The 288,358-nt window shown below is 38.8% G+C and overlaps 4 protein-coding genes across 11 annotated transcripts in view; 1 reads left to right on the top strand and 3 right to left on the bottom strand.

The window, feature by feature from the left end:
- The window catches only part of LOC134537474 (uncharacterized), a 93,837-nt gene extending 87,326 nt beyond the window's left edge, over positions 1 to 6,511 (bottom strand). For 2 of the 4 annotated variants that reach the window (XR_010075994.1, XM_063377959.1), the window contains exon 1: positions 820 to 1,217. Coding sequence is in view for 2 of the 4 variants with exons in the window: in XM_063377959.1 (XP_063234029.1) it covers positions 820 to 910 (91 nt within the window). In the remaining 2 variants the exon portion in view is untranslated. The other 2 variants (XM_063377951.1, XM_063377968.1) reach the window with 2 other exon arrangements.
- A 47,866-nt stretch (positions 6,512 to 54,377) lies between these two features.
- Positions 54,378 to 108,900, bottom strand: LOC134537417 (luciferin 4-monooxygenase-like). The gene is made up of 9 exons (XM_063377819.1): positions 108,827 to 108,900; positions 85,282 to 85,406; positions 83,497 to 83,704; positions 75,069 to 75,390; positions 72,593 to 72,764; positions 68,791 to 69,063; positions 60,619 to 60,846; positions 57,724 to 57,889; positions 54,378 to 55,250 (listed from the first exon to the last, which is right to left on the bottom strand). Exons 2-9 carry the CDS (start codon positions 85,396 to 85,398, stop codon positions 55,129 to 55,131), a joined length of 1,608 nt encoding a protein of 535 aa, XP_063233889.1. The 5' UTR covers positions 85,399 to 85,406; positions 108,827 to 108,900; the 3' UTR covers positions 54,378 to 55,128.
- A 15,964-nt stretch (positions 108,901 to 124,864) lies between these two features.
- On the top strand, positions 124,865 to 228,030 carry LOC134537404 (uncharacterized). 3 transcript variants are annotated; one of them, XM_063377795.1, is made up of 10 exons: positions 124,865 to 124,982; positions 180,668 to 180,780; positions 186,945 to 187,152; positions 192,195 to 192,397; positions 193,211 to 193,395; positions 195,147 to 195,309; positions 211,677 to 211,943; positions 213,521 to 213,748; positions 221,588 to 221,753; positions 225,886 to 228,030. In XM_063377795.1, the coding sequence occupies exons 2-10, from the start codon at positions 180,676 to 180,678 to the stop codon at positions 226,002 to 226,004; spliced, it is 1,644 nt and encodes a 547-aa protein (XP_063233865.1). In that variant the 5' UTR covers positions 124,865 to 124,982; positions 180,668 to 180,675; the 3' UTR covers positions 226,005 to 228,030. The 3 variants fall into 3 exon arrangements, with proteins under 3 accessions (XP_063233865.1, XP_063233856.1, XP_063233874.1); XM_063377786.1 differs by having other exon boundaries at positions 124,914 to 125,033; XM_063377804.1 differs by lacking the exon at positions 124,865 to 124,982 and adding an exon at positions 176,025 to 176,086.
- An 11,914-nt stretch (positions 228,031 to 239,944) lies between these two features.
- On the bottom strand, positions 239,945 to 287,402 carry LOC134537385 (U3 small nucleolar RNA-associated protein 25 homolog). Of its 3 annotated transcripts, none has more exons than XM_063377756.1 (8): positions 286,698 to 287,402; positions 282,988 to 283,628; positions 282,295 to 282,499; positions 255,244 to 255,399; positions 252,959 to 253,222; positions 250,893 to 251,099; positions 250,631 to 250,807; positions 239,945 to 240,517 (listed from the first exon to the last, which is right to left on the bottom strand). In XM_063377756.1, exons 1-8 carry the CDS (start codon positions 287,151 to 287,153, stop codon positions 240,350 to 240,352), a joined length of 2,274 nt encoding a protein of 757 aa, XP_063233826.1. In that variant the 5' UTR covers positions 287,154 to 287,402; the 3' UTR covers positions 239,945 to 240,349. The 3 variants fall into 3 exon arrangements, with proteins under 3 accessions (XP_063233826.1, XP_063233843.1, XP_063233834.1); XM_063377773.1 differs by having other exon boundaries at positions 282,988 to 283,624; positions 286,698 to 286,780; XM_063377764.1 differs by having other exon boundaries at positions 282,988 to 283,671; positions 286,698 to 286,759.
- Between the last annotated feature and the right edge of the window lie 956 nt (positions 287,403 to 288,358).

Genomic DNA, 288,358 nt, shown 5'->3' with positions numbered 1-288,358 from the left:
TGTATATTTAAAAGTAAATCCCAGCTGGGCTTGATCCTGTGGTTCTCTACAGATCATAAGAAGTTTAGTGTAGATGAGTTGTTTTGAAAGAGACAGGAATTTTTATTGTTAGTACAATACGGTTGAAGCCAAGACTATTTTCCACCCTAATTGATTTTCTTTTTTAAATGAAACTTGAAATGGATACAATAAACATGTGTCTTTTTGAAAACAACCTCAGCTAGACTATATTCCTAAGAATCTCTGGAGAACCACAGGATCAGGGTGCAGCTAGCATCAACGAAACAGTAGGGTGATGACAATGGCATAAGGGATACCTCTCTTGGAAAACTGTCTTGGCAAAGCTTATCAAAGCACAACATGGCGGTGAGCACGTCACTTCACAGGATACCTATTGGTATTTTAACCAATAAATGGTAGTTTCTCAGAATACAGTACAATATTTGAAGTGCTGTTTTAGGATTGAATAGAGAAATGTCTTTAGTATCAGAAAACACCAATTTACAATTTAAATATTTTATTTACGGAAAAGCCGCTACTCTAGAATTTAACAAACATCTTAAGACATGGTAACAAGGTTGTCATGTTAGAAACGTGTTCACCACCGGCATGTCTCATTGTTCAAAATATTGGATCAACATGTACGACAATCATAAACCAAAAATTAGTAACCACGCCTACAATATTTTAAAACTTAACAGTTAAAAATATTATTGTAACGTGATAACGAAACAATCTAATACATACTTTAAGTTTTAAAAAAATTAATTCATCAGATCGAACTCCTGTTTTAAGGAAAGCTGTTAAGTATACAATTACCGTTGTTTTTGAAGGTACTGGGCGAGTCCTCACATTTAAAAATTGTTACGCAAGTAATTAGGTTCAAGGTTACTGATAAGGCATTTATCATTCATCACAACACAATGAGTAAATAAGATAATTTTCGAAAAATTAACGTTATCACTCATTAGTGTTCATGACTTTCTTTGCTATTTGGCTTCTTTTTATATCTTTTTTTAATTTTCGTAGTCATAGCCGTGTAATAACGAATCCTTAAAACGAATTATACCAAAGAGTAAATAAACGTATATCATAAATTGTGTAGAATAAGTTTAAAAATCGTTAATAAGGAAAAAAAAGGAATTAGGCCACAAAAAAAGAAGCGATTGAAACTAAATTCGCAATTTTGATTTGCACCATGTTATTAAAATGTAAGAACAAGCAGATGCAACTTAGATTGAGAAACACCAAGGTCATTAGATACCAGGTCATCTCATCCCGCTATTTTACTGTTATTGGTCAATCGCGTCTGACGTACATGCTAGACCATATTGCCGCGGGAATTCAAATTAATCACGTGTCTAAATGGCACTTTCTTAAATTTTCCGATTCACATAGACTGATGTAATTTATGTACAGGTTAAATGTATCACGTGTTTCCGCTAGTAATATATTTAATCTTTGTTATGTTGTCAGTTATTTAATCGTAAATTAGGCTCAAATGTGTATTTTAAAATCTAAACTGGTGTTGTTGGTAAACATTGTGATGCGTGCTGTTCTTGCAATATTCACAACATTGTGTTATTTAATGCTAGTTTGTTTATGCTTGTTACCATTGATAAGTAATTATATTCAATATTACATTTAGCTTCCTTGCTAGATGTTTAAGTGTCAACATGTTATGTTCATTTGCAGTAGTAAACAAACTTTGTAAGTGTATTAAATATCATACAATATAACAAGTTTTATGGTAATGACTATCCTCCAAAAAATATTCTAAGAATATTTAATGGCCCTTTAACTACCAAATTTCATATTTGTGTGCAGTAATATGATTTTGTCTAATCCATTGCATTCTAACCTGTGGATCTTCCACATGTGATCCCTCTGCCCTTTACCTATCTCTGAGCTTTCCAAAATCCCCTCCCTTTAATTACCTTAACCTATTTCACCATTCTTTCTTTCTCCTCCTTTACAGTGTGTCCCACACAAGCTCCATCATCATCACTGATGGTCTATGCATCTTCCTTCTTCCGTCATCATTTCTCCTCCGATATTTGTCACTTATCTCACTACATTGCATTGTACCTTTATAACTCTTAAATGTCCATCGCTAGGTACGAGTCCCAAATTCCTGTGGCGTATTCCATATCTGGTTATCACCAGCATGGAAGATGCCTTTTCATTGACTTTTATTTCTCTCCTTTAGTGTCATAGCAGTTAACCCCAGACCCCTACTCCCTTCTTCACCGTCCGCTATTTTTTTATTTTTTTTTTATCTACTCATCATGCTTTCCCAGACATCTTTCATTATGAACAGCAAGGGCCCCATGGCACTCCCCTGTGGTACGTACTCCATGTCACCACTCCCTCTTCCTACCATTAATTTAATATTAAGTGAGCTAGTAATTTTGCATAGAAAATTTTATTATAGACCTGTCATTTATAATTATTAATTTAAGTAAAAAAAATTAAACTGCACTCTAAAGCTGTCTGGCCTACTATTAACCATGTCCCTTTCCATCACCTGTAATTCTTAAGAATGGTAACTCCTGAGTAACATGGTAAATGATCACTATGTGAAAGGTTTGCTAGGTTAACTAGGATCTGTAATTCTGAAAATGGTAGCTCTAAGTGAAAGATTTATTAGTGTACAATAATAACACAATTATTTTTTTAAAGTAATTAATTCTTTAAAATATATGTATTTCCCTGCTTATATTCTTTTATTTTAATCCTTACTCAACTTATTTACCAAAAACTAATAGTCTCCAAAATTACCACATATACTATTAAATATTGATATAAAATCTCAAATTAAAATTGCAAAACAAACTCCCAGATCATTTACCATGATAAAAATACTTTGGTATTTTGGCATTCTTGGCAGGTACATGTTTCCAAGCTGGTATTCCTAAATATGCTCCTTTCCCACTACGGCCACTACTTACGCACCATAGTGCAGGCAGTAAGGCATACTCAGTTTCTGATTTACCTGAACACTTCTTCTGGAAGAAAACATGCCTAAAACACTGAAACACTTTATTCCTACCTTGTGATACTTTCCAACAAGTGGTCCGCAAATATGTGGCTTAAAACACAAATATCACAGACCATTGTTCAAAGTCTTTATTACATGATACATCGCTGGGTAATTTTATTTCATCTCTTAACATTGGGACGTAAAATTGTACTAAGCCGTTAATGAGAAACAGTATCACATAAACATAATTTGCAGTTTAGACAAACATAATTTTTTTTGAACGAGAGTAACTAGAATAAAAAAATATATTTTTTTTAATTTGTCAGAAAATTAAACTACTGGTAGAAGATGGAGCATGAGAATAGTTTTTTTTATTTTGTGATCAGATGTTCACAGTAGTAATCATATTTTGAACTGTTAGTTACAAAAAATTTCACCACAAAATGCCAAACTTCTGCTGTAAGAGGTAGAAAAAGAGGCAGGTTTTTTAAATGTGTAGACAGTGACATTCCTCTAGTTTCAAAGGTTAAATGTGCAAAACTTTATTTGTGTAGAATAAAATTGTACATTTGTATATAAAAAAAAACAGCATGCAAACAAATTGTTTGTGTTTGTAAGATTAATTTTTTGTTACAAGTAAAAAATATATAAATTTTGTAAGACCACCTAGTGAAAAATGACCAAGCTAATAGTAATTACAACAATTATGTGAACAAATAACCATCAATAATATAATACACTATAACTCTAGTGTGTTAAAATGTAGTAAAAATTTATGTACCTACTTAAAATAATTCTTAAGTGACAGGATTTAAACCTGGAAACTTGTAATCCATAACTACGTACAAACCACTGAGCCAAATAAACATAATAATTTACTGTGAAAAATATTTCATTGTAGGTAAGTGTTTGTATCCTAGGAGTGTAACATCTTTTAAAACTTGCAATATTTATTTTTGTGACTATTAAATTCATTACTAAATGTACTCGTGATTATATTGATGATTTGCATTTCGAAGTCACCATTAATTTAACAGATTTTCATTATTTTTCATGCACATAACACATTTCTCCATATCTTAAATTGTTTTCATTTTATTAGATGCAGTCTGTATACTCTCATCATAATTCTTTACTGCTAGAAACAGTAACAAGGTAATTTTTCTCAAATAATTCATCAGAAATATTTCAACACTCCAAATCTGATCCCAGAACATAATTCATTACATCAAAATTCAGTATTTAACAAAATATATTGGTAATCCATAATAATCTACATTTACTTATGCCTATTATAAATTGTGGTGAGTAAGAAGCTATAAAAGAAATACAATTAGTCACTATATTCTGTCATACAAACTACATCAATTGACATGATTTTTCTTTCTAAATATTTCATCAACATAAATAGGCACTTCAAGTATGTTTTATAATGAACACATATTTGAAAGATAAATAAAAAGCTGACAAAAAATACACAAAACTTTATTTTTTACTACAGGCATTATCTCATTACTATTTTGCTTTAATTGCTTTTTTCAATGCAAATGTGTAGGAATTGTTTTCCCAACTTGTAGCTGATCATTTATTACATTAATTTACATAAAAAGTAATTTAATATTTTTTCTGTAATTTTACATATTTGCGAAGTTTCAAATGGTTTAGCGTTAAGTCTCCTTAATGAAATATGTACATAAATAAATTTTGTTACCAAGATATTTATGTAAATGATATAACATTATTTACATGTTGGTTAATACCACCTCTATTAAATGTTAAATTTATTTATTATACTGTTGCCATTAGTTTTTTTTTATAAAAGTCATTTCGCACAAAATCCTGGATAAAAAGAATTAGTGTGGTAGCTAGCCATGAAAATTAATACCATATTTTCTTTATCTCTGAAATTTATATGGCATATGTATGTATGTGTGTGTATATATATACATACACACACACATACATTACTATATATTTGTACGAATAAAATATAAACTGCAAGGCTTTCAATATCATCACACTTTAATGTGATTGTTAAATGGACAAAGTCACAAGACCCACTTGGCTGACCCAGCCACAGGCTGGAAACAGTGGATGATGATGCTTAGTATAAATTTTGGTGTGTGGTAGACAAATACAGGTTATAAATTGAGGTAAAACTAAGCATGACTCCCTAAATACTTCATTTGGAGCTAACAAGACATATTTTACATCACTAGATTATTTCTTGTTACCATGGGCACCCATACCTGGGGCAAAGCACCTCCCCCCCCCCCCCTTGATAGAGAAAGACAAAAATGTAGTTACGTATAAGTCGTCCAACACTGAAATATTTTCACGTAGAAGATTTTAAATATATGTACCTACTTACAAATCACCATTTGTCTTCCAAAATATTTAAAACACCATATACCTCCAGATCTCACTTCCCCCCCCCCCCCCCCCCCCTCAAAATATCACATGGGTGCACTTGCTTGTTACATAAGTATACAAACACATTTGTAACTTTTCCATGCATCTGAATTACTTAGTTTGATATGCTACATATTTTCTATTCATGTTGAAAACAACGGTGGTTAGGTTCAGGTTTTTTTTTGTTAAACTGCATTAAATCACTATGGCCCAATTATGAACACAAAACATATTAAAAATTATAAAATGCACAAATATGTAAATAGAATAAGAACATAGACAATTACTTGTGAATGTAACAAGGGACAACTCTATGCAATATGACCAGAGTTATTTATTTAGTTTCAATTTAGTGAAAAACCAGAGAAAGAAAACAATACAATGAAAGAATGAGTGATCTGACAAGCTATGGAATGTTTGCTATTTAAAGATAAACAAAGCAATGACAAATTAATTAAACCAGAAAATGAAGTTCATTAGGTGTGGTTCACATCAAACATGCTTTTATTCAATGAACGCTGAGCAATATCAGTATATCAATATATTATTGTTTTCCTACAAACATAATACATCCAATAACATTTAGTCCTGTCAAACAGTTTTAGAAGTTCTATCTTGCGAAGTCATAAGTTTTTGTTAAACAATTCTGTAGCAAACACACATTCTGAAATTATCCATGACTGTAATTCACATGTAAATTATTTCATATGAAATACAAAAGATTACTATCACTCCAAACACACCCCACAATTTTTTTTGCTAAATCTAAATTAAATGACACTTCCTTCAAAAAATCTATAAGCCTACTATTTATGTTACAATTTTTTTTCATTTTCTTGCACACTTTGTTGCTGCTTCTTCCAACACGTTTTTTACTTAGCTGTCGATTGAAATGATTCGATCTTAAAAAAGTCCTTATTCTTACAAATGAAGCAACCAATTTCTTCTCAACAGCAGGCATTTTTACATTACTAAACCACAGCACGAAAACAAAATCAAAACATGCACGCAATTTCACAGTTTTGTTTACTTTGAAGGTCTAGCGGATACGTCATATCACGGAAACACCCGAACGACCAAACTCGTTTTTCTTCTGTTGAGACGACCTGGTATCTAATGACCTTGGAGAAACACCAACAACATAAATTATGTTTTCACCAGAGATAAGTAAATGGACCCGATGGAACATAACCGATACTTCTTGAAGCTGGCATTCACTAAGCAATATGGCGCCTATGTAGCTGAAAGATTGTTTACATGAACAGCTGTTTCAAACAACAAACAAACACACACATACTAACCTAACTAACCGTCCGCAGTGATTTAAAGTATTTATAATGTAGTCAATTGACCTTTCTAAATATAAGTTGTCCAAAACATGCATACATGCAGCCACCATTTTTAATTAATGAATACGTAATCACCTATTGGCTAACATTCACATGACAACATTCTCTACTTACAAAAAAATACATTTGATACTCGTAAACAAGAAATGGCTACCTACCTATGTCGTAGGCTGGTCGACTAGTCCCTGAAAATGCTGCTATCCTGCCGGCTACTCAGGGTTTGGTAGAGGGGGGTTCGGGCCACGTGGCCGAGGGACTTAGTCTCCAGAGATGAAATGAGAACAACTCGAATAAAGTTTGATGGTCCTTTATACTCAAGACGCTGAACACTTTACATGGGGCTACCGCGTTTCCGTCAGTGACTATTTCTATGTGGTGTCATGTCCACCAGTTTGGCCTCGGCTGGTATGATAGCACAAGCCCCAAGTGCGCCACCCATCCTACATAATCTATGGGGAGGAAAGTTAGTTCGCCACCCGCCCCTAGATGGCAGACAAAGGGGAATGTAAATTAAGGAAACTTTGTCTACCTGCCCAGCCTCCCTCCCCCCTCTGCCCGATCTCTCCCTGCTCTTGGGCAGCGACCCCTGCTTGGGGACCGCTCCCGCTCCTCCCCTCTGCCCGACCTTCCCCTGCTCTTGGGCAGCGACCCCTGTTCGGGGACCGCTCCCGCTCCTCCCCTCTGCCTGGGACAAGTCAATTTAGCGCCCAACGTGGGGCCAGTCAGCTTGGATAACCTGAGGACCACGCCCTGCCTCTACGAGAGCTATCAGCACAGCCAGAGCCACATCCACTTCCAGGAGTGCAGAAAACACCTGGTGGTGCCCAACCCAACTGAAGGATGTCTTCTGGATCCTGTGCCGCACCTCGCTGCAGTGCACCGGATGGACCCAGCATTCCCTGTGTATGCTGCAATGCCCAGTTTCACCTACAATGCCTTGGTATCGTGGAACAAGTCAGTGAACAGGCATATATCCACATATGCCAGCCCTGCAGACAACTTCTGGTAGAGAAGAAGCCAACAGTTCCAGCTCTCCGGTGCTTCTTCGCGCCGAACTGCCCGGAGACAGCCCTAGTCATCGTCACCTGCCAGGCCTGCCATCGCGACTACCATCGCGCCTGTCTAGGCTGGGAAGATACACCACTGGACCTTGCTGGGATGTCGTTTACCTGCGCCCAGTGTAGAGTGAATCCCACTTTACCTTCAAGTACAGGATCTGCAAGTGTACCTCGGCCCTTTAGAGGGCAGGATCATGAGGACCCTGTGCAATCTGTCCACCAATGGGAGCAAGCCCTACGGGCACATGCAATCCACCCCACCGAATGGGTGGACCAGATAGGTCCATTACTACTTGGGGAAGCCTCTAGATGGTGGAATAACCATGAAGGGCTGTATGACACCTGGGAAGAGTTCACGGGGGGCTTCCTGAGCCATTTTGGAAACCAATCAAGACTGGCAAAGCTTACTGCCCAATTATATGGTACCAAACAAAAGGAAGGAGAGGATGTCGAAAGTTTCTTACTACAGAAAAGGAAACTTTATAAGAGGCTACACCCAGGGAGAGACCCAAATGAATTTCTTCCTACCTTGTTGGAGCTGGTGCGGCCCAACCTACGGCCATTTCTACGGCATCCGCTTCCCGAGAATTTATCCGAACTTATGGTTCGAGCCACTGCCGTGCAGCGAGACTGTCTCGAAACTAGGGGCACTGTAACAAGTAAACCTTGTTCACCACCAACCCTGGTACAAGAATATGCTACCCCCAACAAAAGGTTGCGGAAGTGTTGGCACTGCCCTGAACAACACTTTCACAAAGACTGCCCAGTGCTCCGCTGCAAACAGTCTGAAAGGAACAGCCTCAACACAGTAGACCCCTGGAGGGAAAGAGTGGTGCCAACGAGCCCTACTTCACACCGAAGGTAGAAGACCTCAACTCCCAAGCTCGGCTCGAAGGTAGACCGACCCCGAGCCTTATGTGCGTACAGCACCACCCACAACAAGAACTGCCAAGAGTCAAGGTGCAACTGGACTCACAGCCCATTCAGGCTCTTATCGACTCAGCCGCCACCACTAATTATGTGCGCGAGAGTGTTGTGCAGATAATAGGGACCCCTATTAATTCCCAACCCCAAATAGCACAGCTTGCCACCCAGGGATCCACCATGACCTTACTGGGCAATGCTGTGGTACAATGCTGCATATCCGATGTGGAGATGGAGATCCCATGTCTAGTCGCAAAGGACCTTCGAGAAGAACTTGTGCTGGGCCAAGATTGGCTCACGCAGCAGCAGGCGATATTGGACTTTGAAGATCAAACTATACACTTCGGACGAACGTCCCGCCGGACTCTTGACTGGGGCACCAAAGGAATGGGTAACCTGAATGCCCCTAATCAAAGTGGTGTTTACCCTAATCCTGGAATCTGCACTGAACAACACAGAGACCAACCTATGGTTGTGTTGACACAAGGGGACCAGAGACCTCAAGAAACTCCTTCCCTTCGCTCTGCCACAACCAAGCTAAGCCAAAATAACTTGGGCAGTGGTTTTCAGTGGTGCCAGAAAGGAGGAACCCAAAAGGGGAAATCGACCATGCAGTCATGGAGACAGCCGCTGAGCGGCGCCCTCTCAAAGGCAAGATGCCACTGGAAGAAAGAGCCTTTTCCAGACCGAGGAATATGGTTTCCCCAGAACAGGATTCACCAGCAGCCATGGAGACGGAAAACAGATCTGTCCAAAAACCCCGAACCCCAGTAACCTACTAACCCCTCTCCACCAGGACAACTACCTCCAGGACCCTACGACCATGGGAACGGCTGGGCAGACCAGCCCGCTACCGACTAACCTCCGCGAAGTGTAGTGGCCAGTGTAGAGGAGCCAGCCCTGGGACTGAAGCCCAGCGTGCTGACTCCTGGCATGTGCAACGATCCCAGCCAAGGCCACAGAGGGAGGGGGGCGAATTGTCATGTCCACCAGTTTGGCCTCGGCTGGTATGATAGCACAAGCCCCAAGTGCGCCACCCATAATTTATGGGGAGGAAAGTTAGTTCGTCACCCGCCCCTAGATGGCAGACAAAGGGGAATGTAAATTAAGGAAACTTTGTCTACCTGCCCAGCCTAATTCAGGACAAATATGTAAATACCCAGTGTGGTATCAAGAAGCCTTTAAATTATACAAGTGAATGTAAATAGTATTGTAATTCGAATATGTATGCACAGGAAGGGTACAGATGTGCCCTCCCTGATGAATATGTACATACATTGTATATTTACTCTGGCTGAGCTAAGCCAGGTAGAAAGCTCTTCCCAGTAATTTCTGGGTTAATAAAAGTGACAGAATACTTGAGCAGTATTATTTAGGCAGCGACCTCTCTGGAGGACCACCACTCCTTCCTACCTCTCCCTGCTCTTGGGCAGTGACCCCTGCTCGGGGACCGCTCCCGCTCTCTCCCCCCCCCCCCTCCTCAGCCCAATCTCTCCCTGCTCTTGGGCAGCGACCCCTGCTTGGGGACCGCTCCCACTCCTCCCCTCTGCCCAACCTTCCCCTGCTCTTGGGCAGCGACCCCTGTTCGGGGACCGCTCCCGCTCCTCCCCTCTGCCTGGGACAAGTCAGTGGGTCGAAACCCGGTTCCGCGCACTAATCTGGTTAAGAAAATTATGGGGCGTCCCGCCTGTGACGACTATTACTCCCACAGTAAGGAATAGAATTCTTTTGACCCGTGCGCGATAGGATGTCTGTCTGACTGTACACCACACTGGCACAGAACCTATGACGGCGAATGACCAGTTTGCAAAAATGAACCGCGACTCGCCAGAATTGAGAGCAGAAACACACGTGCGTGAAAATAAATAAGACGAGAGCTCGCGACTGAATAGCAAATTAACAAGCTCGACTGCAAAGTTGAAAAAACGTCTCCGCACTGCAAAGTCTAGAACTACTGTTAATACCGCGCCCGTTTTTCTCACCATCCCGGAGCGGCGTCACCAACACGTCCGTCGCCTCTCGTGCCGGGTCCACGACTGCCCTCCCACTCCCCTGATGCGCCTGAGCGCCCGCGTCTCCCCCCTTCTCCACGAGCCCGCAGAACACGCTGATTGGTCACAGGCGGAAGCCACGGCCTTGGCGCCCGGTGAACAATTAAAACTTATACAAATACACAACCCTTCAATACAAAATTAATTATAATAAAAATATAAGCAAAATATATACAAAAAATGTAAAACAAAAATATATTTGCAATAAAATAATATGTCAAATCCTGTAAATAAACAAAACGTCGCACGTCACCATCACTTGCGTCGCACAACACACGCAAGAGATGGCGCTGGCAAGGCATAACGGCCTGAAGGAGCCGAGGAGACACTTGGGTCGACGTCACCTACAGCTACAAGAATACAGCAACGTCGTGATTTAAGTATCGTAATAATATTAATGTAAAAACAAGCTGAAAATCAAGTAATTTGTTGTTACACTAAAATAAGATATGTTAGCATAATTGAAAAGTAGGTATGCCGGATAACACTGACCTAACTACACAGAATAGCAATAAATTTCAGTTTGCGCCTTACTTAACGGTTCCTGTACAGTTTCATATCAACATCAATTTCTCAAAAGTATTATGAATTTTGTATCTCCGCCTACGGTAAAAAATAGTGGCTGGTCCATAGCACAAAATAAGGGTATTGTTCGAAAAAAAAATTTAAGGAGGCGCTCCTCAAAGTAATATTTACCAAAATGTATCATCTTCTTCGTAACTACCCTCTCTAAGTGTTTTGTCCACCTAAGGTCACGTTGCAACACAACCCCAATATATTTATACTGTGTGGCCCACACTAATATCTCCTTCTTTAACAATGAATCCATTTAACAGTTATTAACATTTGATGCGTAACACTGCTTTTTCAATACCGTCTGATTACATTTGGTCATACGGAATTGCGACATTGTCTACTGCATCTTAAATATCATATAGATAGCAACTAATAGTGCCGATAAAAATAGTATTTCACTAAAATAATCAAACAAATTTACCTGTGAAAGGTCATCTTCTTATGCTTTTCCATCAGTAACTGGTTCTCAGTTTTCCTAGAACTTCTGTTCACACAACCATACGCAACACACGATGCCTTATTATATTAATATATCATGCTTTATAGAGTGTCTTACTGGTTCAAAATCACACATACTACTTCTAAAACAACCAAACTTTTGAGAAATTACAACAGATTCACCTACAACACTCAAAAACCAAATTAACGTTACATAAATTAACAAACTTTCAACTACTCGCAATGTAATCAAATGGCGAAATCATAGATGTTATTCACTAAGCAATACGGCGGACTTTCCCCCTCACCTTTCCCAATATGGTTGCAAACCCCTCATTTAAACGAAGTGTTTATGTTCCATCTGGTCAATTTACTTATCTCTGGTTTTCACTATGAGGAAAACAAATTTCTTAGGGCCGGCTTTAAGACCCCCGGCTAAACCTCCGGCTAAAATTTAACCACAGGCTAGCTCTTATTTCGGTTTTATGACTCCCAGTTAACGTCTACCTTCCAGTTAAAGTCCCGGCTAACCTAGTGGGTGGATGAACCGGCCGCTAGCTGCTTAACCGGAGGCTAAGGGCTGGTTTTATGACCCCCTGCTAAAGCTTCAGGTTAGCTAGCCCTCACGTTAGGCTAGCCTCCGGTTAACGAACGATGGGTGTATTATGACCCATACTTAGCCTGCGGTTGGCTAACCGGAACCTGACGAAGCGTGTGGTGTAATAATGGGTGTGTTGGTAATGAAATAAACCAGAATTTGGTAACTTTTGTTGCAAGAGAGTTTTTTTTCTGGTAGAATCTTAGTCTGCTGCTTGTTTGTATTGTGAATCGTAATGTTTACAGCTGCAGTAAAGAAATATGCCGCAAACTTTATCTTGCAACAGATATAATTAAATTAACCAAAAACTACTTCGACGTCAAACCTGCTTTGTATTAAACCATAAAATTACAATTTAAGATTCAAAACCGTGTGTTTTTATCTTTACCCTTGTATTTAAACTCATGATTTTGTTAGGTTGACGCCAACCGCCGGTGCTCCCTCTGGTTCGCACAGGCCGTTATGTCACAACAACACTTACTCTTAAGTGCATCGAACACGCCAGAGCGTGATGTCCGCCGAGTGAGTGAAAGTGCACCGCGATGAACACCAAGTCGATTACAGTGCCCGGCCGGGTGTGGCAATGCGCTAAATTAAATCAGTAATTATTTTTAAAACAACTAAATTAATAACAATTGAAAGATAATTAATTCAAGTAAAATTATGTACAGGTGTTAAATAATCATGTATTGTCAAATATGTCATTTAAGTCCAAAACTGACCGGAGCTGTTTTCCCGCGCTTCACGTGTCTTGGCGCGAGGTCGCGCGGCGCCCTCGCGCTCAGTTGCTGTCGGGAGCTCACAGGGGTCGGTCGCTCTGCGAACGCAGAGCCTACAGATTTCGCGCCACGTCCAAGTCATCACCATAGTGTAAGTTTATTAAATCCTTTTTTCAGTTCTGCGCCCGACCCCACTCAGTCGTACTGTAACGCCCCTCGTTCCCAAAAACTATATTATTTTTAATTAATTAAAAACACCTTGGAAACTGCTGGAAAAAATATTAAGAAAATTAAAGTTAATTACCAGAGGGGACACGAGGCGGTGAACAAGACAAAATTTACACTCCCTGCACACTAGTAACTTGGGAGTTCGTGGATCGTTATGCAAAAGAAGGAAAATGATAAATAAATAAACTATAAAAATAATTTGGTCTATAGGATTTCCTAGTTTATTATTAAGATGCAATTTTGGTCATGAAGTGAAATAAAATTACAAACTCGGGACGTGACTGCAGGCGAGAGAAATTTCAACCCGGGCTGCCCACGTCCACATTAGACAGCAAAATATCAGATTGGCCCCCTGAGAAAGGGGCTTCGGTCCACTGGCACCAAGTTTAAACACGTGGCGTACACCGGCCTAACAAAGAGTAAATCACCCCCTTAACAACCAGATAAATTAAAAAATAAAATTTCCCAAAAAATTTTAAAATTATAGAAAACTTAAAAAAAGGTGACGAAATGCCTAATTTCCGGCACAGTACGTCATTTCGTGCGACTCGTAACTTAATGTATTATTCCCAACAGGGAGATTTCAATTTACTACGTAATTTGCATGTCCTGAGCAGACGGACAGCGTGACTGAGTCTTACGCAGTTTTCAGGCTTCGAAGCCAGTTGATCATCATTTTGTCTTAGGCTCCTAGCCAGCATAGTGTGTGGAGTTTTAAATCGTTAATCTATGTATTTACGGTTATCTTATTTAACGGTGTAACAACTATCTTGCAATCTAACCACATAATAACTGTTCCAAGCAGTAATAAGTGACTGTGACTTTTATGTTCTCATCTAGCCGGGCCTACGTACATTTCTGGACATTAACGTTTTGTAACAGGTTAGATTGCAAATAACTTTAGAACATTCAATTGTATGTGCTGTTTTACATGTTAACGTCATTGACTGCATAAGTCGTTGCAGCATAGTAGCCCCGCGATTATTCGCTGCATCCTTCACGTCGATAATGGCCACAGTATAAGTCCGCACATACCATTTTGCCATCTATCCTGGTCGCGCGCATCGTCTACGTATAGAGACTCGCGTGCAGCGACGGCAGGGCCGGTGCAAGGAGTTTTTTCGGCACATGCGAGATCTGGATTTGGCGCCAATATATATATATATATATATATATATATATATATATATATATATATATATATATATATATATATACACATATTAGTGACTTCATATATTGGTGCAAACGCATATATATATATACACTTATACACACTAGCCTACTGTAGTAATAAAAACAAAGGAAATAAAGACTAAAAATTTATGATACAACTATCTTATTTTATTTACAGTTTCTTGAACAGTCAATAACAAAACAATTAATAAGGTCATCATCATCATCAACATACTCATAACTTCCTAACTACACTCGTTCATCAGCAGTGTTCTACTTCAGAAAACCTTTCTTTCTTGATTTAGCTTTTGCAAAATCCTTTAAAATCGTATTTGTATCTATTGTGTTCAATATTTCATTTTCAATGGCCAATGTAGCAAGACCACTAAGACGTTCTTGTGAAATGCTAGATCGAAGGTAGTTTTTTATTCTTTTTAGTTTTGAGAAGCTCCTTTCTCCACTGGCCACTGATATTGGTAATGTTAGTAGAATCCTCAAAACATTTGGAAATATGTCTATTAATCTGTTTGTTGTGAGATAGCTCAGCGTTGTGTGAGGGGAGCTCTCTTCTTGTGACAACATTGGAATTAATATTGATATTTCCTTAAAAAGATCTTCTGCGTTAATGTCTCTTTCATCACCTGCTGTCAGTACTTCGCTCAAACGTTGACAATTTCCTTTGATAGTTTTTTCTTCACCATTTTCTAATTTTTTCAAGTCATAAAGAAATTGGAAATGTTGGCTATGGTTGTGCATAAGATCAAATCTCTCGGACAATGAACTGATGGCTGTATCGAGAATCACAAAAAAGAAATTTATTTTGAAAGAATCTTTTCCTGTCTCTGTCTTAATTGGTTCGTCGACACCTTCATACAAAAATTGACGTTTAACCTTTCTTGCCCTTACTACCGTTTCATTAGGAAACTCAGAGCTGATTCCGAGTTTATCAGCCAACTCCTTTGCGTCTGTAACAACATTATTAAATCCATTTTCTGTTCTCATTTTGATCAAAAACGACTTTACGCTTTCAATTAGGGTCAAGGCACTCTGCAGGTTGACTTCTTTTGCCTGAAGGGTTTTGCTTACCAAATTTATTTTGAACAAAACCTCATACCATGTGATCAAGCAACAAAGGAACCGAAAATCTGTTATTTTTTTGGCAGTACCAGTGGCTGTATTTTTTCCAAAAACATCAATCTTGGCATCAGTAGAGGCTGCGTAAACAGCGTCGTATATTTCATCAATATGGTAGCGCAGAGGTTCAAGAGCGTCAATCCTACTTTCCCATCGGGTTTCACTTAAAGGTTTTACTGTTAAATTTGTTACGTGATGTTTCAATATGTCCCATCTATGGATGGATGCCGAAAAATAGTTATAAATCTCTTGAACGTTACTGAAAAAGTTCACGGCTACAGTACAGGAAAAAGCAGCGTCGTTTACTACTAGGTTTAGTGAGTGACTTCCACAAGGGACAAAAAAGGCTCTTGGGTTGAGGTCTAGGATCCTTTTTTGAACCCCAACATGTTTTCCCTTCATGTTAGACCCGTTATCATACCCCTGGCCTCGCATGTTGTTTAAAGCTATTCCTCTTTTTGACAACTCATCCAACAAAAGAGCTGTTAGTCCTTCTCCAGATGTATCAAACGCTTGCAGAAACCCAAGGAAGTATTCTTTGATTATTGCGTTTTCTCCTGGTATAGCGTGAACAAATCTGACTACTAGAGTCATCTGTTCTTGGTGGCTAACGTCAGGTGTACAGTCAAGAATGATGGAATAGTAGGTAGCTTTATGCAATTCACTTAAGATGAATTCATTAACTTTACGAGCAAGTACATCTATGAACTCATTTTGTATCTCTTTGCTTAAATAGTGTACACGAGTTTCTTTCGAAGTTATCCTGCGAAGATGTTCAGAGAGAACAGCGTCAAATCTGGAAATGTGCTCCACTAGTTTCAAAAAGTTTCCGTTATTTTCTTGGAAAATCTTATCATTAGTGCCACGAAAAGCTAATCCTTGAGCTCCAAGGAACTGCACTATAGTAAGAAGTCGCTTCAAAACTTCATACCAATGCTCTGTTTCTGATTTTATGATGCGTTTGTTTTCGTCGTCAATGGTTTTCCCTGACTTCAATCTCTGGGAAAGTTCTCGATAAGAAATGGCAGCTGTTATATGATGAGGTGACTTTTCGTGTTGGCGTAACAATGTTGACATGTTTTGCCAATCAGAGTAACCCTCTGTTCCAGAAACAGATATAACTTCATTACTGAAGAGTTTACAAAAGAAACAAACTACTGAATTTTTCGATTTTGAGTACACGAGCCATTCTCTGTCGATTTCTTCTCCATTTGACAATTTTTGTTTATAATTGGCAACTGTGAAGCGTCTGCCAGATTTATGGTCAACAGGAAATTTAAAATGTTTAACCTGCACAGGGCCTTTCTCGACGAGAACTTGACGGATGTCATCGGTGATTTTAGCCGGCCATTCTCCACAGTCGTCAAGATCGTTCCTGTTTTCCTTGAGATGAAAATCCTGAAAACACATCAACACAGTGGTTAATTTCAGTGGGAACGCAACATAACGGCGTTCCCTTACCTCCCAAGAGTGCCGGAACGCAAGGGAACGCACGTAATTCGTAACTTGTAAAACTACAAATAAAAAAAAGTAATGGTTAGGATCAATTTTAGGCTTTGCTCGCGATCAGGGAGGGAAGTCAGTCATCTCGCCCGCGCTACACAATAACAAAACAAAAACCCCCGCTACTCTATTAAAACAGCTGTTTGTAAATGTTTGTTAGAAGTCTAGTCGGAAACCGAGAGGGTCAAAATCAGCACTTTAAGTATGTGTAATAATATAAAAATTGTTGTGATTTTATTACATCGTTTTTTGATTTGGATTAACATTAATAATAAAGTTAAAAACGAATTTTGAAAAAATAATTTTGTTCATCCTCCCTTAATGGTGTGCTATAAGCTACGATTTCATGATCGGCTACTTACCAAATATAGAAACAATTGAACAAAAAGCACCTAAAATATATTCAAATTTACCTGCAGTGGATGTTGTTCGATGTTCTCAGATTCAATTTGAACAGTTGGTCTAGATGATTTGGGTAATGGAATAACCAAAGTTTCCTCGGAATCAGAATCCTGAAACACGTGTAACACATGTTGGATACTAAATCATCCCATAGAAAATGCACAACAAAAGTTGAGAAAATTTAATTTTTCGTTTAGTTTAAAAGTACAGATAAATATAATAATTGCTCTCTTACCTGCATTGTTTGTTGTTCTGCGGTGTCGTTCTTATGAGACTCAGACTCTACGGAAGAGCCAACTTAAGATCTAACAAAAAATTTACTCATTGCTTTCGCCTGTTTTTCGTTTTCTCTTTCCATGTCCTTTTTTCTTTTTCTATAAAAAGTACCCGTAGGTTTCTTCTTGTCCGCCATGATACCACCACAATAATAATATCAAACTGGACAGTGGCGTGTGCATGCACTTGTCGAGTTGACAGATAGCACTAGCACTGAGACTGAGCGGTGCAGTGAGCAGGCACTTACGGTGGGTCGGGGGCAGCGGGAGGAGGGTGGGGAGGGCTTCACGTTGTGACAGGAAAGCAGGGAAGCACCGCGCGGCGCGCACCACCACCACATGAGTCATCGCCATCGCATCACCACCGATGCTCGCATATTGCTGTATTAGCAAACAGAAACACTCTATCTTTTATAAAATTATAATCATGTTCATGGCGTTTATTTATTTATAAAACTATTTTGCTCAAATAAATTAAAAAATTTTTGTATTTTTTTTTCCCGATAGCTCCGTTGGCGCCACTGCCCGCGTGGCGCCACATGCGGCCGCATGTGCCGCATGGGCCTGGCGCCGGCCCTGAGCGACGGTCAGACAACAGACGCGGCCAGTCCTTGGACAAGCGTGTGTAACGGTTCTTAATAAAGTGCAGTGTCGTGTCAATCAGTTTACCATTTATTTATAAGGCGTCCTGGGTGGCCTGAACAGCCCGGGTAGATTTCGAACCGCGACTCGCTCCTGCCTGCAGCCATGAGGCCGAATCCCCGTTATTGCCCCTTGAGATCACTTTTCTGATTAATAATTACTCAAAAACTTAAACAGGCAGCGGGAGTGGGGTGAAGCCAAAACTAAGTAATTCTATTCAAACAAATAAATAGGGATGACATTTTTGCTAGAGAACACTTATTTCTTTGATAAATTCATTTCATTATCAAATAATATAGACCCTATTTCGGCAAAATACTTGTCGATTTTCATTTCACTGGTGTAGGTTTCATTTTTGTACTAATAGTTTCGTATCACGTATCCAAATTAATCCGATCTTGATGGAATTAGTTTGTGGTATAGGATGCTTGCTGTTTTAATTTAGTAGGTCGAGAGATCCTAGAAATATTCACTGGTGAAATAATTATGATTGCAATATGTATACGAAAGAAATACATTTTTACAAGACCTGACATAATTTGTTTGTATCGTGATATGTTAGGTATTTTGTGTTATGTACAGGATTTTTCAACATTCTAAATTAAAACAGCAAGTATAATGTAAAACTAGACCAACAACATATAAAGGGTCATGCCGATAGGATCAAGGGATAAACTTGGATACGGGAAACAGAATAATTCCAGTGCTGTTTTCGTTTTGCACTTGCGTGGCAGGTAGATAATAAGTACCTAAAGGTTTGTAAGATAGGGAATGGATAATTGGGTAACATTAATTTTCACATTCAATTGTATTCATTGAATTAGAACCACGTCTGAAGTCGTATGAAGTGCATTTCATTCCCGGCATATGTCCACTGTATTACGAATAAAAATTCACAGATACAACTTCCACGAAAACACACATTTTATAGGTAGTAAAAACCCTCGTTTTGCAATTTTAAAATGCACTAATTTACACATATTCTTAAGCAGGAACATTTAAGTTTATATACATTGCATATGTTTATGTACTTCGTGATCAATTAAAGTCACTTGAATGTAACTGAATTTATTGACACGTCACATGGTACAACACGCCACATGGTAAATGGCACCGTTACGCAAAATGCCGTATCATCGTCTACCTTTTAATCTGCGTACATGCAGCCCTCGAGGGGCGGCACTGATTTATGCAAAATACACGGGGCGGCTACCTCGCCGCTTGACACGCCCTTGGCATAGGCAGATAACACAAGTGGCTGATGGCCGAAACTAATACTAGAATTATAACTGTAGGATCAAGTCTGACATGGAATTGTTCTGAAGGGCGAAGTGAATCTGTTTCCGAAGTACAGTTCAGGTTGGATTGGAAATAGTTACCAGAGTTCTGTCCTCGTTGCGGCGTAGCGGACACAAATGCTGGGCGTGGGCGTGGCGGTACCAGGGCACGGAGAACTCACACACGACCGCGGCACATCCAAGAAAACTGAGTCGTAAATAAATGTCACTGAACGCATTTAGCTACTAGCAGCCCCGCGTGGGCGAAATCCAGACTCCTCGCAGAGTTATAACAGTGTGAAGCGCGGGCACATCAGTGCGATACCCTTAACAAAAGAACTTATGTAATACAATAAAATGCTCATACCTGAGCCACATGTAATTAGTTAAGAACCGCGCAGAACATCGTGCGGTCGGTTTAGGGCCGGCCGTGGAGCGGATGAAAACGGATTAAGAAGATTGAACTATTGAAAACAACATGCTGGTTTTGGCGCGAAAGTGAAGGCTCCACGTGTATGGGGCTGCCGGCCCTGATGAGTGCTTCGCTGCGAGTGGGCCCTGATGCTCGAAATCGTTCGACTTCATAGACCATTCGAGTCGAGTAAAGTGATGAACTCGCATACGACTTGGTGTGTTCGACATTTGCTATGCTCGAGGTGCTACTTGTCGCATGCGACTTACACAAAAGTCTTCGAGACGGAGAAGTCGAGTGGATTGTGGGAATTCGGAGAGAACTGTGAATTTGTCAGGATGGCTACTCTGCTCGTGTTCCAACTGGCCAATCAATGATCGCCGTTTCGTTTGTTGTCGTGTTCGGTAGGAAGAAGACAAACTCTTTATCAAAACATTTTTTTTATTTTGCCGTGTGTTCGTGAATGCCTAATTAATTAAAATTGTCGATTAGGTCAGGTTAGTTACATTATAAATACTTTCAAACTAAACTGACATTAAAAATAATATGAATTAATTTTAATGGTTGTTCAGTTTTAAAGTATTTATAATGTAGCTGACCTGACCTAACAAACCAGGACAAAGGATGAACAGTAGGAACTCACGTAATTTTTTTTTTTACTTATTACTTGCGCAACAATATCAAAATAACAAATAAAACATTAAAATTTGAAACGTTAAAATCTCGCCTAAGTTAGAGGCGGGTACAATTCCTTTGCCATTAGTAGAAAATGATGTAGTCGTTCACGTACGTCGCGAAAAAAAAGAATTCATACTCGTAAACAAGCAACAAAGTAAACGCCGCATGAAAGCACAGGTATTGTGATGAAAATTAAAAATTCGATATCTCCTAAAGTATTTGGAATTTCTTATCTCCGCCGTGTTTAATGAAAAGAGGAAGTTAAAGAGCACAGAATAAAAGTATTTTCGGAATTAAATTTTTTTAACAGATATCGCCCAAATATGAATATTAAAAAATTCGATATCTCCTAAAGTATATGGAATTTCTTATCTCCGCCGGGTTTATTGAAAAGAAGAAGTTAAAGAGCATATAATAAAAGTATTTTCGGATTTAGAGCATTTTTTTTTTGCAAATACCGCTACTCTACATAATTACAAAAATTAAGACTAAGTAGCATTAACTAGTGTTGTGTTTACAGTATTGTAATGAACATGTAGGCCTAACCATTAATGTTCAGTTTGGCGTTAGGGAGCAGGCTACATAGGCTAATTTTAATGTGGATACACACAAGACATAGACGTTCACTTGGAACTAAATATGCCAGGCTATTACCACTGTCACAGGAACAAACCAAGCATTTTAACATAACTGAAATAGGCCTACCTATTTAAACCTGTATAATGCTTAAACAGGGGGTTTACTTATGTTTATCTTTGATTAGCTATTTATTGTAACTGGTAACTTAATTCAGGTATGCTCCAAGGAGGAATAAACTGCCATTCTGTGTTAATGGTGCTGTAGTGTTTGACTTCAGTCAATAATTATATTAAAAATGTACTACAGGCATAACTGCCTTCTGCATAACATTGCACTCTGACAGCTAACGAACCATTTGTTTTGTCACCGAAACTACACATAAGCAAGCACATAAAGATAGCAATAGGGCTTCTTTGGTTTTTATAAGGTGCTAACAATTACTTTAGTTTCAACAGAAAGTGCAGTTGTACGAGAAGGTGCCGGCATAACCTCTTCCAGACTGCTAATCAGGTCTCCGGCACACCGCTTGTTAAGACGAAACAACTTAACAAATTTGTTGTCGTCCAGTTCAAACGCATCCTTCCGTTCTAGGAATCGACGAGGGTTTCTAGCTGCTTCTATTTCAGCTAATTCAAGCTCTTCAATGTCCAACACATCCAACCACTCCGCCATTTTCACTGTTTTCGTGACTTTTCGCATTCGTAATGGTTATCTCATTCGAGTTGGACCCCTCGGTTTCCATTCCGAACACTCGAGTCGCACACGAGTAAACTGGAACAGTTCGTGCATACCAAAGCATCAAACCGATCGGAAAAGACCACTCGGCTGGCAACTCGCATACGACTTAAAACTCCAGCATAGGGCCCCAGGCTCCGCTCCCTGGCATCCCGACCAGGGAGGGCTCGATTTCCCGCGGTAAGTTACGGAGCGCGGGAAGATGGTGACGGCCAGCGTTGTAACACAAAAGCATCTGGATCAACATGAATAAATTATTTAGAGATTTTAGACATAAAAAGTTTTATTTTTCCTCTGAATTACAATTACATGTGCACAATGTTTTGATAGCGCATTGCCACACCCGGCTGGGCGCGTTGCACAACACAGCCGGCCGTGACTAGCATCACGCCGTTCGGTGCACTGCCCTAACTCACTCTCCCTGGCCTGTGTGGGCGTGTTCGTTACTCTCGTCCTAATCTGGTGTTGAGGACACAAAACGGCCTGTGCGCTCAGAGGGAGCACAGACGGGCGGCGTCACTAGTAACGTGATAATTAGCTCCTAAGAACTTTGTATCAGGCCTACAGTCAGTGTTGTGTTTAAAATATGATTTAATTTTAAAGTTAAATACCTAATTATTTTAACTTTATTTCGCATTGATAATTTTATAATGTAAAACATTCTGAAGGGTAAGAAATGTGCGTACACAGGTTGTCAGAATACGAGGATCAGTTCACGAGTCACATCAATGTTCCATTTTGCATTTAAAGACAAGGACAGGGTAGTTATGAATTATAACTTTATAACTTGCCAATTTTGTTTTACATTTATCAGTTAGATACTGTGTAAAAAAAGTTGACGCGAGTATGCAAAGAAAGTCCTAATTATTTAATATTAATTAGTAAAGAATTCTTTTCTTTTATATTTAAAATATTTACGTTTTAATTACTTGAAAAATTAATTAGATTACAACAACCACATATTTTTAATTTCATCATTTTGATTAAAACCGAGTGAACGCTAGTTAAATTTCGATGTAAATGTTAATAAACGCAAAGTTTTAGCCAAGTATTACCCATGTCATCTGTTTCACATAAAATGCATTTGTTTGGCAAGCATTCCAACAAAAGTTTTAAGATCGATTGCAAAATGTGCTTAAGAAATAACTAAACAATTAATTATTTGTGAGTATTAACGTCAACCGGGCCTGCGCCCCAGAAGCCTGGTCAGCCTCCGCCACCTTTCCCCTAACCGCCGTCCCACTTCCCGTACTGGCAGCCGCTCCGTCTTGAATACATAGTCGGGTGGTTATGTTTGAATAGCGCACCACGGACGTCAAGAGGGCGCTGTAGCAGTAGTGCACCACACCCCTTTAACTAGAGATAAACATTGTAATTCTTTTTTACTTATTTTTCCCTAAGTGGCGTGTGACAGCAGATCGGCCGGGAGTGTTTTATGTACTTTAAGTAATTAATATTTAGTTAAGGCATAAACAACGAAAAGATGTACCGAACATGCACAAGGCGAACAGAAGTCCGCCGAAGCGGGACTGGTTATCATTAATAATAAGTTGTTGTAATTTTAGTTAATAGTTTTTATCATACATTAGGTGTAATCTAATTATTAAGAGTGTTTCATGTTTTACCAGTAGCTTCATGTGGCACATAATCGTAAATAGGTATAACAGTAATTGGTTCGGCGCGAAGATGCCATGTTAGGATAGCAGAGCCCTGAGCTCAGCCCAGTCCTTCGCCAGCACCGACCGAGAACAAACGCATCAGCACCCCGGGGACCTCACCGCTTGCCTGCACATCTAAGTAATTCTGTTAAATCTTAATCATCTTAAATCGTTCGTCCGTCATTACTCGGTCTCATGGTCAAATGTCACGATGGTCTAATTGAATATAATTAGCTAACAACGAAGAAGGCCATGAGGTCCTGAAATGACTAGCCTATACGTCTGATATTGTCATGACTCGGTCTCAAGGTCCGGAGCCACTTGGCCTGTATGTGTGGCTTTGTACATGAACGGCTTATAGGTTATTCAGATTATCGAAAAATTTTACTTTCATGTAAGGCATAGCGGTACTGTATTTAATTCGATGGTCAGGTATATTGACTTGAGTTTTTTTTCGTAGAGCCGATGGTTAATAAACTCCGCGAAAGGTAATGAAAAACATAAACTAAAATTGATTTAATATTTAGTTGCAACTGTCACTGGTCATGAATCGAACCAAGGACGGGAACTGATCTAATCTATTTGTAAATTAATCATTGATTTTTTCGGTGAATTTTGGAATTTTTCCCGCATTTCTATCTAAATAATTACATGATTTCAAGATGGCGCCCAAATATCAAGATGGCGGGCACCTCAGTAATAATAAATGATAACTGCACTGTAGCGGGTTAGAATAAAACTAGCATGATAGTAAGACGAATATACACACACAAGATGGAGTCCTCCAGCAGACAAATACAAGATGGTGGCAATGACCACTAGCAGGCGGTAGCTCCTTGTAGCATGTACTGAACATAAAATGTCGGATTCATGATGGTGGTCAAGGTAAAAGTCAAATTTCAAGGTCCAGGTCAAATTTCAAGGTCAAGGCCAAATTTCAAGGTCAAAGTCAATTTTCAAGGTCAAAGTCAAATTTCAAGGTCAAATTTCAAGGTCAAGGCCAAAGTTCAATGCCAACAGTTGAGGACAAAGGTATAATGACCAGAAAATTATACTAACATGGTATCAGCACACTCTAGCAGACGAAAACAAGATGGTTGTCTCCAGCAGATGAAGACAAGATGGCGGACATGACATCATACCAGCTGACAATATATCTACCTTGGTATTGGTGGTGGTAGATCAGTCTGTAGGTGGCTTCTGTGGAGGAAGGATCTGTTGTTTTTTTTGCTCTTAGAGGTTTCGAACCAAGGACAGGAATCGAACTAATCAATCAGTATTCTAATAAGTAAATTTTTTTAGGAATTTTGGAATATTTTTCGAATCTCTAGCATTAAAATTGCGGATTTTCAAGATGGCGGCCGTTACGAAAAGTGCAACGGTGTGTTTTAAGATTTTTACTATTTAAATAGATTGATTAATTTTTTAATGATTTTTAAAAAAAATCCCGATTTTCTAACATAAGAATAACGGATTTTCAAGATGGCGACCATCACGATAATTGCAACAGTTACATCTTAATACATGATGGTGGTACTGTCTCGAACAGGTGATGCTATTATTAATACAAATTTAAAAAAATTACAGGTCCGAATATGAATGTTATTTTTATATATACCTTATTTAATTTTCAGTCTGGTAAATGTCTGGATGGCCGTGCGGTTAAAGGCGTATGTTTTCCAACCTAGATATCAGAGCTGCGATGGTTCGAATCACAGCGCTTCCAATATATTTTTCATAAAAAATTGAATTTAATATGTTGATAAGGACCATAATACTATGGTAGGTAATGGAACATCGACCTTATGTGATGAGACAGAGCGACACTGGTGCTCTCTAGGAACAAACAACAGAAACAAAGTCGACGGAATCCAAGATGGCGGCCTCCAGCAGAACAGAAAAAAAAACATGAGCGACGCTGGCACTCTCTAGGAACAAACAACAGAAACAAAGTCGACGGTATCCAAGATGGCGGCCTCCAGCAGAACAGGAAAAAATCAATATGGCGCCCATGACAAAAATTTCATCAAGAGTGAGTGGAGTGCTCGATTTCAAGATGGTGGATCCAAGATGGCAGATCCAAGATGGCCACCGAGGTCAAGGTCAATGGTCAAGGTCACGGTACTAATGTCCCGTTACGCTGTGTCCCGTTACGTTCATCCAAGATGGCCGCCATCACGTCACATTCAGAGATGTGGCTCGGCACCCAGCACCGGACCCTGGACCCTGTCCCAACTCCGGCCAAAATATACTACTTAATACCTATGTATTTATGTAATTTTTATAAATAAATGTGTAAAACTTGATCTTGTGTGTTTTTATTGCTTTAATTTTTAAGTACCTAATAAGAATTATTTTTAAATACAGACAATATTTTGACTCATGTTGTATACCATTAGGCCTCGAGCATATAAGCGAGGTTCAGACGACTGATAAAATTAAAAAAACATAGTTTTAATTATGCTTATCTAAAGTACCTCTAAGGCATGTTAGCACGGCCTCGCCCGCGCAACATGCATGTATTGTAATAAGCTTAGTTTGTAGGATGTTTAATTTTCTTCCTTCTAGTTATAGGTGCTGTTGTCTGAAGCGGATGCGAGTGGTTCGTGTTTACACTCACCGCCAGGGGCGCTTGCGTCCCTGGCCATCAAATTCCAGTCCCTGAGAAGACAACAAAGCGGACTTTGAGTCCAAGTGCCCAACCCCCGCATGGTAGACTCTTTCTACTCAGACCAACTCTTCATCCAGACCATCCTCTGTCTCCTGTACTTTCCTACATTTAATGCATGCCAACTTGCATCTCGCATGAAAGTGCCCAGGGTTTTCCCTGTGTCTATGCAGGTTTTACCTGGGCCCAAATTAACTAGTAGTTTATACTAGAGATAAGAGTGAGGGGAGTTAGTCATGGCAACAATCGCTGCCATGACTGGCCAATCCCCTCCTAGCACATGATGCATGCGACTCTCTCCCTGCATGGCTAATCCCAGCATGACTAAGGCGTGATAGGCTTCGGCCTGAGACGCACTTAGGTCTCTCCCTAACCCGGACCCCTCCCAAACACAATTAGTTTTTAGTTAGGTTAGGAAAAAAAATCTGGACCCTCAGTCCACCTCTGGCCGCGGTGCAGTACGGTCCGGCTCTCTTCAGTAAGTTTCACGAGATTTTAGTTACTGCTCCAATGTCGACCGGGATAGACTGTTTACCGTCAGCATCGGGGACCTCGATGGTAGCAACGTTGATGGAGTCGGAGATCCCGATACCGGCTGTCAATGAGACATCGATATGTGCTGTTCCACCATCAGCTGAAGTTTCAACATCAGCATTGCACACTTCAATTAATGAAGAGCGTACATCGCGTCAGTGTAAATACTGTGGTGCATCATTTACTAAACCTACAAATGCGCGCAGACATGAAAGAAGCAGTTGTCCGAATAATTTACCGAAAAGAACAGAGTTTCAATGTAACAAGTGCAGTAAACTAATTTCACGTCTCGATAGCTTACATCGTCATTATAAAAAATGCTCCGAGAAAGTTAAGTGCAAGTTTAATGAACATGGTTGTAGTTTTGACTCATGTGTTGTACCAGCTAATGAGAATATATAAGTGAGACCCCGTCGATGAGAAATTCAGTCCGTCTCTGACCGCGGCGATGAACGGATCGGATAGTTAGACTTGAATAACATAATAGACCAGTATCTAGCTATTCTTGAGAACTCGATGGCATCATTACCACTATCAACACCGACCTGGATCGAAGGTCAGTGCAGAGCCCGATTACAACGTCGTCTACAGCTACACCTACTCTCTCAGCACAGCAGGAGATTTCGACGTGTGCAACATCTTCCGCAGAGCAGACCTCAAAGGCTTCAGAAGTTAACATTTCAGCGGTGTTACAATGATTGTCAACAGTACCAGTGACATTGATGAAGGAAGGAGCGTCCAACGGTGTTCCTTCACCCAACTCTACGTACTGTGATAAAATCAAAAACTTTAAATTACGGGATTGTGTAATACACAATTGTAATAATAACTCTGAATGCATTAAAATTCAGTGCAACAGGTGTTTAAGCAAGTTTATACAATATGGAAGATTAAAACGACACCTCAGGAATTGTGATAGACTGGCTGTGCATTCATCAGAATCAAGCTGTATATTTTGTAACAAAACATTAGCAAATATTCCAAGTGCAAAACAACATGAAATATATCACTGTCCTTTTAATGAAATCGATAATTCTTCTCTGTGTGAAAAGTGCGGAGTACCAATTTGTCGACCTAATATAATGAAAAGACATTTAAAGTCATGTAAAGGACTTAGTACGTACAATAAGAAGGCTGTTTAAATTGAGAAAAGCTCAAGACTTTAGTAGTTTGTCTGTATCTTATTTTGTACTTGTAGTGTAGAATTTATGTCATAATTTTTTTGTTTTTTAAAAGAACTTGTGGTGATTTATTTTCTCAAACCAGTAACCTTTACCTGAAATTACTTCATTTTGTTTATTGTCCATGTATCGATTCTTTAGGTAGATTAATTATTGATTTTTTATGAATTTAATATTTTTTTTATAAATTTATGGGTCAATAAATACACATATCCAAGATGGCAGTCGTAAAGGCTTATATGTAGAATGGTGGTAGTAGTTTATTTTAAGCCTCTTTTAGGATTTTCAACATGATTTGTTGAAATTATTATTTTTTATATAAAATTAAATGTTTTATGCATCATCCAGGGATCGAACGAAGGACAGGAATCGATCTAATCAATCAGAATATTAATTAAAATATATTTAATGAATTTTGGAATTTTTCCCGAATCTATAGCATTAAAATTACAGATTATCAAGATGGCGGAAATGACATCATACTACCTGATGATATATGCTATGAAAAAAAGTAGTGGTGGTCAGTCTGCCAGCAGCCACTGTGAGGGAAGGATCGGTCGTCATTTTTATTTATTTGCCCTCACCAGGTTCGACCCGAGGACTCCGAGTTCTATGTCGTAAAAGTATGTTTTCAAAATATGTTTTATTTAAATTTTATTAATTTAATTTTTTTATAAATTTTAAAAAAATTTCATTAAAATCCGATGATAAATAAAGATGTTCAAGATGGCGGCTGTAACGGAAATTGCAACGGTGACGTCATGATTCAAAATGGCGGAAAACATGACAGAATGTTCTAGAAAACAAAATGATGTCATCCAAGATTGCGGATCCAAAATGGCCGCCGGGGTCAAGGTCAAGGTCAAAGGTCAAGGTCAAGGCCATCCAAGATGGCCGCCGTGATGTGCAATCCAATATGGCGCACCGACAATCACAATCCGCCACCTGGCACCTGGGCCTGGAGCCCCGAATACATGCTACTTTAGATATTAATTTCATTATTATTTTAACTATTATTTATATCACTATATATTACACAGGGAAACAAAATTTTTGTTGCATTGGTAGAAACCATTGTTTTTTTACTAATTTGGGAGTGCTGATTTCATATCTGAAGTTAGTTTTTCTCTGTAAGATACAGTATTTTTACAAACAGGTTTTAAATTTTTTTCACATAATGTAAAATGTTTAAAATATTTAACCTTTATTTAAACCTGCAAATGTTTGCTATTATCTTAGAACACCATCATAGTGATTTATTTTGTACATTTGCACACAAAAAACATGCAATTGCACACGGTTATTACAAACTGTTTTTAAAAATTTTTTACATCATGTAAAATGTTCAATTTTTTTCTTTCTTTTAAACCTACAAATGTTTCTTATTATCTTGGAACACCATCATAGTGATTTACTTTTACACTTACACACAAAAACATGCAATCGCATAAACACATGCATACAGTTTTGGAATGAAAAACATAAATGCTCTTGTTTAAAGCATAAATATCCCATAAAGCACTGTCAGGTTCTAATCAGGCAAGAATTTGCGCTTGTAGCTCTTGTGTTTGCGAATTTGCTTGGGACAATCTCATTTGATACTCCAGCAGCAGTTAGCCATCATATTCCTGTCCCATCGCCCTTGGTAGCACTGTTCCATCGTCTTCAGGTCTTGATGGAAACGTTCTCCCTGCTCATCGCTAACAGCCCCAAGGTTTTCAGGGAATTGATTCAGGTGACTATTCAGGAAGTGCATCTTAATGCTCATGTTGCATCCAAGATCTTTAAATGCAATTAACATCCTTTGAACCAAAACTTCATAGTTTTCTGTTTTTTTGTTTCCAAGGAAGTTTTCATAAATTCTACAAAAGAAACCCATGCTGCTCTCTCCTTTTCATCCATCTTCATGACAAATTCATCGTCACGCACAGGGGCCCTAATTTGAGGTCCATTAAACACACCACCTTTTATTTTCTCGAATGACAGACCAGGAAAAGCAGAAACAATGTGTTTGAAACAATCACTTTCAGTATGCAATGCCTTTACGAATTGCTTCATCAACCCAAGCTTGATGTGAAGCGGGGGAAAGACGATTCTGTCTTGGCTAACAATAGGTTCATTTACAATATTTGTCATACCTACTTCCAGAGTTTTACGTAGGGGCCACTCCTTTTATGTTTCTCTCGAGCACGGCTATCCCACATGCAAAGGTAGCAAGAATATTTTGTGAACCCTGTCTGTTGTCCAAGGAGGAAGTTTACCATTTTAAGGTCCACACAAATGATCCAGTTATGGTCATGGTAATTAAGTAAGCTGGTCATTAATTTAACATCATTGTATTCTTCTCGCAAATTATCTGAATGACCAATTGGAACTGCTCCTTTAAATATTCCCATTGTGCAATAGAACATGTCGTGCCCATTATTCTGGCCTCGGCCAGTACATCCACCTCTTTCGGGAACAGACCCTTGTCTGAAAGACATTGTACATGTCTCCGACCTGGTGCTTCTATGGAATGTTAGTTCAGCCAGCGCCCATAGATGGCAACTATAATTTATACACATACAGACTAAACAATGGTGTGTCTTGGCCTCTATTAAACTGTGGCACCAATTAGCATTCATGTGGAATATAGTAATGTTGTAAAGTATTTGTTAAATTAGGGAAGTGTGCCAAGATCTTATGTATAACTGTATTTTGCCACTGTATGCCACTGACCATTGTACCAGGCTGGGGGATATATTACTCCAGCAATTTTGACTTGGCAGAGATCCTTACCCCAAAGAAATCTGGGGAAATACAGCAGTAATATTGGATTGGTGTTTTATTTTACTTACTGCTCTCCTCTCCCTCTCCCTCTCCCTCTCCCTCTCCCTCTCCCTCTCCCTCTCCCTCTCCCTCTCCCTCTCCCTCTCCCTCTCCCTCTCCCTCTCCCTCTCCCTCTCCCTCTCCCTCTCCCTCTCCCTCCGGAGCGGCCTTAGGGCTTACGCTCTGGAATCCCTTGCTAGAGCGGCCTTCGGGATTACGCTCTAGGCTCCTGTTCCCCCCCCCCCTCCCCCTATCTTCGCTCATGCCCAGCAAGAGGGCAGGCAGACGACATTCCAGGCAGGGCAATCACCAGCCAGACGATAAGGTGAAGCCAGGGCAGGAATATCATCTGGGCTACTTCTCTTCAGGACCAGTGGCGCCTAGTCCGATCTACAGTCCCCTCCATTCCTTCGACTTTCCATCGGTCCCATATTCCCCAGAACACCTAACCCCTACAGCGCCCCTCTTCCCCCATCCTCCCCAGCTGATATCCCCCATCAAGTCCGGCCCCCCCCTCCGCCTCATCGACATTCCCCCCCTTCCGGACCGGCGGCCACCCAAGCCCTACGAGGAGAGCAGCCAGCCCCAGGAACCTCGGCCGCAGCCCATCTCGGCCAGACTCACTGCCCGCCTGCAGGAACTCTTCGGTAGCGCCTGAACCCGCTACACCTCGGGGGTTTTCACCCCCACCTTAAAACCCTCCATCACCTACGGTCTCTGGCTGGGACACGTCAAACACATATCAGACTGCGTTTAGAGCTATCAAAAAAGAGGTGCCATTCTGTTGAACTATAAGAGGTAAAACCTAAGCAGACCTTTTATCATGATAGTACACAAACTGCCTGTCTTCAGAAAAGAATTTGAGAAAAATTTGTTCCCGCTTTCTGAAATAAGAAACTTTAGCTGAGCGTTGAAGAAGATCCTTCTCTTGCAACCTGGAAGCTAATAACTCAGCTGCTTTCTTAGAGAGGTCCAGATCACGCACTAAGTCGTTCAATTCAGATTGACTAAACTGCTGGGGGGTTAATGACTGTCTGGATTCAGAAGAAGATCCATCAGATGCTGCAACCATTTTGTCATACATCTGATCAAAAGCCTCTTGATCACTTTCGCTTTCTTCGTCCTCAAAAGAAACAAAACCATTGAAAACTGGAACCGGGAGTGTGTGAGAGTGTGGGACAGGTCGTATTGCTGGCGGAATACTGGAATATAAAATACCATGCCTGTTTTTCTTGCCGACACCCTTAGTATTGGTCAAGCAAAAATAGCAATCGCTGATGTGGTATTTCGGTTCTCGCCAAACCATGGGAACACCAAAAGACATGCCTTTTCGTTTGCCTTTCGTCCAGTCACGAAGCATTTCTTCACAGTTATGACACACAATATGCGGAGCCCATTTCTTGTCTTGATCGCCTAGTGGAACCTCAAAATATGTTGCGTACACACGTCTGATAAATGATGAAATATTGCGTCTTTGACGTTTAAGTGTGTAACAGCCACATATGTAACAGAAGGCATTAGGACTATTTAAACATTTATGCCGACTTGAGGAGGCCATTATCCAGTCTGAAAAGAACATCATAGTGATATATATTAATATTTAACAAAATAAAATTATTAATTTTTGATTACTTTAAATTTCAATACAAATATAATTATAATAATATTTGTAAACCATTAATTACCTTGTATTTATGTTAAATATACGAGTAGTAGTCCTCTAACTTGAAGGTAAGATCAGAAATCGGCAAAAAAAACTTGTTTGCATGAAATATATAGCATACACACGAAAACGGATTTCATATTTGGATTCAGCAGTACCTAAATACATAGAATCAGCTGAAAAATCTCACGCAACAGATAACAAAAAAAATATTTGTTCCTCTGTGTTATTTGTCCTTTCCGAGCTTAATATAATGTTATTCATGGCTAGCCATTTTTTATCCTTTAACAGAGATCTTTGAAACCATTCTTATGCTTCTTTAAAAATTATTTTTTATCTTACATAAGTATGTAAGAAGTACGGATTAAAAAAAAATGTTTAACCTATATCCTGTATTGTTTACACGATGACCAAAAGGTTCCCGTTTGTTCATGAGTTTTCTGTTTTACATATTTTTTCTATATTAAAATAGTTAAGCAGCAACCAGATTCTCTGACTGATTATTTGTCTTCCGTATTTTACAACCCACTCTTATATTCAACTAGTGCTGTGTGTGTTATAACAAAATTTTATGTGACCCTTCGATGTTCCGCCTTTGAGCTGTTTTTGCCTAGTACTTTTCAAGACTTTCCTACCTCTTTAATTATGCAATAATTCTAAAAAAAAAAAGAACCCGAGGTAAGTCATCATCATTGTTGGCTGGCTCATATACAGGAGGGACCGCCTGCTACACACATCGTGCTACTCCTTTCTCGACTGCTGTTCGCTGGGCTGCCCCTCCTGCTAGGGCTGCTGGTTGAGCATTGGACAATTCTTGCGTCAGTGATACTGGATGGTATGACTCCACTGGCACTCGTGTGGTCGGCCGTCCTGCCCCTGGTGGCATTTACTTCTCCAATTTGTGGGCTGTGATAAACCTCTTACCCCATCATGGCACATGTCGCAGGTTTCTAAACTGGTTGGACAGGGAGTTTTCGTATGCCATTAATCTCCTGTTCTCTTTCTGTCTGGATGAACCAGGTGGCGGTGGCATTCGCGGGTACACATTGACAATGAGTTCGGCTATGACAGCTTGTAAATAATGCTCAATGTGACAAGCATGGATGAAAAATGCTGTCCCAATCACTTAATGTGTTCCTGCGCAAGAACGGACACATCTGTGACAACACTTACTCTATGACGATAAACACTAATTTGTCACATGTCACCCCAAAATTTATCCGTCTTTTCAGTTGTCCATTGTTTTTCGAGAAACTATTCGACGCTCTAACTGTGTGCTTGTCTGCGACAGTATAACTCAGTATGACACTGAACCTGCGACCTGACATAATCATTTTTCTGCGTCAATCTGAGATCAAAAATTGCCCATTTTTGTTTGTTACGCCAAGATTCTCCAGTAGTATAGGATAGCCGGTCCTGCGCCAGGCTGCAGGCTGTGGATTGTGATTGTCTGTCCGCCATCTTGGATTGTGACGTCACGGCGGCCATCTTGGACTCAAAAATTCCTCAAAATTCCTCAAAATTGACTCAAAATGACTCAAAATTTCCCGTTTTAAGAAAAAAATTCCCGTTTTCGAGGGGAAAATTTCCGATCCGAGGGAAAATTTCCCGTTTTAGTCCTCAAAAATTGCAGCAGTTAGAAATGTCCATATGTAGGCTTAAGCATCCATGTCTACAGCCTCAGATAAGCCTCTGACGTCATCATGGATTATGACGTCACCGTTGCAGTTTCCGTTACGCCCGCCATCTTGAAAATCCGCAATTTTTATGTTAGAAAATCGGGAAAAAATTTAAAAATCATTAAAAAAATTATTTTATCGAATTAAATAATAAAAATCTTAAAAACAACTGTTGCAGTTATCGTTACGGTCGCCATTTTGGATTATATAAATTTTACATATTTCGTTACACCTACCATCTTGGTTGAGTACCATGTCATTCTTACACTTTATGTTACGACCACCATATTGGATCCTATTAATGTTGCAATTATCGTTATGGTCGCCATCTTAAAATTAAGACGCCATCTTGAAAATCCGTAATTTTAATGCTAGAGATTCGGGAAAAAATTTAATAATCATTAAAAAAATAATCAACCTAATTAAATAATAAAAATCCTTAAAACCACCGTTGCACTTTTTCGTGATGGCCGCCATCTTGAAATGCCCGCTGGAGATCACCATCTTGTTTTCGTCCACTAGAGTGTGCTGATACCATGTTAGTATAATTATCTGGTCACCATACCTTTGCCTCAACTGTTGACATTGAACTTTGACCTTGACCTTGAAATTTGACCTTGACTTTGAAATTTGATCTTGACCTAGAACTTTGACCTTGACCTTGAAATTTGACCTTGACCTTGAAATTAGACCTTGACCTTGAAATTTGACCTTGACCTTGAAATTTGAATTTGTCCTTGAAATTTGACTTTGTCCTTGTCGACCATCATGGATCCATCATTTTATGTTTAGTACATGCTACCAGGAGCTACCACCTGCTGGAGTACCCCATCTTGTGTGTGTACTCGTATTATAGAGTACATTTCCATCTGGATAATTTTATTCTAACCCGCTTCAGTGCAGTAATCATTTATTACCGAGGTGCCCCCGCCATCTTGAAATTCGGCCGCCATCTTGAAATCATGTAATAATGTAGCTAGAAAAGCGGGAAAAAATCCAAAATTCATCAAAAAAATCACTCATTAATTTACATATTGATTCAATCCATTACCGTCCTTGGTTCGATACTCGATCGATGCAATAATGTTTAATTTTATGTAAAAAATAACAACTTCAATAAACCATGTTCAACGTTCTTAAAGAGACTTTAAATCCTCTACTACATTCATCCTAACAAACATCAAGACCAACATATAGGTAATTCATAACTTTAATGATAGAGATTTGGGAAAAAGTTCAAAATTCATTAAATAAATTTGTAATCTATATACTGATTGATTAGATCGACTAAGGTTCTTGGTTCGATCCCTGGTAGATACAAAACAACTTTAATTTTAAAAAAGTACCAGAAAAGAGTAAGGTTCGAGAAATAAAACACCACAAAGTCTTTTACAAACATAATATTTATTACACAATTTCTATCCTTCAGAATCACTTGCGAAAGCCAGCAATCTTATAAACATTTAGTCCTGCATAGACGTGCAACGACTACTTCTTAGCTCCAACAGCTCCAAATGCTCCAACAGCTCCAACAGCTTCAAATGCTCCAAACGGCCTCCTAATGCTTGACGGCCAAAAATGGCTCCAAATGCTCCAAACGGCCTCCAAATGCTTGACAGCTCCAAATGACTCCAACAGCTCCAAATGCTCCAAAATCTCCAAATGGCTCCAACAGCTCCAAATGGCTCCAACAGCTCCAAATGCTCCAAAAGGCTCCAACAGCCTCCAAATTCTCCAACAGCCTCCAAATGATTAAGACAGCTACAAATGGCTCCAACAGCTCCAAATGGCTCAAAATGCTCAAAATGCTCCAAAAGGCTCCAAATGCTACAACAGCCTCTAAATGCTCCAAATGCTCCAAATGACTCCAACAGCTCCAAAAGGCTCCAATTGCTTCAAAAGGATCCAAATGCTCCAACAGCTCCATCTTCAATTGGTTCCAACTGATTCCAATTACTTTTCTTATCGAACTTGGCATGATTACTGACATGATTTTATTAGTATACATTTTGACTGGCAGTGGTAACGTTTTTTACACCTTTAAGTTATAAGTTTTATTTAGAAGTCAGATTTAGATAACATGGTAGCTTCCATCTGGAAAGAAAATATATTAATTTATCTGCAAGTTTATACACATACATTTAATTTAAGCCATTATTGTATGTAGACAGCTTCCCTCAGTTCTTTGAGTATGAAGGATATTTCTTTAATGTTCGAATAGTTTCCTGCACAAAGCGATCCATGTAGTAGTCGTAGCCTGTCAACCAATATGTTAGGATCTTCCCATGAGGTATATATAATCAATCTCTTCTGCTGCGTTCATCATCCTTGCATGTTTATAATAAATATTATTATCTCTGGTGTCTATCGTTTTAACACCAACCACAGGTCACTTTCGTCATCTTGCCAGTGATTATCACAAGCTTGATCAGGATAATTTATTTTATTACGACGTTTCCATCGTTTTGGTCTCAAGCCACCATCACAGTCTTCGCTCTTGCTTGCTTTTGGTGCTTCAGCACAGTACTCAATCATGTTAGCTTTAGATGTGTCAGCACAGTCTTCGTTCAGGCCAGCTTCTGATGTGTCACCACAGTCTTCAATCATGTCAGCATCACAAACTTGATCAGGATAATTTATTTTATTACGTCGTTTCCATAGTTTTGGTCTCAGACCTCCATCACAGTCTTCGATCTTGCCTGCTTTAGGTGCTTCAGTACAGTACTCAATCATGTCAGCCTCAGATGTGTCACCACAATCTTCAATCATGCCCGCTTCAGATGATTCATCAAAGTCTTCGACCTTGTAAGCTTCAGATGGTTCTCCATCTTTCTCATTTTCATGGAGACGACTAGATATTGGAGTAAATATCTTTTCATTTCTAATGTGGTTACAACTTCCTTCGTTTGTTTTAAATTTTAAATTATTATCTTGATCCAGATCAGTAATTTTAGCATTAGCTTTTTCGCCTTCGTTCCTCTTCCGCGATGTTGTAGCCCAGTCTTCGTTATCTTTATTCATATTAATTGTACAGGTCTTGTAATGTCTATCCAAGTAATATCTTCTACCAAAGGATTTCTGACACTGACTGCAATGAAATTGTTTTTGACAAGGACCCAAATTACACTCGCTTCTTTCATGTCGTTTAGCATTCTTTCTCAAGGTAAACACCTTGCTACAGTATCTACAGTGATGACGTTTTGATACAGCAACAAATCCCGTTTCCGGATTCATATTAGTTACTGAGACTTATGCCAGATGCAAACTAAGAGTTTTAAATTAGATATATTACTTAAATATAATTTTTTAGTTATTTCATCAGCGAGAATTAATTTATCTCATTCAAAGGTACTTGTTGAAAGTAGTTCTGCTTTTCAACAACAGATGTCGCCACGTGTTACTTGCAGGTAAATAATATTTAGTTCTTTTATGCGGGATGCGGGATGCTCACTAACGATCGCAAAAGAAGGATGGCTTCGCTAGACTCCAAGGTGAAGGAAGTTCGTCCATCCTGTTAGTGCTTCTTAGATTTCTCAGAGATTATTTGACTGAGTAATGATATTTTTTTTTAAATTTCCACCTGATAAAAATATTACAAGTGCTGATTTATTGGCAGAATTCCAATAATTAAATGCAACCTTGAATAAAAAATGACATGACTCATTAAGTAAAAAATTCTTCATGCAGAGATCAATTCCTCATCAGTAACCAGAAGCACTCGGAGAAAACCATCAGATCTAGTCAGGAATAATCAGAAACACCCAGAGAAAACCATCAAAATATTGTCAAGAATAATCAGGAGCACACGGAGAAAACTACCATAATATTGTCAAGAATAATCAGGAGCACATGGAGAAATACACCACAATACTGACAAGAATAATCAGGAGCACACGGAGAAAACCGCCACAAGTTTCCTTTGATATCATAAAATTTCAGGAAAAAAAAAATAAAAATAAATTAATAAAAAATTAAATAAAATAAAAAAATACCTAAATATATTCTGCTAGCTTGTGAACTTCTCATTGTTGAACAAAGATAGAGTTCTAGTACAAGCCAGACATTTATGTATTTTTTTTTTTATTTTTTATTAATTTATTTTTTTTTTAACTTTTCCTGAAATTTTATGATATCAAAGAAAACTTGTGGCGGTTTTCTCCGTGTGCTCCTGATTATTCTTGTCAGTATTATGGTGGATTTCTCCGTGTGCTCCTGATTATTCTTGACAATATTATGGTAGTTTTCTCCGTGTGCTCCTGATTATTCTTGACAATATTTTGATGGTTTTCTCTGGGTGTTTCTGATTATTCCTGACTAGACATCTGATGGTTTTCTCCGAGTGCTTCTGGTTACTGATGAGGAATTGATCTCTGCATGAAGAATTTTTTACTTAATGAGTCATGTCATTTTTTATTCAAGATTGCATTTAATTATTGAAATTCTGCCAATAAATCAGCACTTGTAATATTTTTATCAGGTGGAAATTTAAAAAAAAAATATCATTACTCAATCAAATAATCTCTGAGAAATCTAAGAAGCACTAACAGGATGGACGAACTTCCTTCTCCTTGGAGTCCAGCGAAGCCATCCTTCTTTTGCGATCGTTAGTGAGCATCCCGCATCCCGCATAAAAGAACTAAATATTATTTACCTGCAAGTAACATGTGGCGACATCTGTTGTTGAAAAGCAGAACTACTTGCAACAAGTACCTTTGAATGAGATAAATTAATTCTCGCTGATGAAATAACTAAAAAATTATATTTAAGTAACATATCTAATTTAAAACTCTTAGTTTGCATCTGGCATAAGTCTCAGTAATTAATATGAATCCTGAAACGGGATTTGTTGCTGTATCAAAACGTCATCACTGTAGATACTGTAGCAAGGTGTTTACCTTGAGAAAGAATGCTAAACGACATGAAAGAAGCGAGTGTAATTTGGGTCCTTGTCAAAAACAATTTCATTGCAGTCAGTGTCAGAAATCCTTTGGTAGAAGATATTACTTGGATAGACATTACAAAACCTGTACAATTAATATGAATAAAGATAACGAAGACTGGGCTACAACATCGCGGAAGAGGAACGAAGGCGAAAAAGCTAATGCTAAAATTACTGATCTGGATCAAGATAATAATTTAAAATTTAAAACAAACGAAGGAAGTTGTAACCACATTAGAAATGAAAAGATATTTACTCCAATATCTAGTCGTCTCCATGAAAATGAGAAAGATGGAGAACCATCTGAAGCTTACAAGGTCGAAGACTTTGATGAATCATCTGAAGCGGGCATGATTGAAGATTGTGGTGACACATCTGAGGCTGACATGATTGAGTACTGTACTGAAGCACCTAAAGCAGGCAAGATCGAAGACTGTGATGGCGGTCTGAGACCAAAACTATGGAAACGACGTAATAAAATAAATTATCCTGATCAAGTTTGTGATGCTGACATGATTGAAGACTGTGGTGACACATCAGAAGCTGGCATGAACGAAGACTGTGCTGACACATCTAAAGCTAACATGATTGAGTACTGTGCTGAAGCACCAAAAGCAAGCAAGAGCGAAGACTGTGATGGTGGCTTGAGATCAAAACGATGGAAACGTCGTAATAAAATAAATTATCCTGATCAAGCTTGTGATAATCACTGGCAAGATGACGAAAGTGACCTTGTGGTTGGTGTTAAAACGATAGACACCAGAGATAAAAATATTTATTATAAACATGCAAGGATAATGAACGCAGCAGAAGAGATTGATTATACCTCATGGGAAGATCCTAACATATTGGTTGACAGGCTATGACTACTATATGGATCGCTTTGTGCAGGAAACTATTCGAACATTAAAGAAATATCCTTCATACTCAAAGAACTGAGGGAAGCTGTCTACATACAATAATGGCTTAAATTAAATGTATGTGTATAAACTTGAAGATAAATTAATATATTTTCTTTCCAGATGGAAGCTACCATTTATCGAAATCTGACTTCTAAATAAAACTTATAACTTAAAGGTGTAAAAAACGTTACCACTGCCAGTCAAAATGTATACTAATAAAGTCATGTCAGTAATCATGCCAAGTTCGATAAGAAAAGTAATTGGAATCAGTTGGAACCAATTGAAGATGGAGCTGTTGGAGCATTTGGATCCTTTTGAAGCAATTGGAGCCTTTTGGCGCTGTTGGAGTCATTTGGAGCATTTGGAGCCTTTGGAGCATTTGGAGGCTGTTGTAGCATTTGGAGCATTTTGGAGCATTTTGAGCATTTGGAGCCATTTGGAGCTGTTGGAGCCATTTGGAGCTGTCTTAATCATTTGGAGGCTGTTAAAGAATTTGGAGGCTGTTGGAGCCTTTTGGAGCATTTAGAGCTGTTGGTGCCATTTGGAGCATTTGGAGCTGTTGGAGCCATTTGGAGAATTTGGAGCATTTGGAGCTGTTGGAGTCATTTGGAGCTGTCAAGCATTAGGAGGCCGTTTGGAGCATTTGGAGCTGATGGAGCCATTTGGAGCTGTCAAGCATTTGGAGCATTTGGAGCTGTTGGAGACATTTGGAGCATATGGAGCATTTGGAGCTGTTGGAGTCATTTGGAGCTGTCAAGCATTTGGAGGCCGTTTGGAGCATTTGGAGCCATTTGGAGCTGTTGGAGTCGTTTGGAGCATTTGGAGCTGTTGGAGCCGTTTGGAGCATTTGGAGCTGTTGGAGCCATTTGGAGCATTTGGAGCTGTTTGAGTCTTTTGGAGCTGTCAATCATTTGGAGGCCGTTTGGAGCATTTGGAGACATTTGGAGCTGTCAAGCATTTGGAGCTGTTGGAGCTAAGAAGTAGTCGTTGCACGTCTATGCAGGACTAAATGTTTAAAGATTGCGGCCTTTCGCAAGTGATTCTGAAGGATAGAAATTGTGTAATAAATATTATGTTTGTAAAAGACTTTGTGGTGTTTTATTTCTCGAACCTTACTCTTTTCTGGTACTTTTTTAAAATTAAAGTTGTTTTGTATCGACCAGAGATCGAACCAAGGACTTTAGTCGATCTAATCAATCAGTATATAGATTACAAATTTATTTAATGAATTTTGAACTTTTTCCCGAATCTCTAGCATTAAATTATGAATTACCAATATGTTGGTCTTGATGTTTGTTAGGATGAATGTAGTAGAGGATTTAAAGTCTCTTTAAGAACGTTGAACATGGTTTATTGATGTTGTTATTTTTTACATAAAATTAAACATTATTGCATCGATCGAGTATCGAACCAAGGACGGTAATGGATTGAATCAATATGTAAATTAATGAGTGATTTTTTTGATGAATTTTGGATTTTTTCCCGCTTTTCTAGCTACATTATTACATGATTTCAAGATGGCGGCCGAATTTCAAGATGGCGGGGGCACCTCGGTAATAAATGATTACTGCACTGAAGCGGGTTAGAATAAAATTATCCAGATGGAAATGTACTCTATAATACGAGTACACACACAAGATGGGGTACTCCAGCAGGTGGTAGCTCCTGGTAGCATGTACTAAACATAAAATGATGGATCCATGATGGTCGACAAGGACAAAGTCAAATTTCAAGGACAAATTCAAATTTCAAGGTCAAGGTCAAATTTCAAGGTCAAGGTCTAATTTCAAGGTCAAGGTCAAATTTCAAGGTCAAGGTCAAAGTTCTAGGTCAAGATCAAATTTCAAAGTCAAGGTCAAAGTTCAAGGTCAAGGTCAAATTTCAAGGTCAAGGTCAAAGTTCAATGTCAAAAGTTGAGGCAAAGGTATGGTGACCAGATAATTATACTAACATGGTATCAGCACACTCTAGTGGACGAAAACAAGATGGTGATCTCCAGCGGGTGATTTCAAGATGGCGGCCGTCACGAAAAAGTGCAACGGTGGTTTTAAGGATTTTTTATTATTTAATTAGGTTAATTAATTTTTTTAATGATTATTAAATTTTTTCCCGAATCTCTAGCATAAAAATTTTGGATTTTGAAGATAGCGTCTAAATTTTAAGATGGCGACCATAACGATAATTGCAACATTAATAGGATCCAATATGGTGGTCGTAACATAAAGTGTAAGAATGACATGGTACTCAACCAAGATGGCGGGTGTAACGAAATATGTAAAATTTATATAATCCAAGATGGCGACCGTAACGATAACTGCAACAGTGGTTTTTAAGATTTTTATTATTTAATTCGATAAAATTATTTTTTTAATGATTTTTAAAATTTTTCCCGATTTTCTAACATAAAAATTGCGGATTTTCAAGATGGCGGGCGTAACGGAAACTGCAACGGTGACGTCATAATCCATGATGACGTCAGAGGCTTATCTGAGGCTGTAGACATGGATGCTTAAGCCTACATATGGACATTTCTAACTGCTGCAATTTTTGAGGACTAAAACGGGAAATTTTCCCTCGGATCGGAAATTTTCCCCTCGTAAACGGGAATTTTTTTCTTAAAACGGGAAATTTTAAGTCATTTTGAGTCAATTTTGAAGAATTTTGAGGAATTTTTGAGTCCAAGATGGCCGCCGTGACGTCACAATCCAAGATGGTGGACAGACAATCACAATCCACAGCCTGCAGCCTGGCGCAGGACCGGCTATCCTATACTACTTTCTCCAACCATACTCTTGCAGTGTCATGCAAAATTGAGCTCACACAATCCACCCACTTTTCCATCACCACTCCAGCACGAGGCAACCTATCACTACACACCCTTAAGAATACTAATGGCTTTCCATGTGTCATAGCCTTATGTTCAGGTAGTGACACTGGTTCTACGTTCGCAGTAAGTGGTCATGCAGTGGTCGTATGTGCGTTAAGCGGAAGCCTGCATGTGAGTCTTTCACAACTTGCACACGCAAATCCGGGATTATGAGCACTGAGACGGTTTTAAGGTTTGTTTACATTACTTTCTCTGTCAGTAATTACTATGTTCTGTTGACCTGCAGCAATGTTAACTATGCTTTCTCTGACTTGGGTAATTATCTGCTCTTTTTTCCTGACAAGAGTCTTCCTAGTTTACTATCCCCTTAAACACTAATCACTTGTCATCGTCCTTCTGAACAATACCCTTAGACACTAAACACTCATCTTTACATCCACGTGCATCTCCTAACAATGCTTTAACAGGTGTATTTTATGGCATCTTTACTTTATTCCACATGTTATAATTGGCCTTCATGGCAGCAGAGCTTAGCTTATTGTTCACAATTCTCGGCTGTGTCGTCACTCCCCGGACGCCTCACATCGGGTTTGTGTGCATTGAGAGCAAGGTGTATCACCTTCTCGTCTACGACGTTAGATGGCTGCCCTCCTGCCGTCACAGCACTCGCGAATGTGAGGTATTGTCAAAAAATGCGCGACAGTAACGGTAACATACCTTCCTTCCCCTCGCGCACGCCGCCGTTTCTTCATATGCTCGGCAGGTTACCGAGTGACAGCGATACCAGGAACCAAATATGTTCCTACAACTCACTATGGGGAATTGCAACATAAGATGGTGATCCTGTCACCTGTTCGAATCATTAGAAACGATGTGGAGGCGCGAAGTGTGTGATTTTAAAATTAGAGTGGCTCACAGTCCAGTAAGGTAGTAAAAAAAAACCTGTCGCTGTGTTGCTGGGCTCTAATTTATACAGTGTAGATGTCAGGCGGGGGGAGGTACCCCTTTCCCCTCAGTTGGCTAACTGATGTATGGAAGTGTCGTGATGTCTGTATTTAGATGATTGTAATTTTTGTTTTTGCAAAAGTAGCCTAATTAAACTTGTGGTTTGAGTGTAGTGTTAAGCTTCAAGGCCACGCGCGACAGTCTGGCTGCAAAACAGGACATGTAATCTCTCCGTCATATCCAGCCTATACTCGGCCAGCCTATACTCGGAGGCATATAATCGTTTGGGTGAGTACGGTGTATGAGTAAACGCAATATTCGTTAAACCCTGCAATTTTATTAAGTGAAGTTAATTTTGCAAATTTGATTTAGATTGATGTAATAAATCAGCGAAATATCACTCTTAAATAGTTCAGACTTCTGCACGCATGACATCAACTTGCCGGCCAGAGGGCATCCTCACATGCAGCACCGCACGAGACCAAACAAGAGTCATGTGCTCGCTGTCTCTTCTCCCGCGCTGCCACACTAAGACGAGGAACTGATGGGTGGAGGGGAAGGCGAATCGATAATGCGGATGTACATGTAAGGCACTAATGAAAAGGCGAAGGCTGCGAAATAAGCTCGAATCTCGCGGTGTTGTATCACAACCATATCTCGCCGCATCATCATCGCCTCGCTGCCCACTGAGGCACATGTAATCGGATTGCTCGGGCCTTGAACTTGACCCGTCGCATTCGTGCGTCGTGTCGGACTATTACGTCACATGCGATAAGAGTGTCTATGCTTCCTGCAACGTTTATATGCACTCTATAATCTGTAATTTTCCATACTATTATGCACTATTGTTAAGCCCGTTTCGTGCACTTTTAAAAGAAGCTCTAGTTGGTGTGCCATATGACAAAGTCTACTATCCTGAAAAAAATTAATTTTAGTTTGGAATGAAAGACAAAATGGAGTTTGAATACCAACCGATGTAATAACTGTGCACAGGCACACAGTCGGAAGAGCAAGAGACTTTTCAGGACGAAATCAGTTCGACCTAAGACGATGTAAGATTGTGTTATAGGTTCGTGTACAACGCACCTAACCCCGGCTGTAAGTCTTCGGGATGTCGCTCACAGAAAAACAACTCCTTCGAAAACTTACCCAATGACGTCAGGAAACAAGCTGCGATCACAAACATATTTTAGGTACAATGGTTTAGCAAGCGCCTGATAACATGCTACAGTGATAAACAGGGTTTAGTGCCTGGATTACTGAAAGTCGACAGTATAACGATTTAAGTGCTGGTTCAGTTACAGTCATTAAGATGTCACGGGTTGAAGGCTACCCATGATGCACTACTTTGAGGCTGTCGTTTCGGGGCGTATGGGCAAGGAGTGTCGCGAAGCATCCGTGCAACGTGTTCGTCCACAGCGCGGGCCAAGAGCCCAGTAGCCGACTGCCGCGCAGGCGCGCCAACTCCTGCAACTACCGGCGTGTTCATCTCACACGCAAACACAAAACAACATGAAAACTGGGCAGCTATAATATTCACCAAAAAAACTATGACGCTATGAAACATGATGCATTATAATAAAAACTATGTACATACAATACTGAATAACTGAAACCTAATTCCAATAAAATGACACAAGTCCAAGCAGTAAGTGTTCACTGCTTCCTTCTTACACTACCTTGCACTACACATGTTTAGGTTGTGATGACGTTCCATTGCGGTCTCGAAGATAGAGAGGACAATGAAGTTGTAGATCACGTTAACCTTATTAATCGTTATTTAACCTTGTTTATATAAAAATTAAGATAAAAATTAAGCGATACGGGTTTTAAATGTCAGCTGCTCGAGATAAGCTTGGTGGTTAACACCAGTGTTAAGGACACAATCATAAGAGAATAATAACAATAAAAATAAATATAAAAAGACAGGTCAGAAAAACTCTAATACATTAAGAGCAAGAATAATACAACACTTAAAAAGACCGTTTCACAAAACTTATTCATCATGAATTGTCAGTTACACCACTAAAAAAAACTTACAAACCCAAACATAACATTAAAGGCCACAAATATAATGTAATGGTAAATGTTTAGAGTAAGCCTTCAGCTCAACTTAGGGCATCATATTTCTTCATCACAGGTAATATAACAAAAAAAAATTAAAATGATAAACATGATATTTAATTAGTTTTTCCTTCACTCTTTAGGGACACAAATTTTCCCACAGAACTTCTTTCGCTCTCTCCCAATTAGATTGGTCTGCTATACAACACAACAAAATAGAGCACACTACACCAGTACAATTACCAACCAAACATTTCAAAAATCTTAAATAATTTAAAACACTTGTAGATCTTTGATTTTATGCCGCTGAAATTGTAGACCTGCAGGCTGATTACGTCTGTCCTTCCCTGCGCAAGCGTAATACAATGTATGGCAAGCAGTGTGGCCGACCCCCCTTATACCGTGGTAGTCGCACACGTCCGCACTCGCCACGCCAGTCCCGTTTACGCGTCACCACTGACATACTGATACTGAGAGTGTAAAGAAATTAAGTTTAACAGACGCGCATCGACTGGTGTAACATTTGGCAAGTGCGCAAAAAATAATATTAGCATACTAAATTTACCGACAGTCCTGGAAACTCTATCGTGATAGGTATAATAATGAATTACCAAATGAAACATGCTCAAACTTAAATACTGTAAAAAGGCAAAGGGGCTTAAAAGGTAATTTCTAGGTATCATTTAAATTGGTATAATTAAATTCATGACATGTAGCCACATTGGTATACAGACACTCTTGCACTATAATTAATTCTAATCCAAAGTCCCAAAAAAGTCTATTACGGAGGAGGGGGGAGGAACCTAAATAATGACGTTCTTCAGCCTAGATAATCCAACCACTAAATCCCGTCGCCGCACTCTGTTTTCAAAACACATCTTCTGTAAGTCATACCAGCCGGGGAAATAAGTACAAAAATCCAGTTCTCACACTTACTTGTTACTGAAGCATACCTCTGAAGCCGGTGACTGCCGGGGTCGGGTGTAAACCCCACTCACTTTTTGCGCTCTTGCATCACACTGCTTCTGTGGCCCGTGCACTAGGCCCACACTATCGCGCTCTCGTATACCACCACTTATTTCGCTTCTCCAAACATGTCTTGGCATTACCGTCATATTGCCGTTAATTCTTGTCCACGTAACGTAACACAACTTCCCAATTGCTGGGAAGCGATTTCTCCTGTGCCCGAGCAGTTCCGCGGCCGCGGTCTCACACACACTCTCCCTGCAAACAGCTGGCAGCCGTCTCACCTTGTCACGTCAGCTGACGTCACCCCCCTCCTCTACTACCACCCCTCACTCCGCTAGATCGTTCTGGTTACTTCTTGTAGGTCCCACTACAGAATAAGAGTACTTAACGTAAAATAAACCAAGTATACTATTAAAAAGTTACAATAAATAAATAATATTAACATACACCATTAAATAATATAAGCACATAAATAGTGTTATAAAAAAATTAACTCATCTTAAAATAAACTTTACGCAAAATAAAAGTAATAATAATAACCAAGACGACTGAGGCCGCCACAAGTGGCCTCAGCAGCCACACATTTGCGATATGATTTAATGAGTACTTATGTGTCTGGTGCAACTCACAGTTACTGTGAAAATGGTTTTCCGTGTGCGAGTAGAGCCTGCATATAAAAAGGCGTGCGACGATTCATGCCTTCAGTTACCGTCCGACCTGCAAGAGGTTTTTTTTTTCATCCTGCAAATGTGTCTGTAAGTGTAAGGCCTAGCTTAAGCAGTGTCTAATACAGTTGCTGGGATGCTGGATATCTATGCACATATACGGAAACCTGCAATGGAAGCGCTCAGTACTGGTGGTTTTCGCACTTTTGAACAGACTCAGCAGCTGCTTGATTGCTTCGAACCTGGAAAAACTGCTATCACACGAGACTGCGTATGTTCCTTCCAGATACTATGGAAGAACTGTCGCTTCGTCTGCATGTGCAACACCTAATTAGGAATTGTTGCTACCTGTTACGACCTGCGATGCATCTACTCAGACCCATAACGATAAATGTATCGTCACTGCTCTGTCAGTGATCCTCAGTCCACCTCTGGTTGTGGTACAGTGTAGATCGGCTTTCTTCAGTAAGTTTCGTGAGATTTGGTTGCTTTTCCAATGTCGACTTTGATGGATGGTTTACCATCGACGGCGAAGACCCTGATGGCAGCGGAGACATCGATGGCAGTGACGCCAATAACGACTCAGATCCCGATGGCATCTGTGATACCAGCTGCAGAGGAGAAATCAGCAGGAGCTGTTCCATCGGTAAAAGTTTCGCCAGCAACATTGGAGACTTCAATGATGAAAGTCCGTTTTTTGGAATGTTCGTCGCGACAGTGCAAATCCTGTAGTATGTCTTTCACTTCAACTTCAAGTGCTCGTCGGCATGAAAGAAGCGGATGCCGAAATAATGTACTAGAAATAACATTGTTTCAGTGCATTAAATATAATAAACAATATAGTCATCAAGATAGCTTACATTGACATTAAGAAATCAGAACTGGGACAGTTTAACAAAAAAAAACCGATTGAAAACTATGTGGCAAAACATTTATGCTAGTACAAAATTCTAGACATCACGAAGAATGAAACTGTCTACTAAACCCGTCGTTAAGTTCTTCACTATGTGAAAAGTGTAATGTGTTATATAAACACCCTGACTATTTGACAGATCATTCCAAATACTGTGATGATTCAAAATGAGATTGGTTGGCTCCACAATGCCACATGACTTTTGCAAGCACATATAAAAAGGGCTTGCATGGGTGTGACTATCAGTTCGTCTTTATTTATGGAAGAGTGAGGATAGACACTCTTGACAGTTACTCAACAGTGTTAATCCTTCCTCGGACTTGACAGCCGAAACGAACAAGACCTCGAAGGCATCTGTACCATCAGCAATTGGTGGCTGTTCAGCCCAGTCTGATTATCACATACAACAACAGCAATGTAAACTCCATAATCAACAGAGATCCTAACTGCAACAATGCCGATGGCGAAGCAGATCCCGATGCAACTTCACAGTCAGCACTAGAGGAGACTATAACGTGTGCAGTGTCTCCAGCAGCAATGAAACTGATAAACAAGGAAGCAACAATTTTGTGGTGTTCCATCATCCAGCACCTATTGTGACAGAATGAAAAACTTGAAACACGATTGTAATAATAACTATGGATGCATTAAATATCAGTGCAACAGTGTTGTGGCCAGTTCATATGCTATGAAAAAGTGAAAAGGCACATCAGGTATTGTGACGGACTCGAATGCACATTCTGTGGCAAGATGTTTGTGCACATGTTCAGTGTGAGGCATCGTGAAATATATTACTGTCCTTTAAATGAAACTGATTCTTTAAGCTGTGTGTGGTGAACGAATGTCATGTGGAGATGCCCTGGATTACATGCAAAGGTATGCAAAAGATTTACTTCGCACTCCATAAAGTCTGAAATAATCAAGAAATGCTAGTGATTCTCTTGTTGGTTCTTGTAAAATTTATGTAATAAATTTTTTATTTGAAATTTTGTTCTTTTTTCTTGAATCTGACACATTTTTGGTAAATTGATTTGATATTTAACAAAAAGGATTTCTTACCTACAATTAACATTTTTGCCTCGACAAAGGATCAAACCAAGGACATAAATCGGTCGAATCAATCAGTAGATTAGTTATTTTTTTATTTATTTTGGAAAACTTTCCCGAATTTATAGGTTATTAATTACAGATTTTAAATATGGCGGCCAAGATGACTGACAGGATCGCAAATCTTATGGTAGTAAAAACTATTGTTCTCTAGCGTGTAAAAATTTAAATTAAACCAATATAGCAGCAGCGCCCTCTAGCAGTTGATGTGTATACTATGTGACACTAGAGTTCATGGTATCGATTACTTGCCGCCGTCCGGGTTCTCGTGTTCGAGATCGGGCGTGTATCCTAGCGGGAAATTGGCTCTTATTGGAATTACGTTCCGGGAGGGCGCCAGGTTAGCTCAGCGGCTAACCAAATGTGGGTCGTGTGGGTGCGTTGCCCCTGCGTGGTCCGCCAGGATCGTCGGCGGAGTTCTTGGATGGAGGGGGCCCTAGCTGGTGTAGGGATGCTGAATTCAATAATATACACGAACTCGAGATTTAGATGGTTGTTGGCACGTCGCGCACGGAGGGTGTGGAGCGGCCGTTTAATTAGATGAATTATTACAGTCGCAATTACACTTACACTACACTTGCACGTCGCACACAGAATTACCCTACAAAGTTACAATTAGTTTAATATGAGTGCTCTGACGCACTATCACTAGTTAAACCCTAACGCCAGTCGAGGTTAAGGGGGAGGTTGATTGGAGGTGGCCAATCCCGAACATTATTAATTGGGCGGTGTCCAGATTCACTTGTGGGAATCGCAGTCCGCAGTTAAATTAGATACAAAGTTCACTCGTGGTTGTCGTCGGTGTCTATGCACTCGACATTAATGAAAGTTCACTGTTAGTGGGAGTCGGCCCGTGCCGTAAAGTGGACTACCCCGCGTAATGTCTCTTGCGGGGAGTTTAAAAATTAAGCGGCTGGGTTAGGCCTTACACCGTAAAAGGACCGGGGACGCACGGGGAGTTAACTTACCTAATAAAATAGATTTGGTTTGAATGACTTTATTTACCGGAAGTACTGTTCGGTGTTCATAGGATGATGGCTCCCCGTGGAACGCACGTCCGCCCCGGTTTGCGAGTCGCTTGGTACTGGCGTTTGCCCTTGGCGCGAGGGGAGGCCTCAACGTTCTCTCGCGCCAAAGTTGCTATAGTTCCGTTATTCGGAAATTATTTTAATAATAAGAAGCTGAGAGCAGCTCTAAATTCACACATTAATTATTAATAGGTACTTAATCTGATTGGCAGACACTATTTAATAAATATGGTTGACAAATTTACTGTTCGTCACTTGCTGACTGCTCCAGTAGCTAGTCACACATAAAAAAACAGGGAGGTAATATTTACGTCAACACAATACTATAATTAATTAAGGCTGAAGGCCGCAAAGGGGGCACTCACAAACTGATTAAGGTAAGTTCACACGTGAGTGACTCGGGCACTCCTGCGTCGCACTTTCCTTATGCGGGGGTTTTAATTAATAGTGGAGTTGTCATTAATTTATGTTTGATTATTAGTGAACTGGGGTCGAGGTGATTAACTAATTAGACACGGCCCTTGATTCTACCTTGGCATCGAAGGCTCGCCTGACTCGGGTGGGCCATGGCTAGGGGTGTGTTCCGTTAGCGGGGTCGGATACTGGCGGTTGCAGGTTGAGCTTTGGGATGGCCTTCGGCTGGACGACGTCATACTGAAATCCATATTTTGGCAATGCTTCTAGCAGACGACGTGTACAATACATGACACTAAGGCTCCTGATAGAAAGTATTTTAAAAAATGACATCTTAATGGTTAAGATCATGACCTCAGTGGTCATGAGTCTTAAGACGCGTTCGGATATTTTAAAGCCATCGGCAATTTTTGAGGGGAAAATGGGGAATATTCATGACAAAAGGGAATTTTTCCCTCCAAAAACTGATTTTTTTTTTATTTTTTAGGTTTTTTTTCTTGAAAACTGGACATATTGGCGGGTTTGGACAATTTTCGGCAAATTTTGAATGTCAGGATCACAGGTCATGGTCAAATATCAGCCCAGATGGTCACCATGACGTCACAGTCCAAGATGGTGGACGGCAATTCAAATTCACGCACCAACATAGTCTCAGCTCCGGTTATTATATACTGATGACACCTGTTGGGGCTCCCTACGGTCACGTAGGCCATTACTGCCCATTGCCGTGGTGTCGAATTATGCAGTGCAGTGCGCCGACTGGCCCGCGCCGCAACGATATATCGATAGAAGCGAGAGGGCGCTATCGATGCAGGACGGGGGAAAGCTTCGCCGATTTATGGATATAAATTCGGTAACAATTTACAGTAATATTTTTAAAAACCATGTAAGGCTTGTTTTGTCTGCTCAAAATTGTCCACTGTGCAATCACGCCGAACTAGTTGGCCTGTCCGGTCTTTCGGTTTTGGCGCGCGGGATTCGCGCGGGAATGGTCCGGACAGCTGCGAGCAGCCCGCGGCCTCATCAGTAGAACTCAACCCTCCGGGAGAGACGCACGCACCGGGACACGTGGAGCCTTCGCCAGCAACTCAACGCGCGCCAGACGAGCTTCCCTCATGCACCGGACAGGTCAGCTACTGGGGCAGCACCATGTACGAGGGTGGTTTGTAAAATAAACCCCGCTAGTGTACCCCACCGTTTATTTCCGTACTTTCCTGTAGTGACTGATTACTGTGTGTGTGGCGCCTGAGACGGCCAGTAAGGGCACAAGAAGTCGACTCTGCCGACGTACCGCTGCCTCCAGTCACGTGGCCAACATCCCCCCTGAGTTAGTCTCGTGTATCAGTGCACGAAATCACTGATTGGCGCCGGGCACAACCGCAATCATTCAATACCAATCCGCGAGGCAGTGGGTTAGATGTCAAAACTACCATAATGATTATAGAAATTATAAATATTAACTAGATACTACGTAATATTTGGAAACATTGAACATTAAAAATCCACTGTAATTTTGTTTTGGTTATATCAAATATTATTCATTTGGTGGATGAATAACTTTACATGTCATGGATTGGTTGTGAAGAAAAACAACTATAGGTAAAGATAAACAAACATTAAAATTATATTATAGCTTAATAAAGCTTCTTAGGATTGAATGATTTGTAAATTAATTCTAGAATGTCAAAGGAATCTAAATTATGATTTTTAAAAAAATTAATAATTACCAAAGATATAGTAATTTTACATTATCGTATTGATGAAGTTGGCGAAACAATTATGTGCTTCAATGGATTAATTGCATTTTAAAGATATAATTTTGACTTGTTTGTTATAATGAAAAATCTTATGTTTAAAAAATCAGTCATAGAAAAGGAAAAAGTATTTGATTTTTTAGATGAAATCTCTATCCAATATAGTATTAATTTTGCTAGCAATTTTGTTTATATTACAATATCGGTCAATAAATAAATTACTAAATCATAACTTTGGGAAAATTAAATTTGAATATTTATATATAGGTATTCTTACAAACAATTTCGTGAATATGAATTATAAGATCATTAAAGAAAGCATCAATGGTCTTTTAAGTTTACTAAACAAAGTTTGAAACAAATTTATTGAATTTTTATATATTAATTTTTAACTCATCAACTCACTTGTTTTTGACAAAATTTTACATTCATTAACTATACTCGACATTCTTGATTTATTTTAATCAAAATTATTTATTCCTATTTCATCAATACACTATAACTAAAAAACAAGTCATCAAAATTCTTGACAAATTTAGTTGTTTTTAACTTAAAATTCCTTTAAGTTTATTTGTTTTGTTGAAATTTATAGCTATTTTCAAGCAAATTTTTGTATTCACCCTTTGTTATTACTTTTATTTTTTTTGAAAAGCTAGAAATTTGATGTTAAAACATTTTCATTTGATTAAAAATTATTTTTGAATTTTGTTAGCAAATTGGGATTTAAATACTTGAAACATAATTAAATAAAATGTTTAACTTGAAATTTGATGAAGAATGCAAAAATATAGATCTTAAAACGGGGAAATTAGCTTTAATAAAAGTTATAATTTTGACGCTTGAAATTTTTGTTAAAAGCTTGAAATTTAGGGTAATAATCTATTTGTCCTTGACAGGCTTCTTATAATACTGCTGGTTGCTAGTGAGTTTGACTAATATTAAACGTCTGCGCCCAAATCGTCGCCTGGTTTGAGCATCACTGCGCTGCGTTCGCACGTCTTCTCAGCCAGTGGAGTTCTCTATTGAAGCCCGCCAAATTCAAATTTGCGCGCTATTGTTCGAACCTGTAACTTTACAGTGTTTCGTTTCCAGACATCTGTTACTTAACAAATGTTGCTTTTTTTTATTGGCATGTACTGCCAACCATTAAATTAGTGTCCTGTAGTTTGCGAACCAACTGTATAGACACTTGTCAACAGAATTGTCGAATAGTTTCACATAATTGTTTTAAGAAATGAACTCAAAAATGGATTGACATGTGTTCAAAGATTTGGTATTTACTTCTAAATAAAGCTTGACTTATAAATGAGTGAAATTTTTACAAATTTAATGCTCTTCTGGCTAAATAATCAGATCAATTAAAGAAAGAGTAGTCATTAAATACAAGTATCATTAAATTCATTTTGTGAGTCTACGCCATCCTTGGAAACTGTTTTGAAAAACGAAATACTAGATCATAAAAGTATTAAATACAATGAGATATTATATAGTGAAATAAAATAAATTGTTCTTTTTGAACGTTTTTATTGGGATTTAAATATTATTAAGATTTACTACAAAGTCAAAAACCCCTAATTAAGAAAACCTTCAATCACACTTCCAATCACTATAGAAATGGTTAAAAATTTACATAAATGGTTTCTACTGGTGATCAATTATTACAAAAAGACATTAAAAATATATGTGCTGTGTGCCCATGTAGAGCTACAAGAGTCACTCTTGGGTTGGATAGGAAATTCCAAATGTCATGTCTAAGTTCAAGAATAACACATTTGGCAAAGGATGATAACATTTTGAAAGCAGGAACGGAAAGCAAGAGGAAGCAGATAACTTACAAAGTACAAAAAAATTATTTCATATTTTCCCTTCAAAATGCGTTTTCATTATCAGAGAGGGTGTTAGTAAAAAGACTATTTTACATGTAAAGAAAAAAATTGGTATGATATGAACTTCTTGAACATACATAAATATTTGCATATATTATAATTTGCATTAAGGTACTCAATGTGTGTGTCAATAGCTGTGTATTCTGAAGATAAACATAAACAGGATAGTTAATTTATAATTAAAAAAGAAGAAAACATTAGTTTGCAAATTTTCTGACTACATAGGCATAAGAGCCACTCATACATAATGTGTGCTAACGACATACTCCTCAAAGGTATTTGTTATGCTGTGGTTATTTATATATTAAAATACTGAATGTTTATTTTCAAACTAATTAAGACGGTAGCTTTTCTCTTTAAATTATAAAGAATTATTTATAGTTTAGACAGATGCGTGTTCTTCAGATCTTTTCTCAAAATCTTTCCACTAGCAGTTTTGGGAATAGCGTCTATGAAGTGTAAACCACCGCGCAGCCTCTTGTGCGGAGATACTTGACCTGTAACAAGCCAAAGTTAATTAAATCATCAATTTGCTTTCGTTTCATTATTACGATACAAAACACGTGCATGAAATAAGGCTCGCAATGTCATATTCGGTGGAGTGGCGTGCTTAAAGTGCACCACAATGGGACAGCTTGACTTAGGAGGCAGATTCTGCATGAATGTGATGAGAGGATAACAGCTTTATTTTGACCATGACAATTTATAAGTTCAAGTTAAATCAGTAACATTTTTGTGGTTTAATTGTAAAGTTCAAAACCAACATTACCTTTTTTTTCTAATGTTATATTTTAAAACAATTTACGAAACATTTCATGAATTTCTTATACAATACAGTCACGTGATCATTTTGTTTACACAATCTGCCAACTGGGACACGAAGGAAAGCAACAGAGGTCACCAGGATGTATTCAGTTCCCTCAAACAATGTACACCACATCCAGTATCGAACCGGCCAAGGGACACTTTCACATAATCATCCCGTGTATGTAGGCCTACTTTTTATGCCTGTCACAAGTTCAGGACGGCTCTCATTAGCTTACAGGCGCAATGGGGGAGTGGCCACAAGTTCTCCCACCGAAGCATTAGCCAAACAAACCATTTCATAAAATAAATAATCCCCAGTTACATAGCAAAATAAATCATTGCATTCACGTCAAACAGACAAAAAAAAAGGTTTTAGTTTATTAAAAACACTGGAATAGAATTGTTCCTGTTGTAGACAGCAATGCTGAAACTGCTTCCATAGGAATTGTAACTCAAATTCTCATTTTAATAACTTCCTCCTTTACCAACACACATATCGATTACCCGAAAAGTATGGGTTCGAGCACACTGCTCAGCGCAGAAACTAATTTCAAGCCGTTTTCATGGAGATTTTCTCCTTCAGTACTCTTATCACAATAATAACTTTATGATGCCTATATTGACCAGAGGTAGCGGGCGGAATTCCGTCGTCTGGGTCTCTGCAAGGTCACCGGACTGCGAAGCCCTGTGGCAATGGTGACAATGCGTTGTTTGTGGTACAACCTGCTGGAATGCTGTCTCAATTAGTGACCTGCCTTACCTGGTGGGAGCCACAGATACTCCCATGAGTCAATGTGCAGAGCTGTGGTCAAACCCGCGCTGTTTAAAACCCCCTTCATACGGCTGGACTAGACCACCAGACCATCGGGAGATCTGGTGGTCTTTGAGTGGATTCAACCATGTGTAGGCTTGTCGTCAGACAAATTCTGTAAGGGCATACTGCCCTACGGTCAAATGGGGGATCCACCCGAATACTGGGCCACCCCATCCTTCTCTGGTCTGGTCTGGGAGTGGGTGGTATTGTTGCCCCAAACGTCCACACCAGACTCCAGTTTTTATTTCGTGTTTGTTGACGTGTTGTCGTTGACCTCTGATCCGCAAAAATTATACATACTTACAGTTTTTGGTGTGCTCCGGGAAGTGTTAATACTTTTGGGACACTGTTCTTATTCTCTTCTTTCTGGTCTGATAAAGTGTACGGGCCTACAAACCAGCCAAAATAACGGAGTGGTGTCTGTTAACTTACGGAACTTTAAACATGTATATATTTTCGCAGTATTTTGACAGTCCTCTGGAGGCTTGATGGAGGACAGCTTACGAACTAACCAGGAAAATGTTTGGTGCCTGAAAGGGTACTCAAAACCATAACACCATGATTATAGTTGGATACGCTAAGCCTTGAACGCCGAAGCCGACAGCGGCGTCTGAAAAACAATCGAAGGAAAATTTGGTATTATCCTAGTGTTTGGAATCTAAATCGAATTTTTCGGTGACGTAAAAATTCTGAGACGTTCTCTATACCTCCATAAATCATGAAAACCTAAGCGGAGACTAAGAAAATTAAAAATGGAAACCAATATTTTTTAATAAATAAAAAAATAATGGGCTAAATAATTTTCCCTTATTAATAACTTAGTATTAGTTATAACGTTATTGTTTGATTACTTAAATGTATTAAATAAAATCATGTTTTTAAGTTTTATAGAAAAAATTAAAAAAATATAGAAATAATATTATTTTAATGTCATATATAAATATTAATTACAGTATGTAGTAGAGCCCCACATATCCATCCTCATTAAAATATTATAAACTGATTCGGTTACAGTATAACCATATTTAATATTACATTAAAAAAAACACATATAAGATACAAGCCTTACCAGGAATTCGTACCTGGTACCTGTTCAACTAATTGCACCGAGGAATGTAGCCAAAACACTTGTGGTGAATTATATGTGTGACATTTGTCATGCCAAACCTAATTTCTTGCGTTGCAGGAGCTGTCGTATGGTACCAACCAGTCATCACACAACTAGCTCTACAGCATAAAAATTTCGTGCGGGTTGTGGTACCGAAATACACACCTACAGTCACCATTTTCCCTCAGGGTGTACATATATACTACTGAAGCATACTTTGAGACCAGAGGCGGCTACCTACCTGCGACGAACTGTATGAGGTCCTCCTCGGTGACGCTGGCCCCCGCCTGCTTCACCACGAAGGCCCTCGGGAGCTCCCCTGCCTCCTCGTGCGGCACGCCGACCACCGCGGCGTCCTGCACGGCAGGGTGCGACAGCAGCACGGCCTCCAGCTCGGCGGGCGGCACCTGCGGGACGGGAGGGCATCAGAGCAGACGCGCCACGGGGACTTACTGTCACTGCGTCACACCAGAGCAGCCGCGCCACGGGGACTTACTGTCATTGCGTCACACCAGAGCAGCCGCGCCACGGGGACTTACTGTCATTGCGTTACACCAGAGCAGCCGCGCCACGGGGACTTACTGTCACTGCGTCACACCAGAGCAGCCGCGCCACGGGGACTTACTGTCATTGCGTCACACCAAAGCAGCCGCGCCACGGGGACTTACTGTCATTGCGTCACACCAGAGCAGCCGCGCCACGGGGACTTACTGTCACTGCGTTACACCAGAGCAGCCGCGCCACGGGGACTTACTGTCATTGCGTTACACCAGAGCAGCCGCGCCACGGGGACTTACTGTCACTGCGTTACACCAGAGCAGCCGCGCCACGGGGACTTACTGTCACTGCGTTACACCAGAGCAGCCGCGCCACGGGGACTTACTGTCATTGCGTTACACCAGAGCAGCCGCGCCACGGGGACTTACTGTCACTGCGTCACACCAGAGAAGCCGCGCCACTGGGACTTACTGTCATTGCGTTACACCAGAGCAGCCGCGCCACGGGGACTTACTGTCACTGCGTTACACCAGAGCAGCCGCGCCACGGGGACTTACTGTCACTGCGTTACACCAGAGCAGCCGCGCCACGGGGACTTACTGTCATTGCGTTACACCAGAGCAGCCGCGCCACGGGGAATTACTGTCACTGCGTTACACCAGAGCAGCCGCGCCACGGAGACTTACTGTCATTGCGTTACACCAGAGCAGCCGCGCCACGGGGAATTACTGTCACTGCGTTACACCAGAGCAGCCGCGCCACGGGGACTTACTGTCATTGCTTTACACCAGAGCAGCCGCGCCACGGGGACTTACTGTCATTGCGTTACACCAGAGCAGCCGCGCCACGGGGAATTACTGTCATTGCGTCACACCAGAGCAGCCGCGCCACGGGGAATTACTGTCATTGCGTCACACCAGAGCAGCCGCGCCACGGAGACTTACTGTCATTGCGTCACACCAGAGCAGCCGCGCCATGGGGACTTACTGTCACTGAGTTACACCAGAGCAGCCGCGCCACGGGGACTTACTGTCATTACGTTACACCAGAGCAGCCGCGCCACGGGGACTTACTGTCACTGCGTCACACCAGAGCAGCCGCGCCACGGGGACTTACTGTCATTGCGTCACACCAGAGCAGCCGCGCCACGGGGACTTACTGTCATTGCGTCACACCAGAGCAGCCGCGCCATGGGGACTTACTGTCATTGCGTTACACCAGAGCAGCCGCGCCACGGGGAATTACTGTCACTGCGTTACACCAGAGCAGCAGCGCCACGGAGACTTACTGTCACTGCGTTACACCAGAGCTGCCGCGCCACGGGGACTTACTGTCACTGCGTTACACCAGAGCAGCCGCGCCACGGGGACTTACTGTCATTGCGTTACACCAGAGCAGCCGCGCCACGGGGAATTACTGTCACTGCGTTACACCAGAGCAACCGCGCCACGGAGACTTACTGTCATTGCGTTACACCAGAGCAGCCGCGCCACGGGGACTTACTGTCATTGCGTTACACCAGAGCAGCCGCGCCACGGGGACTTACTGTCACTGCGTCACACCAGAGCAGCCGCGCCACGGGGACTTACTGTCATTGCGTTACACCAGAGCAGCCGCGCCACGGAGACTTACTGTCACTGCGTTACACCAGAGCAGCCGCGCCACGGGGACTTACTGTCACTGTGTTACACCAGAGGAGCCGTGCCACGAAAATAAAAGCTGACTTTATTCAAGATGGCGGAAAACCAAACTGTGGAAAGTTCTAGAAAACAAAATGGCGGTTTTACACCTTAATTCAAAATTGCGGTTAACAAACTAAAGGACATTTAAATGGTAGAATCCCAAATTGTCATTTGGGTCAAGGTAAAAGTCAAAGGTCAAGTTCGAGGTCAAAGTCAAGATAAAAGATTTACATGTCATCTAAGATGATCGCTGTGATGTCACAATCCAAGATGGCGGATACCTGGCATCAGGCACCTTTTACTCTGGCTCCAGTACTCGGATATACTATTTTATACTAATCATTAATTATATAAATATACGTATATCATATCAAAACATAATTGAATTTGTACATCATGTGAAAATACATTAATGTACAAGTCATTCCTTTAATTATAAAAATGGAAGCATTTTACAGTACTTTCTTGGTCATTAAAAAATAATTTCTCTGAAAAAGTAGAACCATCCATTGAGGGTTCTATAATGCTCATTTATTGAAGTGAATTAATAATTTACTATAATTTTCGTATGATATACATTAATATTAATAATTAAATTAAAAATAAAACCGTAAATAATAAATATTAGGCTATATATGAATATAAAATGTATTGTATAACTTAATTGTCCTTTTTATCTGTTCTTTATTATTTTCAGACAGCCGACTTTTACACTTTTAAATGGCTTTAAAAATTCCAACCACGAAATGTTAAACTGACGCTGTTTATAATTAAAATGAGGCATGCTGGAATTAGAGATCGAGCCAATCGGTTCACTGCGTCCAACCGATGACAACCACCAATCATTGGTTTTTGTTGTTAGAAACAAATAATTGAAATGATTTTAGTGATGTTACGCCAGTTGAGTTTTAAGTTATAAATGAGATAAAACAACAGCTTTGCAACGTCCAACCAACCTGGAAAGATTTATACTTGATGAGCTCCTTCACTCGGTCCACGATGTAGAAGTAATGGTCTTTGTCGTAGTAGCCGACGTCTCCAGAGTGGATGAAGCCATCAACGTCGATTGTGTCTATGGTGGCCCGCAGATCGCCGCAGTAGCCCTTCATGTTCAGAGGACTGCGGAAACAGAGTTCGCCCATCTTGTTGGGCCCCAGAAGTTCGCCGGTCTCCAGGTCGACTACCTGCAAGAAAAGTGTGCGAACAGAAATTTATTGCAAGTGGCTAGCAAACATCTAGAGTTGCGTGGTGAAGATGAAGAGCGGGAATCACGACAGTTAATTAATTAATTAATTTAGGCCTGACGTTTCGTCAGCTTCGGAATCATTAGATGCGACGAGGGAGATGAGATTGGAGCATCGCCAGAACGAGTAGATTGGGGGTATAGGAATACCCAGAGGAACTCGCTGACTCACTGCAACATTCTCTATATGCAAAAATACCTGGGTGCCGGTAATAAAACCAGATAACCTTGGCGGGGGCGAGTGACATGACCATTTGACTACCGCGGCTCCTGGAAAATACAAACTGAGCAGTAAACAACACTGCAGGGCTCAACTTACTAGAAGTATAGAAAACGAAAATTTAAACATCTGAGAGTAGACAAGCGGAAACTGAATAAAATTTACTAATTACTTAAATGAATGGTTTTTGTTCGATAAACTAATTTAAAGAAACAATGAACTAAACCCTTAATGAAGCTCAATACTAGATTAGTGACTAAAACATATTGAAGCTAGTCACTGGACAAAATATTTAAGAGTTAAGCAAAGGACATTTTGTTATGTATAGACCACGCGGACATGGCGGCGGCTGATGCTCGACTGGCTGAGTGACGCATCGGTCTATGTTGCCAACCTGAGTCACCAAATATCCTCATCCATACTATATACAACACTTCCCCCCATTTAATTTGTCACGTAATCATCTAACTTTCTTGGTGGCACTCGATGTCTCCTCGAGGACCTGTCCTGAGTACGGCCTAGTACAGAACTGGAAGGAAAACCCCTGAATGGAGGAGATCCTTGGGAGATCCCCGGGCTGTTTCCATATCCAGGCATCTCGGAAGCTGATTTTACGGGTGTCCCTGCTGCCGCTGTGGACTCATCTGCAGTCGTCCGACCCCGTTCGCCAGTTGGTTCTGCTGCTGTTATGGCCGCCACTGCTGGCTGCTGCGTACCTTCACTGCTGGGGCGAACTCCGGATGCAAACTGGTGTGTCCGCTGCAAAAACGTCTGCTCCCTACAGGACACTGCCTCCCCAGGACACTGTCCCCTGTCTGGCTGGCTACTTCTTCGACGTAACTGATCGACGTGCCTCCTGTGTAAGCCTCCTTGCTCATCTTTGACCCCATATATCAGCAACCCTTCTACCCCAGAGATCCAGCCTGGTATCCACTTTGGGACTCTTCTATAATTCCGCAGCCACACTGCCTCACCTTCTCTGAAGTGTCGAACCCGCGTCGCTACCGTATTGTCCGCCTGACTTCTCTGAACTGTACCTGTTGCTGGATGGAGTTTTGTCAAAGCTGTCTGTAATGATCGCCCCATCAACAACTCCGCGGGAGTTTTCCAAGTGTTATTTTCCCCTTGTCTTGGCGTAGTGCGCCATGCCAACAGCGTCCGTGCTATTCGAGTTCGCCAGTCACCCAATACCAGTTTACGGAGTTTCACCTTGAAAGTTTGCACCGTCCTCTCCGCCAACCCATTACTCGAAGGATGATAGGGTGGTGCGAAAACCATGTCAATGCCATTATTTTTTAAAAACTGTGCCATCTCTTGGGATCGGAAGGCTGCCCCATTATCTGCCACCACAGTGTCTGGCAGTCCATGATAACTGAATATGTCTCGTAATTCTTGAATTACGGCTGTTGCAGTCATACTTCCCACTTGCCTGACCTCTGGCCACTTGGAATACGCATCGACTACAATGAGAAAATTAGCTCCTTGAAATGGTCCCGCAAAATCTATGTGCAATCGAGACCATGGTTTGTCAGCTGTGGGCCAGGCTACTGCTTTAACCTTAGGTGGATTATTTTGACACTGCTGACAACTTTTGCATTCCTTCACAACCTGTTCAATTGCAGCATCTAGTTTTGGCCACCAAAAGTAACTCCTTGCCAACGCTTTCATATGCACCACCCCATCATGGTTTGCATGAAGCATGCTCATCACCTCTGTCCGTAACTGTGGTGGGATTACTACCCTGGATCCCCACAACAAACACTCCTTGTGAACAGACAGTTCCAGCTCCCGTCGAACATAGGGCTGCATCTCCTCTGTCACTTGATCTGGCCATCCATTTTGTGTATATGTCAACACCTTGCACAGTAAATGATCCTTCCCAGTCTCTCTTGCTATTGTCTGTGGATCGACAAACACTTCCCCCGCTTCTTCCAGCATGAGAATTTCACTGGGACCTGGAACTGGGAATGCAGGTGACTGCAGAGGCAATCTGCTAAGGGCATCAGCATGCTGTATTTGGGTCCCTGGTCTGAATTCTAGTTCAAAATCATACATTCCTAACATCAAACTCCATCTCAACAATCGCGGTGAAATGGTATCTGGAACGGGCTGCTTGGGATGGAGAAGGCGCAAGAGTGGCTTATGGTCAGTCACAATCTTGAACTGTCTTCCGATCAAATATTGTTTAAATTTGGACACCCCAAAAATGACAGCCAAGGCCTCTTTGTCCACCTGCGCGTAGTTTCGTTCGCTCTTTTGTAGTGTCCTAGACCCAAATGCGATTGGAGCTTCCGTCCCATTACCCAGATCATGGGCCAGCACCGCCCCTACCCCATACTCAGATGCATCACATGTTAAAACTAAGGGTTTGTTTAGGTCATAGTGTATCAAGACTTGCTCCGATCGTAAAAGCTGCTTGGCCTCTTCAAACGCCCTTGCGTGTGCATCTGTCCAGCACCATGGAGTGTTGGCATCCAGCAGTCTGTGAAGAGGCTCTAATACATCTGCTTTGTGACAAAGAAATCTCTCATAAAAATTCAAGAGACCCAAAAATGCCTGGAGCTCTTTTTTGTTACTAGGTTCTGGCGCATCGTGAACTGCTTCAACCTTACTTGAAAGTGGATGGATACCCATCTTGTCAATTCTGTGTCCCAGGAAAACAACTGAATCCACCCCCCAAACACATTTTTCACTCTTTAACCTAAGCCCTGCACTTTGCAACCGTCCCAGGACTTCACGGACACGACTCCAGTGCTCATTGTCACCTCCTCCGGATATTAATATATCATCAAGTAATACTACTGTACCAGGTATGCCAGCAAGCAAGGTGTCCATCAACCGCTGGAATATCGCTGGACCACTACTTATGCCAAATGGTAATCTCTTAACCTTGAACAACCCCTTCATGGTATTTACCGTAAGCAATTTTGCTGTGCCCTCATCTACAGTTACCTGCAAATATGCTTCCTCCAGATCCAGTTTTGAGAACAGCTGTCCTCCCTCTAGTACTGCTAGTGCTTCACTGACAGTGGGCAATGGGTACACACTAGTGTCACACACGCTGTTTACAGTGCCCTTATAGTTCCCGCAAAGCCGAATGGACCCGTCTTTCTTCAAAATGGGTATGACTGGAGTCGCCCAACCCGAAAAGTCCACTGGTTCATACACTCCACGCTGCACTAACCTATCTATTTCCTGGCTCACCTTGTCTCTCAAAGCAAATGGTATTGGCCGGCTCTTTTTAAACACAGGGTCACATTCTGGTGGAACTGTTATTGTCACTTGTGGTCCTACATATTTTCCCAGCTTATCTGCCTTAAACACATCCGGAAACTCCCTAACAATCCCTGCTGCCAAGTCTTCCCTAACCTTGTTCACCCCCACTAACTTAATTCCCAGAGGTGCAAACCAATCTCGTCCCAGCAAATTCGGCCCTTGTCCTTCCACCACTACCAACTCTAGGAGTACCGCTGACTCACGCCCCTTCAGTTGTACAGCAACTTCCATAACCCCCATCACCTGTAGATATTCGCTGGACCAGGTGCGTAATAACATGTCCTTCCTTGTCAGTGGAGGTTCCTGAGGCCACAGGGCCTTGTAAGTTCTCCCGCTGATAATCGATCGACCTGCCCCCGTGTCAACTTCCATCATCGCTGATTTCCCATCCAGCAACACTTCCACACACCACGGTTTCCTGGGCTGTTGTTCCCGCATATTGTACAGCGTATATTGCGTGGCAGCACCTTCCGAACAATCCTCTTCAAAATGCTGTACTTCCTGTGCCACTTCTCGTTGCGCTAGGTCGTTTGTTTTCGAAACTCCCTCATGCTTTTTTTTTGTGATACAAGCCCGCTCAATGTGTCCCCTCTTTTTACAGAACCGGCATACAGTGTTCCAATGTCGGCACGTGTCTGCTGCGTGCTGCCCATTACAGCGCCAACATAGCTGGTTCTCGTTGTCTCTTCCCTTCCTTATCGCTTCCCTTTGTCTTCCCAGTGATATAGTGTTCGACTTAACCGAACCCGCCGGTTTTGAATATCTTGACACGCCATTGTTCACTTTGTGTACACTCTCTTCCACTATTGTACTGTCTCTCAAGTCCGCCATGTTCTGTCCAGTCGCCTCTGTTGCCATCGCAATATCCACTGCTTCTTTCAAGGTTAGTTTCTCTTTAACGAGGAGAGCCTGTTGCACTGATTTATCCCTTACGCCGCAAACGAGCCGGTCGCGAAGCATTCGGTCGAGGTCCGAGAAATTGCAGTGTGTACTCAGCCTTCGAAGCTCTGCTATGTACACGGCGATCGTCTCCCCATCTTTCTGATCGCGCTTCAAAAACTTAAAAGTTTCCACAATTTCACTAGGCTTCGGGTGAAAGTGATTATTTAATATGGTGAAGACGTCCATCAAGGAAACCGACGCGGTCGACTTTGGTGATACTAGCGACGTCACCAGCCCGTACAAATCGGCGCCGCACACGGTATAAAACACTGCCCGCTTGGCCTCATCCTCCGTGATAGTGTTCGCGATAAAATAAAACTGTAACCGTTCGCGATAAGAATTCCACGATTCTTTCTCGGGCGCGAACTCTCCGATGGCTCCGATTAAGGCCATATTGTACACGAAATTGTTATCCGTTTTAACCTCGTCGCCAACTGTTATGTATAGACCACGCGGACATGGCGGCGGCTGATGCTCGACTGGCTGAGTGACGCATCGGTCTATGTTGCCAACCTGAGTCACCAAATATCCTCATCCATACTATATACAACACATTTGAAAGCACTAGTTCTGCGTAAAACCTTCCAACGTAAACGAAAAACAGAAATGATTGTAAATAATCAAATTAACTGGAAAACTCAATTAATAAAAAAATCATAACTTCAAAATCGGTAAATGATTGGTATATTCATGGAACGGAAATCATGATTTTCTATTCCCTCCCCCCCCCCCCCCTCCCGCCACAACAATGTTTTTTTTTTCAACCACTTGCAGGAATGATTTTTCTTATCAAAAACTGTTTCAGCAAAAGTTTGAGATAAAAAGTATAATATTTACAAACAATTTTAACGGATTTAAAGGTGTGCTTCCTCAGAGAGTTATGTTTGTTTTTTTTTTGGGGGTGGGGGCGGGGGGCTATTATTGCACATGGAAAAGATATTATGAACTTTTTTTAAATTCTATGCCAAGGTCCTACAGTATTGATTGTCTTTTCACAAACTGTTTCAGACAAAAATTTTTTATAAAAATTATAAAATTAACAACAAATTTTAACGAATTATATAGTGTGCCTATTAAGGGAGTTATGAATTTTTTTGTCCTCCAATCCTTGTGTTTTCCACCCCTTGCAGTTATGGTTGGTCGTATCAAAAATATAGTTTTGGGTATTACTCTTACGAGTTATAACACCTTTAAACGGAAGCGATATTTGTCATATTATGGGAGTTATAACGATTTTTATGTTATTTTAAAAAAATTTTGGTCGGATTTTGCGAATTAACGAACTCGACCGATACTTTTTATTACTCTATTTTATGTATCATTACGGAAGTTGTGTGTGCAAAATTATACCAGTATTTACTTTTGAGTTGACGATCGTATTGGGGTCTATGGACCATGAAACGAAAACCTATATTCAATTCTTTTCTGCAATTCGTACTATGTTAATTGCTACAATAATTATTCTTTCTTCTAAATCAACACAAAAATGGCTGAATTACACGGTTGTTATCTTCGTGCTATAAAAATTTGAAATAATACTTTCGCATCCATTTATATTAGGGTTACAACCTTGATTAATAAAATAGTCTTCAATATAATTTTACTCACTTTAAGTGTTATAAATATTTTTCAACAAAAAGTTCTTTTTTTTAATTTTATGTGTTAGGGTGAATAGTAATCAGGTTAAGTCATAAGTCTTAGCAAATGATTAACCGGGATTTAATTTTGGGAGAAAATATTTATAACCATGTCTGCCAAATAAACATATGCTAATTTAGCAGCCTAAATGCATTGATATTTTCTTCATATAATCTAAGACTGATTACACGAGTTACAAACTACAAATGTATTTTACCTGCAACTATAAAAGCAAATTTCAACTCTAACCCATATAATTTTGTGATATGTGACTGGGAAAAGGGGGGGGGGGGGGCGGAGTAAAGATGTATACTACCCCAAAAAACATCTTCCAGACTAGCCCCTGAGTCTAAACCAATTTACATTTTTTAAGAAGAATCCGTGGTTAAAATATTCACCAGAAATTAAATATGTCCTGAAATATAAAAAATATTAGTAATTTAAGTAGTCAAGCATGTACGTATTACTTAAAAAAATGTTGATTGACTTATTATATACATCAAATAAGTACAAATTCTATAGTCCCGTTTTTAAAATATCGTTCACCAATATCTGTGAAAAACAAAATATAAAATGGTGGGTAAAGCCAATCTGTCACTGTACTCGGCCAGCACCAGTAGGCAGACTGGCAGTGGGATATGTGACGATAGAGACACCATGATCTCCTCCAACAGACGAGAATTCTCGCCCTGACATTGGCACCCAACTTGGCGGTGTTGCCTGGCTCCAGTCATCCTGCTGAGCCCGGTTTTTGGGCGGTCCCACGAGTGTGTTCACCATGTCCATAGTGGTTTCCATTCTGCTGTAGCCTCACCACCTGCCACTGCAGGTCTACCCAACAAGGCAGTGATGTCTCACCACTACAGAGGCAACCTTTGGCGGTGGAAACGGCAAGCTGCAGCTCCACAAGAGTGCTCACCACTCCTATGGTGGTCTCTTCTGTCATGCTGTAGCCACATCACCGGCCGCTGAAGGTCTAGCCACCAAAGCAGAGAGGTCTCCACACCAAAGAGGCAGAAACCCAGTGAGAGTGTTCACCATGATCATTGTGTTCTCCAAAATGCCATAATTGCTTTACCTGCCACTGCAATTCTACCCACCACTGTCAATACATTTTATCTCGATAAAGTCACTCCATTCACGGCTGTGCCCTTTGCCAGACGCCCTGCTAAGCATGGCGTAGTGCAGCTTACGAGTGTGTTCACTATCATGGTGGTCTCTGTTATGCCGAAGCCACTCCACCTGCCACTGCAGGTCTACCCACCACAGCCGAGAGATCTCGCCTGACAGAGTCACCCATCTTGACGGTACTGCCTGACTCCAGACATCTCGTCGAGTCCAGTATCGTGTGGCTCCATAAAAGTATTCACCACAACCATTGTAGTCTCCATTCTGCTGTAGCCACGCCACCTGTCACTGCAGGTCTGCGCAACAAGGCAGAGAGGGCTCACCACCACAGAGGCAAACCTTGGTTGTGGTGTCTGGAGCTAGATGCCCTGCTGAAAATGGCATGCTGCGGCTCCACGAGAGTGTTCATCACTCCTATGGTGACCTCTGCTATGCTGTAGCATGGCAGACACTTCACCATCCACTGCAGTTCTTACCCCACACCCGAGATGTCTCGCCTCTACACACGTACTCCTTTCATGGTGGTGCCCATGACAGAAACCCCGCTGATCATGGCCTGGTGTAAGCCCACGAGTATGTTCACCACTCCCATGGTGGTCTCTGCCATGCCGTAAGCACTCCACCTGCCACTGCAGGTCTAATCTCACACCCGAGAAGTTTTTCCTCGACAGAGGCACCCACCTTAGCTGAAGTGCCTGGTGCCAGGCATCCTGCTGAGCCCGGCTTGGCACGGCCCCGTGGAGTGTTCACCACTCCCATGGTGGTCTCGGTCATGCCGTAGCCCTGGCGCACGCCACACACTCCCAGGCGCTGCTCTACCTGCCGCTGCAGGTCGGCCCTGAGCGGCGCTGAGCCGCACCACAGCTCGCGCACTCCTGCCAGCACCGGGGCATCCACACGGCCGTCCTTGGCCAGGAACACCATCAGCGCCGGAACCACGAACAGCAGGTTCACCTGCGACCATGCCCGCACATAGGCATACCAGCTATTTGGATACAATATAACATGCTCATAGAACATAACATTTGACCTCAGTAGTAGTACATAGTCGGTTCTGGCACAGGCTTGCCGGGTAACGAGTTGAGTAGCCACAACTGTTTGTTGCTCAACATATGTGTTGTTGGTATTTAAATAACTCGCAGAGAGGAGTGGATGGCACTGTGCTATTCTCGGAATGGTTGGCTGCCCTATTGGATCTTGGTCCACTGCTGCAGCCATTACAGTTGGTTCGGACGGATGCAGGTAAGTGTCGCTGCTGCAAGCGCTGGTGTTTTTTTTTTTTTTTTACATTTTATAAACATTCAATTGCAGAGTATTGGGAATAAAACACACGCACAAAGTTCCATGTTGAAGTTAAAAAGCAGACATGCTAGCCACTATGCTGTTGGGTCATTGAGAACGAACATGTAAGATAAAGTTTTTACTCTAGGTATGTTTTAAGTTGCTAGATGCCACTGTATCAAAATTAACTTCTAAAGATTGCCAAATTTAAATTTCTAAAAGTATACACTATTATATGTGTGGCATTATTAATGAAAAATAACTTACAAAAGCTGTAGCTAACATTGAGGAAAACGTGGATACTCACCTATGAAACATCTGATTACTAGGATTCCCACTTCAGCGACTTCATGCTTGCGTAAGGTATAAAAGGCCTACAATTTCAGTCATGTTGCTAGAAGCGAAAAAGCTTTATCGTGTTATTGACACTGTGCCTGCCAAGTATTTGTTGGCAAAATGGGCACACCTAGCCCGAGATGCTATTAAATAAGAAATATTCAAGCCTGTCACTTCCTTCCTCGAACAACTGCATTCTATGAACATGCCTGCAAGTGTGAAAAAAAACCTGTAATATCTCAGTAATATCTTCGGACAGACATCTCATTAGAGTACCTAAGCCAAAATTCTAAGACAGAGAGTAGTTCCTCACTATCAATCTTAGATCGCTCGCCCACAAGTTTTAAGTTTATCGTGACACATGCGCATTATACTTTAAGAGTTGCCATATATTATTCTGATTCCTCAAGCATACTGATATAATTAAGCTAGATCTAGTTCAAATACAGTAAATATTAAATATGCATTGCTTTTAAATTGCTTTTTTCTAATCGTTCGTTGATAAACTATACTCCCAGCATCGAACCTAGATCTCCCGACCGCACAAGGGCGGATACACAATTGACTTCTGGGAGGGGCACTGGAAGTTTGAATACCCCTTTCCCAATAAAATCAGAGGGAACAATACTTAATATCCAGATACTTATTATTGATTCTAGATATTAGATCCGAAGTTAGGTACTTATAATCGTATATTCGCCTTGAATAATAATTTAATATAAAAATTTCCCAAAATTTAATTCACAATTCTTTCAATCCACTGTACCTTTTAACCTTTTGGGAGGGTGGCATATGCTCTGGAAAAAAATCAACGAAGATCGTCGTTTCACGATCGATTAAATTTCAAAAGAGACAGGAGTACATTGGAGCTCGTGCCGGCTGATTTTGACTCAGGATTTACAAATAAAGCCTGTTGCCGCTAAATTTGTCCCTTGCCTTATCAAACAGGATCAAAAAATATTTCATTGGATTTGAGACATAACATGAAACAAGAGATTGAAAGTGATCCAAACGTTTTGACCAGTCATTACAGGTGATGAGAGTTGGTGTTCCAGGTATGACCTAGAAACCAAGCAAGTGTCAAGCCAGTGGAATACTCCCAACTCCCTCAGACAAAAAAAAAAAGCAAGACAAGTGAGGTTGAATGTTAAGACGATAATCATTGGCTGTTTTGATGTTCGTGGAATTGTGCACCGGTAATTTGTTCCTCCTGATCAGAATGTCAACCAGCACTTTTGTTTGAAAGGTTTAAGATGTTTGCGAGAGGATTTAGGGAGGAAACACTCGGAACTTTGGCGATCAGGTGACTGTTCCTTCATCACGATAACGCCCCCTGCACACATGGCGTTACGAGTAAACCGCAAACCGCTTTTTGGCACCACAGGGGTGGTCTGTCGTTCCCCACCCTCCATATTCACCAGACCTATCCCCACGCGACTTCATTTTGTTCCAGAGAATGAAGAAGAATCTAAAAAGGAAGCGTTTTGATTATGTGTATGTGGTAAAAACAGCTTCGCAAAGAGCACTAGAGGATAGCACTAGAGGATATCAAAGTCGAAGAGTTCCAGAGGTTCTTCAAACAGTGAGAAAAAAGACTTGACAAGTGTATCGCATCTAATGGAGAATACTTTGAAGGTGACTGAAGGAATTAAAAAAAGTAATAAATAAATTTTTTATGACAAAAAAACTTTTTTTGTGTCCCCCTCGTATGCGAATGCTCGATGCTGATGAAGAACCTATTGCCATTTTTTTTTACAATTGCATTCGCCGGAAATAGATTCGTGACCTGAAATACTTTTAGTAATAATTAAATATAAGCAATTGATAATTGTTATAAGTGTATATTTTTTGGAATTTTTCTGGAATATTTTTTTGTTAAAATAAAGATATCGATTTTGACGTTCAAGGCCAAGGTCATGTCACAAAATGGGGCCTCTAGGGAAAATTACCCCAAAGAGGAAAATTGGCCCTTATTGAGAACATTTTCTCCAGAGAAAAATTGCCCCTTTCTGGGGAAATTGCATCTGCAGTTTTTGTTTTGAGAGAAAAATAGGAATTTTTTCCTTCAAAAGGGGAATTTTTCCATATAAATAGGAAAAAAATTAAAATCATTTTTGGGATTTTCGAGTATTTTTGAGGCATTTTGGGCAAAATTTGACACCAATATGACCGCCGTGACGTTGGAATACAAGATGGTGGTCCCTGACACTCACACCTCACCCTGTAGCAGGAGGATCACTTCAAGAATATACCAGCATCATCTCCTTTACCAACATTACACCTATTATAGTACTAACATGACATATGTTGCTCAACATACTGTTGCGGTTCTTTGGATAGTTCATTGCTTTTTTACAGATAAGTGATTTGTGAGTTATTTACATAAAAAGTAATAATTATTTTAAGTTCCTTAAATGTTATTAATTATAGTTTTAGCATTATGTATCATAATCTAGTATAATTTATGAGTACTAAAATTGGTTTGCATGCTGCTGGTCAGGTCTTTGAAAGAATCATATTAAAATATTTTATTAATAACACTATCAACATAATTTAGATTGGTTCTGAAATTTTGTTGATAAAAATTAATCCTTAAGATTTCCATTGCAAGACAATTTCGCACTGGTGGTGTCTACAGTTGTGTCCCTGCTAAGTACTCACTTGAGTTTTAAATTGTGAACCAAGCTTAAGAGATTCGGTCAAAAACAATATAACACTTACAGGAAGACACGAAGACTCGTAAGTGTAAGTTACAATGATGTGTGCGAATATGTGTATTTATGTAGCCTACTAATACAGTGACTGTCAAGGTCTAATTCCATTGCAATTACTTATTTAATTGTAAAAGACAACTCTTCCCACCAACCTTGTACTTTTGTATGCTACTAAGGAAGAGTTCGGGCTCGAACTTGACCATGATGACTGATGTGAAGCCGATGGTGAGTGATGCGAGCTGTACGAGGTAACCATACGAGTGGAACATGGGGATCACCATAAGGTGTCTCACGCTCGCATCTAGATCACCAAAACTCGGATCACTGAAAAATATCACCACCACAATTTGTTATTTTAATATAGCTCTCACGATTTAGCAGATATATATATATATATATAATGCTATTTCACTTTCCTCGACTTGGTAGTGCCTTTGAAAACTTAAATTATTTAAAACTTTTATACTTTACTTTAAAATTCTTGTGAAGTTATACGTATTTAAATAAAATCAATAGCTTTATAATGTTCCCTTCCTACCTTGAGTGAAATATATTAAGGACTCGTTACTATTGTGGGAAGTGAATATAAGATGTTTAATCTGTTAGAATACTCGTCTTCCAACAAAGTGATACGAGAATTAAACCCGACTTAGTATTTAATGACCTCTATGTCGACGAAATGTCAAATATAATTTATTTATTCATCCATTCATACATATTGGGAATATTCCTTTATTCTAAATTATCAGTCACTTTTGTAAGGAAGATAACCAGTGGCACAAATACTAAGAACGTACTGCTTTTTTGCCGACATAACTGTAAAAACATGCCATGGTGTACGTAGATGGCACCGTGGAGGTATTCTACTTCTATACTATTCTATACTAGTACTACTTCTTACTTCCATGGTTAGCTCATTGCTGATGTTATGACATCTCCGAGCATCTTGTATACGCCCGAGTTTCAGTGATTGAAATGTTTTATATTTGGTAACTAGTGCATTAATATTTGCATTGATCATATCACATCTTTAAATATAGTATTTATAACATAATTGTGAATCAGTGGTGTTTAAGTATTGATGTTTCTGTGCCATAAAGTAGTGTGTCTGCTCTATGGTAGTTGCTGTTAGCAACAATTATTATGTCTGTGTCACTGTGTGAATATTTTATAGTGGTGGGTACTTATTCCGAAATAACTCTCCCACGGCCATAAAATTTCATAGGGTTACGGGCCTAGACCCCTGAACGTTATACGTGGTGTATGTGGAGAGACTGTTAGATACAAAAGTTTTAATGTGAAAAGAATTGAGGTGGTGCCATCGTATTCTCAAGTTTTTATTTAGATTTACTTATTAGATCGAGATGGGGAGTATATTGAAGGCGATAAAACTTCTGCTGCAAATGGTGACGAATAAAAAGTGTTATGACTTCAGTCCGGTTATTTAATAGCCATACCTCGTAGAGGTAACTAAGAATCCGTCCCAGAAGGAGGCGCTCCGTTTGGATAAATAGGAGAGACTGAAGAACATCCAATGGGATGGTATAGTGGTCGTTGGGGGGGGGGGGGGGGTACTGAGATGAGAAAGGCCTCGGTTAGTGGCGCTGCCTGGGACCGTACAGAGAAACTACAAAGTGCTATAATTTAGTTCGTGAACCATCCGGCATGTGTCGTACAGGGCAGCGTGATGTGCACTGGCATGTGGAATGCTACGAAGGGGGGAGGGATAACTGTGGCGACAAAATGCTTGTGACTTTAGGAAGCGGGGAGAGGAGAGGAAAATCTTGCCGATGTGGCGAGAAGAGGTTAGATGGGGTGGGAGTGGAAGAAAATGCTAGAGTGGCTGTTTGCACAGCGCGAATGCATGGTGCCATGCGCGTCTGGAGCAACTAAAACTGGAGCTCGGATGTAACATAAGACTCAGCGCCTGCGCCGGGCGCTTGTAGTCAGTCGTACCTGAGGGCAGGCGGGGAAAAGCCAACACGCTCTTAACGTGGCGCCACCGGCAACATATAACATATTACGGTAGCGCTAGGAGTGGGCGGACCGACTGTATAATTTTTAAATAATAAGGGTTCCATTGGATTATATATATATATATATATATATATATTAAATGTACCTAACCTCCCGAACACTGATCAAAAGTACGAGTAAATAAAAACATGAGATGGTGCCAGAAAATCACTAATTTATGTCACATGAGAAATTATTATTTCGACGCTTACAGAACCTGTTCTGTCAAAAATGAAATTCTCTTCGGCTGTCATTGTTTTTGTTTACAACATTTTCACACGATAATTTTTTTGCAATTCTTAAAATTTTATATCTTAAAAGTTAATTGTTTAATAGTGTAAAATGAACATAATATGTTAAGCAACAAACAATTGTTAAATTTTTACCAAAGTAGGTATGCCACAAAAAAAAACCATGAAAGATGCATGAAAGGACGTGAGTGACTTTTTTTTACGCAAGATTACATCGAAGTGGTTTTAAGTATCTTTTTTTTTTTTTATTCGGAAGGTCAACATAGATGGCTGTCATCCTTAAACATGGGCTTTTCAAGGATCCTTATGGGAGAGCGAGACGAACACGTTGTAGGGATGCCTGGGGACGAGCGTGACGCACCTGAGGCCCAGCACGCAGGTGATGATGTTCAGCGCGGACAGCATGACGCCCTTGGGCAGCCCCGTGGTGCCGCTGGAGCACAGCACGGCGGCCACGTGTTGGTCCGGGTGCACGGGGACCGCCTGGAAGACGGGCGGGGGCAGGGGCCCGGGCGCCAGGCAGGCGGGGAAGGGCGTGTTGCCGGCGGCAGAGCGCGGCGCCAGGACCACCACCTCCTGCACGAAGGGCAGGTCGCGCGCCAGCCGCGACACCTTCTCCTCGCAGCCCGCCGAGCAGAACACGAGGCGAGGTCTGGAGATGCCGAGCGCGTGGGCCAGCTCTCCTGCGCAAACCAGCCTGCCTCGCGCCTCGCCCACCTCAAACCTGCCTTTATGCCCTTTTTTAATATATGTAAAACCATCAAATGTCACTCATTCATGCGTGGAGTGCTCGACGTTTCAACTGGCTGTGTTGCAACCATCTTCGCGGACGATCACCAACATAAGGTCTGGTGTTTTGTGCCAGAGCACCAGAGCACCAGAGCACCAGAGCACCAGAGCACCAGGCCTTCAGTTATTAATCGCCCTCGAATATGGCTGCAACTAAGCATGCTGAAACGTCTAGCACTCCATGACTACCACGGTCATGTCCTCGAACCAGAAGCCAAAGTTAATTACTCTAGCTACAAGAGCCTGCTTTTCAGACATTAAATGTACAGTAAAATATTTAATGCAGATTGTGTTACAAATTTCTAAATCAGACATACAAAAGTGCTAGTGAAGTATTAGCGCCTCAATAACTCTCCTGATTAACTGCCATTACCTATGATTCTGACATATTAGGAAGTAAGCTATTCAATGTTGGGCCCAAAATTTATTTTAATCCACAGATTTCAGCATTGCCTCTGACAATCATGTCTAATCCATGCTCCCACCAAGAACAGTAAGGATACAAGTGAAGTGATGCATTTATACTGCAGTGCCTGTCCACTCTTTTTGTATGTGTTTTACTGAAGGGACACTCATGTAAAAGATTTCTTATTGCTTAGTTGCTTTTATTATTATTTGTTAATTGTCTGCATTTAATATTGTTACGATCGCGTTTGGCTGCAGTGCTTGGCGTCGCCGCGCTCGTTCGGCCTGTCTGCGCCCCCTTCCACCCGCATCCTCTCCCTGGTATCTCGTGTCATACTATCTCGCGACATCCTGACCGTCGCAGCGCGCACCTGCCTCAGATCGAGTTACTTAAAAGAGGCCGCACTGCGGAATAAAAGGACTCAGACATGTTTATCGGCGCGTTTTGTGGGAACCCAATGCTTGTTGCGTTTATCGGCGTTCTTTGAGCAGCCGCCGCGTCCTTCGAGGACTCACGACGCGTTTCTGGGCATTTCGACGGCGAAGGTCGCGCGATATCTCGGAGACATGCCCGATTGTTCTGGATGGGAACCCAAGGGCTATATAAGGAAGTTGGGCCGACCTTCGAGTTGAGTTCAGTGGGGAGTTCTCCCGTGCTGGAGTTTCCGGGCGATAGTGCCGCGGATGCGGCAGAGTGGCGAAGTCCTTGGACGAAGGTTCCAGGGCAGGGAGTCTGAGTGGGGAGTTCTCCCGCGGCGGATTTTCCGGGCGATAGTGCCGCGGGTGCGGCAGAGTGGCGAAGTCCTTGGACGAAGGTATCAGGGCAGGAAGTGAGTGAGTGAAGTCGGGAGTTTTCCCGCGGCGGAGTTCCCGGGCGAAAGAGTCGCGGGTGCGGCGGAGTCCCGAGAGAAGTTTCGAGCGAGGAGTCGAGCGGACCTCGGCGAAGGGCAAGTGCGTCGGCTGCGGCGGAGTGCGGCGGCGTAGTCCCGCGGCGGAGACCCACGAGGGGTGCTGCGGTGAGAGTTGCGCCAGAGGTGCGGCCCAGCGAGGTGTGTGGACGAGTGACTGGGGAATTGACATTTCTTTAAGTGTAATTTATTATTTGCCAATTTAGAAGATTATTTGTAAGTGACAAGTAGTGGTGATAAATAAAACTGTTTGTGTGATAAAAATCTTTAAATGGGCTATCCTTTACGAACCCGCGGTAAATCGTAACATTTTGGTGTCAGAAGTGGGATAGCCCTAATTAATAGATTTAGGATTCAGTTACAGTTTTAGAATAAAAGTTAAGGATAGAATTTAGTTTTCGAGAATATAGTTAGTGTTCAGAACTTTAGTGAATTTGAAATTTTCTAGAGTTAGTTTGAGTATACTGTAGTCAGTGTTAGTTTTGAATGTAATAGAGATATTTTTAGTTTAATAAGAAGGTTCGGCTAGGTCATTTAAAATTAAGAACAGTATTAGAAAAAAATTATTTAGGTTGTTTAATCAGTAAATTCTTTAGAGAGAGATGGCTGCTGAAGAGTTAAATGTAGAAGATATCAGGAAGATAAGGGTTCTCCTGGAAGAAATGGTGAATGACATGAGGGCATGGAGATCCAGTATGAAGAACTCTGCGAAAGAAGTGAAGATTGAAAATAATGAGAGTAAGGACCATCATGAAGAAACGAAGAGCGGGTCAAATAATAGCCTAGAAGAAATGAAGAAGTATCAGGATGAAATTAAGAATGGCCAGGAAGAAATGAAGAATGAAATGAAGACCGAAGTGAAGATAAGCCTAGAAGAGAACAGCCAAGAGAAGACCAGCGAAGAGAAGACCAGCGAAGAGAATACCAGCGAAGAGAATACCAGCGAAGAGAAGACCAGTGAAGAGAAGACCAGTGAAGAGAAGACCAGTGAAGAGAAGACCAGCGAAGAGGAGACCAGCCAAGAGGAGACCAGGGAAGAGGAGACCAGCCAAGAGGAGACCAGCCAAGAGAAGACCAGCGAAGAGGAGACCAGCGAAGAGGAGACCAGCCAAGAGAAGACCAGCAAAGAGGAGACCAGCCAAGAGGAGACCAGGGAAGAGGAGACCAGCCAAGAGGAGACCAGCCAAGAGAAGACCAGCGAAGAGGAGACCAGCCAAGAGGAGACCAGCCAAGAGAAGACCAGCCAAGAGAAGACCAGCGAAGAGAAGACCAGCGAAGAGAAGACCAGCGAAGAGAAGACCAGCGAAGAGAAGACCAGCGAAGAGAAGACCAGTGAAGAGAAGATCAGTGAAGAGAAGACCAGTGAAGAGAAGACCAGTGAAGAGAAGACCAGCGAAGAGGAGACCAGCCAAGAGGAGACCAGTGAAGAGGAGACCAGCCAAGAGGAGACCAGCCAAGAGAAGACCAGCGAAGAGGAGACCAGCCAAGAGGAGACCAGCCAAGAGAAGACCAGCGAAGAGAAGACCAGCGAAGAGAAGACTAGACAAGAGAAGAATAGCCAAGAGGAGACCAGCGAAGAGAAGACCAGCGAAGAGAAGACCAATGAAGAGAAGACCAGCGAAGAGGAGACCAGCCTAGAGGAGACCAGCCAAGAGGAGAACAGCGAAGAGAACAGCGAAGAGGAAATTAGCCAGGACATGAAGATGAAAGAAGAGCTGAAGAAAAGCACAGAAGTAGTGAAGATGAGTTACAAAGTAAGGAACATTGAACAAGAAGAAATGAAGATAAACGAAAGAGAGAGGGGAAAATGCCAAGAAAAGCTGAAGAGTAACCAAGAAGAGACGAAGAAGAGCTGGGAAGAAATGCTGTGCGAACAAGTAGCTGCGAGAGAATAAATGGAGAGAAAAAGGGAAGAAACAAGGAAACTGTTGGAAGGCAATAAGCAATGCACTCAAGAGTATCGGGTCCGTCCAAGGCATCGGTCAGCCCGTCTCGGGCAGCTGGCTGAACGACATGGGGCATCTGCGATGCAGAAGTGTCGCCGGGTGACAAGAGGAGCTACATCTAATGAGAGAGAAGGTTATCTGGTCAGACCGTACAGCCCGCGATGGAGGAAAGGCAGGAGGCCTAAACTTCGAGTAGCATGGGGACCTCCACGAGGAGATGTATTACCTGTTCGGGACGAACAGGTTTAAGGAGGGGGCAATGTTACGATCGCGTTTGGCTGCAGTGCTTGGCGTCGCCGCGCTCGTTCGGCCTGTCTGCGCCCCCTTCCACCCGCATCCTCTCCCTGGTATCTCGTGTCATACTGTCTCGCGACATCCTGACCGTCGCAGCGCGCACCTGCCTCAGATCGAGTTACTTAAAAGAGGCCGCACTGCGGAATAAAAGGACTCAGACATGTTTATCGGCGCGTTTTGTGGGAACCCGATGCTTGTTGCGTTTATCGGCGTTCTTTGAGCAGCCGCCGCGTCCTTCGAGGACTCACGACGCGTTTCTGGGCATTTCGACGGCGAAGGTCGCGCGATATCTCGGAGACATGCCCGATTGTTCTGGACGGGAACCCAAGGGCTATATAAGGAGGTTGGGCCGACCTTCGAGTTGAGTTCAGTGGGGAGTTCTCCCATGGTGGAGTTTCCGGGCGATAGTGCCGCGGATGCGGCAGAGTGGCGAAGTCCTTGGACGAAGGTATCAGGGCAGGAAGTGAGTGAGTGAAGTCGGGAGTTTTCCCGCGGCGGAGTTCCCGGGCGAAAGAGTCGCGGGTGCGGCGGAGTCCCGAGAGAAGTTTCGAGCGAGGAGTCGAGCGGACCTCGGCGAAGGGCAAGTGCGTCGGCGGCGGCGGAGTGCGGCGGCGTAGTCCCGCGGCGGAGACCCACAAGGGGTGCTGCGGTGAGAGTTGCGCCAGAGGTGCGGCCCAGCGAGGTGTGCGGACGAGTGACGGGAATTGACATTTCTTTAAGTGTAATTTATTATTTGCCAATTTAGAAGATTATTTGTGAGTGACAAGTAGTGGTAATAAATAAAACTGTGTGTGTGATAAAAATCTTTAATTGGGCTATCCTTTACGAACCCGCGGTAAATCGTAACAATATTCTTGAGTTACTAAATTTTTCAGCCAGAAAAATATTTACATTTGAAAAAATGGTGATAAACAAATGTATATAAGCATAGGTACAGTCTATAACATTATGCCCACCTCTGAAAAATGGGTTATATTTCCGAAGAGGTCAAACTAAGATTTTTGTGAGAAGGTTACAATATAATTACATAAATTTTCTGGAATTCTTAATTGTGTACTTCATTTTTCCTGAACGAGACCATACATCGTTGCTCTATTGCAAATTGTAGAGCCACACCAGCCTTCAAGGGACTAAGAGCGTCTGCATTCTTGGTCTGTCCTCCCCTAAGCTTTACCTCACTCGCAGCTATAATTTATTAGTCCTCGTCCATGACTTCAAGTATTCACAACAATACAATGTACTGGAACACCTGCAAGGGCGTGGTACAATAAAAACAATATGAACCCATACTGTTGCTCAGAAGGATAAACGAAATAAGTATACAAAATATTTTCTATTAAGTACATAAAGAGCAAAAATTGATCTTAGTTGTGTACCAGATACTTGTTAAAATTTGTTTTTAATAGTGTGACACCTTCAGGTAATCTGGAAGTTATATCTGTAGGACCATGGCAAAGCTAAATCGAATTATGTGATCAGTGTGAATGGAATAGAACCCTAAATATGCTCAACTAAATGTGGCGTTTCTTTCTATTTTTTTTTATGCGCGACATCGAGAGAAACTAGACAGAGTTAGAAACCACAGTTATATTGTGAAAAACTAACGATTTTGAGCAGGATCGTCTCGATGTTGGTTAATCAGGAAGAGCGAGCGAAGTAAGGCATGAAGTTCACTGCAAAAATTGTCAAAAATTATTTCCCATCTCTCGTCCCAAAAGCTATTACCTTCAGTAACTCCCTCGTTCTTTAAGCAATTGGTCAATTCCGATAGTACCAAAGCGTAACTTATGCAGTGACCTGATAACAAAGACGGCAGCTGGAGTTGGCATCGGCAGGGATCTGCAAATTATATTTTATAATTTGGAAAGAGGTTAAATTGAAAATTTAACCTCTTTGACAAATTGAATGATTCTCATTGTCAGATCATGGGTTCAAATTTTTCCGCCCCTATCGAAAGATACCTATACTTAAATAAACTATGAAAAACTAGGGCATAATGAAGAATGTTTGAGTAACTAATTAATAAAAACACACCGAATTGATTTTGTGAAAGCAAACCTGGCACCAGGAGAAAATCAGTGATGTGTAAATAATTAAAGTATTATTTAAAAATTAACTATAATTATATTTAACTCAGCCTAAACTAAGTGGGTTAGGCTAAGTATTATTCATTTTCTACAATTTTTCTCAAAGTCGGTTAATTTGGTGCGCTTCAGGTAGTTTCGGAACAGTTATGATGCAGTACGAGTGCTAGTGTAGGCAGGATGGCTTGAAAAAAAACAACTAAAGTTAGTGCACTTGATGCGCTAAAGGTGGGTTCAGAACAGCTACGATGTTTTGGTGGACATAGTATGGCAAGTTGTGTAAGGAAAATTGTCTTCTTTGTGTTATTTCATGCGATGCGACACTTTACTCAAAGATGTCCCAATCATCGGCGAAAAATTTTAAAGCACTATATTGACAGTAGATATGAAATAATAAATAAAAACATGCAAATTATTTCTAGAATAGAAAAAGAATAAATCAAATTTACTCGTGACACAAAAATTGAATGAAGAAAGGATGTGATTGAATACAGGTGAGTCCTGCCTTGTAAACAGGGCCGCAACTAGAGTCTCTGGCAACCGGGGCATGAATGGATTCATGCGCCCCCCCCCCCCCTTTTTTTTTTGCACATACCACACCAATAAAGTGGTTGTCCGGGGGCCCTCCCACGGAAAAATGGTGCTATTTAAGCATTTTCCATACCTACATGTAACAGTTTCTGTGCTACTGTAACTTCCATGCAAAAAATTTTTACCAGTTACCAGTTGTAGTAGGAATTACAATGCAAGCGATTTCGGCGCCCCCACAGCTTTGCGCCCGGGGCGTATGCCCCGCTTGCACCCCCCTAGTTGCGGCCCTGCTTGTAAATCTTAGTATACATACAAAAAAGCAATGTTGGTAACAACACACGAGCTAAACCTTCCTCACGCAATAACTATAAATATACTGCAGGGTTTTTTACCATCATAAAGTTTCATTTGGCACACCAATACGTTTGGTTTGTTTACCATAGTGTCTACAAATGGGTTTATGTTGCTACATATAGGTCAGCCATTTTGTCCTACATTTCTGTTCTACGACTTCCGTTCCATTGTCGTGAAATGACTCCTACCAAATACTGTATACCGAGACAAGGGCGTCGCCAGCCGATGGCCAGCCGATGGCCTAGGGGGGGGGGGGGGGGCAAGTTGTGGGAAAAGTGTGTATTTTTTTGCATTTGGCAACATTTTTTGAATCTCCAGGGCTCTAGGGGGGGGGCAGCTGCCCCCCCCCTACCCCCCCTTGGCGACGCCCTTGTACCGAGAGCAAAGATGTTTACACATCAAAAAAGTTAATTCTAGACATTGGAACTATCAGTGTTCAATCCTTGGGCGCTCGCCCAAAGACAGACAACACCAAGTCTTCAGGTGATTCACGGAGGGGGGCGTTGGGACTGAAGGTGGCGCAGGTGGCGTCCAGGTCGTAGGAGACCAGCATGTGCAGGCAGACTCGAGGTAGTTTCAGATGGGAGGTCCCACCACATCACCGACCATCGGGCCGTGCACCCACAGTGTCTCAACCACGCCCACGCTGCGCTCTAGCATGTCAGGTGACTCGTGGATGGAGGCATAGGGACTGAAGTTGGTGCAGTTGGTGACCAGATTGTAGGCGGCCCGCCTGGACTGGCGGAACTCAAGGCAGTTCTCACTGGCCAGCCCCATTAGGCAGCATGCTCGCAGCGTCTGCGTTGTGCACAGTCTACGCTTCAGCACATCAGGCGACTTACGGGGGGAGGCGTAGGGACTGAAGGTGGCGCAGGTGGCGCCCAGGTAGTAGGCAGCCAGCATGGGCAGGCAGAACTCGAGGCAGTTCTCGCTGGCCAGCCCCACCACATCACCAACAATCAGCCCGCACATGCTGCGCTCCAACACATCAGGTGACTTACGGGGGGAGGCGTAGGGACTGAAGGTGGCGCAGGTGGCGCCCAGGTAGTAGGCGGCCAGCATGGGCAGGCAGAACTCGAGGCAGTTCTCGCTGGCCAGCCCCACCACGTCACCAACAATCAGCCCGCACATGCTGCGCTCCAACACATCAGGCGACTTACGGGGGGAGGCGTAGGGACTGAAGGTGGCGCAGGTGGCGCCCAAGTAGTAGGCAGCCAGCATGGGCAGGCAGAACTCGAGGCAGTTCTCGCTGGCCAGCCCCACCACATCACCAACAATCAGCCCGCACATGCTGCGCTCCAACACATCAGGCGACTTACGGGGGGAGGCGTAGGGACTGAAGGTGGCGCAGGTGGCGCCCAGGTAGTAGGCGGCCAGCATGGGCAGGCAGAACTCGAGGCAGTTCTCGCTGGCCAGCCCCACCACATCACCAACAATCAGCCCGCACATGCTGCGCTCCAACACATCAGGTGACTTACGGGGGGAGGCGTAGGGACTGAAGGTGGCGCAGGTGGCGCCCAGGTAGTAGGCGGCCAGCATGGGCAGGCAGAACTCGAGGCAGTTCTCGCTGGCCAGCCCCACCACGTCGCCGACCATCAGCCCGCGCGCCTGCAGCGCCTGCGCCACACACACGCTGCGCTCCAGCACGTCGGCGAAGCTGGTCGTCTCGCCCGTGGCAGCATTCACCTGCGGGCAGTGGCATGGGCAGTGGTCTCAAGGGTCGGTCAGAGGTACCAGACTCGACCCAGCGTGCTGTACTGGAAATAGTTTCTTGGGGATTTACCGTTATTTTTGCGGGCGGTAACATATTTCCCATGCATCCAAGAAATTGTCTGCTATATTTATTTAGAAAAAAAGTAACATTTTAAGTTATATATAATAAACGAATGGATAACTATTCAAATTATGCGTATGGCCAAAAACTTTATGTGTTTAGAAATATTGCAAAGAAAAAATTATTTTTGGCTCTGCCTATAGGCATATGTAGATTTCTAAGATTGTACACGTTGGAACCACAATGGCCAAAATATATTTATACTAAATGTTATCCCTTTCAGTAAGAGTTCGTCGTATAAAAAATGGTTTCAGACAAATATTTACTCAGTATTTAGAAAAGTTACAATAACTTCGTAAGAATTCGATTCATACCTACTGTGTCTTCTAAGAGATTTATAAATGGTGTTGTCCTTTAATCCCTAATTTTCCAACTCCTGAGCTAATGGTCAGTATTATCTAAAAACTTAAAAACAATTTTTTTGGTTCTGAACCAAGAGGAGGCAACATTTCTCATTTTAAGTGAGTTATAGCGGTTTTCCGTTATTCGAAAATTCTTCCCTTTCTCTAAACCTGTTGGTCCGTTTTGGCCGATTAATTAAATAGGCCAAGATTTTCCTATAATATATTTTATTTATCAGTCTGTAAATGATTTGTGCAAAATTACCGCATTTCTCGTATACATAAGAAATTAATATTGATATATATGTTCATATGTACATCAATTTATAAACGTTTGATATCACGATGGTTTTATGATCTAGTACCATAAAAATGCTATTGGTAATCTCTCTTCGAAATACACCTAAATTTAAATTGTCGGAACTTTCAAGACTGAAAAATGTTGGCTTTGTTGAACAGAATTGGGGTGAAAACAAAGTGTAAGTCGAATTTTGTGTTATATTGCAGAAGATCAGGCCAATTATTTGTCACATTTTCTTTTACCCATACTCTTGGATTCGACATTTTTACATCACCAACGCATATACACCTTGAGGCAGGGACACAAGTGATTGTGTTTGTTCTAGGTTTCACTGAAACTGCGTGTATATATGTAAGGTTCCTTGTTATAGCTACTCGAATTCTGCCAACATATTAACTAACAAATCTTTATATTCCTAAGAACCGTTAAAAAAATTATGCAAGTTTTTTATACTATGAATTTGGTTTGAAGGGGTAGTGTACAGACATTTCAATATTAATTTGCACAATGTTAGCCAATTAATGACCATAAAGTGGAACTAGCTGTGTTTTACTTCAATTTAGACCCCGCAGTGGTCACGGCAGTGATGACCCCCTACCTCCTGTCGTATTTGTTTCCCTTCGCCAAAGTGAATAGCTTACTAGCTGAGTACTTAGTGATCAGATGTGGAGTCTGTTAGAAGAGTTTCAGTGCAGTATGAATAACACATTTTCAACCACCGCCCCTGGTTTTAAATTATTGTCCGAAATATATACTCTGAGATGCCATGTCGATTTTTTTTTCGTACCTGACAGACCTTGGTTCCAAAACTCTGCAGCCTGTCCAGAAGAAACCTTCCCATAGAAACACGTGGGACCTCAAGAGCCCGGGGTCCATGGATAACGTACTCCTCTGATGATGTCATCGTGACTCCTGAAAAGTGTAGCATATCACTGCACAAGTAAATCTACAAAATATCCAGGAAATTATTATATCGATTATTAATACTTTTAACTAGAAATTTCAATGCAGGTTATGAGCTTAAATGCACATAAAAGATTAAGATCACACTATCAACTAAATAGTCTCATCAACTGGCCAGATATACTTAAGTCGCTTACAAATGTATCACATCCGCACAGTTAACAGTTTTAGGATTCTACAACCAACAATATGGTGCACTATTTCTGTGGCAACTATGTGTGATTTTCTATCCAGATATCCAAGTCATCATCAACTGCTTCCAGCCTGTAGCTAGGTCAGCAAAGTAAAATGCCTCAATTTTCCTCTGTTACTCCACTATTCCTCATCCTTCACTTTTTTTCAGTCTTCTCTCTGCTTCACTTTTTAAACTTATATTCTCACCTTTTCTTTGGTCCTCCTTGGGGTGTTCTTCTTGTGTACCTCAACTCCATCATTTTCCTAGGAATCCTCTATTTTTGTATTCTCTAGACATGGCCATACTATCTCATTGTTGCTTTTTCAAAGTTCTCATTCAATTCCTGTACTCCTGCTCTTGCCAAGTGAAAGAGGAAGTATGAAGATTTATGGATAGCCTAAAGTTCAGGGGGATGAAAGTAATCACAACCCGATCAGTTCCGAACGGTGCCGAAGTAAAATGTTAGGTTAGGTAAAGTTAGGTCTATGTAATAAATAATAGTTCTTTATTTTTTTCAGGAGAGTAGGTTAGGTAGGTTTATCGTACCTAAAATGAAAGGTTGGTTAGGATAGGTTAAAATACTCTGTAACTGTAAAATATATAAATCCTTGCAAAATGGTGCTTTTTCTCGAGCGATCTGCAAACTTCAGAGAACTTCGGAATTGATCGGTAGTGGCTCTCATCCCTGTGAACTTGAGGCTTCCCAAGTTTTATAACTTCCACAAAATAGGATAATAGGACCCTAAAATTTTAACACAAAACTCAATATCGTCTTCAAAATATGTAAGCATCTTTTGGAGGTTCTCTTCATGCATGTAAATGCGAAGTCTCTTTTTTTATAAGCAGATATTATTTGTATAGTCGTAGTTGCAAGTAGAGAGCTAGTTAGATATAATAAAGTGGAATTGTAACATTTATATCTACCTGATTTATGACGATCTGTGTGGTATCTATGTTGGCCTTTAAATATCGTTATCTGTTAAAAATCTAACTGGTAAACGAACAATGCTGGACATAATAAATTAATGTTCTTTAAAAATTAATGTTCTTTACCGAAAATATTACATACCTAAACAAAAATTAACTTCGAACAGTTCTATTAAGAAAATTCATGTACTTTTACATAATGCTATTTATTTTCATATCTTTGTTATTGATATAGTTTTTAAAATATGTTACGAACGTGAGCAAGGCCGGGACACGTGCAAGTGCAGAGCTGGCTGGCGACTGCCGCAACATGATATGCGTCGCATTTGGAGCTGTTGGAGCATTTGGAGCATTTGGAGCTGTTGGAGCATTTGGAGCTGCTGGAGCATTTTGAGCATTTGGAGCATTTGGAGCCTTTGAAGCTGATGGAGCATTTGGAGCCTTTCGAGCATTTGGAGCAGTTGGAGCTGTTGGAGCTGTTGGAGCATTTGGAGCAGTTGGAGCTGTTGGAGCTGTTGGAGCCTTTGGAGCATTTGGAGCCTTTGGAGCATTTGGAGCTGTTGGAGCAGTTGGAGCATTTGGAGAATTTTCAGCTGTTGGAGCATTTGGAGCTGTTGGAGCATTTGTACCTGTTTGAGCATTTGGAGCAGATGGAGTTGTTGGAGACTTTGGAGCATTTGGAGCTGTTGGAGCATTTGGAGCTGTTGAAGCATTTGGAGCATTTGGAGCATTTGGAGTATTTGGAGCAGTTGGAGCTAAGATTTAGTCGTTTCACGCCTATGCAGGGCTAAATGTTTTTAAGATTGCTGGCTTTCGCAAGTGATCCTGTAGTATAATAGAAATTATGTAATAAATACTATGTTTGTAAAAGAACTTGCGGTGTTTTATTCCTTGTACCTGACACTTTTCTAGCATTTAAATTAAATTTATTTTTAGCTTCGTCCATAGGTCGAACCAAGTTTCGATTCAATATGTAAAGTAATGTGTGATTATTTTGGTGAATTTTGTAATTTTTCCCGAACCAATAAGTCAATAAATACAAATATCTAAGATGGCGGGTGTCACAGTAATAATAAATAGTTACTGCACTCTAGTGGGTAAAAATTACTCTAACATGGCGTCAGCATACTCTAGGATCCGAAAACAAGATGGTGGTCTCCAGCGGACGAAGACAAGATGGCGGACGTGACGTCATACCAGCTGACGATATATACCTTGTTATTGGTGGTTGTAGGTCAGTCTAGGTAGCTTCCATGGAGGAAGGAACTATCGATATTTTTTTATTTATTTTTGCTCTTAACGGTTTCGAACCACGGACGGGAATCGATCTAATCAATCAGTATTCTAATAAGTAAATTATTTGAGTAATTTTTGGGTTTTTTTCCCGAATTTCTAGCATTGAAATTACAGATTTTCAAGATGGTGATCGTAACGAAAAGTGAAACGATGGTTTTAAAGATTTTTGTTATTTTATTTTATTGATTTATTTATTTTAATGATTTTTAAAAAATTTCCCGATTTTTTAACATAAAAATTACGGATTTCCAAGACGGCATCCAAATTTCAAGATGGCGGACATAACGTCATACTACCTGATGATATATATGCTATGAAACAAGTGGCGGGGGTCAGTCTGCCAGCAGCATAGAAAAGAGAGGGAGGGCCAGCAGCCACAGTGAGGGAAGGATTGGTTGCCATTTTTATTTTTTTGCACTCGTCGGGTTCGAACCGAGGACTCTGAGCTCCGTGTCGTAAATGTATGTTTTTTTTAAATATTTTTTTATTAAAATTTTATTATTTTAATTTTTTATAAATTTTTAATTTTTTTTCATTAAAATCGGATAATAAATAAAGATTTGCAAGTTGGCAGCCGTAACGGAAATTGCAACGGTGACGTCATAATCCAAGATGACATATTCCATTATGACGTCAGTGGCTTATCGGAGGCTGTAGACATGGATGCTTAAGCCTCTATATGGACATTTCTAGCAGCTGGGATTTTTAAAGAATAAAAACGGGAAATTTTCCCTCGAAACGGTAATTTTTCTCTCGAAAAGAGAAATTTTTGAATTATAAAAAATTTTGAGATTTTTTTCGCGGCACATTTTTCCAAAAAAAAAATGGAAATTATGGTGAATTTTGGCTAATTTTGAGGAAATTTGGGCAAATTTAGGCAAATTTTGGAGGTCAATGGTCAAGGTCAAGGTCAAATGTCAAGGTCACACCCATCTAAGATGGCCGCCGTGACGTCAGAATCAGAGATGTGGCTCGGCACCAAGCACCACAGCCAGAAGCCAGTTTCCGGAGCCCGATTTACATACTACTCTCTCCTTAAATAATTAATGTTTATTGTTTTATTGTTTATTTTTTTGATACAATTAAACACTTCAAAAATGGCTGGTATCTAGAATATTAAGTTTTAACCTTGTGTTGTCTTGCTTTATCAGGATACTCAGGTACTGTGTGGTATTTTAATTAATATTCTCAAGAATTACAATTTTAAATAATATTTATTGTTTTAAATAATGCACACAATTTTAATATTTTTTTAACAATTAAGTTAAAATGGTTTATTTTTCCATTTGAGATTACCGGAGATTGTACTGGTAAAGTAAGATGTGATAAAATAAACACTTTGATTCTAGTCAATAGTCGAATGTAATAAAAAGCCACATAATTTTTGTCAATGATAATGAATATTAAATCACTTTAAACTACATTTCCCCTCTCACGAGGCCTGAACCCTGGTCCCTAACTTGCTACCAGTAGTCGCCCCTGCCTGCGGAACACACCTACCGGTCGACGGCCACGGCTCAGGTAAGCAACCCTCCTAACAGTTGCCAACTTGATCCCGTGAGTGAAACCAGAGATTAGGAAAGGATACAGATGGAGCATAAGCCGTCAGACGTGAAGCCGTTTTCTCCACTTTTTGTTCTGATTTTCACATACTAATATGGCAGACGTTTGTTTATATTTGTATCAGCTGTTGTAGTCTGCCTTTATTAACGACTAAAGTTAAGCTGTTCGGAAGGAAATTAGATCAAAATAATACTGGTTAATATGTTTATATATATTAAAAGTTAAAAACGAATCTTCATGATACAAAAGTAATGATAGATGATTGAAATTTTTCTGCAATTTAACCTCCAATACAGACGTATTGCTGATACATTTGTAAAAAATGGCTGCCATATTAAATCTCCCTCCCCTTTTGGATTCACACCCTCGTCAAGAATCGAACCTTATGCTCCATTTGTCTATTTATCATCTCTGGTGTGAAATAGATAATGATTATTAACCTAAGAAATTAAAAAGAGCTCAGACCATTACGTAAATAGACTTAAGTTTTTATAGGGTAAATGTGCCAATTAATAACTGATCAACCTATCAACCTAAAGGTTTTTTGTTTACCTTTTTTTGTGGGTTTATGTGCACGAGAGTGCGATGTTTGTTGTGCACTATAGGAACAAACAGTCTAAATAAATATGGTGGCATATGGCAGACGGCCTCCAGCAAACAAAAACAATACGAGGAATGTTCTAGAATTCAAGATTATGAAATGTTATAGAATCAAAGATGGTATAATCTAAGATTACAGTCAGGGTCAAGGTCATCCAAGCTAGCTGCTGGCGTCAAGGTCAAGATGGCCGCCGCCACTATACAATCTAAGATGACGTACACTCGGCTCCGGATCCACACCCTGAACCCTGGGCCAGTACCGACTATGATATAATACTCACATCCATACTTATGGCTAAGAAACTTACTGCTTGGCTGCAGTTATTATCTTACCAATAGTAGGAAGATACTTCTTCGACGAGGATATTGCAAGTCACTGCAAGTCGGTAACCTCGGCACCAAGTATTTTGGAGCACCCTATATTCGCGAGGGTCCTGTGGTCTTTGTGCAGACCGTGCGACCTATATTTGTAGTCCGTTACAGAGCTCCATTGCAAAGGCTTTCATTTGAAGGTTTTTTTTTGTGGTTGGCAGGTTGGTACTTAAAGCATCCACTACGCGGACGTCGTTTAGGTTACTCTCATTTAAATTTTAATTAGTGAAGCAAGTCCAAAATGTATTGCAGTCAACTAAAAATATCTAATGGGGTCTATATTGACAAAAGTATTTTGTGGTGGCCCCAAAACTGTTTGATGTTTCGTATATTTTCAGTGTGTGACTAAACCTTTCTTGTTACAGCATATCTTTAGCGCTAATTTCCAGATTCCATCATATGAATCTCTCAACCTCGAATGTATTTTTTATATCTTTAACAGATATCACGTTACAAGTTCCCTAGGTTATCTAAGAGTTAAGTTTAATAGATATTTCATGGAGAATTTAACGGCTAATTAGCCGGGAAAATAAAGTTCAGGTTTTGAACCTCGACCTATTTTGTGGCGTACGTTCATCTTGTGTTCGTTCATTGCAAAGACATGTTAGTAAACATTTCCTGGAATATTTGTGCCTGGGAGGACAAAGGTTCACAGTCCACCGATACAGGGTTTTGTCAAATCTGGCGCATTTGCAGACTTGATTTTGAACTTATTATTCACAATAACAGCTTTGTACATTGCTTAGCTAATGAATTTGGCATTGACTGCAGTACTAACTAAGAACGAAATATACGGATTTCAGTTCTAAACACCACTAAATGTCTCAATATATGTCAAATATATATTTAAAAAATATAGAAAACTCGGGAATGCTAATAATTTATTTTCTTCAGATTACTTTATCTTCAAATTTTTACTAAAGAAATAGAATATATTTCAATATTATTGGAAACACAAGACAAATTACCGAGTTTTTAATTAGACTACAAATAAATTTATAGAGTTTTATTTAATTTTTTAAATTCCAAAGCCATTCGGAGCGATATGTAATATATGGACATTCCAAAATAATCTAGTTCGCATTCCGAAACGGTTTTCCTGATTTAAACATTTTATTTCTTCCCGAAACTAGATCATTCAGGAAAAATGAACATTTCTTACACGGTTTCCGTTACGTGTGCTATGTGTTTCTGTCTCCGATGGGCGGACCGGACTGGTGACTAACGGTTCACGTTTGTCAACAATTATTATTCAAATTGTGAGCGCCGTGTTGTTGCTAAATTGGAATTCACGGGCTTTTTTTTTTAATGGTTTGAATTTGGTTTCTTGTAGTTATGATTCTTTAGGCGCGTTATGGATAAATGATAAGAGTGATTTTTTTACGATGCGCGCGCACCATGCAAAGAAATTTTATCAGGAATATTGTGGATCCACGTGTTTGAACATAAACCCGTATCTAGTCACGTTTATAAACACTAAGGGACATACCAAACGTATTGGTATGCGAAATGAAACTTTTTTACTGTCAAACAACCCTGGTTAACTAAAATAGTGTTAGTAAAAAGTAATCTCAAGTTTTTAAAAGCCTTAGGAGTAGTATAGGATAGCCGGTCCTGAAACTGGGTCCGGGGCGTGGTGTCGGTGCCGGGGTCCGCCATGTTGAATTGTGACGTCACGGCGGCCATCTTGGATGAGCGTAACGGGACACAACGTAACGGGATAAGTTTGACCTTGACATTTGACCTTCAAAATTTGCCAAAATTTGCCAAAATTGGGCAAAAATTGCCCAAAATTCCTCAAAAATCGCCAAAATTTCCATTTATGTGGAAAAACATTCCGCCAAAAAATCTCAAAAAATTCCACAATTCAAAAATTAGGATTTCGAAAATCCTCAAAAGCAGTTTTGCCTTAGAAAGAACCCAAATTCCTAAAAGCGGCTTAAAACTCCTAAGAGCTAGCCGCTTTAAGCCGCCAACCTTGAAAATAAGGATGTCACGGCAGCCATTTTGAAATATGAAGTCACCGTTGAAAATTTTCGTTACGGTCGCCATCTTTAACTTTTTTATTTATTATCCGATTTTAATGAATTTTTTTTAAATTTATAAAAAAATCCATTTAATAAAATTTTAATAAAAAATATTTAAAAATCATACATTAACGACACGGAGCTCGGAGTCCGCGGTCCAAACCCGGTGAGGGCAAAAAAAATAAAAATGGCGACCGATCTTTCCCTCACAGTGGACGCAGGCAGACTAACTTCCACCACTTTTTTTCAAAAGCATATATATCAACAGGTAGTATGATGTCATGTCCGCCATATTGTCTTCGTTGCTGGAAGCCAACATCATTGTATCGTCGGCTAGAGTGCGCTGACGCCATGTTAGTTTAATTCTTATCCGCTAGAGTGCAGTAATCATTTATTATTGCTGTGACACCCGCCATCTTGAAACTTGGCCGCCATCTTGAAAATCCGTAATTATTTAGCTAGAAATTCGGGAAAAGTTCCAAAATTCATTAAATAAATCACTCATTAATTTACATATTGATTCGATCGATTCCCGTCCTCAGTTCAATACACGATTGACGCAATAATGTTTAATTTTATGTAAAAAATAATAATTTCAATAAACCATGTTCAACATTCGTAAAGAGACTCTAAATCCTCTACGACCATCATCCTATCAGACATCAAGACCACCATATTGGAAATGCGTAATTTTAATGCTAGAGATTCGGGAAAAAGTTCAAAATTCATTAAATAAATTTGCAATCTATATACTGATTGATTAGATCGACTTAGGTCCTTGGTTAGATCCCTGGCCGATACAAAACAACTTTAATATTTTAAAAAAGTACCACTAAAGTGGCAGGTTTGAGATAATAAAAACACCGCAATTTTCTTTTAAAAAAACTTTTATTACATAAGTACTACACTACTACAAGTACAAAAAAATACACAGTCAAAGTACTAAAGTTTTGTGGATTCCTTGATTCAAACAGCCTTCTTACTATACGGACTAAGTCTTTTACATGTTCGTAAATGTCTATTCAGTTTATCAGGTCGACATATTGTTACACCACAATTTTCACACAAAGACGAATTATCGACTTCATTAAAAGGACAGTGATATATTTCGTGTCGTTGTGCACTTTGAATATTTGTTAATATTTTGTTACAAAATATACAGCTTGATTCCGATGAATGTACAGCCAGTCTATCACAATTCCTGAGGTGCCGTTTTAATCTTCCATAGAGTATAAACTTGCTTAAACATCTGTTGCACTGATATTTAATGCGTTCAGAGTTACTACTATAATTGTGTATTACATAATCCCGTAATTTCAAGTTTTTGATCTTCTCACAGTACGTGCAGTCGGGTAATGGAACACCGCTGGATGCTCCTTCCTTCATCATTGCCACTGGAACTGTTGACAACCATTGTAACACTGCTGAAATGTTAACTTCTGAAGCCTTTGAGATTTGCTCTGCGGAATATGTTGCACGCGTCGAAATCTCCTGCTGTGCTGAGAGAGCAGGTGTAGCTGTAGACGTCGTTGTCATCGTGCTCTGCACTGATGATGGTAGACCTTCGATCCAGGTTGGTGTTGATAGTGGTAATGATGCCATCGAGTTCTCAAGAATAGCTAGATACAGGTCTATTATGTTATACAAGTATAACTATCCGATCCGTTCATCACCGCAGCCAGAGACGGACTGAAGTCCATATCACCAGGGTGTCACTTATATAGACTCATCAGCCGGTACAACACAAGAGTCAAAACAATAACCATGTTCATTATACTCGCACTTAACTTTCTCGGAGCATTTTTTATAATGAAGATGTAAGCTATCAAAACGTGAAATTAGTTTTTTTGCACTTATTGCACTGAAATTGTATTCTTTTAACATTATTATAACAACTGCTTCTTTCATGTCTGCGAGCATTTGAGGTGATAGTAAATGATGTGTCACAGTATTTGCACTGATGCAATGTACGCTCTTCATTAGTTGATGAATCCATTGCTGATGATGAAACTTCGGATGATGGTGGTATCACATCTGTTGAAATCTCCTCCAATGTTGACGTCGTCGTTGCCAACGGGATCTGCACCTTCTCCGTCGTAGCTGTCGTCAAGGTTCCCGTAGTCGACGGTACAACCTCCATCGAGTTCGACGTTAAAGACGGTAAAGATGTCATTGAGGTCTCAAGAACAGCTAATTGACACGACTTATGCACCAGAAGAAACAAACTAGGCGATCCTTACACCGCCGACGTCAGTAACAAACTGAGCGACCTGCTGTCTAGGACTCGCTTATATACATGCACCGTATGGAATAATACGCTAGTCAAATCAAGAACCTTTTACAATAATACTAGAGTCAAATCTACAAATTAAAAAAGAGGATCATTTTATCGAAAAAAAAATTCGATCTCTCTAATATACGCCAGGCTCCAAGAGCTACAATTCGCGTCGTCAGATCCATCTACTTTTCGCTCCTATGCTTCAATTGACCATTAGCTTCAAGTGCTCCAACAGCTCCATCAGCTCCAACACGTAATGTACGCAATGTACGCGCAATACATGCAATTTACGTGCAATAAATGTAATGATCACCCAGTACACACATGAAACGGAACGTACACACAGTACACACAGGAAACGGAACGTACACACAGTATACACACAGGAAACGGAACGTACACACAGTACACACAGGAAACGGAACGTACACACAGTACACACAGGAAACGGAACGTACACACAGTACACACACAGGAAACGGAACACATACACACAGTACACACAGGAAACAGAACGTACACACAGTACACACAGAAACGGAACGTACACACAGTATACACAGGAAACGGAACGTACACACAGTACACACAGGAAACGGAACGTACACACAGTACACACGGGAAACGGAACGTACACACAGTACACACAGGAAGTGGAGCGTACACACAGTACACACAGGAAACGGAATGATCACACATACAGTAGCGGAATACACAGGCTTAGTTGGAAATCAGAATACAAGAAATAAAAACATTAAATTTTACTTTCAATATTTAATTACTTCTCAACATTACACAAATACAAGTAAAAGAAGCCATTATTGTATGTAGCCAGCTTTCCTCAGTTCTTTGAGTATGAAGGATATTTCTTTGATGCACGAATAGTTTCCTGCACAAAGCGAGCCATGTAGAAGTCTTAGCCGGTCAACCAATATGTTTGGATCTTTCCATGATGTGTTTCTCAATCTCTTCTACCACCATCTTACTTGCTTGTTTATTATAAATACTTTTAATATCACAATCGTCCCAGTGATCATAATAAGCATTATCAGATTTATTTATTATAACGCGACGTTTCCATCGTTTCGGTCTCAGGACATCGCCACATTCTTCAATCTTGTCAGCTCTAGCTGCTTCATCACAGTCTATGCCTTTGTCAACAGCCTCAGAGTCACTGTAACAATCACTGTAGAAGACATCCTCTTCACCCAGATTACCGTATGAATTCGCTATCGATGATGTCGAAGTGTCTTCATCGTCTTCATGCTTCCTTTTTAGGAGTCCATCATTTTTACAAAGAATGGAGGATCTACTGAATATAGGCTTGAATGTATTCTCACTTTTCACGGTGTTGATACTTCCATTAGTTTCAGTCTTCCCGAAGCCATTAGCATCCTTCAATTTATGTTCTTCTCGGGTGAGCTAATACCATCACGCTCAGGACAAGGAAAATTATTGTCGTAATGCAGATCACTCTTCTTTAGTCTAGTGGATCCATCGGTGTCCTCTATGCCGTAAGTAGTCTTGACTTTACATGTTCTACCATGTCTTTTTAAGCTGTCAATTCGTGTTAACAACCTGCTACAACGATTACAGCTTAACATTTTGCGTAGTGTGTTTCTAGCACAATCATTCTTCTCATGACGTCTAGCATTCCTTCTCATGACAAAATCCTTGCCACAGTAGCTGCAGATAACAAACCATGATCCATGATAGCTTCTGTGACTAATGTTAGATACAAACTGTCAGTTTTCTCCTATTGGAACCATTTATTAAATAGAATTTTTTTAATATTTCATTAGCGAGAGTTAAGTTATCTAATGCAAAGCAAATTGATGCAAGTAGTTCTGGCTGTCATCAACAGATGTCGCCACGTGTTGCTTGCAGGTAAATAATATCTATTTCATTAATGCGGGATGCGGAATGCTCACTATCGATCGCAAAGGAAGGTTGGCTTCGCTAGACTCCAAGGAGAAGGAAGTTCGTCCTTCTTGTTAGTGCTTCTTAGATTTCTCAGAGATTATTATTATTCGACTGAGTAATGATATATTTTTTTTTAATTTCCACCTGATAAAAATATTACAAGTGTTGATTAAGTAGCAAAAGTTCACTAATTAAATGCAACCTTGAATAAAAATGACATGCATCATTAAGTAAAAAAATCCTTCATGCAGAGATCAATTTCTCATCAGTAACCAGAAGCACTCGGAGAAAACCATCAGATGTCTAGTCAGGAATAATCAGAAGCACCCAGAGAAAACCATCAAAATATTGTCAAGAATAATCAGGAGCACACGGAGGAAACCACCATAATATTGTCAAGAATAATCGGAAGCACACGGAGAAAACCATCAAAATATTTACAATAATAATCAGGAGCACGCGAAGAAAACCACCATAATATTGACAAGAATGATCAGGAGCACCCGGAGAAAACTACCATAATATTGACAAGAATAATCAGGAGCACACTGATAAATCCACCATAATATTGTCAAGAATAAACGAGAGCACACGGAGGAAACCACTATAATATTGACAAGAATAATCGGAAGCACACGGAGAAAACCGCCACAAGTTTTCTTTGATATCATAAAATAACAAAAAAAAATTAATAAAAAATTAAAAATAAAAACGAAAAAAAAATTCACAAACATTCTGCTAGCTTGTGAACTTCTCTTTGATGTGCAAAGTTAGAGTTCTAGTACAAGCCAGAATCAGTTGGTGAATTTTTTTTTTCGTTTTTATTTTTATTTTTTATTAATTTTTTTTGTAATTTTATGATATCAAAGAAAACTTGTGGCGGTTTTCTCCGTGTGGTTCCGATTATTCTTGTCAATATTATGGTGGTTTCCTCCGTGTGCTCTCGTTTATTCTTGACAATATTATGGTGGATTTATCAGTGTGCTCCTGATTATTCTTGTCAATATTATGGTAGTTTTCTCCGGGTGCTCCTGATCATTCTTGTCAATATTATGGTGGTTTTCTTCGCGTGCTCCTGATTATTATTGTAAATATTTTGATGGTTTTCTCCGTGTGCTTCCGATTATTCTTGACAATATTATGGTGGTTTCCTCCGTGTGCTCCTGATTATTCTTGACAATATTTTGATGGTTTTCTCTGGGTGCTTCTGATTATTCCTGACTAGACATCTGATGGTTTTCTCCGAGTGCTTCTGGTTACTGATGAGAAATTGATCTCTGCATGAAGGATTTTTTTACTTAATGATGCATGTCATTTTTATTCAAGGTTGCATTTAATTAGTGAACTTTTGCTACTTAATCAACACTTGTAATATTTTTATCAGGTGGAAATTAAAAAAAAATATATCATTACTCAGTCGAATAATAATAATCTCTGAGAAATCTAAGAAGCACTAACAAGAAGGACGAACTTCCTTCTCCTTGGAGTCTAGCGAAGCCAACCTTCCTTTGCGATCGATAGTGAGCATTCCGCATCCCGCATTAATGAAATAGATATTATTTACCTGCAAGCAACACGTGGCGACATCTGTTGATGACAGCCAGAACTACTTGCATCAATTTGCTTTGCATTAGATAACTTAACTCTCGCTAATGAAATATTAAAAAAATTCTATTTAATAAATGGTTCCAATAGGAGAAAACTGACAGTTTGTATCTAACATTAGTCACAGAAGCTATCATGGATCATGGTTTGTTATCTGCAGCTACTGTGGCAAGGATTTTGTCATGAGAAGGAATGCTAGACGTCATGAGAAGAATGATTGTGCTAGAAACACACTACGCAAAATGTTAAGCTGTAATCGTTGTAGCAGGTTGTTAACACGAATTGACAGCTTAAAAAGACATGGTAGAACATGTAAAGTCAAGACTACTTACGGCATAGAGGACACCGATGGATCCACTAGACTAAAGAAGAGTGATCTGCATTACGACAATAATTTTCCTTGTCCTGAGCGTGATGGTATTAGCTCACCCGAGAAGAACATAAATTGAAGGATGCTAATGGCTTCGGGAAGACTGAAACTAATGGAAGTATCAACACCGTGAAAAGTGAGAATACATTCAAGCCTATATTCAGTAGATCCTCCATTCTTTGTAAAAATGATGGACTCCTAAAAAGGAAGCATGAAGACGATGAAGACACTTCGACATCATCGATAGCGAATTCATACGGTAATCTGGGTGAAGAGGATGTCTTCTACAGTGATTGTTACAGTGACTCTGAGGCTGTTGACAAAGGCATAGACTGTGATGAAGCAGCTAGAGCTGACAAGATTGAAGAATGTGGCGATGTCCTGAGACCGAAACGATGGAAACGTCGCGTTATAATAAATAAATCTGATAATGCTTATTATGATCACTGGGACGATTGTGATATTAAAAGTATTTATAATAAACAAGCAAGTAAGATGGTGGTAGAAGAGATTGAGAAACACATCATGGAAAGATCCAAACATATTGGTTGACCGGCTAAGACTTCTACATGGCTCGCTTTGTGCAGGAAACTATTCGTGCATCAAAGAAATATCCTTCATACTCAAAGAACTGAGGAAAGCTGGCTACATACAATAATGGCTTCTTTTACTTGTATTTGTGTAATGTTGAGAAGTAATTAAATATTGAAAGTAAAATTTAATGTTTTTATTTCTTGTATTCTGATTTCCAACTAAGCCTGTGTATTCCGCTACTGTATGTGTGATCATTCCGTTTCCTGTGTGTACTGTGTGTACGCTCCACTTCCTGTGTGTACTGTGTGTACGTTCCGTTTCCCGTGTGTACTGTGTGTACGTTCCGTTTCCTGTGTGTACTGTGTGTACGTTCCGTTTCCTGTGTATACTGTGTGTACGTTCCGTTTCTGTGTGTACTGTGTGTACGTTCTGTTTCCTGTGTGTACTGTGTGTATGTGTTCCGTTTCCTGTGTGTGTACTGTGTGTACGTTCCGTTTCCTGTGTGTACTGTGTGTACGTTCCGTTTCCTGTGTGTACTGTGTGTACGTTCCGTTTCCTGTGTGTATACTGTGTGTACGTTCCGTTTCCTGTGTGTACTGTGTGTACGTTCCGTTTCATGTGTGTACTGGGTGATCATTACATTTATTGCACGTAAATTGCATGTATTGCGCGTACATTGCGTACATTACGTGTTGGAGCTGATGGAGCTGTTGGAGCACTTGAAGCTAATGGTCAATTGAAGCATAGGAGCGAAAAGTAGATGGATCTGACGACGCGAATTGTAGCTCTTGGAGCCTGGCGTATATTAGAGAGATCGAATTTTTTTTTCGATAAAATGATCCTCTTTTTTAATTTGTAGATTTGACTCTAGTATTATTGTAAAAGGTTCTTGATTTGACTAGCGTATTATTCCATACGGTGCATGTATATAAGCGAGTCCTAGACAGCAGGTCGCTCAGTTTGTTACTGACGTCGGCGGTGTAAGGATCGCCTAGTTTGTTTCTTCTGGTGCATAAGTCGTGTCAATTAGCTGTTCTTGAGACCTCAATGACATCTTTACCGTCTTTAACGTCGAACTCGATGGAGGTTGTACCGTCGACTACGGGAACCTTGACGACAGCTACGACGGAGAAGGTGCAGATCCCGTTGGCAACGACGACGTCAACATTGGAGGAGATTTCAACAGATGTGATACCACCATCATCCGAAGTTTCATCATCAGCAATGGATTCATCAACTAATGAAGAGCGTACATTGCATCAGTGCAAATACTGTGACACATTATTTACTATCACCTCAAATGCTCGCAGACATGAAAGAAGCAGTTGTTATAATAATGTTAAAAGAATACAATTTCAGTGCAATAAGTGCAAAAAAACTAATTTCACGTTTTGATAGCTTACATCTTCATTATAAAAAATGCTCCGAGAAAGTTAAGTGCGAGTATAATGAACATGGTTATTGTTTTGACTCTTGTGTTGTACCGGCTGATGAGTCTATATAAGTGACACCCTGGTGATATGGACTTCAGTCCGTCTCTGGCTGCGGTGATGAACGGATCGGATAGTTATACTTGTATAACATAATAGACCTGTATCTAGCTATTCTTGAGAACTCGATGGCATCATTACCACTATCAACACCAACCTGGATCGAAGGTCTACCATCATCAGTGCAGAGCACGATGACAACGACGTCTACAGCTACACCTGCTCTCTCAGCACAGCAGGAGATTTCGACGCGTGCAACATATCCCGCAGAGAAAATCTCAAAGGCTTCAGAAGTTAACATTTCAGCAGTGTTACAATGGTTGTCAACAGTTCCAGTGGCAATGATGAAGGAAGGAGCATCCAGCGGTGTTCCATTACCCGACTGCACGTACTGTGAGAAGATCAAAAACTTGAAATTACGGGATTATGTAATACACAATTATAGTAGTAACTCTGAACGCATTAAATATCAGTGCAACAGATGTTTAAGCAAGTTTATACTCTATGGAAGATTAAAACGGCACCTCAGGAATTGTGATAGACTGGCTGTACATTCATCGGAATCAAGCTGTATATTTTGTAACAAAATATTAACAAATATTCAAAGTGCACAACGACACGAAATATATCACTGTCCTTTTAATGAAGTCGATAATTCGTCTTTGTGTGAAAATTGTGGTGTAACAATATGTCGACCTGATAAACTGAATAGACATTTACGAACATGTAAAAGACTTAGTCCGTATAGTAAGAAGGCTGTTTGAATCAAGGAATCCACAAAACTTTAGTACTTTGACTGTGTATTTTTTTTGTACTTGTAGTAGTGTAGTACTTATGTAATAAAAGTTTTTTTAAAAGAAAATTGCGGTGTTTTTATTATCTCAAACCTGCCACTTTAGTGGTACTTTTTTAAAATATTAAAGTTGTTTTGTATCGGCCAGGGATCTAACCAAGGACCTAAGTCGATCTAATCAATCAGTATATAGATTGCAAATTTATTTAATGAATTTTGAACTTTTTCCCGAATCTCTAGCATTAAAATTACGCATTTCCAATATGGTGGTCTTGATGTCTGATAGGATGATGGTCGTAGAGGATTTAGAGTCTCTTTACGAATGTTGAACATGGTTTATTGAAATTATTATTTTTTACATAAAATTAAACATTATTGCATCAATCGTGTATTGAACTGAGGACGGGAATCGATCGAATCAATATGTAAATTAATGAGTGATTTATTTAATGAATTTTGGAACTTTTCCCGAATTTCTAGCTAAATAATTACGGATTTTCAAGATGGCGGCCAAGTTTCAAGATGGCGGGTGTCACAGCAATAATAAATGATTACTGCACTCTAGCGGATAAGAATTAAACTAACATGGCGTCAGCGCACTCTAGCCGACGATACAATGATGTTGGCTTCCAGCAACGAAGACAATATGGCGGACATGACATCATACTACCTGTTGATATATATGCTTTTGAAAAAAAGTGGTGGAAGTCAGTCTGCCTGCGTCCACTGTGAGGGAAAGATCGGTCGCCATTTTTATTTTTTTTTGCCCTCACCGGGTTTGGACCGCGGACTCCGAGCTCCGTGTCGTTAATGTATGATTTTTAAATATTTTTTATTAAAATTTTATTAAATGGATTTTTTTATAAATTTAAAAAAAATTCATTAAAATCGGATAATAAATAAAAAAGTTAAAGATGGCGACCGTAACGAAAATTTGCAACGGTGACGTCATATTTCAAAATGGCTGCCGTGACATCCTTATTTTCAAGGTTGGCGGCTTAAAGCGGCTAGCTCTTAGGAGTTTTAAGCCGCTTTTAGGAATTTGGGTTCTTTCTAAGGCAAAACTGCTTTTGAGGATTTTCGAAATCCTAATTTTTGAATTGTGGAATTTTTTGAGATTTTTTGGCGGAATGTTTTTCCACATAAATGGAAATTTTGGCGATTTTTGAGGAATTTTGGGCAATTTTTGCCCAATTTTGGCAAATTTTGGCAAATTTTGAAGGTCAAATGTCAAGGTCAAACTTGTCCCGTTACGCTGTGTCCCGTTACGCTCATCCAAGATGGCCACCGTGACGTCACAATTCAACATGGCGGACCCCGGCACCGACACCACGCCCCGGACCCAGTTTCAGGACCGGCTATCCTATACTACTCTTAGGACACCGGCATTATTATGTTATATTGTTTATTCGCCTTACATAATCCTAGCGCGCTTGGTAACGTAACGGGTGCCCGGCCGAATACCTAGAGGAATGTGGTTATGAGGAAGAGTATTTACTTATTTAATAACACATTACTTGATTATACAAATTTTTCTATAAGCAAACATATGAATACATTTTATTTCTTTATATTATAGTTAAAATATTATTAAATAGATAGCTCAGTCCATTGGATTTATTATTTCATAGGACTATATCCTTTATTTTTAACCCCCGACGCAAACAGAGGGGTGTCAAGTTTAACGAGTGTAACTGTGTATCTGTCTGTGGCATAGGTACAGGCCACAAACGAACGAACCTATTTTGATTTATTTATTTTTTGTTTGAAAGGTGACATGATCGAGAGTGTTCTTAGCTACGATTCAAGAAAATCTGTTCAACTGTTTGAAGATCATCAGCACTTTCCTAGTTGATAAAGAGATGTAAGCAACTTCCACAGGTCTGATCTATTTAAAATTAGGTATCTTTTACTTCAATGATATTGCAAGAACGTAGTAACCTTGTCCTGATGCAGTAGCCTATGGTATGGATGGTGTATTCCGGCTTTGAATACATATATATACTGTATAGAAGTCGCTAGCCCAGGTTAAAATTTTTAATACGGTTTTGAGGTAGTTGGTTAATTCACCGCCGCAATCGCCACCATCTCTAGGGCATCGACTTGTGATGGTCCCTAGCGGACAAGTGTCGAACTCTTCAAACACCCCTTCCCCCTCCCGTTGAACGATCTTGAACTGCAGTGAATGATAGATGTTGGTGCGGGGAATGACAGCGGGCGACAGTGCTGCGCTCTAACGTGTAAATAACAACTAAGACGATACAGGGCGTTACGGCAGCGCACTGCAGCGGTGAAGTTCCCAAGCTGCTCATCATACGCTTCTGAAAAACGTATAGTAAATCCTATCCACTCGCGACTTCTATACAGTATATATATTCAAAGATTCCGGTCAGACTACAAACACAAAACCATAGGTTTGTTTGACTCGAGGTCTCTCGTGCTCCTCGGGAGTTGAAAGAGTTGGGAGCAAGTTGACCTGAGCGCAAAAAGAGTCGGTAACTTTTAATACACGAAGAAAACGCTATTTGTTGTAAAACAATGATGGCGGAAAATATAGCAGACATCGTGAGATATTTGTTTGGAAATGAAAATTCATCTGAAGATGAAGCTGTTATTGATTTTCCATATATTGGACTACAAATTATGAGAGAGCTTGATGAAGGTAAATATATAAATATTGCTTTTTGACTTTAAACCGCCTGGTATGCATTAGCCAACGCATTAGCTAACCTGTACTAGGAAACAATTGCAAATCTTGTGATTGTTAAATAAAGGACGCCAAATAAGTTATATTGAAATGTTTTTCCGCTTCAATGTTGTCATCTATTAAAATATTACCGTCATCACCAAATGTAGCTTGATAACATATTGACTTCATCGTCAAAGTCGCGCCAAAACAACCAGCAGACGACTTGCCCTGGCAACTCTTCCTCGAGAGGAGAAGCATCGAGAGCATGACCTGAGTGACCTGAGAGCAACTTGCCCCCGCGAGTAAAACGACCATCCGCCATACTGCTTCCGGCAAAGGGCGCCCCGAGAGTTGACAGGTCAAAAAGAGACCTCGAGTCAAACAAACCCCATAGTAAAAGACGATGATAATGTTAAATGCATTTTAATTACAACTAGGTAATAGCTTCAGGTGAGAGTTGTAAAGTCGGGGGTAATTATTTTAAATTTTAAATCTAAGTTTTTTTATTTAAAAATAAATTAAATTTATAACGTTTATTAGGATATAAATACCCATGAATTCGCATAGGTATTTTAAAAATTAAACTTTATAATAGTACAACTATCCTTTAATACTTTATGTTTTTATGTTATGAATGAAGCTATACTTTGAAAAAGATGATGAGAGTGAAATTTTACAATAAGCGCACAGCACGCAACGAAATTTTCACAGGAAGAAATGAGTGCACTCTGTGCATCGTGGTGGCAAACAACATGTACGCGCCACCAGTGCATTCTACCCGCGGGTGTAGAAACTATGTGTTATTTTATTATTCACGTCTTCAAATGTCTTTTTTTAAATGCATTTTCGTTCATTTATCATGCTGATCGTTTGATTTGAAACTCGAGAAGACAGGAATTTGTCTTTTCTCGTTAATGCGTGGCGATCTTAACATTTTGTTTTGCGTGCAGACGACCTAGCGAAGTAGCGGCCGCGCTTCTTTAGGGGTAGTACTAACGAGAAACTGTATTTGTCTTACATAATTTGTTTCAGTAGTTTTTTTTTTTTTTTTAAGCAATTCTACGTATAGTTTCATGCCGAATGCCAAAGTTTGGTTTCCTTGCAATATTTATTTACCTGAGAAATATGGTAGGTTGGCGCATAGTTACATGGTCATGTGAAATATAGTAAGATACAATGTTTGATCAAGATTGTTTGTTAAAAGTTCCTCATGACATATTCAAGTATATCCCATGATACTGATGGCATGATTCTGTATACATTGATCCAGTGGTACATGATTTTTGCTGTTTTAATTTAGTACATCGAAAGATCCTGGACATTACAAAAACTTTTGATTTAAAAATGAATTAGGGCTGTAAAAAGTATACGAAAGAAAAAAATTCCACAAGCCCTGAAATCATTTGATTCTATTGTGCTATTCCAGTTTTTGTTACGTATGGGATGTTTTGACGTATCAAATTGTACAGTGTTGCTACAGGTATAGAAAACAGGGAAAATAGGGAAAATTCTGGGAAATTAAAAAGGTCTTTAAATGTCTGGAAAATTAAGGGAAATCACCAAATATTTCTGTAATTATTTCTTGTGGCAGTAAAATTAAACAGAAATACCATTTCCGGAAACGTTCAGTCACCTCAAAAACTGCTGAAACGTTTAATAAACACGAAATTTCTTTGATTTTCCTTTTACTGAAACCCTAGTTTTTTTTTTTTTTTTTTTTTTTACTGTAAACACAGTGGAGGTTAACTTATTTCCGGATGCTTACATACAAATTCAATAGTTTTTTTTTACTGTAAACACAGTGGAGGTTAACTTATTTCCGGATGCTTACATACAAATTCAATAGCCTACATTCGATAACTTTTTTTTTAAATCTATTGCAATAGTATATAAACACGGTATCTATATAAAATTGTGATAATTTTGCTAAGGTGAGCATTTGAAAGCACATACGTCTTTCCCCCCCCCCTCCCCCCTCACCGGAGGCAAAAAAAAAATGCAACACCAAGTGAGCTGTGTTTTGAAGGTCGAAGAAACTTCCTTTCAGACCTGGAAAATCTGTAAGCGTCAGGGAATTTTGGAAGCTCAAGCTTGTAAAACCCTGTTAAAACAGCACGCATCATGTACCAAAATAATTAAAATAAATTTCAATAAATAATTCATTTATAAAAATAACTCAATTAAAATAAACACACAACATCAATAATTATAGAAACATGTGTATAAAACTATAATTAGTTAAATTATTTATTAAATGATTAATATTAATAAATAAGAATTTAAAAGAAGCATATTGATTGTGTTATTACTTACTAATTAAAATGTATCTCTAATATTTTACTAAATCAAATAATTATTTTTACACACATGTTTATATTAATTGTTTGGTATGTATACTTATTTATTTCTGTTACAGTAAATTTCAAAACAGTTCAGTGTCTTAGATCAAAAATAAGTATACCTAACTTCTAACACGCGTTTTTTTAATTACACGCGTCTTTTTTTTTTTTTTTTTTTTTAAGCAACAAGTTTACGCTGGCAGACTAATTAGGAAGGGGTGGTGGAGAGGCCAGTTTACAAGCCTAACTGAAGCCACACACACATCCATGACTTGCCTTTGCATAGAATTCACCCCCAAACGAGGTCTCTCAATTTCAAGAACCCGTCCAAATCCGCGTGATTCAAACACGCCCTCAAGTAGCACAGAGAGGCTGGAGACGACGGGGCCTTCAAGATGAAGTTGGGCCTCGAGCCACTGTGCTCTTGGGAGGGGGGGGGGATGGATCACATCCACGATCCTCTTACGTGGGTGTGACGCGCCAGGTCGGGCACGACATGACACTACGTTAAATTTTGTCTGATAGTAGTTAACTTCCATCCCACTTAATATTATAAATGTGAAAGTTTGGATGGATGTATGGATGTATGCTACTCAATCACGCCAGAACGGCTGAACGGATCTGGATGAAATTTGGCCTACAGCGAGCTCATAACCTGGATTAACACATAGACCACATATTAATATGAAATTCCATCCCTAAGGGAGTGAAAAAGTGATAATTTCATTTTATAACAGAAAAAATCATAGGTCATAGACATACGAATAGTGAGTGAGTGTCATTTCTCTATGTCGGCCAAAGATCATACACATAGTAAGGTCTGGCAAATTCATATTTTTCTCCTTGGTGAGATCAGTCCGCTTAGTGGAGCTCGTAGCGGCTAGCAAAATAAAGGCGCTAATAACAGTTTTGTCCTTAACTTCGTCAATAGATAGAGTTGCCTTGAATTTTAAACGCACCATCGTTTGATACGTTTGTAATGTCTTTAATTTTCGTTTGTTTGTGCCGTATGCGTTCCTATACCATTCACCCGATTGCGATGAAATTTGAGTGAGATATGCGCATGCCCGTGAAGGTTTCTGAGACGGTATAACTATTTTGCAATAGTTGGAGCACGAATCGTTTCAAAAAATGTGTTTATTTCATATTATATAGCGGCACTTCGTCTGTTTTTGCTGTATAAGTGCGCACGCATGACACAATTTATTTAAATATAAAAGAGAGACAGAGATAAAGTGATATATATACAGAGTGAGATAGAGAGAGACAGAGAGAATAGTTGAGTTAGAGCGAGGTATAGAGAATGAAATGGGTTAGATAAAGAGATAAATAGATGAAAATGGAATCTTTTCGATAGGTAATAGTAATCTCTTATTTTTCAGTTTTTTTCTATAGTGCTTTATAGAGTCTAGATTACACACAGACCGCCAATTTTTAGATATATACAGGTAAATAACTATACACTGGCAGAACAACGTCTGTCGGGATCTGAAAGTGATATAAATTATTTTGCACACTTAACATTCAAACTAAGAAGACAATTACTAACTACATCTGATTTCGAAAAAGGTCCCCTTCACCCTGTGTTAAGCCCGGGGCAACGCCGGGTACTGCAGCTAGTGTATTTATATAAGAGCAATGCACTCAGAATGAGACGCCACAAAACCGTCATACACGAGGTGACAATATCAATGACTGCTCAAACTTCATTACGAAAAGACTGTCTGATGGATGCAATGTTCTGAGCATGCGTGAGTATACACAAATTATACATATTATCAACCAAGGCATGCCGTAGTGTGTTTATAGGTAACTAGTTAAATACTGTTTTTCATTTTTACTTTGAGTTAAGTATTCACTAAACATTTTAATTGGTTTTTTCTCAATACAGAGCTGGACGTAGATGATAATATGTTCAGTACAGGAAATAACTATTTTATATTTATCCGTCTATGAAGGAGTATTTAGACAAGAATTTGCTTTCAATAATGTGGCAAGAAAGAACGTAACGTAAACAGGTATTAAGCTGTCGCGAGGCATCTTGTGGTTTCACGCCCTGTCGCGACATGTCGTGTCGCGTCTTGCCTGATTGCGTGCGCCCAGCCTTGGAAAGCACGAACTCTGAGAACCAGTCTGTGTCCACTTGGACTATAAAATATTCTTCTTGAAATTCAGATAAATAATCTTCAATAACTGAAGCGTACGAAAACCTTTTTGTTTAAAGTCTCGTAGGCCTATTTATAAAGACTGTAGTTAGGTTGCCTTTAGAAGTATTATAAAAAAAAAACGAATCAATCACTAAAAGGAGCTTTGGCTTAGGCAAACCGAGTCATAATAGGTGTAATCGTAAGATTCGCGATGTAATTGTAACCTGAAATGAGTACCAACCTGTGCGAGCGAGTGTCCCAGCACGCGCGGTGGTCTAGTGCGCGCGTCCACCCTGCTCGTCTCTGCGCCAGTGCGCGGAACAATATGTCACTCTCTCCCGTCCACGAGTTCAAAGTTCTCCGGACTTCCGTCCTGAGTCATTGCAATTCAAGGCCAATGCCCTTGATGGGCCGTACGAAGGAACAAGATAACATTACTACCAACCGAATGTCCAGGAACCGAGACTATGTACTATGGCCTACGTGTTATACAAAAGTTTCCATTAAAAACAATCATGCATAATTGTTGCAATATATAAAAATGGTTTTTAATGTGCTCAGGAAGAAAAAAAAATTACTGACACCATGATTCCTTAACATTTTAAGGACCAAAGAAAGTATACTTTTGAAGTGGATAGCTTTGTGCATGCTTTAAAACACCATACTAGTAAAGTAGAGAGTCTAAGTTTCTAAACAACATACGAATTACGTACAAAACAATTAGTATTCTGATAAAATTTAAAACTTAAGTTTATCACAGCTTAAGCCTCTCCCCAGCCACCTCGATGATAATGCATTATCGAAAAATAACAAACGTTTCATATTTTGAAACTTACTACTTTCATTGTATCGACATTGCTGACTTTTCACATTATTAAAACAAAAAATTTAAAAAAAAAATATTGTTAAAATTATGGTTAAACCATTAGCATGAATGAGAATTGTTATGTCAACATTTTTAGAATATATAATAATCAAGCATAAGAAGGTTAGATGACTATAAAGATAATTTACGGAGCTATAGATACAGATGACAAAAGGAAAAATATTGTTAAAATCATGGTTAAACCATTAGCATGAAAGAGAATTGTTATGTCAACATTTTTAGAATATATAATAATCAAGCATACGAAGGTTAGATGACTATAAAGATAATTTACGGAGCTATAGATACTGATGACAAAAGGAAATTCTTCAATTATAAAGTTTAGTGGTGGGAGGGTTGAAGTGGTGGTAGGTGGAAAGAGGTGAAGTATTTAGAAAAACACTTTTGACAGTTTTTATATTCTCTGTAACATTGTAACTATTACATAATGGTGCAGGATTGAAGGGAAAAAATCTGTTTAGGAGCGAAACACTTCTCTGATTTCATCATAAATTTCATCATCAAACATGCTGACTTGGAAGTGAATACGAAGTTAAACAACAACGAGGTGAAAATGATGTAACATTGGTTCCACTGTTTCACTAGTGGTCACGAGGAGAGGCACGGGATTATGAGAGTGTGATTATGTTGGGTTTAACAATTTTTTAGTTCTTTTACAATTTCAGGATTTTGCTTATAAATTAAAGTTAATTCATAAGATAACTATCATGAATTTATTATGAAAGGTTTTAATTAGAAGTTTCTGTAAAGTTTCACTGCTAATTGGAGTCCCGAACTTTTCCGTGAGATCCACGTTCGCGAATCGGAGCCTAAGACCTACTGCCTTGAAGATTTAGACCACTTGTCTATTCGCGGTGGCTTCTATGCCAAAGAGATTCAGCCTACAATGTATCCAGACATGAACTTTGTGGAGAAAATTCTTAAACGAAGAAATGGTCGATCCCACGTCAAGTGGTGAGACTTCCCACCTCGCTTTAATTTGTAGGTAGTAGATGCAGAAATCGAGAAACTCAATATTTTTCTGGTTTTTGTACGTGTAGAAATATTTAATAAACTTTTATTTATAAAATAAACTTGTACTATTTTATTTCTTATCCCTGTCACTTTTATGGTAAATTGAAATATTTAATTAAATTAGTATTTTGGCATTGTTCACTAATCGAACCAATGACGGAAATCGATTTAATCAATATATATTGATGAGAAAAAGTTCAATTTTTATAGCTGCATAAAAATTAAAGAATTTCAATATGGCGGCTAAGATGGCCGAAAAAAATTGTGGATATCAAAGTAATAAATACTTCTGCACTCTAGCGGCTAAAATTTAAACTATTATGGGAGCAATTCACTTTAAGAGACGAAAACATCATGTTGGATCCAAGATGGCCGCCATAACATCATACTGGGTGATGTAATATATTCCTTGGTATTAGTGGTGGGATGGTAGTCTGCCGGTGGCATTCGTGGAGCAAGGATCCATCGCCAATTTTTTGCCCTCATTGGGTTCGAACCGAGGTCTCAGAGCTCCATGATATAAGAGCGTTTATAAATTCAAATAATATTAAAATTGTACTAAAATATATTTGTTATTTTTTTCAATTTTTTAGTTTAATAATTAAGGATTTTCAAGATGGTGGCCAAAAGAAAATTACATCTATGTAATGATTCAAAATGGTGGAAAACAAAATGGCGGAACGTTTATCATCAACATTTTATTTAACTTGAATTTGAATATTTTTTTTAGTTTCTACACAAAATTTTCTGACAACTTTCAAGATGGCAGACATAATGAAAATAGCATCAGTTACATCATAATTAAAAATGGTAGGATGTTATAGAATTCAAAATGGTGGAAATTTCTAGGAAAAAAATGGCAGATGTGACATATTTCAAAATTGCATAATCAAATATGGTTTATATGTCATCATACAAGATATTCGCCAGAGTCAAGTTCAAAGGTCCAAGTCATCCAATGGTTAATTAAGTGAATATTGTTAACAAAGTGTAAAAAATGGGAAATAAATTATTATTATTATTATATGGCTACCGTGGTGTCACAATCAATATGGTGGGCACCAACACCACACACAATGCCTTTTATATATTACTGGCCTTCAAACCAATAATACGAAAAAATTAAAATAATTGCATGCACAAATAGGTACATATGTCAAGTTTCATCGTAATCGCATAACAGAATGTTTAATTAAAACTAAACTACCGATGCCGCAAAACTCTAATTTGTTAGGGTATAATTTATAAATTAATAATAGGCTTACATTTTCCCCAAAAAACTTAGTAAAGTTTAAGGATTTTTTGGGGAACCAAATTTTAGGTTTATTTCTAATGATTGATCTCCTATAACTGAAGAGTTTTACAACATGAGCTAACTGCCGGAGCACTTGGAATAACCTTGTACAGGAAAAGCTCAATACATATCATATGTCTTTTCCTAAGGAATCAGTAAGAGCCGAGTTCTAGTTCGAAAAATTAAAATTCTTAACATTCTGCTTTTAAACACTATGATTAATTGTACTCTTATCTTTCAGTACAACCAAAAGCTTCAGATTTAAACAGTTGTATCTTAAAAATTTAGTAAGTGGATGTTCTAAATTTTTAAACTTTATTGAATACTTTCCCATCAATAAAAAAGCAGTGTCGTCACTCTGGGTCTCGGTGGCTCGCCGGTGACAGGCAGCCAGCATGTTGGTTGTGCCCTTGGGTGTAGAGACGACAGGCTTTTGACTTGTGGTAAGGGCAACATTTTCTTATGGTGTTTGTCTTCTCTTGTAAAGGATACATAACTAGTGCTTACTCCTGACCAAGGTTTTCCTTCGAACGTTATGTTCAAAATACTAAGGGTGGTAAGGTTGGATTTCTAATTATCATGGGGTGCAAAACCAGTTTTTTTACTCACCCGGTGCTCCCATTCTATTCTTCAGGTTTTCAATTAATAGTTGTTGCACGTTGCCAAATGAGCGTGATAACTCTTAAATATTTAAAGAACAAACCGCAGTAACTGCAATCATCCAAATATCAAGTCGGATACCGGCTAATATTCAGGAAGTCTCTTGACATTAATTCTACTGAACATATCCAGGAGGTTTTTGGGTCAGTAACTGCATCCAGCCGCCGGAAAAACTTTTCTGGGCAGAAAGCTGCTGTTTGGTGGCACATGAGTTGAGTAGGGCCTACTGTTTCATCGCAAGTAAACCAGAGCCAAATGAGAGTGGGTTTTGAAGGCGGCCCAGAAGGTTTTTTTCTGTTTAACACGGAAGTGTTTGTATATTTAATCACTTGTGTGACTTTTTAAAGCTCAAAAATATTGTTTAGCACAAATCCGGGGGAAAATTTTGTGACCCAACAACAAATGAAAAATAGCTATAGGAAAAAAATATGCAGGACTAAACCTTACATAACAGATACGACAAGAAAATGAGGAAAACCAATTCGCGGAGTGAGACGCGCTGAAGGGGCGGACACGTCAACTCGAGGATTTGGGCGACGCGGAGCGACGAAGGAACGCAGCATGGGCGACGCGGAGCGACGAAGGAACGCGGCTTGAGCGACGCGGAGCTACGAAAAAAAAAAAAAAAAGTTTGGTCGACGCGGAGCAACGAAGGAACGCGGCTTGGGCGACGCGGAGCCACGAAAGGAACGCGTCTTGGGAGACGCGGAGCGAAGAAGGAACGCGGTTTGGGCGACGCGCAGCGACGAAGGAACGCGGCCCCGGACACACACATGGTGCGCAGAGTTTCAGGAAAAACAACGCGATTTCTAAACTAGTCAAGATATTCGGGTGGAGTCTGCTTACGAAAAGCATTTAAGAGTTCACCGTGGACCGAAAAGTACTTTTGATTTTGGATTAAAGTTTTAAACTGTATTTTTAGAAGAGTTAAAAAGGCTAAAACGCATGTTTTCAGAGTAATTTTTAGGCGTAAAACAACCAGTACAGATTCTTTAAAGCACTTAGGGACTTGCATTACACCTTTATCTTCATTTCTCGGCCATATAATGTTACGGTCACCGCTCAAGTTTCACAGTTATCCTGTGACGACGAGAAGACTGCGCGCCAGTTCAGAGCATTGCGCTTAGGGGCGACACAGCGCTAGAATCACCGGCGAGCGTCGCGCTTATCATCCAGCCTCACTAACACACACACACCCCTGACGAGGCGGGCCCCTTAAGCGACGCGGAGCGACGAAGGAACGCGTCTTGGGAGACCCGGAGCGACGAAGGAACGCGGTTTGAGCGCCGCGGAGCTACGAAAAAAAGAAGTGTGGTCGACGTGTAACAACGAAGGAACGCGTCTTGGGAGACGCGGAGCGACGAAGGAACGCGGTTTGGGCGACGCGGAGCAACGAAGGAACGCGGTTATTGAAGGAAAATAAGTGCCCAAGGAAACCCAGCGGACATCCGCTAGATCCACAACAATACGGAGATCCGGGTTTGATCCCGCCGAGATCCGAAGCCAGGTCGCCCTGGTGAGGGCGGGCTATCTGACCACTGACTTTCCATGGTCTCTCCGTGACGGTTGGTACTAGGGATGGAACTCCGCTGTAAGCTTGGTCAGCCTTCACATATGTCACTGGCTTCTCCAAAGAAACCTTTATATTTTATAAGACGTACAAGCAATTAATTTATTCCAAATGAAGGGTTTCATATTAAATTAATAACATTACATTTTACAGTCTTAAAATATTACGATAGTTTATCTTGAAACCAACTAGGTAAATATAAACAATATAACTTATTTCATAAACGTGATATTTTGGCAAAAAAAAAAACATAGTCCAAAAAATTAATTTTAGCGTTGTTCGGTCCATCCTGTGGGTATACCTTGTGCGCATTCTTAGAACCAAAAAGAACCAAAGTGTTTACGATATGAGGCACTTAGGCTAAATATAGTTTGTTCAGCAAAAACAAACATTGTCCACATATTTTAAATAAAAATATCCATTGTCCACAGTATTTTAAGCAAAAGTATTTTCAGTATTGGTCAATTTTTATTTATATTTATCTCCTTCTATACATGTTTGCCAACCCCGTTTTTAGGTAAGTAGTATGTAAATGGGCGTCCGGCGCCAGGGTTAAGGGTGAGGTGCCGGTGATGCCGAACGCAATCTTGAATTATGACGTCACGGCAGCCATCTTGGATGGTCGTAACCTTGAATTTGACCTTGACCTTTGACCCTCAAAAATCGCCAAAATGGTCCAAAATTGGGCAAAAATTGCCCAAATTTGCCCAAAATCCGTCAAAATTTCCATATTTTTGGAAAATAATTCCGTCAAAAAATTCTAAAAAAATTACACAATCCAAAAATTAGGATTTCGAAAATCCTCAAAAGTCGTTTTACCTTAGAAACCACGAAAATTCCTAAAAGAGGCTTAAGGGCTCGGTTCAAGGTCACGGTTGTGATTCTGTCCCGCTGGAGAGCGCTAGTAGTCACGATCAATTGAACACTCGTTATCACAGACATATATTCTTCCCGGGCGCCGCTGTCATCCGGGTAGAAGCGGGGGAGACACGATAATTACAACGCGGTGTTGCCAAGCGTTATCTGACACGTGACGCTCGCACCAAGGGCTATGGGCTACCGAAGACAGGCGGTTCCGCGGTCGCTCTGCTAGCTATCCGAGGGCAGCTAGGCAGTGCCTTCTGCTTCTGCGTGTGCTATTTGCTTGCTGGTTTAACCATGGATATATTGAATAGCAGTCCGTGAACCATTTGGCCGGCTGGTGGGAAAGGCAGTCTGGTACGATTAAGGAAAAGTTAAATAGAATATTACCTACAAAATTATATTATAATAAAAAAAACCACAGAACTAAGGGCAAAATCCTAATATAGTGATTCAAGAATTAAAACAGAATTATTTTTTGTGTATTATCAGTTTAAAGTTATTTCCATAAAGGACATATATATTTATTTCAATGGTTTCGATTTTGGCAAACAATATTTTAATAAGTTAAAGTAACTTTTTTTTAGTTTCCTGATATCATCTTCCAATCGGTTTTAAGTACAATAAATATTTGATACATTCAGCAAAATACGTACCGTTTGATTGTTTCAAATGTTACTATATTTATATAAATTTGAAATTGTACCGTATTAAACTAAAACTGGATTGAAAAGAATATGTTGTGTGACAAACATAAATTCTTCAGTGCAATATATACTAATCCAGGCTAATACTTTTTTACCAATTAAAAATTTATATCTTTGAGGCCTATTGACTCGCGTTTTGATTAGGCTGGGACAATATGTTACAAAACGCAAGCAGAATTAATAATAAATAAACGATATTTTAGCATTTTTTCTACAGTTTATTTTCATCTCGTGGTTCTGGAACATTTAATATTTTTCACCCAAGATATATGTAGCCCGCGATTGCCTTGAGATCCTTACAATCTGGAGCCTCGGCTTATAACTTATATTGGACACAAAAATATTTCCTTCATTGCTGCGATGAACCTCCCCGTTTTTCTCAGTCATTCGAAAGGAAACTTGACATTTTTGACTAGGTACTGTAAACGTAAATACTGCTTTATATTAAAATAATTCCATGTAAACAATTTAGTATTTATCGAAATAATTTAGGCATTAAATAAATAACGCCCAAAAGCACCTCCTGTACTTTGAACCTCCGGAAAATCACGAATTCTACTCATTGAAAACAGGGACTCGCATCGGAACTACACATGCAGGTTTTATTTAATTCCAAGAAATGATTGATATAAACTTAACCACGCAATGTTATGATTTATTTTCATTACCTACTTTCATTTTCTTACTAAATGTATATGGCTGAATTATGCACAAATAATCAAATACCGAAGTGTCACGTTCATCCGACCTTTTCTTATCCAACATTTCGTATTATCCGACATCTCAAAAATAAAAACTATTTTATCGGAAACATAAACGACAATTTGTGTCATAATAATTTTTGTTGATCCCGACTCTAGGTACTGCAACTTATTATTCAGCCTTTTTTTAATTTATTTTTTTTGGTTGTAAAAATGTTTATTAGGTTTGAAATGTTTAAAACATTAGAAAATTTTTACTTTTATAATGTTTTTATTAGTATTTCCCTATTAATCCGACATTTTAACTATCCGACTTTCTGCTGACCCGTTTATGTCCGATAAGCGAGACACAACTGTACGACAACACCGGGACGGCCTCCACTGGGTGAATGAGGGGTCCCAGTGTGATGTAGGCGCCAGCAGTGCTGCTCCAGGGGCTAATGTGAGCTGAGCGAGCAGGGGGCCGAGGTGGTGGACATGCTGGGAAGGGTTTCTCAGCCTCTGTGCATAGCCGGAGCTCTAGCGGCTTTTCCGATTGCGTATATGTCGCATCCATATCCACGCCCGTGGGGGCCCGGGGAGGCAGGGCCTTATGGCTAAGAGCGCTGGGTCAACAAAGAAAAGGGGGGGAAACCCCTGAAAGGTCTATGTACAACCACACCAAAGATGTATAATGATTTTGTTATAGGTATTCGATGAAACTCAAGCAATATTTAGTTTCCCAGGTAAACTTGTAGAGTTACAATGTAGATCGTAAAAAAATATATATTTCTCCATGGTGCGATTTTGGTTTGTGATTATTTGAAGTATCACAATTAATTGATTTGTCTACTACAAAGGTACATAGCGACTTCAGCTACGGTCACCTGAAATAATACTGGGGAATATCGCATAGAGTGGTCATTTCATGTTGCACATTTAAACTGTATTGCTTGCAATCTTTTAAAAAGGCTTGCTGAATTTATAGGCAGGCAAAATAATAAAACTTTAAAATGTGTACTTTTTTTCTTGTAAGGCTGCATGTACCATACACAACCTATAAGGCCAATAAAAACATTTTAGGAATGAAATATATATTCATTTCCCGCTGGAAACCTTTAGCCCTAAGCTGGTTGTTCACTACAGAATTATATACTGTACTGACTGTGTTGATTTCAAAAGCATACTCTAGCCGTAAAACCCATAAAAATCATATGGACGAGTGGCCGCTATGCGCGTTAGAAGTGATGTATCAATATATGTAAGTGATAGGGGAATAATAATGTCTACGAATGTGTGGAATGTGTGCAAGTATGCAAGTGAGCAAGTAGACAAATGTGCAAGTATTCAATTAAGCGAGTGTGCTATAATGCAAAAATTTCATTGAGCACCTCACTCCTGAGCCCCGTTCCCCTATCCTCCTTCGAATACGACACTGCTGATAGTTAGTTACCCTGTAAGCGTTACGCTTTTGTTATGCTGATTACAACATCGCCTCATCTTACTTTACCAACTGTAAAAAGGTTACAATTAAATTTTCTTAAAATAATTGAAGCATCATATAAATATATACCATTTACTTTGACGTTTGGATGCTAGAAGAAGCTTCATTCGATTTTTCATGGACTTTCTACAGTGAGATAAAGGTCGCGAGATCTTGGAACACTTACGCCAATTTCTTCCCATGGCTGTAGCTGTAGCAACTGGAGAATTGAACCGAGGAACAAAATCACTTGAAGTGCGGGTTTACTGTCGCGGGACAGCTGAAGATAAGGGGTGGATGAGGGGGAGATAGGCGAAGTGGCAACTAGGCCGTCCCTTCTCTCATTCGACGCGGCCCTTATCTCTTGTCCGCCGCCGGCGGAGCACGTCATATTACCAGCGTGCATTGCAGCCTATACATCAGGCACTTCCACAATATACATTTAAAAAATTTGGTGTTGCTTGTATATTTAACCAGATACATTGCCAAACCCAAGGACTTTTCGTGAGATTGAGATATGACCAATGTTGTTACGAGATGATTAAGGGGGTAGAACATACTGGCTGATAATTGTGACAAAATTAAAACTTAATTTTACAATATCAAACTTAAAAACTTAAATAAAATTAAAATTGTTTTCGTAGAAACCTGTATGCTTATAATATCTACAATTTGGAGTTTTTTTTAGTTTTCTATTACAATAACTGACGGAATCGCGTGCATTTAAGTTTAACCTGTAAATCCCTATCCCGCCATTCGGCTAGCATTGGAGTGAACCGAGCCCTTAAGCATCCTTGTCTACAGCCTCCGATCAGCCTCTGACGTCATCTAGGATTATGACCACCATCTTGGATTATGTCGTCACCGTTGCAATTTCCGTTACGTCCGCCATCTTGAAAATCTTTATTTATTATCCGATTTTAATGAAAAAAAATTTAAAAATTATAAAAAATTAAATTAATAAAAATTAAATAAAAAATATTTTAAAAAACTAGCATTTACGACACGGAGCTCAGAGTCCCCGGTTCGAACCCGACGAGTGCAAAAAAAATTAAAAATGGTGACAAGCTCCTTCCTCACAGTGGCTGCAGGCAGACTGACCCCCACCACTTTTTACCGTTCATATATATCATCAGGTAGTAAGACGTTATGTCCGCCATCTTGTCTTTGTTTGCTGGTAGCCATCATTACGTTATCGTTGGCTAGAGTGCGCTGATGACATGTTAGTTTAATTCTTACCCGCTAGAGTGCAGTAATAATTTATAACTGTGACACCCGCCATCTTGAAATATGGGCGCCATCTTGGAAATCCGTAATTTTTATGCTAGAAATTCGGGAAAAATTCCAAAATTCAATAAAAAATTAACTCATTAAAGTAATGATTGATTTGATCGATTCCCGTCCTTGGTTCGATCCCTGACCGATACCAAACAACTTTAATTTAAAAAAATACCACAATAGTGTCAGGTTCAAGAAATAAAACACTGCAAGTTCTATTAAAAACTTTTATTACATAATTTCTATTCTACTACAGGATCACTTGTGAATCGAATTTTTTTCGATCATATGATCCTCTTTTTTAACTGTAGATTTGACTCTAGTATTATTTTAAATGGTTCTTGATTTGACTAGCGTATTATTCCATACGGTGCATGTATATAAGCGAGTCCTAGACAGCAGGTCGCTCAGTTTGTTACTGACGTCGGCGGTGTAAGGATCGTCTAGTTTGTTTCTTCTGGTGCATAAGTCACGTAATTACCTGTTCTTGAGACCTCGATGGCATCTTTACCGTCTTTAACGTCGAACTCGATGGAGGTTGTACCATCAACTACGGGAACCATGACTTCAGCCACGATGATGGTGGGGCAGATCCCGTTGGCAACGTCGACGTCAATACTGGAGGAGACTTCAACAGTCGAGATACCACCAGCAGAAGAGACTTTAATACCGGTAGTGCTGGCTGTACAGGAAACCTCGACGAACGCTGTTTCACCCTCGATGGAGGCTTCAATGGTTGCTGATTTGACAACAACTAACGAACATCGGTGCTGTTACTGCGACAAGATCTTCTCAAACAACAGAAATGCTCGACGCCACGAGAAGAACGAATGTGCCAAGAACCTATATCGTAAAATGTTTGTTTGTGAGAAATGTCATAGGCAGTTTGCCAGAAAAGATAATATGAAAACGCACATGAAGGCATGCAAAGGACCAGCTGCGCGGCAGAAAGTACCTAAAGGTTTCTATACAACAACGATGTATTGATGTTCATAAGAGTATGCCAGGAAATGATACAACTGCGGCAACGTCAGTATCTGGATCAGGTCTGAAAGGCTCGTCTTCATCACCACGGTATCCTTGCAGCTACTGCGATATGACGTTTGCATTTTCCCATGATGCACGAAGACATGAACGGAGTAAATGTAAGAAGAATCCATCTCGCATGAAGTTTCGCTGCGATGAGTGTCATGAATGGTTTACTCGAATAGATAATTTGCGACGACATGCGAACAAATGCAACGGTAAAGTCTGTGCGCCTACTGCTGAAATACCTGCAGACATTTCGACTCCTCGCTTTAGATTGGTGACTCGTGAGCGTACAAGCAAAAAAATCGATGTGCAGCAACCGATTGCTATGGCATCTGGAAATGGAACTAAACCTAAGACTGTGTTCGGTGCTCTACAGGTGAATGATAATGGCTTCTACTTGGCACAGTCTGCATTTCGTGGAACATTGAAAGACTACTATTATCTAAATACGCTTAGTGAGTTAAAAGAAATTTGTAATTTTCTTGACGATATCAGACAGAACATAATCAATCAGCTTACTGATGACATAGCAACAAACGGACCTTTGAAATATAACTTGTGGTTGGACTGTTTATATGGAAAGCCATATCCATTCGATGACAAAGAGAAGAAATGTGCATTCAAGACATCGGCTGCAGTAATTTACAGTTCTGACGATGTGAAGAAAACTGTTAAACACGGTATCCAGAAACTCTGTCAAGAAGAGGAGGGCTGTGTTAGTAAAGGTTCTGGTTGGTCTCTGTCTAGCATAAGCCGATTGGAGCTAAGAATTAGTCATTTCACACCGATGCGGAACTAAATGATTATAAGATTGCCGGCTTTCACAAGTGATCCTGTAGTAGAATAGAAATTATGTAATAACAGTTTTTAATAGAACTTGCGGTGTTTTATTTCTCGAACCTGACACTTTTTTGGTAGTTTTTTAAATTAAAGTTGTTTGGTATCGGTCAGGGATCGAACCAAGGACGGGAATCGATCAAATCAATCATTACTTTAATGAGTTAATTTTTTATTGAATTTTGGAATTTTTCCCGAATTTCTAGCATAAAAATTACGGATTTCCAAGATGGCGCCCAAATTTCAAGATGGCGGGTGTCACAGTAATAAATTATTACTGCACTCTAGCGGGTAAGAATTAAACTAACATGTCATCAGCGCACTCTAGCCAACGATAACATAATGATGGCTACCAGCAAACAAAGACAAGATGGCGGACATAACGTCTTACTACCTGATGATATATATGAATGGTAAAAAGTGGTGGGGGTCAGTCTGCCTGCAGCCACTGTGAGGAAGGAGCTTGTCACCATTTTTAATTTTTTTTGCACTCGTCGGGTTCGAACCGGGGACTCTGAGCTCCGTGTCGTAAATGCTAGTTTTTTAAAATATTTTTATTTAATTTTTATTAATTTAATTTTTTATAATTTTTAAATTTTTTTTCATTAAAATCAGATAATAAATAAAGATTTTCAAGATGGCGGACGTAACGGAAATTGCAACGGTGACGACATAATCCAAGATGGTGGTCATAATCCTAAATGACGTCAGAGGCTTATCGGAGGCTGTAGACAGGGATGCTTAAGCCTCTTTTAGGAATTTTCGTGGTTTCTAAGGTAAAACGACTTTTGAGGATTTTCGAAATCCTAATTTTTGGATTGTGTAATTTTTTGAGAATTTTTGACGGAATTATTTTCCAAAAATATGGAAATTTTGACGGATTTTGGGCAATTTTGGGCAATTTTTGCCCAATTTTGGACAATTTTGGCGATTTTTGAGGGTCAAAGGTCAAGGTCAAATTCAAGGTCACGACCATCCAAGGTGGCCGCCGTGACGTCATAATTCAAGATGGCGGTCGGCACCTCAGGCACCTCACCCTTAACCCTGGCGACGGACGCCCATTTACATACTACTTAGGTAGATTTTGAAGAAAGGCTACTTACTGTAGCCGTTACCATAGTGCGACTTCCGGAACATTTTGATACTTTTTTCGTTTCATGGTCCATAGACCTAAACACTATCGTCAACTCAGAAGTTTATATATAAATGTATATGTAAATATTTTAAAATCATAATTGTCGTACCTAGAACACTAACAAATCCGATCATATTTATTGTAAAACCTAAAAGTATTATCTACAACTTTCTCCCGAATTAATTTTTGGAATATCAAAAATTATAACAAGGGGTGAAAAAAGTGTTGAAGGACAATAAATTAATATTTCCCTTAGTACGGTATTATATCCGTTCAAATTGTTTGTAAATCTTATAATATTTAAAAATAAATGTTGCGTAATTGATACAACTTTTGATACAATTAATCATTGCTGCAAAGGGTGGAATAAACAAGGATTAATAACAACAAAAAATATAACTCCCTTTTTAGGTTAACTATATAATCTATAAAAAATTATTGTAATCTTCTAAAAATTATTTTATATTTGGTATGAAACAATTTTTGATAAGACTAACCATCATTACTGCAAGGGGTTGAAAAAACCAGAGGTTGGAATGAAAAAACTTCCGTACATTTACACAATTGAATCCGTTATTATTTATTCTAACATTAAATTTGGTCTCATTTTGCTAAAGCAAATTTTTATGTGACCGACCATTAGTCTACTGCAAGGGGTGGAAACAAATGGTTGAAAGAAAAAAATCATTACATTTTTTATGTATACGTATAGGTTTACGTTATAATTTATATTAAAAATTCTAAACATCTAAAACTGTTAGCTGAAACAATTTTTGACGAGACTAACTATTACAGTAAAAACAGAGGGGAGTGGGGTAGAAGTGGTTTCTAATTTTTAAAAAATTCATACTTGCTTACTATACCTAAATTTGTTTCGAATTTATTTTAAACCATGTTAAAATTATCCTAAGCCTTGATCCAAAGAACATTTTCATACTCCCACGTATTAGTTCAAGGGATGAAAAATAATGTTTGAAGGTCAAAAAATTCACTACTACTTTAGTAGGCATAATATGAAAAATCTTTCTAAGCTATTCAATATTAGATGCATTGAGTTGAAAACACTGGAAACATTTTCGCTCTATGGGATATGAAAAAATGTTTTATCGATCATTTCGTAATATTGAATATTGAAAAACATTTAGGATGTTAAGTAAATTAAGTTTTTAAAATTTTCAAGAAGTTTATATAAGTTTATAGAATAAGTAGTTACTTAAAAATCTACCTACGCCTGTAGGCTGTGCTCAAAAGGATATATATTTATTTTTACATTTACTTCGTTAACTTGATTTTTAACTGCTTCCCTTGTATCAATAATGAATAAATAAATAAAAATTGCACACGTCTTTTTTATGGCAAAATAACCTTAGTCCAGAATAATTGTTTTAAATTATATTGGCATATTAATGTTGATGAAAACAACAAAGGGAAGTAAGGAAGTGTTATTTGTGTTACAATGTAATTTTCACATTACATAATTATCAATGAGCAAAGAAGGACCTTTTTTTTTTGCTTATGAAAAAAACCATGTTTGGATTGTTGTAGTTTTTGCCAAAAGCTGTTAAACTGGGTCGGGCGAGGTATTATACTCGGGTGAGTTATACATGGCTATATTATGTAGTTAAAAGTGTTTCTGATAGCGAAGGCCTTTTAAATGAACTACGCATAATGAATATGTTTTGTGAATACTGTAATATATATATATATATATATATATATGAGAAAATTTTCCACAGGCAAAGGTTGGCAAAAAACTATAATGAAAATTAATTAAACAGCAAAAGCTATTGGGAAAATGTTATGAATCAACCTCAAAACATTGGGGTTTCAAATTATTTTAAGGAGATTACCTGTAGAGCTTTACGTTAAAAAACCTTAAAGGAAATGGGGTGGACTTTGTTTTAAGCCGATGGGGTTTCCCTGGATAATCCAGTCTCCCTCCCATTCATTCTTTCAAAGCTACTTTAGCATATCCTTACCGTCCATCGGCTTCAAACGACGGTCATCGAGACGATAAGCTCAATCCATTACCATTTACATTTCTATCAAGTTATTTGAAAAATCCTTGACTATTAAGTTCAAAGTGAACGATGGGAATGAAGCAAATAGATTGTTGTCTGAAGAAACTATTTCGAAAGTTGTAGTACTTCGTTATTTGTTTAGGAGTGCTTATATAAAATGCTAATTGGGCTGTGGCTTGCACTCCAACAAGCAAAAAATAACATATTAAAATGGCATACACATATCAATAGCCTGACTTGGGGCAAATAGTTTTAAAAAAAACTGAAGTTAAGTTTAGGTTAGTGTGCCAAAAAAAATAACTCAGTTAAATTAAGAGATTAAATTAAAATATTTACCTTTGAAAGTAACTGACAAAAATTTAATGATTGAAATATATTATTGATTTAATATAATTTACGTGATTTTCAGGGGTATTGACGTAACAGTACATACATTAGGGTTAAAAAAAAGCAACTTAAAAAGATGAAGTACAAACAAAGAACTGAGTTTGTTCGGAAAGCATACCGCAAACCTGAAACTAACATTTAATTTATCTTAAAACAAGTTATTTTCTTAAATAAGCTAGTTTTAATGAAATGGTTAGAAGCTGACGTTATCAGTTAGAAATATGGTTAAAACGTAACTGCTTAAATTACTTATTAATTTGCGTACAACTGAGTACTCGGCATCTGAGCTGAGAAGCTCGCGGTCTGAAAGAAGTAGCAAAGACACGGCGAAGGGGCGGACTGGTCGCACCGTGGATAACGAGAGGACGCAGGACTGAGGCTGACGGACTCAAGGCCACGCCGCGCGGGAGCAGCGGATGTGTGGACGCAGCGCTGAGCGCAGCGCGGCCGAGGAGACGGCCGGCACTCGGGCCCGGCTGTAGCGCTCCGTCCGGCAGCCAGGCTTCCTGCGCTCTGGGGCACGGTCTCCCCGTCTCCCTGTCATATCTCCAGGTACGTCATGTCTTCAAGAACGTCCTCTCTTTGAGCGTATCATGACTTAAGGTAGGTACGTCTTATCTTCGGGTATATTCTATCTTTAGGTATGCCATGTTTACAAGTACGTTTTCTCTTTGAGTTTATAAATAGAGCCAAGATACATATATGGTTTTAAGCGAAATCACGAATGTTTACGCGAAATACACCCAAAACCGCGAAATAACACTCCAATATCGCATTAAATTGTAACTACCAACCATCAGTCCGTAAGTACCCGTTAGTAGAAAGATGGTCGTTATCCCACTGTGTGGTTAATGCATTAAAAATTACAAACTATCACAAACACGATTATTTCACGCACCTAAAAGCAGTAGCGGCCGGTGATGTTAAATTATGGGTGTTCACACACTCATACATACACACATGCTAACACATATGCACTCATAAAGAAAAAAAAAGACCTCCTACCTTACTGCGTTCTTGAAGCCTGTTTTGGTGTCAGATTATCTGTGTTGGTGCGGCACCGTAGCAGTTACTGCTTATCTTGGAGTCGTGAAAGATATATTTCGTTTATTACACAAACTCATGTCTGTAATTGTAGCCCGAATTAACACAACGAAGCTTATTGAGCAGACTAATTTTTTTTTTTTTTTAAGATTTTAAATTGTAATTCAAATGGTAGATCGCTGATCAAGCCTCACATAAATAATAAAAAATTATGTTTGATGTTCTTGATTTTTCAAATTTGTGGCTGGGCTTAAGCTTATCAAAGTGTTGCGCCTGAAAGCAATGTGAAGCTAAAAAATATGATTTTACAAACTTTAATGCTACAAAGGTATTGCACCATTATTTCTTTGTAAAAAAAAATCCATTCTTCTGGTTTTCAGCTGAGCAAACTTGTTGATGACTCTATGATTAAAATCATGCATGCTATTTATTAGTCTTTTTTTCTATTGACAACATTGCTAAAGCAGTAAGTCTTTCTTCTGACATAGTGTTCCTAAATTTTTAATTGTTAACTTTTCCTTGTAGTAAGTTTTCTGTTCGCTAAAATTGTTTGTACGGAATTCATTATGGCGATTTTTAAAAATTGTACATGTTTGCTATACGCGCCAAATAACGCAGTCACATTTTCACAGTTAAAGTCTTACAACAAAGGGAAACTTAATAACATACCTCAGAAAAATGTTGTCCTGCGTAAGGCACAGAAAAATATTTTACAAACGCACAGTCCCACTAATTATTTAAAAATATTTACGCTCGCATTGAACCACACGCAAATACTTGTTTCTACTGGACGTAAAAAACTGAAAACGGAAAGTTTGTAGAGCTGTAGCAAACCGTATGTATTCGTTACTGAGTAATGGGTGCGGCATCTAGTAACGAGTAACGAAACGTTACACACGAATGCATTTCGTTACTCGCATCTTTCGTATGTTTCACGCATGCGCGCGTGTATTCGTTACAAAGAACGATGTTTGTTTATTAATAAAAGTACAATTTGGAAACTCGTCGTCCAAGTTTTTTACTGTTTATTAAAGATATTGTGTGTGTAGACAAAGTTTTAGATTCGAACAGAAACAACGTAAGAAAGTATTTTTTACAAATTATAAATATGTATGTTTTTGTTTTTTATAATCGCGTATTTTCACGTTTTATGTTCTTATCTTAAAAGATATATTATAATAAAGCCGCTCTAATGAGAGTTAATTGTTTCTTGGTTAACAAAAGCTGTTAATTATCAAATATTTTTAATTGTTTATATTCGATTTATTTTTATTTACGCGACGTCATACTGTACGCGTACGAAATACGACTCGATTCGATGCTGTTACATAACATAGCATGTGCCATGTCATGCGGTATCAGAAGTAACGAGTAACGATACGAAAATAACGAGTACTAATTGTTATAGTAATGAATACATACGGGTACACATTTTTTCGTTACTTTTACACCTCTAAAAGTTTGTTTGGTTAGGGGTGATAGTATTGGAGTGGACAATACTGTCATCTACCGGGCTGATTCATAAGTTATGACTTACTTCTCTGATCAGTGCTGCTGTGCGTGCTCAAATTTGGAACTACATCAGGACACCAGGACAATCACGAGCACACCAGAGTCGTGCACTCGTCCAATGATAAATGTCCCGTAGGAGGTGACGTAATTCCTTCGTGCGCATGCGCAAAAGGACCGAGGCAGGCATGCAGGCAGCGCGTTTCGTGCACAGATCCATTGTGAACATTACAGCGTTGCCGTATCGCCGCAATCGAAAAAATGAAAACAGATGTCCGTGACAGATGCAAACAAAGCGACGAGTGTAACTCAGGTAGCTGCCACTGGTAAAAGTAGATAAAAAGGAACTTTTAACTCTACAAAATAAATAAATGTTCTGTAGAAAACTGGGTGTGCACGTGCACTTGTGCTCTTTAATACCGGCCGCTACTGCCTAAAAGACCCGTGGTTGGAGATAGGGTCTGTTTACTTTATTTTGTTAACAGGCATCTCTTCCAGGGGGGCGCGGAAGTCTGCTATACTGGAAAACTACAATAATGACAGAATTCCGCCTGGCCTCTTCGAAAAAGGTGAAAATGTACAATAACGGAAAACTGCCATCATTTCAAAGGACGAGATGGACTTCTGCCATACTTTCTTATACACTCCATGGAAAGAGTACAGCGGCATTGCTCACGAAGTAGTGAATAAAATACTCGGTAGATAGCGCTGTCAACCCTCTAGCTGTTTCTCAGGTTAACTTTAAAGCCTAAAGATTCTGACTGTCATAGTTGCAATCACAAATCACCGCATTGATTGCGCACTAGTATAAACAAATGCTTCCTAAAATGTGTTATAGGGCGCAGCACATTATTATTTCGACGATTTGTAAAACTGTCATAACTTAAAGGACAAAGGGGAACTCTGCCAAAATTTCTTATGCATTCTACGGAGAGGAAAACGCCATTACTCGTAAAATTGCCATGTAACTGGCTTCATAGAATTTACATTTTTCCACACTGGAGTAATTAAAATAATTGTAGATCATTAGGTATTTAATGAGTGCAAATCCAACATAAAAATTCAAGGGTTTTCTTATGTAATTGTTTCATTATTAGGGAGATAGAACACAAAAAATTAGATACTAAGGTTTTTAATATCCATATTAAATTATTTAAAACAACAAAATGTATTTTTAAGATGCTGAAATGCGAAGAAAATATTTTTATGTAGTGTAGAAAGCACAGGTCAAGCAGCACAGGCGCTCTAGGGGAGACATTGGCTCGTACATCGAATGTTGGTGGGCTTTGCACAGGCTTGAAGTCTTTCAAATATAAACTCTTCTAAAATGTGTTTTTTATATTAGGAAATAAAATTATTACTATGCATAGCATATTTATCTACTTCATTAAAACTGTCAGATCAAAAATTGAAATTCAGTTTTTTGTGCCTTAAAGCACCTTTAAACGAATTAACACACATAAAATAACAACAAAAACACATTAACACAATACATACACTGATACACATCAATAACTTTGCGACAAAACACGAAACAACACAACACACAGATAGATAAAGATTGATAAAGTTCATGTTAATTAATTGGTTACTTTGGTTTTCACAAAAATCTTAAACAGAAACTAAAATGGTGTATACAAAATAAATATGTAGATTACAAAAGCTTAAAATAACTTTTTGCTTAAGTTTTTTGCCAATGAATGTTTCCAGATTATTCAAAAAGAGTTATCAATTTTTACACATTTTATAGTTACTAATGATTTTAAAAATGTCACTAATGCTGTAATTGCAAGTTTTAATTCTTAATTCAAACTGAGATATTATGCCTGAACCAACAAAAATGTTAATAAAATGTAATTAATAAAAAGTGCATCACTGATTGAACGTCTAATAAATAGAAAATGCAAGTAGTTTATTTAGGAATGTAGTATATTCAAAAGAATTTAAATGCCTGAAATTTTAAAATATTAATTCAAGAACTTTTTTCTGCATACTTTCAATTATATTCTAATTACAATGAGTTGATGCAGAGAAAGTTATAAATTTAATAAGACCTGAAGACCTTAATGTGTTGCTAATAGTATTATCTACATGTTGGTGGTAAAAAAAGCTTGGCATCCAATATAACTAAAAGGTCTTAAAAGAGTACATCACGTTTTATGTCATTACTTACTATGTGATAATTCTGATTAATTGAATTAATTTTACTAAAGCTTATACAATAAATGCTATCTTAATTCAGAGACGTTTGTTAACTTGAAAATCAGATCTGGACAGCTGAAATATCTTGCTGAATAGTTTCACAAACATATTTCCAAATTATATGTTTTTTATCAGCATATTTTCTTGATAAATTCTAATTACAGTTGGAATATCATTTATTAAATATTAAAGAGTAGTTGAGATAAACTACTACTTTGCGGAACACCTAATACCATGAAATTACATTTGCAAATTTGACTGGAAAGCGTCTATTCGTAAGATAATAAAAACACGCATATATATACATATAAGCATATATATATACACCACTTATGGCTTGACAATGCTTAAAATTGATAATTTTTTAAATCATAAGATTGTCTTGGAAAGTATCAAAGGCTTTGCTCATGTTGAAAAAATTGAATATTTTATTTATAACTGGATATTATACTGTTACACACACACACATATATAATACGCATGTTTGTTAAAGACGATCTTTCTGATTGAAAGCGATGTAGTTTTTCAGAAAAAAATATTTTTAGGAATAAAATTCATGTGCCTAGAAATATTTTTTCCTTGAAAACTTCTAAAATATTACATAACATAGGTATTGGTCATAGTTTGTGACTAAAATTTAACTGTCAATAACACTTCAAGAAAATATATACAGATAAATGGTTGAACACACAACATCGGTATACAACCGGAATGTCGTAGAAAAATTATGGATCAGCCTACGATTGCCTAAATCCAAGTCCAAAATATTAGAAACTTAAATAAATACATACAAACTAAAAATATTAATGAAAACAAGGCACATCTTAGATTAAAATAAAAAACTGAACTAATGTATTAAGCACAGCCTTTTCTCTAAAGAAAAGGCCTCAGCTGCTGCCACCCAGTGAGAAAGGAATAAAAATATTGCTGCCACACCTGGGTGGCATTTTCAGTGTGCTGGCATTGAATATATATATATATATATATATATATATATATATATATATATATATATATAAAGATAGAAGGGGGGGGGGTGGACAATCTATTTTATGAAACACTATAAAATATACATATTGTAAATACATATTTTAATTATTCCATATTTTCAAGCAGCTCAGTGTGGTAATTAATTTTAAATAACTTAAAATATGAAACCCCATATCAATTGGTGAAAAGGCAAAGTGCGTGTCTGTAAGCAAAGCAAACGGTATTTTAATTTTTAATATTATAGTTTTCATGTCTGTAAATAAATATAAATAACAAATATATGTAAGCTATTTATATAACGATTTGTGTTTAACTAACTTAAGAACAAGTTATGATGCAAACAAAATATATAATTTAAAAATTATATATAACTGTAATCGAAAAGCTTTATTAGTTTTATAGAAATGAAAGTGGTATAGTACGAAAAAGGCCTGGGTTAAATTTCACAGTTGGCCTCCCTGTGTTTGTGATGTCAGTTCCCTTTCAGCAAAATAATGTTATTATTTGCCAAAATATTTACAGAAATAAAAAATTCTCGAATGTTGAAGTTGATTTTTTTTACATCAATTGGCCTAGCTTGAATGAGCAAGAAACATAAATTTTTCACTACGTTCGAGCAATGTAGCCTGCTGCTATGTTTGCATGTCTTCTGTGTTCCACGGTAATCCGTCAGCGGGTTCCAGCTCAAGGTCGTGTCTTTTGTGAAGGTTGTTAACGAAGGGGAATGGAATCTCATGCGTCACAGCGGAACGGGGTGGTAGATGTCTAAGGGAGGGAGGGGGACTGCATTGTTTCCTTTCTGAATGGTATTCATTCTGAGTTTTAGGAGATTACCTTTAAAAAACTATAAAAACTAGGTACACCACATTAAAACCTACTACCTCGTATCAGTTTCTATTCGTAGCGATAGACATCTTTTGAAATTTCACACTAGACCGCTTAGTGCATAAGAACACTTGGTAATTAACTAAGAACCTCTATAATAATAGGTACTGTTACTGAAGAAAGGTGAGCGAATAATGAAGTGCTTTATCACCGTAAAATCGCATTACATTTATGAAATTTTATGCTTGGGAACAAATATATACAGTTTAAAGTTTTGCAAATAATAATTATTATCCAAATAATTTTTTTCCGTGCTCTGTCACGAATACAATAATTACATACAACGTATGATTCTTCCTGTAGTCTCTGAAGTGACAGACCTAACAGAGACAGGAATTTTAACATATCGTGGAATGAATCCGCGAATTTGTTTTGGCCTCTACCTATTAGTTTTAGGAGCACTGTATCACCTCGATGCGGTTTTTTTTAATTGTCAAGCTCGTGTATTATTATTTTTATATCCTCTAGTTAAAACGTTAATCAAGTTATTGAAGTGTTACTTTAACGTTTACAATTGATTCTACATTTTAAGATTATTCACAATAATTTATGTTTAACTCCTCTTATATGCTTCTGAAAAAAATATTAGAAAATAATTATGATTGCTATATTTTGGAGGAAGTAAACGCCAAACTAAGGGACTTTAAATAGGGGCTCAGGATTATTTATATAATTTATTTAAAGCCAAAATAAGACATTTGAAATAAGGTGTTAAATCATCTGGTTTTAATTTTTTTAAGAAATTTTCCGAGAGCAGGTTATTATCCTGTAACAAATATTGAATTGGTTGTGGTGACTCAGGAAAGTAAAAAAAAAAACCTTGTTAGCATTTGCTTTGCATTTATTGCATACTTTTTCCCGTTCATCAATCTGATATTTATGTGTTAAAAATAATTAAAAAATTATAATGAAAGGAAAGTCTCTTGGGTGTAACTTTATTCTTACCTTAAGTAAGTGGTTTTTATATTGTGTATTTGTTTACTGTATTGTTTGTATACAGTTTAGTGTAAGTTTATTTATAGTAAGCATAACCATTATATTTTATATGGTTGTGATCATATGACGTATTTTTTTATTAGTTGTATATCTTTTGCACTGAATAAATTTATATGCTTATCTTGTGTAAAAAATAATAATGTGCTGAGCTAAGTATAAAAAGTAATTATAACAATTGTTTTCTATAATTCTCAAAATTTTTGTGTTAAATTTTTTTTTTAACCTGTAACCCGACTACGGAAAAAAACACTAAAAGTTAAGAAACAATGTAGGTGCTGATTGATATCATCGTCTTATTGAGTAAAACAAGTCATTTGATATGTTAGATATTCCTATTTATTTAGTTCTATTGAAAAAGTCTGTCGCTTCCACATTAATATTATAATTCAATTCAAATGCTGTAGTCGTGCGTTGTCTACTACAAAAAGCAGGCATTTAAATTTGATACACAAGCAAGAATTTTAGTTTGATATACAAGTATGGTAAATTAAATTATAATGTTATTATATCAAACTGATAGAAGATTTTAATTATAAAAGATTTTTCTTACTTAATAAGACTATAACAGTAATAAACACCTAACTTGTTTCTTATTTTGGTGTTTTTCCCGTAGTCGGGTTACAGTTTTGAAAAAAAAAATCTGTAGTTGACAATGCAGGACTACGGCATTTAAATTGAATTATAATGTTATTAATGTGGAAGTGACAGAGGATTTCAATAGAACTAAATAAATAGGAGTATCTAACATATCATATGACTAGTTTTGCTCAATAAGACGATGTTATCAAACAGCACATACCTTGTTTCTTACCTTTTAGTGATTTTTTCCGTAGTCGGGTTACAGTTTTTTAAACATTTTTTATTATAATATTTTCCGTTTTAACCTGCGATGCGACAACAAAAATACGAGTGATATAATAGCTTGAGTAATACATATTTAATAATTAAAACATTATAGACCAGGACATTCATGATACAACAATTGCTCAGTACAGGGAATAGGATAAAGTAAACCGCCTTCTTTATCCGCGCGTACCGGCAACGCTGCGAGATACAGCATAGGCGTAGTTAATATGAGTATGTGTGAAATGTAAGCTTAGTAGTAAAGGTGAAAGTTTGTAAGAAAATGTGAGGAAGAGAGGGAGATGTGTGAGTGTGTGTAGTGTAGATAAGATGTATGTAAACTTGCTGCACATAATTTGAAAAAATAAAAATATTTTATTCTACTATATATTAACAGATGAATATACATTAAAAAAATAGATACAAGAAGATAACTGGGTATCAACTTATTATTGAGTAGATTCAATACTTCTCAGCTGAATCATGAGGTTTGTATAAAAGTTTCCTTGGGTCGAGATCGCTAATAAAAAACCCTCCAATGTTTTTACCCTACTTAATGCAACGTAAACTTGGCCCTTTGCAAAAATACATTTTCCAACGTCATAATAAAGAAAGGAATGAAATAGGTTAAAATAGAGTTTTACAAGCTCTAATTGACTCCTCCTACTGTTGATGTCGGTTAAAATTTAGCTTATGTTACCCTGGCTATAATGACGAATCGATTTACACCTTATTCATCAAAATCGGATGAATAGTTTAGGCGCTACGGAGGAACATACATAAATACAAACAAACATACATACCTACATAAACTGATAAAATCATAACCCTTCCTTTTGACTTCGCCGTAGTCGATTAAAAAACAGATATTTTGAAAACCACAACGATGATAGCGCAGACAAACACAGTATATGATTCCTAAGAGAACAGTTGCGACGTTTCGGGAAGGAGATCTATTCCCTTCTTAAGGCTGTTGGATGGTCGGGCGCTGGCATCTTGCCAGTATAGGAAAATCAATGTTAACTAAAATACGTTTTATGTATGCACTAAATAAGATAAAAAGGTGAAATTAAAACCAAAATTCAGATAATGCAGGTATACGCTTGCAATAACATCCACTTTTTTAATAACATTTGCACATATTTTTTAAATGACTTGTTCATTTTTCAATACTCTATTGTAAACAGGCTGCCCGTTTTATATATAAAATGAATATTAAGGCATATTCTGCAAATTATTTAAAAGTTTCAGACCGCATGTCTCTATCTGTAATAGGAAAGCTATAATATTATATTTGTTGTATTGAAATAATTTGGCAGGGGCAAATATCTCAGATGAGCGATGGCTAGCTGGGTGAGGGGGGCAGGAAGGGAGGCAAGCTGTCAGGTAGTCCTGCCTTGTTGCCTGGAATGGGGGGGGAGGGGGTACTAATGCCTTCCTGGAGCTGTTTACAGTTTGTAGGTCGTGACTCACCACGGCATCGAAACTCTGGGGAGCGATGGAAAAGTACCATACTGGAAAAGTACCATACTGGTATGGTACTTTTCCGTATGGCACAATTCCGCCTCTCTTCTTCGAAAAAGACGGAAAAGTACCATACTGGAAAAGTACCATACTTCAAAAAGGACGAGGCGGAATTGTGCCATATTTTTTTACACACTCCATGGAATGACTACAACGCCTCTTTTCTCAGAATAGTGTGGAGAATTCGTCTGTAGACAGCGCTGTCAACTCCAACAGTTTCTTAGGTTAACTCAAATGATGCCAGATAGCAGCACGTGTCCTTTTTAAAGTATGGCACTTTTCCGGTATGGTACTTTTCCGTCTGTTTCGAAGAGGCGAGGCGGAATTGTGCCATACGGAAAACTACCATATTTTACTACAAGATTCAAAAACATTTGTGGCAGCTATAAATTATATATTTAAGTATGGTACTTTTCCAGTATGGTACTTTTCCGTCTGTTTCGAAGAGGCGAGGCGGAATTGTGCCATACGGAAAACTACCATATTTTACTACAATATTCAAAAACATTCGTGGCAGCTGTAAATTATATATTTAAGTATGGTACTTTTCCAGTATGGTACTTTCCCGTCTGTTTCGAAGAGGTCAGGCGGAATAGAGCCATACGGAAAACTACCATATTTTACTACTAGATTCAATAACATTCGTGCCATAGATAAATTAGATTTTAAAGTATGGCACCTTTCCGGTGTGGTACTTTTCCGCCTGTTTCGAAGAGGCGAGGCGGAATTGTGTCATACGGAAAACTACCATATTTTAATACTAGATTCAATAACTTTCGTGCCAGCGATAAATGAGATTTAAGTTTACAACATTTTCTAATGATTTCAACTATTAACTTTTTTTAAAAATACAATAAACCAATAATAACTAAAGTTAACAAAAGCCATGTTTCAGTGTTCCTTAAATACAATACCTCCTTAGACATACTACCTTCTTAAAATATTAATACTCCCGAAAAAAATCCATTTTAAATAACTCACTGTAATCAAACAATTTATTAGGCCAATCTCACAACTCAAGCAGCGATTGCTGTATGCTTTCTTAACAAAACGCACTATCCAATTTTTCTATATGGGATGACAGATTGTTAGAATAGGCTTATGTGTTTGGCAACAATATTGTGCATCGAAAACTTGCATTAACCCGCGAGGGATCGGTTATAATTTACACTTATTTTTCAAAATTCTGTTATTTATTTTAATGAAAAATTATAAACCAATATTAATTAATGTATTTCATAAACAAAATATGTTTGCAAACATGCTTCAGGTAGATGCTATAAAAGTTAAATTATTTTAATATAATAATATTTAATATAGGAATTAAATAATTGTTATAAGTTTTAGAGTGCTATTGTTGATACTCAAAATTTGATAATGATTGTATTTTATAAATAATAGTTAGGTAATGTATTGTGGATCATTGTTCTTATTTATGTGGTCACCGTAAATTGATAACTTTGTACTATATAAATAAAATATAGCATAGCCTACCATTGGCATGAGTTAAATTCTGAGTAAATCTTCATTTTATATTATTAAATAAAGTCTTTATGAAATAAATGTAGTTAATATTAATTATCTGAAAGAATTTTAAATACTTTCAGAACTCTTGTAACGCTTATTGATACATACAAATAAAAATCCAAAGGTCTTAAAGAGTTTTATATATTGAAACTCGAAACCATAATCGTGGATGCAAGCATACCTACAAAGGTATAGTTTATGGGTCGTTTGGTGTTTGTTTTAGATTTTTTCCTCCGAAATATTTTGTTGTTACTTACTAAATTCCTATATTACGTCAGCCAGTAAGCAATAAGTTTGTACTGGCACCGCAAATCCCAGATATTTCCAAGACATGGAAATCAGCTGTTGCAGCTTTTAAATTTAAGTTCTTAGATTTTTTGAACATACTTTTTAAAGATTAATGTTGATATTGTCTTTACAAAAAAAAAGCCTACAGATATCTGTTATTTGTTTGAGATGAGAGATGGTGAATGTGTAGTGAGATCATTTGTTTCTTTTATGGCAAAACAGTGTCCTCTCGTACATAAACCTGATATCAGCACGTATCATTCTGACAGTTGTAGTTTAAAACATTGAATAATATTTGTTTATGTATTAAAAATACATTTTCAAACATGTCAAATAAAGAAGGTGTTAATTCGTTCAATAATTCTAATAATCATTTTCTTGCTACATCGAATTAAATTTTATTGTTATTGCTTTAAATTTGATTAACTGTTAAACGATAATAATTACTTTCAAATAAATGTGTGAATTTCAATATAAAAATGCTACTGTGAATCGTTGTATGGTCTTAAGTAATGAAATGTTTATCACATAGTTCGAATACTCGAAAGACACAAAGACCTATATGTCGTTCATACATGTTTGTTCATATCTGTCGTACTTCCAGGAAAGATTTCTTTTAAAGCCAGTTGCCGAGAAATATTTTGTAAATTTACAAGAAGATTATTATAAATATGTACTACAACATATTATTATAGTAATTTTTTATTTTCGGAAATAATAGTGAATATTTAATGTCGCGTTATTTGGTTTAGAATGACTTTTGTACAAGCATAATTTTTTATACCACGGAAAACGTAATAGAGTACCTACTTTAAAATAAATGATGAATTATTGTCGCGGGCCATTCGGAGCTGGCGCTGCGCTGGGAGCCGAAGGGTGTCGACGGGGATCAATGAGCAGGCTAGTTTTCAAGAATTGGAATGGCTATTGTGAGAGCGACATTGTTGAGGGTCGGGCCTCTCTCCTCCCCTTGTACCCCCGCCAGTAACGTGGGCTTGCCATAAGGTACCAGTTTACAAATATCTGTGATTTTAAATGAATATTTCAGTTACATTAGAAAAATATCGCGTGTAACTCACTCTTACACGTGATAGAAAAGAAATTTTTTTGGCAATTCTAACCTCGATAAATAAGTATAGAAGATAATTATCTAAAATAATCACACAATTAAATGTTATATTTAGATTTTCATGACCCCAACTACAGCATTAAAAATTATATTTATAATTTCTAGGCCTTTTAAAATGTACATCTTCTATAAATTTTATCCTTAACCACATTTAACATGTTTTCTTATTACTACTTGGCAAAATCATTTATACAGTGTATCAACTAAATAACACAGCGCACATTTTATTTAATTTCATTTATTTTTAAAGTATTTAATAATTCTAACATTTAGGCATTTATTACAAATGTTATTAAAGTAGGAACAATAAACATGAATTAAAATATTATGACTTATTTAAAAATAGCCCATTTACAAATAAACTTAAACATCTGTCACAGTACAAATACTCAGATCATAAGTTGTTTAGTTAATATCAACACTAAGATTAAATTAGTCGTTAATTTAATATTAAAACCTTACATTATAAACATATTGCTACAAAGTAAAAAAAAAGTATGTCACACACTACTTTCGTTTAAACATTTTTTTAAATATATATTTCCTCGTTCGTGGGGTCATAATTATAATGTGGTGTATGATTTAGTAATATATTTGGTGACAGATAATTGACTTTTAAAAGACGGGTTCCTACTGTCGCTTCCTTAGAAAAGGTTAGGAAGCAAGAATATTATAAATTCAGAACAATGTTTCACACAACCGCTGCATTCAGACTTTAAATAATACTTCCATCGCTCCTGAAGAATTTTCATAAAATATAAAGTGGAATGCCTCAATTTTCCAGTATACAATCCAATTAAAGTTGCATATAGATTACAATCAAGGTAAGCATACACTGAATGAACTCCAAACAAACTACCTGTGACTTTAAAATTTTTTTGATACTTATTTCACATATACGGCATTCAAACCCTTAAAATATTTCTGCACAGTTATATAATAGCCTATGCGAACATGGAAACTATATAAATATTTTTTATAATCTATAAGCCTATGCCAGACTAGATGGCCAGATTAGATAAAACCAGTTGGATTCCAAACCTTAAATTTATTGACCTTATTTTACCTGAAACAGAAACGAAATACCAAAAAAAGGGCTTATCCAATCACAGCCAATTACATCAGACCGTATAGGCTCGAAGACAAACGGAAATTCTGCGCATTCATTTGGTCGCAAGCTAGAATGCAAATATTTATACTTTTTCACAGTGTTAATGATTGAAAGGCAGTTATTTTGGCATGTCCCTCTGCGACCGTGAGCCAATGCAGCATAGATTGGTATTTGAGTTACAAACCTGGCCAAAAATATATATTTTTTTTTGCTTTTCGTATGGAGATGCGTTAATTATCCAAATAAAAGCAATTTCTTTCAACAAACTCGTGAAATTTATACATATGCATACCTGTAGCTGTTTACTCAAGCTTAACCCATATATATGTAGTAACGACTGCGTTGTGGGCCGCGGCCGGCCAGGTGGCTTGAATTGCCGACGTGTTTGACATTTTCCGACAGTCTAGTCCGCCCTCCTCGCCACTTGTCTACGTCCCCCGCAGTGTGGAAACCCAGTTACACAGAGGGCCGGGTTGGCAAGGCCAGCTTCAGAGGAGCCGGCTTTGCTGACTGAAAGCGGCCCAAATTACTGACGCGTCACGAATACCAGTGCGCCCCGACGCTTGTTCTGGGCCATTCGGCAGCGGCACCCCTTCACCCTGGCTCCTTCGTGTCACGTCATTTTTCCAGCAGCATCTCGGTACGTCGACGTCTAAAACCTTCGATAAAGCCAGAAAGGGTGACAGTGGAGGACCGTCCCTATAAAAGGGACGTTTGGCGTCGCGAGAGTCAAGAGTGGTACCGGGGCCTTCTCCCTGGTATAGGGGCGACAGCGTGCGATAGTTTGGAGCAGTGTGCGTTGGCATATTGAGTGCTGGGGCGACCCGGCGACTGGCGACAATCGTGCGATAGTCAGAGGCGTGCGACAGCGGTGGTGCGGAGTCGAGCGAGGGCTGCGGCAGCGGCGCGACGACTTCAGGAGCTAGCAGCGACTACTTGGAGCCGACCTCCCTCTGCGAGTGGGGACTGGGCCGGCGGCGCGGCTGGTGGCGAGAGCTGCAGTGTGTGTGAGTGAACTGCGAGACTCGATAGAGCGGAACAGACTTGTAAATAGTGCGGAGAGCAAAGTGTAAATAGTAAACAATAAAACAGTATTTAAACAATTAATCTATTAATTGGGCTATTCCTCTCGAACCCACTTGGTAGGATCGTAACAATATTATACTGCCTACATACTGGATTGGATATATAACAAAAAAAAAAAAGTCGTAAAATAACTTGAAAGTACATATTTAATAAATAGATAGACACTTGTTAACAAAAGATATAACTTACAACATTTCATCATCATTTTAACTATCATCAAAAGAACCAGCTTGTTTTTTCAAAAAAAAACTCTAAGGGCGGAATTCATAGTGGTGATATAAGCAATACTTGAAAAAAGTACTGCTTATATGCATACTTAAGTATGACATTAAATTCATAGCGAACAAAAAGAGCACTGCTTATTAGGATTACTTCAAGTAATACTTCGCGAAGCACTGCGTCAAATAAGTACTGCTCAATACGAATTCACAGTCATGAAATAAGTTTGCCTTGTTTCGCAAGTATTCATAATCAAATAAGCAATGCTTATTCATTGATATAAGTAATACTTCATGAAGTCGGCTATCTAGGTGACTCAAGTATCGGTACGGATTTGTTTGTTGTAAGGAATATGTTATGTAAGGTATTAATTCCCGTTAATTTTTTGCATATATTAAATTAAAAATGAGAGAGTAAACAAATTCAATTTGGGAAAAGAAAGAAACAAATCGTTGCCGCTTAGTTTTGTAAACAATACATGCTACGTACATAACCTCTTCTGCAGCTAGCGTGATGGATTTTGGTGAGTGGGACGATTTTGAACAACTTGCGGATGATGTTTACGAGGACCATGTCAATGTACGGACACCAAAGCGCTACATACATACGAGATGCATTAAACCCTTTCGATATACACAACGAACTATTATATTCGCGTGCGATGTTAATCCACGCCGCATTCTTCGCTTATGTACTCATCGCATCCGTGGTTTTATTTTCAACTACTGCTTTGTATTTTAACCAACTGCTTAAACAAAATTCTTTCCGAATCAGTATAATGTTTTCCTCTCTTTTCTTTTTTCACTAGCCATCACGTGGTTGTATAAGCTTATAGATCACAGACACAGCATGGCCAACATAATTTTACAACACAAACATTCAAAACATATTAATGTAGTTGTAAATTCGTTTTTAATACATGTTCATATTTATGTTATTAAAGTTCATTATCAAATAAAGTATAAATATCATCTTACGTATTAATTTCATTATTTTAATCGCATATATGGTTTGAAACGTGGGCATTTTTATTTTCAAACAGGTAAACTATGTATTTACAGCGGTATATTTGCTTGCGTTACGTTGAAACAAAATTCGTCCTTTACTTTTTGAGATACTTCATGAAGTACAGCATGGCCAATATAAGTAGTGCTTGTTCAAATATTACTTCGTCAAGTATAGGTTTATGAATTCCTTGCTGGAATAAGTACTACTTGAAGAATAAACACTACTTTATAAAGTATTACTTATTCGCCAAACAAGCCTTCGACTATGAATCCCGCCCTAAGACTTTCTTTGATACTGTCTGCCTTTTTCTATTTAAGTTAGATTTCATGCCAGTGAAAATGGGTCCGAAGGTAACGCGAGAGATTTAAAATATCCTCATTACAGTCCAACCTGAAAATGTTCTGGAGAAGCTTTCTCTGTACTGAATAAAACGTTTATTTCTCGCTTCCGCTGCTTATTCCGACAACTGACTATTCGGAAATAAAGCATGCAATGTGATCTTCGGAACATGAGTTAATATACTGTGGACTTTTGATGACATAGGTTGCTAGGCACACAATTCTACATAATGATATGCAATATTTATGGTGTACATACCAAAATTTTCGACACTTAAATAAAAACCCAAAGATATCACTTTCAATATTATTTAAAATCGGAGAATATCTTCAAGAGTAGTATACAAATGGGCATACTGGCACACGGGTTCTGGGTGTGGTGCCGGTGCCGGTGTCCGCCATATTGGATTGTGACGTCACGGCGGTCATCTTGGAGGAGTGTAACGGGACATAGCGTAACGGGACAAGCTTGACCTTGACCTTTGACCCTCAAAATTTGCCAAAATTGGGCAAAAATTGCCCAAAATTCCTCAAAAATCGCCAAAATTTCCATTGCTGTGGAAAAAAATTCCGCCAAAAAATCTAAAAAAAATTCCTCAATTCAAAAATTAGGATTTCGAAAATCCTCAAAAGTCATTTTGTCTTAGAAAGAACCCAAATTCCTAAAAGAGGCTTAAGCATCCTTGTTTACAGCCTCCGATAAGCCTCTTACGTCATCTAGGATTATGACTGCCATCTTGGATTATGTCGTCACCGTTGCAGTTTCCGTTACGTCCGCCATCTTTAACTTTTTTATTTATTATCCGATTTTAATGAAATTTTTTTTAAAAATTATAAAAAAATTCAAATAATAAAATTTTAATAAAAAACATTTAAAAAATAAACTTTTACGACACGGAGTTCGGAGTCCTCGGTTCGAACCGAGTGAGGGCAAAAAAAAATGGCGACCGATCCTTCCCTCACAGTGACTGCTGGCATACTGACTCCCACCACTTTTTTTTCATAGCATATATATATCATCCGTCAGTATGACGTCATGTACGCCATCTTGAAATTTGGTCGCCATCTTGAAAATCTTTATTTATTATCCGATTTTAATGAAAAAAATTCCAAAATTCATCAAAAAATTAACGTATTTGAATTCTGTTTGATTATATCGATGTACGTCCTTGGTTCGATTCCCGGCGAGAGTAAACGGTCGTTCCTTCCTCCATGAAAGCTACCTAGACTGATCTACCACCACCAGTACCAAGGTATATATCATCAACTGGTATGACATCATGTCCGCCATATTGTCTTCATCCGCTGGAGACCACCATCTTGTTTTCGTCTGCTAGAGTGTGCCGATACCATGTAGTATAATTATCTGGTCACTATACTTGTGTCCTCAACTGTTGACATTGAACATTGACCTTGAACTTTGACCTTGACCTTGAAATTTGACCTTGACCTTGAAATTTGACCTTGACCTTGAAATTTGACCTTGACCTTGAACTTTGACCTTGACCTTGAACTTTGACCATGACCTTGAAACTTGGCCTTGACCTTGAAAATTGACTTTGTCCTGGAAATTTGACTTTGTCCTTGTCGACCATCATAGATCCGACATTTTATGTTCAGTACATGCAACCAGATGATACCACCTGCTGGAGTACACCATCTTGTGTGTCTACTTGTATTATAGAGTACATTTCCATCTGGATAATTTTATTCTAACCCGCTACAGTGCAGTAATCATTTATTACCGATGTGCCCCCGCCATCTTCAAATTCGACCGCCATCTTGAAATCATGTAATAATTTAGCTAGAAAAGCGGGAAAAAATCCAAAATTCATTAAATAAATCACTCATTAACTTACATATTGATTCGATGGACTCCCGTCTTTGGTTCGATACCCGATCGATGCAATAATGTTTAATTTTATGTAAAAAATAATTGCCATAAACCATGTTCAAAATTCATTAAATAAATTTGTAATCTATATACTGATTGATTAGATCGACTAAGGTCCTTGACACGATCCTGGACGAAGCTAAAATAAATTTAATTAAAATACCAGAAAAGTGTAAGGTTCGAGGAATAAAACACCTAAAAGTCTTTTACAAACATAATATTTATTACACAATTTCTATCCTACTACAGAATCACTTGCGAAAGCCAGCAATCTTATAAACATTTAGCCCTGCATAGACGTACAACGACTACTTCTTAGCTCCAAATGGCTCCAAATGCTCCAAACGGCCTCCAAATGGCTCCAAATGCTCCAACAGCCTCCAAATGCTTAACACAGTTCCAAATGGCTCCAAATGCTCCAAACGGCCCTTCAAATGCTTGACAGCTCCAAATGTTTCCAGCAGCTCCAAATGCTCCAAATGCTTCAAAAGGCTCCAAATGCTCCAAATGCTCCAAACGGCCTCCAAATGGCTCCAACAGCTCCAACAGCCTCCAAATGCTTGACAGCTCCAAATGCTTCAAAAGGCTCCAAATGCTCCAAATGACTCCAAAAGGCTCCAAATGCTCCAACAGCCTCCAATGCATAACACAGCTCCAAATGGCTCCAAATGTTCCAAACGGCCTCCAAATGGCTCCAACAGCCTCCAAATGCTTAACACAGCTCTAAATGGCTCCAAATGCTCCAAACGGCCTCCAAATGCTTGACAGCTCCAAATGTCTCCAGCAGCTCCAAATGCTCCAACAGCTCCAAAAAAGGCTCCAAATGCTCCAACAGCCTCCAAATGCTTAACACAGCTCCAAATGGCTCCAAATGCTTGACAGCTCCAAATGCATAAAACAGATCCAAATGGCTCCAAATGCTCCAAACGGCCTCCAAATGCTTGACAGCTCCAAATGTCTCCAGCAGCTCCAAATGCTCCAACAGCTCCAAAAAAAGGCTCCAAATGCTCCAACAGCCTCCAAATGCTTTACACAGCTCCAAATGGCTCCAAATGCTTGGCAGCTCCAAACGCTTCAAAAGGCTCCAAATGCTCCAAACGGCTCCAGCAGCTCCAAATGCTCCAACAGCTCCAAAAAAAGGCTCCAAATGCTCCAACAGCCTCCAAATGCTTTACACAGCTCCAAATGGCTCCAAATGCTTGGCAGCTCCAAATGCTTCAAAAGGCTCCAAATGCTCCAAATGCTCCAAACGGCCTCCAAATGGCTCCAACAGCTCCAACAGGCTCCAAATGCTTGACAGCTCCAAATGCTTCAAAAGGCTCCAATTGCTCCAAGAGCTCTACCTTCAATTGGTTCTAACTGATTCCTATTACTTTTATCGAACTTGGCATGATTACTAACATGTCTTTATCAGTATACATTTTGACTGGCAGTGGTAACGTTTTTTACACCTTTAAGTTATAAGTTTTATTTAGAAATCAGATTTCGATAAATGATAGCTTCCATCTGGAAAGAAAATATATTAATTTATCTTCAAGTTTATACACATACATTTAATTTAATCCATTATTGTATGAAACCAGCTTCCCTCAGTTCTTTGAGTATGAAGGATATTTCTTTAATGTTCGAATAGTTTCCTGCACAAAGCGATCCATGTAGTAGTCGTAGCCTGTTAACCAATATGTTAGGATCTTCCCATGAGGTATAATCAATCTCTTCTGCTGCCTTCATCATCCTTGCATGTTTATAATAAATATTATCTCTGGTGTCTATCGTTTTAACACCAACCACAAGGTCACTTTCGTCATCTTGCCAGTGATTATCACAAGCTTGATCAGGATAATTTATTTTATTACGTCGTTTCCATCGTTTTGGTCTCAAACCACCATCACAGTCTTCGCTCTTGCATGCTTTTGGTGCTTCAGTACAGTACTCAATCATGTCAGCCTCAGATGTGTCACCACAATCTTCAATCATGCCAGCTTCTGATGTGTCACCACAGTCTTCAATCATGTCAGCACCACAAACTTGATCAGGATAATTTATTTTATTACGTCGTTTCCATCGTTTTGGTCTCAGATTGCCATCACAGTCTTCGATCTTGCCTGCTTTAGGTGTTTCAGTACAGTACTCAATCATGTCAGCCTCAGATGTGTCACCACAATCTTCAATCATGCCAGCCTCAGATGATTCATCAAAGTCTTCGACCTTGTAAGCTTCAGGTGGTTCTCCATCTTTCACATTTTCATGGAGACGACTAGATATTGGAGTAAATATATTTTCATTTCTAATGTGGTTACAACTTCCTTCGTTTGTTTTAAATTTTAAATTATTATCTTGATCTAGATCAGTAATTTTAGCATTAGCTTTTTCGCCTTCGTTCCTCTTCCGCGATGTTGTAGCCCAGTCTTCGTTATCTTTATTCATCTTAATTGTACAGGTCTTGTAATGTCTATCCAAGTAATATCTTCTACCAAAGGATTTCTGACACTGACTGCAATGAAATGGTTTTTGACAAGGACCCAAATTACACTCGCTTCTCTCATGTCGTTTAGCATTCTTTCTCAAGGTAAACACCTTGCTACAGTATCTACAGTGATGACGTTTTGATACAGCAACAAATCCCGTTTCAGGATTCATATTAGTTATTGAGACTAATGCCAGATGCAAACTAAGAGTTTTAAATTAGATATATTACTTAAATAGAATTTTTTAATTATTTCATCAGCGAGAATTAATTTATCTCATTCAAAGGTACTTGTTGCAAGTAGTTCTGCTTTTCAACAACAGATGCCGCCACATGTTACTTGCAGGTAAATAATATCTAGTTCTTTTATGCGGGATGCGGGATGCTCACTAACGATCGCAAAAGAAGGATGGCTTCGCTAGACTCCAAGGAGAAGGAAGTTCGTCCATCCTGTTAGTGCTTCTTAGATTTCTCAGAGATTATTTGACTGAGTAATGATATTTTTTTTTTATTTTTAAATTTACACCTGATAAAAATATTACAAGTGCTGATTTATTGGCAGAATTTCAATAATTAAATGCAACCTTGAATAAAAAATGACATGACTCATTAAGTAAAAAATTCTTCATGCAGAGATCAATTCCTCATCAGTAACCAGAAGCACTCGGAGAAAACCATCAGATGTCTAGTCAGGAATAATCAGAAGCACCCAGAGAAAACCATCAAAATATTGTCAAAAATAATCAGGAGCACACGGAGAAAACTACCATAATATTGTCAAGAATAAACGGGAGCACACGGAGAAATCCACCATAATATTGACAAGAATAATCAGGAGCACACGGAGAAAACCACCGCAAGTTTTCTTTGATATCATAAAATTTCAGGGAAAAAAATAATAAAAAATAAAAATAAATTAATGAAAAATTTAAAAAAAATAAAATTAAAAAAATACATAAATATATTCTGGCTTGTACTAGAACTCTATCTTTGTTCAACAATGAGAAGTTCACAAGCTAGCAGAATATATTTATGTATTTTTTTTATTTTATTTTTTTAAAATTTTTCATTATTTTTTTTTTATTTTTTATTATTTTTTTCCCTGAAATTTTATGATATCAAAGAAAACTTGCGGTGGTTTTCTCCGTGTGCTCCTGATTATTCTTGTCAATATTATGGTGGATTTCTCCGTGTGCTCCCGTTTATTCTTGACAATATTATGGTAGTTTTCTCCGTGTGCTCCTGATTATTCTTGACAATATTTTGATGGTTTTCTCTGGGTGCTTCTGATTATTCCTGACTAGACATCTGATGGTTTTCTCCGAGTGCTTCTGGTTACTGATGAGGAATTGATCTCTGCATGAAGAATTTTTTACTTAATGAGTCATGTCATTTTTTATTCAAGGTTGCATTTAATTATTGAAATTCTGCCAATAAATCAGCACTTGTAATATTTTTATCAGGTGTAAATTTAAAAAAAAAAATATATCATTACTCAGTCAAATAATCTCTGAGAAATCTAAGAAGCACTAACAGGATGGACGAACTTCCTTCTCCTTGGAGTCTAGCGAAGCCATCCTTCTTTTGCGATCGTTAGTGAGCATCCCGCATCCCGCATAAAAGAACTAGATATTATTTACCTGCAAGTAACATGTGGCGGCATCTGTTGTTGAAAAGCAGAACTACTTGCAACAAGTACCTTTGAATGAGATAAATTAATTCTCGCTGATGAAATAATTAAAAAATTCTATTTAAGTAATATATCTAATTTAAAACTCTTAGTTTGCATCTGGCATTAGTCTCAATAACTAATATGAATCCTGAAACGGGATTTGTTGCTGTATCAAAACGTCATCACTGTAGATACTGTAGCAAGGTGTTTACCTTGAGAAAGAATGCTAAACGACATGAGAGAAGCGAGTGTAATTTGGGTCCTTGTCAAAAACCATTTCATTGCAGTCAGTGTCAGAAATCCTTTGGTAGAAGATATTACTTGGATAGACATTACAAGACCTGTACAATTAAGATGAATAAAGATAACTAAGACTGGGCTACAACATCGCGGAAGAGGAACGAAGGCGAAAAAGCTAATGCTAAAATTACTGATCTAGATCAAGATAATAATTTAAAATTTAAAACAAACGAAGGAAGTTGTAACCACATTAGAAATGAAAATATATTTACTCCAATATCTAGTCGTCTCCATGAAAATGTGAAAGATGGAGAACCACCTGAAGCTTACAAGGTCGAAGACTTTGATGAATCATCTGAGGCTGGCATGATTGAAGATTGTGGTGACACATCTGAGGCTGACATGATTGAGTACTGTACTGAAACACCTAAAGCAGGCAAGATCGAAGACTGTGATGGCAATCTGAGACCAAAACGATGGAAACGACGTAATAAAATAAATTATCCTGATCAAGTTTGTGGTGCTGACATGATTGAAGACTGTGGTGACACATCAGAAGCTGGCATGATTGAAGATTGTGGTGACACATCTGAGGCTGACATGATTGAGTACTGTACTGAAGCACCAAAAGCATGCAAGAGCGAAGACTGTGATGGTGGTTTGAGACCAAAACGATGGAAACGACGTAATAAAATAAATTATCCTGATCAAGCTTGTGATAATCACTGGCAAGATGACGAAAGTGACCTTGTGGTTGGTGTTAAAACGATAGACACCAGAGATAATATTTATTATAAACATGCAAGGATGATGAAGGCAGCAGAAGAGATTGATTATACCTCATGGGAAGATCCTAACATATTGGTTAACAGGCTACGACTACTACATGGATCGCTTTGTGCAGGAAACTATTCGAACATTAAAGAAATATCCTTCATACTCAAAGAACTGAGGGAAGCTGGTTTCATACAATAATGGATTAAATTAAATGTATGTGTATAAACTTGAAGATAAATTAATATATTTTCTTTCCAGATGGAAGCTATCATTTATCGAAATCTGATTTCTAAATAAAACTTATAACTTAAAGGTGTAAAAAACGTTACCACTGCCAGTCAAAATGTATACTGATAAAGACATGTTAGTAATCATGCCAAGTTCGATAAAAGTAATAGGAATCAGTTAGAACCAATTGAAGATGGAGCTCTTGGAGCAATTGGAGCCTTTTGAAGCATTTGGAGCTGTCAAGCATTTGGAGCCTGTTGGAGCTGTTGGAGCCATTTGGAGGCCGTTTGGAGCATTTGGAGCATTTGGAGCCTTTTGAAGCATTTGGAGCTGCCAAGCATTTGGAGCCATTTGGAGCTGTGTAAAGCATTTGGAGGCTGTTGGAGCATTTGGAGCCTTTTTTTGGAGCTGTTGGAGCATTTGGAGCTGCTGGAGCCGTTTGGAGCATTTGGAGCCTTTTGAAGCGTTTGGAGCTGCCAAGCATTTGGAGCCATTTGGAGCTGTGTAAAGCATTTGGAGGCTGTTGGAGCATTTGGAGCCTTTTTTTGGAGATGTTGGAGCATTTGGAGCTGCTGGAGCCGTTTGTAGCATTTGGAGCCTTTTGAAGCGTTTGGAGCTGCCAAGCATTTGGAGCCATTTGGAGCTGTGTAAAGCATTTGGAGGCTGTTGGAGCATTTGGAGCCTTTTTATGGAGCTGTTGGAGCATTTGGAGCTGCTGGAGACATTTGGAGCTGTCAAGCATTTGGAGGCCGTTTGGAGCATTTGGAGCCATTTGGATCTGTGTTATGCATTTGGAGCTGTCAAGCATTTGGAGCCCTTTGGAGCTGTGTTAAGCATTTGGAGGCTGTTGGAGCATTTGGAGCCTTTCTTGGAGTTGTTGGAGCATTTGGAGCTGCTGGAGACATTTGGAGCTGTCAAGCATTTGGAGGCCGTTTGGAGCATTTGGAGCATTTGGAGCCTTTTGAAGCATTTGGAGCTGCCAAGCATTTGGAGCCATTTGGAGCTGTGTAAAGCATTTGGAGGCTGTTGGAGCATTTGGAGCCTTTTTTTGGAGCTGTTGGAGCATTTGGAGCTGCTGGAGCCGTTTGGAGCATTTGGAGCCTTTTGAAGCGTTTGGAGCTGCCAAGCATTTGGAGCCATTTGGAGTTGTGTAAAGCATTTGGAGGCTGTTGGAGCATTTGGAGCCTTTTTTGGAGCTGTTGGAGCATTTGGAGCTGCTGGAGACATTTGGAGCTGTCAAGCATTTGGAGGCCGTTTTGAGCATTTGGAGCCATTTGGATCTGTGTTATGCATTTGGAGCTGTCAAGAATTTGGAGCCATTTGGAGCTGTGTTAAGCATTTGGAGGCTGTTGGAGCATTTGGAGCCTTTTTTGGAGCTGTTGGAGCATTTGGAGCTGCTGGAGACATTTGGAGCTGTCATGCATTTGGAGGCCGTTTGGAGCATTTGGAGCCATTTAGAGCTGTGTTAAGCATTTGGAGGCTGTTGGAGCCATTTGGAGGCCGTTTGGAACATTTGGAGCCATTTGGAGCTGTGTTATGCATTGGAGGCTGTTGGAGCATTTGGAGTCTTTTGAAGTCATTTGGAGCATTTGGAGCCTTTTGAAGCATTTGGAGCTGTCAAGCATTTGGAGGCTGTTGGAGCTGTTGGAGCCATTTGGAGGCCGTTTGGAGCATTTGGAGCATTTGGAGCCTTTTGAAGCATTTGGAGCTGTCAAGCATTTGGATCATTTGGAGCTGCTGGAAACATTTGGAGCTGTCAAGCATTTGAAGGGCCGTTTGGAGCATTTGGAGCCATTTGGAACTGTGTTAAGCATTTGGAGGCTGTTGGAGCATTTGGAGCCATTTGGAGGCCGTTTGGAGCATTTGGAGCCATTTGGAGCTAAGAAGTAGTCGTTGTACGTCTATGCAGGGCTAAATGTTTATAAGATTGCTGGCTTTCGCAAGTGATTCTGTAGTAGGATAGAAATTGTGTAATAAATATTATGTTTGTAAAAGACTTTTAGGTGTTTTATTCCTCGAACCTTACACTTTTCTGGTATTTTAATTAAATTTATTTTAGCTTCGTCCAGGATCGTGTCAAGGACCTTAGTCGATCTAATCAATCAGTATATAGATTACAAATTTATTTAATGAATTTTGAACATGGTTTATGGCAATTATTTTTTTACATAAAATTAAACATTATTGCATCGATCGGGTATCGAACCAAAGACGGGAGTCCATCGAATCAATATGTAAGTTAATGAGTGATTTATTTAATGAATTTTGGATCTTTTCCCGCTTTTCTAGCTACATTATTACATGATTTCAAGATGGCGGTCGAATTTGAAGATGGCGGGGGCACCTCGGTAATAAATGATTACTGCACTGTAGCGGGTTAGAATAAAATTATCCAGATGGAAATGTACTCTTTAATACAAGTACACACACAAGATGGTGTACTCCAGCAGGTGGTATCCTCTGGTAGCATGTACTGAACATAAAATGTCGGATCTATGATGGTCGACAAGGACAAAGTCAAATTTCCAGGACAAAGTCAAATTTCAAGGTCAAGGCCAAATTTCAAGGTCAAGGTCAAAGTTCAAGGTCACGGTCAAAGTTCAAGGTCAAGGTCAAATTTCAAGGTCAAGGTCAAATTTCAAAGTCAAGGTCAAAGTTCAAGGTCAATGTTCAATGTCAACAGTTGAGGACACAAGTATAGTGACCAGATAATTATACTACATGGTATCGGCACACTCTAGCAGACGAAAACAAGATGGTGGTCTCCAGCGGATGAAGACAAGATGGCGGACATGATGTCATACCAGTTGATGATATATACCTTGGTACTGGTGGTGGTAGATCAGTCTAGGTAGCTTTCATAGAGGAAGGATCGACCGTTTACTCTCGCCGGGAATCGAACCAAGGATGTACATCGATATAATCAAACAGAATTCAAATACGTTAATTTTTTGATGAATTTTGGAATTTTTTTCATTAAAATCGGATAATAAATAAAGATTTTCAAGATGGCGACCAAATTTCAAGATGGCGTACATGACGTCATACTGACGGATGATATATATGCTATGAAAAAAAAAGTGGTGGGAGTCAGTATGCCAGCAGTCACTGTGAGGGAAGGATCGGTCGCCATTTTTTTTTTGCCCTCACCGGGTTCGAACCGAGGACTACGAACTCCGTGTCGTAAAAGTTTATTTTTTAAATGTTTTTTATTAAAATTTTATTATTTGAATTTTTTTATAATTTTTAAAAAAAATTTCATTAAAATCGGATAATAAATAAAAAAGTTAAAGATGGCGGACGTAACGGAAACTGCAACGGTGACGACATAATCCAAGATGGCAGTCATAATCCTAGATGACGTAAGAGGCTTATCGGAGGCTGTAAACAAGGATGCTTAAGCCTCTTTTAGGAATTTGGGTTCTTTCTAAGACAAAATGACTTTTGAGGATTTTCGAAATCCTAATTTTTGAATTGAGGAATTTTTTTAGATTTTTTGGCGGAATTTTTTTCCACAGCAATGGAAATTTTGGCGATTTTTGAGGAATTTTGGGCAATTTTTGCCCAATTTTGGCAAATTTTGAGGGTCAAAGGTCAAGGTCAAACTTGTCCCGTTACGCTTTGTCCCGTTACACTCCTCCAAGATGACCGCCGTGACGTCACAATCCAATATGGCGGACACCGGCACCGGCACCACACCCAGAACCCGTGTGCCAGTATGCCCATTTGTATACTACTTTCAAGATCTAGCCCTACAATGGCAGCGGCCATCCGAAACTTTGTTGTTCTGGTTGGAGACTTTGTCTGGAAGTATACTTATTAGCCATATCTGTATTGCCTGCGGCACGATGACCCAATTGCGCTGCGTAAGTTAATTCATCTACAGGAACTTTCTTTCTGAGCTCCATTTTTTTCCCGGTGCTTTGATTGATCACTCAAACCATCGAATTATTTATACGGTCGCCATTTCAATGAAGAGACTGGGGCAGCAGGTAAACCATTTCTTCATTTAATCAGTTTTCAATTTTTTTTTTCAAGAAGCTTTTTTCTATACTGTTGCACAAGGCCCATTTTAGCTTGTGAAAAATCTTAAAACTGTTAATGATGTTTGTAAGATCTGATAATTTCTTAGAAGGGCACTTAATAATTTCAGCTAATGTATATATTTTTATAATTCTTAGAGCTTTACATCAAAGAACCTGTCTGCACTTCATCTTATAATAGCTTGCAGTTGTTTTTGATTTGTATACATCAATGAAGCCAGATAACCTAAAAAAATTATAAATAAAAAATTAAAAATCATTATCTGATATATTACGTCATATTTATCTTCGTGTTTCGGGGCCCAAGGCCAATGCTTATCATTTAAGTTGAATTTTTGACTCAAATACCAGTCTGTATGATGCCAAGCTAGTAGAGAAAGTAAATGAATCAAGTTGTGTCGATTAACAAGATAAAAAAACTGTTCTCGCTAATAAATTGAAAAGCAAACCTCGTTTTAGCACATGTCGGACTGTTAATTCCACCCAGACGCCAGATGAATCCGAAATATTTCTGGATCTCTTAATATAAGTATCTAATGTGAAGTCAGAACATGCGCACGAAGGTTAGTTTTCACTTAATTTCCTACATTATCTAGAAGTGGCAACCCAATACTAATTTAAAAAAAAAAAAAATACAGCATAAAGGCGTAGGTACATTTCAAAGTTCCTGATTATTCTGTAATATTACAGAAACTTTTATAAACTTATGGCACGTTTAAAAAATTACTTTATATAACATTATATAATATGTTATTAAATACTCCAAAACGATCGATTAAATATTTTCTCATTTTTCACACAGTGAAAATTATTCAAATGTTTTTAATTTAATGCATCCAGCATTGAAGAACTTAGAACGATTTTACGTATTATGCATACTACCTTAGTTGTTATTTTTATATAAATTTTTACTTTGGACTTAGGTTCGGATAATATTAACAATGTTTAAAATATATTTAATCAATTAATAGTAAGAAAACTTAAAATATTTTAGTTACATCACTTCCCATTCTTACTCTAATAGTTCCTTACATAAAGAATATTTTAGCTCAAGTTTTTGGATCATGTTTATGATTCTTTAATAGATTATTCTGGATTTGAGAGTATTCCCAATACATTTTTTTTTGTCTTTCAACCCTTGTTATTTCCACCCCTTGAAGAAATTGTTGGCAATATAAACATGAGGTAGAAAAAAATTAAGAAAGTATTCAATCGTGTTCATAGTGCGTAATTTGTAGACAATATTTTGATGTTTTACAGTAGGTAACAAGAAAGTTTTTAACATGGTACAGATACTATCATTTCCATTTTTTCATTCTCTCCGTGTTTTAAATCCACTAGCGGCAAATTGGTTTATAAAATTTTTTTCTGACAATAGTCTTAGATAAAAATTACATCTAAGATTTATAAACAATTCAAACGGATTCGTTGACATGCCTACTAAGAGAGTTATGAATTTATTTTGTCCTTCAAAGCTTGTTTCTCCCCCTCCTTCCTTTTCAGTAAGGGTTGGTTGTATTAAACATTATTTTAGAAGATAGTTTTTGGTATTACTCCTACGTTGAAATGGAAGCAATATTTGTCATATGTTGTAAGAAAAAAACATTTTTCTGTTTTTCAAAAAACGTTGCCCATTTATAGCCGTTGGGTGTAATTAACTAATTTGACCGATATTTATCATTGCCATTTTTTATACATTGGTTTGAAAGTTATTTGTTCAAAATTACGATAGCTATCGTGTCCATAGAAAATGGAATTTATATAGCTATATAAATATATAAACTTTTCAGTTACATACGGTTTTGGGGTTATATAATAATTTTCCAGTAGTCAGACCGTGGCAACATCTAACACTAGGTAAAATAAAAAATAACATACATGGTTTTTATTTTTTGCATATAATATTTATGGTTTATATGCTATCTATTTCCAAGTAAATAATTATAAAGCGTTCATATTAAGAAACAATTTACGGCATAACATATTTATACAATCAGAGATATTAAAAATAGGGCGACTGTGTTGAATGCATCAAAAAATGATTATGCACCTCACTGAAATACTGCTTTACTTTGGTAACGGTTGTTTTAGTAACGATAAGTATTTTCCGGCCAAAGAAATTTGTTAAAGTAATAATCACACATTAACGTTTTTATATGGTTGTTGTTATTATTATCCTTTTCAACTAAGTTTAGGGGCTTCTCATATTAGACAGATTCATGTTTTATGTTCTATTGCTTGGAGAAAAATCTCATAATAAACAATAAATTATCCATAAACATCTTCGCAGCTGAAGTATTACACAAAAATTAAATGTCCAAATTCAAATACTTTTAATTAGTTTCCGTTCATTAATATGTTAGCTGAGAGTTTTTCAAACTTTTCTGAGACTACGGGTATGTGTTTGTAAAACAAAAATATATTTACTTAATTTTAAAAACTGTATAGGGATATATTACCCATAATTTTCTTTAGTAATCTTTCTTTCTAATATATGAAAAATAAGTAATGATTCTTTCAGATTATCATAATTTCTTAGTAATAAAATATTGGCTAAAAATATATGGATTCCGAAGACACGTGTCTAAAAAGTGTCTTATAAGATACAGCGATATGAGTAAATCTTTTGTGAAGTGTCTGAAGATATGGCTATGCACATAAAATTGATTTTGTCAAAAATGTACATAAATTTAACACAAATATTTGTAGAAAAACTAGTAACTGGGTATTACTGAATTAGTTAGTTTCCATCACTAACAAATAATTTTTACAGAGTTAAAACTTCTTAAGTGGCTAAATGAACATTACACCTAAATAAAACACGTTGGTTTTAAAATGTAATTTTTGGTAATTTCATATAAAAAATTAAAATAACAGTGTTCATTGCTCAATTAATATTATACATAATACAGAATCATAAAATAACAAGAGAAACCAGACCAGTATGCTATCCTTTAACGAACTGAAGACTGTAAATGAAGAACTGTCTGCCTCGCACCTAGCCTGAGAGGTTGGCACAAGCTCATTCCCGTCTCCCAAGCACACTGTGGCGTTGGCGGGGAGAGTGTGTGAGTGACCTTCCTGGAAGGGGCTGGCAACAGCAGCCTATCTCCGCCAACCCGCACGTCATCCTCTCTCCCCTGCTTCCCCCCACTAACATCATGTGCTGGTAGCTCGCTTCCTCAATGTTTCCATTACAAAAAGTGATGCTGTCCAGGGGCTCCCACAGGATTTTTTCCCTGGAGGGGGGGGGGGGGGGGGGGAAAGTCAGTTGTTTCATAATTTTATACTCTAAATATAGAAATTAAAAATTATTCAGACAATTTTTAAGGAAATATGTCTGTTTATTAGTATTCTTCACATATTCATTAATTAGCACTAAAGTTGTTAATATGTTATGTTAATTTTTCTTAAAATTATATGTGAAACTATTTTCCAGTCAAACTCGCAGAGGGGGCAACTGACCCTGGGTACTGCCCTCCCCCTTGTTGTAACCACTGATGCGGTTGCTTTGTTTTCAGATAGAGTATCATACTCACAGACTTTTTTAAAGAATTCAACTCAGTGAAAAGTGCAGTTGGGCCCTTAAAGTGATTAAATGAATAGCCTGAAATTTATGATATGTACTTTGAAAATTATATCTCATCATATAACCATCTTTAAGGAAATATTTAAACGTTTGAAACCATAGCCCCATTAAGGTCTTCAAAATCTATAATATAGTTTTTGTTTCACAATTTTATCACAAAAATTATGTAAATCGCATGAGTAAATGTATTACATTTAAATTACTATCCCACCACCACAATGAGTTTGGCTGAAGCCCGGCCTTCATTGTTTTAATACTATTTATTTTATTTTATTTAACCGATAATATATATACAGAATATTTCCTCTTTTTAAGTTAGATGTAAAAATATTCATAAGAACTTAAACAAATTATGTTAAACTAAAAGTATAATTTTGCCTTATAATTATCATAAACTGGTGTTACAACTTAATGTGACTTAATATTTTTTTTTAAAAGTAAAGTTGTTCAATCAAGACAGCATACCACGTACGTATCAAAGTTCTCATTTAATGTTAATGTACACCTCGTAGAAAAAATGTTCTTTGTTAAAAACAGTAGGAATATACTTAAATCTATGTCGTTTGAGCACTGTAAGTTTGACATGAATATCTTTCTTTAACAGTTACATTTCTTTTAACACGTTTGGATTGGTATCACACAAGATCTCTAAATTTCTAGAGTATGCCACTGTACTTTAAGTTGACTACCACAGAAGAGTTATGAATGTTTGATTTATTTCTCATGTTCAGTTTTAATGTATGTGAACAAAAAGTCAACCAACCTAATAACACTAATAATAATTTTAATAGTATCGTTCACCAGTGCAATTGCAAGAGGATGCTGCAAAGCATAACTGAAGCTTGCTGGACATACAGTTGCATTATTTCTCAAATATTATAAATTATGGTAGAATACGTCTTCAGGGATGATATGCACATTTTTAGAAGCTTTACATATATTTCTACGAGACAAATCTGACATAATATTGAAATATTAAGTGATTTTGCAGACCAAGTCAAAAAATACGTGTTTTGCTGTCAGTCTTTTTTTGTTTAACATGCTAATTCAATATTCCTAGCTAAATTTTTCAATACGTTAGTCAATCATAGAAGTTACTCAAATTTTAAAGATTGAAACATACTGGTTATGAATAATCACAGAATTTCTAGTCCATGGATACATATAGTATAAAAGCTAACATGATGTTTTACACAAATTTTCAGTACAATAATATAAAATAAAAATATCTGACACAAGTGGATAATTATTTACATGAATTGCACCTCAGTGAATTTTTCATTGTCATAAGATAATATCCGAAGAGGTATAATAAAAATAAAAAATTCTGGTGTAGATATTTCATTCATTTTCTCTTAGTTTAAGCAATATATATTAAATTTAAATTTTAGTATGAATTCAGTAGTGATGTTGTATTATAGATTATGCCTAGTAAATATTTGTACATATATTTTTAAACCTTAAAATAAAAAAAATGAAAAATCATAGCTAATCTATCGCTGGCCCGAATGTTATTGAATCTGGTAGTAAAATATGGTAGTTTTCCGTATGGCACAATTCCGCCTCGCCTCTTCGAAACAGACGGAAAAGTACCATACTGGAAAAGAACCATACTTAAATATTTAATTTATAGCTGCCACAAATGTTTTTGAATCTTGTAGTAAAATATGGTAGTTTTCCGTATGGCACAATTCCGCCTCGCCTCTTCGAAACAGACGGAAAAGTACCATACTGGAAAAGTACCATACTTAAATATATAATTTATAGCTGCCACAAATGTTTTTGAATCTTGTAGTAAAATATGGTAGTTTTCCGTATGGCACAATTCCGCCTCGCCTCTTCGAAACAGACGGAAAAGTACCATACCGGAAAAGTGCCATACTTTAAAAAGGACACGTGCTGCTAGCTGGCGTCATTTTAGTTAACCGAAGACACTGTTGGAGTTGACAGCGCTGTCTACAGGCGAATTATCCACACTATTCTGAGAACAGAGGCGTTGTAGTCATTCCATGGAGTGTGTAAAAAAAAATGGCACAATTCCGCCTCGTCCTTTTTGAAGTATGGTACTTTTCCAGTATGGAACTTTTCCGCCTTTTTCGAAGAAGAGAGGCGGAATTGTGCCATACGGAAAAGTACCATATCAATATGGTACTTTTCCAGTATGGTACTTTTCCGCGCCCCCAACTCGGGTATATTTTCCCCCCTTCGTTCTTGACACATACTCAGTTTGAATCCTAGACCCTAAAACAGATTTTGCGAACTGGTATACCATATCACCTCAGCGTATATTACCATGTTACTGACGATGCAAATAAAATTATGTTATTTACTATAGACTTTGTGTGCAATTTGTGTGCCACTGATTATAAACAAGTTATAATGAATTGCCAAAGTTATTACAACTTCAGCAAAAATTCGTTAACTGCTTTATCTACATGTCGCGGACTTAAATATGATTTAAAACATGTATCATTAATTTTATATGGTAAACAAAATGTTAAATATCTGAAAACAAATTATATAGTCATAGCTTTTAACTAAGGACCGGTAAAGTAGGATTTTTTTCCATACTTAAACATAGTAAGTAGTATTCATTAAAATACCTCTATCGAATTCGTATACTACTTATTTCGAAATGAAATATTTATTATATTTAGCAGATTAAGTGTGATTACGCACGCAATCTCGGCGAGTAAGCGTACATACAAATAAAAAAATTGCTTACAATCCGTTAATACATTGGGCCTGAGTGTTATCTGACAACATAATACATATCTCTTATTGTAGGGTTAGTGAGAAAACTATTTTGCAATGTTTGAATGATTTCACCTTAACTGCGCAAAGCAATGATTGTTGGTAAATCAGCCAGAAAACTACATAGGTAATTATTTATACGCTCAGATGCGTTCATATTTAAAAAAAAAAAAAAGGAGGAAAAAAGTATACCCATACGGAATTAAACGTTAAACGTATATGTTTCATTGCTACAGTTGTCTGTATATTATATATATTAATATACGATAACTTATATTGCTGTAAATATTTTGCAGCATTGCGAAGAGTGTAGAATTATAGTGTACAGTAAAATGTAGGACCGGGACCATATGTGCGTCGCATCGCTCTTTATTTCGGCAATATAAGTTTACGCTAATGAATACACACATGCCTACATTATATACATACATTAGCATAATATGATATCTGAGGACGTAGAACAAGTTTTAATTATATAATTTATACGCTAGTTGTTATATTTGAATTAATGTTGCATTTACTTCATGCAACTAATCACAAACTTTATTACTTACGACTATTGTATTACATCGGCGTGTATTCCACGGATATAAACACAATGCTTGAGTTGACTTGTCTGATCAGAAGTATCAGTGCTGCAAGGAAAAAAAAATTGGTTGTCTGTAAATTCGGTTTACGGACGATAGTTTAACGTGACAACGTCATAACAAAACATTGATGAAATGATTGATCCAGAAGAAAAGGTAATATCATATTCGGCCTGAGACTGAGCCGTAATAGGTTTTTGCAACCAAACCATTTAGGCATTAAAAATATTATATTCTTTGAGGAAGAAATTTTTTTTTAATTTTTCAATCTTTTGCATGATAAAATCTACCTCTGTATACTTTTATGAATAAAATTGAATCATTTTTATTGAATTATCACTATTTTGTATGGATACAAAGGTGTGAAATGAAATGTGCAATTGAATTAATAAATTTACTTCTATTTTCATTCATTAATTCAATTATATTTATTACTTTTGAAATGTTGCGTGTGCCATATTTAATTTACAAGTACAAAAAAAATTTCGCAACTGACGGGTTTCGAACGACAACCTTTAGTTTAAGAGTTAACCACACGCCTACGAGGCTATACTTAGATAATGTAGTTTCAAATGTTATATATATATATATATATTAATAAAAACTTTGTTCACGGTAGGGGTATAATATCGAAAAAGTGTCCCACTACGGATGTCCCACTACGGATGTGTCCTATTCGCGCATTGTACGCATGCGTGGCATCTCTCTTCATGCTCATTGTAGGGCCCACGCATGCGTGGCATCTCTCTTCCACTCGATTGGAACGACCATCGATTTGACTTTTCAATCATATTTTCGTCGTTTGAATTATTAATATTATGTAATTTAACGATTGTCCACCGATTTTCAGCACAATCGGTACAGTTAATTAAAAGTAATGTTGAATATTCAAATACGTTTTGAACCAACAATGGTGTTTTACAGTTACACATAATAATTCAAATTACAACCGGGATCTTTTGCAAAATGTTTTAAAAAATATTGTAACACATTATAAATAAGTTTGGTGTATTTGGGAAGCGTATTTGTTATAAAATCGAGTTATAAAAACGAAATAATATTATTCCCCTACCGTGAACAAAATTTTTATAAATGTATATATAAGATCCGAAACTATGATTTACCGAATTTGGCCTCGTGGGTGAGCGATCAGCGGCGATATCTTCTAATTGTAAGGATGTCGGTACTCGGTACGAATCCCGGCAGGTTCGAAGTTTTTTTTGTACTTGTAAAAATAAATACGGCGCACGTAACATTTCAAAAGTAATAAATATATTTGAATAATGAATGCAAATAAAAGTAAATTTACTAATTAAATTGTACATTTCATTTCACTCCTTTGTATCCATACAAAATAGAGATAATTCAATAAAAATGATTCAATTTTATTCATAAAAGTATGCAGAGGTAGATTTTATCATACAAAAGATAGAAAAATTTTTAAAAAAAAAATCTTCCTCAAAGAATATAATATTTTTAATGCCTAAATGGTTTGGTTGCTAAAACCTATTACGGCTCAGTCTCAGGCCGAATATGATATTTCCTTTTCTTCTGGATCAATCATTTCATCAATGTTTTGTTATGACGTTGTCACGTTAAACTATTGTCCGTAAACCGACTTTACAGACAACCAATTGTTTTTTTCTGTAACGGGAGTCTGCAAACACACAAAAAATATATAGTTTAAAAAACTAAAGAAACATGCTTTTAAAGATTATCAAACTAAAAAGTTAAAAATAATTTTAAAATTTAATTTATGACAATAGTATATAAGCAATACTAGTATAAACGAGAAAAAAGCTTGAGGCGCTTTGTGCCATATTTTTTGTATATTAAGCGCCCCATGCTTTTTTCTCGTTTATACTAGTACTGCTTATATACTATTGTCATAAATTAAATTTTAAAATTATTTTTAACTTTTTAGTTTGATAATCTTTAAAAGCATGTTTCTTTAGTTTTTTAAACTATATTTATTTTTAACTTTTTAGTTTGATATTCTTTAAAAGCATGTTTTTTTTAGTTTTTTAAACTATATTTATGTATAATTATCATAGGGAAATGAGTTACCGACACTACCTATTACCATCTGAGATAACTATTTGGAATTGAAACGTCACAAAGAAATGGTAAAGTCTCTCCGAATCATTTACAGTTAGATGTATGTATATAATTTTAGAATTTACCGGAAAAAAAAAAAAAACATTTTTCGCGCGCCTTAGACCGTTTTTATTTATTTTTTTATTTTTTAGTTTATTAGTTTATTGTGATATCATGTGCATGTACATAACATTACAGCTCACATCAGATTACAGTCAGCACAAATGGGTTACACGATACTGATACCTCGCCCCTGCGGATTAACACAGTCCCACACCATCTGTACAAATTTCAAAACATGAAAAGGTAATGTCCAAACCTCCTTCTTAACGTATTGTTTTTTACCATAGACCATCTGTCACGTCGTAGCTGGGATATGAAGTCCCGCAAGAAGTATGGCACTTGAGTTTTGAGCACAAAAGCTATCAAATTCGCCATCAGCCACACAGCCGCCCGCCTCTTCACGGTAGGGAAGGCCGTGATGTCGAGGTAGCACATGCGGTCCGCGCACACGTCCCGTGGAGGTAGGCAGAGCAGTCTGGAAAGTTTGGTTTTACACCACTCCCACAAGGGGCGCGAGAATGAGCAAGCACATATGCGATGGAGGGCGGTGTCACGGTAGCCACAGAGTTCGCAGTGGTCATCCTGGGATAACGCAATGCGTTTCTTGCGATAAAGGGTGGGTGTCAGGTCGTTGACAAATGTGAAAGCTTCGGCACGGAGATGAGTAGGTAATTCAGGATCAGAAACGTTTTTCCATATGTTCAGCCAACGCAAAGAAAGGATCTTATTCTGAATATTCGGCACAGAGGGTGTTGCTCGTCGCTGAAAACCATACAGTTGTCGTGTGGAGACATGCGTACCTTCGGGAAGTTCGGAAATCGTCGTGCGAAGGTGATCGGCGGCGGACTTGTAGTGTCGGGGTAGGCGCTCCCTGGCGCCCCATGCGGCTGTGTACAAAGCCGAGGAGCGACCACCCTGTAAGACACGTTGTATGACGCATTTCTGGAACAAGGCTCGTGCTTTTTGCTCATGCTCAATGAGTCCGAGACCACCTTTACTGACAGGCATCGTCAGCTGATCGCGGCTGACCTTGAAGAGGAATCTTTTCCAGATAAACCATCCAATGTATTGCCTGATTTGAGCTGCAATCGCAGCTGGCATGGGGAACACCTGTGCCATGTACCAGAGTTGTGAAAGGGAGTACATGTTAACGATATATACATGTTGGATGATGTTGAGGTTTCTAAGGTGTGACTCAAGCAGGCTACCACGAACTTTCCGCACCACTCCGTCCCAGTTCTCTTGAATGGTATGACCGATGTCACCCGTGAAAAGTATTCCAAGTGTCCTGATCGCATCCGTAGACACGAATGAATGCTGTGGCACAATCACATCTGGCGCTGCTTTCAGATTCAACACTTTGGTTTTCGCGAAGTTGCATTTTGCATGCGTTGCCTTGTGGAAGGCCTCAAGAATAGCATGAGCGGCCGTGAGTTCATGGTCACTACGCACAATGACCGTAACATCATCTGCATACCCAATGCACGTTAAAGGATTCCCTTGAATACTCAGTCCTGAGAGAGTAGAGTTAAATTTCCTTATAAGGGGCTCAATATAAAGGACGAAAAGTACCATCGAGAGCGGGCACCCTTGTCGGACAGAGGAGCGAATCGGAAATTTGTCACCAAAACAACCATTGATGGACATCTTCGAGGTTAGGTTCTCACGGAACGTGCGTAGGACAGCTCGAACTGTCGGAGGGAAGCAAAGGTGCTCGAGCACCCTGTCGAGGAAGCTCCATTGCACCCGGTCAAAGGCCTTCTCAAGATCAATGTTCAGGAGGGCGACAGCGCCCGGCGTTGTGCGCGCCAGGAGCTGCACATCGCGGAGCGCAGAAGTGCCATGTGTGATGGACGTCCCCTGCACAATACAATGTTGGTCCGGCCCGATGATATCAGACAGCGCTGATTTAATACGATTGGCATACACCCGTGCGATGATTTTGTAGTCAGCACACAGAAGCGTGATAGGCCTATAGTGGGCTACTTCACGTGGCTGTGGTACCTTGGGTATGAGCACAATGATTCCCTCTGTTTGCGTGCTGCACAGACGCCCTCGTAGAATGACCGTGCGCGCCATTTCGCAAAATTCCTCTCGAATCGTTGGCCAATAGTGCTGGTAGAATTCGTAGGGGATACCGTCCACACCAGGGGATTTGGTTTTTGGGGCCCTCCGAACGATGTGTGTGATCTCTTCGTCAGTTGGGTCGGCCTCCAGATGGTGCTGTGCTATGTCGTCAAGGCTGCTGTCATACACATCGAGGAATGACGTCCCTTCATCATAGTCAATGTCGTGGTCCGCATAGAGTTCCTTGTAACTACTTGTAAATGCTGCGAGGATGGTTGTGGAATCCCTTACGACCGTGCCATTCGCGTCCACAACCGAGCTGATGTGCCTTCGTGTACGCCTCTTCCGATCTCGCATGAGGGAGTGAATGCTAAGCCTTTCTTGCTGTAGCGCACTCTTGGTGTTATTGAATACAATGCGACTTTCCATGTTCGCTCGGTGTATGGCGATGATCCGTTCCTTAAGGCGACGGGCTTGATCCCTCGGATTGGTAACTGCGGTTGGATGCGTACTTAATTCCCGCAGGGCCCTCTCGTGCAAATAGAGAAGGGAGTCCTGCTCCCGTCTACAACGCCCGCCATGGTGCTTAAATAATTTGGCCAGACCTGGTTTGACGCAGCCATCCCACCAATCCGCTGTGTCCGCGTAGCTCGGTTTACATCGCAACCAATGAGACCAGCGCCGATGAAAATCATTGTCCACTTCAGTTTGACCCAACAAGCGTGTTTGTAGTCTCCAGTAGTTACGCCCAGGTGTGGGTGAAACCTCCGGAGCAGCCACAGTACAAACGACCATGTAATGATCTGTGACAGCCACTGGCACCACATCATATGATCGCGCGTTGTGTCGATGCGTGCGGGACATATAAAACCTGTCTAGGCGCGAACTAGATGAATAGGCATGAAAGGTGTAATGTGGTGTGGGTACTTGAAGAATGTCGACCATGTCCTCCACATCAATGGCAGTAACGAGCTCATGCAGTGCCGTGTTAATGGGGTAGTGTCCACCAACGTGATCACTGGGTGTAATTATACAATTGAAATCTCCACCTAGAATAAGACCCGTGCCATCATTCCTTATAAATGGAAGGATTTCCTGGCGAAAAAATTCCTGGCGTTCTGTTCGACGCTGAGAGCCAGAGGGGGCATAGACATTCACACATTGTCCGATAATGCTCCTGCCAGTAGCGCTGGAGGGATTGAGCGCTATGAGTGTGCCAGAGATTATTCTCCCAGATGCGTGCACTCTGATGTGCGTGAGTTCAAGATGGTTCTTTGTGACAACAATGGTTCCTCTCCCTTGAGGGCCGATGTTGGGGTACACATTATATTGGTCAAAATATGGTAGCCGCTCTAGCGCACACTCTGGTAAAAATAGTACGTCGATAGCGTGCACACGTACAATGCTGTGTAAAGCATGAAATTTGAAAGGAGCTTCAATTGCACAAATGTTGACAGTGGCAATTGTTAAAACTCTAGTCATCCGCTACGTCTTTGCTACTAGCTACGTCATTCCCTCCCCCACTCTGTTCCGTTATGCTGATCGCGCCCCCCTTGATTTGCTCGATCGCATGCTGGGCAATGCGGAGTGAATATTCACGTTGTGAACGCGGGCTGTCCGGTAGGGCGGTGTCGCGACTTGGACTGCGACTCGCATGACGGGCCTTTTTGTCCTTGCGCCCGCTCGGGGGCCGTTCACGCCCACCGGACTTTTTGCCTGAGCGGGGGTTGGTGGAGTGCGCCTCCTGTGAGCATTCGGACATTCCGTCATCCTCCATGTCAATGGGCGTATCGAGTCGTATATCCGGGGCGGGCATGTCCTGTTGAGTCGGAGCAAGAGGTGATGCGGTAATGGTGGACAGCAGAGTTTTGAGTGGGACCGCCTCATAAGGCCTCTCCTCCCTGTCTTCTGACGTCAGAGTTTGTGCCGGCGGATGTAAGCTCGCCCCAGAGGTGGTGGGCCGGTCCCGCACTTCGTGCGGTTCTGTCGAGCGACTGCTCTGCGCGTCACTCTGCAGTGTCTGCGCCCACGTGCGCGGCGCGCCCGACCGCTCGCGCGGAAGAGTGGGGCAGGCCGCGCGGTGGTGTCCTGCCTGCGAGCAGTGACTGCAGGTCTGGAGTTGTCCGTCATACACTACGAACCCGTGATGCCCATCGACTACCAGCTGTGAGGGAATATTTTGATTGAGTTCCATTTTCACTATTCGTACCCCTGTCTTGGCTTTGAACTTGCGATACACCCCCCACATTTCGTCCACGCACGTGTGTATCTTTCCGTACGGAGTGAGCGAGTAAACAATCTGTTCATTTGGTACTTCCACGGGAATGTTTACGACCCGGACGGTTTTCAGGTTGTCTAGCGCCAGTTCTATGTCTACTTGTAGTGACTCACCGCTCGCTGCGTGTATCTGAGACGTTCCGCCGGTCTCTCGGATGATCCTCTCGCAGTGTAGTAACGATTTCAACTTCACAAAGATGCACCGTTGGCGTCCGTCGACCTGTACAGCAATCACTTCGTCATCCTGCAGCCCAAGGGTCTCGTCGAGCCATCGGAGTAAGTCCAACGCGAGCGGTTTGGTTTGACACTTCACGCGAAGGGTATTCACTCGTGGGGTCGGTTGGCAAGTCGCCATGATGGTCCTGCGAAAGTCAGTAAGAAGCCTTTAGAATACGTAACGTGTAAGCCGCACGACACTTAACTCGCTCTTGCACTAAACCAGGAGAGTAACAGCGCACGAGACACGTCGCGTCGCACACGTCCGCGCACCACGCGAGCACGGGGCGGACTAACCGCTCGGCTAACGAACGTGATAAAGTTGGTGGGACATTTTACAGTGATGAGCCACTCACTCTTAGTCGAAAGAGTTACAGACGGACAGACAAACATACAGGTGAAGCTAATATAAAGCATGTAAAAAGTGACATGGTATACAGAATTGTTTGCTTGAAGTTGTGGCTTACTGCCAGTTCTCAAGTATTGATGGTTGAGTAACGGCGTGCGTTCTGTTCCTGAAACCATGGCGAAAATGCCATGACACGAGAAACCTAGTAGAAGAAAATAAACTTTATCTGCTCCACGCAAGTCGAAAAAGAAAAAAAGGCAAAGCCGTTTGGAGAGCGAGGATGTTAAAAAAAACAGTTAGTACGAGCACTCGTTTTCGACTTGATTTTAAGTTACCTATATTAAACATGCTTTATTTTAATCGATTAATTTTTGATTATTACACTGAATGTAATGTAATGTGGTTTGAAATATAACGTTTCGATAAAACTGGTGTCCGTTAATATTTATATAATTATTAAATGCAGACATCTATATTATTTAAGCTGAGTTGCAGTAAAATATTTCTCTAGTCAGTTTCAGCTGTAGCGCTAACACAGACCACGGTCACAGAATAATAAATAAATTTAATAAATATAGTTTAAAAAACTAAAGAAACATGCTTTTAAAGATTATCAAACTAAAAAGTTAAAAATAATTTTAGAAATTTAATTTATGACAATAGTATATAAGCAATACTAGTATAAATGAGAAAAAAGCTTGAGGCACTTTGTGCCATATTTTTATTTTTTTGTATATTAAGCGCCCCATGCTTTTTTCTCATTTATACTAGTATTGCTTATATACTATTGTCATAAATTAAATTTTAAAATTATTTTTTACTTTTTAGTTTGATAATCTTTAAAAGCATGTTTCTTTAGTTTTTTAAACCATATTTATTTTTAACTTTTTAGTTTGATATTCTTTAAAAGCATGTTTTTTTAGTTTTTTAAACTATATTTATGTATAATTATCATAGGAAAATGAGTTACCGACACTACCTATTACCATCTGAGATAACTATTTGGAGTTGCAACGTCACAAAGAAATGGTAAAGTCTCTCCGAATCATTTACAGTTAGATGTATGGATATAATCTTAGAATTTACCGGGGGAAAAAAAAGGCCGGTAGTAGAACCCACGATCGCTGAATCCGAAAGCTGACGTCACAGAAGTCGCGCGCCTTAGACCACTCGGCTAACGAACGTAATGTAATTGGTGGGACATTTTACATTTATGAGGCACTCACTCTTAGTCAAAAGAGTTACAGACGGACAGACAAACAAACATACAGGTGAAACTAATATAAAGCAAAAAAAAAAAAAAAACCAGAAGCGACGTTCCACGATTATCCGTAAAATTCGTTGCATTTATTTGTGATAATTGTCATTTCCATACAGTTTTTTTTCATGTAATTTATTTAATGTACCTATAGGAAAAAAATTTATCTTAGTATAACCTTTGAATATATATTCAAAGGTATAACTTGCTTTATAAATGAAATTTTAACTTTTTCATGCCACTTATTATTTATTCTTATTTAAAATAAAAGCCGCATGCAGGGGTGTGTTAATGTATTTATTCTCAGCTTCTTTTGTATTATTTACTGTATCTTACAAGCAAGTTAATCTTAAAATTACGTTTCAATCATTATGTCTCAACAATTTTGCATGTATAAAATACCACATGAGAAACAAGGTTATTCAGATATACGTATGTGTGCGTATTTGACGGTTTCTTTCAGACAAGCTGTGTACCGAAACAGTATAAAACCTTGATTAATTTTTATGCAGAGGGGAAAGAAACATGAAAAATACTAAATGTAAATTTCTTGTAAGTTACATAAAATACATTATAAAACACCACCTACCTTTTACGTGTATATGCTGGATGGCTATGCAGAAATGCACAAATACTGCATTGATTGTAACGCTAAAAAATGTTGCAATAAGTAAGCTTTTGCACTTTAGTGTAAATTTAAAAAATAACTCTTGAAGCATCGAAAACGATGAGGCCTTTGTTGTTGCAATAAATGTTTAGCCATAAAGTAGCCATTATCTTATGAAGATTTTAAGTGTACAGTTTCAGTAATAACTAGAGAACCAGAAATATGCCAATTAAATTTGACAAATAAGTTAAATTATACCCATTCATACACACGCACAGGAGCTTTATTAAGATGATTGTCTTGTGCCTTCAGTATGCTCACTTTGTTCTGTATAGTAAGGTTAGCTACACAGTGAGTCATTCGGTCGGGATATATTTACATGTATATTACCGTTTCAATTTGCGAAACTATCGGATTTATTAGGGAAGATGTTTGTTTTTAAAACACTTTTATTAGCTAAATATGTAATCAAATCTTGTAATTCGATTTTAACCTACTTCCAATTGTCGCATTTTTTTGAAACTTTGCAAGTATATGTGCCTCCGATGACAATACAATAATTTTATGACTATGACCCTAAAAGTGAAAATGGTGGTAGAGGGGGGCATAGGAGCAAATAAAAACACTTTTTTTTCTTTGGACTATAACCATGCTTTGTGTACATCCATGAGTCCGGGGCATGGTGGGAAATTCGCCCGAAGTTGACTGCCTCCCTGAATTGGGGGAGGGGGGTTCAAAATGCCAAAATTTTGAAGAAAAAATTGATTATAACCTACTTCTAATTTTCGTATTGATTTGAAACTTAGTAAGTAGATATATTTATGTAACCCCAATGACAATACAATGATTTTAAGGCTATGACCCAAAAATTGAAAAAGGAGGGAGGAGGTCAAAAAAAAAACCTACTTTTTCCTATGGGCAATAGCCATGCTTTTTGTACATCAATGAGTCCGGGGCAAGGTGGGAAATTTGCCCAAAGTCGACTGGCCCTTCAATTGTGTGGGGAGAGGGGGTGTTGGAAACCATAAATTTTGAAAATTTCAAAAATTGATTCTATTTCGATTCGGAGTGTTTCCGAGCCATTCAGAATACTCAACATATAATCCTCCTTTTCACCACTTAGGGCTGGAATTTCGCAAAATGGTAAAATTGTGGTGTGTAGTATTTGTGTGTTTATTATTTTTATTTATGCTTGATTAGTTTAGGAGATATAGGTAATTATCTTAAAAACATTTTTACCTTTTTTTACCCCTTAGGGTTTGAATTTCTAAAATATTAACATTGTGGTTAGTAGTTTTTGTTTATTTATTATTGGTAAACAAATTAATTTACTTTTCAGAATTAATATAATTATTAATCTTACAAACATACCTACCCTTTTTCAGCCCTTATGGCTTGCATTTCACAAAATTTTAAAATTTTGGTTAGTAGTTTTTGTAAGTTTATTGTTGGTAATTAATATTATGTATTAATCTTGATTCAATTAGGAGTCATAATTATTAATCTCAAAAACTTAACACTTTTACACCCCTTAGAAGTTGAATTTCGTAGATTATAAAAAATTTTGATTGTTATTTATTACTTCTAGTTCTAATTTAATTGGAAGTGTTGGTTTTTTGTTTTAAAAACACACCTAACTATTTAATTATTTTTGCTTATTACTGATAAACAAAATCATTAATTACGCTTAGTTAAATTCTGAGATATAATTATGAAACTTAAAAACTTACTTACCCCTGTACACCCCTTAGATGTTGAATTTCGCAGATGATAAAAATTTTGGTTAGTAGTTTTCGACTGTTCATCATTGGTACCCAAAACAATTAATAACGTTTAATTAAATTCGGAAAAATAATTATAAATCTCAAAAAATACTAACCCCTTATTTACCCCTTAGGGATTAAATTTCGCAAAGTAAAAAAATGTTGGTTGGTAGTTTATCTATGTTAATTATTTATACCCAATATATTTTATTATGCTTTATTAGTATTAGAGATATAATTAATAACTTTAAATCATATTCTCCCATTTTTTCAACCCCTTAGGAGTGTATTTATGTAACCATATATATCCTAGTTTTTATGTTACCCAAAGACCTTTCTATTAAAAAAATTCATTAAAATCAGTCCAGTATTTTTCGATAAATGCTCGAACAAACAAACAAACAGACAAAAAACAGACAGACAAACAGACAAACAGACGGACAGACGAACAGACGAACAGACGAACACACAAAAATTAAAAAAAAAACTATATTTTTGAGTTCTTAATAATGTATATTAGCCATTTGCAATAGTTCTTTCATCATTTCATACAATGTACAGACTCTTGCCTCAAACTGTTTTATTATTAGTATAGATAGGCTATGCATGGTTTTATGCCAAAGTTACATTTCTAACTTTTCTCTGATGTAGGTACAGAGGTTTAAAAACTATTTCAAGAAAAATACTTTGTCATGAAGCAGCCAGTAACATTGGAGGAGGAAATTAAAGGGAGCACTCTCATATAAAAGCTCCTGGATCGCGACCATGCCCGCTAAGTATATTAATTTGTTTTATGTTTTTGCATTTTATTTTTAAAATGTAATTTTTTTATATTATTTTCTAGGCCCTGTGATCTGACGAGTTATATTTTAACAAATTACCACAAAATAAATTTTGATGTTGGAAAGTATTCCAATTGCCAAAAACGTTTTAATAAAGCACGAAAACGTACTCGGTTACCCTCAGTCAAACACATCCATTTAATTTTCTGTTAACTGCAAGTTGAACTAAAAAAACTTATTCATTAAGGGTTAGTATCATCGCATTGATTATTTAATTTCCTTATCATTTCCATTATTCAAGGGATATTCGTGTCGATTTATGACAATATAACTCTTGTAATTGTAGCCCTGTCACAACATTCGTGTTCTGATATTTGATAAAAGTTATTTTTGACGTCACACAGTTGATCATTATACGAATATGCGTTGTTTTATTTGCTATTATCTATATACAACCTAATATCTAGTGAAAAAAGTTTTTACGAATCTTAAAATGAAAGAGATCAATAAAAAATTTGAACTTAACGTCTTTAAGATATTAAGAAATGATTATTTTACCGTTTAACATGTAGCATCCACTAGATATTGACAAATTATCATTTTGGCTGCATGCATCGTATGGACCAGACAACAATATCATCGCTACCGTCGTAGATTCCCCACCGCGACAACGTACTTGAAGATATTACGTTACAAAGACGGGTCATAGATACCTGAAGACATGGCATACACGAAACTAGGATGACGTATCTGAAGACAGGACATGTCTGAATACATGACGTGTCTAAAGACATTACATGACTAAAGACAGAGCCAACAAAAAGGTCATATACATAGTTGGGACTGGACGTAGGGCGTACCTGAAAACATGGCATACCTGAAGATAGGACAGTGGCGTACCCACGGGGAATGGCAGTGGCGTACCCACGAGGAGAAGCAGATGTGGTTTTAAGTAGCGAAGCAGTCACTCACTGACTTATCATCCACAGTAAATAAGAATAAACATTCAGAATATCAATTTATCTTCCTTCTTAATTAAACTTTATCTAGATTATTTTACTAAATTAAATTATTAATTTTATACACGTGTTCATATTTATATTGAATACTGAGTATTATATTTTAATTTTGGGTGGTTTAGTGGTCAGGACACTCGCCTCCCATCAAGGCGACTGGAGTTCGATTCCCTGCGGGGTCAAACCCGGATTTTCGTAATTGGGAAACGTGTTGGACCTTACCGTGGCCTGTGGATTTTCTCGGGGTACTCCCGTTTCCCCCATAAATTCATTCCGTCACTGCGCCATAACAATCTCATCTCACCTCACGCATTATCCAGGCTGGCCGGAACGACAGGACTGTTTCTCGGGTAGGGCAGCCGGCTCCTGTGAGTGTCAGCCCCATTCCATCCATGTAGACCCTGCCTCAGGCGGGACACTGCTTGTCGATTTTGATTTTGATTTCAAAATAGTTCAGTATTTCTAAACAAAAAATATGTATAACTTCTAACGCGCGTACAAAAGTACACACTCCTTTATTTTTTTTTAATTTTTAACCAGTTAATATCACTGGTCCAAAGCATCATCAAGAATCGGATGTATATTTGATGATTCTTTTTTTATTCTTCGAGGATTATATGTTCCTGATCTTCCCTTATGTATGCCCATTTTCTTCCCTTATTTCGCTCTGTGTTTTAATGATCTTTCCTTATGTGATTCTGTGTTTAGATGATTTATGTGATAGGATGTTTGAATGGTCTTTCCTTTTGGGTTGGTATGATTTTAATATGAAATAAAAATATGAAATATCCTGCATATAGTTACGCTTATCACTGACTCTGTAAAGCCAAAGAGATATGTATACCTAGGAGACAGGCGTATCATGAAGCACAAATATTATCCTTCTCCATAGAGATGTGTATAAAATATAAAATTGAAGTGTAACAATAGAGTAACATTTGAAATACAGCTACATAAATGGAACACTCCTTTATTATTAAATTAAAGTGTTTGTTGTATTCATCAGTTTTCAAAGGGCGCCTTAGGCGCCAACAATTATTTCAGATAATGCCAGTTATTTCAGTTACCAGGGTTATCGATCAATATTGCTTGAGCAGTTACGCCTAAGACAGCTGGAGCCGATGACTTTTAAAGCCAAAGACTGTTGGAGACATTGTATCACATCGCAACATGCGACCAATCACATCCCTGTGGCGAGAACTTATCCCTGCGACGAAATCGTAACCCTATGACCAGATCGTTTCCTGTGGCGGGAACCTATCCCCGCTGATTTGAATGTTCATGCACATGCACGTCCTATTCGTTAAATGCGTGTCCTGTGTGTGTATTGCATGTTCGTTGCGTGTCCTTTGTGTGTATTGCGTGTCCATCGCGTGTCCTGTGTGTGGTTGCGTGCTCATTGCATGTCAATTGCGTGTCCAGTTTGTGCATTGAGTTTTCATTGCGTATAGTATCCTTCTTTTTTTTAATTGGCAGGAGTTTCAGTTTTTACTGGCTACGACTGTGTAAGGATCACCTAGTTTGACTCGTCTGATACTTAAGTCCGGTATCAGGCTATTCTTGAGAACTCGATTGCATCTTCACCATCCTTAACGACGGCCTCGATGTAAGTTTAACCATCGACGGAGACTTCGATAGCATAGCCGATGGCATCGGGCACCTCGGTGGCAGCGACGTCTACGGCATCGGAGATCCCGGTGGCAGCGACGCCAATGGCGACGTAGAACTTGATGGCATGTGTATCATCGGCACCGTCAACATTAGATGAGACTTCAACAGATATGGTTCCACCTGCAGATGTGACTTTAATTCCTGCAGTGCTGCCTGCAGAGGAAACATCGATGACTGACGTTTCGTCAGCGAAGGAGACTTCAAGGATTGGTGATTCGCCAACAACTAACGAGCATCGATGCCGTTACTGTGACACGATATTCTCGAATAACAGTAATGCTCGTTAACACGAGAAGAGAGAATGTGCTAAGAATCCTCCTCGCAAAATTATTGGCTGTAAGAAATGACATAAGCAGTTTGCCAGAAAAGATAATTTGAAAACGCACTTGAAGACATGCAGAGGTCGTGATGCACGGCAGAAAGTAAAGGTTTCGTTGGAACAACGATGCATCGATGTGCATAAGGGTACCTGGGAATTGGTACAACTGCAGTAACATAGCATCTGGTTCGTGTCTGAAAGGTTTGTTTTCTTCGACTAGACATCCTTGCGGCTAATGCAATAAGTCGTTCGCATTTTTCCATGATGCACGAAGACATGAGAGAAGTAAATATAAGAAGAATCCTTCTCGTATGAAGTTTCGCTACGATAAGTGCATGTTTGGTTCACATGTATTGACAGTTTGAGACGACACGCGAAAACTGTAAAAATTAAGTCCATGTGTTTACTGTGAAACTACCTGCAGACATTTCAACTCGGTTTCGGTTAGAGACACTTATGCGTACAAGCACACAAACAGATGTCCAGCAACCGATTTCGATAACGCCTGGACATGAAACTAAACAAAAGTATGTGCTTGGTGCATTACAGATAAATGATCATGGATTCCACTTGGTGCAATCTGAATTTCGTGGTATGTTGAAAGGCTACTATTATATTAATACGTTTAGTGAGTCGAAAGGTATTTGTACTTTTCTTGACGATATGAAGCAGAACATTATAAATCAGATTACTCATGAAGTAGCAATGTACAGACCTTTAAAATATAACTTGTAGCTGGACTGCGTATATTGTAAACCGTATCCGTTCGAGGACCAATAAAAGAAGTGCACTTTCAAGACATGGGCTGCTACAATTTACACTTCTGACGATGTGAAGCAGTCTGTTAAACGCAATATCGAAAAACTCTGTCGGTAAGAAAAGACTATGTAGGAAAAGGATCTGGCTGGTTTCTGACTTCAGTAAACCGATTGGAACTGAGAATTAGTCAGTTCAAGCCAATTCAGAACTAAATGTTTATTATATTGATAATTTTAGCAAGTGTTCCTGCAGTAGAGTATTAATTATGTAATAAACATTTATATTTTTTTGTTATTTTATTATTTCTCGAACCTAACATGTGTTCGGTAATTTTAATTAAATTATCTTTTTTTTTTTCATCAGTCAAGAATTTAACCAAGGATTTCGAATCAGCCAGTAAATAAATTGCTGAATTTTTGATGAATTTAGGAATTTTTCTGAATTTATAGCTTAAAAATTACAGATTTTCAAGATTGCTAACAAATTTTAAGATGGTGCGTGCTCTGGCAATAAATGAATACTGCACTCTAGCATGTTAAAATGAAACTAGTATGGTGGCGACAACATCTAGCAGACGAAAACAATATGTCGGCAGCAACCTCCAGCAGACGAAAACAAGATAGCCGCCATGACGTCATACTGGCTGACCTACCTAATATCTGCCTTTCATTAGTGGTGGGATGTCAGTCTGCCGGTGGCTTCTGTGGAGGAAGGATCCGTCGCCATTTTAATCGATTGTCCACGTGTATCTTTATATAAATTTTATTAAGTAGGTAAATGTTTTTATGAATATTAATTTATTTTACCATTAAATTGGATAATAATTACGGAATTTCAATATGTCAGACAAATTTCAGAATGGTGTAATTTCTTTTTATTATTACATTTTTTAATAATTTTGAAAATTTTTCCGTTCAAATCAGATAATATTTACGGATTTCCAATATGGCAACCGTAACGAAAAGTGCAACGATGACACACGTGGTCAAGGTCCTGATATCAGTGGCTTAGGGCGGCTTGCTTTTAGGAGTCTTAAGCCATTTTTAGGAATTTGCAAACATTGACATTTTTCAGGAATAAAGTGGGAATTTTTCCCTCAAAAAGGGAATTTTCCCCTCGAGACAGGGAGATTTCCAGGAATTTTGATGAAATTTGTCACCAAAAATGGCCGCCGTGACGCCACAATTCCATATGGCGGACCGACAAACACAATCCACGGCCAGAAGCCAGCTGCATTATCGGCATTTACATAATATTAAGGTCCCTAAAGAAGTTAGTGTATAGACATCCAGGCGACTAGCTTCGGAGCGGGGATTGGGCAGGCGACTCGGCCAAGGGACTTGGGACTTTGCCCCTCGCACGCGGAGCACCCGGCGCGATGTCTTCGACTCGCCTTCAGTCGCCGTAGTCGCTGTGGTTCGCCCAGAGCTCCAGCCGGCCTCTCGCCTCCAGCCAGCCTGCGGTACGTGCCTTTGCCCCGTGCGGGTACGAGGCTGTTGTGTCCTCCAACTGCATGTCACTCGCCCGCTCTAGGCTCAGATTGGGTTTCGCGTGCTGCAAGTTGTTATTAAGAAATATTGCGAAAATGAGATCTTATGAGCAATATTGTAGTGTTACCCAGCCCTGCTAACTCATAAAATTTACTTATAGTGAGTTACCATTAAGTAATTATTAGCATTTTTTTAAATTATAAACTAGATCTTCTCAACAGCACAAATGGCTTAAAGAACGTCCAGAAAACGAACTAACTTTCCAATTCGAAAATTCTGCTGTTGATTCCTTCTTGCTGTTGAGTCTTTTGTTTTAAATAAAACATAAGCTGCCTCAAACTGCTTGGGACTATCCAAAACGAAAGTGACCAATCACAGCTGAAGTTACAAGTTCGTAATCCGTACAATGGTTTAAATGAAAATGGTCGAAATCATCTGTTTCTAATTATAGGGATACAACGAAAACATACGTTAGTACTGTAGAGACATTTTATATAAACTACACCATTCCAAATCTTAGTTACTATCATAAAATTATACACATTAACGAAAAGACTATTTTGTAACAGTAGTATTGATTGGTAGTTGAAAATGTTTACTTAATTTAGCAAGCAAAGATAAAATATTTAAAAAATGTGTTAAATAAAAGTGTCTAACTAGAAAACACAGAGAATAAACCAACTTGAGTTAAATATATTGCAACAACTAAAATAGTGTTACAATTTATGCGGGGAGAACTACTAGGTACCTAAGGGATGGCCCAATTAATTAATACAGTTTTATTTATTACTAATGTCCACACCATACATTTAATTACTTCCTAAAGATATCTGTCCACAACAATTAGTCTTACACTGATCATTGAAACATTAACACATTCCACTGGAGCTTGGCTCGACACGCTCTTCTGTTTGCCTCTGTCCGCTTCCTTCGCACATTCACCCTCACCGCGTCACTGTTATCGCTCGTCGCACCCGACTGGCTCGCTAGGCCTTCACTCGCAGGTATCGCCTCCCGATAGGTCCAGTTCGCTCAGCAAGGGCTACTTGTCCTCTTCACTTCTCGCTGATGGCACGGGTATCGCCAGTATCACTCCCCGAGGGGGAGACTCTCTCCCCTACTCTCAGAACTCTCCGATCCCTCGGAACTCTTGCAGAGGCCGGCGTCGTGGAGTCCTTTTCGAAGGATGACAGCGGCTGTGACGAGTCACGTCATCCCGGGCCGACCTGACGCCCGAAACACCCAGAACAGCGACGCTTCTTCACGCCACTCGTCGCAGCGGCCTCTGTAAGCCCGGAATTCCGATGCCGCTAAAGGTTACAATAGCCCGACGCGGGTGGTTGTGCAGTGAGCCGGTCGGTGGGGGGGGGGGGGGGGACCCTTGTAATCCGGTCAGGCACGTGTGGCATTCCTTACTCAATGGACAGTGCGTGACGTCAGTGTTCGTGCGGGGCCGCCAGCCAGCTCTGAACCTGGCACGCGTCGCGGTTTTGTCTGCGTTCGTAACACTATCATTAATAAATTTAATTTCGCTCGTAACTCTTTGCAATGAAGATGGTATTCCTTCCTTCATAAAAGTTTTCGTAGAACATTGTTTTGAAACGTTTCTGGAGCCAAAGAGATATAAAGAGAACACTAGTCGAGGTTTGAATTGCCAAAGAAGTTTCACTTTTATGACGTGTACTGAGTTACGCGCGCTCTTTATTTATTAACTTTTTTATTACACAAAAAACGACCGTTTATGAATGCAACGTTGTGTCAAAATTTCAGAGCAATAGATGAAGGACTTATAGGGATTTAAGATTTTGAACAAACTAACATTTACATTTTTTATATAGATATTTGAATGGCGTTTTACAAATAGCAGATAACAAGTAGCAAACATGTGCGGATCAGATTTGCTTCACAACGCAAAATTCAATACATTAAATGTGAAATTTTAAAATAAATTGTCATGAATAAGAACTTTTAAGGAATGCAAATTCAATAACCCAAAATGGCGGGAAAAGCGGTAACAAGTGACTTATGGCTTGCAATCGAAAGAGGAAATGCTATAATGTATCTTAAACACAGGCGAGTTATCACGAATTTATTTTGCAAAGTCTGCACATAAAGATTCTTTTCCAACAACTGTTTTAACTTAGCAAATCAGCAACATAAATATTGCTTTTTTATATATATGGTCAAGAAAGATGCGTACGCAGGATTTTTCTTGGTGAAGAGAGGGAGGGATCTTCTTTGTGTGTGAGAATAATAATTTTTACATACGAATCAACACAATTTCTAAAATCAATAATGTGTTTTATACGCAAATATAAAAGCAAAGATTAACTTTATACTACGCAATTCCAGGGGAGGATATATCCCGGTATCCTCTTCTCCTCCCCCTTGGCTATATACCCCGTCTTGTTCTTTCAAGGAGCATGAGGAATGCGTTAGCTCATAAAAATGTAAAAAAAATATATTTTTTTCAAAGTATTTACGCTAGCCTCATAAGTTCCATGTAGAGGTATCTTTACAGACAGTTAAAATGTCTAAAACAAGTGTATCGAGGGTTGTTTTTATGCAGGAAAAATCATGTATGCATACTTGAAAATTGTATCATTGGGCGCAAGCAAATAGATTTTAAATTTTTGCAATAAAATTGAAGGATCCCCGCTTGTATTTTGTAGCAATGCTTTGCCGCCTAAAGGAAAGACCACGCGCCAGTTCGGACCTCGTGCGTAAAGTCGAAGAGGAATCTGATTCCCGACCAGTGTGGTCTTTAGTGATATCGTGTTTTTAAAGACATTATTATGTCCGGCCAGAAGGCCAACAAGTTACGAAGGGGGTTGGGAGGGGTGGTCGATCTCCGTCACGCATGCTGGCCTTCGTTGCGGTGGGTTCCGGGTTCGAGTCCCTGGTAAGACATGGTTGTCAATTCCTACCATCTAAATTAGACATAAAATATGCTGATGTCACTTAAAAAAACTGTCAAATTAAACTAATGTTAGTGTATGACACTGGACTCGCACTCCAAAGGAACCGGGTTCGAATTCTGGTCCAGCCATCTTATTTATGGTTTAACCCCTTGCTGTAATGTTTGGTTGTATAAAAAATTATTTCAGACTAAAATTGTAGATAATAATTAAATATTTGACAGTAAATCAGAACGGATTTAATACCTAGTGTACATGATACAGAAATTTTTTTATTCTACCCTTTTTATTTTTTTCAACCCCCTGAAAAAATGGCTCACCTTATCAAAAATTGCTTCAGGCAAAAATTTAGGATAAAATTATAAGATTTACATAAAATTTTAACGGATACGATGGAACTTTCCGTGTTGGTCCGAAACAATCGTATCTTTCAACTCGTCGTTTCCACTTATTACACTTGGATCGTGTGAAAAAATCGAATTTCTCTGGTGGCACTATTTGAAATTGCCATCCATTCGCCAGTGAGAACACTAATTCGGCACCTTTACTGTTTTTCACTACCACATTTAATGTATATCAACTCACAGAATTAGTAGTTGCCTAACTCTATTCTTTGTTAATGTATTATACTGTTCATTTAATGATGTATAATGCCGAATGGTTGTGTGCGAAACAATAAGTGATTTAAAACTTTATGTTGTATGGAAATATACAGGAATCAAGCTTGAATAGATCCTTATACTGTATGTTGAGTCTGTGCCTGGCGGGAATAGAGCACGGTCCGTTTCCGTACTACGCAAACGAAGTTTTGCTATATTGCACGAACTTAAATGTTACACCTTAAAACTATTTTATAAAAAAGGTATTGGTAAGTTCAAATAAATTAACTAATGCAACGAACAAAAGTTTGTATAGCTACATAATTTTTAGAACTAAAATCTTTCTTTAGTCAATTTGAAAAAAATTTGGTAGTCAATTATTTTACTGCAAATATTTTTGATGAAAATTATTTTCCCTTGTTTATTGAAAGCTCGAAATTATAAAATGAGTAATTATTATAAAAATATTGCTCGGATAATAAGAACATGTTTTTACTTGTCTTGATTCGTAAGCGAAATGCAATGATAATAGATAGATTATGCTATTATTAATAACTTTACGTTTCTTAACATACTTAGCTAAATGATACAAAATAAGTTGCTACTTAGAAAGTTATCTTTACGGACAACAGTTTGAGTTAAAGGTATGAAAAATAGGCCCTATTTGTCCTAAATGACACAATCCTAGATACTTCGACAACTCCGTAAGACAAAAGAAATCAAGAAAGTAGTATTTTACTTAACTATGCACTACAAAACTAAATAATAATATTCAAATGTTTAAAGGAATATCAAATTTTTTATAGTGGCTAATTGCATGTATTGCCTCGCAGGCACGCAACCTACTTTGTTAAGGAGAAGGTCTGATAGAGATTTTTCGTGGTGGTAGGGTTTTGTCATAGCTACTTCTTTGCGGTAAAGTTTAATTTAGTACGTGAGCTGTTGTTAATTGTAACAACTTGGCACCAGAAAATGACGCAAATATTAAGTGTCTGTTCTCATTTGTAACATCACTGAGTTCTTTTTTTTCCTTCAGGATTTACAATGGCGCGCGTAATTCGAGGTCCAGAGCTGAGATTCGATTCAACAGTGTCCCTTCACAAATATGTGGAAGATAAAATGCGTATGTTTGGAGAAGAAATTGCTCAGGTGAGTATTACTTGATATGCACAAGCATGGATATCAACCTGAAAAGGAAATGGACTGTTTCATAGCATTGGTTTTAGCAATCGTTCGATGTCGCAACAGAACGACAATCAGAACTTCCCTACCATCTTTTTTTTTTTTCCTTTCTTATGTTCGTTTATATCATTGATCAGAATAAATAAACTGCTCTTAGGGCAAACAATTTCTTGTAATTTTGGCCGTCAGTAAATGTAAATATCGTCGTCAACACGTTGCTTATAATCAGTTAATTCCATGCAATGAAGAACTTTTAACAGATCTATATAACAAGTGCAGCATTTATGTACCTTTTTAACACAGCTGCCCCCTCGGCAAATGCAACAGTGTTTCTGACCAAACTTCATGTCGGCTATGTGTTTTTCTAAAACGACTCCATTACAGAGGACTGGATGGTTGAGAGGTTAGATCACCCATCTTCCGTCAAGTCGATCACTCACCTCCCACCAATGCGGCCACTTACTTCCCACCAAGATGGTCACTTACTTCCAGTGGCGTAGCCAGAATTTGTGTATGAGGGGTGTTAGGAAGCAAGGGCCCCCCCCCCCCCCGTAATAAAGCGGGGGGTGGGGGGGTCCTCCCCCGGGAAAAATTGGTTTTTAAGGTGTAAAATAGTGTTATTTTAGCAGTTTTCGGTACTTAAATTAAAATATTGTAATGGTAAAAATTTTATTAATTTTAATATGAAATTTGTTTGAGTGATTGAATAATAAATTAATTAAAGATTTGGTGCTAAGGGGGGGGGGGTTAAACCCCTAAACCCCCTCCCCCCTGGCTACGCCCCTGCTTACTTCCCACCAATGCTATCACTCATCTCCCACCAAAGCAATCACCTCCCACCAAGGTGGTCATTAACTTCCCACCAAGGGGTTACTTATATACCTCCCACCAATGCTATGACTCAGCTCCCACCAAGGCAATCACCTCCCACCAAGGCAGTCAGTGTTGCATTCCCAGCAGGTCGATCCTCCATTCTCGTCGCACTCGTCGAAAGCCCGATGTCTTAAGCGCTCTTCACAATAGCGCGGCGGGGCGCGATCTGGCGACGCGATGAAGCGATAGCTCGCGATCTAACGCGAAGTCGCTGGCTGTACACTTCACAATGGCGCGACGCAGCGCGATACGACTGGCGAAAAAAAAAAATGTTGAAACAGCCTGCTATCTGCCGGCGACATCTGATAACATATAAGTAAATATAAACAAACTATGTGGATGTATTTTAAAATTTTCTCTTTTTTGTCTGGCATTGCATATGCAAGTGTACTGTAACTAAGCATCGGTGAAAAGAGGCATGAATATAAATCGCCATGCAGTAAGTGTTCACAGGCAGAGAGTGTTGTTATGTTTATTATTATTTGATAATAATAATAATAACAAGATGGCACACAAGGCCCACAAATGCAAATAGATTGGGTCAAGGGGACTACCATAATCTTATCTCAGAAATGCGATTAGGAGACAGTGACAATTATTTCGTATTCATGAGGATGTCTCCTAATGAATTTGATGCGTTGCTGCATATTGTTGATCCAATGTTACAAACAAAATTCTCACCGCCTACCATTGAGCCCAGCAGAAAGACTGTCGATGACACTAAGGTATAACTTGCGTTTCTAGTGCAGATATTGTGATTTTGTAAGTACAGACACTTCTTGTAATTGTTTTTAATTTGGCTGATTTTTTTTGACGTGACAACGTCTAATAAATCGATGAACGCCGGCTGCACGCACGAAAAAGTGTCCCACTACGGATGTCCCACTACGGATGTGTTCTGTTTGCTCATTGTACGCATGCGTAGCATCTCTCTTCCACTCGATTGGAACAACCATCGATTTGTCTTTTCAATCATATTTTCGTCGTTTGAATTATTAATATTATGTAATTTAACGATCGTCCACCGATTTTCAGCACAATCGGTACGGTTATTTAAAAGTAATGTTGAAAATTCAAATACGTTTTGAACCAACAATGGTGTTTTACAGTTACACATAATAATTCAAATTACACCCGGGATCTTTTGCACAATGTTTTAAAAAATATTGTAACATATTATAAATAAGTTTGGTGTATTTGGGATGCGTATTTGTTATAAAATCGTGTTAATATTATACCCCTACCGTGAACAAAGTTTTTATAAATATATATCTATATAATATCTGAAACTACAAAATCTTTGTATGGCCTCGTGGGCGTGTGGTTAGCGTACCTAACTCGCAAACCAAAATTTGTCGGTTCGAAACACGGCAACTGCAAAATTTTTTTTTTGTCCTTGTAAAATTAAATATGGCGCACGCAACATTTCAAAAGTAATAAATATATTTGAATTAATGAATGCAAATAAAAGTAAATTTATTAATTCAATTGCACATTTCATTTCACTCCTTTGTATCCATACAAAATAGTGATTATTCAATAAAAATGATTCAATTTTATTCATAAAAGTATGCAGAGGTAGGTTTTATCATGCAAAAGATTGAATAATTAAAAAAGAATTATTCCGCAAAGAATATAATATTTTTAATGCTTAAATGGTTTGGTTGCAAAAACCTATTACGGCTTAGTCTCAGGCCGAATATGATATTTACTTTTCTTCTGGATCAATCATTTCATCAATGTTTTGTTATGACGTTGTCACGTTAAGCTATCGTCCGTAAACCGACTTTACAGACAACCAATTTTTTTTTTTAAAAAAAAAGGGTACCTTGCATCAGGAAATTATTTTACATCAATATCACTTTCCAGATACCTATTACCTTCTATTTCAATCGTTTGTTTACTAACAACTGATATTCTTATAATTCTCCGAATTATTGCTTGCGATTGGCTGTTTACTCTTACGTCATCAGCGATGTCGCCCGCCGCGGCAAGGCAGTCTTGTCGCTTGTGCTCACGTCGCGAGCTATCGCTCGCCGCGAGCGATGTTAACTCTGATTGGTTGGTATCGAATGATGTCACATCGCTACGCGTCGCATCACGCCGCGCCGCGCTATTGTGAAGAGTCCTTTAGAGACGTATAGCCATGTATCATTCATCCGACTGCAAAGGCCTTACTTGTAAATTAAATAGTTTTGAATGCAAGAAAACAAATTCTGGTGTAATTCTAGGGCTTAAATAGTAATTTCTTTTGGTAATAATGCATATGTTTAAATTTTGTTTATCTATGTCAGTTTTATTTTTATGTACCACAATTTTTGTGTACCTAGTGGCTTAGAGCTTCAATTAAATGGTAGATTTTCTCGGCTGATTTCCGAAAAAAAATTCTCATAAAAGATAAGATTAAATTTTACTGAAATTTCAGCAAGTTCCGATATTTCTTGTGGATCCACAGGCACGCGGACACCCACTTATGTACGTACACACGCTTACCACGACTGTACAGGAATTTATAATCACTGATATTTGTAAACTTCATGTCAAAAAATAATGTAAATAGTTATTTAAAATATTGTGTTAAAATTATTACTTATTTTTATAGGTGGTTTCACATAAAAATATCTCAAGTAGAAATTATATTCGATTTGGCGTTAAATAAAACCGTATTGCTTAATATGTTGACAAATGTTTCAAAATAAATCACATATGTACAATTTCAATTTTCCTAGAAATTATTTTTGTTAAAATAATATTATTATTTTATTTGATTTGCACCATAAAATAAAAATCACTATGTCTACACCAAAACGATGCTTCATTTTGTCGGAAAATAGTGTTATTAATTGCCTACAAAAATAAATTTAAAAAGTGTCAACGAAGTACAAAGGATAGCACGCATGGCTAAATCATCACAAGAGATGTTGGCTTATTTACGACTGGCTTCCTTTACAGATGACATTTCAACCTTAGAGTTAATTATGGCATTGTTTACCAACCGCTTTGACCTAATGGGGGATCAAAGTACGCATTTGTAACGACAGTGACTCAGACATCCGTGCGCCTGCTCTGCTGCTAGATCACAAGCTAGTGATAAATAATCTCTCAGAAGTGAAGTGGCAGGGGTGGCCTCTTGGATGTAGGCGGGCTCTGAAGTTTTGCTGAATGGGACCTCGCTTCTGGTGAACCACTTAACGCTGTGGAAAAACGCTCACAAAATAACACACATTACTTAATATCTTCATTTATAGCACCGAATGTAGTTAAAGTCTCAAAAACATCCAGTACATGTATATGCACACAGCATCAACAATTGACGAGAATGAACTGACAAACACCAGCAAAATGCACGCCGGACAGGCAGCACAGCTGGAACTGCTTCTATGAGGTATTCAAACCCACACCTTCCAATCTCATCGATATATGTTCCTCCCCCTCCCCACAATAATAGAAAATATCCTTGTTCCCACGGTACGTAGCTTGGAATATCTGTGCACTAGCCACCCTGAGGCTTTTCATCCGCCGAACCACAAGTTTTTAGTTTTTCCCCCTAACCTAACTAAATCTTATTATGTAGTAGGAGTCTGGGTTGTTTGATATGCGAGCATTTACCAACATTTCACTGGAACGGTCGAGCCAACCCGAGCCTCCTCGAACGATAACGAACCCTTGCGTTCCCAAGAGGTGAGGTATGAACTTGGGACCAAGCTTGCGAAGCCACGAGCCGTGGAAACAAGGTGTAAGAAATTTGCTTCCAAAATAGCGCGGGTTTGAGCCTCGAGTGTTGCCCTGATAATTTAAACTGAAGACATTAACTTTCATTAGTATTGCCACCATTACAAGCTAAATTATTCACATCACTAGAAGTAGTGGTCGGCATCCGTCGCCTAGGACACTTCAGGGGCCCCTGGTTTGAATCCCAGCACAGCATGTGGACACAAGGCCCGTCATCACTGCGATGACAGTACAACACCCTGCTGCGGTATTCTGAACAAGTAACTGGTCAGCGCTTAGCGTGTTTGTGTCAGTTAGGTCTGTTGCTTAGAAAGATTGTGTTTGGATACTTGGCTGGCAAATTGTGTTCCTCAGTATTGCTGGCCAGGCCAGTTATTGTGGTGGCGTGCGCATCTGGTGTCATATGTGCTTAGTGCATTCTAGCTAATCCGAATAAATATTAAAAACCTTGGCTAAGTCAAATCTCACCACACCACATAGTCTGGCATACAAATGCTGTTATTCAAATCATACTAGCGTAATTAATTGTTAATTTTAACATTCTAGTCGCTAAAATAAACAATTAATAATGGATTTTAAAGTGTCAGTATGATCTGGAAGGTACAAGTATTCTGAGGCAAATGCTCTACTGATAGCTGTATTGCCTATGTATATCATCTTCGCGCTACGGTACCGCACCTCAACACTGAAATTAGAAATACCAAAATGCTAAAAACATTCTAGTACAGGAGTGCCACTAGAATAAACCTACAAAAATTATGATGGAAACTTCAACCCTGCATTGAATTGTTCCATAAAATTTAAATACAAAACACCGCTGACCACATGATTAGACATAATTCCAAATATATAACTGTCAACAAGATCGAAATAAAAGTTGACCACAAAGGCGAACCCTGAGTTTTCCAAACTTCTTGACTTTATTTTCCTATATTCATTGCAGTTTTCTTTTAATCTTGTGTATGCATGTGACTCATTCAGCCATTTAACCCAAAAAACAACATAGAAACAGGGAAACATGTCCTGTAAATTATTATTCTGACATTTTCACAAACATTGGAGTGAGGAGTAAGAGGAGAGGTAACTAAAGAACTCTGAAAAAACTCACCTGCAAATAGGAACGTATTCAATGTATTCCAAGTGCAAAATATCTAGGACAGACCCCGCCAGGGAACTTCCGGGTGGAAGGTGCCTTATTTAGCCACCACTCAACCACACTGGGTTGGCCATCGTGTACGTAACGAATACTGCTTTTTGGGAGAAGGGCGTGGGATACCAGATCGTTGACAGCAAGGTCATTAGAAACGACGCAGAGCAGGGATTTTCGGAAAGGAATTGTCCATTGCGCATAGAACCATGCCAGCACGATTAATGGAATGAATTGCGGGAAACCGTGGGAAACAGGAGTCAGGAAGTCCACTGCGCCACCTCGATCCATTCCTCGAGTGAAGGGTCATATCGGTAGCCTCCCACCAAGGCAATGCTCCTCTAATGAACTCTAAGTGTAACACTGTGTGAGGTGGCAGGTGGACGGAGCGAGCGGGCGGACCATGACGTACGGCGAGGTGCTGCGGTGGGCGGCGCGGCTCGAAGGGGCGCTGCTGGCGCGAGGGGCGGGACCCGGGGACGTGGTGCTGGTTTGCGCGCGCAACTGCCTGGAGTACTGCTGGGTGCTGCTGGGCGTTCTGCGGGCCGGCGCCGCCTGCCAACTCGTGCACGCCGACTCCACGGCCCGTGAGTGCCTCCATCTAGGATCACCATTCCTGCTCCAGAGGGTCTCGGCATGTTTCGCATTGACGGATGCTGTTATCTGGTTCAGGTCACTTTCTCTCTTCGCCATCGCCTCATCGCAATGTTCATAGCATCGTGGAAATGGTACTAGACCACTTTTGACAATTATTTATAAATATAAATTAGAATTTCCACCATGAAAAACAGCCACTTCTGTGAAATACAGCCCTCTGAAACTGTTTACACAATGCAAACACTCCAATTCGCCCGATGTTTTGAGGGTCACGCAAACATGGCGCAGACCGTTATCCGAACAAAAAAAAAATAACTTCACACATCATCCATGTAGTAATGCATGGTCAAGGCACATTTCGAACTGTTACAGAAATACCAAAACATTATTTGAAAAATTACTGCTGGCCCCGTAAGCTTTTTTATGAATGTGTTTCAAATTCTCTGCATATGCAGCGCCGGCGCGTCCATATAGGCGAACTAAGCAACCGCCTAGGGCGCCAAGTAGCTGGGGGCGGCGCAGCACGACACATAACAGCTGATATAATATGTTTAACGATTATTGAAAATAGATAAAAATGGATTTTTGTAACAGTTTGGAATGTTTATATTGATATAATTAATTATTTAAAGTCCATGATTTTTATGATTTATGATTTGTAATAAGTAAAAAAGTAAAAAAACACAAGCCTGCTTACATTTGATTATTGACAAAATCTTAGGCTTAACGTGATGTAATTTGAGGCAAGAAAATTTTTTTTGGGGTGTCCGGGGAAAATGGGGGGGGGGGGGGGGGGGCATTAAGGTTTTTCGCCTAGGGCGCCAATTTACCTTGCACCGGCCCTGTGCATATGTATTTTATTTGAAATGTTGAAACAGTAAAGTAACAAATGGAAAGTTACAATAGGTTGATTTGGATAAAGCACTATCATTGTAGAACCTCTCCCCATCAAAATAAAAAATTCCGACTATGGCTATGCCCCTGGAGGAATGTCAACCTATGAGTGGGGCCTAAAATATCCTTATTCGATACAGCACAGGGTCTTTATGCGATTGTTCTCTTTCTGGCTGTGCCATATTTCTGAATTTCTAGTCTAGTCTTCCGGATACTGGTAAAGACAACCCTTTCTCATATTTACTATCTTGGTTTGGAAGATGTTTTGATGTTGCCAACCTGGTAACCTTTATGTTGCCGTAAGAACTTATAATTATTTAGGCTGATGTGTTGTAAAACTCTCTGACACTCCTTTTTAAGTAAAGTCAGGGTCACTTAACTAATTTTATTAGCATGACCAATAAAGAAAATAGGTTACGTATATCTAAAGACACGAGCCCATGTTGCGCAGCAAACAGCTCTGTCATTGTCCTGAAGGACATAATGTGTATGACAAGTGCCCTGGCACGACCGTGGTTGTTTTCGGTGACTGACTGATACGTTCTGAAACCATGCATGTTCCCTTGTGCAAAAGCAATATACTTCGAGATTTATATGTTAACTCTTGTTTACATGAGCCGAAAAAATAATTATCAGTTGTGGTCATGATACCATGTTTTCTAATGCCTCCCGATGAGAAGCAGTGTTTAAAAATTTATTATTTTTATTTTTGTGGGTCTACATAAAACTGAAATAAATTCATAAAATATTTCTCACAGTTGATTTAAAAGTAGTATACATTGGCCAGTCCTGCGCCAAGTGCTGGTACGAGGATTAGGATTGGGTATCCGCCATCTTAGATTGTGACATCACGGAAGCCGTCTTGATGATCTTGGCATTTCAACTTGGCCTTCAAAATTTGCCGAAATTTAATTAGAATTCGCCAAAATTGACCCAAAATTCGCCTAAATAACTCAAAATATCCATTATTAAGAAGGAAATCCTCATCAAAAAACTCATCAAAATCTGATAATGCAAAAGTTTATTTTTTCGAGGGAAAAATTTGTGCTTTTAGAGAAAATTTCCCATTTCCCCCCCAAAATTGTCGAAGGTTGAAATGTTCCAAAGTGACTTAATTTCACCTTCTACCAGCTGACAATAAGCTGCTTATTACATTTGGCCTTAACCTTGACCTTCAACCAGGCTACCATCTTAAATTATGACATCACAAACATCATTTGGAATTCTAGAATTTCCTACCATCTTGGATCCCGCCATATTGGATGATAGAGCTTTCTGCAATTTTCTTTCCCAATTTTTGAATTATTACATAATGTCCTCCATTTTCAAAATCAGTAATTATCAAAAAAAAAAAAAAACATCCGAATTAATAAAATATTATTTTATTGCAATTTAAAAAAAATGCATTTACATCATGGTCCTTGGAATCCATGGTTCAAACCAGGTGAGGGCCAAAAAAATAAACCTTCTCCCATGGTGGTTGCTGGTTGACAGACTCACTACCACTAATACAAAAATATATATATATTAAACCAACGAATATGATGGCACCAACAAGTATATGGCAGCCATCTTGGATCTGTCATTCTGTTTTAGTCAGCTAGAGTTCGCTGCTGCCATAATGGGTTACTTTTTTTATTTCCTAGAGTGCAGGAGAGTCCATCACTAGACCATCGTAGCATCCATCTTGGCCATCATATTGAAAATATGTGATTATTAACCTAAAACTTTGATAAATTTTCCAAAAATCATATAACATTTTATATATTTAAATATTGATTGATTCGATCGAATCCCATCCTTGGTTTGGTCCTTGGTTGGGGCCAGAAAAGTTTATTTAGACTCAAAAACCTTTATTTATAATATCTTCTATTTAATTTTTCCCTATAAAAGTATGTATATATACACAGGAATGCACAAAACTATAATTAAAGTACATAATATTAGTCAATCATCTGGCTACAAATGTAGAAAACTGCTCCATATGACTACAAATGCAGCCTTGTAGCTTTAGTAATAAAGGTCAAGGTGACCCAAGATGGCCACTGTGATGTCACAATCCAAGATGACGGACCCCAAACCTAATCATCGCACCAGCATCAGGCACAGGACTGGCCAATCTATACAACTTTTAAAATATAATTTTAAAAAATTAATAATATAGTGTGGAGTTTCTTATTTGCGCCATGTATCGCCTTTAATTTTATTATCTTAGTATTCTGATGTATTGAAATTGTTTTTGAGCCAATTTAAATATTTTTAGTATGGCTGATTATTGTTGTAACCTTCATTAAAATGGGTTTGACTTCAAAACAGTATTCTAATGCACTTAGTTGTGTTAGATATTTTTAGTTATCTATGTGTATTATTTCATATTTTATAAGAAATTAATCTGAATAAAATAACAGTAAACAGTTCGTCTGAAATTCCGTAAAAATGGATTTGGTGCATTGGTAAGACACTCAATTCTCATTCCATAGACCTTACAAGTTTTACGTTTTTTCCCCTCATCAATCCAGGCAAAATTCCGTATCCTTCCTCAACATCCCTGATGTGTTTCCAACGACACACAAAGCGCATTAAGAACCCTTCAAAAGCTAATTTTGAAAAAAATATAAAGCTGATAAAGATAAACCTGAAGCTAATTAAATGGGATTATTTACATTGGCCAAAGCTCAATCTAAGTGTACATGTATCTTAGATGGCCTTTGATAAATATGTTTACTGTGTCTAACAGACAAATGAATGTTTTAATTTAACGATTTGAAACATTCCGTCGAAATAACTGCAGAAGTTCTTGGGTTAAAGTTTACAAACCACTATTAAAGTTATAATAATAAATATTATATAATATTTAAGTAATATTTGTTCAAACATCAAACTCTGAAAGTAAAAAATAATATAAAAAAATATCAAGACCTGCTAGCAATTTTGTTACCAGTCCAATTTCCTTGCATTCTTAATCATCAGACAGAATAACTGTGCTAAGAATATTCTTGATTATTATAGCAGTAATGACTACGAACTTGACATATAATGAATCAGGACTCCTGAGCACTCAGGCAATTTCCACACCCTGAAATTAGTTGTGAATTCATTGTCAATCACAGAGAGTTTAATTGTGCTGCATTATTGATTCTTGAAAATATAAGCATATTTGTTAATACATTCATCTAGGCGAATGTGTTGCAGTGCTCCTAAAAATATAAGAACACCTTTAACTGTTTTGTAACTTTTACAACTTCTGCCTCTCTTCTTGTGTTGTTTGAATTTCTCGTTTGAGAACGTCGGTGTATTTTGAATATATCTCTGTTTACATGACTTTCCCTTACATTTTGCACACAACATTTAGACCTTCAACCTAAAATAGTTTAAAAATTGTTTTAACAACCTTCTTCCTGGGCCCTTAGTTGATAAATAGGATAGGATTGTTTAGACATATGATTAAATTCATAAAACAATAGCTGTGCAATATCATATGTGTTTGACACAAATTATACCACATTAAGGAAATATTCTTCTAGTAATACTCATATTGATATTTTAACCAAAGTGTACTGTTTTGACGGAGTTTTTAATGATTTTTCTTTCAACATAATTTTCTTGTTGACCTACTCATCTCAGATGCCTCTCTGACTTTACAGCAATAAAAGTTCAGTCTTTAGGAAAGTTCTTACAGTTCAAATAAAATATGCAACACGCAGTTATGTTATTAATGCTTATTTTAAAGGAAGAGTACATAAGCCAATATTGTTGGTTAAAGCTTAAATTAACATTTTCGAAAGTCTAGATATTATCCATTTTAGATATCCTTTCAAGACCTGTATCCAAGCCGAGCTCGTTGAAAGAAATATTAAACTGTTATAATAATAAAATAATAGTCTTCGCACTAAATCTTATTATAACATGTATTAACAAAAACTAGATTAATTTCAGAAGCAAAATATCAAAAACATAGTACTCAAACAAAGACAGTCTATTGAAAGATAATGTTTTCTCTACTTGTCTACCAAAATAAGTGTGCGCATACCAGAGTAAAAACAATTCCCTACATTTACAGTTTATGGCCAGTAAAAATTTTTAAAGTCTTTTGATACGCGCGCATGCAATTTGTGAGACTGGCTGCTGCACGTGCAAGGTGAGCTGCAGCACTTCGCATCCATCTCGAGCCCCCGGCTGGCGATATGCTCCACGGAGTTGGCATGCCGCGTGCTGCCCAGCGGCACGACGGTAGCAGAACTGCTGTCAGGCATGCAGAGCGTACAAGAGGTGTTTGTGTGGGGCGACGACACTCCGGACCTGCCTGCTCGCTGCACACCGCTCCTACAGCTGTTCTCCGAGGTGAGCTGCTATTAGGCATGCAGAGCGTGCAACAGGTGTGTGTGTGTGTGTGTGTGTGGGGCACACATACTTCAAACATTTATAAGTATAGCTTATTGCCAGTTTTATACTTGTCCATCCAATGTGTTTTAGCACAAACAAACCTTTCGAGGCAAGGTAGTTAATTAAGGTTATCTTGGTAAATCCTTTAAAATTCTTCGATCGCTGGATTAAATTAATTCACAGCCATCCAAATACCTCCAACTGTGCTAGTGAAACAAGTTACGAGTAGCCTAACATCTTGGGCGTTTGCAAAGTGCTAGTCGCAAATCTGAAAGTTTCTGGCTGCATTGTCCCTTGAAATGCATTATTTTAATTCATTAAAATAAGTTTCTATACTTAGGAATCGGAAAATTTCGGGTTCAATGCCCTCTAGGCTAGATCACACGGTACTTTGAGTAATCAAGCATATTCCCCTGTTAATTAGTTGCTGACTGGTGAGTCGTTTCAACTACATCAAAGTTTTAGGATCTTTTATTGGCCTAAAGTCCTCCAGAAAATGAGGAAGGTAATAGCAAAATAAGACAAAATATATGGCGATTCATTTTTAGACTATTGCGAAATGAATACGCCAATTTTTTTCTGGTATTTACTTAAACATTACTCCGTACACCAAATCACATTTTCCATTTAATTTGTATTGCCTTCTCCATTCTGCTCCCAGATTATTGCTCTCTCTCTCTCTCTCTCTCTCTCTCTGGGATTTAAACATGTGCACGATCTGCAAAATTCCATGCCTGATACAGGATGATCTGTGTGTTGTATTTGTTGCAGATACAAACCAGGGACGTGTGTAAGGGAAATCCCATCGTCATAGATGAAGACAATGAAAAATATGAAGTGCAGCATGATTATACAAGGAAAGTGAGCTTCGTGCTCAGCTCGAGTGGAACAACAGGCCTTCCCAAAGGCGTCATGCTTACACACGCCAATTTCGTAGCTGCTCTGGCTGCAAACAGGTATTCTTACCTTCACTGCAAACATGTGTTACTTCTACACTGGAGATGTAGAGATCGCCATTTCCAAACACTTCTGACCACTTGGGGATTAATTATAAGCCATGATTTTACAATTTTTATTTTTATTTTGACCATATAATGAATTATCCCTTTCTGATACTTGCGAGGTTTGATATTTCCAAACAATATACAATGTTATACAATAAATGCATATAACAGAAAAGGTTTGATGTTAAATGCGCAGCTTTAAGAAATTCAAAACAGACAAAATGTACTGATTTCTGTTACATTAAACTTTGCGCTTCTAAACGCATATTCCTCTGTAAATAATAATGCGTGGTCCAAGACAACTATCACCAAACACAACGCACCACACATTTATGGTACATATTATCATTTTACTAGAATCGTGCCAAGCATGCAGATTTACTTTTACATAGAACCAGATCTACTTGCAAACATTGCATGCATGATGCTTGATCAGTGTTCCTTGTACTTACTGTTGTAACTCTTGTTTATTTACAATAGTGCTGCATTGGAGAGAAAACGGTAGTTCTTGTTGTCTACTTGTCAGTTAATTCAAATTAATCATCTGGCACTTATTTATGCTTTTCCCGAAAACAGTTTTCGACAAGTGACCACATTTTTTAATTACAATGTACTTATTAGTTGTATTCAATTATAAACAGATAATTTACTGTTAAAGTTTCAAACAAAAAAACTGTGTCTAATGACTAATGACCATTTGATTAATGGAGGGAAATATTGTAGCAAACAATGTTTTCACTTTTGTTGTTTGCATAACTCCTTTAATTATCAATTGAGGAAAGTGGTGAATATGTTTGCATTCTGTTTCCTCATAAATAATCATGTGCCGAGAATCCTCAGCATTTTTCGGAACAAGATGAGCAGCAGATTGCTATAAATATCATTATGATTGTCATGCTGGACATGGGAATAGAACCCCGACTTCCTCTGCATATCCATACTCATCAAAGCTATCCGAGGGATAGGTGGATGAAAGGTATGAATAACATGTGGCGATAAACTTACAATTCTTCAAAAACGTGTGGAATTTTTCAATAAAATATGCAAATTGTTATTTGGGCGATAAGCTTTCGGCCGATGCACACAAAACTTCCATTGAGATGGCACACATGTTTGTACTAAATGGGATATAGTTGATAATCGCCTTTGAAATATGGATCTAAAGTGATACTAGGTATTCAATTAGCTGCTTCTTGAGTAAATAGGGGTCATCAGAGTTAGAATACCATATAAATTCTTACTGCTATGGTAAACAAGTTTAACTTTAGTCACAAAGGATGAAGCTCTAACTGTGGGTAGTAAGTAACAAGTGGTTAAAGAGAAATTCTTACAGCATGATTTGTTACGAATATTGAACAATTTACTCTCAGAAAAAATTAAATCAAAACCTGTCCAACAATCGTGATGGTTATTCTAGGTCTAACTTATTTGAAAACTTTCTCACCAATAAATGCGTTTTTGAATAAGCTAATAAACCTATAAATATCCATAAGATATATCCCATCATGGTTCAAGATGACATGCGTATCGCAAAATAAACACAAAAAGAAAGCCCACCTTCTGGCATCGACTTCATGCTGTGTTTGAGTCAGTTACGTGTTTCGCCTAGGATATCAACACCCACTAACAGTGTATGCAATCATAGGGACATCCAGAATGTTTCTATGACCACCACAGCTTGTATCTTTGTTTCCTGTGGGCAGCTCCAAGTTCGTATCCCGCAAGGACGTCGCGCTGGGACTCATGCCTTTCTGCCACGCATACGGCCTCTGCCTCATGCTCATGTACCTGTGTCGCGGGGCCCGCATGGTCGTCCTCGACCGGTTCAAGACCGATGTTGTGTCCGAGATCATACCACGCCACCAGGTATGCATCACTCAACAATTACAAGCACATATGATTATATGTAATAATTAAATTCACAACGACACATATGATAATACACAGTTTAAGCCAAATCGTTGTGACATGACTAGGACCTTCTTCTTGTAAGTCTTTCGCAGTTACCACCATTACATAAAATATTTTCCTTCAGTCTTTCTTTTACTTCATCTTAAAGTAAGAAATGATGCATTAATGGAGACCAAAATCCATAAGGGATAAGCAACACAACATTATAGTAGTAAAATTATTATTCGGAAATGACTTCATAGTCAATTAATGTTTCAGTTTAAGAAATAAAGAAATCAGTATCCCGATGCCACCGCTTGGCGATTCCATGACTGATAACTGGGTTTAATCTAGTGATGCGGAAGTAATTAACAATAATTTAACTATGAGCTTGGTCAAGGAGGGCGCCAGGTTAGGCGGGACATATAACCTCAGGGTTTGTGTGGGTCGCCGGCTCCATTGTGTCTCACTAAGCTTGGTGGCTTCACCTGTTGGTGAAGGCCCTACTAACTAACGACATCCTTGAGCGCTCCCTTCTCCGCATAGATGATTCATAAGTAGGTTGGGTGGCGAACTACTGAATAAAACATTTTGGCTGGCGTGGTTTTATTCACACGCGCCGATGGACAGGTACTAAGTCTGAGTCGGTATGCTACAAATTACACTGGAAACACTGTTCACACATGTAGCACTTCACGTTACTCGTCTACGCCCTCTGGCGGCCGACCCGCTATGGAAACTCCACGGCGCGGTCGCGCGGCGGAGGAGAAGTTGCGGCCAAGGTCGCCCATACCCGGGGGCAGGGGGGGGGGGCCGTGCCCCCCCCCCCCCTAGCTTTCAGGGAAGGAAAAAATATATAGTGTAGTCAGGTGTTTTACTTTAAATAAAATTATTTAAATTGGTATTATGTAGAAGTGGTTCAACACGAATCTATTATTTTATATCGTTTTTTACATGTCTACTTCATTTTTTATATTAGTTCAAGCATTAGTTCTGCTGCTGCGATATAAGGTGTTGTGTACAGGGAGAAAATGCGGGCAAGCTCAATGCCCGTGGCGAGTCATTCCCCTTCGTAATCCTGCCCAAGCTCACGTGATAACACAACACAACAGATTTAGACCAGTCAGAGTTAGACGACGCGACAATTGACATGTGCTTGCAGACGGCGAAATGTTTTGCTACTTTTTCGTCATAATAATGTGTATGTTCACAAATAACATCTCAAAACAGAAATTTTTCAATAGTCTTTAGATCTACAGTTTTATGCATCTGGTCTAGATTTAGTTTAGTGTATTCAGTCAGTATAAATAACTTAAGTGTAAATAAATCAGTGAAAAGTGTAAAGATAAAAACCATTGTTATTATGTAGTGCTTCTTAGTTTTCCTCATTCGTCACATCCGCTCAGAATATTCACAATAATTTTTAAGGTAAGCTTACACCATTAAAGTTACTCAAATAAGAATTATTGTTCAGAAAAGTCTACAACGTAAAATTTATGTTGGAATTTTGAACTTAGAGGAAAACTTTATTTTTTCCTTCAAAAGTGTTTAAAAGGATAAGGATTCCGCTACCTTCAGTAGACTCGGAAGCAATTCACACTGGAATCCCGATTTTACGTACGCTCACGGTCGCTTGGATTGCATTCGTAAAAACGTTATCTTCATAAAATTTTAAACACCCCACCCCCTGAAGATACATGTTATAATTTATTGAACGGAATATATATAATATTAAATAGTGAAAACAATGACTGCCGTCTGCCCTCTGCCCTCCCCTGCGTTCCCCTTATTTATTATTTTTTTAACATTCCATAACTTGCCTCATTGCACGAGTGATATAAAGTGACCTCACAGCGACTAACCACAGCTGCACCACGCATTGCATCATTTTAACTTTTGTGTGGTGACAGATACATCAATACTGACCTGCTAGAAAAATTTCAAAAGCAGAGAGAAAGCAATGACGAATTCAAAACCATTTTCGAGGCAGTAAAAGAAGACTGTAATGAGCTTGACATAGATATAAAAATCCCAATATTGGCTGGAAGGCAGACCCACATATGTAACGTGAATGTCCAGTGCTCATCACCTAAGACTATTTCAAAGTTGCAATTTACAATCCGTACATGGATTCTATAATTATGTCACTTACTACAAGATTTGAAAGAGATAAAGGCATACCTTTCAAAGGTGGAATTCTTCAACCACATTTGATGAAAAAGGAGACGAAAGAAGATTTCATGAGAGACATAAAAAGTTTGCAAAAGTTTTATCAAATCGACAACTTGGAAGCAGAAGCCAGAGTATGGTATGACGTCTGGACGAATACGGAATGTTTGGAAAAAACAAAGCTCCATGATATACTTTCAGAAACAATGTTTTACCCATCAGTAAGGAGACTGCTTATATTCTACCAAACCATACCCCCACTACTTGCACAATAGAGCGTTCTTTCAGCACACTGCGTAAAGTGAAGACGTGGCTGAGAAGTACTACTGGCGAGGACCGTCTGTCCAGCTTGTGCCTTCTAAGTGTCCACAGGAAAAGAGTGAAAAACCCTGGTTTCGAGGACAAAGTGCTTGACTTGTTCGGCAAGAAGAAAATAAATTTACAGTTTGCTTTTTCAGATAAATATTATAGTCAAATCCGTAATCAAACTTATGCATATTAATTTATCTTAAAATTTGCTTTTTATGTCAATACCAGTGAACAATTGTGTGATGTGTGCATTTTTAATTTGTTTTCTGTATTAAATTATGAAGGTAGAGAAGCATAAGATACTGAAATTTAAATTCTTATACTTTATTCATACTTAACAATTCTGTTAACTTAAATTAGGTTAATCCTCTATGATTGTGTTTAGACACTGATATGAAATTCCTCTTTTTTATCTTTGCTTGTTTCATAAAATGTTCATATTTTATAAATAACCCATTGAAATTCATGTGTTAAACAATAAATTTAATTATTATAAGAAGATGAACTTGTAAGAAAGTTAATGATTGGCTAGCATATCCAGCGAATAGCGATAGCTAGGACATTCAGCTTATGTGTTGTGTTTTGACATCTGAAAGTCGTTTAAATAGCAAAGGAAAAGTACATTCTTTAGAACAAAGGAGTATTCGTTCTACCACGGTTTTGAAGAGACATCGTTATTACCTACTTTTGATTATCCACGAGATATCAATTTTGCACGATTTTATTATAGTTTCAACTGACATTCAAGTTTTTACTAATAAAGCTATGTGGCAGAAGTAGTATTAATGAATTAGATTATTGTGACATCAAATTTGAATCATCGTAGGCGATAAACTGCAACCACGATAGGGTTACTTCACGATCTATTGCTTGCTTTGAAACGAACTATCAAATTTTCACGACGGAAACGAATGAAACCAGTCAACTAAGTTTACAGCCTGCAAGACTGATTCCTGACGCTGTTCAACGTGCTGTAATGCCAGCGATCAACATTTTTGGCTGAAGAGAATCGAGCTGAGGAGAATAATTTCTGCAAGTTCATATCAAAACCGCTCCAGCCGGAAGGAAGGAAGGCCAACGATTGACCGGCAGTGGCGATATAGAAGCAGTTGAGGGCGCTGTGTTTCACACAGAACTTCGAAGTCGACCATTGGTGCGTACCGAACAAGACCTTTCCCACTGCGAGGAAGGAAGCAGCGGCAGTGAGCAGCCATATTTCCCGGACCACGCACAGCTCTGTTTCAGAGCCAGGGGTCATCTGTGTCGTCATACTTTCGCATGTACTGACGGAGGTTGGTTGCCGTCGTATTGAATATCATTTGAACAATTTTCGGGAGTCCCTTGAACTATCGATTATCAAGTACCTAAATCAATTTATTTTCATATAATCTGAGATCACACTAATTTTCCAGAAGTTCATCTTCAATTTAATTTTATTGTGAATAATTTTTGGTATGAGCTAAATTTTAATTTGTTCTAACTATAATGTTGATTTTGTGTCTGATCAGATGGAATTAGAAGTTGCTGTTTGATTAATAACTTAACTTTGCAATTTACTTTTGAGAATTTACCTTGTCCCTTAAGTGTAGTTCATATCCAGTGGTCCAATTTGCTGACACCATTGAGCAAAAATAGCCGTAAGCACTGTTTAAAGGCACTCATTGATAACATGATCTGAGTTGATAATATTAAATTGAGTTTGTAGTTACATGATTTGAAACAATTCCTTTTTTAGTAACTTATATCTTATTTGAATATTGTAAACAGATTTCACATTTGTAATTTGAAGCTTTACTATCACTAAATAAACTTATAGTCCTCGACTACTGAATCCATCTGTGCTAATTCTAAATGATAAGCAATTATGATTCATATCGAAACATACTAATATTCATTTAACTGTGAACGAGGGAATATTTTGTGTGATACAATATCGCCGTGGTAAAGGTAAACAACAGTTGAAAAAAAAATTGACTATAATTATAAGCATAGTTCAGGCGTTACATTTAAAAACAACTATTTTCTTACTGTGATAACATATTTAAATCGTTTCTCTCCCAAAGTTAAATCTTTTGACCAACACGTTTAATCTTTATAATTATTTTAATTTAATTTGTACGCGACATTTATTTAGGGGTAAAGAGAGCAATGAGTTGAAGGACTGTATTCTTGATATTCGTGTTCCCGAGACGCTGCAAAAATATAAGGACTGTATTCCTGCATTTGTGTTGCTGAAAATTCACTTGTTACAATAAAATAGTTATTATTTAATTAATAAAGTAGCCAATAAAGTTGTTTTTATGGCGAATGAGTACTGTGGTCTAGTATTTTAGTAACAGGACAAAATTTTTTAACAGGGTCAGAACTGGAACTATTTTATGGCTAGTAACAGGCCGCAGTTAGTCTTCCAAAATATTAAAAATACTTCATACCCCTAAGTCTGCCCCCCCCCCCCCCCCTACAAATTATCATATGGGCGCCCTTGGTTGCGGCGGGAGGGTCACGCCCTGAACCGCAAATTGGTCCAGGTATTCCTGGTGAATTAAGTACCGATGTTTTCGGTTGATTAATAAGATTTACCGGCACGGAGAACTCATTGAGGTAAGCGTTGCAGCTTCCACACGTGACGGTCATGTCCGCCTTGTACCGCGAGCTCCTGAAGACCGCTGCCCGATGGGAGCGGCGGGAGAGGGGAGCGCCACATCCATAAATAATTCATAAAGGTTTTACGTAAAACATAACCTCTTAACATCTTACAATTTACTTAGTTAAATTACCCACGTGGGAAACGACTGACAGAAGGTCTAAATATGTACGTATTATCTATCAAACCAGAGACTGTTCTTCGCTTGTGGGCTACCCCGTTACCTGGAGCCAGATTATTTATATTATTAAGTAGGTACACTCGGTGAGTACTACGTATTAAATCTTGCCTGGGGCCACAAAAAAATATTAAGGCTTTCTTAAAACAAGGTACCTACTCTTAAGTGTTCACATGCATACTTAACGATGCACTTCATTTTGGGGTTATTATGACTTTACATAAATTCTTACATAAATTAATTACAGTGGTACTCGTACAGGTGCTTAAAACACGGCACATAGCACTTACTTAGTTGCGGACACAATCACTAACTTGACTCGTGCGGACGTGATGCAAGGGTGCGTTCTGCTAGCGGGGATGGTACTGGCGGGTTGGAGACCGGGCTTTACTATCATAGCAGGTAGGCTACCTACGACGTCAAAGAAAGGCATTTTATTTTACGTTTAACGATTTCACACCTATGTCTTTTATGTAGCACTCAACATGTCTATTACAAACATTATTTCAATCACATTCGTTGCTTTGTACCTATGTCTTGTATTTATAATGGACTCATTTAAAGTATAATCCTTAGCACAAACTCTATTAGTATCCAGCTTAACTTTTAAATTATCTGTCACTTATCTCAAACATAAGAATTCACTATTATAAGAGTATTCTACATTCATTTAAACACATTGAATTAAAAAAATCATTAGATACAGCAATTATGAATGAGAACTCTTATTAATCAAAGCAGCTATCTTCCAGGTTGAAATATAATTGTTAGCCATAGTAGATTTAGTTGAAGTTAAACATTGAGAACATTAGCAAAATATTATATTAAATGAATGAAAATAAATTATTCTACAACAACTCAAATATATTAAATGGGATACTTTCCAAACTAGATGCTAATATTAAACACAGGCCATTTTAACACTTTAAATAATCTAAAATAATCTAAAACCATACCATTATAATAGTGTTACAAATTATTAAAACATAAAGTAATAATCATCGTGGGGAAAAAACTACTGGGTTCGTAAATGAATAACTCAATTAAAAATTTTACTACACATTTTTATTGATTGCCAATATTTACATCACTAACAAATAATCTTCTAAAAATGCCTAATAATCAATTACACTTAAAAATGTTTATTCCCCAGTCACTCGGTTTTTACAAGCCGCACACCTCGCTGGGCCGCACCTCTGGCGCAACTCTCGCCGCAGCACCCCTCGTGGACCTCCATCGCGGGACTCCGTCACCGTCGCACTTCCCTTCGCCGAGGCTCCGTTCGACGCTTCGCTCGGAACTTCGCTCGGTACTCTCGCCGCACCCGCGGCACTCTCGCCACCCAACTATCGCCGAGAAACTCGCTCGCTGAGGATCTCCTCGCCCAGGAACTCCACCGCACCCGTGGCACTATCGCACAGACTATCGCCCAGGCTCCGCCGTACCCGCGGCACTCTCGCCACACAACTATCGCCGAGAAACTCGCTCGCCGAGGATCTCCTCGCCCAGGAACTCCACCGCACCCGCGGCACTATCGCACAGACTATCGCCCAGGCTCCGCCGTACCCGCTGCACTATCGCCAAAACACTCTCGCCCCGGACAAACTCTCTCGCCGAGGAACTCCGCTGCACATGAAACACCATCGCGCAGACACTCTCACCCGGAACTCTCGCCCCGGAACTCCGCCGCACCCACGGCACTATCGCCGCAGGAAAACTGTCGGAGGCCGGCGTCCTGGGCTTATATATGCCCAGGCGCCACTTCTAGAATTCACGAGCGTGGCTGGGGACAGTAACGAAATTCCGAGCCGACCCGACGCCAGAATTATCGAGACAGGCGTCGGCAGCTCGCGCGACGGCCCGAGGAACTCCACAGCTGCAAGGTGTCAGGCTAAAGGTACTATTTCGCTGGAACTGCCGACCGCGGCGGTTGGCAGCAGCGGTCGACAGTTGCGACTTATTTCCCTGTTGTCTGGTGAGAGTCATTTCGCAGAAACGGTTGCGCCGCTCGCGGCTGTGACGTCACGTCGGCTGGCCGTCAACTGCCGAGACTCGACTGACTGCTCGAGGAGCAGTCTGTCCGGTCAACCGCCGCGGTGAGGAGGCTTTTGCGCGTGCCTATTCGTGATTATAAAGTGTTGTCTTGTCGATTCAGCATGCCGAAAGGGACGTAAAGCTTTCTCCTGTGGCCAAGTATCTGTCACAAGACAAAAAAGTAAAATCACAATGTTTGTTGAAGCAGCATACTAATTAACTAAAGTTTATTATGTAAACAAACAATTATTATGTTTAGTAAACATTTACAGTGAAATGGCCTTTATTTTATCAACTATCATAAATGTTATCTATTTAATTTTAATGTAAAGAAACCTTATCTACAGAGAACACTAAAGGACTTAAAATATTGCAGTTGAAATTCATTATATATTATTGAATGTTTTCGTTTGCTTAATCTATATTTTGTACGTTAAAACAAACATACTGGAGCCCAATAGTCTAACCTGAAAAATGTAAGTAATTTTGTACACGTGACAATTATTGTAATAAAAATGTTTGAGTTTTCTGTACTGGTTTCAGTGTGGTGTGTGTTAATTTTGTGTACCCGAAAATGATTATTGTGTGTTTATAAAAAGGGTTTTTGTTTCAGCTGAAATGTGTAAAAAACGGTGGAAGGATATACGAGACAACTTCTTCAAAATATTAAGGAAGAACAAATCATCAACAGGCTCTGCAGCACCGGCCTCGGTTAACAAGTGGGCACTATTTGGCAGACTGGCATTTCTAAACAGTGTACGCCGGGAGAGAGAGAGACCTTCTGCAACATTTCGCCTCAGGAATGTACAAATGTCGGTGACACATCAGATAACGACGGTGACAGTTCTTCGTTTGGAGCAACCTCGGACGTAATCGAAGACGCTACACATGAATCTAGCAGCCAGAATACACTTACTCCTGCAAGTGATAAATCCAGTCTCCAGTCCACACACATGGGTAGATCGGCGTCATCTAAAAGATCTCGCATGCAGGGGATTGATGAAATGAACAAGAGGCGTTTAGCATTACTTGAACACATAGCTACTCAAAAAAAAATATGATGACTTTGATTGCTTCATGAAAAGTATTGCTTTGTCAGTGAAAAAACTACCAAGACATCTCATTTCCCAGGCGAAAATTGACATTTTAAGTACTGTTACACGACTCGAAGCGCAGGCTAGTTACGAGACAAGTGAAATGCCATCTGCGACAATGTCCACTCTTCCCTACCTTACCTCAGCTCCAAGCTCATCTGCGACATATGTGACCGCACATCTTCCTCAGAATGCTAATACATGCAACGATAATGCAACTACTGTATTTGCTAACGTCCTTCAAGATAGTTTTCGATAACGTATCGATTATAATGTTTCATATACGCATGCATTGTTGAAGTGGCAAAACGTTTGTATGTATGTAAGTTATTATTTTTCATTGTCAGTTTTTAGATTCAAACTAAAACATTTTGTGTCACTGGCATATATTTTCAACCAAATCACATGCTCTACCTAATAAATGTACGTACCTCAATGTAATTGCTAATTTTTCCTTTGCACTAATCGGCGCTTGCATTGCATTAGTAGGTCTTCTTAACAATTCGTCACCAACTAAACTAAGAACAAAATCAAACTGTTTTGTATTAAGTCTAAAGAAATTTCTGAACTTTTCTTCGTCATTAACGAAATGGGTTTGTATCATTGTTATAAAATGTCCCTCACTTTTCCTACATTTGTACAGTTCATTTGTTTCTCTTCTCACCAACAGGCTCATTAATTCAGCTTCTTCCTCTTCCTCCTCAATCATAAACGCTGCAAACATCTCTGTATCCATGTCTAGATTGGCATTCGTACTACTAACACACACTGGCAGTAGCGGTGGGCAGTTTCAGCGAAATGCCCCAGCAGTAACTGCCGACCGCGGCGGTTCGCAATTACTGCCGACCGTCGCGGTCGGCAGTTCCAGCGAAATAGTACCTTAACGGCGCTGAGGCAGAGAGCCGAGCGGGGAGCGACGACCCTTGTAATCCACCAGGCGCGCGCGGCATGTCTCACGTTGCGGCGGCCACTTGACGTCAGTGGCCGTGCGGGGCCGCCAGCCAGCTCCGAACCCGCGCGCGCCGCGGCCCTGCTTACGTTCGTAACAATAGTATTAATCAGCACGATAGACATTTTCATTCCAAAATGTTTCTCTGATTGGGCGATGAGGATCATACTGAATTTCGTTGCACCAAGAAGTACCCTGGAAACTGTAGACATTTCTGGGTGCCTTCGAAGCTCTCAACAAGTCGTCATCACGAAACTGGAACTCTATGATGTCATCAGCATTCTTAGAGAATATCGAGACTATTATTCACGAAGTTCCACAGCAAAGCATCCATAATAGTTATACATAATGTATTAATTTTTATTGTGGCATAAGTTCCCCTACTGACACGGACTTTAAATTATTTTACCAATTTTATCTAATTTGGTTTATAAGTAATTTAGTTTATTTATTTTCTTTTGGTAAAATTTTTCTACTTACTGTAAATTTTGGTGGAGCTGATGAAGTTGGCAACGAATTTAAAATATGCTGGAAAGGACTAAATCTTGGGAGATTTAAAGTTGTTATTTTTTAATTCTTAGTCTTTAATTTTATTAGTGTTAATATTTTAAGTAAATTTATTTAGAAGTGTGGGTTTGGAAGCTTTAATATTCTTAATTTTACATGAGTGTGCGAAAAACAGTAGAGACACATGCCACTAGCACACCATTGGAGAATGAGTGAGCCGGGGAAGTGTGTGTGTGTGTGATGTGTGAGTCAGCTGAGCGACTTTGGTGCGGACACTCACAGAATGGGAACTTGTCAACATGGGCTGCTAAAATGTTTGGCGAGTGCATCGGAATACTGATGAGTGATTTTGCAGGCATTAACTATGTCTTTTATAAGTTAGCTGTGTGAAATTCATCGCAAGTGCTTCAATGTATTTCAACCTATTTCATACGTCATGTGAAGTTATCGCGTTGATCAACGAAAACATGAGGCCAGAAATATGTAGGGAATACACTTTTGTTAAGGTTCCGACTAGAATCTGTTAATGAACCTGGAGAATGGGCCGTTGAAGTGTAAAATGTAAAGTATGCGCAGGACGAATGTTATAAGGCACCTACGGTGGATAGTAACAGGATTTACGAATGCAGTAAGGAGAGACACTTTATGGTCGATTGTCACGATAGGAGTAAAACTGTGTGTGCGAGTTTTGTGGGGAAAAAAGGGGTAATCTACATCAATTTTGTTTTAAGCCAAAAAAATCTGAATGTAAAAAAGGAAGGAATACATGACATTAAGGAAAATAATTAGGTATGAGTAGAGGAAAAGGTGTAAATATGGGCACCATATTTATTTATTGTCTTAAAGTTAATTTATTTTAAAAATATTCTAGATTATTGACTTTCATTAACTACTATTACATATTTACTACATTATAGGTGGCAAAACTATTATTAATATCTATTATTTCAATTCCAAAACAAAGATATACAGAAAGCTTTAAAAAAGGCCTCTGGAAAAATGGGGTGTAAATATGGGCCCTCTCCAAAAAAAATATTTTAAACCTTTTTTAAAATGGATAAATAATTCAAAATGTTACACAGAACATCACACCAAAAATTATTTACAGAAATCGCAAACATAAATGTCTCTTTCAGCCCCGGCACAATCTAAGTGTGCCCACATCTGGCACATAACACATCTAACCCACACTTCTCCACGAGTGTCTTCAGAGAACTTCATATCGCAAAAGATGCAAGTTGCATCGCTCGAGTCTGGTGTATCCCCATCATTTATATTCAATTCATCGCTGCCGACAAGAGGAGGGTCGCTAGAGTCTGATGAGTCCGACGATGAAATGTAGCTTTTCGTGGGTTGAATTTTCTTTTTCTGAAGGACTTTGTCTTTCTGCCCCTACCTCCTGGCTGGTCTCTTGCCCCGGGAAAACTCAACGACCTCTTCTTGTGAGCACTTTCGTCAAGCGATTTGGTCAACTGCATCTTGTATGGTGATCCAGTGATGAGGGTGGCCCTTGCTGCTTTGCGCCCCCGAGTGGTGGTTCTCCTCTTAATGTTGGGGACAGGAGATATGTCAAATGGCGAAACTGCATTTGAAGTTCCTGTGGAACATTTTGGTATTTCAAGAGCCTCATCAACTGGCATAGAAGGAGCCTGATGTGCTTTTATATCAGGATAACTTGAAGGAGAGGCAGATGATGTTGATGGTGAACAGAAGGCATGTTGAGGAGCACATGATTCAGAAACATTATTTGCCACTATGGAGCAAATTTTCCTGCTACCAACTCAGCAGCTATAAAGTCAGCGTCATTGAAGATATAGCGATTCAAAGGATATATTTCATTTACTCTGAACCCATTTATTGCTACCTATCTCAGCCGTTTGGGCACGAACATAGGCTTTGCCAAAAACCTCCATAACATCATATTGTGTGAGAGGACGCCCATTCTGTTGCAACCATACTCACTGCCTCGCTGTAGTACAACTTCAGAGGCCCCATAAAAGTTTTATCTAGGGGCTGTAATTTTTGGGTTGAATGAGGAGGAAGCGAGATGATTGTCACATGGTTCTGCCTTGCCAAGTCAATTACATCTGGATTACGAACATGGCTATAATGACCATCCAAGATGAGTAAAACAGGACTTTGTTCAGTAGGGCATGTTTTCTCAATGAAGTGAGTGAACCATTCTGTGAACAAATTGTTTTGAACCCATCCAGAAGGATGGGCTCTACCAACTGCACCATCGGGACAGCCTCTCATCAGAGCATGGGTCATATTTGTTCTAGGGAGAATTATCATTGGTGGGACATAATGACCCGAAACACTCATGCTTGCGATAATTGTAATTGTAGCCCCTCTTTCTGCGGATGTTAGAGCTGCAATTTGTTTCTTTCCTTTCATCCCTATCACATTAGAAATTCTGCTCTGGACAATGGACAGTCCCGTCTCATCCACGTTACACTCGATCTGCTGGGAATGAGTGTTTGTTAAAAGTATCTGCCAAGAGATCAAAGAAAGCAGCTACATTCTCTTTATTGAAACCCAAAGCTCGAGCATAGGATGTTCCACAGGGTTTGCGAATTGATAGCTGATCCTTGTGTCTCTCAAGAAAAAGGTCAGCCCATGCTCGTCCGTCCTCTCCATTTTTGAAAGGGGTTGTCAAGCCATTTCTCTGGGCAAGTAAATATGCCATTATTCTCAGGTCTGTCACAGTGCACCCAAAATTTTTTTCCTCCATCACAAGGAGGTAAGAAACTAACTGTTTTTCGAGCTCTGCATTTAAAAATGGTTTCCTTCCAAGCCTTGATTCTTGAACCACTTGCTCGGGGCTTTTATCAAGTTTAAGAAATCTCTGCAGAGTACTACGTGGTACTCCGAATCTTCTTGCGGCACCTTTCACAGAAACCTCCTTAGCTTTTACAGCTGTGATAGCAAGTACCATCTGAGATTTATCCCACTGATTTCTCTTGTTCTTGCATTCATAATGCTCCTTAGTCATTGGCATTCTGCAACAACCAGAAAATAATTACTAGCATATTTCAATGTGGAAAAACTGCTACAATGCCCTCACATTGATTTTTTTTTAGCTTATACTAAGTGAATAAAATAATGTAGGTATATAATGTTATATGCTGCACATTACTCAATATATTATAAAATAAAACTTACTTATGCTTTGAGGTAGGAGAACTTTAAATGTCCTTATAATTGTTTAAGATAAAATTTAAGAGAAAACATGGTGTAAATATGGGCCCCTTTTAAATGGAGGCCCGTATTTACACCAGTGAAGGGTGCCCATATTTACACAATCATCACCAGAGAAAGATGGCCTGTACCACACATAACCTAAAAGAATGCTTGACTATATGGGTGCTTCTAAAGGTAGCTTAGGATCTCTGGTTACCGAATACCACTGTGAAATTATTTTAAAATAACACAAAGTACATGAAAATAAAACGATTTCACATACCTGCCAAAGGTTTGCAGGCCAAAACAAACACCAATTCATACATTAACTGAAACTGTTTCCACACTTCTTGAAAGAAAGATTCCAACTGATTGCTGCTATCATATAGCAACAATGGCCACTGTTTACATTACTGGCCGCCAGTCTGCAGCACCTCCCATATCCTCTTCTTGAGGGGTGTCCATATTTACACCTGTGCCCGTTTTTACACCTTTTCCTCTAGTATATAAAAGGGGCTTTTGAGTCATAGGTTCTGGGTGAGGATTGAGTCAATGACCAATGGCCATCTTGGATTGTGGTATGGTGGCCATCTTAGATTACCTTGAACTTGACCCTGGCGGGCATTTTGGAACCGCCATTTTAAATTATGTGTTGACCTCCATATTGTGTCCTAGAACATTCCTACATTTTTCCCCTGCCATTAGGGGTTCTAAAATTTTCTACCATTTTGTTTTGTGGAAATTTCCATCATTTTGTTTTCTATAAATTTCTGCCTATTTGGATTCTAGGAATTTCTGCCATTTTAAAATATATGTCCACCAATTTTCATTATGACATCACTGTTACAATTTCCATTATGGCCACCATCTTAATCATCTATAGTTTTCATCAGAAGAAATTGGAAAATATTATAAAAAATATTTAATTACAATTTTGAGAAAATTTTAATAAAAATCACTCTTACATCATGTAGCTTGGAGTCCTCGGTTTGAATTCAATGAGGATTAAAAAAAATGCTATGTATCCTTCCACTGAGGCCACCAGCAGACTGACCCCACCACCAATATCAAGGAATATATTACATCAGCCAGTATGATGTCATGGCAGCCACATTGGATCCGCCATTTTCTTTTCGTCTGTTAAGAGTGCTCTGCCACCATATTTATTTAATTTTTACCTGCTAGAGTGCAGTGTTATTTATTACCTTGACATGCCATATATTTGGCCATATTGAAAAACCTGTAATATGGAAAAAAAAATCCCAAAATTAATTTTAAAAAATCACTCAATTTAATTATTACTTGATTCCTGGCTTTTGTTTGATATTTGGATGATGCAACAAATATAAGTTTGGGTTAAAAGTATTTTTAACTGCCATAAAATGATAGGTATTTATAAGAAATAAAACATCATAAAATATTTACAAATAAAAATTTACTTTGTAAATTCTACTCTACTACAAGCACGAAAGTGGGAAATTGCTAGCATTTCTCTATCCATACAGTCTTTTTAGAGTGCAGAGCAAGACCTTTACATGTCTTTAAAGGGCAGTTCCAAGTGACAGTTCATTACCACTTTTTTCACACAGCACAGAGTTCTCAGTTTCGTTAAAAGGGCAGTGATGTATTTCATGATGCCTAGCATGTTTTATGTTGAGCAAATGTCTTGCAGCACAATATACAGTTTGATTAGGATGAATGTTCAACCAGTCCGCCACAATATCTGATGTATCTTTTTAATCTTCCGTAGTTTACAAACTTGCTTCAACACCGATTGCACTGATATTTAATGCGTTTAGAACTGTTATTACAATTGTTTATTACGTAATCACGAATTATGAAGTTTTTGATGTTTTCACAGTACGTACAGTTGGCTAATGTAACACCATTAGTTGTTGCGTCTATTATCGATCTCACTGGCACTGTTGACAACCGTTGTCTTGTTGCTGAAGACACTGAACACATTAAAATTTCCGAGGTTGCTGGCAACACTGGAGAAACTCAACCATGGAAGTATCCAATGTCCGCTCTGCTGGAACAGTGGGTGTAACTTACTATTGATACAGTTTCCAGGTTACAGTTACAGGTTTTGCGTCGTCGTCATCGGAATCTCGTGAGCTGTCAGCAACGTTGCCATCGGGGCCTTCCATCCAGGTTGACACAAGAACAGGTAGTAGCATGACTTATGCACCAGACTAGTCAAAAAGATGATCAACAATGCACCACAGCCAGAGGATGACTGAGAGCCTCATCTTTCAGTCCTCACGTATATACTTGCAGCGACTATGATGAGACGTGTCAGAACAATGGCCCGTTGAATTTTTACAAACATATATTTTGCTTGCTTGCACTTATCTGACACAGTGCAGATTTCATAAGGTAGATTTAGACTATCAAGTCGTGACATTAGTTTACTACATTTGAGGCACTAAAACAGTATATTTGGTGTATTATTCCACAATCCGCCTCTTTCATGCCTGCAAGCATTTGAAGTATAGGTGAATGAAGTACCATAGTATTTGTAGTGGCGTGACAGAACCAAAATGTAAGTCCCCGCAGTGCCGGAGAATCTTACCTAGAGTAGCGGTGATGAGGGACTGGGGGGAGAGCAATGGCCACCGAGGTAGGTCGACTGCGCTTTGTCGCCAAGCTGAATAAACCGTTAGGATGTCCCCGAATCGTGCTATTAAAACAAAATATCTATCTAAAATTATAAAATCGTCATTTCAGATTAATTAACAAGTAATAATTGTGTTAATATTAGAGCACCCAATATTTGAAATAAGTATATTGGCATTCGGCAAGCCTGAGTCTGTTGTGGCAAAATTATAACTTAAAATACTAAACTTGAAGAGTCTTTAAAGCACCCTGAAACATCATGTGCCCTTGGTGATCAAAAGACAAAGTCTTAAAATATTACTTATTACTTATTAAGGGAATGAGGCATTGACTCAACATTCCATTCTGCGGTAGTTCGCAGCACTTGTGCGCTATTCAAACGTGGCACGCACGTCGCTAGTGAAACATTGAAATGTCAGTGGGGTTAGGAGGGGGTTTAGGGGTTGTGGCATATCGGGCTGGATGGGGTAAAACCCGGACGACGTCAACACATATATTTTTTTTTTTTGATGCTGCTATGTGGTGAAGATTCTGTGGAAATCAGTTATATATAGCGACGTAGATACATAAGTATCTGAATCCATCATAATGCTTTGTGACAAAATGGAAACCTAAACCTTCAACGATGGGTACCACAGCTAGAGTGATGTGCCGCAGATAAGCTGCCTGCACCTGGTGCCCTCGCTGCTGCCTGCGCTGCTGGGCCCCGGAGGGGCGGACACACTCTCCGTGACGCGAGTGTGGACGGGTGCCGGCCACGTGACCGGCGAGATGCAGCGGGCGGCAGTATGCAGACTGAGCAGTGGCGCGGCGCTGTACCACAGCTACGGCCTCACCGAGACCACCTTCACCGTGCTGACTGGCAAGTGCCGGCCCGACAAGCCCTCGTCCTCCGGCAAACTGTGCGCGGGCATGCAGTGCAAGGTCAGCCGTCAGCCACCCCTTTGGTCACGTGACCCAACCTTGTCAACAAGGTCTGTCACGTTGGTGCGTTTCATCGACTTACAAGTAGCTATTTTCAAACTACTATGTTAGTTCAACATCGTACGAGTGTTAAATACATTATGTTTAAAGAAAATATGTTAAGTATTATTAAAAACAAATATTCATAATTAAAATTTTTGCCTCTCCATTTGTGTCGTGGTAACTCACTAATAAGTTAGTTTCCTGGATTTTAGCCAGTAGGTAACACCTACAAGATTTGCTTCTTTAATCTAATTTTCAAAATATTTCATCAAAATCTGCAATTACCGATTAAAACTAAATTCAACGTAGCAGATGAAGCCAAGCATAATCGTGTGATGTATAACCATACCAAACGAGGATACACTCAGAACACTTTCAGGACATTGGGAAAGGAATCTGTTATTGTCTATTGTAATGAGCTATCCCAATATGTGATTTCAGAAAATGCATTAAGGAAATGTAGTTCAATGTCTCGTCAACATTAAGGTCATTAAGACGATGAGGGATGAAGTGATGTGAATTTAAAAGCAATAGAATATCTTGGAGGGGGAAATGCAAGCACCTTGATAAAACCCATCAGTGGGACCAGTGGGACCAGTCTGACCACTTAACCACCATAACCCCGATTTCAGGAAAAATGTTTAATAGGTAGATCCACATACGACAAAATACAACTGGCGGGACCAGGATTCGAATTTAGATCTGCCAGAATGCAAGTAAGGAATTTTAATATTGCATATAGTAAGTACGTACTTGCTGTTTCTCATCTGTACAGCAAATTTTGGCAAAACGTGTACAGAAAATTTTATGTAGCATTTTGCAACCATAGTATTAGTGCAGTGAATGTTCAACATTTCCTGAGTAGTGAATGAAAATATATACTACAGTAAAACCCTGATACGAAGTCTTTCAAGATAGGTAGGTACTAAGATTCCCTGGTGACTTATCAATAGGGAAAACTTTTAAAAGGGTAAAATTGTATGTTAACTATTAAGTGGGACTTATCTTAAATTAAATTACTACTTTAAATTAAATCATTTTAATAAAAGAACTTGTCCATATGCATACTTAACCATTGGTAAACAACTGCATTGTTTACATCTGCTAATTTTCAAATAGCTATTGTAAATAGTAAGTTAAAATTTACAATAAGAAAGAAAATTAGTATTATCAAATTCTCATCATTAGTGTACATCCTTGACTTGTATGAATATGACCTTGAAGAGACAAAAAATTATTTTGGGAACTTGTCAGGCCCAATGCAAATACATACTATACAAGCAATGAATTAACTTGTTAAATTATTATCTCCAAACATTTGACAAAAATTCTATGATTTTAGCACACATAAAAAACCAAACACATTAAGGCACAATTGGAATAGGGGACAGGATTTCCAATTAACAGTTAATAAAATTTAAAAAAAAAAACTATAGTGCATTAGGTAAGTTATTCATCTGCTCTAAATAGTTTAAATGAATTATTGCAAATAATCTAATACTTTTGCAATAATGTAGGTTTTTTTGTTGATCCAGGTTGTTGATACAGAAACTTTAAAACCTCTTGGCCCAAATGATTTTGGAGAACTATACTTCCGTGGCCCACTCCAAATGAAAGGCTATATGCAGAACCCAAAAGCAACTCAGGATGCAATAGACGCTGATGGCTGGCTCCACAGCGGGGACCTTGGCTATTATGATGAGGACGAATATTTCTACATCGTGGACAGGCTAAAAGATATCATCAAGTATCAAGGATATCAGGTAGGTACAGGAATAATGCCAGCAATCTGTCACCTGTGTTTAAAAAGATGACCAAATAAATAATTTAATTGATTATATACTTGATACTTCAGTAAGGCAATGAATCAATCTCTAATTTATGTTTGCTTTACAAAGGAAAAAAAGTTTAAGAGATTACATTCCTGTTTGATGCCTCTCTCTGTGTATGTATCCATTTGTTTTTGTCTTCTTATATTTAAAATAACTATAATTAAAGTAAATAATAATTTGAGTTTGGCAGTCTTGATAAAAATTCAAATAATTTAATTTAAATTATTCCTAATTTCTTACTTGACTAACCAAACAACACATATTACAATATCTACTTAGTACTTACCATGTTCAAAACTCAAAATAATTAATAAAAAATACCTTTAAAATAAAATAATAAGGTAATTGTAACACAGATGCAATGTGTAAAGCAGCAAGATATGAGATCACATTGAATGCAAATACATCCCAGTACATATATCGGCCTTCAAAATATTGTACTGTCCCGAATATGTCGGAACTTAATTCCAAAATAATTTTAAATAAATGGACTTTTGATGTACATGCATTTCAGAACTTGCAGAAAACAAGATGTACATATCTTAATAAAGCATATTTTATCATGTCTGTCAGAAAAATTTTACAACTGTAAAAAATTCTTTTTATTAATGTCACAATTGTAATCTACAAATTGATGAGTAGCCACTTGTAAAAACATTTGTGTATAAGTAAACTATGTTTGAAGATGTGTAATCATGTGATCAGTAGGTTCCCAAGGGGTACTGTTAGTGGAATTGTAAACAGGCCAACAAGGACTTCCAGACAGCCCGCCTGGGCCACTATACATACCTTACCCAAGGACTGTTCGATAGCTGGTCGATGGTGCTATAATACATATTTGTTTATAGTCTGGGTAGAGGACTGAGTCACTGACCCAGACACAGGCTCGACATGTCATTTATGACAAGAGGGGGGGGGGGGGGGGTGTCTGTTAACAAAGTCAGATTTCTACGTAGATCAGGGGAAACGGTTATGGTGGTTCACACTGTTGCAGTATATTAGATCATTTGTAAGCAAGCAAATTTTTATTTAGTTTTTTTAATTTACTATTTTTTTCCTTAACTTTGAACTGAAAAGAAATGGGCCCACTTGTATGTTAACTGACTAAGTATGTTCGGAAAAATACAGTAATTAAGCTTAAATGCAAAATATTGACAAGTGTAGGTATCTAGTCCTCAATAATGTATCAGATTATGGTGGTCTGTGGTATACATGTATTATTAATTATTATTCATTATCCAGGAGGATTATCTCCTGGAATACAGTACATGCACTTTATAAGATGAGTGGGTAAACAATAGTGGTAGGAGACACAGGAAAACTCAGAGAAAATCCATCAGTTCATGGGAATGTCAGACACACTTCCCATTCGAGGAGAAATAACTTGAATTCTAGCCCAGGTTGCTTTGGGATACAATACAAGAAATTCTGGCAATAAAAACAATGTTATGTAAAGAAAAAGAAAGTTAGGCACAATATGTAATTTCTATTTCCTGAAACATGCCATGGGCTAAGTATTATTTGCTTAAATGGTTTACTGTTAATACCTACTATGTTTATTTTAATAAATTTGGCCTATATAATCATAAAATTTCACCATATTTAAAATATCTTAAAACTTTAATTCATGAGTGTGGTAAAGTGATTAAATGTTTAGCCACTTAGGGCGCGGTTACACGGGAGTCTGAACTACTTCAGGTGAACATGTTCAGCTGTTGAGTGCGGTTACACACAGTCTGAACATGTTTCGTTCGAGGCCATTTCTCATTTAACTTAAACAGGTTGGCAAAGTAGTTCAGATCGACATATCTTCTACATTAGCCTCTGATTGGCTGTTTAGAATATAAACAGTCTTTTGCAGAAATTCAAGATGGAAAGTGTTTCTGGCACAAGTTCGAGTAATATTTTACCGAATGCAACAAAAAAAATTAACAGATCATATTTTATATATATATATATATATATATATATATATATATATATATATATATATATAAATTGATCCTAATTTTCTTAAAACTGAGATAGGTACTCTCGCTCAAAAAATAATAATAAATAAGTTTAAAAATTTTACTGTGCATGTTGTTTGAATTCCCGATTTGTAAAAAAAAAAATATTGAGCAATATAAAACACATTCCATTTGTGCTGATAATGCTGTATAAACAAGTGAGAAAATCACGCGTTTTCTGGATACAATTACAAAATAGAGATCAACAACACAGTCATTCGTTGACAGTAGACAATCGGTATTAGAGCTAAACACACTTTTCAGCAACTACAGTGTAACCGTACACTTTCGCGTTTGTAAACGTGTTTACTTAAACATGTTCACCTGAAGTAGTTCAGGGTCCCGTGTAACCGCGCCCTTAGGGATAGTAAGTAGTATGAGTATTGTTGTGTCCTTTCGTAAGTTGGCTGCAGTGCGACATGTTGTAAACAAAAGGGGATTATGGCGGGACGCGGCCACGACGGGCGCGGCAGGTCTTGTGTTGTGTGCGAACAACGAGGTGCAATATGAGTGCCATGAAGGCTGCGATGTGCGGCATTAGTGTCATCTACATAACACTGGCGACGAGGTCGGAATAACCACGCGTTTTCGGGTCGCATCGGGCACGTTGATAATCCGCGGCAGCATAACCTAGATGGCGTCGTGGAACTCGTTTGGTGAGTTTGTTCCGGGCCGGGATGCCTGGCAGACGTACGTGGAACGGGTGAAATACCTGTTTATAGCGAATAAGATTACGGACAAAGAGGAGCAGAGAGCCATATTTTTTACGGTATGCGGGGCCGAATTGTACACTTTAGTGGCGTCGTTGTGCCTGCCGAAAGCTACCAGTGAAGTGGATATTAAGGACATTTTAGCAGCATTGTCCAATCATTTCAACCCCAAGCCGAGCGAAATCGTGGAAACTTACAAATTCCACAAGCGAGATCAACAGGAGGGTGAGTCCATCTCAGAGTATATGGCCGAGCTACGGCGTCTGTCGGCCCACTGTAACTTCACAGATTTGAACAGAGTGTTACGGGACCGCCTGGTGTGCGGGGTGCGCGACAGGACACTGCAGCACGCAATGTTGGGCAAGGTTGATTTAACCTTCCAGTCCGCCCTAGACATGGCGACTGCGGCCGAAGCAGCGGGTCGGAACGCAAGTGATCTAAGAGGGGAAGTGAGCGGTTTGACGGGAGCAGTAAATCGGTTAGGCCTAGGTACCTCCAAGGACCGGCACACCGGACAGAACAAGTCTAACCTGGGTTGTGAGGACGGGCCACACAGGCGCACACTCGAGCGGCAGGCTTGCTGGCGCTGTAATGGATTGCACAGTCCAGAGAATTGCAAACACCGTTCCTCAAAATGTAATTATTGTTCCAAGCTGGGACACCTTGAACGGGCATGCATATCGAAACAGAAACACGGTTCCAGGGTGCAGGGGACATCAAGAGGGGCCAAAACAAACCCTAGTAGCGGGGCTTTTCATGTAGCGGATGGACCAGATCCAGCCGGCGAGCACTCTAGCCTGTACAGTCTCTACCAGTTACAGGCAAGCACCCCCAGGAATCACCCGCCATTCAAAATGTGGGTACAGGTGGACGGTAAAGACCTAGAAATGGAGGTGGACACAGGGGCCGGATTTACCGTTATAAGTAGCGAAACATTTGAGAGGTTATGGCCGAGCAGACCAGAGCTTAAGGCCGCGAATCTTCTTCTCCACACTTGGTCCCAGGAGAAGCTGCGGGTACTAGGGGCACTGGAAGTGCGTGTACAGACGAATGTTGCAGATGTACAGTTACCACTCTTAGTGGCAGATGGGCGTGGACCGAGTCTACTGGGGCGGAGCTGGCTAGAGCCCCTCGGAATTTCAGTAGAAGGGGTGCACACCATGCACTCGTTAGCAGCAAGCATGGCCGCACAGCACCCCAACGTGTTTGCCAGCGCAGACCTGGGGCACTATGTAGGGCCCCCAGTGAGCTTAGACATTGAGCCAGATGCCAGACCAATTTTTCGTAAGTGTCGGCCTGTGGCATTTGCACTGCGCGATGCCGTAAGCAAAGAGATAGACAGACTCGTGGAACAGGGAGTGTTTGAGCCAGTAGCGTATTCTAAGTGGGCAACACCCATTGTTGCTGTATGCAAAGCAAATGGTTCTGTCAGATTGTGCGGCGATTACAAGTGTACTGTGAATCGGGTGTGCCAAAGCGAGACTTACCCTTTACCAACTACAAATGAGGCTTTTTCCAAATTGGCCGGTGGTAAGATGTTTACTAAATTAAACTTGGCTGATGCATACTTGCAGGTGTCCGTGGATGAGTACACCGCCGACCTACTGACGGTAAACACCATGAAAGGTCTGTATCGGGTCAGGCGGTTGCCCTTCGGCATCAAGTGTGCCACGGCGGTGTTCCAGAGACTGATGGAAACCTTACTAGCAGGGATAGAAGGAGTCGCGGTGCTGTTAGACGACATCCTCATCATGGGAGCGACCGCTGAGCAACACTGGCAGCGGGTCAACCAGGTCCTGGGTCGGTTAGAGGCAGCTGGGTTACGATTGAAGGAGAATAAATGCGTGTTTGCCGCATCATCCGTTCAATTTTTGGGGTTCAGCGTAGACAGTGCTGGCATACACCCAACGACAGCCAAAGTGGATGCTATACACCTTGCACCGGCACCCACCTGCAAAAGGGAACTACAGGCTTTTTTAGGGCTACTCAACTTCTACGACCGTTTCCTACAGGGTAAGGCCAGCATAGCCGAACCACTTTACCGTCTCCTGGATGCTGGGCATAAATGGGAGTGGACTGAGGTTCATGAAGAAGCCTTTCACGCTGTAAAAGAGCTTCTTCAGTCAGACGCAGTCTTAGTACATTATGATGCAACGAGGCCTGTGTCATTGACATGTGATGCTTCAGAGTACGGCGTGGGGGCAGTTCTGGCTCATGTGGAAGAGGATGGGAGTGAGAAAGCCATAGCTTTCGGGTCGCGCACATTGCACAAACATGAGCGTAACTACGCACAAATAGATAAGGAAGCGCTCGCAGTAATGTTTGGGGTGGTAAAGTTCAGGCAATATGTGACAGCAAGACCCTTCACAATTATCACAGACCATCAACCCCTGTTGCGGTTGCTGGACCCCACCAGGCAAACGCCAGATTTTCTATCGCCAAGGTTGCTACGTTGGAGCCAGTTACTGTCCATGTTCGATTACAGGATCACATATCGGCCAGGACAGAGCATTGCGCATGCGGATGCTTTAAGCAGGTTGCCGTTGAAGCTTACAGAAGTCCAAGTGCCCGCTGCGGGAGACGTGTTGATGTTGGAGGCATTGCCAGATCCCCCAATTGAAGCAGCCAGGATTGCTGCACTTACAGAGGCAGATCCAGTATTGGGTGCGGTCAAGAAGTATTGCGGTGGCGGCTGGCCACAGAGTGGCGCAGTGGCTGATGAGCTCCGCCCGTACTTGACACGACGGGACGAGTTGTCCCTGTACAAGGGGTGCATCCTTTGGGGCAGCAGAGTAGTTATCCCCTCGGCGCTAAGGCAGGACCTGTTAGTAGTGCTCCACGCAGCTCACAATGGCGTGGTGAAATCAAAGGCAATAGCACGCAGCTACATGTGGTGGCCAAAGATGGACGACGACATTGAGAGAATGATAGGGCTGTGCCAGCAATGCCAACAGTCACGGGCAAATCCACCCCAACGTGTACCTGCTAGTTGGGAACCAGAAACCAAACCTTGGGCCAGAGTACACATAGACTTTTTTGGCCCGTTCCAGGGCAAGGTTTTCCTTCTCGCTGTTGATGCCTACTCCAAGTGGCCGGAAGTCAGAATAGTAAGGTCTGCATCATCAGCATGTGTGGTGCGCGAACTGCGGGACATTTTCAGCATTCACGGGATTCCAGAATGTTTGGTCTCTGACAACGGATCCGCGTTTGTGTCAAGTGAGTTGGGAGTGTTCGCAAGGAAAAATGGTATCCGGTTAGTGCGCACAACACCTTTTCACCCCTCTAGTAATGGGCAGGTAGAGCGCATGGTCCAGACGGTCAAAGGGAAACTTAAAAAGGGGGGCACGGGTGACTGGCAGACCCGGCTAGCACGAACATTGTTCGCACTGCGTACCACCCCAGTCACTGGAAGTCACAAGACACCAGCTGATCTGCTCATGGGTCATGCCCTTAGGACAGCTTTGGACCTGATTCAACCGAACCCCAGCAAGTCGCCCTCAGTACAGCCACCAGCTGAGCGCCATAGCAGACACTTCAAGGCAGGAGACACAGTGTGGTACAGGGCTTACTACAAGAACACCAAGTGGTTGCCTGGGACAGTACTAAGCACACAGGGTCACCAGATATTTATAGTCAAGGACGACATCGGAGGAGAGCATAGGCGCCACAAGGATCAGATCAGGCACAGGGTGCCCAGCGGATCGGCTGAGGCAGATGGGCACCTGCCTGCGAGGGGAGGGCCCAATGAAGCAATCGAGAAATGTGCCGCGGTCCAGGTTCCACCTAGGGGAGAGCAGCCCATGGGTGAGCACGGCACTCGCAGCACCCATGACAGGTGGCAACAGGCAGCAGTAGAAGACACCGCAAGCTGCGAGGACGACACAAACCCCTTTCGCGGATTCAAGATGAATGAAACCGTTGGCAGCGGTACCAGCTACGCGGAACAGCTCATCCAGCAATCCATCGAGAGGGATCCAGCCAGCGTCTGCATCAGGGGAGGACCAGCGTTGGGAGAGCCCATCGCGGAATGGGAGCACAAAGGCACCAGTGACTCTAGGAACGACAATGCACGGCTCGCCCAGGATCCGGAACCATCGGAGAGCGACCAGGCGGCTGGAGCACGACGGTACCCACAGAGAATCAGCCACCGACCCAAGAAGTGGGAGGACTATGTACTGTACCACTAGTGTAGCATAGTGTAGTAAGATATTTGGCAAGGTTTTACTGTACTGTGATAGGGAGCTTTTAGTAGGGAGGAGGTGTTGTGTCCTTTCGTAAGTTGGCTGCAGTGCGACATGTTGTAAACAAAAGGGGATTATGGCGGGACGCGGCCACGACGGGCGCGGCAGGTCTTGTGTTGTGGTGCAATATGAGTACCATGAAGGCTGCGATGTGCGGCATTAGTGTCATCTACATAACAAGTATGACTAATAAATGCATGATTTTATTTAATTCAGAGCTGGTGTTTACAATGTGATCTAGTCCTGGAACAAAATCAGTACAGTTGAAAAACTGTTGAAAGGTCTGATTTTAATGATAAAGTTTAAATTTTGATTAAAAGTATGTGATGAATTTGATGGAAAAAAAAAGGGGGGGGGGGGGGGGGGGGAGAGAGAAACATATGTTTGGATTTCACTACAATTATGTAATATACAAGAATGTGCATAATTCCTCCTGTGCTCTAGTGTATTTTATACATACTATACTTTCCCTGTACCTTTCCTTAGAAGGCCCTGTAAGAACAAGGAGGAAGATATATAGGGGTATGTAACTTCTTAAAGTTGATGTAAAAATAATATAACCAAAAACATTTTTATATAAGCTATATTTTTAAGACTGGTTAGGTGTTTCTAAGTATGGCATGGATCAACAATACCTGGTATACTTGTACTACAACCAAGAATTTCTTTGAGAAATGCCTAAACATGGTAATAAGTCAGTGCACATGCGCTTCATCAATGATACATTTGGGGTTCATGATATGTAATTTGCATGTTAACATTTTAGACACCGGGAATGCAGCAGTAACACCCATGTCTTCACATGTGCAGATTTCACCAAGTGAATTGGAGTCGATACTAATGACCCACCCTAGCGTGAAAGAAGTGGCAGTTATTGGAGTGCCTCACGAGTTATATGGGGAGGTGCCTCAGGCACATGTGGTGAGGCAGCCTGAGACCAAGACTGAGCCCAAGGAACTAGAAGAGTACCTCAATGGTAAGGTAGCACTGGATACATTTACAGTGTTTTATTATCTAATAATACTGCTGCATAGTAAAGGCAGCATTATTAGCAATTGCTAATAATATGTTATTGAACACACAATCATTAAGGTTACAACAAAGACTATCGATCAATAGCCAATCCCACAAACCCACAAATGCGTTCCACGTCAGGGAACATGCCAGCTCTGCCACATAAACAGCGATCGCCTCTTATTTAGCTTCTCTGCGGAGAAAATTGAAAGTTTCAATTATTTTCTGGGCTTCGGCTCAAAATGGTCAGCTAGCTTCATAAGCACATCCCCCAGCTGTTTTTGTAGAAGCAGGTTTTACGGTGCTAGATGTTAAAATCTATTGGCTTGATTTTAAAATAATAACCGTACAAACAAAAATTTAATAAATCAATATTATTCCCTGAAAAGTTAACAACTGCTTTCTTAAAAATGCATAAGTATTAAGCTGATAAATATAACAAATGTGGAAGCTGCAGTTTGGCTGCAATAAACTCAATGTATTTCCCTTTCAAATGGTTTGTTCCAAGACTATTTGGAATGCCTATGCGTTTACTTAAAATAACGTCACACATCACATTCATCTATATTCTAGTAGCTATTAAACAACAGACATTTAATACAGAACATTTCTCTAACATAATGCTTACATTGATCACACTGCAAACAGAACACTGCAATAAGTACCTTATGAACATTTTCAAAGTTTCATATAACATTTATTAGACACAAAATATCTGTATCCAGTTTTATGTATTTTTTTCATTTAGGAATAGAATGTTGGCGTATTATAAAGAGGTTTGTGACAATAATTTTTGTATATTACAATTGTATAGTAATTCATCTAATGATAAAAACATGTTGGTCTGAACTTAGCTCTTTCGAATACCAACAGTATATCAATTTCTACTACTAAATCATCTTAATTTCACACATTTTCTCAAATTTTTTTTTAATCATTTAATATTTTTTGCTGTCAAACTAGTTTTATATATAGGATGATTTGCTTTTATTATTTTCAGTATACTTAGGTATTTATAAAAGGAAATGTTTAAAATAAATAATTTCCATTTAATTAATTCCTTTAATAAAATTATAAAAAAAATTCTCAAAGGCTTTTTTTTTTTTAAATTTTTAACTTTGGGCAAAATTACCTAGTATTTCATAGCCTACTTTTATCCAAAGATCCAAACATGAAATTTAGGATTAGGAAAATAGTATAGATGGTCATAATTATTTTTAAATCACATTGTAGTTCTTCAAATGATATTTCAGCAACTGTGTCATTTATTATTGAAGGTGAAGATTTAATTAAAATTATTTTATTACCAATTTAGATACCTTTGATAGCCATAAAAAATGGGGATAGAGTAAAAAAATATTATTTCATCAATTCTATTAATTCATGAATGCTTTTAATTTTGTTAGGATCCACATAGGAATTCATGGTGATCAAAAGTTGTCACTGCATAAGTGGTTCATCATTAAAAAATTGTTGCCTGTAATTTATGTCACAAGTTTTGAATTTTAGACCAATTACGATAAAAAGTTTGTCAAAATCGCTTGTGGATAGTCTTCAGATATTTGAAAGTAAACATTATCTAGACTTGTCACCCTGCAACTGCATTGGTGACTTTTTTTTTTCTCGCTAGAATTATGTATCACTCAGTGTTTCTTTCTTTGGCAAAAATGAGATGTTGAAAATGACAATATGAATTAAAGGTTTTGTTCAGAAAATACACAATATCAAAATTATTTTATATCTTGACTGTAAAATTTTTCATTTTGTTGCAGCAAGCAACTATAATTGTACCTATGCCCTGGCAGCTTGCTAAAAGTAGGCACCATTTTTGGATGCTCTTTTTTTAGCCACAACAATCAAACATATTTTCACTTCTTTTATAGGTACTTTTTCTTTCAGTAGATTATAAAAAAAATACTATTAATGTTCTAGTAAGATGTCACAAAAATATAAATTCAAGCAGGAATTCTACATTTGCTAAAATAAATGCATTATTCAGTGTTTATTCTCATTTTGGTGCTAGCAAGACAGAATAGGTAGGTATGCTGTTCTGTGGTATCTATTTTATTGTAAAATATGAGACTTATGTCTCATAAATTAGTCAATGTTCATTTCTTTTTTTGCTTTTAGTCCAATGTGAAAGTTTACTTAATAAAGATAACACAAAAATGAACATATAAATACATTTTTTTGTGATTACATATTTGAAACATTGCGTAACAAAAGATAACACAAAAATGAACATATAAATACATTTTTTTATGATTACATATTTGAAACATTGCGTAACATAACACATTTTTTAGAGGTCAAAATATAACAGAATTTAGTACATACATGAAAACAGAAGAAGGTAGTTAAATAAAGGCTTCTTGGTGGCAGTTTACAAAAATGTGTAATTTTCATGTGAAAAGGATCGTGGGTTAAAAACTACTATCAAACATTCTTTGCTACCCACTATAAACATGGAGATCCTGTTACCTGAAGCCTCTGAGCAGGTCTAACTGTGTGTCATAAAAGATTATTCCATTATTCATTTCTATGGTTCGTAATTATTGTCACTTACGCGGCTTTTTTTTTGCTCGCTTTGATTTTGCATTCTGTAATGGAATATAGTCTAAGATCCCGCTATAAAACGACCTTCACCGAGCTGGTTATGGATGAAAAGTATTTTATATTCAATTAAATATGTCATGTACGAGTCTATCGCTATCCTTTTCATTTTCAAGGACAAATAGCATGCACACTCTCTTTCTTTCAATGGACGAACTACACACAGCTGCAATGCTGTATACTCTTCTATCGCATGGGATGGTCGTTGGGACCTCTCAGTCGCACATATTCACTCGCAGCAATATTTCACTTTTTAAAACTCGACAACCGGAATTCAGACAACCCTATACCACCGTGTTCGTAATGAAATAATCTTTATTTTAATTTAATTTTAATTCATTAACCAGACCGGTGCAAGTTACTAGTATCGATTTACCTGTTTATACCTGCCTACCCAAGAGTTGTAAAGGGAAAAAAATAGTCAACCTAACGTTTGCATATTCTATGGGCTTCATACTTTTGATTGGTATGGAACTTGTCTATTAACCAAACCAGTGTAAAATTTAAAAAAAAAATTTAATTCTTAATTAATCATATTCTGAACTGAAATTTTTTAGACAACACATTTGCAATATATTTTTTGACATATTTAATTGAATATAAAATACTTTTCATCCATTAACCAGCTCGGTGAAGGTCATTTTATGGTGGGATCCTATCTAATAGGTAAGGCTTTAGTACACTTGATTATACCAGAAATGACTTAATCATAAATTTACATTAGTAGACATAAAAGTGTTATTGCAAAATATACTAAACCAGGTGGGACTGTAGTATAAAATATGATACCTGAAAGTTTTTTTTATAAAGAAATTTTTTTTTAAGCAAAACAAGCATGTAAATGTTCCCTATCCCAAACCCTATAGTATTTCAGTGATTGTCCCGTAAGAATGTTGTAGTAGTAATGAACATGTGACACCATGTTAATAACATCATCAATAGTACAGCATAATCACAGAAATATATTGTAATTTGACTATTTGATGTGAGAAAATTTTAGGAAACTTGCATTTCAAATGAATAGAAGACATTAAGTATTTTAATTGTCATATTTATAACAAGAAAAATTGGATACTAATACAATCTACCAAGGACTTAAGTCTCAGTTTGATGTTACTACAAAAATTTTATGTTTAGGAATTGTTTTGCTGCTAACAAAACTTCAAAATACTAATAAAAATCAAGATCTACTAGTTCAGACTTGTGACTTCACTATAACTACACCAATTTTTGAACATGTTCTCACTCGTTCGCAGGCTTTCACGGCCATTGTCTGAAGTAGCTTGGCTTCTGGGTACAACCAGTATGTAACTGCTCCCTGATGATGGTGACTGCACTGTCGACCAAAACGTCTGTGAATTATTCGCCAAGGACTCGGCTACAACCCAGAAGCCAAGCTACTTCATGTTCTCACACACTTCATACTGCATTTCTACAGAAGCTAAAACCATTGTACCAACCAGAATGTATCTGTGTTTCAGCTGAAGTATCTCCTTTCAAAAAACTTCGCGGAGGTGTGAAATTTGTTGAGTTCTTACCAAAAACACCACTTGGAAAAATTCAAAGGAACATTATTAAAAAGCAACATGCTTATCAGTGATAAATTATTGTTTAAGTTTTTTGGAATAAGATGCCTAAATATGTAAGTACCTACTGTTATACAAACAAATGTGTATTTTTATTGAAAATAAAGTGAGAACTGTAAAAAAATGTTAGTAATTTATTTTCTTTGCTATGCCTGTAGTATATGTTACAGCATAAGTGATATTTACTAAAATAAATGCTTCTTCTCATGACTTTGTTGACCAACTGTCAGTAGTACTTTGCATTGTGGGTAAAAATATATATATATTGGGATATAAGCAAGATGGCAGTAGTGTATTCTTTATAGTGTTGATGTGTGGTGAAAATACATTCTTGTATCTGGCCCTACGAGCCAGATACAAGATTTTAGCAACCAGAAGCATAATTTGTGTGAGATTAAAGAGTAACATGTTCAAATAACTACAAATTGTATGTGTACTAGTTTTGTCATGACGGCATCACCAACCGAGTCACAGCTAATCGTTTTTGATTAATATATGAACAAAGTTTACAAAGTTAATACAATATTAACGGAAAAATGCAGCAATCTGGAACTTCTTAAATAATTTACAAATGTGTTTGACGAGGTCTCAAAGAAGAAAGCAGAATCTCTGGCTAACTAGGTACTTTGCGTGCGGCCGAAAGCCAAAGTAAGAACACTTGACAAATTGAGAACAGTCTTTGTGACGTTCAAAATGCTTTTCAGGCACCTTCGTATTGAGCATAATCAGTTGACGCCGACCGCCAATGCTCCTCTATGTCGCATAGACCGCTATGCCTCATCAACGTCTCCTAGAAGCGTGTGCACCGAACGCGCCCGTGCGCGCAGCTAAGTGTAGTGCGTGCGTCGAGGCGATCGCCGTGCAACGAGTGCTGCGCCGGCGGAAGGATCCGGCCGGGTGTGGCATATCCTTCCGCCGCACTACAACAAATTGTTATAATTATGTTTTTCCACAGGATTTTATTAAACATTATTTTTCATTAATTAATAATTCAGTCTTTGCAAAACCATGTTTCACCGTGCGATTTGTCCCGAACCTGGCCGGTTCAGTTTCCCGCGAAATTCACACGTTTCCGCGGGAGGGATGGCGGGGGAGGGGGGTCGCGCGCGGCGACACCGCTAGTGTCCTTCGAGAGCTCAACCAGGCCGGCAGCCTGCGCGCAACGCGGAACGTTCAACCTTTGCATTCACCGACATGTAGTTTTCCATAGTGTAATTTCTTTTCAACCTTTTGTACAGTTCCGCGGTCGGCCTAAATTTACCATGAGGTACTTAACTTAATTCAATCAGTGCTCCGAGATGAGTGTTTTACGTCATACGTAAGTACTGTGGGGAGAGTATGTGTTTTTACGTCGGCGCTTCACGCCCAACCTAGCCTACAGGCTACTTAGTTTAGGCCCGCACGGGGCAGCCAGCAGGCGACACGTGCCATCCAACTTAATAACGATTCAGTCCCTGGGACACACCTAGACACCACGTAGAGTCGCCGGAGACACGGGCCTACGTGTTGCTAGCCCAGTTTATCAAGTGTAATGTGTTAGTGGAATAGTTGTTCGCCTAAGTGTAATTCGTCATGTCAGGGCTTATGTATCACCGTCGTACGGCAGTGCGCCACCAAACTTAATAACGATTCAGTCCCTGGGACACACCTAGTCACCACGTAGAGTCGCCGGAGACACGGGCCTACGTGTTGCTAGCCCAGTTTATCCAGAGCTAGGTATTAGTGTAGTGTATTGTGCTTCAAAATATTGTGTGCCATGTCAGAGTGTCTTTTGTAACTTTCGCGTCACGTATACGAGTCTGCCCCTCACGCGCATAAGAATCGTGAGCCGCCACTGAGGAAGTGAGCTGCGCGTGTGACTAGTCGCGTCGGGCAAACCGTTACGGCCAGAACGGGCAGCACCATGTATTGGGCTGTGCTGTATTAAATTCACCAACTATCTGAAGAGGTTTTGTGTTATTATTCAGGCGTCCCAAGTGGCCTCAACAGCTCGGGGGGCCCTACTGCGTTGACCCCTACCTCTAGCCACAAGGCCGAACCTTCCCTGAGAACACGAACCTAACTAAATCACGTCTATATAATCGGAGGTAGCGGGGACGGCGTCACAGTGTACAGTTAGAGCAGCTGACTAACCTATTTTGCAACATTCTCACATGCAATTCTGCCTCCACTTCTTTGCCAATGTTTTTGGGAAGCAAAGGAGAATGGACATCTTTTTCACTGCTTTATAAATCTATTGTACAAGATTCTTCACTCAGCATCGTGCAAAAACTGCATTATCTGAGTGGATGCCTGAAGGATGATCCAAGAGAGCTGGTGAGTAATAAGCACCTCACCAACGAAAATTACAAAGTAATTTGATCCCAGCTGGAAATGAAATACAAAAATCTTTGCAGTGCTGCTACCATGATAATCTACGTTCAAAAAATACTGAATCTTTCAGCTGTAAATTCTAACTCACCAGACTCATAATCCTGTTTATTATTGTGGCGCAAGAGAATTTAAATGCATTAAGGGCTGATAAATTTCCACTTTCTGAGTGGAGTTTTCTTCTACTGAATATCCTTCTTGAGAAACTAGACCCAAATTTACATGAGTCATTTGAAATAACTGTGGAGCAAGACTTGCACACATATCATTACCATCTTCTTGCATTTTTAGAGCATCATGTTGTGGCAAATGAAAATGTACAACTATGTATGTACTTAGTACTCAAGAGACTTCAGCGGTCAAAACCACTACAGGGTCATTCCATGTCAGTTCAACCACACCATGACACCCACCGTCTCAGATTTTGACGAAACTTGGCATGGTTGTTCTATTCATTGATGTAAGTAACCATACCAATTTGTTTTGCTCTATCTCTAGTTGTTTAGATTTTACAGCCCCTTAAAGTTTATGGATTATTGGCATTTTAATCATCTGGCCGCCGTTAACTAGATGTGTTGTCTGATGTAAAAAAATTCATATTATTTTTTATTTACTAACCATTTTGTCTGAAATTTTTTTTATGTTTGGATCAATGTAGCAGGAATAATATAAAAAATGAACAAAACTACTAAGTGTTTATTTGGAACCATAAAAAAATCTCAAGTGTAATTTTTATGATTATCGAAATAAAATGTAGAGTTTTACGAAAAATGGTATATCTATATCTCATAAAGGGAAAAGGATAATCATGAAATCTCTGTTTTGTTTTTGTTCTAAAAGATATGTTCTACCACATTAAACAGTAAGATTTGTGGTTTTTTTTTACTCCTTTGATAATTTTTTTCACTTCAAAACACAAAAATGAGTTAATTATTTAATTTTGGTTAAAAAGCTGCTTTGCCCGCTTTGCCCGCTTTGCCTGCCTGTGTTTCTGAATTAATTACAGATGATTAAAATACCATATTTCCCTTTTGGTATCCCACACACCTTTTTATAAAATTAATTACCTTACTTGCTGCTTCCTGTTTCCCATGCTGTCAAATCCTGCATTCCTGTCATGACATTAACCTGTTCTCTTTACATTCACAAATACGAACAGAACTGATCTCAGTAATGAGATTGCAGTTCAATTTAAATATAATTATTAATTTACACTACATAAAACATTAGTGTGTTTACTTACACATGCAATACTCCTATGTTCTTAAGGCTTACAGTGCTTGCGGTTGTAACATTGTTAGGTCATTGTACTTCAAAATTCTTCTAGATTGTCAAATTTTGATTGGATATTTGTCATACATTCTTGTGAAAACTGATAGGTTCTTCCAGTCATTGTTTTTGGCGGTTCCACCATAGCAATAATATGAGGAATAGGCACAGCACATGTATCTTCTTTCTTGGGCCAAAAAAAGGATGGTGATGGTCCGCAGGGATGAAGAAACTGTACCGTGACATCTTTTTGTTCAGCATTTATCTCATTCACCATGCCAAAGTACCAGAAGCTGTCATAAACACAAGCAATAAAACATCCAGGGTACAAATCTTCTAATTTCACGAGATAGTTTTGCTGAATGCTAAATAAATTTAAAATAATAGCTGCTTTTTCATCCTTGCTAATTCTTCGAGCCTCAATATTCCGTCGCATTCCGTTTTGCCATGGCTGGTCGCAAAAAATGACCACTGAGCTCTCAGTAAAAAATCTCTCATGTAGACACAGGTTTACGAAGTTGTATTTATTTTTATATTGTGCTGCACACCCATCACTAAAGTAATGAATCTCTTTAATGTGTGGGTGGTTCTCTTTCAAAAAGGCAGTCATAGTTTTTTGGATTTCGTACACCATACTTACATCATGTTTGAGGTCATCAGATATGATGCAAAAAGGTAGAACAAGCTTTTTGCCAGTTGCATCCTTGCAGGGAATGATTACAGGATGAATAGTGCATGAATCTGAGGTCCAGTGGTAACCTTGGGCTTCCTCTTGTATCGTGAAAGCATAATTTTCACTGAAGTCCATTGAAATTACAGCTACATTGGAAAGAGCTGTTTCTTTTAAAATTTTAAAAGTAGATGCTTGTGTTTTGGCAATGTAAGAATGAGGTAGGTATTAATTTGTTGAGTTTTACAACTAATATTTCTATAAATTCAACAACAGAGCTGGAACACCTTATCATTTCAGTTCGATCTGTGGAAACCCACTGACTGAACTCAATAACGTCTTCATTGTCATGTTCTTCAAACTTTGTCTGTAAAAAATGGACAAGGTTATCTTGTGATGAACATTTGTCACAATGCCTTAACATACATTCTCTTGTTGCTCCTTCACAAACCATGAGCAATATCAGTTCTTTGTAATCTTCCTCTATACCGGCTTATGAATCAATAAAATAACATTCTGGTGTATTGTGCACACGCATACTAAGTGTGTGCCACTAGAAGCAGCTAAAATGCACCATTTAGGTCTCAAGAAACAGAATTTTGAAAAACCTATTTTCAAATGAAGATGCTCCCATTTAAAACTTGAGTATAGCTCAGAAAGATTACACAAAATCAAACGCTTTCCCTCATAAACCTTTTTTCCTATACTCACGACATCCTTCATCCCTGGCAGAATTCTACAATGTTCATCACCCTGATAAAATTGTTTCACTAAATCAATAGTTTCAAGGCTTAGCTGCTTCCCTTGATTAGGGTCTGGTTCGCCTAAAAAAAAAACCTTGTCTTTAAACACATGTTGAGCCTTACGAACAGAATAATCAGATGTGTTAAAAGTTTTTTTTTTCTTGACCACAACAGAGAAGCTGGTATTGTCAACATTTGAATGTGTTTTATTCTTGATGCACCTATAATTTCCTTTTTAATAATGTTCACTAGTTTATCCATGTCTTCACTGTTCTGCAACATATTTTTCCAACAAGTATTTTTCTTCTGGTAGATCAACTTCAAGAACAGTTTCAATTTTTGATTTTACTTTTTCATGAACTTTTTGTAGCTTTTCTTTAGCATAACTTGATTTGCTATGATGACCAAGTGCATGTAATTTCATTGGTGAACATCCAATTTCATGAAAGGAAGAATTTAGCTAGTCAATTACAGTAATTTTTTGAAGTTGGTTTAGTTCATCTCTAAATGTTAGTCCTATATCCTTTGTTTGTCCATTCTCGTGCTCATCATTACTTTCAACCTTGTCAGCTTCTTTATCTTTTAAAAGTTTATTCCTGCAAAACGCACAAAGTTTCTGACCAGGTTTAACCTTGTACCCTTTTGATAAGATGATTCTACTCTGTTGTACAGTTAAAACACTAAGTGCTTTTTTAATAACAGTTTTATGTCTTTTGAAAGGATCACAACTCACCTTTTGTAAAAATTCATACTTCTTTAAAAACACACTTTTATGGTGAAGGCAAACAGTTGTTAACTTGTTGGATTCACATCATAATGTCAAAAGATTCAAATATTCTTCAGAAAGTTTTTCAATACCTTGTATAGACTTGTCCTTGACATAGTGTAACAGATGGCAATTACTTTCAGTAGTTTCTCCAACACTGCACTTTTTTTCCATTGTTCAACAAAACATAACAACAATGCACTTTGGTACTCACTTAGTTTAATAAAAACATATAAATACTATCAATAACACTCATTTACTGAAATGCTTAATTGACTGTTATGTATAAGCACCAATCTTACTTCTTTCATGGCAACTGCCTGTGACGGACTGACATGGAAGCTATATTAAATAATGCTGCTGTGATGGGAAGGCAGGTTCGGACATGCAGAAGGTCACACACAGCCTGCCTTGTTCTCTCTCTATGCACAGATTGTATCAGTTGCTGGCCTTATGGCTTATCTCCTGGGAAGATCTTGCATCTGGATCTGGAAGAGGGTGAGCACAGAAGACGGGGGAAGGGGTGTGTGAAGTCCGCAGCCAGGCACAAACACAAAAAAATAGGTAAACTACACTGGCAGTTGTTTATGTATTTGCGAGTGGAAAAGGAACAGGATGGTGTCATGGCACGAATGCAGGGCTTTGACAGCGTGGGAAACAGGAAGCAGCAAGTAAGATAATTTATTTTATAAAAAAGTGTGTGGGATACCAAAAGAAAAATGTGGTATTTTAATCATCTGTATATAATTCAGAAACACAGTCAAGTGGCAAATAGCGGCCAAAGCAGCTTTTAATCAAAATAAAATAATTAACTCATTTTTGTGTTTTGAAGTGAAAAAAATTATCAAAGGAGTAAAAAAAACCACGAATCTTACTGTTTAATGTGGTAGAACATATCTTTTAGAACAAAAATAAAACAGAGATTTCATGATTATTCTTTTCCCTTTATAAGATATACCATTTTCCGTAAAACTCTACATTTTATTTCGATAATCATAAAAATTACACTTTGAGATTTTTTTATGGTTCTAAATAAACACTTAGTAGTTTTGTTCATTTTTTTATATTATTCCTGCTACATTGATCCAAACATAAAAATTTTTTCAGACAAAATGGTTAGTAATTTAAAAAAATATGAATTTTTTTCCATCGGACAACACATCTAGTTAACGGCGGCCAGATGATTAAAATGCCAATAATCCATAAACTTTAAGGGGCTGTAAAATCTAAACCACTAGAGATAGAGCAAAACAAATTGGTATGGTTACTTACATCAATAAATTGAACAACCATGCCAAGTTTCGTCAAAATCTGAGACGATGGGTGTCAAAAATAGTTTTTTTTGGTTGATTTGGTATGGAATGACCCTACAGTTAGTTGTACCTTTGAATATATATACTGTATAGAAGTCGCCAGCCCAGGTTAAAATTTCTAATACGGTTTTGAGGTAGTTGGTTAATTCACCGCTGCAATCGCCACCATCTCTAGGGCATCGACTTGTGGTGGTCCCTAGCGGACAAGTGTCGAAATCTTCAAACACCCCTTCCCCCTCCTGTTGAACGACGTTGAGCTGCAGTGGATGATGGGTGAGGGGTGCGGGGAATGACAGCGGGCGACAGCGCTGCGCTCTAACGTGTAAATAACAACTAAGACGATACAGGGCGTTACGGCAGCGCCGTGCAGCGGTGAAGTTCCCAAGCTGCTCATCATACGCTTCTGAAAGACGTAGAGTAAATCCTATCCACTCGCAACTTCTATACAGTATATATATTCAAAGGTTGTACTGAAGAGGGAGTGCAACATTTAGTGTAAAACCACCCTTAAAACCAAACAGTGGCTGAAGCACTGCCCTAGTAGCAGCTGAAGATTCCCCATGTTGTGCCTTATGCAATGAAAATGATTCACTTACTAAGTGTGAATACTTTCTATCAAAAAAATTGAGAATAGTATGCAGTTTGTGAAAGAGCATTATATGTTTTTAATTTGAACAGCATCATCATGCCCAGTTTTCTGTCAAAATTTTCATGCATACATTGTCAAAAAAAGAAACATTTCGGTTTGCCGTCCGCCGCGGTCTCGTGTTCGAGGTCGGGCGCAGGTCCTAGCGGGGTGGCTGGCTTTCTTAGAGATTTCTGTTCCGGGAGGGCGCCAGGCTAGCTTGGTGTCTAGCCGTGTGATGGTCGTGGGTTCGTTGCCCCAGCGTGGCCCGCTAGAACCGTCGGTGGTGATGGAATTTGTTTCCTGATTAGGTTGGGTTGTTTAGGTTAATTTACATACACTGTTCTGGTTGTTCTGCGGGTCGCACGTCGCGCACGGGGGGTGCGGGGTGGACTTTTTATTGTTCACGATTGACACTAGTTCATTATTTTGGGCGCGAGGTTTACTCGGCGGTACATGACTGCCAATGAGGCGTCGGAACACATAGAAGTTTTGATTACACTATTATTACAATTACACTTGACAAAACGGCACCCTGTGGTGCTCTTACGTACACGATTACACTCCACACGTTATCTGAGAGGGACACCTGCGTGCCTCTACGTGTGTTTACTTAAGTCCTCACGCCAGTTGCAGTCGAGGGAGAGCATTTGATTAGCGTCGGCTAATCTCGTAATCTGTAAATTGCGACGCGCGGGCCCACCTGTGTGGACCGCGGCTCGCTACTAAATTAAAAACACGTTTAAGCTTGGATGTAGCCTGTGCACTGGGCGATTAACTAAAGTTCTGGGGTGGCGAGAGATGGCCTGTACCGTATACTGCACGGCCCCACATAATGCTTTGTGTGGGGCGTGTTAAATTGACGCGGCTGGGTCCCTACACCGGAAAAGGACCGGGCGCACACGGGGAGTATTTAAAAAAAAGTTTTGGTTGTGACTATAATTACCATATGGACGTTCGGTGAAACAAAGAAATGCTGGCTCCCTGTGGGACGTGCGTCCGTCCCGGTCCGTGAGTCGCGCTGTACTGGCGTCTGGCCCTGGCGCGAGGGGAGGGGTGAGCTCCCTGTTGCGCCAGAGTTTCTAAAGTTCCGTTATTCATAAAAAATTACATTAATAATAAAAAGCAAGTGGCTCTAAATTCATACAATAAAACTTAATTATTAACTTAATATCTATATATGTTTTAGAATTGACATTTAATAAGTTTGTCTAAAATAAGTTTGAATATTAGAGTCAAGCTGGAGACTGTCTGTTTCTTGATAACTACTCCAGTGGCGAATGATAATGCTAATTTGGGGCGGTTTGCGTTACGTCACACGTTTCACTACTGAATTTAGGCTGAAGGCCACAAGGGTTGCACTCACAGCTGTTTTAGTAGAAAGCTACACGTGAGTGACCCGGGCACTCCTACGTCGCACTCTTAATTAGGGGCTTTTGTTTGTTTCTCATTACTTTATTATTGTGTGGGGAATTTTGTAGGCACGGGGAGTGCGTTGCATGCGTAATTAAAATGGTTCGCTATTCTCTACCTTGGGCTGCGGTCCGCTCACTTGACTCAGGTGGGCCATGGCTAGGGGTGCTTTCCGTTAGCGGAGCCGAGTACTGGCGGGTGCAGGTCGGGCTTTGGGGTGGCCTTCGGCCGTACGATGTCAGGTTTTACTCTCAATCAAAACAATAACCAAAGTCAGACAGAGACTACTCAAAATTATGCACATGAAACTACATTTCATGAACCATCTGTAAGAAAATTTCAATCACTATATCTGTGAAGTGAAAATCAGGATCAATCAACTATAATTTTATTAACAAATGCTCTTGTGCATGTGAGATCCCACCTAACAGTAATGAAATGAATAATTCTCTTCACCACCGATAGGTTGATAGTTATAGTTTGAGATAAAATATTGCTCCAGACTTTATGGACATTGGGATTAGAGTGGGATTAACCAGTTATGGAAGAGATTGCTGAACAGTGGTTACACTTCAGAACCATTGTCTTCCCTGACTTGTGGTAATTCCAAGATACGCCCATTTTCTGGATGTTTGCAGTATTCAGATCTATTGATTCTGTGATGCCTCTGAAAGGGCATATGCTGTGATGATTTATGCAAGACTATTTGACAATACTGGTGTGATCTCAACCCATCTTGTCTAAGGTTGCCCCACTTAGGCACTCTTCATCCCCAGACTCGAGTTATTGGGTGCTATGCTCCTTACAAAAATGTGGTTATATGTGAACACAATGTTTGAGAAAAAATCGTACAACTTTCCATGTAAAAGTGGCCGGACTCAATGACTGTTTTGTCATGGCTTAAATCATCCCCCACAAGTTTAAGGCCAGGGATTCAGGCCAACACACCCCCAGGAATAATGTGCTATGTCCCCTCTGTCTGCAACCTGGCTGACTTAGCATTCCAAGGTGTTTATCATAATCATTTGGTTGAGAGTTCTCTGTAGTTTTATGGTTCAAATTGGTTGGCAGAGTTAGACACAGAATGTCCTGTACACAAATTTGAGGTATCACTTTTCATAGAGCTCCTAGAATGCAAGCCCATGCGTATTCAGGTACTCACAGAGAAATAGGACAGACAAAATGAAATGGTGAAATTTTTGGAATCATTTTCATTACTTCAAAACTTTAGTGAGTAACAGCATGGATACTAAGAGCCAAGAGTATGTTCACAAAACACCCTCACTGACTAAAATGTTGGGGAAGTGTATGGATGTAGTCTGCACTGGTGTTTTGGATCCATGTAGTACAAAAGCAGTACTTTACGGAAGAAATGTAACTACTGAAGTACAGTGAATGTTCCAATAGTTTGCGGAATTTGCGTCCATTTCTTGACTCCCTCAGAATTGTCAGGGTGGGTGGACACTTGGAAAATTATTGTTTGCCTGAACAGACCAAACACCCAGTGTTACTTCCTGGAAAATGTCACCTATCAAAGCTTATTGTAACTTTTTACCATAACACATATTTCCATGCAGGACCAGGGGATAGTCACTAGATAGGGCCTACGATGGCTTATTGAAGACTGTGGAAAAGACTTGTGCCAACGTGAGAAAGCTATTTTAAACTAAATAATTTTATAATTTTATGTTGAATAATTTGACTTTGATGAAGGAATCTGATTTTATTTTTGAAATTTACTTTAGTTTACTTGTTTAAAATCATTCATGCTAAATACATTTTTTCTTTGATATTTTGAATATAGGTGTTGGTGTCACTGTTCGTTTAAAAATTTAAAACTGTTATAGTTTGAATTTGAAACAAATGCATTTTGGTATTACTTTTGAGTTATTTAAAAATTTGAGATGGAAAAAGTTAAGAAGAAAACGTTTGGAACATGATGTTGGGTGCCGCACTGTGAAAATATTAAGCCTAGAAACGATGTGAAAAACTTTAGTTGTAAATAAATATTTGACAATCTACAAGTAAACATGGGGTTGTTAGGTTATGTGTATTTGTTGGACTTCAGAAAAAGTTATTAATTTGATGGATAGATGATAACTTAAGTTATTCTCCGAACGATTCTAATTTTAAAAAATTGTGGGGGGGGGGGGGGGGAAATAAAAAATATTTCCATTAATCTGGAATAAAAATAACACCTTAGATCCTATACAATATGGAGCCCTGGATCCTGCTGTATTGGGACAAACAAAATTACCTTCTTAAACAATAACATTTAATTCAATTTTTGTACATACATTTAATAAATAAAAAAAACCGTTCAAAAACTATTTTAAAACCATAATGTAACATTATGCATTAATAAAATACGTATTTAAAATACATTTTTGCATGGTTTATTTCACGCTGGTTGTTGGTATTATTACATTACATAGTGGCGGTTATCCGAGAAAAAAATAAGGAAAGAGGTTCAACCTGGGAGTGAAATCTCTCTCTACTTCTATACTCCTTGTGCAGGACCATAAGCTACCCAATCTCTCATTCAGAGGCAGTTTTATATTGTGGGTGCTTGACATCTCATTCAGCAGTGCACTTCATGTTTCACGTTGACTCCAAAGTCTGCTGCTCTTCTCATGGGTATCTTCCAATTGTTAAGATTTTCACAAGTCCGTCTTTCCTTGAAGGTTGGCGTGGACTTTACTCGACCTTTTTCTTCCAAAAACAAAAAAATCACTTAAAGCCTTGTGTGTATGTCAAGTAAATCAATAACTTGAGGTTATGTCATCACTATGTAAAGAAGCATTCCTAGCTGCTCTAAAAAAATTTTTATCTCTGAGGGGAACACCATCTGACATACATTCGGATCAAGGTACAAACTTTATTGCTGACAGACACATGAAGTAAGTTGCCAAGCCTTGTTTACCGAGCCTGCCTGGCAGATACTGCAAGATTCCCTAGCCGACCTCAACAGTGTGTAGCACTTTAGTCCTCCTGCTGGCCCACAGTTTGAAGGTCTATGGGGAACAGCTGTCCAGTCAGCAAAGATGCACGTGAAAAGAGTAACCGGCAATCAAATACTCAAGTTAGAGGTACTGACCACACTCTTTGCTGAAGACCAGCAGTTTTAAACTCACAACCATTGTGCCCTCTCTCAGCAGATCTCTCAGAATTTGATGTTTTGACTCCAGGGCATTTTCTGATTGGTGCTTCTCTTGTTGACATACCAGAACAGGATCTGTCCCAACTTCTGGAGAATCATTTGGATGGATGGCAATTTATCACCCAACTAAAGCAGTGACCAATGTCTCACAATTTAATGTATGTCATAGAGTAAAACTTACACTGAATTTGAGGTATAAATAGGAACCGAAAGACGCCATCTTAGTTTCAAAAATTTTGAAATTAGTCAGCATCTGAATGGTAGGTCGTGTGTCGGGCAATGGCTCACAAATAACAGATTAATGTGAGTTATAGAGAATTTCAAGGCTGTGGTCTAGGAGCCATCTGATATAATCAAACTTCTTTTTCATAGTTTCAAACTGTAACTAGATTTTTTGACCACAGGTATTTCACCCACAGCAGGCTCGAGTGAACTTCGTCTTTGTTCCAAATACTGAGTTCTTCGGCTTTGTAATGTGAGTTTGTGCATAACCACAGGATATACTTACAATATTCATCCTTCTGTACAAGCGAACAGTCAACTTGTGTGTGTTGGAGTCTGCGAAGAGGTTATGTGTGTCTGGTTTTTAAATTCAGTATCCAATCATCTACAATAACATTAGTTTGGAACTTACAAATATTTTCATCGTCCAATTCATTTCTACAAGTGTTCATGAAACATGTATGTTAACTCCAGGCCAAATATTTTGAGCTGGCTGAGGTTGGTTTGGAGTGCGATAAATGACTGTGCTCTGATGCTTTCAAAGTAATCAATCAATTCTTCTGTTTTTGTACAACTTGTTTACAGTTATTGTGGATGATGTGGATGTTAGCTTGCCTCTCCTATGAGAATTTCTTAGAATTTAATGTGCCACTCCATATTCTGCTAAAACAACTATTTTGCTGAGTTTAAAAACAAACACACTATTGGTGTGCCTGGAATATTCGGGATTTTTTTTTTTTGCAGCTGTCAATTACTAACAGTTTAATTCAGCTGGTACGCAAAGCAGAGAATGAGGCACACATTAAAAAAACTCTCTCAAATTTTTTCTCATTTTTTATTGTAATAGCATTATCATCAAAGTCATGAGGTATGATTATCATTATGGTCTCTAGTTACTGGGATAGTTTTTAGATCAATTTGTTGTTCAAAAACTTACCTTCAAATATGTCATTGTTCTACACATTAGGTCTGCATGTCTAGAATTCCAAATTTTTGATGTGCAACATTTTAGCTCTTGCTATACTGCATTTGGTGGGAATAATTTTGTGAATGAAATGGAAGTCGCATAGAACGGAAATGTGTAACCACGGTGCTGCCATCTGTGGCAGAAGGCGTGATCCAAAGTTCACAAAGTCAAAGGAAAAATTTTCAGAATTAATTTTTTATGAATTTTAACAAGGTGGACAATATTTAAATAAAATTCTTTGTCAAAAATTAGTCCAAAAGCTGGTTTAGTATTAGTATTTCAAGTTTTCTTTCTCACTTTTATCAAATCAGTTTCATTATATAGTTTAGCCTTTTGCTCTGCAAGTCAAATTATTCAATAGTCAACGTAGCTGCTCCTGCAATGAATTCTAGCAGCGGGTGCAGAAATTAAGTGTGATGTACATCAAGAAATGAACTTAAAAACACAATTTTTGGTATATTTATCTCACTGGACATTATTTTAAAGAATTATATGCTATATTTTTCATCCGAATTTCATATTATATAAGTGTATTCTCTTCATGAGAACACAAAAATTTTCTCATTGCCGAGATTAAGTGTTGCACATCTCTAGCGAGTACTGAACAAACTGCTCACATTTTTATTTTCTTCCTTAGACAGAGGAATCTCATTTCACTATAAATCTCATTTCACTTTAAAGTATTTCTCACTCACTTGAACATTTAGTAACAGTTCAGTATAATGACCCTTTAATTATTCAGTATCATAACTGAAGGATTTTCCAAGTAGGTTTCACGGTACATGTGACTTGAGTATGAACATGAGGACTTGCAGCAAGTTGATGCACTCCCAGACCTGTGCTAGGAGCCCTCCGTCATGAGCAAGTGTACGCTGCGGTCCGACAAGACCATGCGTCCAGCTCGCTCCGTGCCGACCACGGCCGCCAGCTGCTGCACGTCATACTTGGTGTACAGCACCGTCACTGTCATGTTGCTGTCGCTCCCGGAGTAAGAGTTCTGGTTCGCCTCCTGCACACCAGCACATTAACAGCTGCATTATTCGCTTTTTATTATTCATGCCTCGTGGCCCACGGGTCAAACAACCATTTTCTCAAATACTAATCTCGAATTTGAATCACAAAGCATGCCTCAAAGCTAATACAAATCTAGGTCTCAAAGGGTCAAAAAATAAATAATGTACAAGAAATTAAAAAATATTACTGAACTAAGTTTCCTTAAATCAATACATATTGTAATCTAATGTACATAATTACATACTAAAAATACCAAATATATTGGGGAATGGTAAAGACTTCAGAGTGGTCTGTATTGAATTTTTAAATTTACTACACTTCCCCCAATTCTTTTCTTTGAACCCTTTTACTTGAACATAAATTCTTTTTAATACTATAGATTTTATAATATTTAAGACATTTTTCTATTTATTCAGGCTCAATGTATAATCAATCACAGACTAAGAATATTGGGAAGGAATTGCAAATGGCCTACTGTAAGGAACTATCCTAGCATTTGCCTAGAGTAATTTTGGGAAACCATGGAAGATCAGGATGGAAAGACTGGGATTCGAACCTGAGTTCTCTGGAAGGCCAGTCTAGTGTCGTCACAATAGATATTCAATAACCTTCTGTTATTTAAATAATTTGACATTCAATAACCATAGGGTTCATTTGTGAAAAATCCTTGTTCACTTGATTTTGTATTTGATGCAGCTTTGCTACTTGTTACAAGGTTGCTTGCTAAGGACGAGGTCGGCCAAACCAGCCGGCACGCCAGCCTGCAAGCTTCCTAGGGAGGATCTTGCCCCTGGAGAGACACTCCGTAGGTAGCACCATTCCCATCCTATCCCCCCTCCTCATACAACTGTCAGGACCTGCCATTAAAGGCCGCTTTCTTACAACCACATCCCCCCTCTCCTTCAGTGCCTTTCTATGGAGTCCAGATGCCTTTCTCTGTCTCTCTGAAGGATGCTAGGATGCTACATGTTATTAGAGCCCTGTCACTTGAAGTGGCATAACTAGAACACCATTGTTCTTGTAGCTTTGAGTGTTAAGTCAAGGGGCTTTGATGACTTAACACTTCTAAGGGCTATAAGACTTTTCCATGGATGAACCAAGAGGTATAAAAGTCGGGGACTGGCTTGCAAAGAAGAGTTAAGTAAAGAGGGTAGGTAATCCTTTAGCGAGTGATGGCGAGTGATGAGCGAAGGGTTTCGTGTATGAAGATTGGAGCACCATGGACAGTGTCGTGGTGCAACGGGCAAGTGAGTAGTGCGAAGTAGTGTGTTGGGACCAAGGAGCATGGTAAAAGACGAACAGTACTGAGAGTCACTGTTGAGTTGAGCTCCAGAGGGGTAAACTAAATAGTGTACTCTTGTAAGTGTGTTTATTTTGTGGAAAGTCATTTAGATTGTCGTAATTTAGGAAGAAGTGTACATAGTAGTTAATAAAGAAATTCTGATTAATTTGGGCTATCATTACCGGATCTGTATTCTTACACGTAATATTAAAAAGAAAATACTCTTCTAGATCACAAGGTCAACCTATTCAGAATCAAGCATCAGACTGATGTTTTGTATTGAATCAATCAGGATTTTGCTTCCATTAATATGTGTTACGACTAAACGTGGTTTCACTTCCGATTATATTTAGGTATTTTCCTATACTAATACATATTATAAAGAGAGAGAGTTTGTATGTTGATTTGTCCAAGCTGAACTCGAAAACTACTGAAATGATTTCAAGAAATCTTTCACTGTTATAAAGCTACATTATTCCAGATGGACATATGCTGTTTTAATTTTCAAAATATTATAAAAATAATATTAATTACTTAAAAATAACAGTAAACAAATATGCCATAGATATATGTATATCTTAAAGACATGCATATTAAGAATAAATTACGGTATGTTACACCAAAGAAATATGGAAGTGCAGATATAAATTGAGTGTGTATAAATATTTTTGTTACCTTTTTTATTTGTGCTAATATTTCAATGGACATAGGTTGTTTTATATATTTACAAAAATTTTTGTTCTGTAAGAAAAAGCAATATTTGTAACAACTAAAACCAGAGCTCTGCAAGCTTACAGTGAGTAAAATGTTACAGATATAACGTAGTTATAAAATGTAGGCAATCATGCAAACAAAACTTTTATTGAACCTTTAAACATTGTCAGTCTGCTACTCCCTAATGCAATCACTATTGTGGCCAGTGTCCCCGTGCATTATCATTGTGAATGGAATTAATACCCAATCACTAAGTAACATGTGTTTATGTAAACAAAACTATAATTTCTCAACTCCCTCAACCCATCAGGCCTTCCACCTCACTGCCAAAAAATTACAGTTAATTACAGTTGGAATTTCAATTATTTTGATGTGTAACCTACACTCTAAACCTGTGCAATGGGACAATATTGCAAGTTAAATCACTCAGGAACAACATAACAAAAACCATCTTTCTCACAGGACAAGCAGATGGGCAAATGGTGCACATTCCTCGCATTCGCATTCCTTCGACTTACCATTTCAATTTAAGCGACTACAATTTCCAGTTACAACTTATTTTTAATCACATTCAATAAATCTCAAAGTCAATCATACAAATATGTCACAGGAAAGAATAATTTTTTCATGGAAAACTGTATGTTGGTCTGTTTAGATCAGGGAGTACGGAGAATACGTATATTTTGAATCTGTTCAGAAACAGTACAAAAATGTAGGACACTCAGATATATTCAAATGAATCACTCACTAATAAGGATTGCAGGCTTTCACCGCCACTGTCTGAAGTTGCTTGGCTTGTGCGTTGTAGCCGCGTCCAAGGCGAACATATAAACGTTTCGGTTAACGCAGTCGCCATCATCAGGGTAGAGTTACCTACTAAGGTTATTTTTTTCCTTAACCTAACTAAAAATACAGTGTATTTGGGAGAGGTCCGGGTTAGGGAGGAAACTAAGTCTCTAAGTGCGTCTCAGGCCGAAGCCTGAAGATATTTTAAATAAACATGCTTAATAATTAAATTTTAATTATATTCAATTAATAAGTTTAATAAATTATGATCCTGTAACGCCCCTCATGCCTCAAAATAGCATTATTTTAAATTAATTAAAAAAAAGCCTTGGAAACGTGCTGAAAACAAAATTAGTTAAATAAAGTGATTTACCAGAGGCGACACGAGGTGGGAACAAACACAATTTAGGAACTTCCTGTAACAAGCAAAGGGGAAGTTGGGGGATCGTTATAATCAATAAAATAAAAACTACTCGATTCACTTGATCTATAGTTTCCTTGGTTTATTTGCCCTGATAAATTATCATGTTTCAATTATTTTAACATACGTACAAAAGGTTTTAACAATTTTCCAAGCTTAACAAAAGGAAAACGAAATTGGGGGCCGGCCCGCGAATCTTTAAATAAGTTACATTCTTAGTTTGACATCTAAACATTTGCATAATAAGATGATTATATTGATAATTAGTTCTATTTGTTTTACATTTTCTTGAAAAAACCACTGGTCGCTGGTGGGTTGGTCATCCGGTGAAGATAGTTCGTAGTTAGGTAAGGGGGAAATGTTGAATTTACATTACCACTCCGGGGTCTTTAAACGATCACTTCGGGTGGTAGAAAAGTTTCTTCTAATGTTTCTTCCCACGGAACAGGGAAGGGGGGGGGGAGGCCACGAGATGAGAGCCTCAATCTCTCCCGGTCATCGAACCCTGTCTGCAACAGTCCAAATCAAGGCTGATTAGAACTGGTATACAGGCAGTCTATGGGGCAGAAAATGCCCGGAAAAAAAATTTAAAGGGAAAAAGGAGGGTTCGCGAATCATCACTCACCAAAACAGGGGAGTTGCCCAGCACGCTGCCATCGTGGAGTCAGCCCGGGGTCTGGAGCTCGCGAATTGCGCGGCAGGACGCGGATGATTTCTTCATAATAATAAATTTCAAAAAAAAATTAAAAGCTAAAAAAAATAACTATTACATTGCAGACGGACTAAACTACTTGAAAAGATTTTAGGGATAGCATCCCTCAATTAGGCGACTACATAGTCGGTTGCGGCCGGATGGAAGTTTTGCAAAGTCTCGTCGACTCGCCGATAATCAAACGATCCGTCTGCAGTCACGACGCGAGGTGGTCTGTGTCGCTGGAAGTTGCGTCCCGTAATTAAAAATGCCCACCGGCTCTAACAGGTGGAAGAGGGGGGTGTCTGGGCCGCCGAAAAATACCGAAGTTGCCCGAATGCGGGCGGAAAAAAAAACTCTAGCAGGAGTCTTGAAGTTGGCCACACTGGGCGACCGTAGCGATCTCTGTCGGAGGTGGTCTGAGTTGAAAACAATCGACTCGACCACGGTGTCCATATAACACAAGGCAAAGCAGGTGCTGCTCTCTGGCGCCCTAGCGGGCAGGCAAGCGGAGAAGTTCGCGAATTGGCCGCTAGGAAGCGCTTGTGATCAGTTTTGGCGCACTCGTTTTGCGAAGAGACCTTGGAAACGGTCACCGGTGTCCAGGGGGTTACGACCGGTCATTGGTCTTACTTGGAACTGAGAAGGGGGGGAGGTGGGGGTAAAATGCAACGCTGATGGGAAACTATGCCCCGTCGTGGCTACAGAGGGGCGAATATAACACTACGACGTGATGAAAAAGGCGGATCTCAGCTCGTCTCTGCGAACTGGTCGCCTGCAAGCTACAGCCTTGCCTATGCAGTTAGAGTCACGAAGGGAAATAATATAAAGGCTTGAGGCGTGACTGAAGGCGGGGGAAATGGTAAGCGGGCTGCCAGTCAGTGATTAGACCAGCAGAATATCCGATACGCCGATGGGAAAGGGGCTCCAGAGCACTGAGACAAAGTTTAACTCAGAGGAGTACACCGGACTAACAAATGAAAATTACACTATAGTAGGGCAAATAAAATTTCTACACAAAAATTTAAAATCATAATAAAAATTTAAAATATATCGTGTTGAATTTACTAATTAACGGCACATACTTCCCCCCTGAAAGACGGAGTCAGGGTGGCCCACTTGAGCCACCAAAAACCTGGGTTCCAGAAACTTACCCTGTACCAGGATCTACTGTAGTAAACTACTCACATATAAAAAAAATATCTTGAACAAATCGAAGGTATATTATAATTAATTAATTAGCACTTAACGATGAATGAAGTAATGAGGAAAGTTGATCTCAGATGTTGGGAATGGTGTCACGTGACAAAACTCTAAAGATGGGCACTGTGAGGCGGGCCGAAAAGCACTGAGGCCAAAACAAGGGAAATGCGTCCTTGAGCACTCAGTGATATATGGGGATTGGAACCCCTGTATATGGGTATGGTAACCCGTAACTTACAAAATATATTTGGGAATAGAACCCCTGTACAATTGTCTTTCCATAAAAAGCCGAAGGCATTGGGACTTAGCCCTGCACAATCAGGCCATGGAGAAGACGGTCAAATTTGCTGCTTCCCCGAAGGTAAAACAGATCCTCAGTCCCAGAGTGACACAGGGCCTAAGGGTAAGATTCCCTTGGCGGGTTTTTAAATTATTGGGGTTGGAACCCTAAAAGATCAACAATCCGTATGAATGAATGAATTTAAAAAAAATTAAATATTCGACAAATTTAGAAATTTTAGCGCATACAACTCTGATGTTCAATCTAACTAACTAATATTTATTATTTAAAAGTTTTCTGAAAACAAAACAATAAATTAACGACTCTTCGCACTCAAATTTAAATTATTTAAAGAAAGGTAAAATGCAATAAACCAACAATTATCAATCGAAAGGGTTATAAATTATCATGGAGCGGTTAGATCTTCCGTGACTGCTGATAGGTTTCACACTGCCTGAGAGGGGGTTTGAACATAGGCCGTCCAAAGGTGAGTGCTGGGGATCTAACCCAGTAACACTCTATGGTCATAGGATTTTTCTCCTAGAGGACCGAGTCTCGGCTCGTTGGCTCGTAGGACCCTTCTTTTGCGCTGCTCGTTAGCTAGCTTGACCTAGCTCCTATTTTAGAAAAACACATAAAAGAAACCAGTTTGCCGTCTGGAAGTCACGTAGCTCTTACTTAAATAAACAATATCATCGATAGCGATGTAAAAGAAATACAGCTTTGGGGGTAGAATGCAAAGGAAACAAAAAAAATGGCTAGATGTGACAGCTTCTGTGCTCAGACTCTATGTACGTCACTGTACATCACATTTACGTACAAGGGAAAATAAAGAAATAAACATGTACAAGTATTAACGCAACATCAGTAAAAAAAACACTACAAACATTATTCTTGCTTACTTTACGAATTATGGTTATTAAAAAAAAGGAACGTAATCAGAAATTAAATATATTAAATCGTCGAACAAGATTCATGAAGATTCAAAAAATATCAGAGAGGTATTTCTGAGTTAAAAAAAATATTAAAACTATTTACGTCAATTAGCTTGTTAAGGACTGAACTTACGTATGTCAAAATAAAAAATTAAATTATTTTAAATTGCCTATAGTGTGCTAGCCTAGAAACGGGATGCTCAAACATACCCAAATTAATTTAGGGGACCTCTCGTTGGAGGTTGAAAAGGATTTCACCACTCTCGGTGATTAGTATAAATATAAAATGAGGCTAGTCACCTCGTAGGTGCTTACTTTCGGTGAAAAACGTTTTTTTTTTTATACGCTTGATTATATTATTATTATTTGTATAGTTAATATTGTTATAAGTTACATATATAAAATTATTATGTTATATTTTAAGTTCCCCTAGATTAAGAAAATACTTCGCTGCTAGATTTAGTGCAGTATAGATTAAATATAGTGCCTGGTTTGGTGACATGAAAATAATATACTATTAGGACATACAAAGCATGGGTAGTTTGTTTACAAAATACGTGGCACGTGGGTGGCGCACACAGGAGAGGAGAGTGGGTTCCGCGCAGTTGGCGGCCCTGTCATGAGGTGACGAGATAACATGGCGGCGCGCGCGCAAGCGCAGAGAGACAAAAATACAAACACGACAGTCCGAAAGGACATTATAGTAATTTATTTTTATTGGGAAATATCAGTAAACAAAATACTGGCCGAACACTCAACGTGCTCTGTTTATTATTATTATGACGGCCGAAAGACGTATAAGTTGGTACGTCTGGTTACGTCCCGCGGAGGTGAGAGACCTCCGGGACTTGCTGGGGAGGGGGGAGAGTGAGTCCGCACGAACGTGCCGACACGTACGGGATTAGATAACACCGGCCGTCGGGCGCGGTGAGGAGGGTTGGAGGGGCGGGTAACGCCAGCTGAGCCAAGTGATAAGCCACGTCTCGCTGCCGCCCTGCTAGCGGGCCTCACGCCGCGGCTTCTTGCGCCGCGCGCAGACTAAGTCCACACGGGACTTTAAAACTCAATATAAATTTAAAACAGAAACGCAATATAACTACCGGGTGTACCAGCGATCAGTTCACAATGTTATTATTACAATTTGCTATCACAAAATTTAATTTTTTAATTATTTTTTTTTAAATATATATATTTTAATTTTAGGTATGCCTACTCGATTTAGGTATGCCTATAGACCAAACCATGCTCTGCTACCAAGTTGTAACGCCCCTCGTGCCTCAAAATAGCATTATTTTAAATTAATTAAAAAAAAGCCTTAGAAACGTGCTGAAAACAAAATTAGTTAAATAAAGTGATTTACCAGAGGCGACACGAGGTGGGAACAAACACAATTTAGGAACTTCCTGTAACAAGCAAAGGGGAAGTTGGGGGATCGTTATAATCAATAAAATAAAAACTACTCGATTCACTTGATCTATAGTTTCCTTGGTTTATTTGCCCTGATAAATTATCATGTTTCAATTATTTTAACATACGTACAAAAGGTTTTAACAATTTTCCAAGCTTAACAAAAGGAAAACGAAATTGGGGGCCGGCCCGCGAATCTTTAAATAAGTTACATTCTTAGTTTGACATCTAAACATTTGCATAATAAGATGATTATATTGATAATTAGTTCTATTTGTTTTACATTTTCTTGAGAAAAACACTGGTCGCTGGTGGGTTGGTCATCTGGTGAAGATAGTTCGTAGTTAGGTAAGGGGGAAATGTTGAATTTACATTACCACTCCGGGGTCTTTAAACGATCACTTCGGGTGGTAGAAAAGTTTCTTCTAATGTTTCTTCCCACGGAACAGGGAAGGGGGGGGGGAGGCCACGAGATGAGAGCCTCAATCTCTCCCGGTCATCGAACCCTGTCTGCAACAGTCCAAATCAAGGCTGATTAGAACTGGTATACAGGCAGTCTATGGGGCAGAAAATGCCCGGAAAAAAAATTTAAAGGGAAAAAGGAGGGTTCGCGAATCATCACTCACCAAAACAGGGGAGTTGCCCAGCACGCTGCCATCGTGGAGTCAGCCCGGGGTCTGGAGCTCGCGAATTGCGCGGCAGGACGCGGATGATTTCTTCATAATAATAAATTTCAAAAAAAATTAAAAGCTAAAAAAAATAACTATTACATTGCAGACGGACTAAACTACTTGAAAAGATTTTAGGGATAGCATCCCTCAATTAGGCGACTACATAGTCGGTTGCGGCCGGATGGAAGTTTTGCAAAGTCTCGTCGACTCGCCGATAATCAAACGATCCGTCTGCAGTCGCGACGCGAGGTGGTCTGTGTCGCTGGAAGTTGCGTCCCGTAATTAAAAATGTCCACCGGCTCTAACAGGTGGAAGAGGGGGGTGTCTGGGCCGCCGAAAAATACCGAAGTTGCCCGAATGCGGGCGGAAAAAAAAACTCTAGCAGGAGTCTTGAAGTTGGCCACACTGGGCGACCGTAGCGATCTCTGTCGGAGGTGGTCTGAGTTGAAAACAATCGACTCGACCACGGTGTCCATATAACACAAGGCAAAGCAGGTGCTGCTCTCTGGCGCCCTAGCGGGCAGGCAAGCGGAGAAGTTCGCGAATTGGCCGCTAGGAAGCGCTTGTGATCAGTTTTGGCGCACTCGTTTTGCGAAGAGACCTTGGAAACAGTCACCGGTGTCCAGGGGGTTACGACCGGTCATTGGTCTTACTTGGAACTGAGAAGGGGGGGAGGTGGGGGTAAAATGCAACGCTGATGGGAAACTACGCCCCGTCGTGGCTACAGAGGGGCGAATATAACACTACGACGTGATGAAAAAGGCGGATCTCAGCTCGTCTCTGCGAACTGGTCGCCTGCAAGCTACAGCCTTGCCTATGCAGTTAGAGTCACGAAGGGAAATAATATAACTGGCTTGAGGCGTGACTGAAGGCGGGGGAAATGGTAAGCGGGCTGCCAGTCAGTGATTAAACCAGCAGAATATCCGATACGCCGATGGGAAAGGGGCTCCAGAGCACTGAGACAAAGTTTAACTCAGAGGAGTACACCGGACTAACAAATGAAAATTACACTATAGTAGGGCAAATAAAATTTCTACACAAAAATTTAAAATCATAATAAAAATTTAAAATATATCGTGTCGAATTTACTAATTAACGGCACAATCCTATTTTAAGCTATTTTACAACACATGTTTTGAATAACTTTATGTTAGTGGGTCTTAGCAGATATAAATAGACAGTCAAGTGGGCCATGGCATTTTTTCTAGTTGGGAACCGTTCTTCCCTACCATTAAAAACCAATAAATCATAATCATGGATAATCCAAAGGATAACCTACCATATATACCTGAATCCAAGCTGTCTCATATCATTTCTGGTTGCATCCTAGTGCATCCTGAGTGTTGTCTATTGCATTAAGTGACGGATAAGTTTTTTTTTACTAAATATTAAAACAAAAGAAAACCTTAAATACTCATTTAATAAGTGTGCTGTCATGGTGCAACACTGTGCTGATACCTGAGGCCAGTAAGATAAAGGTTGAACAAAATGCACAAGATGAAACTACAACAAAAACACTAGTGTTCACACACATGGGCAAAAATCTGTATGATTCCCAGAGAGGGCCTGCAGGACACTATTTATCATTCCCATTTCACAGTAACGATTTAGTGAGCACAAGCGGGCCCACTCAACACAGGACATTTTTATTCCAAGGGGAAGGGGGGACCCCCCTGGCCTCCCCAGACATCAGTTCAGATGGAATGAATGTTACGTACGTGCATCAGGTTGCACATCTCGCTGTAGAAGTGTGGGAACGTGGGTGGCTGGTAGAACAGAATGTGTCGGATGCCTTTGATGCGCAGGCGTCGGAAAAAGTGGAACCTCTCGCTGTACAACAGGAAGTGTGCATCATCATGGAAGAACATGTCCCGTGCTCTGGCAATCTTTGCTTCCTGTCAAAACATAAAAAAACTCACGATCAATACTTGATCATGTGCAGCAGTAGCCAACAAGAAGCATGAGCAACACAGGACTGACCTTGGAGTATTCACATATCTGAACGAAACTCATGTCTTCCCGCTTCAAGTAGTTCCGCAAGCGGACATAATCAAAGTATGAAGGCACAAATATCAAAACATGGTTCATGATTGCATCCTTGTACTGTGGAAGTATTTTCTTCGTAAAATATTCAAACCGTGCTTCTATAGCTTGGGCTGCAGAATTAGCATCCAATTTTTGAAACACCTGAAAACATACCAATTTTGTAACATAGCACATTATGTTGTAGAAATTGATCGTAGTCATACCATTATTGCCCATAAAATAAAATTTCACACATTTTAGTAGTCAATTAAAGTAGTATATGACTGCCACATATTTGAAAAGGTGAGTCAAGTATGCTTAGTTGTATTTTTTGGTAAAGTACCTAAACAAAAACATATATTTTATAGTTCTTTAGATTTAATAGTACACATACTTAACACGTAATATAATTCTAAAACTTGTTCACTAGGGGCTATAAAATAATAAAAATAATAAATTATTAAGATTACTTTCTGTAACACTTGAAAATATCTGATGAAACAGTTTGTATTAACACTATTTACAACACAGCATAAAAATAACAAAGTGTGTTAAATAAATGTCATGCTATTTTATTCACCAAACATGGCTAATAATACTGTAATACATTACACTAGATGCAGGTGATACAAAGGATGGCAGGATGTTATAAAATATAAATGACAGGAGATGCCACTGTAGAGAATATGGTAAGAGATGTATTCAATTATTATGATATTATTAGATACATTTAAGTATGTATATATAATATTATTATGCATTCATTATGTTTGTAATCCAAGAGACACCAGACCTAATTCTTTCAATAGTCAAACAACTATCTGGAATATAGGTACTGTAGGATGTTCAACTTATAATGTTTACTTACCAAACCTACTGAAATTATAATGGAGTAACCACACCATGTGACCCTAAACTTGTGTTTACTGTCACAGTGTCATTCATTGGCATAGAAACAAGAAGCAGACATCTCCATTTTTCTCATGCTTGACATTCTTTATACCGTAAACCAGGGTGAATCGAAACAGCGGGGTGAATAGAAACCACGAGGTGAATAGAAATAAGCCTGCTCAAAAAATCTTTATGAATATAATAATTTTTTTAATTTTTTTTCCTTCTATTTTTCAAGTGATTTGCCAACATATTAAGAGTGATTCATATTAAAGAATTGGATTTTTATGGTTCTCTGAATGGACTGTTTCTATTCACTCCGTTTTACGGTACAAACAGTACAATGACCAAACTGAGGGGGGGGGGGAGGGGGGGGGATTTTGGGGGTCGCATCATCTCCACTGCTCTGGGCAACGATCAGCAAATTAAAAAAATTGTCTTCCTATGGTGGTTTACAACTTTAATTCACTGTTTAATTTTCTGAAAATACAAAAGTATGCATAAAAACACTATGATAAACACAACTGATTTCCTGAACTCAACTGATCATCACTATAAATTTTTTGGAAGTATTGTCATAAGAATTTCAATACATGTTGTCAAAAGCAAGGTAACAACTACAAAAAGAGAGTATATTGGGGAAGACTCAGTGATTACCAAGGCAGGAACCATGTCAACATTTGCCAGGAGACGATTTGGAAAACCATGACTAACATCAAGTTAAAAGATTGACAAGTCTGCCAGCTTAAAATATATATTAATTAATTACCATTAGGTTAAATAATTGTGCAAAGTGAACTAAAAACATGATTCTATGTATTATTAAAGTTTCAGCATTAATTATTTATTTTGATTCTTAGTATTGCAGCAGAATTAATTACAATACAGCTCTTAAATTCCTTTAGACCTCAAAGACAAACTTCTACAAATACTCAAACTCTACTAGATTTTCAAGCACTTGCCCAGAAAATAATCGACACCGGACTACTGAAGGTATTATTAATAAAATGTGACTCCACGCAACCCAATGCTTTGTAAACTCATCCATCACTAAAAATAAATAATAAACATGTAGTAGTGGCAAAAGGCTTGAAGCGTGTAGAGGGGAGCCTGTGGGCTGCACGGCGTACCTGAGGCAGCTGAACCATGACCTGGCAGACGGTGCCAGCAGTCGCAGGGGTGCCCGCCCGCACCTTGCCCGCGTAGTTGTGGCACCTCCTGTTGAACAGCGCGCTGAACTCCGGGAGACGCAGCGCGGAGAACAGCAGCGTCTGGCGGTAGTAGCGGCCCCAGCCGTTGACGGCCCACGAGCGCACGCGTGAGAAGTCCGTGCCGTGCGAGTCGCGCGGCTGCAAGTGCACGTGGTCCAGCACGTGCAGCAGGTGGTCCCAGTTCTGCAACACACGTCAATACTGTACCACATATCGTGATCCTGCACTTTACACAACTGATAAAACCAGTTTTGCAACGAGAAGGAATAGTCCGAGTTCGACTAAATTTGGTGTGGATGTGTGCGAAGCATGAGACAGTCAACACAGTGATGGAAGGTCGCCAAACATAAGAGTACACCTCTCACACACAGAGACAGCATTACCAACTCATCATGGAATTCGATAGAAGCCACATTGTTGGTTTTCATGAGTTGTAGAGGTCGTTTTTTTGTTTCGTTAATGGCTTAATGACTGCAAGGTCATCAGACATGGTAAACCTGTAATGCCTATAAGCATTGAGGCGGGGAGGAAGGCCATAGCATGGCAAAGATTGAGGAATGGTATTTGCTTACAGAACAGTTATGAATTACGTTATTTAATTAGGCCAAAAATAACAAATAGAATACTGAAACAACAACAAATTAGAACAAGTATACACACAGCAAAATTACAAGTGAATGACATTATCAAGGCCACGAAAGATAAAGAACAGGTTTCTATTTACGTTTAACAAGTTACGCCGGCGAAACATTGCGCGGTCCCATTACGGGCCATCAAGGTAGACGCATTGAGAACAACACATTTTACAACAAAGTCGATAAGTTGGAATTTAGGGAAAACCTACTACAAAATGTGCGTTACATGGGTAAGTTACATTCTGAAACAAATCATTAAATAATTACGTTTTACGTACATCGACGTCTCAGGGGAGAACAGTTACAAGCAAAGTGAAGTTAAATTATTCAATTAATTTCAAACGTAAATTTTCTAGGTGGCGGCCGAAAGGGAATTTAAACAAAGCAAACAAGAATTTACATTACAAAAGCTTACATTAAGGCAAGGTCCACAGCCTCACTCCAATCAAACCAAACTTATATTATCTTTCCCCCGAGGTCGCTCGCGCACGTCGTATAAATTTAAGCCTAACACACTACATGCTGGATTACAAAGCTACTCGAGCTCCCGAAAGAGACTAAGACAAGACGAGACCAGACAAGCTAGACGAGACAAGACAAACAAGACCGAATTATTCATTTTCCACTGATTTTATAGCATAGGTGCGGCGCAGCGCGCATGCGCCGACCGGTGGAGGGGAGACGAGGAGCAAGGAAGCACACACTAGGAGGGGGAAGGAAGGAGGGGACGACGTGCCATCACCCACGCTGACGCGGGTAATCCAAACGATGCTGCAATCCAGACGCTTCAAACTCACAACACAGGTGCCAGGAAGAATGGGAAAGCAAATTGGCTACGGACCACATAGGAACCATCCTGACATTCACCTGGAGCTCATTTATTTCATCTAGGAGCTTATTTACCACAGTGTCAGCAAGTCGTTAAAATAAGTTGAAATTGAAATGCATGAAATAATATAAATTATGATTATACAACAATTGGGGAATACATAAATGCTTCTTAGAAAAAATAACAAGCTGTTGCTTAAATTATAAAAAAAAAAATAGTAATCTTAGCATTTCCTTTAAGATAACATAATAAATTCTAAATTAAACTATTTATCAAGTGTGGGTTGCTTGCTACATTGTTCATTTCTGATGTCTGTTTTGTGCCCAGCATTAAAGTGCAAGAACTGTAGAGCGGCATGTCACAACATGAAATAAATAAATAAAAATCCTAAATACACCCATGACCAAGGTGGGACATGATCTCACGATTCCAGGGTTAGAAGTCAAAACAATGACACTATGTACATGACGTTAGCACTTGTGAAACAATTATTAGTTGAAGCTTTTTTTAATCCAGCACATTCACAACCAAAAAAATATTAATATACAGTACAATCATATTTACAAGTTGTAATAAGCTGCTTTGTGTCTGTACACTGTATGTAAACAGTTGTAAATTATTGTCCAAACGTGATATAGTAACCCATTAAAATGAATCTGTGCTGGATTACAGAATGTGCCGAACCAAACAATGCCATAATGAAAAGCACCAACAATAAAATTTTCAAATATTCAAATTACCTGCATGAAGAATATTTCAAGCTGGTCCAAAATTAAGACCTCGATGGATGCCAAAAAGTCGAAATCTCGCTCCGACTCCCCTTCAGCACCGACAATAACACGCAGCCCAAGTGGCGAGGCGATGATGATGTCTGCTGAATAGAAGTCTGCATACAGCTGCGTCAGGAACCACACACAGTCTTACCTCATAAAAACAAATTTATTATTAGTGAATGCATACACATGCACATCATAGACATATTGACAGATAGTAATTTTCGTATTTTAAGGACATCCTTGGTGGCATTGATGACTAATGAATCGTGCCTATGTGGTGAAAGTCACGGGTTCAATCCAAACTCATAGTTAACACTCTTATTCATGAGCAGTGAGTTGGGACCCAAGTGATTCAGAGACCATTATTACCTTGGAGGTACCATTGCCTTAAGCCTCTGTAAAACACTATTGAATTATAATTTAATTTACAGTTCACACCAATCCTGTCAGGCCAATGATTATTTTTTTCATTGCAACATTCATTTAACAACCTTTTCCACATGAATCATCTGTTCATTTCTGTTCCGATATCTAATGTCTAGAGTCAAGATTTTGTGGTGTTATTTTAAGACAAATTTCGGTGTAAAGAAATAAAGATTTCGGTGTTATATGGTTTTATTTTTTTGCTCAAAATACCCACGGCAAAATTTTCTTGCTTTTCTGTACGACATGCAAATTTATTAAAACAAATATTAATAAACACTAAAAACTCATGATCTAATTACAATTAAGTTAATTTGCAAATTCATAGATAGTTAAGTTCATTTGCAAATTCATAAATTCAAACATCTAAATAACTACTAAAAATTTCACGACTTAATTACAATCACATACACCACAAAATTACACAATTAAGCACTTCCAAAGTTACTATTAAGACGGTTTTATTGAAATGCTATCATAGTTAAATTTTCCGCATTTTCTGGAGTGAGACGTTGTCTTCTGTCACTAACTACCAGTGAGTACCTGGAAAATGAACGTTCTCCATCAACATTTGATGTTGGGAACCAGATTGCCCTTAAACTGGCTTGAGCAAATTCACTGTAGTCCCCTTTAAGGGAGCAAAGTACCTTTGCAACATCAATTTGGCTTGTTTCTGGCAATGAAAGTTCATCCTCAATTATTTTTTTGAAAGCAACATAGCCATGTATGAATGTATCAATGGGAAGATGGGAAACAGAAGGCAAGTTATGCAGAGACTTCTGTAGGTTTGCATCTTCTATGCTAACCCTACTCACATTTCTTGGGTTGAACAGCAAATTAATGGCATTAAAGACTCTTTGACAAGGATGTCGTTTAACAGATGAGTTTTGCCTCAAACGCTTATGTTTCTCACTCGCGACATGTTTCACAAGCGTATCGCGTCTCTCGTAGTCTAGCCTGCAGTTACAGAATTTGCACATTAAAATTTTATCACTATATAAAATCCTTCGCTGGAAAATTCTTTCAACCGGTCACTGGCAGAAACCTTCGTTTTAGGCATTATCAAAAAAATTTTAATCACATAGGAAGAATTTAACCTCTCAATACGCAAAAACTTGCCGCGCTGGAAAGATCAAAACAATGGAGAATAGATGTGAATACAAAAGCATACTGTAACCAGTACAACTGTTTACAGTTATATGATTATTATTTTTATTATTCTTGTAACATTAATTGTATATTTCATGAGCGATTATTATGTATTTAACTATTTTGTTGTAAAGAGGACAACCAAGGTATAACAGATATAACACATCTTATTGCCATAGACAACACACTTTTAACTTCAGGGTCTTCTAAGAATTATTCTTTGGAAACTTTATTCATTTGGTCTTAGTTCGATACTCTTACACGCTAACATCCAAGTTTTTATTTCACTATGCAGCTTATTCTGTTTGCGGATAGCTATAGCTCCTTGGTTGCTAGGGACTGAAAGTAAATAGTTATAAGGAGGAAGAAGGGAGACGCCATCGCCATCTTGCAGCGGGAAGACGTTTCTCGGGCTGGGGCGAACCAAAGCCTTGGTTGCCGCCCGAGAAATAGAAGATTCGCGTCATCCGCGATCGTGTCCTACTTAGAATTCTCTGCTCTACGAGTTGAGAGAATTGTATCTGGACTAAATAAGTCCTAGATAGGGAGTATCGGCGACTTCGAGTGCCAACTTCCGCGTCGGTCCCGTTTTCGTCCCGTAGTGGTTCCAGACATCTGAGGGCAGCGCCAGCTGCGATCGGCCACGACGATTGGTGAGACCGATCCAGATTAAACCAGACTTTCTAGGACGAGAGGGAAGTCGAGTCTTCAGCCAGATACCCGGCTACCTCAGACCTTCTGTAGTTCGCCAATTACAGCTTACAGCATCCAGTGTTCCAGTGTAGCAGCAGACCACCTGGAGGTCCTGTGAAGAGAGCCTCAAGCCTCCTACAACGTAGAGCTAGACCCGGCATGATATTCAATGTGTTTCCAGTGACGTCATTTGCATCTAATTACCGACACCTAGGTTTGACACCTTGGTTGTTCTCGCTTAATCACATGTTAATAGTAACTTCACACCCATATTCAATAACCCATTAAAATCATATGTTTTTCATTTATTATTATTTCATTTATATGCAAATTTCCACTATTCACACAATACTACTAAATTTCCTTTTTATAATTACTCTCTGGACAGTAACACAGGGCAGTGACGTGCTAGCTGGATTATCAGTCTGGGCAGACCATCCAGTAGCAGCGTTCCTGGTATTTACTGCGACGAGGGTAGGCGCCAAGAATCCCATGAGAACACACCATATTAATTAGAGAGAGTTGAACACCATATAATACCGAGCAAGGAGATTTTATTACAGTGGCTACCACAACTAGGGGCCAACAGCATAAGTTATTACTTCAGTGGCGATCCAACTTAGGGGCATCGACGAGGGTCTACGCTCACTGGACCGTCTACCAGAAGTGCAATTGTTTAGTTTGCTGTAGCGTAGCATATTAGTACGTCGGAAGCACTACAAGATGGCAGACGAAGGTATGTATTTCCTGAGGCTAAAAAAAACCAGCTCCGACAAGGAGGAAACGTCAGGCGAGGGCCAGAAAGAAATGCTAGGCGTTGTGGAAAACGAAAACAAAGAGGACACACCCACACTAAGCATTGAGGCAGGTCAGGAAATTAGCTTTGCTCCCGAACCCGCGCGCATAGAGGAAAGTAACGCTTCAGAACCAGTTGTGCAGGCAGCTAAAGAAAACGCGAATAATATTTCCATGGAGGATTTAATGCGAGCCTTGAACGAGGTTACCAAACAAAACAGGTTACAGTCGGAAATACTAACTAACGAAATGGCTAAGCAGAGGTCCGAAGCGGCGGAACAGGCAAAAACATTATCTGACGAGATAACTAGGCAGAGGTCCGAAGCGGCGGAACAGTCTAAAAATTTGTCTGAAGAGCTAGCGCGACAACACTTTGAATTGATAGACAAAGTAGAAGCTAAAATTGGTGACGTAACCAGTGTAATACCCCTAGTGTCTTAAAGAATAATTAAATAATAAGGTTAAAAGATTTGGAAGCTTTGATTACTGAGGCCCTCAATTAATAACTATAAAAGTCAACAACAGAGGCGACACTAGAAGTAAACAAAGAAAATTTAGGGACTCCCTACAAATACTTGGGAGTAAAAGGATCGTTATTATATATTAAATAAATAAAAACTGTTACGTCTATAGACTTCCTTATTTTATTAATCATTGTTCTTTTTTTTTTTATAGATTAAATTTTCCTTAGTAAAGTCTGTTTTTCATTGATAAGTGATCTTATTTACATAACTCCCAATTACATTTATTATATGATATTCCTTAACGTTATTTACGATAGAGCCGGCCCTCAATGTATAACAAAAATTAAAATATTTAAAAACAAGAATGAAATTAACATTAGTAACTTTAAAGATTGTACATATAGTCCTTCCAAAACATAATATAAATTTCTTCTCCTCGAACTGCCTTTTACTGTCCGCTGTCTTAACTGGGTTACACTAATCTTGGGTTCGTGAATAAAAAGATAGAATTATGCGGGTATCACCCGGGGCTGTAGGTAGACGGTGATCAAGGTAGTAGGCCTAATGATGTTGGGTTCTGCGCAGGAACCGACTCCAGAGGTTCTGGCAGAGGATATTGGTTGCCCCAAACTTGGAACCCTGTCTGAAACAAAAGTCCAAATTCCAAAAATTAGACCTGTTTCCAGACAGTATACTTAAATGGCGCAAAAGGCCAATAGAGGGAAATAAAAGGGGGGGGGGGGGATGACGTCAAGACTTACCAAAACAGGGTGTTGGTCCTGGCGCTCAGGAGAGGGCGTCTCGTCTCCGCAAACTCGAACCACGATTCGCGGTAGCCACGGAAGTCATCATGATTAATTAAAAAAAATAATTTATATAAAAATACAAAGTTTCTCTACTTTCACCTAAACTACTGACTGGTTAATAATTTTAGCTAGGGACTCCATCCCTTTAGTCTGAGAAGACTACATAATATACGATGTCGATGATTCGCAGAAGATCGCAGATACAAACGGTACCAGTCAGTCCGGAGGCGCGCACCGAAGTAAGTTCAGAGCGCGATATCACCTGAATATCATAAGCGCGGGGTCTCTAGAGAATGGGAGGGGGGGTAGGCTCTGAGCCGAAAATTACCGAGTCCACCCGAAGGTGTCCGGCATAAAAAAATTAGATCTTACTGGAGTGACTGCGCGACTGAGGCGCTATCTTTTGGTGGCGAGAGGAAGTACTAATAAATCGACTAGTGACCGACGAGAGTGTCAAGCTAGGGGGTTAATGGAGTAACCAGTGGTGCCACCTAGCGGCCTGAGACATAAGGAGGGGAGAGAGGTTGTCGTTACCTCCGCGCGAGCGCGGTAGTGTCGGCGCTGCCGACGCCTCACCCGTGGCATTAGTTACCACAGCCGTCGCTAGGTGTCGTTAAGGTGCAGAATCGTAACTGCGGCTGCCAAGCCTGAGATGGCCTTGAATTCGGTTAACGCACTCGAGCGGTCGTCGCTCCTAGCCATTTCTGAGAAGAGAGGGTGGGTGAGCAGGCGGGGGTGGCTTCAAAAAACGCATGGTCTGTGGGACACAAGGCCCACGGGATCCTCCTGTCGTGTCTTGCTGCTAGTGAACCTTATACCGATTCGTGACAGAGTTAGCAGGGCTCAGCACTGCTTCACAAGCTGCTCTTAGCAAAAGGAGACCCGCGAAGAAATAACGTTACCGGCTCCGACGTGCCTGGAGGCGGGAGAAATATTAGCCAGAATGCTAGCCTAGCATGAGGCTGGGAAAGAAAATCAGCTCGCCTCTGAGAACAGAGGCTGAGGGCCTGGCCGTAAAGAAAATAAGATGAGAGAAAAAAAATAATAATATTTCCAAAAATATTTAAGATTACAAAATTTTTAAATAAAACGTGCCTAAATACTTAATACACGGCACATACTCCCCCGCGTTAAAGCGGAGCTTAGGGGAAAGCAAAAACAAAAACCAAAAACTTCAGTAGGGCGAGTTACCAGGTTCGCCTGTATCCTACTACTAACATTTAACGCACGGCTGTGGCGCGTCGGCACCTGCAGTCGCGTTGAGTTAAGAGAGGTAGTCGGGTCGAGATAGAGGCAAATGAATAAACGTTTTTGTTAATGTAGGTGGTAATACCTTACAGATAATCTCAATTACTAGTGGGGTCACTTTAACCTTTTTATTAGAAAAATTCTTATACTAAAGAAATTTTATAATTATAGATAATTATTGTGGGTGCACTATTAATAAAGTAAGTTTCAAATATTGTTATGTCAAGAGACTCAAAATAAAATTTTAATATTTAGCATTGATCAATCTAAAATTATATATAATGATCACACATAATTAGTTAATAAAGTAAATATTGAATTACGTCGATCTCAGATGTTGGACATCATGTAGCTTCACAAGTGGGCACTGTGAGGGAAAGCCGAAATTACTGAGGCCAAAACAAGGGAAATGCGTCCTTGAGCACTCAGCTACATATGGGGATTGGAACCCCTGTATATGGGTATGGTGACCCGTAACTTACAAACTAAATGGGAATGAAAACCCCTGTACATATTCGTTTGTCCATAAGAAGTCGAAGGCATGGGTCCAAGCCCGGCACACTCTGACGATGGATCAAACTAAATTATATAATTTTATACTTGCTCAAAAAGCTAAGTACACCTCAGTCCCGAAAACTACACTTGTTAACTTACATAGGATCAATATGTTCAAGCTCTGATGGTTGATCAGACCAACAGGCTGAAGCAAAGATACCTACGAGGGAATTTCACCCTGAGTTAGATCGGGTTCGAAGCCCGAAAGATCAACCAATTTAGATGAATTTAGAAAACAGATTAAAACAAATACAGACTGTGTAAAAACTATAATATTTAGATTCTGAAAAATATTTTATTTGATAAACTATATTTTAAAAGTTCAGTTCTCCAGTTATTAATTGTAGTCATAATAAAATAATAATTAATATTAATCCTCGCACTCAAATTTAATTAATATAAATATAAAATCGTAACATCCAATATTATAATCGTAATAAACATAAGTAAATTTAACTTAATTAATTTCGCCGTCGGATCTTCCATGGCGGGCACAAAAGTTCACACTGCCTGAGAGGGGGTTTGAACATAGGCCGTCCAAAGATGAGTGGTGGGAATGGAACCCAAAGAACACTCGAAAACGGTCATGAGATATTTCACTCAGAGGACCAGGTCTTGGCTCATTGGCTCAGAGGACCTCTCGCGATTTAACGCCTGAATATAGTGCTGCACTGTGGCGAGCGTGACCTAGTTCGACTTTAGAAATACACAAAACTAAACCTTAATGCCACCTTGGAAGTCACAGTTGCAAAACCAAGTATAATAATATTATCATAATGATGTAAAATAGCTACTAATTTTGGAGTGAGTGAGCAAGACAATTAAGAGAATTAAAAAAAACTTTAAATATCTAGATGCACAAATGTATCAGCTACTGTGCTCAAATTCTATTTACGTAGCTGTGCAGTGAAACAAAAATTAATTCTTCATGAAAATAAAACAAATTAGAAATCTTATTGAAACAATAACACAAAATTAGTTAACACTCAATACAGTCTGAGAAACTATGAATATGCAGTTCAGTTACTGGTTAAAATAGTTAATGTAAATAAATGGACTTACTTCACATCCTAGGCAATCATATCCTCCGTACTAGCTTATAAAAAAACGGTTAATTAACCTACACCCTAATAACTTAATTTAGGAACCTTTCGTCGAAGGCTAAAATGAATACACCTTTCATTGGGTACTCAGGAAATAAATCTAAACAAAAGCTAGGCACATGGATGGATGCAAATCTTGGAAAAGTAATAAACAATAATCAATAGCATCAATGCATACATTACTTTTAGAATTAAATTGACTATAAACATGTATGTATAGAATACGATAAATTTCTATTTCTTATTATAGTCATTAAAATTGTCTCTGACCTTAGATAAATTTGCAAGATAAACTTCTCGTAAATTTTAAATCTTTATATGTTATGAATAATGTCTAGTAAAGCCTACTTGGTACACTAGTAAATAGCGTAACTATGCTTACCTTAATTCTAATATTAAATGATCGGCGTAAAGTAGTATTAAAATTAGAAGGTTTATAAATTACTGTCTATACCCCTTTTAAATGTTATGAAACTACGCATGAGGTTTTTCTTAAAATGTTAAATATAATTATGTATAGATATATATATATAACACAGCATTTAAACATTATATGCTCAAAAAATGAAGATACACTTAAATATAGCTTATGATTAAAACAATTGCTTTTTTGCGTGGGAAGTATGTGCCTTCATAATTTATTATTATTATTATTACGCGCGTCGGGAAATGAATAGTGTACTCGGGTGTAACAAGCTGTCAGGTTAGCTTGCACAACGGGGTACCTACAAGGAATGTCTCGTCAGCCGGCAGGACTGACCTTGGCGCGCAGCGCCTTTAACTAGGGGTGTGGGGGGGAGGGAGTATCTTGTCCAGCGGACACGTCTCTGTTGATAAGCCACGCGCGCGGGCTGAGTCGCGTGGGTGGGGAGCCAGCTGCCTCTCGGCTCGCGCCCAGATGTAAACACAGAGACTGAAGTGCAGCAAAACTTATGATAATTTTAAAATTCAAGGTTCAATTTAGCTACTACGTGTATCAGCGGACAGTTCACAAATTACTTACTACCACAAGATTCTAAGTGACAAAAAAATATAAAAAAAATTTTTTTATTCAATTTTTTTTTTAATTTTAATTTTAGGTATGACCTTTCAAATTAGGTATGCCTATAGACGTAACCACGCTCTGCTACCATTTTGTAATACCCCAAGTGTCTTAAAGAATAATTAAATAATAAGGTTAAAAGATTTGGAAGCTTTGATTACTGAGGCCCTCAATTAATAACTATAAAAGTCAACAACAGAGGCGACACTAGAAGTAAACAAAGAAAATTTAGGGACTCCCTACAAATACTTGGGAGTAAAAGAATCGTTATTATATATTAAATAAATAAAAACAACTGTTACGTCTATAGACTTCCTTATTTTATTAATCATTGTTCTTTTTTTTTTTTTATAGATTAAATTTTCCTTAGTAAAGTCTGTTATTCATTGATAAGTGATCTTATTTACATAACTCCCAATTACATTTATTATATGATATTCCTTAACGTTATTTACGATAGAGCCGGCCCTCAATGTATAACAAAAATTAAAATATTTAAAAACAAGAATGAAATTAACATTAGTAACTTTAAAGATTGTACATATAGTCCTTCCAAAACATAATATAAATTTCTTCTCCTCGAACTGCCTTTTACTGTCCGCTGTCTTAACTGGGTTACACTAATCTTGGGTTCGTGAATAAAAAGATAGAATTATGCGGGTATCACCCGGGGCTGTAGGTAGACGGTGATCAAGGTAGTAGGCCTAATGATGTTGGGTTCTGCGCAGGAACCGACTCCAGAGGTTCTGGCAGAGGATATTGGTTGCCCCAAACTTGGAACCCTGTCTGAAACAAAAGTCCAAATTCCAAAAATTAGACCTGTTTCCAGACAGTATACTTAAATGGCGCAAAAGGCCAATAGAGGGAAATAAAAGGGGGGGGGGGATGACGTCAAGACTTACCAAAACAGGGTGTTGGTCCTGGCGCTCAGGAGAGGGCGTCTCGTCTCCGCAAACTCGAACCACGATTCGCGGTAGCCACGGAAGTCATCATGATTAATTAAAAAAAATAATTTATATAAAAATACAAAGTTTCTCTACTTTCACCTAAACTACTGACTGGTTAATAATTTTAGCTAGGGACTCCATCCCTTTAGTCTGAGAAGACTACATAATATACGATGTCGATGATTCGCAGAAGATCGCAGATACAAACGGTACCAGTCAGTCCGGAGGCGCGCACCGAAGTAAGTTCAGAGCGCGATATCACCTGAATATCATAAGCGCGGGGTCTCTAGAGAATGGGAGGGGGGGTAGGCTCTGAGCCGAAAATTACCGAGTCCACCCGAAGGTGTCCGGCATAAAAAAATTAGATCTTACTGGAGTGACTGCGCGACTGAGGCGCTATCTTTTGGTGGCGAGAGGAAGTACTAATAAATCGACTAGTGACCGACGAGAGTGTCAAGCTAGGGGGTTAATGGAGTAACCAGTGGTGCCACCTAGCGGCCTGAGACATAAGGAGGGGAGAGAGGTTGTCGTTACCTCCGCGCGAGCGCGGTAGTGTCGGCGCTGCCGACGCCTCACCCGTGGCATTAGTTACCACAGCCGTCGCTAGGTGTCGTTAAGGTGCAGAATCGTAACTGCGGCTGCCAAGCCTGAGATGGCCTTGAATTCGGTTAACGCACTCGAGCGGTCGTCGCTCCTAGCCATTTCTGAGAAGAGAGGGTGGGTGAGCAGGCGGGGGTGGCTTCAAAAAACGCATGGTCTGTGGGACACAAGGCCCACGGGATCCTCCTGTCGTGTCTTGCTGCTAGTGAACCTTATACCGATTCGTGACAGAGTTAGCAGGGCTCAGCACTGCTTCACAAGCTGCTCTTAGCAAAAGGAGACCCGCGAAGAAATAACGTTACCGGCTCCGACGTGCCTGGAGGCGGGAGAAATATTAGCCAGAATGCTAGCCTAGCATGAGGCTGGGAAAGAAAATCAGCTCGCCTCTGAGAACAGAGGCTGAGGGCCTGGCCGTAAAGAAAATAAGATGAGAGAAAAAAAATAATAATATTTCCAAAAATATTTAAGATTACAAAATTTTTAAATAAAACGTGCCTAAATACTTAATACACGGCACATACTCCCCCGCGTTAAAGCGGAGCTTAGGGGAAAGCAAAAACAAAAACCAAAAACTTCAGTAGGGCGAGTTACCAGGTTCGCCTGTATCCTACTACTAACATTTAACGCACGGCTGTGGCGCGTCGGCACCTGCAGTCGCGTTGAGTTAAGAGAGGTAGTCGGGTCGAGATAGAGGCAAATGAATAAACGTTTTTGTTAATGTAGGTGGTAATACCTTACAGATAATCTCAATTACTAGTGGGGTCACTTTAACCTTTTTATTAGAAAAATTCTTATACTAAAGAAATTTTATAATTATAGATAATTATTGTGGGTGCACTATTAATAAAGTAAGTTTCAAATATTGTTATGTCAAGAGACTCAAAATAAAATTTTAATATTTAGCATTGATCAATCTAAAATTATATATAATGATCACACATAATTAGTTAATAAAGTAAATATTGAATTACGTCGATCTCAGATGTTGGACATCATGTAGCTTCACAAGTGGGCACTGTGAGGGAAAGCCGAAATTACTGAGGCCAAAACAAGGGAAATGCGTCCTTGAGCACTCAGCTACATATGGGGATTGGAACCCCTGTATATGGGTATGGTGATCCGTAACTTACAAACTAAATGGGAATGAAAACCCCTGTACATATTCGTTTGTCCATAAGAAGTCGAAGGCATGGGTCCAAGCCCGGCACACTCTGACGATGGATCAAACTAAATTGTATAATTTTATACTTGCTCAAAAAGCTAAGTACACCTCAGTCCCGAAAACTACACTTGTTAACTTACATAGGATCAATATGTTCAAGCTCTGATGGTTGATCAGACCAACAGGCTGAAGCAAAGATACCTACGAGGGAATTTCACCCTGAGTTAGATCGGGTTCGAAGCCCGAAAGATCAACCAATTTAGATGAATTTAGAAAACAGATTAAAACAAATACAGACTGTGTAAAAACTATAATATTTAGATTCTGAAAAATATTTTATTTGATAAACTATATTTTAAAAGTTCAGTTCTCCAGTTATTAATTGTAGTCATAATAAAATAATAATTAATATTAATCCTCGCACTCAAATTTAATTAATATAAATATAAAATCATAACATCCAATATTATAATCGTAATAAACATAAGTAAATTTAACTTAATTAATTTCGCCGTCGGATCTTCCATGGCGGGCACAAAAGTTCACACTGCCTGAGAGGGGGTTTGAACATAGGCCGTCCAAAGATGAGTGGTGGGAATGGAACCCAAAGAACACTCGAAAACGGTCATGAGATATTTCACTCAGAGGACCAGGTCTTGGCTCATTGGCTCAGAGGACCTCTCGCGATTTAACGCCTGAATATAGTGCTGCACTGTGGCGAGCGTGACCTAGTTCGACTTTAGAAATACACAAAACTAAACCTTAATGCCACCTTGGAAGTCACAGTTGCAAAACCAAGTATAATAATATTATCATAATGATGTAAAATAGCTACTAATTTTGGAGTGAGTGAGCAAGACAATTAAGAGAATTAAAAAAAACTTTAAATATCTAGATGCACAAATGTATCAGCTACTGTGCTCAAATTCTATTTACGTAGCTGTGCAGTGAAACAAAAATTAATTCTTCATGAAAATAAAACAAATTAGAAATCTTATTGAAACAATAACACAAAATTAGTTAACACTCAATACAGTCTGAGAAACTATGAATATGCAGTTCAGTTACTGGTTAAAATAGTTAATGTAAATAAATGGACTTACTTCACATCCTAGGCAATCATATCCTCCGTACTAGCTTATAAAAAAAACGGTTAATTAACCTACACCCTAATAACTTAATTTAGGAACCTTTCGTCGAAGGCTAAAATGAATACACCTTTCATTGGGTACTCAGGAAATAAATCTAAACAAAAGCTAGGCACATGGATGGATGCAAATCTTGGAAAAGTAATAAACAATAATCAATAGCATCAATGCATACATTACTTTTAGAATTAAATTGACTATAAACATGTATGTATAGAATACGATAAATTTCTATTTCTTATTATAGTCATTAAAATTGTCTCTGACCTTAGATAAATTTGCAAGATAAACTTCTCGTAAATTTTAAATCTTTATATGTTATGAATAATGTCTAGTAAAGCCTACTTGGTACACTAGTAAATAGCGTAACTATGCTTACCTTAATTCTAATATTAAATGATCGGCGTAAAGTAGTATTAAAATTAGAAGGTTTATAAATTACTGTCTATACCCCTTTTAAATGTTATGAAACTACGCATGAGGTTTTTCTTAAAATGTTAAATATAATTATGTATAGATATATATATATAACACAGCATTTAAACATTATATGCTCAAAAAATGAAGATACACTTAAATATAGCTTATGATTAAAACAATTGCTTTTTTGCGTGGGAAGTATGTGCCTTCATAATTTATTATTATTATTATTACGCGCGTCGGGAAATGAATAGTGTACTCGGGTGTAACAAGCTGTCAGGTTAGCTTGCACAACGGGGTACCTACAAGGAATGTCTCGTCAGCCGGCAGGATTGACCTTGGCGCGCAGCGCCTTTAACTAGGGGTGTGGGGGGGAGGGAGTATCTTGTCCAGCGGACACGTCTCTGTTGATAAGCCACGCGTGCGGGCTGAGTCGCGTGGGTGGGGAGCCAGCTGCCTCTCGGCTCGCGCCCAGATGTAAACACAGAGACTGAAGTGCAGCAAAACTTATGATAATTTTAAAATTCAAGGTTCAATTTAGCTACTACGTGTATCAGCGGACAGTTCACAAATTACTTACTACCACAAGATTCTAAGTGACAAAAAAATATAAAAAAAATTTTTTTATTCAATTTTTTTTTTAATTTTAATTTTAGGTATGACCTTTCAAATTAGGTATGCCTATAGACGTAACCACGCTCTGCTACCATTTTGTAATACCCCAAGTGTCTTAAAGAATAATTAAATAATAAGGTTAAAAGATTTGGAAGCTTTGATTACTGAGGCCCTCAATTAATAACTATAAAAGTCAACAACAGAGGCGACACTAGAAGTAAACAAAGAAAATTTAGGGACTCCCTACAAATACTTGGGAGTAAAAGGATCGTTATTATATATTAAATAAATAAAAACTGTTACGTCTATAGACTTCCTTATTTTATTAATCATTGTTCTTTTTTTTTTTATAGATTAAATTTTCCTTAGTAAAGTCTGTTTTTCATTGATAAGTGATCTTATTTACATAACTCCCAATTACATTTATTATATGATATTCCTTAACGTTATTTACGATAGAGCCGGCCCTCAATGTATAACAAAAATTAAAATATTTAAAAACAAGAATGAAATTAACATTAGTAACTTTAAAGATTGTACATATAGTCCTTCCAAAACATAATATAAATTTCTTCTCCTCGAACTGCCTTTTACTGTCCGCTGTCTTAACTGGGTTACACTAATCTTGGGTTCGTGAATAAAAAGATAGAATTATGCGGGTATCACCCGGGGCTGTAGGTAGACGGTGATCAAGGTAGTAGGCCTAATGATGTTGGGTTCTGCGCAGGAACCGACTCCAGAGGTTCTGGCAGAGGATATTGGTTGCCCCAAACTTGGAACCCTGTCTGAAACAAAAGTCCAAATTCCAAAAATTAGACCTGTTTCCAGACAGTATACTTAAATGGCGCAAAAGGCCAATAGAGGGAAATAAAAGGGGGGGGGGGATGACGTCAAGACTTACCAAAACAGGGTGTTGGTCCTGGCGCTCAGGAGAGGGCGTCTCGTCTCCGCAAACTCGAACCACGATTCGCGGTAGCCACGGAAGTCATCATGATTAATTAAAAAAAATAATTTATATAAAAATACAAAGTTTCTCTACTTTCACCTAAACTACTGACTGGTTAATAATTTTAGCTAGGGACTCCATCCCTTTAGTCTGAGAAGACTACATAATATACGATGTCGATGATTCGCAGAAGATCGCAGATACAAACGGTACCAGTCAGTCCGGAGGCGCGCACCGAAGTAAGTTCAGAGCGCGATATCACCTGAATATCATAAGCGCGGGGTCTCTAGAGAATGGGAGGGGGGGTAGGCTCTGAGCCGAAAATTACCGAGTCCACCCGAAGGTGTCCGGCATAAAAAAATTAGATCTTACTGGAGTGACTGCGCGACTGAGGCGCTATCTTTTGGTGGCGAGAGGAAGTACTAATAAATCGACTAGTGACCGACGAGAGTGTCAAGCTAGGGGGTTAATGGAGTAACCAGTGGTGCCACCTAGCGGCCTGAGACATAAGGAGGGGAGAGAGGTTGTCGTTACCTCCGCGCGAGCGCGGTAGTGTCGGCGCTGCCGACGCCTCACCCGTGGCATTAGTTACCACAGCCGTCGCTAGGTGTCGTTAAGGTGCAGAATCGTAACTGCGGCTGCCAAGCCTGAGATGGCCTTGAATTCGGTTAACGCACTCGAGCGGTCGTCGCTCCTAGCCATTTCTGAGAAGAGAGGGTGGGTGAGCAGGCGGGGGTGGCTTCAAAAAACGCATGGTCTGTGGGACACAAGGCCCACGGGATCCTCCTGTCGTGTCTTGCTGCTAGTGAACCTTATACCGATTCGTGACAGAGTTAGCAGGGCTCAGCACTGCTTCACAAGCTGCTCTTAGCAAAAGGAGACCCGCGAAGAAATAACGTTACCGGCTCCGACGTGCCTGGAGGCGGGAGAAATATTAGCCAGAATGCTAGCCTAGCATGAGGCTGGGAAAGAAAATCAGCTCGCCTCTGAGAACAGAGGCTGAGGGCCTGGCCGTAAAGAAAATAAGATGAGAGAAAAAAAATAATAATATTTCCAAAAATATTTAAGATTACAAATTTTTTAAATAAAACGTGCCTAAATACTTAATACACGGCACACCAGACAACTAGCGACACAAATTCGCGACACGCAGGAGGAAGTTCATAACATTCGTGAAACAGTAATGAACAGATTTGAGGAAATTGATGCGCAAGTAACCGAGTTACAACAACACGTAATTAACACGGAAACTACGTGCATAGAGGTTGCGAAACGTACTGCAGAGGAACAGTTCAACCATTACGTTCAGCTTAGCGAAACACAATTCGCGAACGTAAATACTGCGCTACAACGACATGAAGCGAGTAGTGCAGACGACATTCGAACCGTGAACAGAAAATTGATCCAGCTCGAGAACTGCGTGCAGCATTTGTCATTGTCTGGAGCGGCAGCGCATACACCGATAAACGTTGACACAACGAGCGCGTCTGCGGCGGAAACGATGACGTCAGCGCAGCGAGACACGTCCGCGTCGTCACACCAGGCTACGCCTACTTACCGTTCACAAGACATGATTACTAACACTGCGACCGGACAACAAGTAATAGTAGTGGATACAGCAGCCTTAAATCACCCTGCTAGGCATTGGTCAGATGAAATGCCTGTATTTTCCTCAAAATCCACGGAAAATCCACGTAAATTTATAAAATATATTTGAAGAATACGCGGAGAGATTTAATCTTTCGGACACAGAAAAATTGAGATGTTTGAACAACTGCTTGAAAAGTAACGCATATTATTGGTGGGAAGTTCACCAAACTTCCGTATCGTCATTTGGACAGTTTAAAGCAGCTTTCCTACAACAACACTGGAGCTTAAAAATTCAGGGGAATTTACGCGCTCAGTTACACGGCGAAAAATACGATCCAAAGAAAAACAAAACGCTCGAGGCTCATTTAAGCGACATGTTCGAGCGTACCCGCTATCTAGACGTTGTCATGAGCGACGATGAATTCGTGGCAATGATTCTAGGCCAACTTCCGATGCGCTACCAATTACATCTGACAGGTAGAAGCTTTGACGGGATAGCAGATTTCCGGAAACAGCTACTCGCCTATGACAGGCTCGACCGTCAGAATAGAAATAGCCAGCGAGAGGAATCTGAAAAATCACCGGTAAACAGACAACCACCGCTGTATCAGCCTTGGAATCAGCGGCGAAATGAAAATTATCCGGACAATAACCAACGTAAACAGCCGCACGTGAACAGTCTAATTTGGGGAACGAATAAGCCGGCCCATAGACGAAACACTTGGTATTCAGGCCGTAACAACAACGATGTTTACCATAGAGGTTCAAAGTCACGCGAGTTTGAACGCTCAAAACACAACCGCTCGTGGCGTAACAGCGAGGAACGCGGAGAATACAGACGCAGAGGAATTATTTATGATTCAACGCCTAGGCGAGAAGGTAGGGGCGAACAGTCTAGAACCCCACCTACCTCACCGAGACGGCCACCCAGGTCGCCGCGCTATAAGAACGACAGACATTCGCCCAAATATTCGAGTAAAAACTACGACAACTCGAAACATTATTACGAAAATCGAGGAGAGGCGAAGTCATCCGGTAGTCCGCGGAACCGACAGCTACACAAACCAAACTCCCCTAGCAAGTTATCGGCTAACCAACTGAGAAGTGAAGCCGCCGGTAATGAAGCATTCAATTCTCACAAAACACATTCCAGAATCAACCTTCATCTTCATCGCAGTACGCAGGGTATTTTGCGAGACAAGAACCCGTCAATCCTGTCACCTACTATGCAAATCCACAAGGCATAGAACCGATACTGGCTAAGTCTACGTCCAGTACCGTGACATTTGGCGCCGGTAATAGCCAGGAAAATAGAAAGTTAAACTAGAAGAGGTCGGTGATCGTACGCCCCGAGCACCGATCGTGAATAGTAATAAGGGGTTAATCCTAGTCCAAGACAGTAAGAGTATGTGTACAATAGTAATGCATGAAAATGAGAGAGATTTCTTGTCAAACGAAGATAACATTGTTACTAAAATTCCAGAAGCATTTTGTCCGGAATTAAATTTACTTGTTTGCGAATTACTCACACCTGTGTTATTGGATAGTGGTGCTGAGATAAGTTGCATTAGCGAAAGTTTAGTATCTGCAATTGAAGATACAGCTTTTAAATTACCTATATTACCCATTTCAAGTCTCAAGATATTAGGAGTCACATCTAGAGCAAACCCAGTAGTGAATCGACAGGCAATGATTACCATAGAAGGATTGGGACACACTAAAACAGCTAACCCATTGATCGTTAGAGGTCTAGCTAAACCAGTCATTCTAGGAACAGACTTCCTAACAAAGTACGGCATTATACTAGACTTTGGAGGATGGTTAGTAACTACTACTGACAGCACAGTACCAAACACTACAACAAAATGGCAGGTATCTGATAAATTAGTCGGATTGCTACAGCAAGAGATAAGGCTACACCAGATATCTAATGTGAGCAAGGAAAATCTTTAATGGCCACATCCGAAGATTTGTTGCAAGCCGTTTTAGAGGTAAAGACGATCGAGAATAATCAGAAGCAGGAGTTGTATAATTTATTGGAAAACCATAAAATTGTATTTTCAGATAAACCAGGTCGGAACAACTTGTATGAAGCTAAAATAGTTATGAAAGCAGGAGAACCGTTCCACAAGAAGTCGTATCCGATACCGGCAAAGTATTTTCGGGAAGCCGAAGAATATTTAAATTTAATGTTAGACTGGAAAGTAGTTCACAGAGAAGCTAGTCCATTCGCTAATCCGATGGTCTGCGTAAGAAAGAAGGATGGTAGTGTAAGGCTATGTTTGGACGCGCGAGAAATAAACAAAATAACTGTAAGAGATCGTGAAAGTCCGCACAACACGAGCGATATACTGAGATTATACCAGGGAGTCAAGTATTTAACTACTCTTGATTTATCTGCAGGTTATTGGCAGATTCCGCTCAAGAGAGAGTCACAGCAGTACACCGCATTTATTTTCAGAAATCATCAATACGTGTTCAAGGTCATGCCATTCGGACTTTGCAATGCGGTGGCGGAGTTCACTCGTTTAGATGCGACATTGGGTCCGGAATGCAAGAGTTTTGCACGCGCATACGTGGACGACATATTGATAACTTCCAGTACGTTTGAAGAACACATGCAACATCTAAAAATGGTAATATCGAAATTGAGAGCCGCAGGAATGACAATCAAGCTAAAGAAATCGCTATTTTGCAGGGAAGAGGTACCTTTCTTAGGTCACATACTCACACCTTCAGGTATTAGAACTGCACCTGATAAGCTAAATGCTATTGTGAATTTTCCTACACCGAGGAATGTAAAGCAGCTCAGAGCTTTTATCGGAGTGATAGGTTTCTACAGAAATTATTCGGATCAAGTTGCTAAGATCGCATTACCACTTTTTGCATTACTTAAGAAAAGTAAAGAATGGAATTGGACCGAAATTGAACAGCAAGCGTTTGAATCGTTAAAAGCCATATTTTTGAACGAACATGTAATTCACCATCCAATCCAAGGGAAAACGTTTATTTTGTACACTGACGCATCAGCGTATGCATTAGGCGTGAAACTAGCGCAATGTGATGAATTGGGCATAGAGAAAACAGTTGCTATGGCGAGTCGTACTATGAACGCAGCGGAAAGAAATTATACAGTAACCGAGCGGGAAGCGTTAGCAATCGTCTGGTCTTTGCAGAAGTTTAGAGATTTACTCCTTGGCGAGAAAATAAAATTAATGACAGATCATCAGGCCCTGACGTGTCTAAAAACTGGCAAGACATTCGGTAGCAGATTAACGCGCTGGTGTTTACTGATCCAGGAATACGACATTCAAATACACCACGTGAAAGGTCAAGACAATATAGCAGCTGACTACCTTAGCCGAGCTCCGGACATGTTAGGCGAGTCGTCAATTCAAAACAGAAATAGTAAGGAGTACCTTGTAGCGAAGTTAATCACGCAAGCCATAGAGAAAAATCCTAAGGTACAGGATATATTTCACAATCTTAAGGGAGCGCAAGAAACGGACGAGTTTTGCCAAGCTGTCAAAACTTAATTATTGGAATTACCACAAACTCACAAGATACATCTATTGTATAGTATATCAGAAGAAGGTATTCTCTTTAGGAATAATGCACCTAAAACACCAGTGGAAAAGTATTGGAAACCAGTGATACCAGCTAGCATGCAAAACACTATCGTTCGAGAAATACACGAATTGGTAGGTCACATTGGTTCTCCTAAACTCTACGAAATGCTACGGAGACAAGTTTACTGGAATAATATGCCGAAGTGTATATTAAAAATAGTGTCTACATGCGACCTATGTCAGAAATCCAAACACTCTAATGAAAGTATGGAAGGGACATTTCAGCCAATTTTACCTGAAAAACCACTACAACTAGTCTCTATTGACCTTTATGGACCCCTACCCACATCCAAGGCAGGCGTAAAATACGTTGTAGTAATTATGGATATATTTTCCAAATATACTAAGCTTTTTGCTATTAAGCAAGCAAACGCTGAGACCGTGTTGAGGAAGATGAAATCATTCATTTCGCAAATAGGAATAGTAGAGTGCGTTTTGTCAGACCGTGGAACGCAATTCACCAGCGCTAAGTGGCAGCGAGGTATGCAAAGTTTAGGTGTGATCCCTACTACTTCTTCTGTCCGTCATCCTCAAAGTAATCCTGTGGAGCGGCAGATGAGGAATATAGGAAATATGCTTAGGGCATATTGTCACAATGCACAACAAAGCTGGCGAGATTATATACCATTGGTAGAATGCATCCTTAATCATACAGTACACAGTTCGACAGGATTAACACCCCATGAGATTATTACTGCGGAACGATCAGAGGCGTTACCGATTACCATATTACCCGACCACGATAAGAACACGAAAGAACCAGAATCGATAAGCGAAGATATGAGGGAACAAATAGAGAAGTTTGTTACAGCTCGTCTACATCTAGCTGCAGAGCGTCGAAGTAAGCTACAGAAGCCAAAACGAATAACGAAGTTAAATATAGGAGACCTAAGGCTTAAACGAACTAATCCTGTTAGTGACATGTGGAAACAGGTGACGAAGAAGCTGTTTTTATTATACGAAGGACCATTTCAAGTTTGTGAACGAATAAATGAGAACTGTTACACTCTCAAGGAAACTGACAGTGACAAGGTCATCGGAAGATTTAATTTAACACAGCTAAGGCTTTATAAGCAACCTAAGGCTTAGATACGCTGATCTATAACGTATATGTAAGATATGATGTTTGGTCAAGTCATCAGTGACATTCGACATGAAGTAGATTTATTGTTTGGCTTTAATTAATTTTTATCCCAACAGTAAGGGAGCACTATGTTGCATCGCTAAAACAAGCACGCATGCTTGAGGCTAATTTAGTGTCCACTGTGTCAGAGTACCAGTGAGGACATTTCTGTGCGTAGAGCACTTATCGACGATTCCTTTTGTCCACTGAGCATGTAGGCCAGTGCGGACATTTGTCGCGGATATGCGATTTTCGTCGTCGATGTTTGTCACACCTATAGGTGGTGTGAATTTTTATTAGCCAGTGCGTAAGATTTGAGCCATGCCACATAATTATTTTATCTTTGAAATTATTGAAGAATTTGATATCTGCTGTATGTCTACGTCATAGAAGATTTGATGATCATGAAGATGACTCGTTAAGATCCAGTAGCGTTCGTCGAGAGGCGTCATCTAAGAGAGAAGAGCCAGCTGTTAGTCAGGTGAAACACATCACTGTCACATACACGATTATTAATACCCGAGATTCTTTCGAGATATAGTTCACGTTACCGTTCGTCCTTCAACCGACTTACATATCTGAACACAGTTCTGTCACTATCGCACTTACACATACACTACTTCGTTTCATTTCTCCTAGCTTCGACATTCATATTATTTTCTATTTAGGAATTGTTCCTACTCTACACGCTAAGCTAAACAAAGAGCTAGTATTTCATTACTCTGGTTATGAATATATGAATCTGATGAGATTTCATTTAACTGAATTGGTCATTTGATACATGCTTCTTACAAAATAAAAAGCTTGCCTTATGAGCTAATTTTGAGGATCTGTATACTCAACCATTATTAGTGAGCTTGTAAGAAAGACATTTCAATACTATTATAAGCAATTTTGCATAAGCAGAGAACAACCATTTATTTTAAATATTTTTTGTCAGACAAACTAAAGAAAGTGAACACTAGTGAGTGCATTTTCGTCGACAAAGAGAAAGTTTCAAGAACACGAGTGTGTATACGTGATAACTACGTAATGTTTTTATTTGTGATTCATAACTTCGTGCATTATCTGAACTGAAAACATTGTCAGGTATTTTGTCAACGATCTACGAATTTGTCAATAACCTTTCTACGTACTTGTGTCTATTGTACATGTTTATTCTCAGCTAAATATTTTATTAATCTTTTTATCTACAAAAGAAAAAAACACTAAGTCACTTTATTCAGAAATAGATACTGATGATATGTGATATTGTGTATATATATTATGATAATTTGATTTGTTTTAAATAATTGATGATGTTGATTGAAAAGATAACATGTTACCTATTAGATTAAGACAAGGTATATGTTTAATTTTATTATCTTGAATATTATGTTAATAATTATTACTTTTATAATATGCTGAATGTAACTTCATGAAATTTATCTCACACAGACTCTGATAGACTTTCAACGAAGAGAAGTGAGAAATTTAAGATTTGTTATTCAAGAAAAACATAGTCATGTTAATTTAATGTATATTTAGAAAGTTTATTTTGATTTTTCTGGAAGAAAAGATCACAACAAACATTGAAGCGGCTCTGTAACCAGTACAACTGTTTACAGTTATATGATTATTATTTTTATTATTCTTGTAACATTAATTGTATATTTCATGAGCGATTATTATGTATTTAACTATTTTGTTGTAAAGAGGACAACCAAGGTATAACAGATATAACACATCTTATTGCCATAGACAACACACTTTTAACTTCAGGGTCTTCTAAGAATTATTCTTTGGAAACTTTATTCATTTGGTCTTAGTTCGATACTCTTACACGCTAACATCCAATTTTTTATTTCACTATGCAGCTTATTCTGTTTGCGGATAGCTATAGCTCCTTGGTTGCTAGGGACTGAAAGTAAATAGTTATAAGGAGGAAGAAGGGAGACGCCATCGCCATCTTGCAGCGGGAAGACGTTTCTCGGGCTGGGGCGAACCAAAGCCTTGGTTGCCACCCGAGAAATAGAAGATTCGCGTCATCCGCGATCGTGTCCTACTTAGAATTCTCTGCTCTACGAGTTGAGAGAATTGTATCTGGACTAAATAAGTCCTAGATAGGGAGTATCGGCGACTTCGAGTGCCAACTTCCGCGTCGGTCCCGTTTTCGTCCCGTAGTGGTTCCAGACATCTGAGGGCAGCGCCAGCTGCGATCGGCCACGACGATTGGTGAGACCGATCCAGATTAAACCAGACTTTCTAGGACGAGAGGGAAGTCGAGTCTTCAGCCAGATACCCGGCTACCTCAGACCTTCTGTAGTTCACCAATTACAGCTTACAGCATCCAGTGTTCCAGTGTAGCAGCAGACCACCTGGAGGTCCTGTGAAGAGAGCCTCAAGCCTCCTACAACGTAGAGCTAGACCCGGCATGATATTCAATGTGTTTCCAGTGACGTCATTTGCATCTAATTACCGACACCTAGGTTTGACACCTTGGTTGTTCTCGCTTAATCACATGTTAATAGTAACTTCACACCCATATTCAATAACCCATTAAAATCATATGTTTTTCATTTATTATTATTTCATTTATATGCAAATTTCCACTATTCACACAATACTACTAAATTTCCTTTTTATAATTACTCTCTGGACAGTAACACAGGGCAGTGACGTGCTAGCTGGATTATCAGTCTGGGCAGACCATCCAGTAGCAGCGTTCCTGGTATTTACTGCGACGAGGGTAGGCGCCAAGAATCCCATGAGAACACACCATATTAATTAGAGAGAGTTGAACACCATATAATACTGAGCAAGGAGATTTTATTACAGTGGCTACCACAACTAGGGGCCAACAGCATAAGTTATTACTTCAATACCGAATACCAACATACGTACGTGAAAATTAATACCGACATAAACATGTACTATTTATTATTTACAATCGTTACGTTAAGCAGGGTTAATTTTATTTCGTAGCCTACGTACTTTATTTTAAATAAACAGTAAAAGCAATGCGGTTTAGTGTGTAATATTTTAATTATTAAAAACGTAATCGTAGAAAAACATATTTTGGACGTTTTTTATTTTTGTATTTACAGAAAGTGAACGGCGGCCATTGTATCATAGTTATCAACATCTTAAATTATTATGGTACACAAGATTACCGTTTAAAGAAAATATTACGTTAATTCCGAGACTTCATTTTAATCTATAATGAATCACCGTCGCATATAATATATATGGCTGCTAGATACTGTAAGAAATATTTGATTGTGCTGAAGATGTGAATTGTCCTTACAGAATGGAAAAAAAAAAAAAACGTAAATCAGGATAGACGAACTTTCGTGACATATCGCGGATTTCGCACAATTTCGTTTTATTTCGTGTTTTCAAGCAGTTTTCGGTGTTATTTCGTTTTATCGCGCATTACCATATAATCGTGGCTCTACAATGTCAAATATATTCCCACAATTACAATCAACAGTATCAGACTTATATAAACTTATGGTAAGAGCCCTTATTTTGTACGATTGTGCGTACAGTTGACTTGCTTAAAACTAAAGTGCAACCAACATAAGCATTATTTCTCCTAATTATCTTTTGGAAAATACTGGCATCAAAATTTCTTCTATCAACAGGCAACACCAACCTTTACCATCCATATCAAAATATGCAAATGATATTTTATGTAGAATCATCAAAAACTTTGATAAGCATGAGAGTTTTCGTTGTTTATTAGATAGTAAAATAACTTTAAAAAATACTTAATTAGCCCTTATTACAATCCCTTAGTTCAAATAAATATAATTAAAAGATCTTATAACATGTTTGTAGATATCTGTGTTCTATGTTTTGTGCTGGGGATTTTTAAGGTTCCACATTGTTATTAGAAATGAACAGAAACTAAGTGTGATTCCATCTGAATATAATTACGTCAAATTTATTAAAGGAAAATTTATAACAGATATTGAAAAATATAAACATACAATATAAATTACGTACTTAAACAGATCTCAGGTATATTCAGAAAAAAAATATGGGCTAGCCCTAATTGAAATTATAAAAAAGTTTCATTAAAAAAAATACATAAACCAATAATAAAAATTCAAAATATGTTTAAACCATCCCAGTATTCTGAAAGTCCAAAAATTATGTTTATATGATGAACTGCGTCTGACGGCGTAATTTAGGAGAGTTCAAAAAAAAGTTGAAAAATACAATAGTGCCGGAGGATGGGGCTTCGTTTCCCGGAGATCACGCGGGAACATGATGTCAGGGCGCCTGTGTGGTGTTGAGGAAGGGAGATGAAAGTGCCAATTCGGCGTCCGGCTCTCGGACCCTGTCTGTAACAGTCCGAATCAAAACTGATCAGAACTTGTACCCAGACAGTATAAACTGGGCAGAGAATGCCCGGAAAAGTTGAGAGGAGGTTGAGGAAAGTCGCGGATCGTCACTTACCAGACAGGGAAGTTGGCTTCTATTTGCCGATGCGTCGCCAGCCAGGAACTGGATCCCGCAAATACGCAGTTGGCGCGGTCGTTTCTACCATTTCAAAAGAAATAATTTAACAGAAAACTAACTATCACACTTTGTACTATGCAGACGGACTAAACTACATAAAGAAGATTATAGGGATAGCATCCCTTATTTAAGCGACTACATAGTCGGTTGCGGCCGGATGGAAGTCTTGCAGTGTCTCGTCGACTCGCCGATAATCAAACGGTCCGTCTGCAGTCACGACGCGAAGTGTCTCGCGAAGAACCGCGTCTCGTAATTAAAAGTAACTGTTCAACCAAAAGTGGAGGGGGGAGTTGGGGCGTCCGGACCGAAAGGTTCCAAAGTTCCCCGAGTGGGCGTCATAAAAAAACTCTGACTGATGTCTCGAAGTTGGTAGCACTGGCCGACTTTAGCGCTACCTGTTGAGGGGTGTCTGAAATAAAAAAGAATCGACTCGCCCAATGCATCTGCTCTAACAAGGGAATAAAGGGGCAGTCAGGTGCTACACTCTGGTGGCCAAGATAATAAGTTACTGTTTCTGCCGCGAGATGTCGTGGGGTGGTCCATCTTTGCACACACATTTTTTATGCCCGTCGCCCTTGGAGACGGTCGCTGTCTGCTGGGGTTTATTACCGGTCATTGGTCTTAGGCGAATTCTTAGAACCGAGAGGGAAGGGGGGTGAACAAAAAGTGCAACGACGCTGGGAACTAGCGTCCATGACGTGACTCCAGGGGAGTGAACCTAATACGTATTCGTGACGGTAAAGGCTATGGTCAGCTCGCCTCTGAGAATTGGTAACAGCTCTGGAACAGCTCTGCAGTTTTAGTCATGAAGTGAAGTAACGTTACAGGCCTGGGACGTGCCTGCAAGCAAGGGAAATGTTAAACGCTCTGCCAACAAAGTCTTAGATCTGCAAAATATCCTATAGGTCTCTGGGAAAGGGGCTTCAGACTACTGGCACAAAGTTTAACTAAGGGGAGTACACTAGCCTAACAAAGGGTCAATCATCCAAAGTAACCAAATTATATAGAAAAATAAAATTTCCAAAAATAATATAAATTATATAAAATTAGAGAAAAAACGTGTCGAAATTCCTAATTTCTGGCACAGTTTAGTATTATCATGCATGCATGCATGCATGTATCGTACCTGTTTCTGTATTGGTTCTTATGTATCTATGTGCATATGTTATTTGTATTTGTGTTTTTTATTGTGCCTACCTAGCCATAGGTATGCATGTAACAATTATAATAAATTATTATAAATAATCTATATAAATAAAAATGTAAATGTTCATTCGTTTAACATCTTAAATCTCTGAAAGTTCGTCACCGATTGCTTTGAAATTTTGACACAATGTTGCATTCAAAAACACATTTGATTTTATACACCTAAGTCACAGCTGACAGATAAAAAGATATATAGACAGATAAAATATATATGTATAAATGAATGTTGTGTGTTTATCTTCTGTTTTGTAAAGATAAAGATATTCATAGGAAGATATAGACACTGGGTGATAGAAATATAGATAGAGGTATAGACAAAGAGAAAAGATGTATAGAGAGAAAGGGATATGTATAGATATATAGAGATGTAGATATAGTTAGGGAGATAGATTGAGATATAGATGAAACATAGTTATAAAGAGATATAAAGTGATATGGAGCGATATGGATGAATATATATAGATATATATGGAACTATATACATAGATAGATATATAGAGGTAGAGATGTTGAGAGAGATAAAGAGATATGGAGAGATTTATATAGATATACAGTGAGATTTATAGAGGGACATCTATAGAGATAGAGATATATAGATAGAGATATAGAAATAGAGACATAGAGAGAGAAGCTCAGTATATGTGTACCTACTTCAAACAAATTACAAAAAAAAAAATGTGTGCTTTCTCTTTTCTTTCTTTTCCATTTAAGTAGACTAAGCCACAACAATGCATGGCTGGGTACAGCTAGTACATAAATAATTATGTTGTTTTAATACAGCTATTCTGGTTCAACGACTAGTGATTATACATCAGAACACAGTAGCAATGCTAAAGGCTCACCCTCAAACTCTTCTTGGTAACTGAGATCCCAATCCTGAAAGTATCATCAGTGTTGCCTGTGAACGTAGTTTCGTAGTCTTCAGGTTTTGGATTCTTCTTGGGCATGACAAGTTCATTCCCGGAGAACTCATCAAAAAATCGTTTTTTGTTCAAAATGTTGGCTTTCTCATCAGGTAATAGAATTTCAATGATCATTTTTACAACCCTGAAACACAATATGAATCTCACTACATTTCCAAACCGATAAATCTATTGTGTATCTCTACAAACTTCTGCAAAAATAATACTGGATTCAAACAAATATCAGAATTTCATTTTCTCTCCTCATGTTCTCATGTTAATAATCTAACTAATTTAAATTTACCCTTTAAGTGTCTATCAAAATAAATTTTCAAAAAAAATGTTTTACACTATCCTGCAACAATTGCCAAAACTATGAAAAAACAAATGGCAAAAATGTATTGGAAAGAGAAACGATACACCCGTTTGCACAATGCAAACAAAATATGAGAGACACTTAGAAACCTGAATGCCATAAAACTAATTAGATTTTGAGAAGTTCAAAAGTTTATACCACAATACACAACTAGTACCATGTATTCACTCAGCCACCAAGGACAATAAACTTAACTGATGTATGCCAAAAACATAGGAAAAATAATTGTTTGATATTTAAATAAAACACTGCCTTACCTTAATGCAGACTCCTTGAAAGGAACTACAATGAGCACTTTAGGCCTAACCAACCCTTGATCTCTGAACTCTTCGCTAACAATATTGTCCCTTCTGGAGATCTTTGCATTGTGGTGAATGATCTTGAGCCTGGTCTTCAACACGTGGTTCACCGCGTGAAGACAATACACGAACCTCACCTCCTCACCGTTCCTCAGCGTCCTGTCCTGGAAGTACAGGTCCTGGTAGCTATTCACAATCGAGAACAACTCCTTTTGCAACGCAGTCAGAGGACTCGGCCCGAGTCCCTCCACGTCCTTCAGGTTCAGGAAGTTTGCCTTGGTGATGTTGTTTCGTATCTGAGACCTTACAAACAGCTTCGTCCAGTCCACGTTCTCTACTCTTTTAGGAACAGTCCCGGGCTTGGTGTACACTCTCTCTTCTTCCACCGACAGCTTGGTTGAAGTCGGTGTGTTGCCAGGCACACTGCGATCGACTGTCTCGACCACCGGCAGCTGGACGACCAGCTGGCCGATGCACGGCCAGTGTTCCTGATGGCTCGACATCACCGGAGGGCTCGCAGAGACCGCCTGCAGGAGTTCCGGGCTCAACTCGTGCTGCAGGTGACAGGTGAACGGGTCCAGCATGTCGTCCGGATCTTCCTGAACACACGACATTTTAGAAGTTGTCACTTCTCAGTGACTCCTGGAATGACAAGGAAGAACAATTCATGTCCTAGGTAATGCTCACAGTTCAGAGTGCTCAGCTCTCACCTCGAAAGTAAAATTGCTAGTTTTCGAATTATAAATATTGTACCACAACATTTAATGAACAAATTATTAAAACATTTAATTTCATCTGCTAACAGCTGCTAAAATAAAATTTAATATAACTACACGTATACATTAAAGGCAAATTTTCAATAACTGATGCAGGTATTTCTTAAATACGTAACTATTTTGCACTATACCTGCAGTTATAATTTACATAAGAGCCTTGGACTATACTGCAAAATAGAAATAGGAGCCAAGAATTTTTCGTTAATTTTCTGTCAAGCTACATTCAAGGAAACATCATTTTTTAAATGGTAAGCCACAGAGCTAAGAATATTTTATTATCTAATTACTTTGCACTACATCACTGAAAAAAAAAATCCAAACGGTAGGCCACACATAAAACATATTTATCTGTTCTCAATGGAATTTTTTGAAGTAACAATGATATCAGGGATTCTTGTTAAAAAAAAGTGTTGCCTGCGCTATTAAAGCACAAAACAAAAATAGTCACTATATATACATTACAAGTAATATTTACAATAATTTGACACCATCCATTAACCTGAAAATACTATTGAACGTTTACCTTGACTCATGCATGGCGGCGGCCGAATCGCCGGCGAACATAAAATGTGTTCATGTTAAGTTCTTGAAATATCTTATGTGCCTCAATAAGGCACTGAATAAATATATTTTCAGGAGTTTGCCTTTTTTAGAGCAGGGCCCTACAGTAGACATTTACCAAGGGATGGTTTTTCTAAAACTCATGTGGATAGTGAGTTTCCTCGCTTTTCAAAATCAGTTCTAGACATTTACTTTGGTCATGTGTGCAAAATTTTACCAAGTAGTGCCAAAATTTCAATTATAAAGGAAAAGTGGCCTCATTTTTATAAATATTATCAAGACAGTGACAATTCTCGGTAAATATGTAGAGTCGTGGTATATGCGAAAAAAAATGCTAAAATTCCGAAAATACTTTTATTCTATGCTCTTTCACTTCCTCTTTTCAAATCAACCGGCGGAGATAAGAAATTCCAAATACTTTAGGAGATATCGAATTTTTTAATTTTCATCACAATACCTGGGTATTCATGCGGCGATCACCATTGTTTCTGGTTTACGAGTATCTATTACGTTTCTTATTGGACAATTTTGTCACGTGACAGTTCCGTGATTGGCCAGTATTCAAATGAACCAATACGTGATTATTTACTTATTTATTAATGTTCGGTCGGAGGTATCGCGACGTAGGTGAACGACTACATCATTTCCTTCTAATGGCAAAGGAAATGTACCCGCCTCCAACTTAGGTGGGTTTTTAACGTTTCTAATTTTAAAGTCTTATTTATTATTTGGATATTGTTACGCAAGTAATAAGTAACAAAAAATTTTTACGTGAGTTGTTAATGATCATCATTTGTCCGGGTTTGTTTGGTCAGGTCAGTTACATTATAAATACTTTAAAACTAAAGAACCATTGAAATTAATTCCCATTATTTTTTATGTCCGCTTAGTTTGAAAGTATTAATAATGTAGCTGAACTGACCTAATCGACCATTTTATTATTACACATTCACGAACACACGGCAAAATAACAAAAATGGCCGCGGTCTAATGGTTGTACAGGTGTTGTATTGCAAAATTAAAAAATTTGATATCTCCTAAAGTATTTGGAATTTCTGTTCTCCGCCGGTTTTAATGAAAAGAGAAAGTGAAAGAGCATATAATAAAAGTAATTTCGGATTTTTAGAATTTTATTTTCGCATATACCGTTACTCTACATATTTACCCAATTCTCTTGTTTTTAAGGTCAAGTGAGAAAAATTTCATCAAGAAGCTCTGAATAAAACTGTTGACACACAATTTTAAAGTATTTTTAATGTAACTAACCTTACATACATAACCAACCGTCCACACATTTTTTGAGTCAATGTATGTAATAATGGCAACAGCAAAAGACAAAATAACACCATAAAAAAAATGATAGTGTGAGTTTTGGAGTAATAATAGCGGTCGTGGTGCGAAGATGAGTGAATTAATGTTATAGGTAATTGAATATAGGACTATTAAGTAGGTATTTAGAAATTTATTAGACGTATGTGGTAATGACTGTAATGGTCAGGAGAGAAGAGTAAGATTGTGTCTATTTGTATTGAATTAATATAATGCTACAGTGTAGAGAAAGAATGTGTGGTTATGACTGTAGCAGTGAATAAGTAAACGAAGGCTCTCTTTCGTGTTATCAAATAAATTAAATGGAGGACTGGCAAATTTTATTTTGGTGTAAATTTTGTCTAAAAGAGAAATATTGCATTTAAAGAACTATAAATCACAAACATTTAAAAGACTTAAAAAACCACTTAAGAAAGATAAGTGGTTTTTTAAGTCTTTCAAATGTTTGTGATTTATAGTTCTTTAAATTCATTTTATGCTGTGTTAGGTAACAGGTATGTTGTATGTGTTTCATTTGCGATGTTAGGTGGTAAAGTTTCTTTGCTTAGGTGAATCATAAATTTTATTAGGTAATGTAAAAAGAGGATACTTTTTTGGTGAGGGTAGGTCAGCTAGTAAAAAAATTATATACATTTAGATTGCAATAAAATACGGATATAAATGAAGTTGTCAACAAGGCTGTGTTGAAGTAAATTATGATATGTACGTTCTTACAGTATAAGCACAGAATGAGCATTTTGGACGGGGAATATTCACATACTTTTTTACAAAATATATTGTTTTTCAGATAAGTAGGTTAGTCTACAGAATATATTTTCTGTATTGTGATATATAATAGAATAGGTCATACTTAAGTACATATTACAATACCTGAAAGTTTAAATCATAGTAAAGCACAATAAAAAATTAAAGTATACAAATGTGGTATTGCAAAATATACTAAACCAGATGCTCTCCTTCAATTACTCCGCACTTGTATAGAATTACCAATTAAATACCTACCGGCAATGCTACATCATGCAGGTCATCAGGTTCATCTTCATCATTTTCAGGGTCTGTAAGATTCTTCCCCTGGTTTTCTCCACTTTTATCAGCATTATCATCAGTATCAAAAAATCCTTCATTTTCCGATTCTTCCGACTCATCACTTTCGACTACTTTTTTTGTGTTTCCAACAACATCAAACGTTGACAGCAACTGTTTCAAGTCATCTTGTGCTTCAAAACTCTCTTCCTCACTAGAATCTTCGCGTGTAATTTTGTATCTTTTATTATAACCTTCATTTTCCACATTGCATCTCTTACTGTTTTCACGTTGAGCACGGTGAGTGATGTCCCGCTGATTTTTATTCACACTGGTGACCGGAATCTTTTTGTTTCGTTTTCTAGAAGATAGTTTGATATTTTTCCCAGGCTTGCGACTTTTTGATCGACTACTTCTACCTCGTCCACGTGCCATATTTGTTTACATTTGTACAAACTTGTTCCAATATCCATCTCAATACCGGACGCTCTGTCTTTAAAGCAAAAAAAAACATGAAAACATGAAAAACATTTGGGTTTGAAGACAAAATAGATTAATTGAATAAAAGCCTTTCTGATGTTATTTAAGCAAGAGGAATGGGTAGATTACAGTATTTGTGCCTGTAAATATTTGCTTAGACAATGATAATCTAATGTTACATCAAACATATTATATCAAGAAACTACCATGCTTCTTGGATATGTCTAATACAAGGTGGAAATCATTTCATGTAGAGCTATTTAGCTGGATACGAAAGCTTTAATATTCATTTGTATCGCAAAGCTATCGAAAGTAAGCTACCTACATTTATCACCAACAAGGTCAGGTATAAGTTTTGCTGTTTGTAGGGCCAGTCAAAAATGCGAGAAACCAACCCTATGTGACTTGCAAGATGTAAAACACATATTAAGATATTTTAAACAAACTAAATACTGGAAACTAAACTTTATGGAGCAAAACAGTTCAGTTGTGTTTTTCAGTGATGCAAGCCTAGCGAATAATAGAAATGAGAGATAATCAAGTACAGGCATAATAACAGTGTTAGGTAGAAGGCCAGTTATTTGGGTGTCTAAAAAGCAGAATTGTGTGGGAGATTCTACTGCTGTAGCAGAGTATTATTACATTTATGAGGCCACAAAGGAGGTTAGATGGGTGTCTCAGTTTTAGTTAGAATTAGTGCAAGAAAATTTTGCTCCTCTTCCTTCTGTATACCTATTATATTATATGTCTTACTGATAATTGGTTGCATAATGATGATATTAGATTATTATCTTATATCAAATTATATTTTGTTGTCAAATTATAATAGATCTAAACTAACTCATGCAGGTAGTTGCATCTACATTCATAGAGATCTGTTCCAATTCACAGAGTGTAGGCAGAATCTGGTCTTGTTAAGTAAGGAAAATTAATCGAATGCTCAGCAGTCGAAACCAAACTTGCATATGCCAGATGTATTGTATTGTGTATATATAGGCCACCTGATGGAGACATTGATATATTTCTTAAACACTTTGATAAAATAATAAAAAAAAAGCTTGGAACACTGGGGAAAAAAAATTAATTATTTGTGTTGACCTAAACATTGATTTTTTAAAAGAAACTAATACCAAAAGAAAATTAATGAATATGACGCCACT

This window comes from Bacillus rossius, chromosome 1 (genome assembly GCF_032445375.1).
Source record: "Bacillus rossius redtenbacheri isolate Brsri chromosome 1, Brsri_v3, whole genome shotgun sequence".
In the NCBI taxonomy this organism is placed as follows: Eukaryota; Metazoa; Arthropoda; class Insecta; order Phasmatodea; family Bacillidae; genus Bacillus; species Bacillus rossius.
The sequence above is the reverse complement of the archived record's forward strand: the minus strand, read 5'-3'. Positions and strand labels throughout refer to the sequence as shown.

Coding starts and splice junctions, on each gene's coding strand:
- LOC134537404 (XM_063377795.1), top strand. CDS start 180,676: ATGGCGCGCGTAATTCGAGGTCCAGAGCTGAGATTCGATTCAACAGTG. Junction 193,396..195,146: donor GCTGCTCTGGCTGCAAACAG/GTATTCTTACCT, acceptor TCCTGTGGGCAG/CTCCAAGTTCGTATCCCGCA. Junction 221,754..225,885: donor ACTAGAAGAGTACCTCAATG/GTAAGGTAGCAC, acceptor TCTGTGTTTCAG/CTGAAGTATCTCCTTTCAAA.
- LOC134537385 (XM_063377756.1), bottom strand. CDS start 287,153: ATGGCACGTGGACGAGGTAGAAGTAGTCGATCAAAAAGTCGCAAGCCT. Junction 283,629..286,697: donor TGCATGATGTAGCATTGCCG/GTAGGTATTTAA, acceptor TCGTGTGTTCAG/GAAGATCCGGACGACATGCT. Junction 240,518..250,630: donor AGATGTGCAACCTGATGCAC/GTACGTAACATT, acceptor GCTGGTGTGCAG/GAGGCGAACCAGAACTCTTA.
- LOC134537417 (XM_063377819.1), bottom strand. CDS start 85,398: ATGACATCATCAGAGGAGTACGTTATCCATGGACCCCGGGCTCTTGAG. Junction 83,705..85,281: donor TTGGAACCAAGGTCTGTCAG/GTACGAAAAAAA, acceptor CACTGCCCGCAG/GTGAATGCTGCCACGGGCGA. Junction 55,251..57,723: donor CCTCATACAGTTCGTCGCAG/GTAGGTAGCCGC, acceptor GGCTTGTTACAG/GTCAAGTATCTCCGCACAAG.